Source organism: Urocitellus parryii, chromosome 12, assembly GCF_045843805.1.
Source record: "Urocitellus parryii isolate mUroPar1 chromosome 12, mUroPar1.hap1, whole genome shotgun sequence".
In the NCBI taxonomy this organism is placed as follows: domain Eukaryota; kingdom Metazoa; phylum Chordata; class Mammalia; order Rodentia; family Sciuridae; genus Urocitellus; species Urocitellus parryii.
The window spans coordinates 76,765,502-77,053,859 of NC_135542.1; the positions used below are offsets into that span (position 1 = coordinate 76,765,502).

The 288,358-nt window shown below is 38.1% G+C and overlaps 1 protein-coding gene and 2 pseudogenes across 3 annotated transcripts; all 3 read left to right on the forward strand.

The window, feature by feature from the left end:
• Window positions 1-20,190: 20,190 nt before the first annotated feature.
• Window positions 20,191-204,806, forward strand: Ccdc85a (coiled-coil domain containing 85A). Of its 3 annotated transcripts, XM_026399914.2 has the most exons (5): window positions 21,211-21,285; window positions 23,497-23,563; window positions 28,479-29,427; window positions 168,743-168,819; window positions 203,119-204,806. In XM_026399914.2, the coding sequence occupies exons 2-5, from the start codon at window positions 23,561-23,563 to the stop codon at window positions 203,206-203,208; spliced, it is 1,119 nt and encodes a 372-aa protein (XP_026255699.1). In that variant the 5' UTR covers window positions 21,211-21,285; window positions 23,497-23,560; the 3' UTR covers window positions 203,209-204,806. The 3 variants fall into 3 exon arrangements, with proteins under 3 accessions (XP_026255697.1, XP_026255698.1, XP_026255699.1); XM_026399912.2 differs by lacking the exon at window positions 23,497-23,563 and having other exon boundaries at window positions 20,191-21,285; XM_026399913.2 differs by lacking the exons at window positions 23,497-23,563; window positions 168,743-168,819 and having other exon boundaries at window positions 20,191-21,285.
• Window positions 71,087-73,389, forward strand: LOC144249050 (RNA exonuclease 5 pseudogene; annotated as a pseudogene).
• Window positions 204,807-218,571: 13,765 nt separating the features above from the next.
• Window positions 218,572-220,113, forward strand: LOC144249729 (actin-related protein 3B pseudogene; annotated as a pseudogene).
• Window positions 220,114-288,358: the final 68,245 nt, after the last annotated feature.

Consider the following 288,358-nt stretch of genomic DNA (forward strand, 5'->3'; position numbering starts at 1 on the left):
AGTAAGGATCTCTGAGGTGTGGAGGTGAGTGGGGGAGTGGAATTGCTTTTCCAAGGTCCTGGGCAATGGGCCACTCTTGTATTCTTTTATAAACCTACCTGCCTTCATTGGTTCTGGGATGCTCACATCTCCCCTTCTCAGATAGTACTCCCAGAGATTTCCTATAAATATAAGCGAAATCCACTACAATTGTAAAATCCAGGGCAGGGGTATTCTTACTGGTTAGCTTCCCCATTTCAACTCTGTTTAGCTGTATACTGGCCATCTCATGTATGAAGGATATCAAATAAAAGCGAAATGGAGATCACTTCCTCCACAGGTTCTAACAGTAGCTTTCACTCTGTATAAAAGAAAGGGATTGGGAATGTGCATATATCTTAAAATTTTAGATTTTAAATACCCACGGTTTTATAATTTCTTGCTTCCTCTGGTTTCATCAGGCATGAACTGTATTAGGTTGATAAAGGTGAATAGAATATATGTGCACCAAATAAAAAACAAAAAAATGTGGACCGTGGAATCTGTTCCCAAATGTAGCCAGGTGGATTTTAGAGATGTGGGACCGACTCTTGAGATAAGTTCGGTTTCCTTCATAGGAAAAGCATTTGGCTTTGTGTAAAATGGATCCTTTCAGAAAGCTCTGTGGTGACAATATTTTCACTACTTCCCAAGGCTTTAAATGGAAGGATTTTTTTTTTACCTTGTATTTAATTGCAAACTTAATTTGATCTATATGCAAAGATTTACAGTCTCTCCAGACACTCAGGGTATCAATAATGGAGGAGCTACTGGGCAGTGTGTTGTTTCTCATTGAATATTCAGTGTGTGGTATGAAGATTTATCATGTAAATATCAGTGGTTATAGCCCTGTAAATTCAGAGATGCATCATCTCCAGTTTGGCTTTGAATATCAAGAAAATGAAGGGAGAATGTTTTTTTAAATGAAAAGATCAAAAAGGGTAATTAATATTTCATAATCTTAATTAACTTTTCTACTACACATTGATTTTTAATGTTATTGGGTATAAGGTGTGATTATTATCTTCCTAGGCCAAACAGATAATCTAGTTACAAATCTGAATGTTAAAGATTATATGAACATCTTTTTTGGCTCAAGAAATTAATCATTAAGTTCTTCAGTTAGCTCTGTACTTATTCTGGGGAAATTGCATTACACAAGTAAATAAGATTGCCAACTTTGAGAATAAGAAACAAGTTTTTAAGCATGTTGGATAGGAGTCTATTGGAGATAGATGTGTGAGTTGCTAGATTTTGGGAAAAAGAAGTCTAATCCATGATTATCAGTCCATCAAGGCCAAATTCTTTCTCAGTTAAAAGTTTAATTTCCACTCTCCTTATATGATTCAGTAAAGTAAGTATTGCATAAGAGATGCCTATCTGAGGGCATAAAACCAACCAATTTCTCTAAAAAAAATTTTTTAACCTCAAAGTTGGGTTTGGAGTCTCAGACCTTTTATTTTTTATTTTTTCTCTTATCTTTTCTGTTGCTCTATGTTGCCATTAAGGATAAGAACATTTTAGGTCGGAATGGCAAGACTTTGACCCCAGGAAACTCAGTCACTAAAAGAAAGACAGCATGTGGCATCTCCTCAGTGGCTCAAGGATTTAGAAAAATCATTCTTCTTTATCTGCTTTGCATATGATGGGGCAAATCAGTGTAGAGAGAATACACCTATTTGGAGTATAGACAATGACTATCCTGACAGCTAATCACTAGATCAGCTGAAGACCACAGGGGAGTTTAGGAGGAAATAGAGGCACTGGTTCATCTACTGAATTTCCTTTTAGCTTTGAAGATGTCTTCCCTTCCTTCCTCCCAACATCTTATGCTTCTATTGTCAAAACCATTCATGTGGTAGTCACATTGTCACATTCTGCTTATATTGTGATATCTGATATCACAATTAGAAATTAGAGGCCAGAGGCTGGGCTTTTCACTCCTTTGTGTCCTTGAATCTTCTAGCTTTGAGCTTAATAATAATGTACCATTCATTATTATGGATTATTGATTATGAACTATTGTTATGAATTATTAATCTAATCATCATTTTGGCTCATTATTCATACTTGATGAGAATTCAGTCAAAGTTAAAAATATATGTAATGGTTTCATTTGTGTAGAGCCAAGACAAGCTTATCTTGATTCTTGGCCTAAAACTCTTATATAGAAGGTTTATACTCAGAGCTCCTACCAGGTGAAGGGCTATAGGCTATGAAAAGCAATAAGATTATTAAAAAAAATTAAAATTTAAAAAAGATAATATATAAGCAGTCAGTGAACTTTCAGTCTAACATGGGAATGGGGAACAGATTTCAACTTAAATGTTTATTTTTATACATTACTAGTGGTTGCTTGGAATGCTAAAAAGGGTCATGAGTTCTGGTCTACATTCAGTAAGAAAGAGTGTTGTGATGAACTATTAATCTCTATCATGTACTTAGGAGAAGGGTAGTATGAGTGCCACATGTCTGCAATCCCCAATGTAGAGATGCATTCAAAGTCTAGATTGTCAATGAAGCTTATTTTTTGGTAGAATGCAATGAATCAATAACTTAACTACATTTGGTACAAAGTAAGTGCCAAATAAATATGCAAATGATGAAATTACACACACACACACACACACACACACACAGACTCATACATTTGGGTTGTCATCACAAAATACCATAGACTGGATGGTTTAGATAATGGAAATTTAATTTCTCAAAGCTCTCTAGGCTAGAAGTCCAAGATCAAGGTCCTAGCCATTCAATTTCTGGTAAGGGCTCTCTTCCTGGCTTGTCTGTGGCTGCCATCTTGCTACATGCTTGCTAGGTCCTCTTTTACTTATACATGTGGAGAGAGGACTAGTGAGTTCTCTTATCTCATAACAATAGTAAATATTAACTGATCAGAGCCTCACCCTTATCACCTCATTTAACCTTAATTTGTTAAAGGGCCCATTTCCAAATATAGCCACATTGATTAGAACTTCAACATATGCATTTTGGGAGACATAAATATTTATTTCATAATAATGTCTTATATAAAGGACAGGTTAGTGTCTCCTATCTAAAGAAAGGGATGCTATGGAAGTTATAGGTCTAGATGTAATTATAATTTAATAAAAAGAAAGACATCAGAATCTATTCTTTAGTTTGAGTTTTAAGCACATCTGATTTTACAGATTGCTTCTTGTAACTCAAGTAGTTTGCACAATGGAATTGAAAAAATTACATCAAAGAAGCCAATAGTTCAAAGTAATGAATGGTAGATGAGTTTGCAAATGAAGATTTAACAAAAAATCAATGACACATTAAAATTATAATTAAACACTTAAAAATATCATTCTCCAAATGATATTAACTAAAAGCATTTTGCCTTGGAATTTTTGTCTTTACAATACTGGTGGAAGAATAAGCTACCTTTCCTCTAACTACTGACATGTCTTACTTTTTTTTTTGTTTTATAGACACAATACCTTTATTTTTATTTATTTATTTTTTTGTGATACTGCGAATCGAACCCAGTGCCTCACACGTGCTAGACAAGCACTCTACCACTGAGCCACAACCCCAGTCCCATGCCTTACTTTTTAATTGACGTGTACTTTATCATACATGTTTTTTATGGTTACATGTATTACAGTAGAATTATAGTAGATTTCTTCAGATAGCATTTACTCACAGTGAAATTTAAATCTCGAGCCAGGCAACTTTTTTGTATTATGCTTTTGAATTTTCTCCCAAGAAGATCCATTTTTTTAAAAATGATAAGATACTAGAACCAGCTATTACCCATAGAAAACATATCAGTGCTTAGATTTTGACCTTTTCCTGCTCTTGCTTATCTCTTCAATCCCTCTAGAGTTTTAAACTTCAGAGTAAAATAGTAAATAAATAGCATTTATTTTCTATTATTAAAGTAAAAGCTGACCTGGGTTTTAATATAACTCTTTGCTTGAAATGGGTTCTCATGTCATTTCTCTTTTATCCTGACTTGACTGAACTCTGCAACACCCACATGGATGACAGAATGGAGTCCCTTGATTTTGATAACAAACAGAACCTTAATAAGATATTTAATGAATTTTCAGCTAAGGTTTAGAAAATTATAGGGAATATTTGTTTATCCACATTCTTATCTCGAAATGACTTTCTCTTTAATTATTAACATGGCTTGAGGAGGACACAGTAAAGTGTGGCTCAAGGTGACATGGTAAGTGTGACTGAATGATGGTTGAAATGTACACATAAAAAAGAATTGAGAATTCCATGAATACGGAAGCACTTATTTTAAAATCCATCTCAGAAATACTCTTCTTTTCATGCCTTTGAGACGTAATATAGGATAACAGATAAAATATAATATTGGGTTATTCACTGATATTTTTGTTTTAGTACTTTGTGTTTATTTTTGTTTAGTACTTTTCAAGTTAAAATCCATGTGTCAACTATAAATCAGAAATTATAAATTTTAACTGAATTAGTACATTAGCTCAGAGGTAATTACCATTAATATTTTAGCATATATCCTTCCTTTCTTCAAAATTAGGATTATGTGGCACATTTTAAAATGCTACATTTGCTTAACAACATATGATAAGCATTTTCTTATATATAATTTCATTTAATTAAATTGATCCTCATATGTGTGACAACATTTATTTAGTAAATTCCCATTTATGCTATTTGAAATATTTATGTTATTTGAAATTTCCTATTTCAGGTAATATTATCTGAAACATCATTTGATCCAATGAACACAATAAATCTGATTGTACACAAATTAATTTTCTGTAATAAATTATTAAAAGTGGAAGTCTTGAGTTATAGAGTGTTATTTTTTTTGGCTCTCAATAAGTATTTCTTTTCAGAAGATGTACATTTTACATTTCTAAATGTACATTTTACATTTGAAAATGCCCCTTCGTATCTTTGCTAAAACAGTGTTACAAATTTTTGTGCTTATCATTTCCTAAGCAAATATTATGATATGTAATCATGGACGACTTAGACTTAGCTCTAAGTTTAAAACCTAGTACATTTGGCTCTCTACATTTGCAGGTTTTACATTTGTAGAATCAGCCAAGAATATTTTCAGGACAAAACTATTTAGAAAAACAATAGTGTCTATACTGAACATGTAGACTTTTTTCTTTTCATTATCCCCTAAATAATACACTATAATAATTGCTTACATAGCATTTACATTGTATGAGGTATTATAAGTAATATAGAGATGATTTAAATTGTATAGGAGGATCTGCACAGGTTGAATGCAAATACGAAATCATTTTACATAAGGGACTTGAGCATCCATTGATTTTAGTATCTGTGGGGGTCCTGCAGCCAATTCCCTGAAGATCCTGAGGCTGCAGATAGTACAGAAGGAAGCCTTGTCAGCCTGTCTTATTGCTCTAAAGACTATTTTTAGATTGGTGCCTTTTCATTCATCCATTTGACAAATGTTATTTTGAGTGTCTCCACAAAAGCAGAAAAGACATTAGAAAGTAAAATTTTATATTTGGCAAGTTAGTAATATTCTTCAGTTGATGACACATTAATACCATGGTATATGTAAGGACACTCTCCTATTATTTTCCCTCTTTTCATTCTGGTACCACCTCCTTTTCCCTTTTCTTCTCATCAGCAGCCATTCTTGTGTGTTGGACATGTATGCTTCCCCAGTGGTTTCTATTTTTGAGCAAATATATGTTTTTATCGTATATGTATTGTTCATACATTTTATTTTAGCTTACATTTTTACTATGAAATGTTACATTTTTAAAATTAATTAATTTATTTTTTATTCCAATTTGTTATATATGACAGTAGAATGCATTACAATTCATATTGCACATATGGAGCACAATTTTTCATATCTCTGGTTGTATACAAAGTATATTCACACCATTCATCATTACCCTAAATGTTACTTTTAAAAAAAATTCAAATCTACCCTTATTGTTATGAGCACATTGAGAATTTTGCTTCTAATTGCTGCAAAAAAAAATTTGATTATATCTCCCTGAGGTCCAAAGAAGGACAATATTTGTTTTCAATTCATCATTCTTGGGTGATCCAATGAACACTTTTATGTTGCTATTTCTTGAAGAAAGGACTTCATGAAGTTATATGGTTACACATGCCTATAGTGGATCTACCAGCTTCTGGGAGAGCAGCAATGACACTCAGAGAAGCTTAACTTGGTAGCATGATAGCAACACTGGGAGAGGTGAGACTGTTCTGTCTCCTCTGCACATCTCTGTGGGGTGGGAGACATGTTTTGCACACCCTTGACTCTGGGGGACAGCATTGGCACCACAGATTGCAGCAGCATGCCTCTCCCACCCTGATGTGGATTATTCTGCCAGAGATACATCACAGCCACTAGAATCAGAACATCAGTTCCCCCTTATCTGTGGGGGATACGACCCGAGACCTCCAGTGGATTCCTGAAGCAGATATTAACCAACTTTTACATATACTTTGTTTGTTCTTATCCATATATGTGTCATAGAGTTTAATTTATAAATTAAGCACAAGACAAGATTAACAACAATAACCAATGATAAAATAGAAAAATCCTGACTGCACACAGTAATAAAAAAATGTTAGCATCACTAAACTTGTGCTTTGGTAGCTGATCTGATTACCACATTGGCTTTAAGTGACTTTTGGGTGGGGATATTTGCAGTGTGTATAAGCTGGACAGAGGGGTGATCACTTGCCAGACTGGATGGGTGAGATTCCATCACACTACTCGGAGCAGTGTACTATTTAAAATTTATCAATTGTTTACTTCTGGAATTTCCCATTTAATATTGTCAGATGCAGTTGATGGATAGTTACTGAAACCATGGAATGTGAAACCCCCATGGGGGAGTATCTGCTGTTATCTTTGGCACCTTGCACAGTGTGTGGCACGTAAAAGGAAGCACTCAAAAAACATCTGTTAGCCAGGTGCTGTGGTGTGCACCTGTAGTCCCAGCTACCTGGGCAAAAAATTGTGAGATCCTGCTTCTTAAATAATTGTTGAGTAGATGAAAGAAAAGAGTCAATCTAGAATTAATTTTAGGGTGATAACATAGAGTGGCAGGGACTTCAATTGCTCAAGCACTGAAGAATTTTCAAGGATACAGCTTGTAGTATTTGATAGTATAGATTATAGGGCTGGTTCTCCTTCCTTCCGCAGTACTAGGAATACTGTACTTCTTAGCTCTTTTGCAATTAGATAAAACTGAGAAATTGAAGCCAATGAAATATACAAGCAATTGATAGGTCCTATTTCCAAGTCCAGGTATTTAGCATTCCACTGGAAGCTCTCTTCTCCTTCTCCAGGGGATTGCCTATTCTAGATTGTGTGTCTTTCAGATGCCAGAACCTTGGCCCCTGAGACTGTGTGTGTGATGCAGTTGCTTTTCTCTCATTTTCCTAACTGCATTGGAAGATTTGAAAATCTTGAAGAGAGGGTTATTTTTTTTAAGTAATCCCTTCTGGAGATATTTTAGTTGAGATCTTAAAATCTAAAGGAAATGAAGGGGTAAGACACCTGGAACAGTATCCTGAGAAGAGGGAGCAACAAATACAAAGGCCCTGAGTCAGAACTGAATTTACTGGGTTAAAGGAAAAAGAGCAAAATCAGTGTGTCTGAAGCAGAGTGAACAAGAGGGAAAGTAATAAGGTCAGGAAAGTAACTGGTATGGGACAAAGATTATACAAGGCCTTTTAGATCACTGTAAGGACTTTGGCTTTCACTTTGAGGTGGGAGGCATTGGAGAATTCTGCATATAGGAGTGACATGATCTAACCAATGTTTAATGTATATGAGAACAGACTGAAGGTGGCAAAGGGAAATAGCAGGATGTGCAGTTAGGAGGCTCCAACTACAACCCAGGTAAAAGATGGTGGTGGTTTGGATTAGTGATGATGGTGTGAAGCTGTAAGATTATGGACATATTTTGAAGGTAGAACCACTAGAATTACAGGGGACTAGATGAGGGATATGAGAGAAGAGGTAGAGAATGACTCCATGATGTATGGTCTGTGCAACTGGAAAATGGAGTTGCTGTTTCCTGAGATGGGGAATAGTATAGGGAGAACAAGTTTGGAGCTTGGGTTTGGACAGTTTAGATTGGAGATGCCCATTGGATACGTATGTGTTGTGAAGGGCATCAGACTAGGTTATGCTGGCAACCTCACGTGGACTGGTAATAATGACCAGATTAATGAAACAACTTATTTGGAGACTGAGGTCCAGTTTCTTCAAGGGGAGAATCAAATATGAATGGCATTTGGGAGTCTAGTCCATGATTTCTGTTAGACAGACTGGCCTAGAACTGAATTTCCCAATCACTGTGTTGAAGCTGCGTTTCTTTTAAGATTAGCTGATGATTTATCAGCAAATATACACAAAAGCTGTCCTATCCCATAGGCAATCAAAAGGCCAGAATTTCCCACTCTTTGTGTGAAAAATGACCTACAATCATCAACCTCAAAGCTCCTCTGCCTTCTTGCATCTTGGATTCATTTCCAGGTTTTCAGATGTTAGAGATAAGCATTGAAAAAAAATATGTATATTTTTTAAAATATATTTTTTATTTTTATTTTTTTCATTTAGTTTTATTTTATTTCATTAGTTTTATTTTATTCATTTATTTATACGCAATGCTGAGAATTGAACCCAGTGCCTCAAACGCTCTACCACTGAGCCACAACTCTAGCCCTACGTGTATATTTTTTAAATTAAAATTTTTAATAAAAAAAGTTCAAATTAATATGCAGAACAAAGGGTTTTATTGTGGCATATTCATACATGCATATAACATACTTTGATCACACGCCCCCCATATTCATGCTTACTCTTTAAGCATAAAAATTTTCACTTCTCCTACAGAGTCATGTTTGGTTTCTAAACCTGTTACCATAGTTAGAACTCTGTTCTCTAGCTTTCCCTAGTTGCATTGTTTACATTTCTTAGCCCACAATATCTGAACCATTTTTTTTTCTTACCACTTGGAACTTCCATTTACTTCAAGCCTTTTCTTTGTGAAACATTTGTATGTTTTAAATTGGAATTGGGGGTACCCCCTCCCTTTTTGGAGAAATGATAAGAATAAGGTTTGTTTGTTTTCAGATGCCAGCTCTGCATCACCGTTCTGCAGGCTCTGCATGTTCCGCTCCTAATTGCTGCACACATGTTGAACTTGACAGCACCCTGTCCATGGGTGGTAAACAGTGATTCATTCCTTATGTTACAGTTCTGCACAAGTGTCATTTCTGGGACTCAGTACTCATTGAATGCTTAGTCATTTGTTATTTCTGTTTATTTTCCCTAATGTTTATATCATTTCTTGTCTTGTGGATGATGACTACTCCTTCTTCTTCTTTTTCTTGTGTTCTTCCTGTTGTTTTTATTTTTTTTCCTTTTCTCTGTTCTCTTTTTTAATACTCAGTGTGCACTGACTGTTTTGCACAGGCCTAGCAGTCCAAGGAGATCTGTGCTTTTTCCACTAAAAGGAAGGGTTCTGTACCTACGTATGTCACTTAACTCAGATGCTTTTCTGGGGAATCTTCAGGTATAATATTTAAAGGTAACTGCATTCTATCAGCTTGTAAATTTAAAGGGAGCTGCATTCTATCAACTTGTGAAGTGCAATACACTGTGTTGAGGCATTATATGGAGCCAAAGACATTATCAGTCCAGAAGCTTTGATAGGATTCGGGGAGAGTATAATGGGTGGAGTGGGCCACAAAGGCAGAACTCTAAGGGTGCCCATTCTAGAGAATAGGGGCCATTTCTTAGAGAAGATCAAATGTAAGTAGCAGGCAGGATCTCTGTATGATTGTGTAGATTGAAGTCTCCACCAGGGTGCCTAGCTGAGGGACAGACAGGGGCTGGAGTGCAGCTTGTGGTCCCACCATACACACATGTGTGATGGTTAATTTTGTGTGTTAATTTGCATGGGCCATCGCACGTCCAAACATTATCCTGGGTATTTCTGTGAGAGTGTTCTGGATGAGATTGGCATTTGAATGATTGACTAAGTAGAGCAGATTGTTCTCCCTATAGTGAGTGGGTTTCATCCAATCCATTGAGGGCCTGACAAAAACACCAAGGTGGACTGAGGGAGAATTCAGTGTCTTCTCACTGGGACATTGGTCCTCTGCCTTCATACTTGGACTTGGACTGCAACTGTCACCTTTGACTCTCTTGGTTATTAGGCCTTCATATTCTGACTAGAGCTGTACCATTAGCTCTCCTGGGTCTCCAGCTTACCAGCTACAGTTCTTGGGTCTTAGTTTCTGTGACTGCATGAGTCAACATCTTCTAACAAATATATGTGTGTGTGTGCGCATTTGTTCATGCATCCATCTATCTGTCCATCTGTCTTACTGCCTTTGTTCAGGAGAACCCAGACTAATATAGTATTTGAAACCCCACCCCAGGAAGGATGACTTTTTTTTTTTTGCTAATTCATACATAGTTTCCCTCTGGATTATTCAAGGGTCTGGCAGTGACTGGAGAGGTGGGTGTGAAGGGGTCAAGGAATATATCTTGAGAACTTATGGCCCCCTTCATTACCATGTGACTTAGAGATTGGCTGTGATTTGAAATTTCTGTTTTCTTCACAAGTTACGTAATATGGGTCATTCGTGCAATTCTAGAGGGAGAGAAGCAATTGAAAGCTGTAGTTCCTCTGCTAGATGAGTGGTGAATCTTTACAATACCTTTACTGTTAGGAGAAAGATATAGCAAAATAGAGATACTCTAACTTTTGCACTTCGGTGTCACAATTTATACTTTTCAAAACATGTTCCTTTGACTGTTAAGACAGAAATAACTTATTATCATTTTAAAGGTGTGGAAATAGCTGTAGAGGCTACAGGGTGACCATGGCCTGGTGGTTAGAGGTCAACTCTCTTCCCTGGTTGAGCTGCAGTCCAGGCTCCTGGGAGCTTTCCACCTATACCAATGGGGCCCAGAAGAATTTTTAGATCATTAGAGTGCTCTTTCTAAACAGTTCATTTCTTAGGAAAAAAATAGAATGGTGTGTTTAGGGGGATATTTTTCTTAAAGAACAAACACTAGAAATCAGGCTGGTGTAGATTCAAATTTTTCCCCAAGAAATGGGCATATGATTATATATTTTAAACTCATTTTCTATTCTTGCTGTCCAAGGCTTCTTCTATTTGCTGTAAAGATGATATACACATATATCTATGGATACAGACGCATATATCTCTTTGTTCAGCAGTTTTCTGAAAAAAGAACTCAAACCGGCATGTGCTCAGGGCAGTGTGATATCACAAAGATCCCTGCAATAGAGGCTAACTGAGAGGTCATGTTTGCAATACCTGACATATTGCTCCTAAAATAAGAATTATTGTTGGTGTTCATCCACCAAAAGAGGAGCAGCATCTTTAGGATGCAGTTGAGAATTCTTTGTACCCTAGGGAGAAGATGGAAATCAATGAACCAGAGAACCAATGTTTTGCTTTGGTTTTTGACTTCTACCCAAATTGGTTTCATGAGTTCTTGCACTTTTATGTAACCTTCCCTCTGGGGCATTTAGTGCAGATTAAAACAATATAGTCAGCTATACTTCCAGCTCTGGAAATACCACCTTGGAGCAATGGCACATTATATTTATGAACATTAGTAATGGATTCCTGAACCCTTTTCTTAATACTTGTGATCTTCACATTATCATCCTGGGAGCATTGGCTAAAGTTAAAAGCAAGGAATGTGCAAGAGGAAATGGTAGAAGCTGATCTCAGTCAGCTTTCCAGAATGATCTTCATTTGGCTGGTCACTGGTTAGCAGAAATCCAATTACAGGTCCCAAGGTTGTACCCTATGAGGAACAGGAAGAAGGTAAATGAACATTTTTGGCCCCAGTGAGTTGACACCCTCCTTGAAGAGATGAGACAACCAGGAGCAAAAGTGGGGTGAGTCTTATTTTCCTACTTATTTTCGCTACTCTTCAATATGATGGAGGCTGGACTAAGTCCACAGCGGGATTTCCTTTAAGTCAAAGAATTCCCTAAATTCTAAGCAATTTCTTCTAGTTCATTAAGCCTCTACTTGCCATTAGTTTATGATAGTGCTTCTCAAACTTATAAACCATGTCCTTATAAGTCACCTGCAGATATGTCCAAAGGTAGATTTAGTAGTTCTGGGGTGGGGATGGAGAATTTGGATTTCTAACAGGTTTTTTTGGGATGCAGATGCTGCCGGTTCACTGATCATAGGATAACTAGTAAAGGCCCAGAGTGAAATTCACCTCTCAGGAACTCTATTCTTTTCCTGTTCTTTCTTTTGACACCATTTCTGCGTGGCTGGGACCTCTTATTCCCTCCCTATTTCTGTCATTTCTAGTTTCACTCCTCATCTATTATTGCCAAAAGAGCATTTAAGGCTGGTTTCTCCTCACTCAAGCCTGCTTAGAGATCATTTGGCCAGTCTTGGGGGTCTAGCTTCTTAGAGAATTATATTTCTTTTTTAAGCCCCGATATGTGCATTGCTTTTCATTGCTAACAAACTTAGATCAAGTTTTCTAGAATTCAGAATCCCTTAACTGTCCTGAATATCCTTCCAAAGACTTTGGTGGCCTTTCTCTCTCCTTTTTGCTTGGAAGTGTCAACTGATTGTGTTGAGGAGGTAACATTACCTCTCCAGTCTTATTCATGGCCTCTGATGGGTAGGTAAATGGTACAAATGCAAATAGGATTCTTAGGATACTATTAGACATCCCAAGACCCAGAAACGAGTGGAGTGTGTAAAAGAGGCTGTTGCCATGACTCTCACTGCAAAAGAACAAGTAGAAATCATGAGAGGGAGGCAGGCACAAGGGTCCCACATACTGTTCTACTGACTGCATCAGAAGCAGCCTTCAAATACACATTTACAAGGGTTTATTTCTGACCAATAGAATCAATGGTCCTGGAGAGAATTTGAATTGTTATAAAGCACAGCTTGGTTAGGGGCTTGCTGTGCGGATCAGCAGATGTTAAACACATGTCATTCATTTATTTGGTACAGGTTACTGAAGACCTCCAAGGTCAAGCACAACACAGAAAGCTCCTCCCCTTCATGGAAGAACTTACCTTAAAGTGGAAACTGTAACAGCAAGATGAAGAATAACTGCCAATGATACATGTTATAAAGGAAAAAAAAAATTGATGAACTCAAGACAAAGGAGGCTCTGGTCAGCCATGGTGTCTCTCAGCAGTGCTAGCAACCTGAGGCTTGATGGTGGATGATTCGGCCAGCAAGCAGCATAGTGTTCTTACGTGGGAAGCAACATATGCCAATATCTCTGAGTGGTAAAGAGTGTGATTGATCTAGGAACTTCTGCAGATGCTACCAGAGAAATAAGAGACAAGTTATGATTTCCTTCCTGGCAAATTAGTTTGCAATTTGGACTCCTTTCCCTTATGGCTAAAGCATTAGGATTCCCTTTCTGCTCCCTTCAGAGATTGTTTTCATTTTTTACTTGCTGTGCCGCTAATGCCCAAATCCTGGATTCCATTGAACATGTCATTAAAGATCTCATATGCTGCTCCTTGGAGACTGCTGTGGAAAGTCAGGGGCGCAACAGCCACCCTCCTAGATCTCAAACCATTCCTGCTTCCTCTGGTGAAGGTGATCTTCTGGAAGCCACTCTACTCATGTTGATTAACTGCAGGAGTCTGGCCTGAGCTTTGGATCCCTTTTCTGTGAAATGGAACATTTGCCACATAGATGATTCAATATCATGTGCCTCAGCAATGAGAAGTCTTGTACAGTCACAGTGTGGCTGTGGCACCCTGGAAGTTTCTTTCCTGAATCACAGTGATCCTGAATTTGTCCTGTTCCCCCTCCCCCCCCCATTTATAACTTTTGATTATATTGGGGCACTTGAAGAGATTCCCAGGTGACACCAATGCTGTCAGGGTCCAGGTCTTGAGGAGTAGTCCAGAGCAGACTTCCTGACCTGCCTAAGAGTGAACTTCCTAATCAAACTTGCATACTCTCAGGGAAACTGATTTCCGTGTTAGAAAATCAATCTATTGAACAAATGTGTGAAGAGGTGTTTTCATGTAGAAGGCTCTTCATCATGTCTATTTCAGGCATCTTAACAAAGGGACTGGAATCTTCCAGATCCTATGGGGCAGGTTTGCATAGAGAGACACGGGAGTTGGCCAGTTCTGCTGAGAGTTCACCTTGCAGGTTAGTTTTGTTAGGAAGTCTACGCTTTTAGCACTTTTTTTCCTTTCCTCTATCCTGGGGATATGGCTTCTCCAAAATACTTCAGGTGATCAGGATTAGGGTTAGGGTGAGGGTGGCTTTCCCATATGAAGACCTCTTCAGGAAGCCACTTCCTTTTGTACTTTTTCTGCATGCACATCAGGATATAGCACCCCAGGTATGGGGCTTCAGATATATTTGAACATTAACTGAGCTTCTACAGCAAGCACTTTACATGCCAGATGTAGCAGAGGGTTCACTATTGACTAAGACGGATCCTTGCCCTCCAAAAGTTTTATATATATATATATATATATATATATATATATATATATATATATATATATATATATATAAAGGCTAGAATTTGATGTTTGGTGAAGGCTTGGTCTCTGCTTAATAAATGGCACTTTTGCTGCATCCTCACATGGTGGAGGGGTGAGAGGGGCAAAGAAGGTCCAACACATGGCAGAAAGAAGGAAGGGATGAACCTGTTCCCTGCAGCCCTTTTATAAGAGCTAACCCATCCAGGAGGGTGGAGCCCTCAGAGCCCAGTGACTTTCCAAAGCCTCATCTTTTACTACTGACATTTTGGGATTAAAGTTCCAAAATATAAATTTTGGAGGGGGCACTTACATCCAAAACATAGCAGACATCAAAGTGAGAGAGACAAAAAGCATCATGTTTCTTTGAAGAAGAGAAGAACTCCCTTCTCCTTTGCCTTTTCCTTTATTCCTTTATGAAAAATAAATAAATAAATAAATAAATAAATATATCAAATTCAAGTCAAATCAAATCAGAGAGAACATATGAAGATACATAGAGGAAAAATGAAAAAAAAAGAAGAAATGGGGAGGGGAAATATGAAAGTAAGATAAGATAGACGTTAGGTTAGTCAAAAAATTATACTCTTAAGTCCTATTCAATGATGGAAAGTGGGCCATCAGGGGCTGCAATAAAAGTGGTGTTCTCAAAAGTGTCCCCAATTGCACCATGGAGTTCTGTAGGGCTTGACAAAAATCTGTATGGTGTAGAGAAAACAGAGAGAGAAAGACTATTAAGTCAGAGCTGAAATGAAACTCTTTTGTTGGACAGGATTAGTCTGAGCCTCAGCATATAATTTTCTATATGGGTGCTTCTCAACTTATGATGGGGTTACACCTCAACAAACCCACCATAAGTTAAAAACAAGTAACTAAAAAAATATATTTGATACAATTAAAGTGCTGAATATCAGAATTTAGCCACACAGTTCCCTGCAGTGCTTCAGTGGATTCTCTCTGTAACTGTGCTGACTGGATGCTTTGGCTCTCATAGTGTCCCACTGCATATCACTAGCTCAGGAAAAGATCAAAATTCAAAGTACAGCCAGGCGTGGTGGCACATGCTTGTAATCCCAGCGACTTGGGAGGTTGAGGCAGGAGGATTGTGAGTTCAAACCTAGCCTCAGCAATTTAGCGAGGCCCTAAGCAACTCAGTGAGACCCTGTCTCTAATGTAATATAAAAAAGAGCTGAGGATGTGGCTTGGTGGTTAAATCTCTCTGGGTTCAATCCCTGGTACAAAAAAAAAAAAAAAAAAAAAAAAAGTACGATTTCCACTAAATTTCTATTGCTTTTGCTTTGTCACAAACTTGAAAACTTGTAAATCCAATTATTGTTAAGTTGGAGACCACCTGCAATTTAATTGTTTAAGTTCTCAGCTAGAGGTGTGGGCTGGAGATTGTGGGAGTGGAGATAAGGATGGGCCAGTGCTAGGAATCTGAATGAGGTACTGACAGTGGAGAGGTCCAATGGGAGTTGTTCAAGAAAAAGGCAGGGAAGGCTTTCCATACATGAGAGAATCCCATCAGTGGAGAATATGAAAACTGGAAAAATATGAAAGATGAGACAAGGCATGAGGTGGGAGGTGGAGCTAGAGAAGCAGGAAAAGGCACATGCCCATCTCATGTGCTCTGCTAAGAAATGTGACTTCACTCTAAGGAGAGGTGCTGAGATGACAGCAGGAGGTCTTAGGCAGGGGTTGTATCTGCTAACTACCACATTAATAATGCCACGAAATGAACCTCCCCAACAAGAATAAATAAACAGTAATCATGTATTCTTGCACACAGACCTGTGAGTCTGTGGGCATGGCTCTGATCCAGGCTGCAGTTCTCAGGTTAGCAGAAGATGTGGCTGAGTCTGGGTCCCAGACCAAAGGAAGAGCATCTACCCAACATTAGCTCTTCTCTCATTGAAGTGTGAAAGTACAGGTGGGTGAGTGGACAGACAAATGCCTCTTGAGACTTCAGAGAATAGTCATACCATCATAAAATGACTGCTGGAGCTCCAGCCACCCATCTTCATTAGATACAGGAAGAAGGTAGAAACACAAGAAAAAAGGGCACATTCCTCTTTTAGAAGTCCTGGTAATATGACCCAGTGAATCTCATTCATATCTATTCATATCCTAAAGACCAAACCTGGCCAGGAAGTTATGTATGACTCCAACATCACCTAATATCCTAATAACCATAGGCAGCCACATTCCATTGCTAAAGCACGTCACATGGCCTAGCACCATACCATGGGAGGAAGCAAGGTCAACTCTCCTCCTTGAGTGGGAGGTGCCACAAAGTCAGGTGGAGAGTGGTGGTACAATATAGGGAGGTTGTGAAGGATCATGAGTGATAATTTAGTCTATCTTGGGGATGAGGCAGGTAGACTTGACTTTTTCAGATAGTTCACTTGGGCAGTCATATGGAAAGCAGAGCTGAGAAAGGTGATGCTGGAGTTGAAAGGACCAGTGAAGAAGATCACATAAAACCTCATGAAAACCTGGACTGGGCAATAGTGAGGTGGGATGAAGTTGGGTTGATTTAAAACACTATATGTGATAAAACTATTAGGAATAATGACCTAGGCTGACTTTCGACTGTTTTTCAGATACCTCCATTTAAATTGGAGAGTCCAGGTTGGCATTAGCAACAGTTGTTGCCTACCTAGTATTATTTTCTTCTCTGATTTTACTTGTGATATTAATATGTCCAAATTAATAAAATAGTCATAGATTCTTGGCAAGCTCTGGTTGTCAGGATATAAATGGATATGAATGCGTTTCAATGGGTCATACTACCAGGACTTTTAAAAGGGTAATGTGCCCTTTGTTCACATGCTTCCACCTTAAAGATGGCTTGCTGGAGCTCTAGCAGTCATTTCAAGGTAACCAGGCCAAAGATGGCTGAGCAGAGAGAAGGATTCTACCTTTGATGACATTCTGAATGACCCCATGCTAGCCCTCAACTGCCAATCTTTAAAATACCAGCATATGAGTGAAAACCCAGACCTTCTTTAGGTGACTGCTTTGAGTTTCTATACCCTGATACCACATAGTGCCTTAGAAACTTAAAGCAATAGTATTCACTAAATAATAGTCCCTAATCAATGACAAAATTAGAAACATTAAAACTTCACTAAGATACTCTACCTCAAAAGTGTTTGGAAATTTGTGGAGAAGTTTTTCTTTGGTTTTCTTCTTCCTTATCCTCCCAACACAAGTCCAAATTCTCCTTCAAGCCATCTATTTGCCTTCTAATGTCTTCTTAGATGTTAAGTGATTTGAAGGAGTTAGCAGAGAAAGCACTTGTTTTAGTCAGCTTTTTGTCTGTGTGATCAAAAGACCTGACAAGAACAGTGTCTTGGTTGGCCAACTCCATTGCTCTGTACCCAAGATGAGGCAGAGAATCATGGAGGAAAGGCATGAAAGAGGAAAGTAGCTCAGGACATGGTAGTCAGGAAGCAGAGAGAGAGAGAGTGAACTAGTTCTGCTCCCCAGGGTAAAATATAAAACCCAAAGACACTCTAGTGATCAACTTCCTCCAGCCATACCCTACCTGCCTACAGTTACTACCCAGTTAATGGACACTTGTTAATCCACTGATTAGGTCAAAGCTTTCAGAATCTAATTTTTTCACTTTTGAACATTCTTGCCTTATCTTTCACAGGAGCTTTTGGGGAACACCCCATATCTAAACCATAATAGCCCTGGCTGTTTCAATTTAGAATAGGACTCCTGAAGAACAAATGGAGGATGGAGGAATAAATATAAGTGATGGTTCCCATTTCCAAACAGAGGACTGCCCAGCTATAACATGAGCAACAATAGGGTTGCATTTCTGTAGAGTTATCTCCATAAAGAACTTCACAGATTTCATCTCATTAGCAGCCTGAAGCCCAGCAAGGTTGGATGATTTGTTCATGGGCAAAAACTTACAAGTTAACAGAGGCAGGACTCATATTTTTCTGACTTGAATTTCCCTTCTTGTGCCAAAACTGGTGTAGGAAACTATGTGAGGAGAACCTTCTGTGGGCATGAGGGAAAGGGAAGTGTCAAAGAAAGATTGCATCAGACATGGTTAAACAGGCAAGGAAGACTTTATTCAAGAGGACTGAAAGACTGAATAAACTCTACTGAGACAAAAGGGTGGGGGTTGTTAAGCACTAAGGTGAGCTAGTGGAAAAGTACCAGAGAACATTGGGGTGGGAGGTTGGTCAATGTGAGGAGGCCACCTGCAATTGCCAACCAGAGCTTGTTGCAATTAGGCTCCTGCCCTCCACAGACCCTGGGAGACAGGATCTGTCATGATAAGTGCCTTCCAATGCTAGTCTTGAAATCATTGAGAAGGATGTTAGGGGGTTGTAAAACCCAAATCAACAAGAAGTGGGGAAAAGAGTTAGATTGCAATGGGTCAGAGAGAGGATTTATAATTAAAAGTCCACTAAAGTAAATGCTCTGAGAAAAAGGAGGTCAAGAGTCTATAGTTAGGAAGAGATCTGTGTCTAGTCAAGCTAAGGGGAATGTGAAGGTGAGAGGGCAGCAAATATCACCTTTCCTTGTTCTCCAGAAAGCCAGGTCTCAGGTTTCAGCCCCCAACTGATCACCTTTAACAGGTAGCAGCTTTATCAGGGATGGACGTTAACCAGCCTGTGGAAGAACTCTGATTTAGATCCTCAACCTACCAGATAGAGATGGTTCCCTCTGCACCCAGGTTAACTGAAACTGTGTGTGTGTGTGTGTGTGTGTGTGTGTGTGTGTGTGTGTGTGTGTCCACATGTGCATGAAAGCGGGGTGGGGCGAGGTTGGAGAGAAAGACAGACCCCTACAGTTTTCTGACCCTATCTCCATCCCAGAAATGACATTCTCAGGGCCAACAGCATCTGCTTCTTTAGGCAAAAATCATATTTTCAGCTCAAAGTTGGTTTCACCCCACTGTGCCATTGGGTAATCCAAAGACAGAACCCAGAGATGCAGAGTTTCCTTCTAAAAAGCCGTCCTCGTTAACCCTGCGGCAGAAGAAAACGGAAATCTCCTTGGCTGGCATTTCAGATTGCCTAAGGGGACCTTGCTTTGCTCTGAGGGCAGGTGACTGCTAACCTTAAAATCCAGGCTTCAGGAGGCATAGGATAAAGGTATTTTATTGTCTCCTAAAGGCTTTGATGTTTTTCAAGTAAAAATTTAAAAGATCCAGTACTTTCCCCTGAAGCCTCTTCACAAAGTAGTGGATTTTAGAAAAGACAAAGGCCTGGGGGTGAGTGGTCCCTAAAGAGCAGTACCTGGAAGCCTCTTTTTCCCCTTTCCAGAGCATTAGGGTTTTCTTACCTCTCCCTCCTTTTTTTTTTCCTTACTTTTTCTCCTATTCTCCAAAGTGCACATGGGGGTCGGTTATTCCTCAGGTCCTGCTATCCCATTTTTCCTGATCCCCAGTCCCTTCAAATACCAAGCACCTCTCCTTTGATTGGCAGCCGTTTCCCTGCCTGGTGACAAGCCTGTCCTGCTGGGGGCTGAGGAGGGAGCGCCTTTGGTCACAGGGTGGCGCGCGCGAGCCTCTCAAAGCCCAGGCGACCACAGCTCCGCACCTGCTCTTTTATATCAACCCCACCCGCACCCCAGCGCACCAGGAGGCGCGCCCCCAGCCTTCCCGGGTGGGATAGCGAGGAGCGCTTCTCTGGGACCTGGGTGACAGTCGGGCGGCAGTAGCTTCTGGCCCGCGGGAGAGCTGCTGCGGGCTGCGGAGGTCCCCGGCTCTAGGCTCCTCCTCCTGCCGGCCCCCCACCCTCCCCATCTCAGCTCTGCTTTGCAAGGCTTCCCGGAGCAGCCTTGGAGCAGCGGCAGGCGCAGCGCAGGCAGCAGGAGGAGCACAGCCGGCCAGCCGCGCCGAGCCTTCGGGCAGCGGCGACGGCGTGCTAGAGCAGTCCGGGAGGCGCCGCGGAGCCCGGCGCACCCTGCACAGCTAGGAAAGAAGAGGACCCCAGGGGCTGCAGCCGGGAAAGGGGGAGCAAGTGCGTGTGAGTGTGTGTGTGTGTGTGTGTGTGTGTGTGTGTGTGTGTGTGAGAGAGAGAGAGAGAGAGAGAGAGAGAGAGAGAGAGAGAGGTGTAGGGAGGAGGAGAGGGCAGGGGATTCGAGGGCGCAGCCCCCTGGATGCCCCCGCCGGTACTCAAGGTTTTCCCGCGTGGGAGCCGGCTCCCTGACGTCGCTCACCATGGACTTGCGCGGAGTTGAAACCGGCCAAAGCACCAACCCGCAGTTGACTGCCCAGCCCTGGGGCATCGCGGGTGCGCGCAAGGGGATGGCAAGGTAGGATGGACGCCCAGCGCGACCACCGCCGCCCCAACGCAGCGGTCCCCGGGCGGTGCCGCTGACTCTCCAGAGCGCACAGGCGTGTGGGCGGAGGCGGCCCCGCTTCGCCCGCGTCTTCGCGAGTCGCTTTGCCTCTTCCACCTACTCGCACCTGCCACCGCGCCAGACCATGTCGAAGGCTGCTGGAAGCACAGGGGCGGCGACAGAAAGTTGTCCCCCAGCCCCGGCTGGTTCGTCCCCCGCCGCCGCGGTGGAGGATCTGTCCAAAGTATCAGACGAAGAGCTGCTGCAGTGGAGCAAGGAGGAGCTGATCCGCAGCTTGCGGCGCGCCGAGGCAGAGAAGGTGAGCGCGATGCTGGACCACAGCAACCTCATCCGTGAGGTGAACCGTCGCCTGCAGCTGCATCTCGGAGAAATCCGCGGGCTCAAGGTGAGCGCAGGGTCAAACGGGGAGCGGGGTGCACTGGGGAGGGGGGGAAGGCAAACTTTCCCTCGCTCCTTCAACAGGCGATTCTCCCCTTTCTCCCAGTCAGCACCCTTCACCCTCATCCTCAGCCCTTAGGAAAGTTTTTCAAACTTTGGAGGCTTTTGCTTGCCTCGTTTTCTCCATTTGGGGCGCGCCAGCGTCGAGCTCTCTAGGGTCCTTCGAAGCCAGTGGAGAAGGCGCCTCGAATGCTGAAAATCGGGGCGGGGTGGGGACCTGATGGGCACGCAAAACCTTTAATTTCCAAAGGACCCTGTAAAGTCGGTGCTTTGGGGAGCCGGGTTATGGCCAACCAGGGGGAAAGGAGAGCAAAGGAGAAAGATCAGGGCAGCTAAGACTTCGGGGGTCAGGGATATGGCTGCCCTGGCGCCACCAGCTCTCTGCTGAGCAGAGGGCGATGAAAGGGCACCACTGCCAGGAGAAGGGGTGAGGGGTGGGGGGTGGGGGTGTCCAGAGAGGAGACGCGGGCGCCACCCTTGGAGACTGCGTGTGTGTTACCGGGTGCAGAGGATCTTAAGTTCTGCCTTCAAGTAGACTCCTAGCTTTTGTGTTCTCACCTCCACTTCGGCTAACGTCACCTGGAGTTGCCTTACTCCCCTCCCCAGTTCATCCCTAGTTTGATTTAAATTTTATCCAGCGTGTAAAGGAGAGGGAGGGAGCAAAGGACTCAATATGGAGCTTGAAGTCCTTTTCAAGGTTTTGAAAGGGTACCCAAGTGTCGGGCAGTAATGGTTTCTTTTTGAGCCCGTCATCTTTCTGCCCTTAGCAAAAGGAGGGGGGAATCCCCAAGCCCCACTAACCTAACTTTTCTCCTTGGAAATCTGTGTGTGTGCCAGCAGCATGCTCACTAGGCTGTAGCAGACCTGGTGGCAGGGTGACCGGGAACCGCCCTGCCGGCATGCACTGCAAACTTCCTCTCCTCAGGGCTTGCCTGGTGCCTCCTGGTATTCCTTCCTCTCATTGTTCTGCTTTTGTTTATAGGAAGCCAGACACAAACGAAATCACTGTAGAGACCTCAGGGAGCAGATTCCCGCAGGCACAAGCTGTTCTTGTCCCTTTCCACTTCCACCCCACTTCTCAGGCAGTGGACTCTGTTCGGTTAATTGCCTCATGCCCTGGGATTTTGGGGCAAAGAGGGGTGGGAGGGGCGGGGTGCCCAAGACTCACCTGTGTGCTAAAGTCAGTGTGGGTGAAAATGGCCCTTCCCAGAGACCCAAACCCACTGTCATATAGTCCCTAGAGAGGGTGTAATAAGGAAGATTCCATGGTTAGAGAAATCCCAAGGTTTGCTGTCTTCTTTATTTTAATTCATTACTAATGGAGTATTTATTAAGAACCAGGCACTTTGGGGAATAGAAGTAGGCTAAAATAGTGAGAAGGAATATCAGAGGTGGATTTGAATCTAGAGTCTGCATCTGCCAGAAAGGTGAGCTTGGCTAATTAATTTGTCAGATCTTTATTTTATTCATCAATAAAATGCAAATGATAAGAATCATTTCCTATGGTGTTGTGACAGTAAGTTATGATCACACAGGGAAAGGCTTAATACTGGACTTGACTGCAAAATATGGTGGTTAGAGTCATCAGGAGAGGACATATACATGCATAGTCATTAATTTCCAGGTCTGGGTTTCTTAGGCAAAGCTAGACAGTGGTATTAATTCTCCCTCCAATTTAATCTTCCAAGATTTGAACCATGATGTGGCTTGGGAAAGTTTTAAATTAGTTAATCAATTAATTTCCTGAATATTTAATGCTATGAAAAATAAACACAATAGCTTAAGAAATTCTTCAACATTCTTTTAGGTTGTGTGGACTTGACTATGTATGAGGGTCTAGGTGTGAGTGGAGAGGGGGTGGTCTGGGTGGTGGGCTGCCTGTTCTTTACTCCAGGAGCCTCATTTAGAGAAACAGCTGTTAGGCCAGTTAAAAGCAGTGGCAACCAGGTAAGAAAGTTTCCCTGTGGCCTAGATTCATGACCTGGCATTAAAAGACTCCCTAGCCTATCTCTATCAAGTTCAGAAATGATGGAGGTGGTTACTTTCTGTGGCAGAGTATACTCTTTTGATGTCAGCCCTGGGCAAATTCAGGAGGTGGCCTGAGGGTGCCATGGGGTTAAGGCTCTGCTGAGAGATAAATATTCTCCCTTCTCTTCAGCATTTGGCCTCAGAGCTTCCTTAGACACTGCAGCAATCAGAAAGAAACATGATTGACTGAATTAATGGTAGGTATATTTATTTATTTTGTCTTAACCATAAGAAAAAGAGATTTTATATTTGGGCCTCTGATGGTTGGGATACTCTGCATTGAGAGATGTAAAGGTAAGACAATGAAGGTCACAACTCTTTGCTGTGCCCCTTTCTGTGAACTGACATTGACATTATATCTAAATATTTTTAAGGCTAGTACATAGGACTGCAGCTATATGATTTGGTCAGCATGAGCAAACTGTTAACCTCTCTGAGTCTTTTTCTCATCTGCTCAATAGGGATTTTGATTCCATACTGTTTTGTGGAGAGTAAGTGATACCCAGATGCAGAAGCTCAATGAGCCTAGTTAGCTTTCTCAAAGTCACACAGATTAAAATGTTGGAAATAGGTCTACTTTCTTCTTCCTTGGGTAGTTGACATTCTTTGATTAGAATGTGTGAACTCAAAAGGGATGGAGAAAGGAGATTAGGGTGCTGGATTCCTGAGAAACATTTCTTTGGATTATTGAACATATATCAACCTTCAGGTTACTCTGGCCCAGAATCCTGGTGGGGGGATGATTCTGGGGCAACTGGATCTCTGTGGATTTGTTGTCTGAATTTCATTAATTTCTCTACTTGCTCCCTAACACATCAAACCCTTCCCCTAGTCCTGCAGTAAGAATAAAGAACAAATTAGAACATTTCTTTAATCATAGATATAGTTCTTCATAGTCTGCAGGCAGAAGATTGAAAATTTGGGTGGTATTCTAGGAGATGGACTTCAAGGTTTAAAAGTCCACTTTAGTCACTGGGATAACATCTATTGGACTATGGTGATGTCAGAAGAACACTTAGGTTTGGAAAAAGAAATTCCAAGTTTTTTTTTTTATTAGTTGCTCAAAACATTACAATGATCTTGACATATCATATATCATACATTTGATTCAAATGGGGTATGAATTTTTATTTTTCCCACGTGTACAGATTGCAGGATCACATTGGTTATACAATCACGTTTATACATACTGTCATACTAGTATCTGTTGTATTCTGCTGCCCTTCCTATCCCCTTCCTATCCCCCCTCCCCTCCCCTCCCCTCCCATCATCTCTCTCTACCCCATCTACTATAACTTGAAATTCCAAATCTTAATGAGGAAGATTTGAAGAACCAGCTCATAAGGTTATTATCAAGCTGGTTGCTTAGCTGGGTATCAGAGGGTGAAGGAAAGATCCCCAAATTAGTAACTAAATAATATTCCAGAGAAAATTAATAATGGAAGGAACTGTGATAAAGGAAAGTAAATGGGCCCATACCTGCTCCCATCCACCTTCCTGGAATACTGAGAAAGGCCTGTTTTAGGTTCTTTGGAGAAGACATTAATTAGAGAGGACATTAACTGAGAAGCCTTTGGAATTCCAGTTTGCATCCCCGTTCTAGAGAAATCAGGAGTAGCTGTGGGGATAGTCAAAAGGAAGTGTTTTCAGACGTAGATTCATTCAGATGAAGAAGAACATGACTTGAACTTTCTATCAAATGCCAGGATTAAACTAAATGGTGAATAATTTTTTGAAGCTTAGAAAGATTAATTTTGTTTAGTATTATTTTCTCTGATTTTCTTTAAAGCATCTGCATCAAGGGATAATTTATCCTCTTACTATTGTGGACTCCAACATGGCAGGGCTCACTGAAAACAATTTGTAAGAAGCCCTTTTTCAGTAGCTACAGCTGTAGCCTTTTTTTCCCCCATTAAAAAATGTATTTATTTCTTTATTTTTATTAGCTCATTTTAGTTGTATACAATAGTAGGGTTGCCGTAGACTTTTTTGGTCCCAAGCCTAGGGCTTTTAAAGGGTTTATCAATCCAAGAACACGTATTAAACACATATTAAACACCCACTATATTCAAGGCACCATAATAAATATGTTGCAAATGTCCCCCCCCCCAAAAAAAAAGACATCAGACTTCTCCTCTGCCTTCTAGAAGCTATTATGTCTATATGAGAAAGGAGATAACTGATGCCCAATGAATGCTAAAGTGTGTTTCAGGCATTAACAACAGGTGGGATGTTACTTCATTCATTTATTTATGGGTGGTGTTCCATGCAGGGGGAGACTTCTCAGAGAAATCTATCCTTCGAAATAAGTTCATACAGGCAGGAAGGTGATATTTCTAGCTGGAATGCATGGTATTCTCAGGGTTCAAAACTAGTTGACAGAAGGAGCTAAAGGTGGAAAGGCAGAAAAATCCTTTTAGGCTTGGCCCAGGAGTTTTTTCACTTCTTGGCAAAGGGAAGGTGTTGGGGGTTGGTCAGCAGCAGAAGCAAAACATTCAGGAAATGTTTTTGGAGTTGAAGATCAGTCTGGTTCAGCAGGCCAAGGAGTGCTTGGTTTGGAGCGGGGGAGGGAAAACTAAGGCAGAAAGGCCAGCTGGGAAACTGTTGGCAAAGGGTCAGGTCCTAGTCATAAAGGGGCCATGGGAAGCAAAAGGAAGAGGCCGGCATTGGAAACAAGGAAATGGAGTTGTTGGTACCGCCAAGAGTTACAACTGGAGTTAGAAACGAAGCTGCATAGGCTTCTTCCTCAAGCCTCAAAATTCCCTTTCATCTTAGGCCTTGTTAATGTCAGGAAGTGAAGGATATGGTTGGAAGATGTTTTCAAGTGTATTTACTCGTCAATATCAGGGGAAGTATGGGAATAAACCTCAGTTTAAAAGAAGGAAGTCCCCTGAGAACCTCAGGTTCTGGATTGGATGATGAAATTGCAAGACCAGAGGATTTCAGGCTTGGAAAAACAGGGTAACTCTTAGGTAGCAGTCCCACAGCTGCCTGTATATCATTTCTTCCAAACCCTGGTGCTTCTTTCACTATATGTGTGAATGGAGAGCAAGTGGGAATGGCACAATGCATTTTTAAATTTCTTAGTTTGGGGTACCTACAATGGGTGTACTGCATTCTGGATGCACAGGGGAGTGGAATAGATGAGGTTCCGATTCTCATGACTCTAGTGAGGGTGGAGACTTGAATTAGCAGGCATACATGGCAGTATTGTAATAAGTATGACAGAGGCGAAGTCTAAGGGGTGATATAGAACATAGAGGTGGACCTCCTTTATATTGGGGTGGCCCTTCTTCAGAATGCCTTCTATGGGGGGGGTGACATAAAATGAACCCTGATGGCTGTGTAGAAGGCTGGGGAAAGAAAGCATTGCAAGTGAAAAAAGGAGAAGGCCTTTCCCTTTGGTAGGTTGGGAGTGCTCCATGTGATGTGTGATGCTCACCTTCTGCCCTGCTAGCCACCTATCCAAGCTATCATCATCTCTCGCCTGGACCAGCCTAGTAGTCTCCTTGCTGGTCTGGTGGCCATTTTGTCCTGTCTCCCTCCCTGCTCTCCCCTCCCCACCCCAGCTGGCTGCTTTTTTACACTGAACTATGGTGGTTCTTCACAAAATGAATCATATGTCATTCCTCTACTCTCAGCTCTTCAACAACCCAAAGTCTGACCACTATTCAGCCCCTGACACCTCAGACCTTCCTTATCTCTGTGCTTTACATAGTGGCTTCCCTGTGACTTGGGATGTCATGTCCTTTTGCTGTCATGTCCTTTCAGGGGCTTTTGTACTTGCCTTGTCTCTGCCTGGGATCAGCTTCACTGACATGTTTGCTCTTTCATTTCACTGAGGTCTTTGCTTTAAATGTTTCCCTTTCCTGTAGGGACACCTTCTCTTGAAAAGTAGTGATTTGATTTTTAATCTGCTTTAGTTTTTACCCCAGATTCTTTCATTATGAGCCATTGTGTGCTTTGCTTGTGTGTGTGTGTGTGTGTGTGTGTGTGTTTCCTATTCTTTTCCACCAGAATGAAAACTGGGGGATGTGAAGGTGTCTGCTACCTCTACTGATATATCCATATATCCATACCACTTGGGCTGGTTTCTGGCACATAATAGATGCTTACTACATCTTTGTGAATGAACAAATGGATCACCATCTATGCTGGAGAAGTAGAGCAAGTCATAGCATTTGGGATCTTGTGAGAATTGAAGGATCTTGCACGTTGTTATCCTAAAGGCAATGAGAAGCTACTCAAAGGTTTTTTGTTTGTTTGTTTTGTTTTTTTAAACACAGGAGTGACTAGATGTACTTAATTTTGGAAATCAAGTCCCAAAACTTGTTTGGCTTGGAAGTAGAAGGTGAGGGAGGAGATGCCAGGGATAACTACAGGTTCTTAAGAAGAGCATAGGTGGAGGTGGGATTTGCTGAAACGTGTAATTTGGGAAGGGGTGTTGTGTATCAAGAGGTCCTTGAGGCTCAAGTGTCAGATGCTTGGGAGATATTTGTTTGGGTATGGCAAATGGGTTGGATGTGCAGGACTGAAATGCCACTAGAGGGCAATTGTGCCTTTCCCTAGTGGGGGGATTGGGGTTGCTCATTCCATATTGTGGGCTAAAAATTAAGTAGTCCTTCGCTTGCTCTGTTGAAAGCCCTGCTGCCTCAGAGTTTTTAAATGTTTAGTAGGTGGCAAGTAGCCATCTTTCTTTCTAGAGGGTGGGGCAGGGGGAACCTTGTTTTTCTATTGACTGGTTCCCTGTTAATTAACTGGCTGTTCTCTAAATACTGTCTAGATGATCTTTGGATGAGTTAAGCTTTGAGAAGTCATTTTCCCATCTATGGGTCCCCTTCAGAACCATAATAATTATTATCCATTATGTGTTTAGGTGAATATTAGATGAAATAATGCAAGTAAAGTATTGTGCAGAAAACATGACCAATGCCTATTATTTTTAATTTTTAAGGATACTGAAAAATCTTCAGTTTCTTTTCACCTTCTTACCTCCTCTGGCAATATCCTGGAGAATTTAGCATTTCCACATTCTCTGGCTCCCAGGAAGTCTGGCCTAATGAGGTCTCCTATGTGTACCTCCCTAGAAAATGGTTCTCTGTCTCTTTTCAGGACATCAACCAGAAACTCCAGGAGGACAACCAGGAACTGAGGGACCTCTGCTGTTTCCTGGATGATGACAGGCAGAAAGGCAAGAGGGTGTCCCGAGAGTGGCAGAGACTGGGCCGCTACACGGCTGGGGTGATGCACAAGGAAGTGGCCTTATATCTGCAAAAGCTGAAGGAGCTGGAGGTGAAGCAGGAGGAGGTGGTGAAGGAGAACATGGAGCTCAAGGAACTCTGCGTGCTCCTGGACGAGGAGAAGGGCGCGGGCTGCGCTGGCAGCCGCTGCTCCATTGACAGCCAGGCCAGCCTGTGCCAACTCACTGCCTCCACCGCAGCCTATGTGCGGGATGTGGGCGATGGCAGCAGCACCTCCAGCACTGGCAGCACTGACAGCCCTGACCACCACAAGCACCACGCAAGCGGTGGCAGCCCTGAGCACCTGCAGAAGCCCCGGAGTGAGGGCAGCCCGGAGCACTCCAAGCACAGAAGCGCCAGCCCTGAACATCTACAGAAACCCAGGGCCTCCGGGACCCCAGATCACCCCAAAGCACTCAAAGGACCCAGCCCCGAGCACCACAAACCGTTGTGCAAGGGTAGCCCGGAACAGCAAAGGCACCCACACCCTGGAAGCAGTCCTGAAATGCTGCCCAAACACGTGCTGAGCGGGAGTCCAGAACATTTCCAGAAGCACAGGCCAGGGGGCAGCCCGGAACACGCCAGGCACAGCGGAGGGAGTCCCGAGCATCTTCAGAAACATGCCCTTGGTGGGAGTCTGGAGCACCTACCCAGAGCCAGGGGCACCAGCCCCGAGCATCTCAAACAGCATTTTGGGGGGAGCCCTGATCACAAACACGGAGGCGGAGGCAGTGGTGGAGGCAGCAGGGAGGGCACCCTCAGACGGCAGGCGCAGGAGGACGCGTCACTCCATCACCGGAATGTCTACAGTGGCATGAACGGTGGGTCAGTACGTGCTGGGGAACTGCGTTGACTGGGGCAACTCAGTAGAGTTCTGAATGACCAAGGGCTTTCCAGCCAGGCTGGAAAGGGGTGGATTGGGAGGAGGAAGAGGCATTGGCTCTGGAATTATGATGTGTGTTTCTTTCCCTCAATTTGTTTTTGTTTAATACAGTTATCAGTCAAGTAAGCCTGAAGAAGGTTGGGGGGTGAGGGGTTAGAGGAGGGACAGGAACAATAATTCCCTGGGACCCCGAGTTGCCTGGGTGAAATCTAAATATTGGAGATAAAAATAGATTCTTCCCTCTTGACCTTTACTGAATTGTATGACGTTTCCTACTCGGGCTCATTTGTTGAATGAAGTCTGAGCAGGTCCTGAATCCAAGCTAGTATCTTATGTTCAGGAAGAAATCAATATTTATGTTGAAAAGACACGTTGAAAAATAAATATGGTGTCCCTTGATGCAGACTTGATGCTACTTTGCTTGAGTGCTTATAAATGTTCCTTTATCTTGAGAATTTTTCCCATTGTGTTGGGGGTGGTAGCATGAATCTGTGATTTTTATTTGTATCTAAAAATGTATCAGATAATTCTCTTCCCTACTCACTCAAAACTCACCAACCCTCTAACCAAACCCTCCTAAACATATTCTGGATAGTATGCTCTTCTACATTACATAAGACATCTTTCCGGGTCATTTAAATGTACCTCTTTAAAATGTACAGATGTGCTTGGACACTCCTTTGATTTCCAAAGCATAACATCCACTGCGTTTGCTGAGGCGGCACTAAACCTGAGCTTTTAAACCTTTTGGAAGAGGCTTAATTTTCTGCATCTTGGTTCTGAAACCACTTTGAACTCAAGAGAGAAAGAAATCATTTCTTAAAGAAAACAAATCAAAAACCAAAAAAGCAACACACATACACACACACTCTCGCAAATCCACAACCACCTCCCCCCAAACCTTACACTTCTTTTGTGTTACCTATCCTTGGGTTGAAGCTTAAAGTGATTGGTTTTTATAAATGTGGAACTTTTCATTCAAAACATCTGAGTTTTCCCCCCTGCCTCTATTTGGGAGCTGCTCTATAGAGTTTATGTGCAGCTAGCTCTGAGCAGTGGTGGAAGAGGCTGCCGGTTTTAGCAGTGACACAAAGGAGTAAATTTTCAATATTGTACTTGGGGATTTACCTGTTGGATTCCATTTCAGCCTAATCCTTTTCTCATAGTGCTGAAAATTGACTCCGGAAGCTTGGCTTCTAATGCAGCCAGTGTTCTTTTCAGTGCAAATGGAACTAGAAAGAGGGAGGGGAGGGATAGGAAGCTACTGCTTTCTGGGTTGTGTTAAGAGGCTGCAGGGAGAAGCCAATTCACCTGCTTCCTGGAGGCCTCCTGGCTGGCTGGTGTCTGGACCAAGTTGACCGAACCTACACTCACTGTTGCCAAGAGCCACAGCAGCTGTTCCCCAATGGCTTTGGAGGGGCCTTGGCTATGCAGGTCTCCGCAAGAGATGAAACTCATTTAAAAAGATATTTTGGTTGTGTTATTATCATGAGATGGGTCATTGGCCATGACACTTGTCTTCAGGGGCTGTAATGGGTCAGTGGGGAGGTAGTTAATGACTTTTCCATTTTGTGATTACATTTTAATGAGCTGTAGAAGTAACTATGTGCACTATTTTAAGGAAACTTTGTTTCTTAAACTAAAACAAAACAAAATAAAACAAAACAAAACAAAAAACCAAAACAATAGTTAGCCAGGTGGTTCACTTAATAAATAATTCTTCCATTTATAAAAGGACTCTTTATTTAAAGAACTTTAGTATATTTTTTATTTTTCTTGAATATTATTATTTTTGACTGACAAATTATAATTGTATATACTTGTTGGGTACAATGAAATGTTTTGATCTATGTATACAATGTGGAATGATTAAATTAAGCTAATTAACATACATTTTACCTTGATGATATTTTTATGATGAGACATTTAGAGTGCACTTTCTTAGTTATTTTGAGATGTACATTGTTGTTGATTATGGTCATCAAGGTCTCAAAAATCTATTCCTCCTGTCTGAAATTTTGTGCCCTTTAAGGAACAACTCCACATTTTCTCCTTTCCCACTATCCCAGCCTCTGATAACCAGTATTCTACCGTATACTTCTGTGACTTCCACTTGAATGGAGCCTGTGGATAAGTGAGATCATGTGACGTTTGTCTTTTTGTATCTGACTTATTTCAATTAATATAATATCCTTCATTTTTATCATGGTGTTGCAAATGAAGGATTCCCTTTTTTTATGGTTGACTAGTATTCTCTCTTTTATATATTCCACATTTCCTTTTTCCATTCATCCATGGATGGTCACTTAGATCAAGTCCAAATCCCTGCTGTTGTGACTACATGATGAAATAAATGTGGTAGTACAGATATTCTTTCTACATATTCATTTCAGTTACTTTGGAAGTATATCCAGAAGTAGGATTACTGGGCCATATAATCATTCTATATTTAATTTTTTGAGGAACTTCTGAACCATCTTCCATAATGGCTATACTAATTTATGTTCCCACCAACTTTGTATGAGTTCCCTTTACTCCACATCCTCTCCAACATTTATCTTGCAACCTGTTGATAAAATCACCTTACCAGGTGTGAGGTGACATCTCATTATAGTCTCAATTTGCATTTCTCTAACGATTAATGATGCTGAACATTTGTTTGTGTTCCTGTATTCCATTTATAGACCTTTTGAGAAATGTTGTTCAGTCTTTTTCCCATTTTAAAATTTGGGCTGTTTTCTTGCTGTGGAGTTGTTTGAACACTTTAGAGTGTTTTCAACTTTATAAATTCTTTTTATGCTTGGCACAATAACCTTTTATAAGAAGTCTGACTTGAAGATATTGTCTCCCATTCTGTGTGTTGTCTCTACTTTCTCCACTATTTCCTTTGCTGTGTAGAGGCTTTCTAGTTTGATATGATCCCATTTTTCTATGTTTATTTTTGTTGCTGTGCTTTTAGGGTTAGATCCAAAGAATCACTGCCCAGACCAGTGTTATAGAACTTGTCCCTATTTTTCCTTTTAATAATTTTATAGTTTCAGGTCTTATATTTAAGTCATTAATCTATTTTGAAGATTTTATGTGATTTTTGTATTTGGTACAAAAATCTTTCATTCTTCTGCATGTGGATATCTAGTTTTCCCAATGCCATTTATTAAAAAGACTGTCCTGTCCCCATTGTAAGTTCTTGAAAACTTTGTCAAAAATTATTTGACCCTAAGTGTTTGGGTCTATTTCTGGAGTTTCTGTTCCATTCCATTCATCAATCTGTCTTTTTTTTTTTTTCTTTTCTTTGGCCAGTACCATGCTATTTGATGATAACTGCTTTATAATATGTTTTGAATTGGAGAAGTGTAATGCCTTTAGCTCTATTTTTTAGTAGAAGATTATTTGGCTACTCAGGGTCTTCTGTGGTTCCATATGGACTTAAGGATATATAGATATGTTTTTCCATTTATGTGAAAAATGACATTGGGATTTTAATAAAGATTGCATTGAATCTTTAGATTGCTTTGGGTGGACATGGACATTTTCACAATATTAATTCTTCAATCCATGAACACAGAACATCTTTCAGCTTATTTGAATTTTCTTCGATTGCTTTCATCAGTGTTTTATAAATTTCAGGATATAAGTCTTTGACCTCCTAGATTAAATTTATACGTGCTTAAGTGCTTAATTTTTTTATGTTTCCTTCTTGGTTAGTTTATTATTAGTTTATAGAAGTGCTGCTGATTTTTGTATGTTGATTTTTGTGTCCTGCAATTTTACCGAATTTGCTTATCAGGTCTGCAGGTGTTTTGGTGGATACTTGGGTTTCCTATACATAAAATGATGCCATCAGCAAATAGACACAATTTTCTTCTTCCTTTCCTATTAGGATGGCTTTTATTTCTTTTGCCTAATTTCTCTGGCAGGGATTTCCAATACTATGTTGAAAAGAAGTGGCGAGAGTGAGCATCTTAGAGGAAAAGCTTTCAAGTTTTTACTATTGAGGATAGCATTACCTACAGGTTTGTCATATTAGCCTTTATTGTATTGAGGTACATTCCTTCTACAATTGAAATTATTTTTACCATGAAAGGATCTTGAATTTTGTCAAATGTTTTTAAGATTTCTGTTGGGAGTTTTCCTCTAGTTTAATCGATGCATGATTTGACTTAAAAGAAAGATTTTTAGGTATAACTTATAAACAATGCCTTACACAAAGCAAGGTATATTTGTAGAGAAAGATCACATTATATCATGACTTATTTTTGCCTGAATTCTGGTAAACATGGTGGGTCAGGCAAATGTTTTGTAGAATTGAACAACTTAATTTAGCTACAAATTTGATTTATTAGCTACATTATTGAATCACACTGCAGTTTTAATACTTGCGTCTACTTCAAGTTTTCTCATTCTTAAATTTTCTCATCTTGTGCCTACTTCAAGTTTCCCATTCTTGTGACTACTTCAAGTTTTGTCATTCACATCTTCTGGTGACAGTCGATATCCTCACCAGAGTATATTTATAGTACATTTGGATTGCATTTTCATTTCAGTAATTAATTGGAAAATGAAGTGGCACAATGAGATGTTTATGGGTCATCAGCCTATAAACTTGTGCATTGGTAGTTTGTATTTATCCTGCCGTTACAAATTAATTTTGGATATGGATGGTAAGACATGCTTTTTCACATTTTAAAAATGGCCACACAATTTGTTTGAATCATTGGTGTATAGACAGATAAGAAGTAGTAGCGAGGTTAATCCCAAATTACAGATTCGCTGAGTCATTTCCAGAGCTACTCCTTTAGGGTTGGGGTGAACTATGAGTGTTTTGGCTCAGCTCTTGCATGTTTTTGTAGGAACAAAAAGCAGATGAAAGGAAAAGGAAGGAGTGCCTAAATTATGGCAGGCAGAGAGATGAAATATATACTGGCAGAATATTGTCCTACCTGTAAGATATGCATTTTCTCCAAACACACACACTTATGCATACCGAGGGAATGTCAATGAAAAGGATTGCTGTTTTAGTTGACTGGGCCTTGGCCATCTTTAAATCTTCTTGTCTTTCAATGAGAAATTCAGTAGATGAAGTAGTTGAACTTGGTATCCAGGAGTTTCTTTTGATTAAAACCAGTGGCTTAATTTCCAACTAGAATGCAAATATGAACTTTAGGTATTTTTTTTTCTGTTTTAAAAGTAAGCCTCTGTAACTTTGTTAATTAATAGCTGATTAAGAAAACACAAGCAACACATGCAACCAGAAAAAAAAAAAACACACAGAAAAATCTTTAAGGTTAAAAAAAAAATCCTAATGAATACATTTTCTTCTTTGGAAGTTATTATTCAACTACTTTTTCCCCCCTCCAGTTTGTAGAGAGTTCCATTCAACACTTATCGCATCTAGACATTAAAGCATTTGTACATTCATTAAGGTTGCTTGCTGTATTCCAGATTAGCAAATATGTAATTTAAATATCCACTTCTAGCTATAAAAGTACACAACTGGCCTCAACTACTGAGAATGGGGATTTCACTTACCTAATCCATTGAAATTCAAAGTGGAATTGAACTTTCTTAGAAGGTGAAAGTATTTTGCCTTCCAAAGGAGTTTTGGCAGATATTTGCTTTCTAACAGATACCTATTTCTGCTCAGGCCTTGGGTGTTTTGGATGGTGCAGGTTCTAGCAATATCTGTTGATTGTTGACCTTCTAGACAATAAGCTTCTGATGATTAGGGGCCCTTATAGGCAGCTGGCCCATTAGGCACTATCAAGAAAAACTAGTAACATTGTTTGATTTTAACTCCAGAGGCACTTATTGCTGACTATCAGCAAATGAGAAGGAATAAATAAATAAATAACCCCATTACTCTGTATCATGTTGTTTATTTTTCCCTTCCAAAAATAAGATAATTGGTTGACCATCCTGCTGGTTCTGTCTGTTTCCTCTTGCTTTCTTCGAGCACATTCTAGTGAATAGCAGCTTCATCCTCTTCTTTAATATCACCTTCGCCAGTGGGAGCACACACAAGGAAATTATTTGCTTGTGTTAGACAAGGGCCACTTAGAACTCATTTGACCTTGCTATTTGGAACGCCAGGGTTCTAAGTCTTCCTCCTGAAAACTTCTTATTATTTCTTTCCTTACTTTGTGAGTCACTCTAGAGTTGGAAAGAGTAGGGTATTTCTCCCCCAAAGTCTTCTTGTATCTCAGGGCTTCTCAGCAGTGGCAATGACTTTTGGACCAGAAAATTCTTTGTGTGAGGTGTTGTCTCATGCATTTTAGGAAGTTTAGCAGCATCCCAGGATTTTATCTATGAGTAAATAAAAAATGTCACCAGTTGGGGCTTAGGCTGTAACTCAGTGGTATAGTGCTTGCCTCCCACATATGAGGCACTGTGTTCGAATCTCAGCACCACATAAAAATATATAAAGATATTGTATCCATCTACAACCCCCCACCAATAAAAAAAAAGTCACTGCTTCACAGCAGTGGTTTTCAATCTGGCTGCAGATTAACAGCACATTGGCTCTGAAAAATACCTGTGGTTGAGCCTAGCACAAAGAGATGTAAATTGAGTTGATTCGGTACCAGGCTTGGGCACTTTTCAAAAAGTGCTCCTCAGGTGAATTGAATGAGTAGACCAGGTGCACACTCCCTATATAAGGGACTGTTGCCAAGATGTGTTGGTGTGAATGAAGGTCTGAAACACCCAAGCTTCTGGAAGAAGAATGTTGATGTCTCCTTTTTCCTTTGCTGAGTTCCAGGATGGAGAAGGATGGACCGACTGACTGACTTTAGCTGGTAAAAATCTTTGCCCTGTCAACTCTAGGCTAAGGCTATGTGAAAATGTACTACTTTGGAGTGTGGGTTGCAGGTGGAGTTGTTCTGTTAATTTTGGGGAAATTGACATGTGTGGTTCGAGTCTGCTTTGGTTTTTGAAAGCTTCACATCAAGATGGAATTTGCAATGGACAGGAGTAGTGAGTATAGATCAGGGAAACCCTGCAGTGCTAAAGAGTATTTCCCACAAGGGAATGCTGCATTGCAAATCTCCCACTTAAGAAGTTTTAATCTGAATTTTAATACTGCTCCTTATTTTCTGTTCAGGTTATTAATGAGTAACTAAAGACATTGATAACACAAAGTGGCCTTGTCTGTGAGAAGTAAGATAACTTGTGAGTAGAGGAACTCTCCGGGATTTCTCGGCAGCAAGGCTGTGAATTAATAGTGGTGCACTATCACATGAATAATCACTCATACGTCTTTTATTTTGCTTAGAAAAAATCAGAACATCATTTATGAATGCATTTGGACCATAGAAATCAAATATCTCTTGGGAGAGAAACTTCAACAGTTATAGTTAAGGACTACCAGAACAGATTTTAATTGAGGTCCTTTGTGTATATTTTCTGTTGTACAATCTGACACATAGAGGCTTACAAAAATAGTAGTTTTTGTTCTTTAAGTTTGAATACAGTAACTTGGGAACCTTCTAGACACTTGGATAGGACATCAATTGAAGTTTTGAAAAACAGCATTGATTTATTGTACCATACTTGTATATGCAAAGCATAATGCACTGATCAGAAGACTACACTTTGATTTAGTCAGATAGAAAGCTTAACATTGGAAGTGCAGTTTAAGAAAATTGCAAAATATTTAAGAAGTACTAATTATTGGAAAACCTAGGAAATACCTTAGAATGACATTATCTAGCACAATTTAAGGTTTTCAATTCCACTGGCAATAATAGCCCAGGGCTATAAACATTTTTTTAAATATGGGAGGCGGGCATTTAGATCTTTTTCCTAAGGAGCTTATCAGTTTTGTTTATCAGTTTTATGTATGTGTACATGTAGTTATATTAATTTTGATAACTATAATATTGTATCTGAACAATGCCAGATATTCACTTGATTCTGTTTATTCTAACAAATGTTCAAATGCATCTGGCACCCAATCACATTAGCTAGTTGTTGTCATGAATTAAATCAAGAATCTCTTTCAACTGATTATGATCCTGTCCTATAGACTCAGTTGAAATCAATTAAATGTTCTGGCTCATTACAAATCTTCAGCAGACATAATAGAAAACAACATAATCATTGAATTAGTGATGCATTTATCATTTCATTTTTACTGAAACAATTTAGAACCAAGGATGGGAAAGTGAAAACCTTGAGTTATTTCATCAGGTAACAACTTTTTACAAATACCAAATGAATACAGATATGTGAATGCATATTCATAAAAACATGAAAAAATGCAATACAAATACAAACTATGTAGGATGATCCATGTACTCATAGTTAGGATATGCTATTTTAGAAGCGTTTTGTTGGGATCTTGGTCAAGTTTCACTGGTCAGAAATAAAAGTGTAAAGCCAATTTTTGCCAAAGCAAATACGTATGTTATATCTTACTGTGTAACCTCACTGGGCCTGATGGGAATTTTCCAGACTGAAAGTTTGAGCTTAGGCTCTAGAACGTCTCCAATTTTAGCCACTTACTTGTGATTTAAGTGGTAAAATTGTCTACATTAAATGGCTGTGATGGATATTCTCATTTAAATAGCTCCTTAAAAAGCAGACTCTCCATGCTCTCAGCCATGCCACTTTATGTCCTCAGCAGGCCTAACTCATTTTCTCATTATGTCTAAGTTCTTCTGTTTCTAATGAATCATTATAGCTTTGGAAAATAGATGACCACACCGCTTAGACATGTATTTGAAGAAAGAATAAATGATCTTGAGGTGCCCTTCTGTGTGGAAAGTGCATAGCTTTAGTGCGTGATTCACGTGTCATCCTTCTATAAGTATGTTGGCTTTTCAAGGTTTATCCGTATTTTCAAAGTCTCGGCCATACTTCAAATAATCAAGGTGTTTCTGTAATAAGAACTTAAATGTTCACTTCTGGGGTACTTTGACATAATTTAGTTGTCCGTACTAGCACTTTAATGTATAGTATTTATGGTGAGCATTATCCATATTTGAAAAAGTATTTATTTCAAATTTGATCCTGAGAAAACTATGAATAGTTTCATGTTCCGAAATGGGGCTGACTTTTCAAGAGAGCTAGGAAATTTGAGACTCCATATCAAGAGCAGACTATGGGATACTTGAGAACATAGACATGAAATCTCGGCTCTAATTTCTAAGAGTCTCTAATCTGCAAAAGAGTATGGTTCAAGTTACTGCTGTGCCTGACATAAATTGCTTTCTCTTTAGAGTGCCATTCAAGTGTTTCCAATAGAAAGAAATGCTGCTCTCTGAGGCAGAGGATTCATCAGCAGCAGAGAGAGGCAGAAGAGGTGTTTAGAGCAGGGAAGATGGGAGAGGGAGTAGCAGTCGGCACTGATAGCCTTGTAAAGGCATTACTGGTTTGTCCTCTATGAAAATGGCAATAACTGGTTATTCACATGTGGCTGTTCATTTATGGTGCTCACATAACAGAGTTATATGTATCATAAGAGCTTCTGTTATTCAAATCATTATCGAAGAGTACAAGAAATCTTGGGATTTTTTTTCTTCTATCCAGGCTTCAATTGAAGCTAGGTGCACATTCAATTGCTGAGTAAATAAAACCTTAGCAATGGCTATTTTAGTTTTTATTCAGAACCTTAAGTATTTGAGACTTTTTTTTGAGGCAGATGAAAAGGTTGCCTTTGGTAATTGCTCATAGTGTTTCAACTATTTGTGCTCTCATGCTATACACACAGCATTTAATGTTGTGTATTTCATAGAACATTAAATGTTAAATGCATTGAATTTAATGATATTGAAGCACCCCCTCCTCCACCTCTTCCACCTTCATTCTCAGCAAAAGAAAAGTGAATCCTTACATTTTAAAACTGGGCATATCAAATATGTCTAACATTGGTTTTTGCCTGCAGGTATGATTGAGGGATAGCAGGTCTTAGTTAAGTTCTGATGACCAGGCTTTGGAAGGTGGTCTTTGATGCTTTGAGTTGTCTTTTCTAGTCAAGTCAATTCATCATTGCACAGTATTTTGCAATGGTCTTGATTATAAAAGAAACTGAAAGTTATTCTCATCTTTTTCTCAATTATTGAGACTTCTGGCTTTCAGGGAGATCTCTGATCTGGATTGTAGATGTATCTACAGCTTCTTAAATGTCTGTACTTACTAGTTAATATTTGTGCAAGGTGTCTTAAGAAAAAACATATATATAAAATGTGTGTGTGTGTAGTTATGTACCAACATTTTAGTCAACATGGACAACATTTGACAGAAGTCCCTGAAGATTTTGATGGAACTGTAAAATTCCTGTTGTCTGATATCTTTATTGAACCTTTTCTATGTTTAGGTAACCAAATGCTTACCATTGTTACAGTTGCCTAGAGAGTTTGGTACAGTAACGTGCTGGACAGGTTGTAACATAGCAATAGGCTATACCATACAGCCTAGGTATGTCATAGGCTTTATCAAGATTTGTGTAAGTAAGCCCTGATGTTTACACAAATGACAATCTCCTAACCAAGTCTCAGAATGTATCCCTATTATTAATTGGTGCATGACTGTATACACATGTGTGTAGTTTTATTTTGTAGTCAACTGAGAGCATATCAGTTTCAATGCTAAAGAATAGAAAAAAGATTAGCTGGGCACTGTGGTGCATGCCTGTAATCCCAGCTGCTCAGGAGGCTGAGATAGGAGGATTGCAAGTTCAAGGCCAGTCTCAGCAACATACTGAAGCCCTAAGCAACTTTAATGAGACCCTGTCTCAAAATAAAAGGGCTGGGAATGTAACTCACAGGTACATCGCCCCTATACCATAAAATAAAATAAGAGCATACAGTTCTATTTAGTTCAAAACTACACAAATCACAGAACTTGGAGTTCTAAATAATCAACATTAAAGACACTAAATACTCAACTCTCCCATATTCTGAATGAGAAAATTGACTTTCAAAGAAGTTTAACAACTTTCCCAAAGCCAGTTGGCAGTTAGCTCGATTTCTTCGGATCCTCTACTAACTCCCCAGGCACAGAATTAATTATATAAAGGGGGCATTAATTCTTCATATTTGGAGGCCACTGTGATAAAGGAATGTTAATGGAGTAGAAAGCCACTTTTTTTCTCCCATTCATGTTGGACTTTCTAGAAAACTAGAGGCAGGCAATGATGAGAGTGGGAGACGGGTGGCTGTCACTAGGCTCTGGTTTGGAGAAGTATTGAAGACCTGATGATCTAGTAGGTGACCTCAGTCTATTTCTTGGGAACCTCTGGCCCATCCCTAGGGGGCACAGTTTACAGATAGATGGACAACTGCCAAAATGCATCCCTAAGGGAGGGGACACTTTCATTCCTGGCCTGGAGAGGTTTAACATTCTTATGATTGGCATGGTCTCTTCCACCCCAAGGCAATACTTCTTCCAGATAATTCCTGGGAAAATAGACTGACTTTAGTCTGGTCCTCACACCCCACTTTGGGTTAACAGCTACCATGCTGTGTGTCAGGAGAAGTACAGGCTTCTAGATGGCCAGAAACAGAAGGGAAAGAGACCAGGAGCAAAGGGATCAGCCAGATGGCAACACCAACTGCTGTCAATAAGTTTTGTTTTTAATAACTCTGCTTACTGCAAACAAAACTAATTAAGTTATTCTGATTTATGCTACCATCAACAGAAGTAAAGTACAGTTGCATTCCACTTTTGATGGCCTTTAAAAGGTCAGACTGAGTTGCAGGTTTTTGTTCTCAGCAGCTTGGTGTGTTCTAGCCACTCTTGAGAATTCAAATTAACCCTGTTCTTAATTCAGAGTCTCTCCCATTTCCCTAGACAGCAAATGCCAAGTCACCCTTCCACTCAAACAGGATAAAACCCTGAAAGGCGAGTCATTAGTCAGACCCATAGATGATGGATTAGATGTGATTTTTAATAGGTAAGAGTCAACTCATAAAAAAGAATGAAAATAGCAGACAAAGGCAATTGAGTAAGATACCAGTTGGAGGGGGAACACTATAAAGAATTTAAAAGATGTTTGGCTGTGCATGCTGTTAATGGTCTTATGTTGGTTGGCAGGGCAGGCTTACTGGTTGTTAGGAAAGCTGATCAGAATTTCTTTTTATAGAGTCATGGGGGAAATTGGCTGAATTGAACCACTTGTTTTACATATGAGGACATTTATGAAGAGAGCACATTTATAATTATGATCAATTTGAGGTCTAGGAATAAACGTTAGCCAGGTGGTTTGCCATGAATAGCTTCCCTAGTAGAGTGACTTTATGAGAAACCTTTTGAAATCGGGCTTTTTAAAATCTGGAAGAACAGGCTTAGAAATAGCTAATTTCTGCAGTATGTCTTTAGCACATAAATGGAGATCAGTTCTTAAATCCTTCTATCCTAAAACTGTATGCCTATAGTATTCATCCTTAATGTGTTTTGTTTTTATCTGTTGCAGTCTCAAAATTGCCCACTTTAGGATTTCTTGCACATAAATCTACTTCGAATGGAAACATTTTTGCCAGAGTCTATACAGCCATACATACAACAGGCACACATTGAAAAACAGAGCTAGGCTGGTACTATTATACATATTCACAAAGCATAACTATCTTTTTTTGTGTTTGAATGTATCTGTGGAATTTCATCCATAGGTTAAAATGATATGTAGATACCCATCCTAATTGGCATCTGGTATTTAAGCTTTATTTACAGATGCAAAAGCAAAGGAAAAAAATTTTGTAAACCTCCTTAGCTAATTTCTATTCTGTGAATAAAAATGAGATCTAAATTTTGCTTTAAAACATTTAAAAATAATAACTTCAAATTTATCCGTTAAAAGTGATACTCTAACTTCCCAAAGGGTATGCTGGCACATTATCCCAGCTGGCAGTGTAGATATGGGATTGGTTTTTCCACTTTCTTGCTGTGTGACCTTTAGTATCCATCAAACTGTGGGCAAAATAGTTTATCTGCTAAGTAAAGTACTGGAAATAGAGACTGTCTAACTCAGTAGCCTTAGAATTTGGATTTCAGATAAAGTATACTTAAGAATCAAGCTGGAATTGTCAACTTATTACTTTGTTAGTTGTGGTCAGTAAAATAATCATCTACTAACACCATCATTTCATGAAGGAAGACATTTACGAACAAAAATACTTACTAAAGGGCAGTCTGTCCAAAGAAACAGCTGATAATGTTGTGCTGATAGAGATCTATTTTTATCTTGAATAATAACAAACGCTCCAGGTTTTCAACAGTGCAACACAAAGTGCATTTCTAGTGTAGAAGCAGCTTTGGAGCTTTTTTAGAATATCACCTGTCATAAAACATCTGGTTTCACACAGGTTTTCGTCTTGGTAAATTTAGTAGTCTTAGGCAGAGTTTCGGTGAAGAAGTTGGGAGCCACCACTCATGTACTTTTTCCAGCTTTTTGTCCCTCCCCTTCCATGATAGGAAAAAGGAATATTTGTCAGATGGGAGTCTGATCAGCTTGGACTAGAGCCTCTTCTCCCTGCTTGTTAACACACCTGACTTCCAGAGGTTGTGCACCTTAGGTTAGTCTCCTAATATGGAGCAGTGAGGATATTTTCTAAGACACATTCTGTGCTTAGGTGGGAAGTTCACTGTGCCTGGCATGACCTAAAACTAGTGCTCTAAATTCTCTCTGCACTTCTGTGCCTGGTGGGGGAACTTGTCAGTGGCAGCAATTCGTCTAGCAGCATCAGTGTTTTAGTTGGCTTTTGTTTTTTGGTGTTGTGACTGAAAGACCTAACAAGAACAATTTTAGAGGAGAAAGCTCTAAAATTGGGCTCTTGGTTTCAGAGGTGTCTTTCCAAAGATAGTTGGCTCCATTCCTTGAGGCTTGAGGTGTGAGGTAGGACCTCATGATGGAAGAGTATGGCAGAGGGAAGTGGCTCACATGATGATCAGAAAGCGCAGAGAGCAAGAGAGACTCCACTCACTACATACAAAATATGCACCCCAAAGATATGTCCCCAGACACCTACTTCCTCCAGCCACAACCTACCCACCTTCAGTTACCACTCAATTAATCCCATCAGGGAATTAATTCACTGATTGGGTCATGAATATCTTAACCCAATCATTTCACCTATAAGCCCTCTTGCATTATCTCACGTGTGAGCTTTTGTGGGACACATCACATCCAAACCATAACAGTTTACAACAGAAAACAGATTCTGTCAGATCCTGCTTCCTTTGAAGCCTCACTAATGAGTCTGAATACCATGGGTGAACAAAGAACCAGAGAAGCTATAGTGGAGGTGACTTGGGATTTGTATGGTTCTGGTCTGTTGTCACTAGGTTTCTTCTGCTTGGGCAGGTCTCGGATGCAGACATAAATGTACTGGCCCTTGTGAAAAGTGTATTCTCTCTGGACTCTTACATATTTTTTCCAACTTCCTTGGTGGGAAAGTGCTCTGGAAGATCAGAGTGAAGGATTTTATTTTCTATTCCACTGTAGAATGGGTTTTCTCAAATCTGTCTCTGCATCAGACGGAAGAACATGTCTCATCAACTAAATATTGGGAGAGAGTAAGACCAGTGACCAAGTGATGGCACCAGGTTTTAACTCCTCCCCCTCTCCCCTTTTGTTATGTCCCATTTAAGCAGACATCTTACTGTTGTAATAAAACACTTTAAAGAAAATGGGCTTAGTTTGGCTTGTAGTTTTACAAGGCCAAGAGTGAGGCATCTTCTTGGCTTCTGGTGAGGGCCTCATGCTGTTCGAACTTCTGGCAGAAAATGGAAGGGCAAGAGATGCAGAGAACATGCCAGGATTGCTATAATTACCTGTTCTCTCAGTAACTAATCCACACCTGGAAGAACTAATCTAGTCTTGCAAAAAAAAAAAAAAAAAAAAGACATTCACCCCTTTTGAAGACCTTACCACTTCTCAACATCATCACATTACATATCCCATTATAAGCAGCAGTATGATTTTGGGTAGGGAAAAACCATATTCAAACCATAACACCACATTGTAAGAATCGTTTCCTATAATCTTTGGCAAAAATGACATAAATGACATTCTCTTCTTTAGTATTTTAATCTTATTACTCTGTAGCTGGCACTTGAACTAGTTTGGAGTATTACCCTCCCAATTTCATTGGAGGGCCTTACTAACTGCAAGGAAGGGTAAAATCTATAGCGATTTCATTATAAATCATTGCCTTGACTAATCGGGCAGCCATGCGTTCTAAATAATGTCAGGGATAATAGAGATTTATTACAACAAATTAAAGTCTAATCAGAGTGTGTCCTGAGATAAACAACATGGTGAAACAAACATAAATGACAATAAAGGGAAGCGGGAACTGATCAAAGACTTATGAGTGTGGGTTGTAGTAGGAAATTGACGTCTGCTAGTATTTTACTTTATATAAATTTTTTCATGGTTCCATCCGTATGTAGCTGAGAGACTGAAAATAAACACTCATTTAAGAAATATTTATTGTTGATACATGTGGATGCAGCATGATGATACCTTGTGAAGTGAGGCAAAAAAGTGGAACATGAACCATGGGTCCTTCATACCAGGAGTTCAGGGTGATGTGTCCATGGGTGGAGGGAGGTAAGGAACAAAGGGGGTATATAATTACGAAGCAAGTGGACAAGATGAGTGGTTGGTGCTTTGGGCCTTCACGGGCTTGGGACATGGCTCCCAGGCCACCATGTCAGAGGCTCTCCGAAGAGGTATGTTGGGAGGCTGATTCCTGAGCAGTGGTTGGATTGGATAGTGTGGTAGGAGAATGAAGATGTCTGGGAGGGAAACATTTAGGTGAAAATGAACAAACTGTTTAAGGAACAGTGAAGACATTAGCAGGTTTGTACTAAGATCTGTGTTAAGGTTGGAGAAGATAATTCTGGACAGTGGTTTGGGGCGTGATTTCATATGGCATAAAATGCTATTCATGGGTGTTCATGATAATGCTGTTGATCATGTAAAATGTTCTTTATTCTTTAGATTTTTGTGGTTGAACTAAGTGGTTCAGAAAAGTTTTGACCTGTTAGTTTTTTTGTGTTCTTTATGAAGTCTCATTGACCCTGAGATGCTCTGTGGAAACTCCCTAGGGCTAGTGTGGGGTGGGTGTAGGGAGGGGATTGGTGCTCAGGCTCCCCATCACTGCCACCACAGACGCCTTTCACTTGGAGCACTGCTATATTTAACCAGTTGGTTTCTTCCATATTAACTTAAGCCCTTACTTGGGGAGGGAGAGGAGGAAAAAATGACTTTGCAAAGTTTGAGAACTTCTGGTGTAACCCAGAGATGCCAAAAGAGGCAGACTTTGTGGGTATTCTAGCCAGACTTCTGGACCTGTAAATGGATGATCCCAGGTAACAATGGATCTTGATTCTCTTGTTGCTGAGTGTGTGCCAGATCACAGCTGTGCTGACCAGCATGTTGTGAACATGTGCAGTCAAGTTAATTTATAGGTGCAGAGCTTTTGTTTTTTTTTTTTCAGAGGTAGACATTTAAACTGGTGTTATCCTTAAAAACTTTGTTTCTCCTCTTTGGTATTCACCATCTGCTCTTTTCATTCCAATGCCTTCTGGGGCTGGAGAAGAAACAAAAATATAATTCTTTAAAGGAAAGCAAACTTGCTAACTTCTGCTGCAGAGGTGCTGGTAATATTTAATGGTGTTTATAAAAAATAATAAACTTAAGGATAACTTAAAGTTTATATTTGAATCCACCAACACTTGGCCTTTTCCTGCTTTTAACTACTTCTTTACCTGTAATCACTGTGAAGCTACTTGTGCAGAGTTTGTTTTAATGACTTAATTAGATAAATGTGATCTTTATTGTGACATCTATGGATTACCATTCACAGACTAAGTTTTTAGTCTGCCTTCAATTCTGAGGTCTTATAGGAATATATAAACTTATGGGAATTGGCTTTTTCTAGTAATTCTGGATACTAAATTTTATTGGCATAAAGACTATGCTAAATTGCTCTTTCTAGCTAATTTTATATATAAAATAAAGTTTTAGAGCAAATTCTCTCCTCCCCAGATACCCCATATGGGTACATACAAACATATGCATAAAATAACACTGGATGGGTAAATCACTAAAGATTGTTTTTCTGCAGCACAGTATTTTGAAGTAGTGTATATTTTACAACACAGGATTCTTTATTCTCTGTAGTACAGCTCCTAGATAAGTAAAAAAAAAAAAAATTGTCTGGTTTTGGGGAAAGAACGGAATCTTGGGAGAATTTATTGGGCATGTGGTAAACTACTTGCCAGGGGGTCAAGCAATGTCTTGAGCCCAGCTCAACTCAAGGGTTTCATAGGATTTTATAGTCGGAATGAGTGGTTTGGTTTTATTTATTTTTTTAAGCTGCCTCTTTTTCCTCTAGGCTCATTTAGCAGCATCCGGTGTGATAGATAAAAGGAAGGTGGGGGCAAAGGGAACTTTATTAGGAGAGCTGGCAGGTTTGGTTCTTTCTCGGGATGTTTTTCCTCATCTTGTCAATTCTTGGCACTTCATGGTCTTTAGCACCCACTTATAATATCTAAGAAACCAGAATTTCCTTGGTACCCATATCAGACCTCAAAGCCCCTCTGCTTATAATCTATAGAGGAAGAAAAGGGCAATGTTCACCTTTCTCGAGGATTTCCTTGTGCAAACACACTTGGGGTCTAGTCTAACTTGGGCAGCTAGATGGGAAAGGAAGGAATCTTCAGGTTGCAGAGTCAAAGTCTGCCATTCTGCTCTGAAGGCCTCTGACCGGATCTGAGCATGGTGGCACATATGAACTTCTGAGAATATACCCAAGCCTTTAAATTTTTTTTTTTAAATTTTTTACTGGTTCTTTTTAGTTATACATGATAATAGAATGTATTTTGATATATCTTACACACATGGAGTATAACTTCCCATTTTTGTAGTTGTGCCTGTGGAGTCACACTGGTTGTATATTCACATATGAACATAGGAAAGTTATGTCTAATTAATTTTTACTGTCTTTCCCATTTTTCATTCCTCTCCTTTCACCTATACTTACCCCTATCGTCTGGTGAACCTTCACTCCCCCCGCCCCCCGCAACCTATTGTGGGTCAGCATTGGCCTTTGGTTTTGGGGATTGGCTTATTTCACTTAACATGATAGTCTCCAGTTCCATCCATTTACTGGCAAATGCCAGAATTTCATTCTTTATGGCTGAGTAACAGACAATTTTTGTATATGTACCACATTTTCTTTATCCATCCATCTGTTGAAGGGCATGTAGGTTGGTTCCATAGCTTAGTTATTGTGAAGTGAACTGCTCTAAACAACATTGATGTGGCCACATCACTACAGTATGCTGATTTTCAGTCCTTTGCATATATGCCAAGGAGTGGGATAGCTGGGTCAAATGGTGGTTCCATTCCTAGTTTTCTGAGGAATCTCCATACTGCTTTCCAGAGTGGTTGAACCAATTTGCATTCTCACCAGCAATGTAGGAGTGTACCTTTTCCCCTACATCATTGCCAATGTTTGTTACTTGTATTATTGATAATTGCCATTCTGACTGGAGTGAGATGAAATCTCAGGGTAGTTTTGATTTCCATTTCTGATTACTAGTGATATTGAATACCTTTTTTCATATATTGACTGTGTTCTGTGAAGTGTCTGTTTAGTTCCTTTGCCCATTTATTTATTGGTGTTAAGTTTTTCAAGTTATTTATATATCCTGGAGATTAATGCTCTACTTGAGGTGTAGGTGGCAAAGATTTTTTTTCCCCTTTCTATAGCCTTTCTCTTCCTGTTCTTGGTTTTTTCCTTTGCTGTAAATTCTAGATTTTTGTGCTTTAGGAGTCTTGTTGAAGAATTAAATTCCTAAGCTCACATAGTGGAGATTTGGGCCTGTTTTTCTTCTAGTAGGTGTAGGGTCTCTGATCTAATTCCTAGATCCTTGATCCACTTGGAATTGAGTGTTGTGCAGGATGAGAGATAGGGGTCTAATTTTGTTTTCTTACCTACTAGATTTCCAGTTCTCCAGCACAATTTGTTTAAAAAGGCTATCTTTTCTCTAATGTATGTTTATGACACCTTTGTCTAGTATGAAATAATTGTATTTATGTGGGTTTGTTTCTGTGTCTTCTATTCTTTAATGCATTTGTGATGCCTTCTTCACTTTTCTCACTGAGGATTGCTTTGGCTATTCTGGACCTCTTATTTTTATTCAAATGAGTTTCATGACTGCTTCTTTTATTTCTATGAAGAACATCATTGGAACCTTAATAGGAATTGCATTAAATCTGTATAATGCTTTTGGTAGTATGGCCATTTTGACAATATTAATTCTGCCTATCCAAGAAAATGGGAGATCTTTCCATCTTCTAAGGTCTTCAATTTCTTAATTTAGTGTTCTGTAGTTTTCATTGTAGAGGTCTTTCACCTTTTTTGTTAGATTGTTTCCCAAATATTTTATTTTTTGAGGCTATTGTGAATGGGACAATTTTCCTGATTTATCTTTCAGTGGATTAATCAGTGGTATATATGAATGCAATTGATTTTTGGGCATTAATTTTATCTACTGCTACTTTGTTGAATTTGTTTGAGTTCAAGAAGCTTCTGGAGTTTTTTTATTCTAAATATAGGATCATGTTGGTGGCAAATAGGAACATTCGAATTCTTTTTATACTGGTATCTCTTTATTTCTTCTAATTGCTTTGGCTAAGGGTTTCCAGGGCTATATTGAATAGAATTGGTGAAAGAGAACATTCCTGTGTTGTTCCAGGTTTTAGAGGGAATGCTTTTCAATTTTTCAGTAGAACATTTAGAATGATGTTGGCCATGGGTTTTCCATATATAGCTATTACAGTGTTGAGGTTTTTGCAGTGTTTTGAGCATGAATGGATGCTGTATTTTGTCAAGTGCTTTTTCTGCATCTGTTGAGATAACCATGTGGTTCTTGTCTTTAAGTCTATTGATGTGATGAATATTTATTGATTTCTGAATGTTGAACTATCTTTGCATCCTTGATGAACCCCAGTTGATTATGATGCATTCTTTTTAATGTTTTTGTATCTGATTTGTATCTTCTCAAGTTATCCCACATTTCTTGGAAGTTCTGTTCATTGTCTCTTAACATCTTTTCTCCATGATCTACTTTGTTTTCATGATCAAACATTTTGTCTTCATTGTGTGAAACTGTCTTCCATGTGCTCTAGTCTGTTGGTGATGCTTTCAACTGAATTTTTAATTTGGTTTGATTCCTTCATTTTGAGGATTTCTGCTTTATTTTTTTGCAGTCTCTTGACCGAAGTGATTTTTTTTTCACTTATTGTATTCTCTGATTTCATTCCTTATATTATCCTTTATATCACAGATCAGTTTAACTATGTACATTCTAAACTTCTGACATTTCTTCCACTGTGGTGTTGATGGATTCTGTTATAGGAACATCTTGGTTCATTTGGGGTGATTTTTTTTTTCCCTTGCTTTTTCATGTTGGGATGTCTACCCATCTAACAATATGGATCTGAGCCTGTAGAGTTTCTACCCTGTGGACCTATAGAGTGTCTAAAGATTTCCAGTGCTTCACTATCTAGGGGGAGACAAATAACAACTATAAATTCAAACAATATATATCATTAAACCAAATAGTTCTTGCTGTGATATCTTCAATGTTAATTGTCTCAATAAACAGAAATGATATGATTATTGCCTATAATAAAAGCAGTAAATTTGCAAAAGGACTTACAATTTTGAATGGTGAACAAAGAGAATAGAAGTGATATAGGATGATCATGAGGGAGGAGAGAAAATGAAGTAAAAAAGTTAAGGAAGAGTGAAAGAAATAGAGATTAGCTGTCAGTGGAAGAAAAGTGAGGGAAACAGGTATGAGAAATATAAAAAAAATTAAAAATACAAAATTGAAATATACTAATCAAATATCCTAGTCTTCAAAAAACTGATCCATGAAAAATAATTGGTTTCAAAACTGCTAGAAATGAGAAGCAAATATGATTATGTATAAATGTTCATGAACTATTAAGGTCACAATTAAAAGAGAACCAGGAAAAAGGAGGGGGAAATAATCTGGACAGTTAAAGAATAGTTTTCATTGGAGTTCAAAAGATTCTCAGCTTCTCAGCAGCCTTAGGTGGGAGTTGTCCTGAGCATGATGCTCTACCCTCCAGATTGCTGAAGTGATCCCATCGGTGGAATTCCTGGAGGTGGGATTTAGGCTTAGGTGGGCTCCAGGCTCCGCTCAATGCCAATTGGTCTGGAGATTTTTAAACTGGAGCACTCTAGGGTCCAGTAATTGCTGGTCCATGCTGGAAAGACTGCACCCCCAGGGATCTCTCTCTAGGTCACCTATGGACTCCATATTTCCTGGTACTGGGTTCAGTCTCCAAAATCGATCTCTTCCACCCTTGTCCTTTTGAATCCCTGGCCAGGCATGACTCCCAGGAGTCCTGCAAGCTGCCGGATTGGAAGGGAGAGCCACGTGGGTTTCTGTGACCAGTTGTCCCCTGTGTAAACCTCACTCCACATGTGATTTTTCTCCTCTTCTCTTGGGAATACTGTCATGCAGTATGGGTTTGCCAGGCCTGTATTTTGGGCCAAACTTGGGTTTGCAGGAATAGGCTGCCTCAGCTGCCATCCTTAGTGCAGTGGCTACCCAACAGTTCCCTCCTCTGTTCTCCACACACTGTCAGCAGAGATGGCAACTTTTTTTCCACACACAAGGGTATTGTGCGGCGTGCCTTTCAGTTTGGTTGGTCAGTGTCTTTGATCTCTTAAACTCTCTGAACTCGGATAAGCCTCAGACCACCTTTTTTTTTTTTTTTTTTTTTTTTTTTTTAAAAGGGTTTCTTTAATTCCCCTTATCCCTCCACTTTGTTGTGGAGGGACCACTCTGGCTGTGTCTCTGGCTGGAGCAGTGGCTGTGGGGCTGGGGATTTCTTATTATATCCAACCACTGAGACCCTGATCTGCTTTGAAAGTCTAGTTTTAAATTCCAGTAAAGCCCCCGCCCCATTTTTGTTCACCCACCTTGCTGAGAGGTTGCTGGTCTGCTTTCTTGGTTTCATGCCACAGAGCAGCCAGGAAAGCGACCTTCTCTATTCAACCATCTTGAAAGGCAGCTGAAATTCATTCTTGATACCATGGCTCACTAGTACAGATGGCTGTGGTACAGCGATTTCACAGAAAGTAAATACAATACTAATTTGTGTAATGTAGCCTGTTTGAAAATAAACATTTTACTGAATGTCATGTGAATGCTTGCTTGTTTTTAGTTTTCCTTATAAGGAGCACAAACAAATAAAACCTTAGTCACTTACAAGATTAATTTAGGCCTGAGTGATGCTTAGAAAAAATTAGATACAAATAGGAATCTGTTTTGCTCTTGTTTTTCCTTTCAAAACTAAATGTTAACTTTATATAAAACTTGCTCCTGGGTAGTTGGAAATGTGAATGGTCTTTTTATTAATACTCTGTATTTTGGGCAAAAGTTTTTTTTTTTTTAAACTAGGAATTGATCTCGGGGCACTTAGCCACTGAGCCACATCCCCAGCTATATTTTCTATTTAGAGACAGGGTCTCCCTGAATTGCTTAGTGCCTCACCATTGTGGAGGTTGGCTTTGAACTACTTATCCTCCTGCCTCAGGCTCCCCAGCCACTGGGATTACAGGCCTGCACTACCTTGCCCAACATTGGGCAAAGGTATTTTATCTTTAATGAGCTACAATGATCATGCAGTACTGTTAGGTATCTACTGTTTATGACAGTTTGAAGAAAATTGTCATTTCTGTTGAGACTTAACGATGTATATTAGTTTAAGACCTAAATGAAGCTGTGATTTTTTTTTTCTTTGTGGAAATGCCAAAATATAGAATAAGGGAAAGCCACATCAATCCCTTCTTGAAAAAAGTTATTTGGCCACTTCTTTATACACTTGTTTTTTCTTGAGGTACTATTATGAAGTAGATTCTCTGCTCATCTTTTATTCCACATCTGAGTTTCTGCTTGTATAGGTAATGGGTTCCAGGTTTACCATGTGAGCTCCAATTTCACTCAAATTTATTGGACCTTAACTTTGATAATTATCACTACTGCTTTTAGTTTTTTAAAAAAAGTACCTTAAAATCGACCCCAAACTTCAGAATTAAAGCAAATCTTATTTTGGGGGGAGTTTTATTTAAAAAAAAAAAATCTGTCCTCAATACAGCAGATTTACATAATATCAAAAAAAACAAAACAAAAGCTAGCATGGTACAGAGTGGCATCCACAGAGTGTCTGACCCACCAACCGTGAGCTGAGTGACTGTTGAAGATGCATCCCTGCCTCTAGAGAATCTACGTGCCATGTGAGGACTTGTAACTGGTGGGCCAGGGGTCAGATTCAGTCACAGTTCTGTTTTATTTGGCCCAGGGTGTTTTAAGATTGGAGAAGTCACAAGATCTAAGTTTGGTTTTTCTTGATTAAACTAGAAGGTCTTCTGACACTGGCCCCACATCTCACAGAAGCAGCAGGAAGAGCACTGGCTGCCTGTTCAGTGGAGGTGTTGTGGTGTTTTATTTCTGTGTAACAAACCATTTCAACAGTTACGTGCTGTAAAACGGCAACATTTTCATTATCCTCATGGGTTCTGTGGACCAGGAATTTGGACAAAGCATAGTATTCACTCCACAATTTCTGAGGCCTCAGCTAGGGAGACTTGGGTTCTGGAGACTGGAAGGAATTATCTGGAGTCATCTTTACTTAGATGTTATATGCATGGCCTGGGATAGATTGATGCTTCGTGGGCATGCCCTGGTCTCTGTGCAGATTCCGGGAATTCTGTGGGATCCTTCCATGTGCCTACTGCGGTGTGCTGCCCTCGGTGTAAAATGGTGGCTCAGTGATCCAAGAGCGAGTGTTCAGCAGAACGGGCAAAAGCCGCCTGGCCTTTTGTGACCTAGCCTCAGAGTTCACACTGTCACTTTCCTATAGTCTGTTGGTAGAGGCAGTGCACAAGCCCATTAAGATGCAAGAAGGGTAATTACTCCATCTGTTGATGAGCCACATACCAAGGAATTTGCAGCTCTGTGTGTGTAGTGCATTAATTGTACATAATTGTGGGGTTCACTGTGACATTAATAAATGCACATAACATAATTTGCTATATTTCAATCCCTAATGCTAACCCTTCTCTCCTTTCCTCTGGCCCTCTCTTCTATTCTATTGGTCTTCTAGTTTTTAAAAACTGATGCCTTATGTTATACATAAAAGTGGAATTCATTGTGATCTAGTCATACATGCACATAAAATAGTTCGGTCAATTTTATTCTGCATGTCCTCTCCTTTCCCATTCCTTCTCCTTCCCCCTAGATCCCTTTCCTCTATTCCACCATTCTATTTTCATGAGATCCCTCCTCTTTTAAAATTCCTTATTTCTCTCAAGCTTCTGCGTATAACGGAAAACATTCAAGCCTGAGTTTCTGAGTTTGGCTTACTTCACTTAGCATGAAGTTTTCTTGTTCTACCCATTTACCCACAAATTCCATCATTCCAATCTTTATGGTGGAGTAAAACTCCACTGTGTATTTATGGCACATTTTCTCTATTAAGGGACACCTAGGCTGGTTCCATAACTTGGCTATTGTGAATTGCACTGCTGTGAATGCTGCTATACATTGGTATTCCTATAGTCTGCTGATTTTAGTTGTTTTGGATAAATACTAAGGAGTGGGTTAGTTGGATCATACGGTGGGTCCATTCCTAGTCTTTTAAGGAATCTGCATTCTGCTTTCCAAAGTGTTTGTACTAATTTGTAGTCCCACTAATTTGTAGTCCCACCAATATGTGAGTGTTCCTTTTCTCCTACGTACTTACCAGCATTTCTTTTTTTTTAATGTTGCCATTATAACTGGATTGAGATGAAACCTCAGTATAGTTTTGATTTGCATTTCCCAAATTGTTAAGGAAGTTGCAAAAGGCCAAAAACATATGAAAAAATTTCATTTCTCCTGAAAAACGGTACTTTTGTTTGCCCATTTTATGTGACTGTTTTAAATGCAGTGATGAGGTCAGACAAGGTCCTGTTCACCACACTCTTCTCCACTCCCTGTTAACATTGCCTCCAGGCTTCTTTATCAATGTCTCCTATTTGACTCTCTCCAAGGGAATCTGAGTTGGGGAATCACTGTACTTCCTCAGTACCTCCAAATTTAGATAAACCTCAATTGGAACTTAGTTTCTCTTGTCAATGTTCATAATGACAAATCTAAGTGTTCCCTTTGAGCGGGGGTGGGGTGAGGGGGAAATGGGAGGCAGCCTGGACTCTCCATGCCAGGGAGCTGTGTGTAATCTTGGGTGGGGGAGATGATCCATTGGAGTGCAAGTCATGCTTGTTTAGGTCACATCCTGTATTTGCACTGCAGAAATGTGTTGTTAGTTCATTCACTGATCTTTTTTTTTTTTTTTTTTTTCCTTTGGTATGTGCATTTTTCCCTGTATTATTCTAAGGAATTTGGGCCAGAACATTTGCTTGATTGTTATTTTTAAAATATCCTGTGGGTGTTATCACGATCTCTGTAAATAATCTTATTTAGTGGTGGTATACTACTAGGAACATTCAAAATAAAGCAACTACAGTGTAAGTAAGGTGAAGGAAAAGTTTCTAGAACTAACATTGTAACCTTCCTTCTCGTTTTTACCCCTTTCCCTCCAGTGAAGGTCTTGCTGTTGCCTCGGGTGGGATGTTGGGTGTTCAAAATTTTCTTGCTTAGAGTTCTAGACATTTAAAAAAAAAATTGGCCAATTTAACCTCTTAAATACTTCTTTAATCTGTCCCCTGTCTCCTCTGTCACTCCCTTAGTTCAGACCCTCATAACTTCCCTCTTGGGACTTCTAGAAGTAAGCCATGTATGTACCTTTTATGTTCCCATTATCTGTAACACCTCCCCATTTCAAATTGTTCTCTATTTGGGAGTGATATTCCTAAAACCTCCGTCATATCATATTCATTGTCAGCCCAGAAGTTAACAGTGGCATCTCTGTACCTCTGGATGAAACCTAATCTCCCTTTTCCCATGGCACAGAAGGGCCTATGATATCTGGACCCAGTTTGGCTCCTAGACATCAAATCCAGTTTGTTCCATTCCCTCTAACCCATCACACCCCAAGTTGCTCTGGTTATATCGGCCACTTGTGTCCATGTACTTGCCATGGATGCTTGGCCAGATTCTACACTGGAAACCTTCAATGGTGTTCTGTCTCTCCCATTTTTTTTTTTGTTCCTGTAGCATCCCATACCATTTATCCCAGTAAAATAGTTTGCTGTCTTCCCAATTCAGTTTCAGATTTGAGGACAAAAAACCATCTTTTGTCTTTCTATGTCAATACCTGGCATAATAAGCTCTTGGTAAATGTTTATGGTATGGCTGGCTGACTGAAGTCCTCTAGTGATTCTGTTCCAGAATGACTGTTGCTGAATAGCAGTGTTCAGAAAGCACTTATGATGGGAGAGGACTCTTTGGGTTTGTATTTGACAGAGAATGCTTCATTCCTTGTGCTTTCACACAGAAAGAGAAAACAAATATGTATTTTGGAGGATAAATATGAAAGATACTCATCTAAAATCCAGGCATCTTGGTTATATATTTGTGTATATCAGAAAAATAAAATCTTCAATATACTTCTCACTGGTAAATGTCAAGACAGTCTTTGCTTTGTGCATCTGCACTTGGGAAACATTACCTCATTGAGTAGCCCATGTTATAGGAATTCTATCTGAAGCAGGCTGGTAGAGTGGGGAGGACTGAGCTTTGGAGCCAATCCTACTATATATCCCTGGTTCTAGTTTCCTCTTAAGGTCTTGTTATCTGGGACAACTCACTTCTCACCTTGTTTATGAAATCAGAAGTTCAAGGTGAAAGTTGATAAATGTTAGCCCTCTTTGTTGCTCCAGAGAGAAAATAGTGCACCAAGTTTTATATTTGACAGTTGGATAGCCCTCTTCCTCACCTGTGAGCTGCTTATTTTCTCACTGTAATCTCAGCAACTAAGAAGCTAAAAAGCCTCACAGATAAGCTAATTGCCATTAATTATGGGCAAAGAGGATGTAAGATTACTGAGGAAATGAGAGATGGAGAGCTTTCAACTGACTACAGTCTTGGTTAGGGTTCCGTGCTTTTATGTCATCTCTGACAGCTTTCAGATGGATCACCTTGGCCATTATTTCTAAAGAAATAAGCACTTCCATATACTTTGTGTCCAGAATTTCACAATTTCAAGCTCACTTAGTCCTGGAACCCAGTTGCCTGCTTTTAGGGTGTTAGGCCAACATCTTGCATTTATCTGTTATTTCACACCTTGGAGAAACAGGCTCAGAATAGGCTGGGAGACAAGGTGGTATTGTAGCAATTGGGATCCACATCCTTGTTTTATGAAGTTTAAATTTGTCTGTAATTTGAGAGTAGGCTCTTTGTATTGCCAAGAGTCAAAGCTAAAATTACCTGTGTTTCAAACAAAGAGTTCTTCTAGGAACTGCCTTTTTTTCTTTGGAGGTTGGAGGAAGAGGGGTGATGGATGACTTTTGCTTGAATCCCTAGACTCTAGGATCTAGGCCAAACAGGGATTGAACTGCCTCTTAAAATTTTTATTATTCTGCACTCTAGGAACCCCTTGAAAAGAGACTAATGTACTTTTAATGACTGGATATTAAAGGGTATTTATTTCAGGTATAAAAACTTGCTGTTGAAGTGGGTTTTTTCTTCCTTGCCTCAATTCGGGCATAGGAGAAAAACCTCATAGCTTAAAATAGAGCAATCAAAAATGGTCTCTTATAAATGTGACCTGATCACAGATGGCTCAGATTTAGTAGGGGAACCTTGGGTAGTGAATTGCAGTATGGGGATTGGGGGGAGAGAAGGTCTGCAGTCAGCAGCAGGATATAGCGGGTAGGGGGAGAAGTAGAGGGCCATAATATGGCACCAGATGTATCTCCAATAAGGCTGGACAGGCACTGGGGACCAGGTTTGACTGATGGGTGGTGGTGATCTCAAATGCTCGGCTGAGACGAGACTCAGTGGATAAGAGCAGCCTTCTGGGGGAAGTATTGTCATCAGTGTATGTAATCTGTAAGTGAAGAGTACAAGCTCTGGGGCTGCACAGTTTGAATCTTGGCATCTCTTCTTATTACTTGTATGACCTTTAAACAAGTGATGTAAACTCTTGGCCTCAGTTTCTGCATTTGTATGAAGAGGATGGTAATATTTCCCACTTTATGGGCATATTTTGAGATTCAGTATGGGTAAATCATTTAGATTGATACTGTGCAGAGGAAGTGCTGCATAATTGAATCATCTGGATTTTCCATTGATTGCCATGATGCTTGCAAACTCCAGGTGAGGACTGATGATGCATATATGAAAGACTTGACCAGGATGCTAATTATATAGTGGGTGAGTTTTGTGATTTATATTTGGGTGTACATGACTCATTTTGAATGAATTTTTGTGATGGAAAGTCCAGATGATTCAAGATTTTTTTTTTTTTTGTTGGTTGGTTGCTTGTCAACTCTTTGGGATTTTCTACACAAACGAAATGGCATCTGCCTGTAGAGGCCATGTTGTTTTTTCCTATTTGTATACTCTTCACTTCCTTTTCTTACTGTGCTAACTAGAACTTCCATTGCAATGCTGAATAGGAATGGAGAAGAGGACATTCTTGCCTTGTTCAGGATCTGGTGGCAAAGGGTCTAGTTTCTCACTGTCAAATATAATGTTAACTGTGGGGTTTTTCCTTTATGTATTCTTCAATTTGAAGAAGCCACCTTCTGTTCCTTTTTTAAAAAATCAAGATTGGGTGTTGGATTTTTGTCATAGTTTTTCTCTATTAATAGCATACAATTTTGATTATTTAGAATGTGCTCTTTAAATTTTTTTAAAAATTTGAATAAGTTCAATCTTTAAAGTCTCTTCAGCCTTGTTCAGGGAGTTGTTTAGGCCACCTCTAGTCCCTTGTTTGGGTCTTGGGTTTTTTTTTGTTTTGTTTTGTTTTGTGACTTGCAAGTTGAGACTAGTTTTTACATTTTAAAATCTTTGAAAAAAGATCTAAAAACTTGTGACAATTGACATTGAAATTTCACTATTCGTATATGAAGTCCAATTAGAATGCAGCCATGCTAATTCATTTAGGTAGTCAAATGTGCTCAGTGGCAGAGTTGAGCCATTGTAATGGCCATTCCATGCTCTCAAAGCCTAAAGTATTGACCATCTGGCACTTTATTCTGGAAAGGTTTGCTGACCCCTGCTGTATAATATTCTATTGCATGAATATTCCCCAAAATATTTATTTGTTCAATTACCGATAAACACATTCTGCTGGTTTCTGGCAGTCGTGAGGAAAGCTGTCATGAACTTTTTATATATATACACTTCTGCATATAAGTGTGCATACTGTTGGAGTGGTATGACTGAGCCATAGCAGTGGGTCTTCACCCTTCTTAGATAAGGTTTTTCCCACCAGCAGTAGGTGAAACTGCTGATCATTTAACATGCTGACAGCTGCTATGGTACAACTTAAGAATGTTGCCATTTTGGTGGATATAATCTAATATTTCATTTAGGTTTTGATTCATTCCTGGACACCAATGAAGCCTATTATATTTTGAATAATCTTCTTGTACTTAAATATGAATACATGTCTATTTTCTTGTCACATCTATCCTCTTTTTAGTGTCTCGATCTTGTCCACCTGGGTTTTTTGTGTGTGTGAGTTTACTTGTATTCATTCCACCTACTTCTCTTTCTCCTATTTTTTTCTTTCAGCGATATTTTATCTAAACTCTGCCAGACTATTTTTATTTTGGTTTTTAAGTTTGTTTTCTCCTTTTATGAACTCTCCTATCCAAAATTTCTCTGTAGTCATGAAAAATGATCGACTTGAAATTTCCCATTTTATTGTGTTGTTCTTTTTGTTATGTTTATCTTTTGCTCATGGAGAAAGGAGAATGTGAATTGGGACAATTAAAAGGAAAAAATTTCAGTTTTGACTTTTTTGCTTCAAAAGGCCTCTAACCAAATAGGTATCTTCTTTGCCTTGTGGGTTTCTTTCCCTAGTTTTTGACCTTTAACAGGTGATGGGCTGCACAGCAACATGCCATTGTTCAGAGGCTGACTGTGTATGCACTAGCCTTGCTGTTTTTGTTTCTGGCAGCCTCCCTCCTGCAGAGACAATTCAAGTGAGGAGGTAGTAAAGGGTTTCTGTTTTAACTGTCTTCCATGACAGACTTGTTCTAGGCCTCTGTGGCCACCACCCATTCCTTCTCCTGCCCTTGCCACAGACATACACTACTTCATTTGGTCATAGCCATCATTAGGTTGGCCTTCCCCTGGAGACCTGGTGTGGCTTAAGCTTTTAGGGAAACCTGTTTCCCTGATTATGAGGAAGTATAAGGAGTAATATCAGCTTCTGTCATTCAGATGTGCTTTAGTTTGCTTTGTAGTTGTCCCTGTGTAAGTGTCCTCCACCTTTAATATTTTGTTTCATTTTTATTGGTTTTGAAGGAGAAATATGTTTAGCTTTTTTTTTTTTTTTTTGCATTCTGTGGATTGAATTTGGGGCACTCAATCACTGAGCCACATCCCCAGCCCTATTTTCTATTTTATTTAGAGACAGGGTCTCACTGAGTTGCTTAGTGACTCACTTTTGCTGAGGCTGGCTTTGAACTCATGATCCTCCTGCCTCAGCCTCCTGAGCTGCTGGGATCGTAGGTGTGGGTCACTGTGCCCAGCTTAGCCATTTTTAACTGGAATGCCTAACATATCCTCTTGGTGCTTTAAAAATAAATTTTGTTAGAAAGTCAAAATAGATAATTGACTCATTTCCATTTATTGTACCCACATGTGTTAATGTTATATAAAGAGAGCCAATATTGATAAGGTGCTTTCTTTTCAAAGGCATAAAGTCCTGAAACAAAAGGGGAAAACTTTTTCTATATAAGGTAAAAACAAAAAGCTCAAAATGTTTGCTCTAAAAGCCTAATGTAGTATCTTAATTATCTAAGGATTAAAGCATGCATTGAATAGTTATTATATTCATCGTACATGAAAATTATGGCAAACATGTGAGTCTCTGTATATGATCTTTTTTTTTGTTAGCCATAATTATGTCTTTCTTAATTAGGTTTGTCTGATTATTGGTTTCTAAAAATACGTGCATATTTTAAGGATCATAGGAAGTCAATTTATGGAAAAGCATCATTAAATTTGTTTTATAGACTCTGAGTTGTTCCTACTGAGGCTTGTGGACATATGGTATCTTGTCTGATATAACATCTTGTATGAAAAATCTTGCTGAGACACCAAACAAAAACAGTGAAAAAATAAGGATAAACTTTTAACAACATAAAATTTTCCTTTGTCACATGCCCTTAATTTAAGCTACTATACATACATTGTGAATGCAGATACAGTGCTAAATATCCTTTATTTGTGAGTTTAAAACAAAATGGAAACTGTACTCTGTAAACACTTCGGAGTAAAACCACATGTATTAAAGTGTAGATAAAGTTCCCTATTTTTTCAAATTAAAAATAAGCTTTTAGTTATTTTGCGTTGTAGCAAAAGATACAACCATTGTAGAAAATTAGAAAATACATAATAAAGCAAATGAAAACACCATCTTACTGCCATACAGATAACCATCATTAACAGCCTCTAAAACATTTTTTGTATCCATTTCTAAAGTACATGTTTTTTAAGCCAAATTAAGATGACATTCTACATGTTCTTTGTAGTCTATTTTTTTTGAGAGAATTTTAATATTTTTTAGTTTTCTGCGGACACATCTTTGTATGTGGTGCTGAGGATCGAACCCGGGCCGAACGCATGCCAGGTGAGCGCGCTACCGCTTGAGCCACATCCCCAGCCCATGTAGTCTATTTTTGAGCCAACAGTCATTTGCTTTATTATTTCATCTCTATCAATAAATTAACATCTTACCTCTTACCTGGTCCATACTGGAAATTTAAATTGTCTTCAAGTTATCCTTTAGTGCTTGTTCTGTCAAGATTCTGCCTTAGGCCACTCTTTGCAGATAGTTATCATGTCCCTTGATTTTTTTTTTTTTTTTTTTTTTTTCTTTTTCCATCTACATCAGTCCCCACCTTTTGTCCTATGACGCTGACTTGTTAAGAGGCTGAGCAAGTTGTCCTGGTCTCAGATTTTTAATACAAAATGTTTTGGAGGCAGAACTTCTTGAAACAAAGTTCACTTTTTATGAGGTTTGGAGGGTGCCAGAGGCAACAGCAGAGGGAAGGTAGACACAAATATATTATTGCAATGAGAAAATCTTTTATTCATCTACCAGGGTATGCTGATGATTACTTACGTGTTTAGTCCCGAGACATTTCCTAAACTGAATCTCTAGGTTTTCCAAGGTAGTCTTCGTTTTTGACTATAGTCATTAGAATGACTATCGGGATTCTAAAAAGGTTGGCTAACATGGGAGTACTTTCTTTAAACTTCATTTACATTTTTGTCTTCACAGTGACTTTTTGTGCATATGTGCACAAATGCAAGTATATTTCATACACACGTGCGCGCGCGCGCACACACACACACACACACACACACACACACACTTGCTTTCATGTTACATTTTGTGGTCCCACTCTGGAAAGAAAGAAAGTACAGACTGCCAGTGGTGTGCTCAGCCTTGAGTCAGATGTTATGGGAGATAACAACTAGGTATCTTTCCTTAGGAATCCTTGAAATGTAATTATGGACATGTGATCAGTGAGAACTATGAAGTAATAAATGCTAACCTAGGACGCCATTATAACAATAAAGAAGCTGATATTAAACATGCTCCTTGATCTTACATTTTAAAACCAGCCATCTCAAGTTATTTATATACAACAAAACACAACCATAATCTCTTGTCATTTTTTTGAACTACTCTCTGCTTCATTCTGCTTCAGGAACAAACTGCTGGTAGTGTCTTACACAAATCCACCTTTCCAGTGATTCAACATATTTTCTGCTTTTATTTACTCTGTCTGGAACCCCTTTATCCCCCTAAATTGCAAGGTTAACTCTTTAACTCTCACCTGACTGTTTACCCTCTGTGCTCTTGTTTGATACCATTAACCAAAGAGCAACTGCATAATATTCATTTGCCTCAAACAATAACTACACTCTTACCCACCCCACCCCCACTTGCAAACATTTTTGTTTTTTTTATTTCATCCACTTTGTAAATGTCCAGTGATCATTGTAGATCAGGTTTATTTCTAGATCTTAAAGTAGATAAAACTTAGATGTTGTCCTTGCCTTTGATCTATAACGGGGGGCAGAATAGAAGGGGTCCCAAGACGGTGTAATAGATGTAAGAGTTCAGTGCAGTGGTATCTGAGAGTAAGGAGCAAGGAATGATGGCTGTATGGGGCAGCAGGAAAGCCTTGCTAAGATTGCATCCAAGATGAAATCTAAAGATGAGAAGTTGAGGAAGGCCATTGGGGCAGAGGGAGTAGTATGCATGGGAACAGCGCAATGGTCAGAGATCAAGACCTGTTCAAGGAATTGTGACGTTACTGTTCTTGGAAGATCCTTTCTCACATATCAGCATATTTGTCAACATAGGCACAAATATTCTTTTAAAGTCCCTTTTGATTCTGTTTCTACTTAAATTCCTTCACCCTACTATTATACTCAGGTATTCTCCATGTACTGAAAATAAGAATTTTTTAAAAACTCAGTTGTATAAAACAAGGACAAAATTCTAAACTAACATCAGAGAATAAAACGTAATTATTTATAGTGATTCAGTAAGCTGTCATTATGATAAAGATGAGCTGCTTTTAAATGCATAATGATTCTGCAGGAAGACAAATGTACTTTTGAGAATAACTCGGACAGAAACCCAAACCACATGGAGTAGTTGTTTGTTTTCCAGAAATTTTATCACTTAATATTCCTTTCATTGCAGGCAGTTTAGTAGGTCAGACATTTCTGAGAAGGCAGCTTGTACTTCATTATTTCTTCTCAGTAGCTAAATGGCATTTCCGGAAGAACTCGCATCAGGAATGTCAGTGTGCTTAATGATGGGACAAGCCACAAATGGATTGCCTAAAAGCTAAGTAAGTCTGGCCTTACCTAACAACAAAATAGCAATCGAAAGTGGATCTTCATTGATATCCTTATCTGTTGCTTCACTACAAAAAAAATTGCACATAATGAACAATTTCCATATGTCTGCAGGGGAAGAGAGATGCAGGTGATCAAGGATGCAGGGTCTCTTGACTTGGCAATAGAGAAGCCACTTAAAAGCCACCAAACGCCTACAAATTTGCCTCTACCCCCAGCCCTAGTGATACCACATTGGGCCCACCAAGTTGGGCTACATCCTTTTTTCAAATGAATCCCCATTTTGTGGAAACGTCCACTTTTAAGTTTGTAATCCTCTGATTTCTGTGGTTCTTTGCTTTTCTGACTTCATTTCCTGGTAGACCAGTAACGAGCACTGGTTTATGAATAAGAGATGAGATGAGCTACACAGAGACGTCCAAGGCGGGCTTAGACTTGGCTGCTTGAGAATAGAATTGGCTTGTGTGTAAGCCTTCTCTTGGCAACTTAAATGATGCACTGACAAGGCATTTTGGTCACATCATGAATTTGTGTATCACACATATACTGGGGTGGGTATGCATTTAGCCAGCTTCCATGGAACCTGCTTAAGACAAACCCACACTGTCCTTTTTCTCTGTGAAATATGCTGTCTGATGTTCACAGAACTTGGTACACTTGTTAGAAGTGTGTTTTCTAATCTGCTTGTTACTTGTCCCACTAGTTGAGTGGTTTGCTTACCAGAGGTGAGCTTTGTGAATTCCCAAACCTGTTTGTTGCTTGTACTCGTTCATCCAATGAAACACCACAAAACTGAGTTATGATTGTAAAATGAGAGCTATTTTTTTTCTGTGAAAAGTAAATCAAGTGGTATTGCAACTTCCAGTAAAGATCAGGTGCTTAATGAAAATTGTCAAATTGGAGATGGGTAAGAAAATGTCAAATATTTAGAAGCACAAAAATCTAGAATGAATTCAAGTTATGGATTTCTCATTCTATTTCTAAATTCCTTAATGTTCTTGTCTTCTTGTTTAAAGAATAGTGAGATATTAAAACTAGAAAATTGAGATTATGTCTTGTATTCATATTCTGTTTTACAGTGTAGACTCCAAGGGGAGGTTTTTGCTTTTATTCATCAACTTAATAGTAATGATCAACTTAAATTTGGTTAAATTGAACTTGTATGTATTTTTAAGGCATACATCATGATGTTATTCATAAGAATTATTTCTAACTTTAAAAATTAACAGAATAACACATTATGTGCTATTTAAGGCAAAAGATTTGGAAATGCTCAAATATAAGGTTGCCTTATTTTTATGTCCACTCATGCAGAGAGTATTCCCTTCGAGAAGCACTGGGCTGGAACACTTGACTTATAGAAGAGTGAATTTCTGAATCTAGCCAGGGATGGAGCTATACTGGCCCTCCAGCTATTAGGGAACCCATCATGACTAATTGAACCAGGGAGAGTTAATGTCTTTGTGAATCTGTTTTCTTGGCACATAATATTCAGGGGCATATCAGCCACATTTTCCCACCCGTTGATAACAAATGTATCCTAAGTCTCCAATATGAGATGTGACTGGGAAGTAAAGAGGCCGATTTAACCAATATACCAGAATTTAGACATCCTAACGAGCTTTCTTTTTCGAAATAATGACAGTAGGAGGTTCGACAGTTATTTCCAAGATGCTGTCTTTACTAAAAATCATTTATGGAACTCATTTGAAATCGCTTTCAAAGACAATTTATATGCTTCATGGGAATGCCCGCTGAATTGCTCCAAAGATACCTGATATCAATCAATGATAGTTGTACCTATCTTGATTTACCATTTTTTTTTTCTAAATAGCTATCTACTTACCATTAAATGTCAAGGTTTTCCAGGGAGGGATAGGCTATTAGAAAGCATGCATTTCAGGCCTAAAAGCCAGCCCTAAGGCAAACTTCAGGAAAGTCTTGAGCAATGGTGACATCACTGAAATGAATGTAAACCACCTAATGAGGTGAATGTTTGAAGGCAAGAGAATTCACTTGGATATATAAATTGTGTTTAAAAAGTTGAATCGGTAATAACTTTATAGAGAAGTATCATTTTTTTGTAAGTGACCAGGTAATAAATATTTAGGCTTTGTTTTGTGGGTCTCTGTCACAAGGGTTGTACTCCACACAAAAGCAGACATACAACAGACATGGATGCACCTCGTTTTATTTACAAACATAGGCAGCAGATTGAATTTGGCCCATGGACCATAGTATACCTATGTGCACTATGGAGTACTGAGAAAGGAATTACCCTTAAGTTTTGTGTCAATCCCATCCATTGACATTGAAATCATTCCTCCCATGTTTGATACAGTAATTGCCATGTTGCAGGATAGCTACTAGTATCAAAACTATTTGGGGGGCCAAATGTATAATTACAGTGTGATATTCTTGGTACCTAATGCATAAAGCTATAGAAGAATTTTCCTCCAATTCAAACAGTAAAAATGCCTTGATATTATTCTAGCCATTACTGTTGTCCCTTTGCCCACACACACTTAGAATCTTTATTATGTAAAGATACTTACGATAGCTCCACCTAAATCTTCTCTTGTGATTAAAAATAACATGGAATATCTGGAAATATATCAGAATATTCCTATTTTCCTGTTTCACAAATTGGAAATCAATACCCCTCTTAAAATGTGTCCCAGACTGACTGTTTTTCCAGGTATGACTGTGTTGCAATAAACAATACAATTATTATCTCCCCTATTCAGAGCACACCTGATGAACTGTGGTTAAGATTGTAGGCTTTGGAATAGAATAGATCTAAGTTCAAATTTCAGGCCTGCCACTAACTTTGGAAGAGTTACTTGAATGTGTCTTAATTTCTTCATCTACAAAAGAAGAATCGTAAATTTTAGAGCTTCTCTAGTTTATAAATTTCATGAGGGCCAGAGATTATGTGTTTTGCTTTGATTATCCAAATGCTCAGTTCTTAGTACAGTGCCAGAATTATAATAGGTGTTCATTAAATATCAGACTAATAGATGAGTGGAAGGATAACAGTCCTGTAGAACTGTTCTTAGGAGTGAAGCACCCAGCACAATGTCCAGCACTTAGTAACATTCAGTCATTAAAAAAAATTTTTTTTGAAGCAACTCTGTCACACTTTCTCATAATAAACCTCTAGTCAACTAAAGCTCCATGATCTAGCACAAACTCACTCAAATTGTGTTTTCCCAATTCATGAATTTTAAATACATGTCATTACATTTGGTGTTGCTAACTTTGATATAATGAATTTCATCTCTTCCTTATATATTTTGTCAAACTCTTGAATTTTTTTCTTATATCTCCCAAATGTCTTTTTTTGGTGGTTATGATTATAGTCATCCCTCAGTATCTACTGGAGATTGGCTCCAGGACTCCCAGTCTCCTACCAAAATACATGAATGCTCAAGATTCCTGTGTAAAATAGAGCAGAATTTGCATATGACATATGTATATCTTTCCATGGACTGTAAGTCATTACCAGATTACTTAGAATACCTAATGCCCAATGTAAATGCTGTATAAATAGTTGCATTACTTGGGGAATAATGACCAAAAATGTCTATACATGTTCAATATGGGTGACTTTTCCCTCCCCTGAACATTCTCAATCATGGTTGGTGGAATTTGGATATGAATCAATGGATATCTAGGGCTAACTGAACTTAAGTTGGGGGATGCATCCTGAATAATTTCAACAGGTAAATTTTGGCACCTTTTACTCCAGAAGGGAACAAAAGCTAATGAAAACCATTTAGTAGCTGAAAATGCATAATTATCGCTAATGTGGTGAGAGTGACATTGCTCTGTTGTTCTGCCTGCAGCACTTTGAGTTGCTGCATAGAATACTCCTGGGTAGTTACCTCCGCAAATGAGGCTTCTGAAATTGAAGAGCCTGTGGCTTGGTGTTCCTACTGTAGAAATTCAGTGACTTGATGAGTCCTGCATCTCTCCATTCTCTTTTCTTTCACTTATGTATGTTTAAGAACTGCATTCTGTAATCAAGATACCCTGTTTCTAGATCTATACAACTGAGAATGTAAATCAAGGTCTCAGATCATATCATAGCAAGACTGTGTTGCTTGGCAACAGAGGAAAGAGAAAACGTTTCAGATTTTAAAAATAATTCAAGGTTTTATTATTATTAAAATGATTTCATTATTTGTGGGGAAAATAGCTTGGAGTGAAAAGTGGACCACGGCAGCAATCTTTCTTGTATCTGTGTTATAGGAAATCTTCTAAGCAAGAATTGGTTTTGTGCACTTGGACTCTGTGGATATTCTGACTGACTCTGGAAACTTTCCTAATTGACTCATTAGGTACAAAGGAATACCTTTTCCCCATTGCTCCTTTCCAAAAAATTACAACCCACAGGCTGTCTTTTTCTAGGGCCACCTTGGAATTATAACCATATTTCTTGTCAGGTATACCAAAATCTCTATCACATTCTTGGTTTATTTTAATAGTAATTGAATATCGGTCCAACGTCTCTTCCTTATTAGAGTTTAAGGTCTCTGAAGGTATGTTAGTTGCCTCTCTGTGGGAAGAAGCTAACTGGGGTGATAGTTCTGGAGGCTGGGAAGTCCAGAGCATAGTCCTAGCCTCTGGCAGGGGCCTTCATGCTGTATTACACGTGGCAGAGGGCATCACATAGAAAAAGAACAGAATACATGGCTGAAGTAGCCCATTCATTTTGTGCCTAGGTGCAAAGGGAGAGAAAGGGACGGGAGTCCAAATATCCTCTTCAAAAGTATTCCTCCAGTGACTTGACTTTGTCCCACCAGGCCCCTTCCTCTTAGAGGTTCCAAGACTTCCCAACAGTGTCATGGGCTGGGGACACAGGAGCCTCTGGGGGGACAATTAGGACCAATTCTATAGTTTGAATCTTATTTCAGATCCCCTTGTTGGCTTATCGTGAGGGTTATTAATGATCTGATTGCCTTTTTTTTTTTGAAGTATGCTCACCTATATTTCAAGAATTGTTATTAGTTCTTTTATTTGGACACTGGTGCTCCATACACAGTAGTTACTACAATCATGAGCCTTCACTGTGACTTGTAGGATAGATCAGTCTGATTTCAGAATCACAGAAATGATTGAATTGTTGAAAGATCAAGGGATGCTTGTCTAAAGGACATGGTGCATAGCAAAGCTGAGGGCTCAAGTTTCTCCATGGCACATCAGAGAATATCTAGATAAAAGTAATATTGGATAATTATGATTGTGATGCATTCCACTATTGTCATGTATGTAAGGAGAATTAAAAAAAAAAAGACTTCCTCTGTGAAGACAGCTAGTCCAGTATTTTCCAGCTTTGGTGTTTGCAAGCTTTGTGATATGGTCAAGTCTCTTTAATTCTCTGTGCCTCAAATTCCTTATCTGTAACTGATAATAGTGCTGAAAAGATTTTTCTCAGAATTAAATAATGCATGACTTGGCACATAGTGTACAGTAAATGTTTAACTGTAGCTGTGATACTGACATTTATATGCAATAACTTAAATCTGCATATGGTCTCTTCCCCTCTTTTTCCTTCTGTTCTTTATTGAATTCTGTATATTTGAAGACATTAAATTTCAAAAATGAGATGCATTTTTACCTATGATATAAACTTTGTATTCGTTGGAAAATGATGTGCTTGAATGAGAAACTTTTCATTAAACCCTTCCCGTTATACAGTTCTCTTTATTTCTGTTGTGTATCTATGATGATTGTAAAGCTTTTAAAGATCCTATAAACGTCTTCCTGCTTAGGAGTCTTTTTTTTATGAGACATGAAATCAATAGCAGAATTTTCCCCATAGTCTATGATTGCTTTGTCCTGGTTACTTTTTACAGAGAACTTAGGTCTTATCTTTATTGGGAAATTTTGGCTTTCTTGGATGCCTTAATGCTAATCTTCATTTGTCATATCCAGCATTTTTTACTTATAGTATTAGGTTGTAATGAGATTAATCATACATGATCAAGACATAGAATTGCATAATGTTTCTAATGTTTGTTATTAACATCATCACTAGTAATTATGGCAAAAGGGTGAATGACACCCTTAGAATGGACCGTTTGCAAAACTAATATCTGCAATTGCAGATATTAGTTCTGCAAGGTTTTGTTTTGGGTGTTGGTGGTAAGCTGGGCTTTAGGAAACAGAAGAGAAAGGGTTGAAGAGAAGAAAGAAGGAAAAGGTCAAAAAAAGCTACAATATACCTCTGATCTCTGCTATAGGTGACCATAAATTTTTGTTGTTTGATCTTTAAAGATGGAAGAGCCATGTTGAAGCACAGTCGCAGATAGCTAAGTCTTTTAAGTCTAGATTGTTTTTTAAAAAAATGAAATATGAAATGTGAGTTTTTCCAAAGTATATATGGTACAAATTAGAATTAAAGAGCCTACATCGTCTTTGTTATCTGAGGCAAAGATGAATCGGTCTCAACAAATGGGTTTTCACTAGGGAATCAATACAACTTTCACCTTGAGCTAACTTTGTGTTAACCTAAGAAAGATGTATCTAAATTTCACCTCTGATATTTCATTGTGAAAATATATTTCTTTATATAGTTGTCAGATAAGATTGGTAAGATTGATAAAGATATTAATGAGGTCAGTGAAATTTTGCTTGAGCAAGTATTGAAGGGTCAATTTTTAAAAACTATTCTAGACAGGCTTATTGTCAAAATCAGCCTGTGAAATAGCAAGGTATTTGGCTACACCAAGCCCAGAGTGTACAACATTCGACTTTTTGAACTTGATGTTTAGTTTCATTGCTGTATTTTGAACATTTTGTTGAGGCTATATGAGATTTTCACAATTACTTAGACTAATTGAACTGAATCCTTCTCTGCTTATGATGTTAGTAACTCATGAGTGATAATTTAGGAACATAGACTTACTCTAGGGACAGATACCTTGGGCAGATGATATAATTCCTGGACATGGCAGTAAAAGTACAAGCAGTTGTTTTTCTGTGTTCCCTGCTCTTATTAGTCATTGAAAACATAATAAAAGAAGTAATGACTCATTTCTTTTTTTATAGGCAATCCTTGGAGTTCATATTTATTTTTTCTGCTATTAGAAATACCGCTGCTAAACTACAGAGCCTAGGTTATTTGCCAATAGTTTTAAGCTCAATATTTTCTAATGTGATTTTTAAAAATGGAAATTGAACAGCCTTTTTCCTTTTTGGCTCGTTCCATGGCTGATCCTCCTTGTCATTCTCAATTTATAATTCTGTTTTGAGAGTTTTTCCCCAACTCCCCAATTAAAAAAAAAAAAAAAGGCTGTCTCATTATGACACCTTTTTAATTTTAATTTAACCCATTTTAAAGCAGCAATCCTCATTTAAAATTTTGTTTGAGAACCATTGTTTCTCCTTTGGCCAAGCAATAAACCATCCTTTTTCCTTCTCAAGAACGTTTTCTGGCTGGATTGGCATCAAGGCAAGGACAGCTTTCTACGCCAGAGACAGCTTTCTACACCAAGAACAGCGTTCCACAACAAGGACTCAAGTACAGGATCATGGAGCCAGAGAAGAAGACCAGGAGGCTGAACAGCCAGAGGAGACGGGTCCCCGACTGGCTGATGGGGACGCCTGAGGCAAGGTTACCCTGTTTGGATCTCGTGGACAGGCAGCCCAAGCCCAAGAGAGCCTGGTTGTCTGGCATCGTAATGGCTGAAAACTGAAATAACCCACGAACAGCTATGTGAGCTGCTCAAGTATGCAGTTCTGGCTGCACCCATTATTGAGAGACCCAGGTGGTGCCAGCTTCTGTACGGAAAGCAACTGAGCAGAACAGTGGTTGTCATCCTTCAAGGGATGAGTCAACTCCACTTCTACAGGTTCTGTTTGGAGTTTGGATTTCTCCGAAAAGCCTTCAGACACAAATTCCGCTTGCCTCCTCTATCATCTACTTTTCTAGCTGATGTTATCGGGCTACCAAATCAAACGGCTGGATATCTGCCTAAGACCATGGGAGGATCTGTACCATCTGCCGGTACAAAACCCAAGGTCGACCTGCAGAATGAGCTGGTCATTCAAAAGTATGGCTCTCAGAAGGTGGGCTTGCTGCGATGCCTTCTGACGGAGGAGGAAATGAGAACATTTGACTTTCCGTTACAAGGTTCTCCGGACTCTGAGAACTTTGTAACTACCAGATGTAATGGGTCTAACAGAGAACAGCCCTTTCTTTGGGCTGGACAGAGAAATGTGCATCACGTCCAAGGGGAGAGAACTAACACACATCTCACTGGTTGCCGAAGGAGGCTCGTGTCTCATGGATGAGTTGGTGAAACCCGATGAGGAGATTGTAGACTACGCCACCATGCTATTCGGGGATCACGGAGGAGATGCTTAAGCCGGTGACGACGAAACTGAAAGACGTTCAGAGGCGGTTAAAAGCACTGCTTCCTCCTGATGTGGTGTTGGTAGGCCATTCCCTAGACGTGGATCTCCGAGCATTGAACATGATCCATCCATATGTTATCCACACCTCGTTGCTTTATGCCAGAGAGCGGGGCAGAAGATTCAAGCTAAAGTTCTTAGCCACAGCTGTATTGGGGAAGGACATTCAACATTCGGAAAGGGACGGTCATGATCCCACAGAGGACGCTACCGCGACCCTTGAATTGGCTCAATATTTCCTCAAGTATGGCCCAAAAGATTGCAGAACTCAATCTGGAGGCGCTGTGGAGAGCCCCAAGACCCAAGAAATGTCAGAGAAAAGTTCCAGTACACCTACAGAGGTGCTTTAAGATCTTTCGATCCGGGGCATCACACGCTCCTTTTTGTATCCCGAGAGACAGATGATATTGAACTCTGGGTCTCCTGAAGATTGAGAGACTATTAAGTGCCTTTCCAACAGAGAGGTCTTTGAGCAGGCCAGAAGGCAAGTGCGCCTGTACCCCTTCAGCATTATTCGGTTCTCTTTGGAGCCTTTTTCACCTCTCCTCACTGAGGAAGTGAACCAAAGGAGGCGGATCAAGTGGACAGAGATGTCCACTATCTATGCGGGGCCATTGAGCAAAGATTGGAACCTAAGTGCTCTGAAGAGGCTGTTTAGGAGCTTTGGCCCAGTTCGTACAATGACTGCTGTTCTGGAAACGCATCAGCCTCATCTCTCTATAGAGAGTATGAAGTCCTGGAAGCTGCCCAGCTGGCCATCGGGTGCTTGAATGGCGTTCCTGTGGAAGGTGTATACATAAAGGTACAGAGACCTGTGACAGAACTCGCTCTCGATTGTGACACGCTAGTTAAGGAGGTGGAACGAGATTCTGAAAACCGAGAAACCATTTATCTGTCTGGAGTAGGTAAAGATTTCTTAGGACATATTCAGGAACTACCGAGCCTCTTTGGTGGCCTGGAAGCTGTGATCGTGCCTCCAGATGCTCAAAGCAGAAGACGGGAAAAATACTGTTTCCTGAAATTCAAAACTTTTGGCAACCCCAGAGGGCTCTCCATGTCCTCACAGGCAAGGACTGGAAGCTGAAAGGCAGGCAGGCCCTAACCCCCAGGCACCTGTACGCGTGGCTTAGGAGCTCACCACCTGAATCGAGAAGGCCCGCAGGTCTGAGAGTGACACCTCCTCCCTCCCTCCCTCCCTCTAGCGGGAGACCTTGCAGAATTTAAAGGCGGAAAACGCAAAGAGTGCAGCCTGGCGTTGGAGCCGCAAGATTGGAAGGCTCTACCGAAAAGCCTGAGCCCGGGAACCCTTTGCGTCATCCTCCTGCCAGGAACCACTAGCCCTCATGGGTCCCTCTCTGGCCTGGGACTCATGGGAATAAAAGATGAAGAGGAAAGCACTGGCCCAAGCGTGGGTTTGTGAGTCGGCTCGCCACTTGCCTTTTCTCATCCTTCCTGGGTGATGGTGGAGAAGACGGGTCGGGCTGCAGCTTCTCCAAAGACTGCTGGACCTCTTGGTTCAGTGGACGGCTTTGTGTGGGAAGTTGGTGTGCCGGCTAACGGGTCTAATCCATTTACATGGCATGCGCAAGTTTTCAATAAATGCCTAAAATTCAAGCCTTCCTCATCTTAAGACAGGGTGGGTGCGGGAGCGGGAAACTAAAACAAAAAAAGACGCCACACTGTGCCCCATGAGTCAGTGCAATTACTATGTGCCAATTGAAAAAACATATATATATATATATATATATATATATATATATTAAATAAAGTAAAATGGAAACAAAATAAATACAACTTATAATTAAACCAAAATAAATGTAAACGTGTTTGGTATCTTCAAAAAAATAAAATAAAATTTTGCTTATTTCTTTGTTTTTTTTTTTACTTGCTCACTGTCTTCTCCCATCTGCTTAAAATATGAATGTAGTGACCTTCTCTATCATCAAGCCCTTGGCTCTGGCATTGGTGTTGAACCACTGAAAGGACCTTGTAGATAAACACTGGAGGAAATAACAAGAATGCACTGTTGCAGTTTCAAACTCTGCTTTTGCCTTATTTTTTTTTTTCCTATCAAGGGTCTGCTTAGGTGCTTAAATGAGCTGTGAAGCATGATCCAAATCGGCTTTGCTTATCCAGTTTTGATATTTTACCGTTACTTAAAAAAAAAAAATTGGTAAACCTACTCTACACGGTTCAGTCCCTTTCTCTTACTAAAGGGCAACATGCCAACTAAAGTTGAGAGATAGGAGCAAACCAGAGATGTTTAAAAATTTATTTTTTCTTCAATACTACTATGTGAAATTCTGACTCTGATAGGGTCTGATGGTTTGATATCCTAGCTGCTCATTCAGTTAGCATGACACCAGTGTTTCTCCTGGAAGAATTTAGAAGAATGAAAATATCTTTACTGGCTTCTTGATAAAACTGCTTATGCTAATCATATTCTCCCCAGCCTGGGATGGAAAGAAAAACAAGTTGGATAGTGAGATAAGGTATTTATTCAAACCTCTGAATGTGCAGTCTTGGGAGCCTTGGCCCGTGCACAGCTTCCTCTCGCCTAAAAGTATCCCTTGAAATCACTGAAATGGCTAGAGTCATTCTAACTCCACTCACCATAATGAAGCCCCAGGGTTCTGAATCTAAGTGATTTTATTGTATGGAAAAAAGATTTTTCTAATGGGGGGAAAAAATCTTCATGGGCAAGATAAGAGACAATAAAAAATTAGAATGGCCTGTGGACTCATGATTCTAGGATTCAATCTAAGAATCGGTCAATTGAGTGAGAAAGTTAACGTCGGTAGTCTGTTTTCACTGTGGACCAAGGCTTTATAATGGGGTGCCTAAAACCTTAGGCAGTTTAGTTTTAGAGGACTTGTTATGTAACCCCCTCCTCCCATATTTGTTGCTACATGCCTGTGCATGCTCCTCCCCGCAACCTGGGAAAAAGCTCCTTGTTTTACCAGAGATGTTGGTTAACTCATTTCACATTATTTTCTTGTTTCACTCCTGCAGTCTTCAGTTCCCACAATTCACTGAGACAACTCTGTGTTGACAGGTCACTATTCTGCTACTTGACCACTTGCAGCATTAGATAATCATAGCCATTCTCAGAATACTTTATTTCTTGGCATTCATGATGTCACACTCTTCTTCTCCTTTTATGACCATTTTATCTCTTGGGCCTGGTCTTGTTTTTCTGCTTGACCTCTCGTTGGAAGGCTCCAGGACTCCCCCTGGTATATCTCTTTTCTTACTATATATTTAGGTAAATGCATCTGTTCCCATAGCTATAAATGCTAAGCTAATACAGATGATTTCCAAATCTCTACCTCTAGCCATGACTTCTCATAAGACCTCAGGTGCTCATCTCAATATCTATTCAGCATTATCAGTAATATGTACAATTAGCATCTGACTTTGGATTTCTTCCTCATAGCTCCTTTCCCCCTGGAATTGCTGATCTTAGAAAATGGCACCACCTAATAACCCATGTCCAAAACTGAGCAGTTGCATTTGATTCCTTGCCTTCTCTTGCCCTCAACACCCAGCCCATTGGCGATCCCATTTTCATAACTTCATCTCCAAATATTTTCATATTTTTGGATGGTTAACTACCCTAGTCCAAGGCATCATCATGGTTCTTGACTGAACCATTTAAATTTTTTTCTAGTCTTCCAACTGCCACTTTCCCTCACTCTGTAATGCAAATTACATTGGCTTATTCCATTGATTAAATCTTAGTCGTGACTTGGAGCAGTGTCACTTTCCTCATTTTCCCTAGAGAGTTCTGCCCTGCCTGCAGTTCTCTACCCCACATGGTCCTTATTTCTTCCTCCTAAATTCCCTGAACCTTCTCCCCGTAAGACCTGTGCGTTGGGTGTTGCCTAGCCTGGAGTGCTTTTTTTCCCTTTCATGGCTGTCTCATGTCATTCAGATCTGTTTAACCTCATTTCTTCAGTAAGCACTTATTAATGGCACTCTTGTTCTTGCTAATTGTTTATTAGCAATTTCTACTGCATTCATGAGCACACATAGGGATAGTGCACTGTGCGTGTTGTCTCTTCTGCAGAATATCAGAGGTTCAGTAGTCTATTCCCATTTTCTGGGATTTGCCTGGCACATTGTGAGAGCTCTATTAATATTGGTTGAATGAATAAATAGATGAATGATCATACTCAAAAGGACTTGTGATTTTTTAAAAGGCATTAAGAAGGACTGACATTGGCAAAATGTTTGGTTTGTGCTTCAGGATTTAGTTGTCTTTTGTGTCTTTATGTGATCATTGTCTTTTGGGAAAATACAAGCATCTCAGAAGTGTGTATGTGAAAGGAAGGCTTGTATGTGAGCTAAGAACATAATGCCAAGTACATGTCGGCCTATCCAGCCCTGGGGAGAGAGACCGATTTGGATTGGGAATCCTCTCTTGGGTGGGTGAGGAAACGAAGGCTGATCTAAGTCACTTTGGCAGATTATAGAGCTGGTGGCTCAGGAGCCAAGACTGGAACCCCATCTTTGTGGCTCTGGAGCCTGCTGCATAATGAGACTATTTACCTTCCTTGGTTTATCCTTTGAAAAACAGCAGAGTAAATTCACCATAAGCATTCATATTGTGGAATCCTGTTTTGCTCAGGTTGGGATAGTAAATATTTAAGCTGTCTTTTTTCTTTTTGTGGGCCAAGGTCTGTTATAACTACTACACTGTTATTGCAGTGCCCAAGAAACCATAGATGATACAAATGAATGGGTGTGGCCAGTGTTCCAGTCATTCATTTATGGTAACTAAACATCATCACAAAATGATATTTAAAATAGTTTTCAACCATTGAAGAATGTAAAAATTCATTCTTATTCTTATGGGCAGTACAAAAACAGGCAGCAGACTGTCATTTGCTGACTCCTACTCTGAGATGTTATAGTAATACTCATCAGCTATTGTAGTAACTTTGGGAATGACCTTCATAACTAACCGCTAATTGCAGCATCTGTAAATCCCTTGAGGGAAGGACCTTGTGATACATTTCTCACCACGTCCTTTTCCTGTTGCTTGCTTGAGATGACCCCATCTTGTTATGCCCTGTTTTGCCATCTGTGTGGGTAAAAGGTGCACTTTCCACTTAATGGTCAAAAAAGGGAGAACAGTTGACTAATACATAATCAAATTAGAAATGCACCAAGGGCTAAATTTTTTAAACACTATTTTCAAGCTTCTTTGGGGATAAAACTTGCTCTAAAAGCTTAGTGATGTGGACATTTGGGGAAACAAAACAAACAAAAAAATCCCTCTGTCCTAAGTTAGTCATCATTATTTGAAATAGGATATTTGTCTATGTGATTAACACAGGATGTTACTAGAGCTTGTTTTTCTTTTTTTATTTATGCATTTCATTACTGTTAGCTTGCATTCATGTGACATTTTTTACTTTTCAAAGAATCAGTTCATCTGTAATATGGTGTTCTGTTTTTTTTAAAAAGATTTTTTTGTATTTTTGTGCCAGCTTAAGTCCATGAAAATGAGCATGTTTCATAGACATGTAGACAAGTAGACAAGACAAAGTAGACAAGTCTTTATGTTTAATGCTCTCTTCTCTGTGATTGAGAATAATGTGTATACTAAAGCATGCCCTCTACAAGCCAGTCACTTCTTCCCCTAGACAGTTATGCTTCTCATAATCTGTGGGTGCTTCTCTTGGGAAAGTGATCTCGGTGTCATTCTCTCGCATTTTTGGGGTGCAGTATTAACGTTTTTTTTTTTTTTTTTTTTTGACATTTCACTGGACTCCATGATCCCTACATTCCCAGAGGGCCAGGTCAGCTCAGTAGTTCTTAGCATGGTGCCATGAATCTGATAGGCAATGCAACAGCCATTTACTGAGGTCCTAGATCCCCTCTGAGCTTGTTTAGCTCTTCATTCCTAGAAACTGTTCTGATCGCTTCATAGTATCTTGCCTACAATTATTTTTGTGGTTAAAACATACATCAGCCTGGATTTCATTGTCTCCTATTTAATGCTCATTCCCATCTAGGTTCATCTTGTCAGTCTTCTCAGACTTGCTGTTGTTTGAATTGCTCATTATTGATCACTTACCTTCTTTCCTCTTTGGGTTTCATTTCCCTTGCAGATGTGCATGATCTCCAGAGCCTGCTTAAACTTTCCTTAAGAGGCTGAGACCTGATCTAATCTTTCTAACCCCTTAATTATGCATCCATCCTCCTTCACCTGAGTGTTTACACATTCTTTGCCTGTGTATTTGCTGACTTTAGGGAAGATACTATGTTTTAATTATTCGTTGAATAATAATTACCACGTTATGAAAGGTTGAACTGCTTTTATCATTTCTGTTGATAGAAACAGCTTAGTAGATGTTCACATACCCATCAGCCTGAGCATAAATGAGTTCATCTCAGGTTGTGAAAAAGAATTTACTAAAATCAGAAACAAATCAAAACAGATGTAAGGTTTGGGGTCGTTAATTTCCATTAAATTCCCATGGAGACCTATGAACAAGCTAAAAATACCTTCAGCAAATTGTATGAAATGGCTTCTTTAATGGCATGTAGTGTGATAGGGGAAGAAAACAAAGCTAAGTACTAACTTATTCCTAATCTGCAAACTTGCCTAAATGAAAATGTGGATAATATCTTTATGTGGAATAGTTAATAGAATAGGCATAGGAAATTTTCTATATAGATTTCTCCCCTGATTTCTTGTTAAGATCCACTTACTGTAGAACTAACCAGAGTCTTAATTAGATAGTCATCATTAGATATTGTTTGAATACTAATATAATACTATAGAAGGCTTACTTTGATATTGATTTTTTTTTTAACACATGTGCATACAAAAGGTAAATCTAGGGAAAAAGACTAAGAAAATGAATCTGCTAGAGAAGCAGAATATATAAAACACTGAAAAGAGAGATTAGGTTCTATTCTCAAGGATGATGTTCATGTATTAGTTGTTCCTGGAACAACTGTATTGGGCACCTACTTTTAAGCACAGGCATGGATGTCATAATACTCAATCTCTTGCACAGTGGGTGGTCTAGCAGAGAGAGATGCACAAAATTAAATGTCTCTTAATGGTGGTATGAAAAAGATGGAAAATAAGATTTGCTTTTAACTGAGTTTAAGAATTCTTCCTAGGAGTTATGTTTGAGACCAGTTTTTAAAAGAGAATATAATGTATATAGAAGAGCATACCTGATGGAGGGAAAGTAGCTAACAAACCAAAGATCAAAGGGCAAGAATGGAATAGCTTAAATAGAAAACAGTAAATTCATTTTGGTGGTGGTTCCAGAAGGATGTTGGAGAAAGGCTGAAAACAGATGAGACCAAATTTAGGGTTTAGTATCGGGAATAGTAGTAATAATAGAATCCTAACAGCTGCTTTACAGGATCATTGTAAGCATTGCGAATCATGAAAGGAAGGTCCTTGTGCAATACCTGATACTTAGAATACACTTTATTTTAGCTGTTTGACCTGGTATTGGAGGGCAGTGGAGAGCTGTTCTCCATTTGATTAGAGAAACCACACAATCATGGGTATCCGAAAGTAAGGACATGTGCATAACCAATTGAAGTGGGGAGAGACTTGGGACAACTGAGAGGCCAGGAAAGATGACATGGGGCAATCTATGCCTCAGAGAGGAAGATCACTGGAAAGGACATAAGAGCAACTAATGAAGCATCTGCATTCATTTTTATTTTCTGTTAATTGTCCACCCACACTTTACACATTGCATTTTAGAATCTAAAAATGTCCTGCAGAGTGTCAGGACAAGGAGCGATAACTCGGGCAGATGGGATAAAATAAGGGTCAGACTTTCCTTAGTGGAGGAATGAGGAGAACCCAAATCTCCTGAATGGGTCCTTTTCTCTGAAAATTGCAGATTTGGCATTTTTGGCCTCACATTTGTACAAAGTCACAAGGTCTCTTCTGTCTCCATTCTGTTTTCTGTTTTCAATCTGGGAAAGCCTGAATGATGCTGAACCACCAAAAAATACTCGCTGTCCTTCAGGGAAGTAACAGGTAGGGTCCCTCCTCTGTAATAATGATGAGTTTGTCTATTTTCTCTGTTTTCTAGCTTTCCCATGAACTCTTTATTTACATGGCTCATCAAAATGTATTTCAGTTGGTTCCGTGCAAAATGCTGACTTGATGCCAAGGGGGCATTTCTTAATGGTGCTTATTGCAGCACTTCTGTTGCATTTATATTCTCAGTGGGGAAGGACCTTGGAGTCTGATGGCCTCACTGAGATGTCTAGCTGCAAAGCTTGCTCAGTGTGGGGAATCAGTTGCTCAAGTATGGCTTGTGCACCTCCTCTAAAGTCAGACATCCTCTTTAGAGAGCACAGGTAATCTACCATTAGTTTATCTCGCTGAAGTTATAATTGAAATATCAGGCAGGCCCAGCTTCTTTGCCTGAGAGGGTTGGGTTCAGGAGCCAGAAAGCGGATATCTGCAGGTGTTTCTATCTTGATGTTGCTTTCATGTAACATTGTGGAGATTCAGCAGATTTATACATAAAGGAATTGAGTAGAAAAGTTCATGAGGCTCTTATTAGCAAGTAGTTATTACTTAATGTGTGAAGCATTTTGTTAAGCAGTCTACATGAATGTCTCTCTTAAACCCTACAATAACCTATTGAAGGACCTATTTTAAACATGAAGAGAACCAAGTTTGGGAGGTTACAAAATTTGGTCCAGATCCACTAATCAGTACACAAGAAAAGTGGGATTCAAACTCAGTTTCATCATCTTTTTGATGATGCTATACTACCTCTAACTATTAACAAGTTTCATGGTTTGTTTTATTTTTATGTTGAATAAAATGCAATTTTTTTTGTTAACAGGATATTTGTGTGTGTGTGTGTGTGTGTCTTTATGGTGGCCTGGTAGGAAATGCTGGCTTGCTCTAGTGTCATGTGCTATGATATGCATGAACTATTTATTTTCCTGTTGCATTGTCTCAGCAACTTTGAAAGGTAGATATTATCTTTTAATTACAGAAATGAAAGGTGAGGCTTAAAAGGGTAATTCTGACTTTCCCAGGTACACACAGTACCAGTTTGGGGCTTTGAATCCAGGTCTGCAGAAGTGTGCTGTCCAGCCTGGCTCTGCCCACAGTGCCATGCTGCCTCGAGGGAGCAGATTTGTGTAAAAGTAGCACTTGGCCTTCACTTTTCTTTCATTAAAAAGAAAGCAAACGTAATATATAGGATATCCTTGTGTTAAAAATAATTATTTGTGACTCAATCCTGATGGTCTGTATAGCCTGTTTTCATTTGTTGAACATCATTAAAATCAAATATTTAGAATATGAAAAATTATTTGGAAGGTTTGTCTTTACATAGGGATGCTAAGTTCTTAGATTGAAGCAAGTAAATTGTATAATTTGTTCACATCATCATTGAAATTTCTTATCTAAGAATTGACCACTTTCTTAATATAAGAACACTGTAGAAGAGTTTTACTATTTTTGAAACATGGACTCAGTCTATACAAAACATTCCTTTCTGCATTTGGCCCATTTGCTAAGTGTTGTGTAAAATCTTAGTTCATTGACTCTTCTATGGGTTTGCTAAAGACTATTTTTTAAAAAAATTATTTTCTCTGTGAAATGGAGCATTATGCTGATATGCTTGCTGCTATCCCAGAGTGTAATAGATCCTTATAATTAAGAATTTCCTTGGTAGCTGAAAATAAATGCAAAGAAGCTTGAAAAGAGAAGACAGGTTTCCTCTGCAAAGTGCACTGAAATTTAAAGTGTTGAACAGGGGAGTTTACTTTTCGAGTTCCCCGAGTAGACATTTTATTGTCATTTTATTCAGCCAGATGTCAAGGTTACTTTCTGACTATAGAGTTTGTTGAGTCAGCCTGTTCTGATGAGAAGATAATTAAGTGCCCTCATACTTGATGTGCATGCCGTACTATTTTTGTTTAAAAGTGGAGGGCAGGAGAGAGAAACCCCTGGATGATGAAGCTCCAGAGAAAAATGGCATCAAATGATAGGCTTATGAAGCCAGCCTGACTAATGCCTTGTATTTGCTGACAGATTACTCTCTGTAGGTTTTATCTGGCAAGTTCTTATTTCCTCTTCAAAATAACTTTGCAGGAAACTGCACATTGCTGGAAGATAGCCAAGTGCATTTCAGGTTGAATCACTTAGGTTAGGGTCTAGAGCCTTGTAAAACATCTCTAATACACATATACTGAGGCACAGTACAAGTTACTTGGGAAATGGATTAGCACTATTTGTTTCCAGGGTAAAGATTTCATTAACCAACGTTTCCGGAGTGAGTTTTGCTTTGCTAAGGGCATTCATCAGAAGTCACTGAGCTTGATTCTTCAGACCCAGTTAAAGCTTATTCCTGGGTTTGGATTTGGAAAGCACATGGTCTGGCCCCATTTGTTGGGCATGCGGTCTTTATCCTTCAAAGTGGCAGTTACTGGAAATAAGATGTGATCATTTGTTAGAGGATTCTCTTGGGAAACTTTTAGAATCTCACTTTTAAGGAATTTCAGAACTTATAATCTTAACATATTTTATATGTTTGTCTTGTAAGATTTTCATGAAGTTGCTTAATTTTTACCAAATTTTGCATACTGTTAAAATCTCCATCACTCATATTTGAAAATTTTCCTAAAATACTGGGATGTAATTCATGTGTCTTAAATTCCCCTGTTATATATTTCAGAGATCGTAAGTATAGTCCAACAATCAATATTACCTAATTTTAGTACATATTTTTCACTTTAGAAAGAAATAATGTACTCATTAACAGTTGCTCCCTATTTTTCCCTTAGTCCCCACAACCACTAATCTAGTTTCTATCTAGGAATTTGCCTAATCTTGCCGCAGTCCGGCTGCAGCAAAATAACCGGGGGGTGACGAGCAAAAGTTTGTTCCTGCTTCAGTGGCTTGTGATTTGTGCCCAGCCAGACTGTGGCATATTTCTGGACATTTCATATAAATAGATCCATACAATATTATGTGGTATTTGTGTCTGCACTTTTAATTTAGCATAATTTTTAAAAAAATGTTTTAGTTGTAGGTGACATAATAACTTTATCTTTTATATGATGCTGAGAATCAAATCCAGTGCCTCACACATGCTAGGCAAGCACTCTACCACTGAGCCCAACCCCAGCCTAATGTTTTTAAAGCTCATTAATGTTATATCACATATCAGTACTTTATTCCTTTTTAAGGATGAATAATAATCCATTATTTGGAGACACACACATACACACTCGTATCTCTAATCTCACATCCATTTATCAATTGATATTTATTCACCAATTGATGCCATTTTTTTGACCCTTACGATAGGGTTAGTATGAAGATTCAGATATATTGTACTCTAAATCACATCCTCAAACATGGGTACACCATACTACAGGTCCTGCCTAAGGAACCAAGTTTGACCTGGTCATGAGTGAAGAAGGTAGTTGCTTCATGTTAATAGGGTAATTTAAAGGGATTTCACAGTACCTTTCCCTGTGTCATGGTGGCTTAGTTGAATTTGCAGTGGGGCTCTTTGATATTGGGTTGTAGTCAAAATATGTTGCTTGGGAGGAATAACACAAAACCTTCTCATAGCCAGTGACAGTGTTAGTCAGCTTTCTATCACCTGAGATGATCAATTTATAATGAGAGGGTTTATTTTGGATCAGTTTTAGAGGTTTCAGTCCATGATCAATTGGCCCCAATGCTTAGGGCCTTGTGATCAGGCAGTAAACATGTGATCACAGAAACAGTGTGGGGCAGAGCAAAGTCTTGCCTTATGGTGATATAGGGAGTAAGGAGAGAATGAGGGAGGCTTGGGTCCCATAATCCCATTCAGTATAGATTCAGTGACCTAAAGACCTCTCACTAGGCTCTTCCTCTTAAAGCTTCTACCACTTTGCACCGTGGGCTGGGACCCACCCTTAATATGTGGACCTTTTGAAGGACCATTATCCAAACCATAGCAGTGAATAATTAGAAACTTAGAATTCATTGTAATACTCATCTGTGAGTTCAATACATGGAATAGGACCAGGTCATTATTCTGTTCTTGGGGGTTAGAGAAACTCGGAAGATATATTTTTTCCTTTTCAGTTTTTCCTGGAGAGATCCCACAACTTGAACTATTAAGAGGTGGTTCCTTTGCAAGCTTGAAGTTGTAGGAGTGTTGTCCTGCTTTTGCCTGCTTTGGGTCATTGAGACTGATTAGGCCTTTAATACAATAGTAGGCCACAGAGAGAAATGGGTCCTTGAAGTCACCTCATTAAAGTTGAAGTGTTGGAGTATTTTCAAATTGCTTCTTGTTTTGATGGCAACTGATGAAAGTGTCTTCTCTGTGCTTTGATATAAGTGTGAAATGGAAAAGCTTAGGCAATTAAAAAACATGAACCTCATACGACATCATAGAGGATGTGAGGGACATAGAAGATAGATGTATTTGACCTTCTAATGTATATTTATAAAATATGACTCTTTAATTCTATATCACAGGAGAAAGGGATGCATTTTTTTTCCAAATAAAAAAGCAGAAACTCTTGTCCCCATCTTTTGCTGATACTAGAAGTTAGAGGGCTCCAAGCCAATCAGAGGAAAGAGTGTTACAGAAATAGTCCTGCCTTCTCTGGGCAGCGGGCGACTCGTGCTTTACCTGCTGTACAGAAAGTCACAGCAACTTTATCTTTCTCTCTTGCTGGATCATTTCGGAAAGTGACAGGGGATATAAGTGACATTACTCAGATGGCTGTTTCTAGATGTCTCAATTTTTGGAAGTCAGGATATGTCATTGTGATAAATGTTCCCACTTCTGAATATTCCACAGCAACATTGGCTCTGGAGGGGAAAATGTCCTGCTAGTGGCAAGAAGGATGATGGATTTAGGGTGAAAGAGACATTCTGAACTTGGCTGACCCTGAAAGATGCTCCCTTGCCTGAGTGGGTAGCCTTGATGATTTCTTTTTTTGCGGGGGGGACAATCATGACATCTTGTTTAGGTGCTAGGATAGAGCAGTGAACTCAGAAGACTCATATTTATTGGACCAGTATGTCTTGTCCTCTGGGAAATGGGGAAGCAAATCTTTAGTTTCTGACCCTCTGTTCTCTTGTGCTGGCCTCTGTCTCCTGAGGTCTTGTTTTCCATTCAGAGTCCTTGGTGTCCCCGTTCTCCCACTGTGGCACACATCTCAGTGGTATCTTAAGTGCTCTATTTTCACAAGTGGCTTCTGCAGAGGCTCAACACAGATATGGAAATCTCAGACAATAGTGGGAGTCGATGAATAAAGAAGCAGAATGTGGTAATTATAAATTACAATGATAGTGTTTAGGGAACTTTCATCAGTCCCTTTATGTGGCAGGGGCTGATCCAAGGGCCACATACATGATTTAATTTGCCAAGAAAATACTCTCAATGGGGTTCCCTGAGGATCCTCAGGTTGAGAAAGCTGGAAGAGGATAGGTCACTGGCCCAAGGTCAAATGGATATTTACTGCCAGAGTCGGTCACTCTGCCATAACCCATCCTTTTAGCTATTGTGATTGTTGTGAATGTCACATGGAGGTGTGCCTCTGTGGATCGGGACTCTGTCAAGAACAGATGGGACTCTTAGCAAAGGTAAGGACAGGGTCTGTGACCTTCAGTATGTATATGGCCAGCCCTAGTTGACACTGTTAGGGGTTGAATGGGAATAAATTCTAGGAACCTTGCTCTCTTCGTTTTGCCCAGTATCCTGCAGTTGCTTCCCAGTGGGAGGTCAGTGGCAGGGAGAGTCCAGGACTGCAATCCATATAGATCAGAGCTTCCAGGACAAGGGAAGACAGTGGCTCTCCCACAGGGTCACCAGATGTGCCTTTTTCTTAAGCAGAAGGATGCACCCACTGCCAGACCACAGCCTGTTGGCTAGTGAACTTGTTTCTTTTTTTCTTCCTGTCTCTTGCCAGGGACTCTTATTGGCTCTGCCCAATGAGAAGCTGGAAGTCGGGGGAGCCAGACTGATGCAGTGGGGCACAGAGCAGGAGACTAGAGTGACTATGGAGAGACACCGGGAAATCTCATACAGGGCCCGCATACCAATCTGTCCCTGAAGGACAACCTCAAAAGATGCATGGTGGCATCTCTGAGGTCTTTGACCATCAGCTTCCTTTAGGTTAGTTGCATACATACTTCTTTGATATAGAAGCATGACCTTGTTACATACCAGTTTTATCTGAGCCTTCAAAAAGAAGCTTACATCAATTTGCTTTGCCTTCTAAGTAAAAGCTAGCATATTTTCAGAGGGCTGGCATCCCCCCATTTGGATACCTGTGTCCTTGGCAAACTCTTGACCTTGAGTGGTCCTGGCATGTACTTATTCCTCTGTCTGCATCTGGGCCCTGGGGCATTTATGTCCTTTGTATGCCCCTTCCTCTGATAAACTTTGTGAAGGTTCAGCATTTTCTGTGTCTCATTAAAATTTAATTTGCTGTAACATTGCCAGGCCCTGCTATAGCTATATTTAAATGACTTCATTGCCTCATTTTTTGCATTGCTTCTGCTTTTGAGTATCTTGCAGCAGTAATGCCTTCAGTTGTGCCAGCAGCCATGAAGGGCAGGTGGGACTTTGCAGGTGTGTATTTATAGGTTTTGTGTTTTTTTTTTTTAAGTGTAGACCAGTACTGAGGGGTTATTATAAGAGTGAAGGTAAGGGAAAGGGCCTAGTGGAACCAAGGAAGTGTCTGTCAACACATGTCAATTTATGTAAGAGTTTGGTGCTTATTTGGTTTATGTAAAGTTCACTTAGAACATTTTAGCTTAGCATCTCACCATGTTTAAGTATGAGATTGAGAAATCTCTCTGAACCCCATTCTACAATTGGCACAGGACTAGTCGTGTTCTATAATTATTTCCATGTACATTAACCTGAGGACAACCAGTGAATATATTCTTTGTTTGATATTAGAAAACAAAGTGAACTTTCTGTTCGAACATTGTTGAAGTATGAGATGACATAGGCCTGGCCAGGAAAGAGATGTAAGGAAAAGCCCTCCTTGAAGACTTCAACATGGCAGCCTGCACCAGGGGAAGAAACCAGGTGGGAGGGAGAATGGGGGGGAAAGTAGGAGGGTGTGGGCCAGGACATGCAGGCTGAGAACAAGAGTCCAACCTCCTGAAAAGCAGCAGGTAACAATTTCTTTTCTGGGTTTCAAGAAGTGGGTATTTTAAAGGAAGGTTTATAATGCTTTTGAGCTGCTAATGTATGCTTCTTGACAAGAAAACAAATTCCTTCTCCACCAAATTGAGGCATTTGGTTAATATACACTGCCTCTACCATTTGTCATTGCCAGAGATGACCTGTTAAATCGGAGCACAAAGGAATATTAGAAGTGCATACGAAAGATTTTAGAGGTTGGGGTTTCTTGCTGAAATAGTTTCTTTGTCAGAGTCTCAGTATTCCTATCTGACCTCTCTGCTGTTTTTATTTGCTCTAATTTGATTTACTCTAATATCTTATTTGCACCATCTCCTCCCATTTTAGTTTCTTTCCGGACATTCTGGTCTGACACTCTTCATCAGATGATGTCTGTGTCGTATGTCTCCTTGCCTTCTCTGCTTGCAGGGATCCTGTGGGACCTGTGGGGAAGGCTGAAATATGTTGGTGAACTTTGGGACTTAAAGGGCCTGGGTTGCAAAAGACCTTCCCTAAGATCTGTCTGGAGAGGGCTCTGCTTCCTTCTGGTGGTGGTAGGCTTAGAGAGCCCATGTTATTCTCTGAAAAAGTTAGGCCCATAGGCATAGAAAACAAGGGTTACTCTTGGGAACATGTTTGTTGGGTTTCCTTCGGGTTTGCCCTGGGTGTGGTGGGCTTTGTCATTTTCATTGCTGTTTAGTCTTGACCTTGGTTCTTTCCCAATTGCTTATTTTCTATATGTTCTGTTTTTTTTCTTTCTCTATTAGTGTCATTTAATCATGGTGTACCTTCCTCTTTGTCTTAACCTCCCTTGGTCTGTGTTGCTACAGGCCCAGGTCTTTTCTCTTTCCTTCATTGCTGTCACAGAGCAGGCTCCTTTCTTTATGTTCTAGTCCCTTTTGCTGTCCCTGCTCTTGTTGTTGTGACTCCTTGCTTTCCTTCCCTTCTCTGGTCCTTTAACACTTTCCTTCTGTCTTTCTGAGCCACACTGGTTTGCTCTCTATCATGAGGACCTTCTGCTTCCCTACACCAGGATAAACGCTGGAAAGCAGAGGGGACCCTGAACAAGTGGAAAGCCCACAGTGGGCAGGAAGCGGCGGCTGTTTCTTCTGACAGATATTCTGTGCCATTCACTTTGACTAGTGTTCTGTTTCTCTGTGTGGTACATCCCATCATAGATTCTCTGCTCATTCATCAAATATTCTTTATGTACTTACCTGTGCTAGGCATCATAGGGCAATGGTGAGCAAATTCTGCCTGTGTCCATGGAGCTTACTGTTGAATGGAGGGACTGTTACACATGAATCAAATAACATAAAACTGTAGCTATGGAAAATGTGGTATATGTAAAAGGAGAAATATACCATGATTATCATGCACTGAGAATTTAAAAAACTTTTATTAAACTAAATTGTACATATAAGAGGATGAGTGTATGTCTCTGATGCATAGCTCAATGAGTTTGTACACGGCACTCCTGTGTAGTTAGCACCAGATCAAGCGACAGAACTTTAGCAGCACCCAGAACCTCGCTGTGTCCACTTGCAGTTTCTATACCCTATCAAAGGGTAAACTATGATTGTAGTTTCTAACTCTTCAGGTTGGTTTAGAGATTTTTATCTAATGGCCAAAAAAGTCGTCTTAAGGAAGTCTTATCTGAGCTGATAGCTCAAGGATGTTAAAGCAAAGGTAGAGGGAAGAGTTTCCAGGCAAGATCTGCCATTGCAGGAGGGAGCAGGAAGCATTAAAAGAACAGAAGACCAGAGTGGGATTGGCGGGAGTGGGGGTGGGGGGGGGGAGATCCTGGTATAGGATGAGATTGCAGAAGGCAAGACTGAACTGTGCAGGAGCTTGAAAGAGTAGGGGAGGGGAGGATCGGAGTGAATTTCAAAGAGATTACTCTTGCTGGGAGGTGGAGAATAGATTGAGGAGGCAGAGTGAATAGGGGCAGGACAGACAGGAGGTCACTGCAATAGTCTATGGTGGAGAGGAGGTGGATTGGTCAAGGTGGTGGTAGCAATGCAGCCAAGGGGTGGATTTGAGAGTTGTTTTAAAGATCGACAGCATTCATTGATGGATCAGCCATAGAGACTAGAACAGGAAGATATCAAGGATGGCTTCTGGATTTCTGGCTTAAAAACATGGCAGAATAACCAAGCCAGTTGTTAAGATCATTAACCAACTCAACTAAAATCTTTCTTCAGAAAACAGATTTGGGACAAAATTATGCTGGCAAAACAAAGGACAGATGTGATTGGTTTTGTGTCCATCTAAGCAAATGTTGGCTGTGATGGATCCGAGTTCCAGGGTTGACACATCTGAGTATTAAATAAATGTATCATGTTTACTCATGTATTCCTTATTCCCCTTCTACTCTTGAACACACATGGACATACATACCTACACAAGCACAGACATACACGTCTCTATATAATGTAGTTTATCTGTTCTTGCCCTTTTAACAGGCAGGAGTTGTTATAGTAGTTGTTCTGGTATCTAAAAGAATGATGAGGGCTATTGGATTTGATGAATATGAAAGGATTAATATCTAGCTCCTGTTCACAGCTCATAAATTCCTCCTAACAAATTTTCAGAGGGTCCCCAGCTATTCCTTTAGGGATGCTGCTGTATAGATTTTATTGATGCTGTCTGTCTATACTTGAGAAGGTGATGGCAGCAGTAGTATCAAGGATAAAAATGAACTCTGCCCTGAAACAAATGAATGGAAATGGAGAGACATTTATAGAATGTTTATTGAGGATATAGTGCCATATTAATATTAATTTCTACTAGAAACCAAGCACTACACCAAGTACTGTGTTAAATAAACATTTGAAGATACAAAGCAAATGACATCAGTTTAATACGTTTTTATTAATTTCTTACTTTGTCTTGTGCTGGGCATTGCATTTTAAGAATGAATAAGCATTGTTTCTATGATCCTAGGGAGTTCATAGACTTTAAAGGAGGTAGATGTTAAATCTAGGAATTAAAAAGTTTATAATTAATGATGTGTACCATTTTCATGACAAAATTATATGAAATTATTAAAGTCATTAGGTCTTTTTTTGGTGGGGAGAACTAAATTATTAGCATGATGTTAGGCGTAGAATAAGGAGTATGTGCAGAAAGCAAAACAAAAACTCAAGTAAAATGAGCTATAGGAGCCAAGAGTAGGTAGAATATATGGTTAGCCTTAGTAACCAGGAAAGGTCATTTCCATCTTAGAGATAGGAAGAATAGATAAGAGGAGTTGTTGAAAATACAGAGAAATATTTGGATTGATAGGACAGATGGAAAGATGTACATATCCTAGATTGAATTCAAGATCCTTAGAGGGTACTCTTCAAAATCCTGAAATGTAAGTTGTATGGCAGGACCATATATTTAAGTTAGTACAAAAAGGTCAGAATTCAAATATATCTTGATTACAGGCCAAAATACAGAGAGCCCTATGTAGGGCTAGTGTTGGGAAACTAAAAATATTAAATGTTGCATTTTGAATAACTATACATTTATTGTTGTGCTATTTTTAGGGAAATAGCACCAACCTGCTGAGTTAAGTTGACTACACATCATTTTAAGCAGAGTCAGGGCACCTTGGTATGACTGTGTATGAGAATTAATAAGAATATCTTTCAGATGTCAGGAACCTGCTTATTACTACTTATTAAGTGAGCACAATGTGTCCTTGGTGGCCTATTGATCAGTGTTATCAGTTTAAAAACCTGTCAGTCAGCCTAGCTGTGAATTGCCTAAAGAAAATTCAATTATACAGTGGTTGACTAAAATAGCTCATGCATAAGGAGGGAGTGAATTATACCCATCAGAATTCATTCCTGGTATTAAGTCAGATTTTTTTTTTTTAAGGGGATTAGGTCTTCAGCGTTTACTACAAACAAACAAACAAACCTTGGAAGTTGTTTTTTTTTTTTTTGTTTGTTTTTTTTAAATCCTAATTTAGGAGCCACACAGTTGACTTAGGTATTATTTGACTGGATTTGATTCTTTTTTCCCAGCTACATAAATAGAACCTTCCTGGCCCAATGCCTGAGCTGTGTGAATGACTGCCATTTACATTTAGTAAATATGGGTGACTTCAGAAGTTGTGAAAAGAGTGAACTGTCAGGCAGACCCATCTAAAAAGATAGAAAACAAAACCAGGCACCAGTCGTAAAGTGCTGCTGGATGAATGCCATTTACTTTTCATTTTGTGCTTGAAGGTTTTAAAAATAACTGGTAGTAATCCCAAACAGATTCAACTTGTCAACATTATTTTGACAAGAGTGAGCTTTCTTATAGGGAGTGTACTCAACTGAAGGCCATATAGTACAACTCTTTCAATCCATGAATGTAGAATAATAGGTTACCCATGACTTGTGGTATGATTAGACCTCAGGTCTCTTTTAATACACATTTAATGATGACCTATGTTCAAGGTGCTGTTTCAGAACCTATGGACATTTTGAAAGCACAGATTTGAGTGTCCATCCTTGACTTAAGCAATCATATAGTTTCATATATGTATATAGTGGGAAATGGTGGCAAGGTGTAAATAATCACAATGCAACTTGGAATGTGTTGGATACATAAGCAAACAACTATAGGAGTCCCAAAAAAGAAAGACATCATTTCCAATTAGGAAACCAGAACAGCTTTCATGAGGAAGGTAGTACTTAGATGAGAACCTTAAGTTATGAAGTGAACCCAAATTATGGTGGGACAGTGAAAGGAAAATAAGGACAGGTAGGGATGGGGGTGCAGTGAGGATCAGAAAAACCAATAGGAGGAAAAGATAAGATGGGAAAATGTGAATGTGGTCATGTAGTCTGGAAGAAATGGGTAGGGAAGGAAGTTACAAGGAAGACGTATGGGAAGAAGTTAGCTTTGGGCATATTGTGGAGGCCTTTAGATGCCTGGGTGTGAGGAGTGGTACTTTTTAAAATTGAGGAATGAGATAATTAAATATACATAAGAAACTTAATTAGGTGTGCATTCAGCGATAAGTAAGACAGAAGAGAAACTGGAGGCAGGGGGATGAATTAAGCTATAGTGATGATGTAAATGAGAAATCATGAAGATCTGAATGGGAGAGTTGCTCTCTGACTTGACGTGAAGATGTGAAAGGTGCTGTAGATGTCATGCCTCTGTATACAGAAGGGATTGAAGATGGTGATCAGATATTAGGATCAATAGAAATAGGGAAATTGGGAAGAAGAGCTTTTTGATCAACTTGGGGAACAGGTTAGGATTTGTACTCCCTACATCATAGCCAAACTAGGAGAGATGTCCGTCAGATGTCAACTTGGGTCTCAGAAATGGCATTGAAAGAGTGAGGCAGTCTCTGAGGAAGGAGCATGAGGATGTAGAAGGAGGTGGAGTGCAGAGTCCAGCAGCACCTGAGCTCAGGAGGTGGAGGGAAGAGTGCAGAAGTGTATCTGTGGGAGGAAATGGAGGCTCCCCATTGCAAGGGAGGAAGAAGTGCAGTGATCTAGAAGCTGGTGGAAGAAAGACTTTGCAGAAGCAGGGCACTGAGGAATACAAAGAATGAGGAAAATGTCTATGGACTTATTCATTATGATATCACTAAAAGCTGGGGTGCAAGAAATCATGGGGAATGGGGGTGGTACAAAACTGAAGACAGTGTTTTTTATTCATGTGGGCAGATTGACCATGCTGTTCCTGGTCCACCACTTCCACCTGCCATAAGACTCCACCATCAGACATGATCCTAACATACCCAGATCTGTTACCTCAGTCCCTGCTTCCCAGGTCTCCTTCTGCCTCCCTCTATGGTTTCAGGTCTATTAAGTCCCCTGCAGTGCTGAGTGGGGACAAGAACGTGCATATGGGGAGCTTCTGGCCCACTGGTGGGTAGCAGTGGAATTAGTTTTGCTTCCACGCTCCTTCTCTGGTTTCTGGCTATCTACAGAACAATAACCTTTCCCTTATCCTCTTGGCATTTGCAGACTGAGCATCTGCTTCAATTTCTGCTTAATGTACCTTCTCAAATCTGGGATCACTCAAAACTTTGTTTGGCTGGGAGCTGTTACTTTTCTAGATCTTCTCAAAACCTATTTTCCAAGGACTAGAAACATAGTCATTAACTGAAGTCCTGCTCTTATGGACTAAAAACCATGAAGCTGCTTTGCCCTTCCTGCAAAATGGACCTCTGCAGACACTGATCCCACAGGTCACGTTTGATTTCACCTCAGTTTCCTTGGGCACGGAATGCTGACCTTTGCATTAGTCAATCTTGGGGACCAGGTCTGATAGTTGGATCATCACCACCAAACCCAGGAGAGCCTGTTTCCTTATGAATCTGGCTGAGACCCTGGTACTTTCTTGGCCAAATCTACTCAAATGTTGTCTTATTTGAAGGATTTAGTTAAGGTGATGACTTAACAACCAGAAAACATTTAAGATGAGAAGTAGGATGTGATGGGTATCACAAGGTCAAAGAGCAGAAAGACTGATAATTGGAATTCCAGTGTGAAAATCGGCATATCTATTTTTTTTTTTTGTCAGTATAGTGTGAGACCAAAAAGAATAGACGAGCAATAGGCAAAGTAACTCATGCTATTCTTAAAACATTGGCCTTCCACTGGTATAGAGAGTTTCTCAAACTTGTTTTTCCTGGGGATTTTGGCTAGAATTGAAAGAATCGCAATCTTTTTGATCCATATTGTTTTCCAGGACATGTCTGCAACTTCCCATAATGTCATAAGTCATGTTTGAAGTAAAGTTGTAGGGGAACTAATTTATTCAAATCTGGGCTTACACGAACATGAAACATTTGTCCAGTGGGAGAAGTATCTTTTTCTTTTTCTTTTCTCCTTAAAGCTACTCTAAATGTCATGGTAGCTTCTCAGCCAGCAGGAGCACCTATATGATGTGGCTCCATAGTTCAACCTAACGAACAGGGGAGGGCCATGTTAGTGGTCACATTGCATTCATTAGACGTTGCTGCTAAGGTGCATGGCTCTAGAATTGGCGTAAACTTCTTTGGCTGTGGAATCCATATGCATATGGTACATATGTTTGGGCAAGTTTTAACCCTGTGTAGGTTATTTCTTCAGTATAAATAAAAGGTTATCGATGTATAAAAGAGATTTATAGTGATTCTATTTGTTGGCTGAATGTCTTAGCTGGAATTGTCTCTGTTGGTCCTGGGGCATTTACTCTTTGATTACAAGGTCTGCTCTTTCTCATGGCTTTTGCCTTTACAAAACTAATATAATTTGAAAAATTGTTGTATATATAAATGTATATACATATGTGTGTATGAATATTACAAAATCATCTTGTACAAATTGTGTATATTTTAAAGAAGTGAAAACGGTCTGATTTAGTGACAAAGTTGGTGTAGCCCTAATCAGATGTCAGGGCCCTAGATTTGCATCCAGGATCAGTTTTGCCTTGGGTGATCTTGGGAAATTCACCAAGTCTCCTGGGAAGACAGCCTCCACATCTCTTAAATGGGGATAATGAAGCTTCCTTCATCAGGCAGAATGTGAAAGAAACTGTGACAGCACTTTTAAAACCATAGTGCTATACAAAATACTATTCTTGAGTTAGAACCAAGACTAAAACTTGCAGAAAGAAAGAGGCTGAGAAACGTGTTTAAGCTCTTGTGTTTTCATCCTCTTTATTTCCCGGTTTTGGTGTTACATGCATATCACCAGTGCCTCTGAATTGCTGCATCAAAAGTGACTCTGGCATGGCCTTGGTGCTATTTTGAACATTCACTCATCAGTTAACCAAATTTAGATGCTAAGATCTATCTCCTTTAAGCCTATCTGAAATGCAAAATGTACTGGAGCCCAGTAGGATCACTTTGGTTGTATTCCTACAATCTGTGTGCTTCATCTTAGTAAATGTTTTCTTAGTCAACGTTTAGGCAAACTGTACTATGTGCAAGGTATTGCTTTGGATACTTGTGGGAGAGGCAAACATTTGGTATGGACCCTGTCCTCAAAGACTCGAATCTCTCATGAGATGAGAAGCAGCAGCAAATTTACAGCTAGCTTAGAATGTAGAAACAATGCTAGTGACTTGAGATGAATTGTGTTATAAGGGAAATATGTTTTTGAAATGTTCTTCATATGCCGCCTTGTGCTGTCCTCTATTGGAGTACTGTAGCTCTCAACTGCCCAAAGGCTTAACGCGTGGCATGTTCTGGCCCTTCCTTCTCAGCACCTTTTTGGTGTCCAAATGTACAGATGGGTAACTGTGAAAGAGCTAATGAAATTTACCATTCGTTTATCCCTGGTTCCATCCAATAAGTATTTAGTGAACATCTGCCATATGATATGTTATAGGATTTTGGAGTGTCTTCAAATTAAAAAGGGACAACTTGCCTAAGCCCAGTTTCTCTGGTGGTTAGATTTCACTTGCCAGGAATAGGGACTGAAGGCAATTTGGGAGGTCAGTGGAGAGGGCGAGTCTCTTGTAGCTATGCACTTACTCCTCATATGTTAAATTGATTCTTCAGTCTAAACCTTGATTGAGGTATGGATAATTGGAGGGTAGATCATTTAGCATTTGTTATTGGTTTTGAATTTTCCTATTATCTTAGTATGAACAGGAATACATCAGATGTTCTGGGAATTGACTGCAAACAGAATGATTGGGTTTGACTTATTTCACTCCTTTCTGTAACTAATTGCTAGAAATAAATGTATGATTCTTTTTTCTCAGTGTTATACAAATTGGCTTCTGCCCAGATTTCTTTGGCTCCAAAGGGTTTTTCTGCATGAGAAGGCCTGGATGGGGAGATTAGGGGACTGCTAGATAAACGGTGTGAATCAAGTGTCTGTAGGCAATCAAGAGTTGTCCTCACCTCACTGGGAGATGCTCCTTCCAAGTGGTGGCCATCAATAAACCATCTACACATTACTAAGTTTTCATTAAATTCTCTGTGGTATCTGGTAGCAAGTGGCAATCGTGTTTGTGAGAGCCCACAGCAGGATCAGACTTGATGTTTAAAGTAAGGTTAAGATGGCATTGCTGTCTCTTCTCAGAACTCTGCTTTCCAGTTGCGCCATCCCAGACAAGCTCCCTGGTGCAGAGAATGTCCATCTAAGGCTAGCACAATAGCTCACAAATAGAAAATGTAAGTATCCATCCACTCATCTTTTCTAGGACATAGTTTGTCCACTTCTGTCCCTACTAGATCTCTCTATTACTTGGGGAAAGTATAGGTTTAATAATCTCAATACTATAAGTAAGAGGTGCCTCTGAGAACATTTTTTTTCAAGACCACTTAAAGCATTGATAGAGACCAGAGGAGACCAAATGAATGCTTAGTTCCCAATAGCACTAGAAATACTGTAAGTGGCTGGCACACAGCAAGTGAAAGTACTTGATTAGAATGTGTAAAACTTAACCTTTCTGGAACATTGTGACATGCTGTAGAAATGGAATATAAACCAGATGCATGGAATTCCTATAGAGTCCAGCACACCTTGAATCACCGTGGTCCTGGTACAAAGAGGATGTCATGGTGTTCCTTGTCTTGAACTGTCATTGTGATTAGATTTTCTAGTTAGTGTTTTTTTTTTTTTTAAGTACTGAAACTTGATTAAAAATCCATTCTTTAACGTTTGAATGGCTGTGGAATACAACTGGAACTTTAATTTTTGATTTTACTGCCTTTGGGATAATACTCTATGAAATTGAACTTGGACAAGACCACAAAGTTCCAGAGTGAGTCCTTTATTCTACTGACCCTCTGTCTGTGTGGGTGAGTGGAGGCGGTCGCTCTGCTGGTAGTCCCAGTGGAACCCAGGAGTAAGTATCCTCCTAAATTTATGTGGTCACTGTATATTGAACTGGTCTGGGGCATGTACAAGGTAGGGGTGTGTGTGTGTGATGAGAAAATGTTACCAAAGTTTTAAGGCCAAGGCTTAAGGGTTCCAGTGGACTGGATTCTACCACTATCCCAAGATGTTATTGGAAGAGATGAGCAGGGATGAAATCAAGAAAGGAACTTGAATCAGTACAGCTACACAGCAAGACCAAGGGGACCAGAGCTCTCAGCCCTGATATGAGCTCTCAGGACACATAAGGAAGGGGGTCCAGAAGGCTGCATAGTAAGCAGTATTGGTCAAATTGTGGTCTGGTTGGTCATTATCTCGGGATTGATAGGAAGGGCCCTCTTGGCAGCAGTGATAAGAAAACTGCTGTGGCTTGTGGTAGTTTCTACTCATTGAAAGATGTTGATTGAACAGACCTGTTGTTCCTGGAATCCAGGATGAATACAGGAGAGAATGACTCAGAGCAAAGGAGACAAATGCAAAAATGGGATGCAGAGATGCCACGTTTGTATCCTGTTTTTAGTTATCCATTGACTGTTTGTAAGCCCAAGTGAAGAGTCGGTACTTTCAGCAAGATACTTGTTACAAGATGAGTGGGATGGTGTGGACATTTGAGCCGCCTTCTTTCTTCTGTAGAGAAATGGCTCTTGGGAACTGTGAGTCGATTCATTCTCCTCTTACAATGGGACAAATATTCTAGTTTGTATAGGATTTATTTTCAGCCTTCTCTGCTGATTTCTTTTCATCTCCTTACTTATGAACTACCACTCTGGAGTGCCATGGATTTCAGGTCATGGTCCTCTTCCTTTCCTGTCTCATTCTGTAGGTGAGTTCATCCAGCCTCATGCTATGAAGATTTTCATCCAGTTTTTATATATTCATCCACTATATTCACATTTTCATCCAGTCTTTATTTTTTTTCCAGGGAGGGGGTTACCAGGGATTGAACTCATTAGGGGTACTTAACCACTGAGCCACATCCTCAGTGCTACTTTGTATTTTATTTAGAGACAGGGTCTCACTGATTTGCTTAGTACCTCTGTTGCTGAGGCTGGCTTTGAATTTGCAATCCTCCTGCCTCAGCCTCCCAAGCCACTGGGATTACAGGCGTGCACCACCGTGCCCAGCTTTATCCAAACTTTATATCATCTCCATGCTCTCAATTCTCAAATTTTACCTCCAACCCGAACTTTTCTGTGGAATATTATCTCGGACTACCTATTTGATATTTCTTCCTGAATATCCAACAGGGTTTCAAACTTAACATGGCCTGAACCAAACTTTAATGTCCCTATGCCCCAAATCTGTTCCTCTGCCTCCCTGCCCAGTCTTGGTAGTATAAATCAACAACATCCTTTCTAAGACTGGGATTGTAGGAATCTCCCTTGACTCTCATATTATATATATATTTATATATATAATATATATTATATATAATATATATTATATATAATATATAATATATAATCTCAAATTGCATATCAACCCCCCAGCAAATCCTGCCAGCTGTCCTTTGCAGAATGTATCCAGAGTTCATCCCCTTTCCCTACCCATGTTACCAAGTGCTCTAAGCCTCCATTGTCCTCTTCTGGCCTTCAGTAATTGCCTCCTAATTAGTCTTCTTACACCCTCACTCTGTGTTCCACACAACTCCCTCTGTATTCACAACCCTTCCATTTGTCTTCTCTTCTAACAGTGTGAAAGCAAAAGTCCTCCTAGGACTTAAAAGGCAGCACTCTTAAAAGGTTACACTGACCTTTTATTTATTTTTTCCTCTCTGAGCATGCCACATGGCCCTCTCTACCTCACTCATTCCTCTCTGGCCATCCTTGTGTTCTTGCTTTTCTGTTATACCAAATACTTTTCTACCTCAGGACCCTTACATGTTCTATTCCCTCTATTTCTCACCTTCAGGTTATTGCTTGAGAACCTTATGTCATTCAGGTATCTAGCAAAATATCACATTTTTAAGGGAAACTTCCAGGACTTCTCTACAAAAATAACACAATAACAGTCTCCTCGGGTATAGTTTCACCTCTGACCCTTACTTTCCTTTCTTTTTATACCACTTCCTACTCTGACTTAATGGTTCAGTATGCTAGGCATTGCTCACGGATGCTCCTCATACTTTGTCTTAGAAGAGGTAGGAAGAAAGGAAAAGGAGAAGAAGAGGAGGCATTGAACTGGGAAAAAGGAAAGCTGTTCTTCACATACCATTTGCCAGAAGCATCCAGGTTGCCTAACTGAACCAACTAACTAGAGTGATCTCTTCTCTGGGGAACAGTTCTATTAACACGGCTACTTATTAAGATTAACATTGATTAATAGGAAATGCACTGAGGAAAGCCTTGGGCTTTGTAAGATTAAGGGATCCTGGCTTTGAAGTTTCACTGAGACTTTTACCTGGGTTCTGCAGCTCCCGGATCCTATTTGTATTTGAGCTTCTCTGTCCATTGGCCTCTGTGGCTGCTGCTGTCACCTACTTGCATCCCTGACCCTTCATTGGGTCCTTTAATTCAAAAGGAGTATTAGCAAATTGTTCAAATGATGATGCTTAAGCTTCACTAGCGGGGAATTAGGCTTTTCTGCTGTTACAAGAATAGCTGAAAAACCATTAGCGTTAAAGGGGGTGGTGTGGTTTGCTTTGAAAAAGTGAGTAGCTGTCAGAACAAGATCTATGAGGTTTTTCTATTTGTGAATCTTCCATGTGTTTGCATGCATGATAACAGCCTTATCTTTTTTATATTTTAAATGCAATGTAGGGATGATGTACTATGTAATTACAGACAATGAAATGTATTCATGCACTTGGTCTGTGATATTTCCAACTGAGAAGGAGACTTTGTTCTAAAATGGAACCGTTTTCATAGACCCTAAAAATAGTGATTAACTACTCCTCCTACACCCTCCAGACCCCACTCTCTTGCCAGTTTTCACCACCCCTAGCCAAAGGTTGCAGAATAGGTTTCAAGCCAGCTCCCTGGGCAGATCTCTTGAATAGCCAATACTGTTATCCGAGTTTTTGTTTAAAAAAAAAAAATCAGAATATGTGCAAAGATGGATTAAATCCTTTGGGAATGAGTGTTTGAAATCTCCTTGCTTATTTACATGTAATGCATGCTAAAATTACTTTAGTTTATTCATGCAGATTTTTTGATTCTTCTTCAAACAGGTGATTGGTATATTCAACATAGTGCACAGAACCTTGACTTTGTAATGACTGGGACCAGATGGAACTAACATAGAATGCCAACATGGCTCCAGCCGGCTGGCATCCAGTACTGGCCTTTGAGAAGGTTTGCTGAGTGCTTCCAGCATGAAACTGTCTGTTTGGCACAGTGAACTGCAGAGGAGAACCAAATAGACCTGCATGTCACTAAGAACACTGGAGTGTGGAATTTAGTGTCACTTCATACTATTTTGAACTTCTCTCTAAAATTATGCTTATGATAAAAAAAGCCCTAATAGCCAAAATCTAACTGGTAGGATTTAGAAACATCTGGGATTTCTCCTTGAACATAATTTAGAGAGAAACGCTAAAGGGCTTGTGACTGTAGAGCTAACCATGTTTGGTGTGAAGTTCAGTAGGCTCCCAAAGCCTCTGTCCACAGTTTATCCTTAAAAGTAAATCAAAGAGGACAGGGGATGTAACTCCCTGGTAGAGTGTATGCCTAGCATGTTTAAGGCCCTGGGTTCAATCCCCAGCCACATTAAGGCATCTCACTTGGACTTTCTAACCTCCTCTTCAATAGTTTAATGATACCCCCTAAAACTTCACATGCAAATGAAAGAAAATCTTGGTTAAATTATGCTGTCACTACTTTTTTAGGTTAGTGTATTCTATATTTTTGGAAGATTTAAATGAGTGTCTCAGGTTAACACTGAGTAAGGTCAAGTTTGAGTCTCTGGGACTTTAATATTTGTATCAGGAGTGATATCCTATGGAACATTGAAGACACATCTAATATGCAAAGGCAGGTTGAGGTTTTGTAGGGCTTGAAGCATAAAATTTTGAAGGACTCTCTTTAAGGAAAATCACAAGATTACAAATAAAAGATCAGGTGCAAATGGAATACTTAGAATTAGAAAATAAAACAAGAATGATACCACCATTATCATAAAATATCCAGGAAAATACATAACATATTTTTTTAGGGGGGAGTATCAGAGATTGAACTTGGACACTCAACCACTTAAGGCACATCCCCAGCCCTGTTTTGTATTTTATTTAGCAACAGGGTTTCACCGAGTTGCTTAGTGCCTCACTGTTGCTAGGCTGACTTTGAACTTGTGATCCTTCTGCCTCAGCCTTCCAAGTCGCTGGGATATTCCATCTTATTAATTGCCTCAATTGTCCATTGGAAAAAAATTAAAAATGTGTAAAATTTTTTGGCTATATACTTTCTTATTGGCTCATGACTTTTCAATCTTTTCTATAGAAAGAGGAGAAAGATAATTTAATTTTTCCAATCAATCTTGCTAAAGGACAGTTTTCATTGCTACTTTGGAAATAATTTCCCTAGTAATGTTATGCATAATTTTTAGGATTGCTATCAAATTTGAAAAACTCCATTAAGTTTCTTTCACTGTAAGTATAAGATTTGGAAGACTTGTATAGACTGGTTTCTGGCTTTGAACTTTTATTTCAAGCCTGATTTTTCTTTCCACATCCATTCCTTCTTGCTGTGGGGCAGTGAAGATCATATTTACTTCATAATCTTTGGCCCTGCACCTTTGGGTCACAACACTGTGGGGGAATTTTGACAGTGATGCTATCAGTATTCCTGGAAGCTAATTCTCTATCAGGACCAATAGCAATCGCTTTTCTTACATGGAAGCACATAAACATTCCACTAAATCCCAATTAAGCATACTCCCAACACAACTTCTCTATAACTGGTTCCCTAAACACTCATGAACTTATGTTGCCCTTCAGCAAGGATATGTGTGTATATGAAGGAGAAAAATAGAATGGAAGGAAGAAATCTTAATGGTAGTGGTAATGGGCCTCACTTTTTCAGTCTGTAACAACATAATCTATGTGAACACACTCCCAGGTTCTTGGAAGAGGCCCACATACATGTGGGCCCAGAAGCTTATGCTTCATTATCTTCACAGTAAATTTGCTTTTGCTGATATGAATTGATGAATCATCAAATCCATCACCAAGAGTGCTTGTCAGAGAGTGGCGCTTTCTTTCACCAGTGACTACAACTCTTGGGATCCCATTCAGCTCTCATAATTTAAGCATGTGCTTAAAAATCCCTGTATGTAATTGATGCTGTTTCATTCCCCTCACTAGTACCACCTCCCCCTTGCTAAAAGCCTCCTTCTCTGTTTTAAAGAGAGACAATATGCAATTATTAGTCTGGCTTTGGGCACAAGGTGGAGTTAATACCCATTTATTCCTTTGGGTTGCCTCGGATAATCCATTCCCATAAACAACACTATTATGTTTTCCATCCACATTAGCTTTGCTGGCAGATTCTATTTTACACTCAACATGGAGTATGCATATCTGTCAGTTGGATTGCTGTTAGGAATTCTGTCTGCTAAATATTTTCTTACAGTAGTGGTATTGTCAGGCTAAGTGAGTGTCAGATTCATTTTGTGCAGAAACAGCCTGTCAAGTTGGCTCCACGTGTTCTTATTACACTGCAGGAATTCCCAACATCTTAAAGGGGGAATGTATACATGTGCTTATGTCAATCTGGACCGATTTGCACTTCCTTTAGTGGTAGGATTAAAAAAGGTGTGATGATTGATGTTAGTGAATGGACATTCATAAAATTTCAGGAATTATGGGAGAGTTTTTCATATAATTTCATACTTTGATAGCAAAAAAAAACCCCTGAAAATCGGTTTACTCTTCTGTTAATTTGTTAAATATATTTGAAGGCTGAATTTTTAAGCTAGATAGTAAGACTATTGCTAGTACTTAGTATCTTACAACCATGTTTTTTTCTAAATTCTAAAGAAAGGCTTTGAATGCTACTATCCTAGCTTTTCCATTTAAACACCTAGGATGTAAAGTAGATATCTACAATCATATGTCAATTACTGTGTACCCCTGAGCATAGTTGCTTTTCCATTTAAGTCACGAGCTGTTAAACCTAGAGGAGTTATTTTGGTAGCTATTTTATGGGTTCAAATTAATTTGAATGACCTCATGTTTTTACTTTTGTGACTTTAATGTGCATTGAATGTTGTCATGGATCAAAAGATTAGTTTTACATATATAATTAAAGGTTGGGATTTAGAAGCGTGTAGAAATCGGCAATAAGGATAAAGTTATTTAATTTGAGAATTCAAGACTGTCAAGGCAGAGTCCAAGTGATGTTTCCAAGATACTCTCCGCAGTCTACCATGGGAAAAACATTAAATTCATTATAGGTCTCAGTCAGCTCTGATGGGAGAGGCTGATACTTATCAAGTGCTTATTCTGTTTCATGCATGGTGCTAATCATCGTGTTATCTTGTCAAATCTTCATGACTCTTTGAATTAATATGTATTATTAGCTTCATTTTTCCAGAAAAAGAATTAGGTCCAAGGAGATACAATGATTTGTCTAAGATCCCTAGCTGAAATTGAATCCCAGTCTATCTAGCTCCAATATGTGATTCATTACTAGAGTACTCTATCACATCACCTGTTGGATTTATTAAATAGCAGTTATGAGGGAAGAGTCAGGTTTGGGTCAGATGTGAGTCATTTATGAAATGCTATAGATTTTGGTCAGGAGCTGATCTTCAGGAGGGGTACTAATTTCAGTAATGAGTTATAATTGAACTGTGCGGTGGCCAGGTTGGTAGATCCTGTGTGTTCAGACAAACAAAGGATTGGATTCAGACAGCTAAGCTGTAAGGGCAAGGAGAAGGCAGGTATTCATTGTTAGGTTGGCTGTCCTTGAAGACTCCTGGAAAGACTAGAGCACTAACTGGAGACGGGGGCATGATGAATGACCCAGGGCTGCTCCCTGCCCTCTATCCTACAGGCTACTTGCTTTGGCTATACCTGAGCTATGTAGCCGGTGTCAGGTATGCAGGTAAAATTGTAGGGCGAGGCTGCTTCATAAAGAGCCAGACTAGTGATAATAGTTCATTTTAGCTTTTATCTCCCTCTTCCTGTAAACCTCATCCTGATTCATCATTATTTCTCAAAGGTTTAGACCAATTAGCAGGGAGACCTCCATTGCTGAATGACTATGCCTGATTAGAGATGAGATGTAGGCACAGACAGTGATTTCCTTTGTGTCTGAGCTGGAAGTACCAGGCAGTTAAGCCAAGTCAAGTGCTGGGAAACTTCAGACATAGTCAGTAAGCTCGGGGGCACCAGTATGTCAGAATTTTATATCAGTGGCAGCCATCCCTGCCTAGGTCCCCGCTGTCTTTGCCAAAGGATAGCATTGATGAGATACCTGTACCAGGTGGATGTATGGACTTTCGTCTAATTTCTGCCTAGTTCTGGAATCCAGGTCAGGAGCTAAGTAGGTAGATAGGGCTGGATCATGTCCATCTCTAAATATGTTTGCTTAGAGCTTAGAGGTGTATGTCTTCCTTCCTTTACTTAAAGGGACATATTTTAATATTAAATTGCTTTTATTTGATCTCCCCCTCTTCAGAATTTTACCAATAGTAAAGTTATTGAGCATTGATTTTTTTTTTAAATATGAAACTCATAACTAAAGAAGGTAGCATTGGTGAATAATAGGTTTTATTAAAATTTATCAAGATAAAAAGCTTAAAGAGGAATGATAGCCAGTTTAGTAAAGCAGAAAAAAACTTTCATTTAATCTACCATCCTGCAGAGGGAGGTACCTAACACCCAGAAGCCAGAAACAGGAGGTGAAAGTTCATTATGAACCTGAGTGGGTCTTTTGTCTCGGTACCTTTTTGTAGGTCTAGTTGTACCAATTAGGAGAAAAGACTGAAGTCGAGTCAGAACATTAAAATCTTGTGGCTAACCTCATGACTTTCCCTCATGCTCTCTATGTCCTGTTTAAATTTGGTTCAGGAAAGAAAGATTTCACACTTAATCAGTTTAGTCAGATTGATGGCTTTGAGAGAATTTCACACCATGTGAAACAGATATAGGGCACTTCCCCTCCTTATTTCTATTAGATAAATTTAGAAACTCATTAATCTCTTGTTCCTTTTTTCCTGGGACTTCTGGGTGTGAGGGTAAAGTTATTCCCGGGAACATGCCAGGATTGGTTATAAGGTTAGGAATGTAGAAACTTTCCTCTTTTTGAGTGCTTCTGGTTTTGCTTACTGGCTGTTGATATGCTGTTTCCTGAGGATGCCTGATTAGTGACCCAGAGCAGTTTTGAAATCTAGGTGAAGTGTATTTTAGCTTGAAGGTGGATGTGTATCTGGAATGCGAATCCAACCAGGGATCACTTTGCCAAGCAGCATCTGTTTCCACAGATAACTTTGTTTTCAGTTTCCAGTTGGTGACTGAGGACATGGGGGTCTCAGAGTGATTGCATAGCTAAGGAGCACAGGACAGTCTCCAGGTCCTCGGAGAGCAGGCAAGAGTTGTAAGCTGATCTCGGTAGCTGGGATTCTCTGAGGCCACCGAGTCCTCTTCTTTTGACACTTCTTTTTGTCCTCAATGAATATTTGATTCTTTTACGATGACTCAACAGCTTAAATGGGTCCTAGATGCCAAGTTGTTAGTTCTTTAGAAACTTTGCCTTGGTCTTCCTTGATGGGAAACTTCTACCTACGCTTTCAAAGTCTATATTCTGGTAGTTAGGAAGTCATCATCTTGTATGACTCCTCATTTTATAGGCACAATTAAGCCATTTGGAACAGATGGGTTTTCTGAAAATTTTGAAAACAAAACCCTTCAAATATCACTTCAAGAGATTCTCTTATGACCAACTCAAATCTTTCCTGCCCCCTCTCCTTATTGGTTCTGTATAAATGCAGAATCGGAGTGCCATAAAAATCTAGAGTCAACAAAAAACATTCAACTGACTTCTCCATTTGATGGTTGAGATGAGGAGCATAAAAACATTTTTTTCATGATTTGTTTAAAGTCATAGAGCAGTGCCCAAAGTTTGGCATGCTGCATGATGATGCTTCATGTTATATTTCAGAATCTTCTGGAAGAGATCTTTGGCAGACTTCATATCTTGGTGCATTCATTTATTCTTCTAGCTGTCATCTATTAAGCAGTCTCTGTGTAATAGGCACTCTGCTCAATGTTGGGAGTGCTAACACGAGTAAGATGAAACTCCATTCCCTAGACTCAGTCTCCTCAGGAGCTGCCCCTTGGTATTTTCTCCATAATGTAGTGAGTACCACTCACATCACCTAGATTTCCAAGAGTTGGTGACTTCTGTACTGTGTTTAGGATGATGAGTAGCTCAGAAGCATTGGAAAGGACATAAATGGACAGACAGCATTCATGGAAAGTGACAGGAAAGGCCATGAAGCTCCAGACAGCTCGATATGAATGGGATTAGATAAGCATGTGAGAATATATGGAGTAGATGCCGCTGGGGTGGCAGGCAGGGCCAGTACCAGAAAGGACCTTGGATCTTAAAAACCAACCAGGAAATTTTTGAAGGATTATAGATGGGGGACTACCATGAAATCATATTTGCTTCTTGGAAGTGTTAGCAGCATGAAGAATGACTCTCAGGAGCAACTGGGGCAAGAGGTATGGGGAAAGCAGCAGTCCAGTTTAGAGCTACTAAAGGCAACCCTGGGGGAATCACCTGAGAATACAGGGGAGCAGGAGGTTTGGGAATGTGAAGGTGAGGGCAGGTAATGGCGATTTTAATCTTGAGCTTGATGAGTGTGAAGAGGTTTTAAAAATATGAGTGAAATATTCCAGTGGGAAGTTGAGCATGCTGATCTAGAACTCGGGACCTCAGTGCTGGTTAGAGAGATGAGCAGGTGACTGTTGCTTGAATGTTTTCTCTACTGGCCTCACTTTTTTTTTTTCTCTTCCTGAGTCTGAAGAGGACGGAGTACATAAAATAGTTTAACTTTAATCACATCCTGTAATTGTGCTTTGTTGAACTGTTCTTTATGACCTTTAAATGGTATCGTGGACATATCCCAGAGGTTTTTTGGTGACTTTTAGGTATCTAACAAAGTCAAATTCAGGTCTGGTCCAGCTGAATACTCCAAACTGATATCTGGTGTGGGGTTCACCTTGTCCCTTTGTTCTTGGGGTGTCGGGTGCTCAACCTGAGGGGCTTGACGTGGCAGTGGCATGATCTGCTTTCTTACTGTGTGCCTTCCATGTTCCCCTCTGTGTGTGAGGGCCAGCAAGAGGCACAGGGAAAAAGGGGCTGGCCATCCCTTTCATAGGTGGTGGAACTGCTGATGTGGCTGGTGAGGATTGCAATGCTTGGGGAGGCCTGGGCCCAGGAGTGGCTTCTCCCAGGGTTGCGGAGGCTGTGTAGTCCATGTCCTTTTCTTCTAGAAGACTTGCTTTAGATACGTGACCTGTGTTGACTCCTTGAGGTCTTTAGGAGTTTACACTGCATCTCCCGAGTCATGGGCAGGCTTTTCAGAAGAAAAATGGTGCTGTAGCCACAAGTTATTTCACCATATGGTAGAGTTCCCTAATCTAAAATTTGAAAGCAAAAGAAATCATCTTAATATCTTTTATACCTTACCTTGCAAGTTATCCTCAACCCCACCTAAACACAAGGTGCTAGCATAGGGTAGCTGTCTTTCTTAGAATCTTTTTACTCTGTGCAATACTTTCAAGTTCTGTGGAATTTGCTGGTTCATGCAGTTGTGCTGGCCTGGCATCTGGAGCTGATTTTTGCCCTGGGCCAGCGGGCAGGAGTCCTGCCTTCTGAGACGTTATGCAGCTCAGATAGTATCATCACCCTTTCTGGACCTCAGTTTTCTTGTCCATTGTAAAGAGTAGGGTAGAACTTATGTAAAGTCATCTCAAGTTCAGTTAACTTCATGCTTTAAAAATGCTTCATAGCTTTGGGGGAGCCACTTCTTAAGTCAATGGAAGGGAGATACTTAAAGATCAAAGCAGTTTGCCAACAGTGATGGGAATTAGTCTCCAAGCCACTAAGAGAATCCTTTGTTTTGCTGTTTAGCTTTAGAGAGAGATTATCAGAGAGAAACAAGGCATGGGTGGGAAGCAATGATGTTAGCACATACAGTCTCACTGAAAAGCTATTTCTGTCCTTCCCCCCTCCCCACCAACACCACAAGCTTTTGGTGAGGTAATTCTCTGTGATAATGAAATGATTATTATCTAGTTACACCAATAAAGTAATTAAACTTTAGATTATCTTTTGGTGTTAGAAATTAATATTCACGGGATATTGGAGCCAACAGAAATCTTAGGTTTTTTTTAAGATCAAGTTTTAAATAGAGTGAAATGTAGGTATTGTGAGTATAAAATCTGTTTTGATAGACAATATATGGATATAACCGATTCTTCAGTGGACTCTTAGAACATTTCTCTTATCCTAAGAAGGTAACCTTGTGCTCCTTTATGCCGCAGTCTGGCTGGGCACAATTCAGGAGCCACTTGTCAAAAGAAACTAACTTTATTTTTAGAACTACTAACGCCAAGCAAAACAGCTCCTCAGGAAAAGAAACCCTCAGAGCCCAACTGCCACTACCGGCTTCCACAAGCCTCTCTCCCACACAAACCTCACCGCCTCCCACAATCCTCCTCCTCTTGAGGCCGATTGGCTGGATTGCATGGGCGGAGCAAAAGAAGTCCCCCAATGAGCAGTTCCGTAGTCTGAAGGGCAGGGAAACAGCCCAATGAACATCACCGCAGAGGAGCCAATCAGCTAGATGTTGCTGGGGCCACTGTGAGCCAATCATCAGCCGGCAGCTGGAAGTTTGCTGGCAGCTGGAAGTTTGCTGGGCCCCCTTTGGCTGTGGCTCTCAACACCTTTATGATCAGTGTCTATGCTACTTAGAGCACTCCTGTTCTTATTTATACTACTATCTATTCAGTTTGTCTGATCTTGAGCTTCAAGTCACTAGAACCATACAATATTTACTTATCTGCCTGGATTCTTCTATTAAATACAATGCTTTTGATATTTAGCCATCGTCTTACATGTATCCTCACTTTATTCTTTTTGTTTGTTTTTGAATAGACTTTGTATTCAGTTGTCTAAATGTAACACAATTTTTTAAATATATTTGTCACCTATCAAAATACTTGACTGGTACAACTTAGAGGAGGAGAAGTTTATTTTGGCTCATGGTTTTAGATGTTGAGTCCATCGTCGGCTGACTCTATGGCTCTGGGTCTAGGAGAGGCAGCACACCATGGGGAAGAGTGTGGCAAAGGGAAGCTGCTCCCCTAGTGGCAGCAAGAAAGCAGGGAAAGGGAGGCCAGAGACAAAACATAGTTCCCATAGGCAAGCCCCCAATGACCTACTCCTTCCAGCCATGCCCTACCTGCCAAAGATACCACCCATTCAGATTATTAACCCATCATGTGGATTAACCTACTGATGAGGTTACAGCTCTGATAACACATGAGCCTGATTTTGGTTTGGAGATCCAAACCAAAATTAGGAGGCCGAGGCAGAAGCATTGTCAAGTTTGAGATTTCAAGGGAAGCCTTGGTATCTCAGACCAAAGATAGATAGGCTGGGGATGTAGCTCAGAGTGTGTGTGTGTGTGTGTGTGTGTGTGTGTGTGTACACATACCCACACATACTCGTACACCCACACAAATATAAACCATAATATTATTCATGGGCACTTGACTTTCCATTCTGGGGCTATTATAAATATTATAAGTGTGCAAGTCTTTTTGTGAAAGTGTGTTTTAATTTCTCCCAAGAAGAAATCTAGGATTGAAATTGCAGGCCATAGGTAGGTGTGTGTTGAACTTTAGAAAAAACTGCCAGATAATTTCTGAAGGTGATTGTAATATCTTACACGTCTATCAGGGTATCAAAGTTCCAGATGTTTGACATCCTTATAAACATTTGGTATTGTCAGGCTTTTTAATTTTAGCCATTCTGCTGAGTATGAAAGTATTTCACTGTGGCTTTCATTTACATTTGTCTGATGAATAATGATCAAGCTATGTACATATTCACCATTTGTACATATTTGTAGTGAAGTGTCTGTTCATGCACTTTTGCCTTTTGTTGATTAGATTGTTTCTTTACTGAGTTTCTGGAGTTCTTTATATATTCTGGAATCCACGCTCTGGGGGACAACAATGAATATTTTCTCATAATCTGTAGTTTGGCCATTTTCTTAAGTCTGTAAACAAGAGTCCTTAGTTTTGATGAAAATTAATATAATAATTACTGAGACTTGGTCTCAATATTTCCTTAGAAATATTTGTCTAAGATCACAAATGTTATCCCTATATTTTGAATTAGAGCTTTTACATTTGATTTTTACATTTAGGTCTATGATCTATTTTGAGTTAATTTTATTATATGAAGAAATGTACAACATTCTTTTTTGATGGGGGTATATACATCTGTGTTCCAGCACAATTTGTTAAAATGACCTATTTCCTCAATGATTAACCTTGACATTTTTGTCAAAGATCAGTTGGCCATATATATGTGGATCTTTTCTGGATTTTAACATTTTTCTATCCTTACATTAATACTATCTTGATAACTGTAGCTTTATAGTAAGTCATGAAGTCAGATGGCATGTGTTCTCCAAATTTGATTAAGATATATTCACACAAATGTGTGTGTGTATAAATTTGATTATTTTCAAATATATTTGGCCTTAAATTATGTTATATTACACACATATAGTGACTTATATGTAATATGTCTATAAACAATCATGTCTTCTGCAAATGACAATTTCATCTCTTGCTTTCTAATACATGTTATTTTTATTGGGTGCATGCTAGGGGTCCAAGTACTATGCTGAATGGCAGTTATGGGAGTCCTTTTTGATATTAGAGGAGATTTCACAATGTTACCTGTTAGTGTTGTATAGATCCCTTATGATCTATTCCCTTCTACCCCAGTTTCCTGAATATATAATATACAAAATACAATACATAAAATACACATATTTTATATATGTATATATTGTACATGTATATATGTATATATTGTGTATATAAATAAATGTATTTATACATATTTTATATGTATATATTATATGTATAAATAAAATGTTTTACAATGAATCAAAGTGCACTCTGGTGTCATATACCTAGATTTATTTATTGGTTCTAATTATAAATGATAGCAGAATGCATTTCAATTCATTGTACACAAATGACAAATGGTGTATATATATCATGGAAAATTTTTTTGGTCAAATAATTTTTTTATCTGGTGTGATAATAGTTTTTTTTAAATTCCATTGAAGTTAATTCCATTAGTTTTGACTATTTAACCAACTTTGAATTTGGAATATACTCTACTTGGTCATGAAGTTTTATTTGTTGTGTTTGGATTTCCTATTGTTAAAATTGTTCTTTGATTGTTTTTGGTGTCAGAGTTGTACTGGTTCTTAAATCACTATTAGCAAACTATTTTTCAAAGAATCTTTCATCTAAGTTAAAGTTACTGTTATGGAATCAGTGTTTGTAGGATCTGTAATGATAGAACATCTTTCCTTTCTGCTATTTCCAGTTTTGTATTTTCTTCTTTTTCTTACCATCTCTATGGGTTTATCAATTTTTACTTTCAAATGTATAAGCTTTAGCTTTTTGCATTTCTGTTGTCTGTATTTTTTTCTATTTCATTAATTTGTGTTATTTTTGTCATTTTCTTCTATGTACTTTGGGTCTAATTTTCTATAACTTCTTAAAAAGGAAACTTAGAGCTTTGATTTTTTTTAAAGCCTTTTATCTTTTCTAAGTACTTAAAACTCTACATTTTCCTCTAAGCGCTACTTCACCTGCATCCCATAAGTTTTGATAATTTATATCATCTATTAACTTAAATTTCCCTTGTGATTTCTTTCTTTGATAAATAGGTTATTTAAAAGTTGAATTTTTAAATACTTAAGTATTTCTAAATATTTTTACTGCTTTCCAATTGATCTCCATTGTCTTTATTTATTGGAATCTCTAATGTTTCAATATTCTGTAATTTTATTGTGACTTACTGCTTTCTTGATTACTATTCTATTTTTTCACTTGAAAAGACTTTGAACTCTGCTTCTGAATACAGTGATTTCTAAATGTGCTTTAGGTGGAGTTGACTTATGACCTTCGAATCTTCTTCATCCTCGCCAATTTTCAGTTTGCTCTATGTCTGTTACTGATAGGGTGTTCAGTTGCCTTTTTATTTAGTCCTAATATAGCACTATCAGCTTTTTTCTTATTTTGACACTGTTATGCATATCTACAGCATATATTTCTGAAAATTGATATCATTATAAATTGTCCTTTATCTACAGTAACTATATTTATCTTCAAGTTTCTTCTTAATAGTCACACCAACTTCCTTGTGCACATTATCTATATAGCATGATTTTCCATCTTTTTACTTTGATCTCATATATGGCTTTACATGTATATTAGTTCCTATGCTATCTTCTATGCATAATGTTGGATTTTTTGCTTTTTCATCCAGTCTGGCAGTATCTGCCTTTTTGTTTATTTAGTACCTTTCTGTTTGATGTACTCATTGATATGGTTGACTTGATGTTTAACTTTTTACAACTTGTTTTTTATTTGCCTCATCTTATTTCCCTTCTCTTTGTTGCCTTTGTTTCATTTTAATTTAATTTAACATTTAATCTCCTGTTAGGTTAATCAAGTATTTTAGTTATAACACTATATTAGTAAAATTATTGCTTTGATAAATACAGTATGCAAATTGAATTTCTGTCTTTTCAGAAATCATGTTTTATGCATATTTTAAATAATTTTTATTGTAGAATTACATTTTATTCCCTTTGTCTTTTTGTATGGTGTGCTCTATATTTTATTCCTATATGCTATATATATCCTACAATGTAATATTATTTGGCTTTAAATAGTCTGCTTTCTTTTAATAAAATTAAAAGAAGGTTGCTTTTATATTTATCTACCAATGCTCTTCTTCCCCTCTTGTGTGTTAGGGTGGTATGATTTTCCTACAGCTTGAAGAAAATTTTTTTTTTTTTTTGTAATACAGGTCTGCTGGAGATAAATTCTTTTTTGTACCTTTGCAGATGTCTTTTTTTTTTCTTTTCACTCCAGTTTTGTAGGATACATTCCCTGGATATAGAATTTTAGGTTGACAACACCCCTTCCTCTTCCCAGCAGTATAAATATAGATGCTATTTTATTTTAGTTTGGAATTGTTTCTGATAAGTCAACTAAAATTCAAATAATTATCCCTCTGTTTCATATGTTTTTCTGTGACTGCCTTTAAGATTTTCTTTTTTAGCAGTTTGTTATGTGGTTAGTTGTGGGTTTCTTTGTATTTGTCTATTTGTGTTCACAGAGCTTTTTGGATCTGTAGGTAGATATATTTCATTAAATTGAAAAAATTTCAACTATTTCTTTAAATGTTTTCTGTTTTATTCTCTTCTAACAATGGTACACATTAGACTACTGATATTGAGAAGGTCTTCTGTGTGTGTGTGTGTGTGTGTACACAATTGGGGGGGCTGTTTTCAAGTTCACTGGTCCTCTATGCTATAGTCTCCAATTTGTTATTAAACCCAGTTGGTGAAATTTTCATTTTAAATATACTACCTTTCAGTCTAGAATTGGTTCTTTTCTATTTTTCCAGTCTCTACTGAGACTTCTCCATCTGTTCACTCATATGTCCATATTTTCCTCTGAGCCCTTGAACATATTTATAATAACTATTTAAAACTGTTTTTTACTCATTTCTACATCTGTGTCATCTCTTGGTCTCTTTATATTGGCTGCTTATTTTTCTTTATTACGAATCACATTTTCTTCTGTATGCCTTATAATTTCTTATTGTAAATCGGACATCAAAGACAATTCTTTGTAGGGAACCTGGAGTATGTTATCTTCCTTGAAAGGAAATTGAATTTGCTTCCGGCAGTAAGTAATTGCTAGTGGATCCTGTCAGACTTGGTTTTATTGTCGGTTAGGATGACTCTATCTTAGATTTCGCCTTTATGTCTGGATTATGGCCTTTACTTTAGGGAGTGGTGTCTTTTCTAAAGGGGTACCTTTCTGTGACCTTCAACTAAGTGCTAAGTCATGCAATGATGATTCTGCTCTGGGCACTACAGTGCCAGTGTCTTCCAGCACAGTTAGCTTTGTTCATCTCTCAGCCTCACAGAAGCAACTTTCTGCCAGGCCTGAAGCCTCACTCTGCACCTGTACAATCTGGGAGAGACCCAGATTTCTGGGTGCCCTGCTCCCTCCATGGCACTGTCTTATTTCTAGTATCTGCCCCTCAAAGTCCAGTCACTTTAGTGATTGTGAGCTTCAGTCTCCAACTCCTCAGACGGGGGACACAGTGCTCTGCTTGGCTGTCTCTTTTCCCTGTGCCACTGTCTGGAAAATGTCCCCAGACAGAAACTCAGGCAAACATGGGCTTTTTTGGAGGGCTTCCTTGCTTTCAAGGGTTACCCTTTTGCAATGCTTTTTGGCTGATGTCTGAGAGCAGGGACCAGATTTGCACCCAACTTCTTAGTTGTTCAGAGCAGGAGGGTGAGCCCAGCTCTCCTATTCTCTTATGCCCTGATGTAGAAGTCCCATGCTCCATGGGATACATGTCAGGGTTGAATGACTGGTCTCCTAACATCCCACATTCTTTCTTTGCCAGATCTATACCAAGCTCAGCCTTTCAGACCCAGTGTTTTTATGGCTCCTCTTCCTTGGCTCCAAGCCTGTTCTTTCTCTTATTTTCTAATCTTTACCCTTTTTGAATTCTTTTCACAGTTTGCCTGATTTCAAGAAATGGGACATTCTAGCACCGAGCACACAACGTTCTGTGCATATAAATGTGAACTACTTTTGGGAGTGTGAAATTTTCTTCCCGATTTGAAGCCTGACTTTAGGCCTCTTAAGTTCCTGTTGTCTTTGGGTCTTCCTTCTGCCCTAGAGAGCTACCATGGGGCATTTTGAATCAAGGCGGAGACCCTCTGGGAACACTTTGGGAGTCTATCTTCTTTCAGCCCTTCTTGGAGGCTCCATTGTAGAACCTGGCCTCCTCCTCACATCTGAACCCCATGCTTCTTGTAATGGTTGGCAGTTTACTCCCCACTGCTGAGTGGAGCACAAATGACCCAGAAATTACTCATCACAGAGGGATGAATGGATGGACTGAGGGGGACAGAAGCCTTTATAGTAGCATGATGAGTAGTTTTATACCTGGTCACAATCCCAGCATTTTTATTGTTCCAAGATCATAATCATTCACCAGGCTTTATCTTCACTCACCAGTGCTCCTTACTTAAAATTTCTTTTTGTTCTTTATTTTGATGCTAAAAGGGGGAAAAAAATCAGAGGCTTATGTATTCCCCAAAGCAGAAAACCAGGGATGAATAACAATGACAATCACTCCCGGTTTTTAAGCTCTCTCAAATAAACAAAAACTAGTTTAAGTTTGATTGACATTTTTCAATAAATAAATAATGAAGTTATTATGAAATAAGTTAAAATTAGTTATGTCTGCCTGCATATTTTAGCCTTGAAGAGTATGTTTAATTAGGTACTTTTGATGTATTAGACATAATTATGTTTACCTTTAATTTGGCATGAAAATGACACTTTCAGAACTGAGTTCTGTGGTATATTTTCTAACACACCAATAGAGAATTAAATTTCATATCCTGGGGTCCTGTTTCTGCTTTTCCCCACCAGTTTAAAGTCAAATCAATAACTTTTTAAAAAGTAAATCTGCTTGTACTGAGAGTATAGATCTGAAGACTAAAGTACCGCAATTAACACCATTTCCTAGTCAAAGACTCTTGAAATATTGTAATTCAGTGTTTACATTAATGGTTCAGATGACTTGGGGGGGGACTATCATATCCACTCCCTGCAGTGAAAGGAAGCTAATTATGTCTAAAGGTCTGGGTATGGAGAGCTTTCTACCCATGTATACTGACCCTTTAGGTGTTGAGAGTTTCACTAAAATGGAAATAAGCATCTCAGTGTACACAAAGGTGATATAAGAATGGCCTTGGGAGGGAATCGGGGTCTGGGGCACAGCTATGGTTGCAGGTGACTGGCAGAGTTGCCTAAACTGCAATTAACATGTCAAATGAAAGTGTACAGATTCACAAGCCAGTAGGCAACATGACATAATTTCAAATTATCTTCTGACTTCAGTTTCAGGTTACTACTCTTTCATCTCTCTCTCTCTCTCTTTTTTTTTTAACCATATGGAGTTTCTTTCATGCACAATTGGTGCTACCTATGTTTATCAATTACTGCTTTTTACTATGGCAGACACCGGGGATATCGGTGTGACAAATTGTCAAGTGAATGGATCATCTGGCATAGTATAAGGGTTCTGATAGAATTTCGTGGGTTCTGGGTGATGCAATTAATCCAGGCTGGGATGAATGGGAGCTCAAGGAAGCTATCTGAGCCATGGCAGGGGTAACATGAGTGGTGGAAGGATGTGATGAACAGAGAAGGGAGCATGCTTAGGAAGACGCATGCTCCGATATGCTTGGAATGCGGAGTCTAGTAGTAGTTATATTATAGGTGGCAACAGATGATGAGGGATGGTACCAGAGAGGACATATGGATTAGTTTCTGAAAAACCCTCTTCTTTGTCACTGTCCTGTCATGCTTCCACTGTTCACCCCTTTATTGTGTACTTTATACATGCTATGTAAACCCTAGCTCTGTTGTCCGAATTGTTAAGAATTTTCAGTTAGTAAAGCTTAATTTAATGGTTTTGTTATTTTTAAAGGGCTACAGTTAAAGTCCACAAGGACTTTCTAATCATATAAAAGTGTGCCGATAACAAAGTATAATCTCTTGGTAAGATGCTTTCTATTTAAATATTTGATATTTTATATTTCATCTACAGATGAAATTTAAGAGCTTCTGTTACTAGGTTATTGGTCAAAACTTATCCTAAGGGGCTTGGGGGGCTCGGTTCTGAGCCAGACCTTCTTTTCCTGCTATTATCTGGTTCTGAGTTATTGTCCAGTCTGCTGCTCTCTTCAGCACTACTCTTGGCCACATCCTGCTACAATTTCCTGCTCTTATTCGTGCATCTGTACAGATACTTCAATTACAGTTTTCAACCTCTGTTGTCTATAATCAATCAAAGATTAGTCGTGCATTTGTGTTATTATCTTCCTGTCTTTTCTAGCTATTTTGGTTCTGTATTAACTGTATCATGTAAATGCTAGAGGTGCAAATTTTTGCCAATACGAACATGACACCTTCTCTCTTCACCTTCCCCAGTTTTGGTCAGAGGGATGCTAGGAAGATCTATCATGTTGTGGGGTAAAAATGGGAAAGAGAATAGCTTTTTGCAATTTCCTGTGTACAAGATGATTAAACATGCTTGACTCTTTGCCTCTTTGCTATGATGAAGTCAGATGAATTATGGGATGTTGGTATCTGTGGTGAAGTTTTGCTGTTTGTTTCAGACTTGCTCATCTTTAGGTTGAACTCATGATTACATCATTGATGGTGATCATCCAGCCATCAAGAAGATGAGCAGAAGGAAATACTGTAGATCATTCTGAAATCATGGGTTTCATGGAGAAGGATTGCATCTTTTTATTTATGTATTAGAAAGTTCATGTTGAGTCCTGAATAGAAGGAATTGTTGAGGGAAATGGGGAAGCAGAGAGGCTACTGGGATGTTTGGTGCAGGCCTGTGTGAAAGAATGGATGGCCTGGATGAGGGTGATATTTATGAATGCCTCAAATTTGCTTAATTCAACACAGAATGGAATTAAGCAAATTTAGGGCATGTCTCAGTAAAACGGATGCCTCAATTAAAACATTTATTATTGAAGCAAAGACATTTTGAGCTTCAGTATAATTTTCCAGCTCTACAGAGGATATACATTTTCATTTATTTCCCTCTGGTCCCAAGCAGTCATTGTGACCTTTACGGGGATTTTCAAAACTCTTGTTTCCATATCCTAAGAAAAGTAATATGAATATTCAGTTGGATTTCAGATAGGATGAAGTTTGAGAAATTGGTCTGTTTGCTTTCAGTGTTGTAATCCAATTCTCCCTGACTCTTAACTAAGGTAAAACCAAAATACTCCACGTGATCCTTATTGGTTACCAGGGATCCACATTGAGGCCCGAGTCCCTTGAATGTATCCATTGGATATGTTTTCTCAGGAACCACAAAAGCATTGTGGCAGGATTTCTGCACATAGACTTTGGTTCCTGCCTGAGCATTGTCTCATCTCATGAGGGCTAACGTTGAGTATACCATCTATGAAAAGAAACTGAGAAAATGGGTTAGTATGCGAACCTAATAGGTGACAGTTTTCTCAGTTTGTTGGAATGAATAATCCTATAAATCCAATTGATAGTCAAATTGGGAGACAGAGGTATTAGACCAGCACTCCAGATTTTACCTGTCACTGCATATATACAAATAATAGAAGGTGCAGAGGACTAGACTGTTCCAGCTAAAGAAGACCAGACTCGGAGCTCAGACTGCTTGGGTACTGGATGGGAGCCTCAAGGAAGAGTAGGTATCTATGGCATATGATTGACCCTTTCGCTACTCACCAAATTTACTGGTTGGACTATTCTAGGCTGCAAGACTCCATGTAGAGAAATGCCCAAAGTATGCCAGAGATGAGCTTTTAAAACCAGTTTTCTAAGTCATGGTATTTGTTTTCATTCTGTAGGAATGTTATTTACTCCCTGACATTCTTGGTGTGGGAGTGACATCTTAGACTTAGTTTATTTTCTTGTCCATGAAGTCGGTTTATTTTCTTGTCCATGAAGTCAGATAACTCCATACAGAGCTGACAGTTTGATTCACATCTTTGTTTAGTAACTTGCTCTACCATCACAGAGGGATTCACTGACCATGATGGATGAAACACTTACCCAAGCAGCATCAAAACTTGGGAATTTATGTATGAAGAGACAGTAATGTTTTGGAGCAGTGGGGCTGGAGGGGAGAATATCTATCTGGAAAATTTCACATTTAAGACAGTCCAGACAAGTCTTGGTGCTTTGAAGAGAGTAGCTGCCAGGGAGCACATGGTGGATCCTAAGGCCTCTACTTGCTAACTCTTCAAAATAGCCAGTATAGGATGGTGGTGTTAGTAATAATTATTGTGATAGTGATTTTGACATTGCTGAGGACTGAATACATGACAGTATAAATTTGTGACTAAATTTTTTCTATTACCCAATATGAATATAAAATTTAAGATATTATTTACAATATCCAGATCTTAGTAGCTAGGGTTTTCTTTGCTTGGGTTGTTTTCATTGAATTGACCAGTTGTTGTTTCTGTCTTTTTTTTTTTTTTTTTCCCTAGATTGAGTCAGATGCCTTCCTAAATGCTCACCCCTCAAAAAAAATTGTCTCAAAACTTCAAAGAAGTCCATTTAACCAGTACATTTATTGTATTATTAATTTACTTTTTGCTGTAGTTAAGATTATTGTTACTGAATTTTAATTTTTGTTTTTATGCCGTGAGAACTACATAAGGTTTCTGCTGTTTACTAAACCACCATTTCTTCCACAATACTGGTTTCAACAATAGTTTTTTGTATGCGGCATGAATACAACTGATCAGCAATATGCTGATAGCCTTTAATTTTTCTGATGCTAAAGCTCAGCTTACTGGCGGTTAATGGAAAGGAAGTTAACCCCTGTTTTATTCAGCTTTCTTCCCTGCTATGATTAAATAACATGACCAAAATAATACTAGAGGGAGGAGGAAAAGTTTATTTGGAGGTTACAGTTTCAGAGGTCTCAATCCATAGACAGCAGGCTCCATTCCTGGGGGCTCAAGAACATCGTGGTAGAAGAGTGTGGCAGAGGGAAGCAGCTTACATTGTGATCAGAATGCAGAGAGACTCCACTGTCCAGATACAAAATATATAACCCATAGCCATGCCCCACAGGAACCACTTCCTCCAGGCGCACCCGCTCTGTCTCTAGTTACCACTCAATGCATTCCATCAGGGATTAATTCACTGGCTAGGTTAAAGCTATAACACAATCATTTCTCCTCCAAACCTTGCATTGTCTCACATGTGAGCTTTTGGGGGAACACCACACCTCTTAAATAATGCCTCTGTAGTCTACCCAGAGGACTGGCAATAGGTGTGAGTAGCCAGTTTCTTGCTCTGATAAAGAGAACTGGTCTCTCTCTCTCTCAATCTCTCTCTCTCAATCTCTCTCTCTCTCAATCTCTCTCTCTCAATCTCTCTCTCTCAATCTCTCTCTCTCAATCTCTCTCTCTCAATCTCTCTCTCTCCAATCTCTCTCTCTCCAATCTCTCTCTCTCCAATCTCTCTCTCTCCAATCTCTCTCTCAGTATATCTCTCTCAGTATATCTCTCTCTCAGTATATCTCTCTCTCAGTATATCTCTCTCTCAGTATATCTCTCTCTCAGGATATCTCTCTCTCAGGATATCTCTCTCTCAATATCTCTCTCTCAATATGGGATTCTGCCACTCACTATTATTCCAGATGATTTCTATCTAAATTAAGGTTATGACTGTAGTGACCTCTTCCCATGAGGTTGGCATCATTATCTAGTGTCAGAAAATTCTATGGAGTATGGGAAATAAACAGCCATGCCTGGAGGAATCCGCCTTTCCCCTCGCACCATACTAGCTTGTGGCTTCAGGCAAAGGCCCCTGAGAAACAGAAGGTGAGTGGCAAGAAGAAGGTGGGGTGTAAGGCCACCAGTTTCACTGCCCAAGTGTTTGTCCCTGAGGATTTCTGTCAGGATTCTGCTAATCTAGCTGACAGGTTTTCCTACTACTTTCCAATTAAGCCTGTAAGTGTTGACATCTTTCTTACACATACAAACAAAAAAAGAGGGGGAGGCAGGCAGCTCTGAAAATGAATGAGAAGTGAGTTTTTAAAAATGTGAAATTTACAGGTAGCAATTTTCATTTTCTCAATGTGAAAGTGACATCAGGAACTGTAGCTTGCTGGCAGGATCTCCTGGGTATAGCTTTCATTGCCTCTTTTTATTCTCTTCCTCAGTATTCCCCATTTCTAGATGCTTCTAAATATGCATCTAATGGTGTGTGTGCCCTATTTTGCTGTCATAGGGAGCACTTCTGTTAAAAGTTTATCCCAGAGTCATTAAGGGTTCAAAAGGTTTTTTTTTTTTTTTGCCTAACTATGCCAGGATGTTATGAATTATCATAAAAAATTGTGTATAACATAGTGAGAAATCCCTGGAATATGGTACTTTCTTCTTTTCCCAAAAACTGCAAATGAAAACGAGAAGCACCTGATACACCCCAAGCCCACAGGAAGAGGCATCCAACCTGTGTATAGAACACCTTGTTCTGACTCATAGAGGTCTCTAGGCTGGTTTTTTTCTGAAGCAAAGTGGTAACTTCTAGAGGAGGGAAGGGAGTTTTCATGGCATTTAAATTGAATAAACATTAAACAGGCATTATACTGAAAGGTTTTGTTGGTTATGGTCCGTTTTTGTCAAAGAATCCCCAGGCCGACCACTGGGTTGTGTAGTTTGGACATGAGGGAAGAAAACAATTAACGTTGGAAGGAAAGTTTCCATTTTCCTTGGGAAGGAGTGAATTGTCTCTAATAATGAATGGAAAGAGAAAAGAGTTAGCAATTTAAACAATTTACATAGCAAATTAATAGCACAATAATTATCCATTGGTTTATTTAAAATGGGCCAGAAGTGCCTGCTTTTTTCATGGAGGATTATTTCATCGCGTGTACTAAAATAGAATAATGCCATATAGAAAAGCAGTTAAAGTGAAATAAGACTTTTGAAAACATTAATATATAAAATATTTATTATACAGCCTCAGTAGTGTTTGCATTTAATCATTTTTATTGTATATCAGGGGTTACTCACTTCATTCTGAATTCTGAAAAATGAGCATGAGATGTTTTGCAAGCCCTGCTTTTTCTGGAGTATGCTCTCAGTGGGATTTACTGAAGTAATACTTACTTGTTGGTGGGGGTGAGGGAACGTGTCTGTAAGCACATTACAAATGCTTCCCATAGTGGCACTAAAATGATCAGAGGAAATGAGAGGCAAGCTGTTGAAAGTTTGTTGCATTGACGTGGATTCTTGTCGGTATGCAAAGTAGACTGTGGATGAATTGGAGAAATTTACTCAGAACCATGGTGAGGCAGTCCCCTTCTCTAGCTGGGTGTTTAGAAAACCATGTCCTTCTGTTGGTATTATTTCTTTCTTATTGTAGTCTTTGTACTAGCCTTTATTCCCTATTGTGTGATCCTTGTATGAAATGAAACATGTATTCTATTCCCAAAGCATGTATATGCGATTAGTAACTAGGGCCAAGAATTGAAGAATTTGTGATGTAACTATTCAATAAGTGTCAATTGACTGATAATATATTTCAAGTACAGGAGCATGGGAGCTGGTTCCTCATTGGTAGGTTTTTGTGTTAAATTGTGAGGTTCTGAAGGGCAGGTCTGCCCTCTTAGTAAAGTTTAGTACAGAACAGCAGGCATAGAACTTGCTCACTAAGTCCAGGTGAGTGTTACAGCTTGTTTTTTGAGATGATGGTGGGTGCTTTTGATATTGGTATGTGGAACCATGTCCAGAGCTTCATTTTCCTTTAGGCCCACTTTGCCAAACTGGATGGCATTTGATAGATGGTTGGAGGTTGGCATCAACACTGGCAGTATTTAGGACTATAAAAAAGGGCTATGAAATGATAGTACCTTCCAACCTCTGTTCCATGTTTGGAACATGATGCTCTGCTATCAACAACATATTCATCTCCTGGAAGGAAAAAAAAAACTTAGAGCTCAAAATAGATATTTCCTCCTCTGTTTCAGAGGTCCAGTCCATAGTCAGTCAACCCTATTGCTCTGAACCTGTGGTGAAGCAGAATATCATGGAAGGAGGACATGGAAGATGAAAACTGCTCAGCTCATGGCAGCTGGGAAATAGCAAGGATCCAGGGATAAGCTACAATTTCCAAGGCCATGCCCCTAGTTACTTACTTCTTTGAGCCACACCCACCTGCCCATAATTACCACCCTATAGTCCATTCAGATTATTAATCCATCAAATAGATTAATCCACTCATGAAGTTGCAACTCTCATAATCTAATTATCACACTCTGAACATTCTTGCATTGCCTAGCATATGAGCCTTTGGGGGGACACCTCATATCCAAACCATAACAATGATTCTGTGTTAGCAGACATATTGGCTGAATAGCAACTGGTATGGTATTTTCAGACAATTGGAGGCTGACTGAGTAGTACTGACTGCAAAATGGCAGCAGCAGAGGAAATATGCAATAATAAAGTGATACCCCATGCTCTGAATTTGGTATAGGGGTGATTGTAGAGGTGAAGCATCTGATATATAAACAGATTTTAGACAGACTGTATTGCCCTGGAAGCACTGTGGAATTTCGGATCAGAAAGGAGCCTGAAGAAAAGCCCTCATTTCAACTGCACGTTAGGCTGCATTATGGATAAAAAGTGAGATCTTGTTCCACAATAAAGGAACATATTGACAGTTTGGTAAGTATTCAGAATCTGAATTCTATTTCAGAGCTCAGCTGAATTTTAATTCAGAAATCCTTAAGATAAACACGTCTGATATCTATGATATGTATACTCTGAGGACTTAATGAGTTTAAGAAATCTGTAAAATGTATCAACCCTCTTCCAGTGTTAAAATTTCTTCCATTTCCTTCTAGGACCACTAGAGTCCAGAAAAATCATTTAAATGGTTTGTGGTGACCTTGCTAACTGAAAGATCAGAGGATATCAGAGACAGCAGTAGGAAATTTGGAGTCTCAAAATTTGAAATTTGGGGTCTTCCTAATAGAGGGACTATTTAACCATGCATATCACTTCTGTTTTCCTTTGTGGGTTTTGAAATGCTGTGATTTTTATTAGCTTACCAAATTTTAAGAGCCTGGAGGGAAGAGGTCTGGTTGGGGATGGGATAGCAACACAGAGTGAGCAGAACAGTTGGAGAGAGACAAAGGACCAGATCATAGGTACAGCTTCTTTTTTCTGTTCTCATCACCATTTCAGACACACAAGGTAGCAAATACAGATACACTGTAGCAAATGCCAGGCTTAGTCATGCATTAGCGTGGCAGGCCTGAAAAAAGCTTTCTGCACCTGAAGTTCTCATGCATTATTTATCTCCGTACCTCCGCTCTTGCTCCTCTTATAACTGCACTCAGTCTGGAAGAGTAGAGGGTGCACAGGAAATCCTTAGCTCCTGGCCCAGTGCACTTAGAGAATATTGCCTGCCAATTTGGTAACTGTGATAACTGCGGCAATATTCCTGGGTAGCTTGTTTCCAGGGCATCTTTAATGGGAGAAGAGGATGTAAGGAGCCTATTAGCCTTGGCTGCGCTAAGTTTCAAGTGCTATCAGTGATCCTCTGCATGGATGCCCCCTGCCAATTTCTTCCTTGATTAGTCTTTCCTAATGTTCTTGCCTGGATGTGTCTGTACTCTAATAGAGAATTAAAATTCATAATCTCTGCTTGGAATCCTGAGGCTGTACCCTGTCCTGGAGCCCAGATATCTTTTGTTTCCTTACTTTACCACTGGAAACAGATTACTTGACTGATTTTTGGATGAGCAGCACTGAATGTCAAAGTGCTGAGAACAGAGGATAGTCAGTTACCTTAATCTGACTCAAAAGAGGAGAGTGCACCTGCTATATAGATTAGAAGGGGCCATAGTCAGTGAATTTGTTCCAGAATCAAGAAACTGGGTGAGGTAAGGAACAGGTCATCTTAAACCGACTAGATAAAGTCACCCAGATAATATTAGCTGTGATTTACTTAAAACTTCCCTCATGGAAACAGCTTAGACTTGACTTCCCCTCCCCCATTTCTTCTCATAACTGCATTCTTAAGTCTGACATGGGTCTAGAGAGAGTTTTTAGTAAATGTCTGCAGTGATTCAGTGTTAAGTATAATTAAGATGCATTTCTTGGGGTTCCTGCATGTGACAATTCAAAGGGCCTAATGGGGAATGGAAGAGTTAACTCCACCAAGCTGGGGAGAATTAGAATGAACAGCTGAGCAAGATGCTAGGACAAGAGGGAGAATGGTGGGAGGTGAGAGTCATTCAGGTGACATTGAAGCTATATCCTAGGGCTGGCTTTCAGGGTAGCCAGCCTTCAGAAACAGTACCTATAGAGGTAGGCCAGGCCCTTCCAAAGTGACTGGGGCTCCCAGACCCAAAGGAACTGGCATATGGACAGATTATCAGGATACAGCTCCAGACATTAGTGGAGTGAGATAGGGACACAGTCTTCCTATGGGGAAGGGATTGGCAAAGTTTGACTTTGCTGTCTAGATTGTAAATAACATGTATCATTCTGAGTAGGTTCTAAGTTGATATTTGGAAAAACTTGTTTTTTAATGTTGAGAATAGACCCGATGTAGCAGCAATCTTATCAGTAAAAGTGATTTAATATTGAATTGTTGATGACTTGACTTTGATGTTCTCAATAATCCTTGCTCCCTTTCCCCCACCAGGTGGGCAGCTTTGGTCACCTAGGGGTAAGGCTGAGCCTAGTTTATGGAGAGGTATCTTATCAGAGCCTGATTAAATGGTATGAGTTGGATGGATGAGAAATACAAGAGCAGAAAACAGGTATGCTGTTGTATGCTCAAGTATGCTGCCACCTGTCTTCCAAGGATGAAACACCTCTGAATGTGAACTCAGTGAATGTATTCTTTCTCCTCCAGAGAATTTAAAGAACCCACCCACAGTACATATAACACAACCAGATGTGATAAAAACAGGTCACAATGTTAGGCATTGCAGTCAGGGTGAATGGACTGGTCTACCTCTTGTAATATCCTGCTTGGGGATGATGCTTTTTCTAAGTATAACGCATTTGGGATGTTTTCCCTGCAAAGTTGGTAAATCTTGCTTCACAAGTTCTGTTTTGAGTCGCATTTAAAATTTTTCTTACAAATAAGCTACAATGTTTAGTCTCAAGTATCATCTAAGTAATCTGGATTTTTGAAACCCTGAGTTTATTTCATAAGCAGCCATGAGTAGAAAGAACAACATTAAATACTTCTTGTGTTTTTGTAATCTGCTCAATCTGTAAATAAGTTTGCAATCTGAATTTTATAAAAGTTAACCTTCAAATTTTGGATGCTGTTACTGAAATAATAAGACTTTACCCTAAGAGCTTTTTCTCCCTCAAAATAGTATTTCTGAGGGTTACATGAAGTATTTAAGAATCGTATCAAGTCACTTTGTGGTCACCAAAAGTGTTAGATGTGCCTGTATGTTGTCGTGTGTATATGATATGTCCTTATATGTCCAAAGTCCTGTCATCATAGGATGGATTTGTGGTAGGGCACAATTTCTCAGAGTATGGCCTTCCTACCACCTATGGTGGAATTACCTGGGTGCTAGCTAAAACGCTGTTTCTTTGGATGCAGTTCTCAAATCAGAATTTTTTGAGGCTGGAGTATGGGAATGTATATCTTAAATATTCTTCCAATGATTTTGATGCATGGGGATGAATTATGGCTTTTTTAGACAAGGTGTTATTAATAGTAGATCAAAAAAAAGGGGGGGGGAAGGTCATTGAAGATGTTTTAGTCAGCTTTTTTTTTTTTCCCCCCTCTCTGACCGAAATGCCCAAGGAGAACAACTTAGAGGAGGGGAAAGTTTATTTGAAGCTTGTGGTTTTAGAGGTTTCCGTTCATAGATGGACAGTCCATTGCTCTGAGCCCAAGGTGAGGAAGCACATCGTGGAGGGGAGTGCTTCTCTCATGGCAGCAAAGAAGCCAAGGGAGAGGGGGGGAAAGGGTCACTGAGACCATGCACCATTCCAGGTCATACCTTCTGTGACCACCTCCTCCAGGCGGTCTCACGTGCCTACAGTTAGCACCCATTCGGTCCATTCAAACTAGGATGAACTGATTGGATCACAGCTCTCACAGTCCAATCACTTTACCTTGGAGCATTCCTGCATGGACACAGGAGACTTTGGGGGGATACCATATATCCAAACCATAACAGTAGGTATCACGATTTTAGAGAAAGTCTTTATAGATCATTTGAAATCTGAATTTTCTTGGCATTAATGCAGATATTTCATGCAAAAAGAATGCCTTTAAAAAAAGATGGGGCAGATTAATTAAAACTCCATCACAATCAGGATTCGTTTCACATGGGAAAATAGAATTACCTGTTTGGCTAGGTAAGAGGAAGCAAGAAACGGAGAGGGGCTTCTTGGAGCTAAACTGACTGGAGTTGAGCTTGGGGGAACAGGAAGATTGGTAAAGCTACTGAAATCAACACGTAATACTTAAGCACACCTGGTTCTCTCACCCATGAGAGAGTGAAATGAGTGTGGACTCTAGAATTTCAGAACAGAAAAACAGATCCACATGATTACTGGAGGAAAATTCTTTTTGAAAAATACATTTGATTTTGTACTAGTTGCTTAGTACCAAGAGCTCTAGGCAGAAATTAATTTGCCCAGAAACCATCTTTCCAATACAAAGACACAATCCAAAAATGACTTCATCATAGACTCTTATTGTAACTTCAACATAAAGCTTACTTTCACAAATATTTAAATCAGATGCACTGTGTGTGTGTGTGTGTGTGTGTGTGTGTATGTGTGCGCGCACGTGCGCGCCCATGCATTGTTTATTTTTGCTTGTGGAGAAAGCTCTTTGTAGCCTTCCTTTTATCTCCTCCTTCTTAGCCAGCCTAGTGTAAAAATTGAGACAGGGTCTTAGTAAATCCTCTTTTCTTTCCTCTGATTCTATGCTTATCCTGAACCTGTAAGACAAATGAAATAGAGAGGCTTTGGTTAGGGAATTTTAGTTTTGAAAACCAAATAGGGGAGAGGCTAAATTAAGTGGGGGTGGGGGGCTCAGTGTCACATCACGCTACCTGAGGGAAGAGTGAGCCAAGTTTTGAGATCTCCAGAGGGGTACTTTTTCTCTTACACGTTATGACTCTTGATGGACCTGCTCCCCTCTCCAACCTCCTCCTTATCCTAGAGAGACTCTTACACAAACCTGTATCATTGCATTGCAAAACTTTGTTTACTTGGCTATATCTTCTGTACTAGATTTGGAGTGAACTTATGAGGCCTAGGGTTATGTTTGTTTCTTCTGTAGATTATATCTCTAGTCCTGGCAGGTAGTAAATAATCATTATATAAGATTAAATGAAAGAATGTGCATAATTTTGTGGTTAAACTAAAAATAGCTCAAAAGACATAATACTGGACTGCAGTGATCCAGGGGCATCAACTATTATTTTCCTCTTTCTTTTACCTTCAATTTCTGGCACAATACCTGGCCCAGAGTACGTGCTTAATTAGTATTTGTTGCATGCAGAAATAGAGGAAACCTGAAAGACTGTTACCAGTAGAGAAGAACCCCATTTGAACCCTAAACCTGGCTGAATACCAGGTTAGTCTTAGACTTTGCTAAGGTGGGAAAGACATGTCATGGATGGTATTATTTGCTGTAGGAAAAAGACTTGGAAGAATAAGGAGTTTGTTTTTAGGAGAGCTAAATCATTATTTTTTCCTAGCTGAATGGTTGCTGACGTAGTAGAGATGAGAAATTACCAGGCACTTTAATTTTTGATAGAAGAAAATTACTATATCCATAAAGGTTTTGAACCGTCTTTGCTGAATTCAAGGATCAATTAGTTGATAAGTTCAAAGCATGGTTTAGACTGTTCCATTCTGGCATCATTAATGGACAAGCAGTATGTTGTTTGACATGAGTGTCTCTTAATGGAGGCTGCTTAGGAGCTCACAGTCTGCAAAGGGCGTTTTGGGGAACTGACACTAAGAGCTGAGGAAGCCCATCATATCAAGTGAAGCCAGAAGGAGCTGTGAAAGAGATAAGAACTGGAACAAAAAGAGGAAAGAGTGGTTACTGGATCTGTGTCCTTGTGATTGTCATCGAACGACAGCAGTTACATAAGTTATTTCAATTAGCTGGCAATTGTAATTGTTCTCTGCACGGCTGTTGTAAGTGCCTCCTCATTAGGAAATATGACATGTTATGTGAAATCCCATCCCGTTTCAGGATCAGTGCCCCTGACAATAAAGTTCACCTTTGATTCCTTAGTTTTAATTGAATGCAGAGCTTATATTTTGGGCTTTATAGACTTATGGAAAATTCACAGAATTGACATTTCAAACAAAAAAGTGTTTTTTGAAATGCACTCATGCTCAACAATGGCACTTGGAGACACACTCCGAATAGAATTTTAAATCTGAGGAATATGATATGCATAAAAATTCGATTCTTGTGCAATGACATCAATAATTTCCTCTAGGATTTGTGCGTTTATGTGAGAGTTCATGGGCCAAGTAGACTTAATCAGGAGGTGAAAGAATGCTGATTTTATTTGCATCATGCTGGTGGTGGAATAGGAAATTCAAATTACGGGAAGAGCTGTTGGACCAACAATAATAATACGGTGAAAGTGAAAATGAGAGAGGCAAAGGCGCAAACAATAGGATTTGCTGATGCTTATTCTAAACTTTTATCCATGGGGAAATCTGGGAAATGTTTTCTAAATCTTTTAAAGAAAACATCTGATTTTTAGTATTGTCTTCTCATAATGTTTATAATAAAAATATATAGGGTATTATCCTTCAGATTCACCAAGTATAACGGTGGTCATGAATATATTTAGGAAATAATGCTATTGGTGCATGATCATTTTAACGAATGGAGGTGAATACATTTGTATATTAGTAATTTTAAAAGTTTACCAAACAGTTAGTTTAGCACATACTATTCTCAGTTTCCAGGATATGAATCATTTGATCTTCCAATAAGCATATGAGGTAGTTACAACTATCCCCATAAAACTGAATCAGAGAAGGGTTAGATAACCTGCCCTAGGTCACTCAGTTAGTAGGAAGCTGAAATGTAAACTTGGGCAGTTGCTAATTCCTGTCCTCTTAAACACTGATACACTCCCTCCGAGTTTGAAGTTGGGAGAGAACTTGAAAATATACAACCTCTCCTGCCAGCTTTATTCAAAAGATAAGGGCATAGCACATAGGTCCTGACATTGCCAAGAGATCCTGTAATTTGACTATCTGCCTCACAGGTGGCAAGATTAGGTTTCAACAATGACTTAAGTTTTATTACTTGCAGAATTCAGCAAATTGTATCTCCGCTTTCACTGATTAAAGTCATGGTTTCAGTTTTAATTGATTGGCTGGTTTATATGCTTAAAATTCAATATTGATATTTACAAGGGGGCACATTGGCTTTGATTAATTACTGAATTTAATTCAGCACAGAGTACTTCTCATTCTGTAATTAGCATTGCTGATTTAATAATCAAGTCCTCCTGTGTCTTGAATAATGACATAATAACATTAGGTAGCAAAAATGACAGTTTGTAGATTGACACATTTCTTTTTAATAGAACTATAGACTGGTTCCACAAAGCAATTCCCTGTGTGTGTGTCTCTGTGTCTGTCTCTCTGTCCCCCTTCCTCCCTCCTTCGTTCCAGTGCCTTCACAAGCACTGCATTATGTCTGGCTAGGTGCCAGTGTTCTGCCAAAGTGCAATGACTACATTGACTATAGCAGGAAGATTGTGGCTTCTCTTCCTTTATTACATCATTGTCCATGAGAATTCTCATGTATCAAATCTTAAACAATAATTGTTTCTGAGTGGGATTGAAAATGGTATGCAGGATATCTACATTTTTGCTCCTGTTAAATAACTACAATATGCAACTATACATCCTGATGGCATTAGTTCAGAAAATATGTTGGGTTCCAAGTTTTAGATAACAAGAAGTATGAATTATAAGGGTTTTATTACTACATGTTTATTGCATATCATAATCCCTTGTAATGGCCCATAATGTTTCTAAGTGGAGATCTGCCAGGCATACTAAAATTTCAAGTAAGTATGTTCAGCCCTTGTTTGGGCAGTAGCTGTTTATTGAGCACATACTCTGCCAAGTCCAAGCTGGATATTGAACTGAAGCAATGAGTAAGAAGCAAAGCCTAACCTCTGGGACAAGCAGATCTAGTAGGACCCTGCCAGATTTGAGGACACTATCCTCTGAAGTGCATTACATCTCTTTTCCCCCTTCGGTGTGATGTCAGGCTAAATTTTCCTCAATTGGACAAAATCTCTTCTTATTTCAGATGGATTGAATGAGAATTCAGAGTTAGTGGTTTTGCTGACTCAAATTTGTGACTTTAACAATTTATATACTTAATTTTTTAAAACAATGTATACTTTTAAGATGAAATTAAAGTTAAGCATTTAAAAAAATTTTTCAAAGACTACAGCTAAATCCAGAACAATTTAGGGAGTTCTTTATATTTAGTTTCTGTGCTTTGAATAGATGCAATTAAAGCCTTTGTAAAGAAATACTATGCTTTGAACTCATTTTTTATTTTCTTTCATGATACAGTCTTACCAGTTAAAGGGGTTGCCTACTCTTAAGTATACAAAGCAAAAAAAAAATATTGGGTAACAGAGTTTATCATGATGAAATGTTTCATAATGCAGAAATTACTGCATATACTTAAAAAACCCAAACTGGTTCAGGTCCCAGTGCTCTCAGACCCACTTTTCACTGGAGTTGAGCTTTATTCAGACTCCCCTCATTTATAGTGTAATCCTGTTCTCTAACTTGGAGAAGGTAGCAGAGAAATTTGAATAAACATTTGTTGAGTAAACTAGACCTTTTCTTACATGGAGTGACCCTCATACATGAAGACGCTTTGGGCTGGCTCTTCTTGATGTAACCATGTTAAAAAAAAATAACCATGAGTACATCACTGAATGTTTATATTGCTTAATTTTCTTACTTTTACAGAAGTTCTACAAATTGTGAATTATCTTCATTTTTATGGTAGGACAACCAAGGCTCAAGGAGATGAAAAGCTACCCAAAATAATGAACCTAGAGATTGGTGGTACCAGGATTAGAATGCATGTCTCTAAAACCAAGTGTCTTTTGCACATGTTATAAAGATGGTCAATCCAGTTACGGCTTCATTAGAGAGATCATCATGCACACGTTGCCAAAGTCCATTCCAACATTGATCTAAAGTAAAAGAAAGCTGATAGAATAGCCTATAATGGTTATTTAGGTCTCCTTCCAATGCCCAGTGTTCCCACTTGCTTTCAGCCTTGCTGCAGAAGGCATAGGATCTTTGTCTAAAGTAAACAGTTTGGGATAATTTAACACATAGAAATGGTGATTTATATGTACAGAAAACCTTTTCTAGATACAACTGTTATGTATGGATAAGTAGATATGTGGATACTCTTCTCTAGGACTGATTTCTTGAGTGCTTTGAACAGGAGCTATTTCCAGTTAAAGGAAGCTTGGCTGTGCATAAGAACACAGGAAGTCCTTTCTGAACATAGCCATGATGACATCATCATCAATAGCAAACACTTATGTGCCTTTAGGAGATATGTCTTACGTGAGTGAGTCAGTCCAATTTTGAAGCTGGTTCATTGTAATAATGTTCTACTTTTATTTCTGTAGCATGATTAGACCCGTTGGAGGGTCTCTGGTGACCTAGTAGTTTGACATTTGGAGTGAGTCTTGACATTTCCTCAAACTAGTCATGAGATGCCTCTAGGGTTCACTATTTTCAGACATTTTGTTAAGCAAGATATTTTGTTGCTGTTCATCAAAATGTTACTCTTCTGCATCCCACTCTTAGCTATCTGTACTTCTTCTTTTTAAAATATTTTTAGTTGTATATGGACACAACATCTTTATTTTTATGTGGTGCTGATGGTGAACCCATGTGCCTTACACATGCTAGGCAAGTGCTTCACCACTGAGCCACAACCCCAGCCCCTCAGCTGTCTGTACTTCTATAGGGAGAGCTCCTCCTTCCTTCTACCGAAACCCAAACTTGGACTAAAATGGAAGGCAACGTTGGTGGACTCTCATCAATAGATTTATCCAGGGGTTCTGGATTCACCCAGAGGTTCATTTGAACAAACGATTTTTATTTAGGAAACTGTTGAACTGTAAAGATCTACTTAAAATTGAAGCAACATGAACCTAGTTGTGGACCCAGAAAGAATTAAGATTCAAAACCTGGCTCTGCTCCCTTCTAGCAGGGCAGAACTAGAAAAACACAACAAGAATAAAATTTTCTCTGAGTATCAGTTTTCTTTAACTGAAAAATGGGTCCCAATAATAACAACCTTGGATATTTGTTGTCAGGTGCCATTTCTGCTTCATACTGTCTTTTTCTGGCAAAGAGAATGTGCCATCTTGAATTGCGTTTGTATATGTGGAAAAGGAAAGAGAATTCGTGTTTATTGAATATCCATTAAACCCAGCCCTTTGTAAGGTCTACCTTGTGTTCTATCTCATTCAATCTCTATGCTATAGGACAAAGAACATGATTTGGCTTTGGAGTCACCTAGATTTAGGATTGAATCCTGAACTTTTATTTCCCAGATTGCTGAATGGGAAGGAAGAATGGAGGAGGTTGAACTTTTACCAGAGAGTGGTCTGGGGAAAGCAAGAGGCTTGCTTCTCTAGAAACCAGAACTCTTTGGAAGGTAGTGAGAGATGTGACTCCCTCAGCCTCCAATGTTGCTCTCCATTGGGATTCGAGATGGTGCTTCCTATAGAAATGATGAAAAATAGTTTTCTTGATATGACGTTCCGTCCTGAGAGTTAAATATAATTTATTTGGTCATATGGGAAATTTATGCATTATGGGTTTTAAAAAAAAAGGAAAAAGAAATGAACTTTTATGACAAAACTTTTTCATCAGAAGGTAACTGTAGAGTAAAGCTTCAGTTTTATTTCTGGTTCAAGGACTGTTCAGAAGGAAGAAAATTAGAAAACGTTTTGATATGAGGCCTTCATGAGATAGTTAAAATTAAATTTCTTGACAGCACACCCAGCTCTTAAATCTGATAGGCAGCTACGCAGATCATAGTGGTTTTATAAATGTGTTTTATGGACTTCAGCTTGCAACATGCAAAGGGACACTGCCAGCATAATGATTATGAAAGCTTCAGTAACCCTGCTTGGCATCACAGGCTTGGTTTCTTAAATGTTTTATGATGTAGCGATAGCCACAATGTATTGCTCAGAAAGTGATGGCGATCTTGATGGGAGACGTGTCAAGATTGCATGTGGCATTTGGGTTAACAATAAAAGTGATTGTCAAGATAAAATTGGATAGTTGGGTGAACTGGGGCATATTAGTGGACTTTGTGGATGAATATACTTGGTAATTATTTATCTTTGGACTGTCACATTTAGAAATCGGCTCTCAGAAGAGTTTGAACAAATAAAGAAGCTTGAATGTATCCCAATATGAAAGACTATCATTGACTTTGACCACTGTACAGTAGAGGGCTGAAAAGAATGTTTGCTGAAAAGCTGAAAGCTTTTGAGACTGTTCTGGGGTTTTGGCAGTGGTGTTTGAGATGGGAGTCATCACAGCATAGTTGGCTAAAGGTCGGTGCCTAGACTTTTATGGTTGCTTCTTAAGTGTTTATAACACAATGTGCACTTTCCCCAGAGAGAAGGTTGTGGTTCTTCCTCCTTTCATTCCTGGAGCTTTATGTATTTGTACCAGACCCTGCGGAGTCACACTGTTCACACCATCAACTTTTCCCTTTTTGTTCCATCTGACATAGGAAGAATTGGAGACCTAAAGCTATGACTTGCTCCAGGCTCTCTGCAACTTATGATGGGGTTAGAGTCATTTTCTGTATGTTTCCAGCCACTTTAACCTACACATGTAGTCTCCAGTGAGACAGGGACATGCCTTGGGTGAAATGTCATGACCATGTTCACTGATGCAGCTGATGGCTAAGTGGATGCTCACTTGTTCTGGCAGGGAGGAAAAGGCCGCGGGTGTGTGTGGTGGTGGGGGCAATTATAAGAAGCAGTTTCGCTAAGGATGAGCTTAGGATACCATGAAGGATAGTACGTATTCTTGCTGTAATTCAGTATTCTGCTACTCATTTCTGTTAATTGCACTTATTGGAAGTGAAATTGGAAATTGGAAATCTTGGTGTTTATCTGGAATCTAATAAAAGTTTCAGAAGAATTCCTTTTGAGACAAAATGGCTTTCCTCTATTGTAACTTAGAGTAAGGCCTTTGCAAAATTGGGTCACAATGATGATCATATGTTAAGAACCAAGTCAATCCAGATCTATCAAGAAAATAACAATAAAAGAATTGATTTACTTCAGCATTTGAGAATGCCCTCTTAAGGAACCACAGGGGGGACCAAGGAAGTGAGATTTCTGTTATAGGGCTCCTCCCTTCACATATAACTGCAAGATCTACAGCAATCCATGCCATTAAGTAAAAGCAGCATCCAGAATCCCTTCATGCTGTAAAGTAGACACAAGGTTCTATAGACGACTGCATCCCTTTTTAGAAAGGGAAGTCATTGCATCTGACTTTCCAGTGCAGTTTCATAGACTTGAACAGACAGAAAACAAAGACTGATAAGCCCTATTGCCTCCACTGCTTGATCCATTTCTCTGTCTTTGCAGAGTTTAAAGAAATGATTGATCCTTGCAATGCTGATGACTTTAATTTAGGGAGAAAATAGAAAATGACTCTTTCCACCTAAATTTCCCTGAAGTTTAATGACAGTGCATTTGGACTTTTCCAGAGATATGTTATTCTTAGATGCTAGTGTTTTGACTTATGATATAGAAGGGAAAGAATTGTTTTGATTCATGTTTTCTTCCTTTAAACATTCTTCAGAATTTTGGGTCTCTGATAAAGCAGAGAGAAAGAAACACACACATTAATGTCTCAAATTCTATAGTCAACCATTTGGGACAGCCTTCCTCTTGGCTTCTACCACTCTCACCCCGTCTACACTTCATGACTCACACCACTCCCAAGGTCTCAGGATCTTACCCCATTTCACCCCCATTTGCTTGACAGTTTACATCAATGCTTAAGCACAAGATTTGGGCTTTTGCTGGCTTTTCACAATTCTGATGAGAGTTATTTTGAAACTGCTTCTAAAAGCTCAAGCTCATGATCTGTTAATCGTTGTTACTGTTGTTTTTAATGGCTTTGCAATGAAGAGAAAGTAACTAACATTTAGTAAGAATCTAGCCATGTGTTAGCACAGTGCTAAGAGCTTTTACGTGAGTTCAGTTTATCTTCATACCAAAGGGCTGGGAGTGAGCTCCATAATGGAGCACATGCTTAGCATGTTCCAGGCCATGGGTTCAATCCCAGCCACCAAAATGATGGATGATGAGGATGATGAATAAGAAGAATATAGTACTACCCAAAATGTTGCAATATAATTTCCCTTTTTTAGATAGAAAAATCTCGGAAAACTGTGTGACGTGTCGTCTCTTTCCTAGGCAGGGTGGAGCAGGGATCAGGCATTCGTGATGTTCTAATACCTTGTCTCTTGAAAGATTGTTCCTACACTAGCTCCAAGAGTGTACTCACACAACTAGACCACTGAACCAACATCTATAGTTAAACAAAATGTGATTTGGATTCACATTCAAGTTGGAGGAGTACTGCTTTATTTAGAAGTTCAGATCCATAAGAGGCAGCTGATAAGGAGGACCAGTGACACTTGTTTCTTAGTGGCACTGGTGTGGTTGATGTTGGATGTCTGCTTTTCCAACTTTAAAAGAAGCCAGGATTAGGAGAAAAAATGAGTTTACATCATTTTTTTTGGAAGCTCTTATGTTTCCCAAATGCTTCCATATATACTATGTTATTTAATTCTCATATCAGTTAAGTTTGAACGTACCCACCTCATGGAAAATGAGAAGCATTAAGCTAATGATGATCTACAAATTGATATTTATTTTTTTGTGTGTGCATGTAGGAACATGGCTATCACTATCACTAACAAGAGCAAATATCTACCCAGAACCTCTTTCTCTGAGGGCATAGTTGATGAAATTATTTAAGAGAAGCTTCTGCTTATTATAAGGGACATTTTTCAGGATAAAATGGGAGCCTGAATCAGAATTTCTTGGATTATGGTTGAACACCTGGAGATGGTGCTAAAAGGGCAAGAAATCACTGCTAATTAAATGTTTAATGTCTATTCTAGCTGCTGCAGTAATTTAGGTTTTAATATAGAATGTAATAGCATTGTATTCTGTGATATAGGTACAATTTATGATGCTTTTGGGCCCTTTGATCAACGTGTACCATGAATGATGTCCATATTATAGGGTTTGAAGAATAACTTTACTACTTTACATGATTATAAAGATTTATGATTTTTTAAATCTTTTATGACATTATAGATCATATGTGTGACTACAGTAATACTGAATCCTTGGTCAGAAACAAACACCCAATTACAGTATAGTATCAGTAGGAAAACATGATTTGCTTTATACATGTCCACCATGTACTAACTTGGTAAAAAGAAAACACTATACAGCACTTTTATTTCAACATGAATTTGATTCCAAGTATTTACTATATGTGCTAAGTAAATTCACTTCTGATATTAAATACTGACAATATTAACTGAATACCGGGTAAATATTTTTATGTAATATTTCTAGAGTCTTATATATAAAAGATTGACTTGTTGACCTGGGTTTTGATCCTGAAATATTAAAATGATAAACCAGTTCATAGAGATTCCATATATACTATGTTATTTAATTCTCACATCGGGTAAGTCTGAACATGCCCATTTTATGAAAAGATGGATGAACCAGATGACAATATTACCCTGTGCATCTTGAAAGTATTTTGTTATGTTCATAGATGAGGGATCATCACACTGTTCTGAACATTCCTGGCTGTTATTGTTTGTACAATCCAGTTGGCAACTAATCATGTTCCTCTTTGCAATAATTCTCTTTTCTATTTTTATCTTGATAGTCCTTAAATCATATTTATTTTTTATACACTTCAATTTTATTTTCCTGACTAGCCTGCAAATCTCACATGTTATTTCTTTATATTCCTTATAGTGGCTGGCATATCAAAGGCCCTCAGTAAACTTAGACGAGTTGAGGAATAAGGAGAACTGATCTCCCGACCTGCACCCTCCCCTCATTTGTCTCATTCCCTAGGTAGTGATTTTCCTTCAGGCCAGGCAAACCTGGGCTGCTCTCCATGTTTTCCAGGCCCTTATTACAAGCCATGTCATTGCCCGGCAGACCACAGTGCAACAAAGAGGATTTGGAATACCATATACTTGGTTTTGCCAAACGTTCACTTCTCTGATAAATCATCTATTGGCTAAGCCAACTTTAGGGAATCATCTGTGGACTTTAATTCTGTTTTCCAGCCCCATCTGGTTGCCATGGATACTTGCTGTGGCAGAAGGTGGTCCTATGGGCACTGGTATAGGATGCAATGTTGCCTGGGGCAACAAAGAGCTCAGTGAGTGGCACAAGGAACTAGGCTGTAACAGGAGAACTTAGGGCAGGGACTTTGGTTGAGCCTAGCAGAGGCTATGGGAGGTATTCTAGTTGGCTGGGCCTGTGGAGATGGCATTGCTTCAAGTAGGTCATTAATATTGAGGAGGTCCATTGAAGGTAGCAGGTGATGTTTTTGTCTGGGGACCAGTCATGTTGTGATAGGGATTCTAGCAGCGGGTAATATGCAGATATCCAGATGAGCTGGCAGGCGAGATTATGTCTAATAAGTAGAATAGATCAGGGACAAGACTTAAGGTCAATCTTGAGTGACCTTGGGCACTTAAACATGAGGGGAAGAAGAAAACAAAATCAGAATTCTCAGGAAAGAAGATGGGGCTAAGGCACTGTGGTATGATGGAATTTGACCTGTGAACAGAGCTGTGATCAGAATATGTGTGATAGTGTAGAACAGAGAGAACTGACCTGGCATAAGAAATGTGACTTCTAATCTCTACTCATCCCTGAAAAATCATCAAAGAATGATATTGCTTCCCCAGGTCTCAATTCTTTTCTCATGTGTAGAAAGAGAAGGAAGAGTTGATGTGCATTTTCCATCCTGTGGCCACACCCGTTTGTCCTTTGAAACAAAAATTCTGTGTTCAACAGTTTTGGAAATGTCACGTAGTATATTTCCGCCCACACTTCCAAGATTTACAAATGCTTGTTCTTAACTGAGTACCAATTAGTAAACTGTGATTTTATTTAGCCTAGTAGTTCTCAAACTGATTGCCCATGGAACGTTTCTGTTGTCCAGCTATTGATTTGATGAGAGAATCTAGAACTCAAAGGAACATGGCTTAAGACAAGACCCAGTGATTTCTAGATGTGTGCCATTCGAGCATCCTGCAAGTACATCTGCCCTTCTAATACACAAGTGGCCCAGTCAGTTGAGCAGCCACAGGTGGTCCCTTTCCACAACCTTAACTGGACATTTCCTTGTTCTTTTCCTTTTGAAAGCTTCAGTGGAGACTACACTTCTGTTTTGAATTTCCTGTCTCCCAGCTCTGGAGATCTGCTCCCAGATCCTCAGAGCATCACTTTCAGGAAGGGGTGTGGATAGCGCCTGTAATTGTTCTACCTTCCCTTTCCAGAGCTTTGGTGTTGGGCTTCACGTCAGCCTTCCCAAATCTACTTCTGTATCCTTACCGGACCTTCTCTTTCTCTGACCTCCACTCTCTTTACTTCATCTATCCAGGCTTCTGGAAAACGAAACCTGTGGAGCATCATTTCCACCACAGGGATTGTGTTTTCCTCTTTCCAAACAACTGATTTGCAAATAAACTTTTTGGAATTCTGCCCACCCATTCTACCTCCCTTGGGGTTGACTGAGGTAAATCTTAATACAATCTGTTTAAACAGTTTGTAATCAAGAGTAGGAAAAATACTAATTGTTTTATCAGACTGCATTTTGCATAAATAAGAACAGCTTGCTTTTTTTTTTCTTCCCCAGCAGCCTTTTGGGAATGGGGAAATTTCATGAAATGAAAGTGATTGTTTCTTAGTGGTTGAATTGAATTATGGGAGTGATTTTTTTTAAGACTGAAAGTATTTACTCAAATAGGCATTATCAACTTTGCAAGTACTTGCTATCCACCAAACTCCTGCCCTTGAGGAACTTATGCAGCTGAGGAGGCCCCCAACAGAGTAAATTTGAATGAAGTTAAATGTGAAATATCTATATGGTATTTCATTGAGTTAAAGGAAAGTATAGTATGAATTCAGAGATGGGCTGACCCTAATTGAGTCCAATGGGCTAACTTAATCCAAGGATAGAAGAATAGAAAGACCAGTTCTTGAAAGAGAGGTGGAGTTAATAAATTTCATACAGGAAAGTGATAAAAGAATGTTTAGATCAGCAAAAGCATGAGCAAATCAAATCTTATATAAAATGTTCAAAATCCTGCTGGCCAAGCAGTGGGTTTTGTGCCTGAGAGTGGGTACTAGCAGTCCCCTTACTGATGTGGCACGTGGGCTGTTACAGTCTGTAACTGTAGACTGTGAGAGACAGACAGTGCCAATGGCCTTGTGTAGTGTTAATTCTAGACTTTCCCAGCATGGTGGAGCTGTGCAGACCAGCTAGAGGGGCCATCTCACTGGTGCTCTTGGTGTTGGAAGACCTGGGTCCAGAGGAAGAGGGGGCAGAGACATGTTAGGTAAAGGTTATCTCCGAGACAAATTTGTTAACTAATCCAAACAGCTAAGTTTTTTTAACAGCTAGTGAGATTATAAACTTCACATGAAATGTTGTTGGTTTTCATGTGAACTGCCCTAGTGTCTAATTGGATTTGGATAGCTTTTACCCATTAATCTCTAGCAGGACACCGTTGGCTTGTCCTGTTCTCCTATATCCTATTCTTAGATAGTGAGGACAAACCAATTTTTTCCTATCATAGTTTTTTTTTCCCCATTTCCCTCTTTTTGTCCTCATATATTCAGACAAAGCCCCAAGATTGTAGTTCTGTTTTAGCCTGGGGTTCAGAATCCATCCAATGGACCTGTTGAGTGCATATGAAGATCAGTATACCAGGCACATGCCTGTAATCCTGGGGCTTGGGAGGCTGAGGCAGGAAGATCCCAAGTTCAAAGTTAGTCTCAGCAAAAGTGAGGCACTAAGCAACTCAATGAGACCTTGTCTCTAAATAAAATACAAAATGGGGTGTTGGATGTGGTTTAATCCCCAGTATCACCCCCACCACCTGGCCAGGACAATAAAAAAAAAAATCAGTACAACAACCCACTTCAGTTTTATTTTTAGCTTTGTTATTTAGGAAAATGGATATGGTGTTGCTGGGCTCAGTGATCAGTTCTATTGAAGCTATTGAACTGGTTTACTGGTGTAGATAAAATCTTCATACTTGCTTTGGAAATGTCATTCTGCTGGACCCCATCTGCCCTAGCTGTTGAATAGAGACAATACTATTTGGAGGCTAAAACGAAGTGTCAAGAAATTATTATCATAGGAGATATTCTGCTAAATATACGGAGGATTTTTATTTCAATACAGACACCTAGTTGACTGCCCATAAATGTTTAAATGTGTGGTTGAAGATGCCCATTTCTGTTTCAGGCAATTATTCACAAAATGTCAAAATGTCACTTTTCTATGGTAAACAGACATCATTGGCATTCATTAAATTGAAAGTATTAATAATAGTTGTCACAAAGGGTTTTTAAAATGGTCTTTTCTTTTTTTGCGTGTCTTATCATATGGGTCTGGGAAAATGTTCCTAAACCAGAGTTATAATTTTTTTCTATTGTGTTCAAGTGGACTTCCTATTAATAGGACCAATTTTAGCTTAATATTGGAAAATTAACTCAGGTTATCTCTTTTTATAATATGCATACATGAAGGGAAGATGGTAGATTTTTCCTTTCCTGTTATTAAATGTGTGGATTTTTCATAGCTAAGCCAATTCTGCAAGACCTTGTAGGCACCAATTATTTAAGATTTCTTTCAAGCAGCAAACTTTAATTAAAATATATAGTTGCTATGGTTTCCTAGCCATCCATTTAAGCAATTTATCTTTAAAGATATTTTCATAAAATAACTTCCATGTTAATTGGAGGTTTACTTTCTGAATTAAGGAGCACACCTACACGAATGTGGAGCAGTCTAGAAGCCTTAAAAAAAATTGCCAGTGCCTCATTTCCCCCAAATCTTCTTCCCAAATGGAACATTATTGCCTTTTTTATAAGAAATATTAATGCATGAACTAAGGTTGTCTGCCTCATCTTCCAGAGAGCTAAGTGCAAAATTAAGTACTTAGCCAGGCAACCCAGTCCATCTGTCCCTAGACTCTTTTCTTTCCTCATTAAGAGGAAATTTTACCTGAAATATTGAGCTGTGTTCCTAATTGGAAGTGCATTTTTCAGAAGGGACTTTAAACACTTTTTTTTTTAAGTCCCCATGCAGAGTATGCAGAGTATTTTGACTGATGTTCTTGAACAATCTGGGATGTAAACTCTTCATAAAAACAAAAACTCCATTTCAGTTTAGAAATAGGAATTAAAGTTTCTTTTTAGATTCTAAATCATTCCTGAATCCATTTGCCTGATGCTATGTAATTTCTACTTCCTGCTTTCTCTGTGAACTCCACCTCTATCCTCAAGTAGGGTCTTATAGGTATGAGGTTGGGGAATTATCGGTGATTGTTTCACCTGCTTTTCCATCTTTTTTTTTTTTTATTGGTCGTTCATAACATTACATAGTTCTTAATACATCATATTACACGGTTTGATTCAAGTGGATTATGAACTCCCGCTTTTACCCCGTATACTAATTGCTGTATCACATCAGTTACCCTTCCATTGATTGACATATTGCCTTTCTAGTGTCTGATGTATTCTGCTGTCTGTCCTATTGTCTACTATCCCCCCTCCCCTCCCCTCCCCTCCCCTCCCCTTTTCTCTCTCTACCCCTTCTACTGTAAATCATGTCTTCCATTTGTATTCTCTTGACTTACCCCTCCTTACCTCTTATATGACATTTTGTATAACCCTGAGGATCGCCTTCCATTTCCATGCAATTTCCCTTCTCACTCCCTTTCCCTCCCACCTCTCATCCCTGTTTACTGTAAATATTCTTCTCAAGCTCTTCGTCCCTACCCTGTCCTTGTTTACACCCCTTATATCAAAGGAGTCATTTGGTATTTGTTTTTTAAAGATTGACTAGCTTCACTTAGCATAATCTGCTCTAATGCCATCCATTTCCCTCCAAATTCTATGATTTTGTCATTTTTTAATGCAGAGTAATACTCCATAGTGTATAAATGCCACATTTTTTTTTATCCATTCATCTATTGAAGGGCATCTAGGCTGGTTCCACAGTCTTGCTATCGTGAATTGAGCTGCTATGAACATCGATGTAGCAGTGTCCCTGTAGCATGCTCTTGTTAGGGCTTTAGGGAATAGACCGAGAAGGGGAATAGCTGGGTCAAATGGTGGTTCCATTCCCAGCTTTCCGAGAAATCTCCATACTGCTTTCCAAATTGGCTGCACCAATTTGCAGTCCCACCAGCAATGAACAAGAGTGCCCTTTTCCCCGCATCCTCTCCAGCACTTATTGTTGTTTGGCTTCCTAATGGCTGCCAGTCTTACTGGAGTGAGATGGTATCTTAGGGTAGTTTTGATTTGCATTTCTCTGACTGCTAGCGATGGTGAGCATTTTTTCATGTACTTGTTGATTGATTGTATGTCCTCCTCTGAGAAGTGTCTGTTCAGGTCCTTGGCCCATTTATTGATTGGGTTATTTGTTATCTTATTGTCTAATTTTTTGAGTTCTTTGTATATTCTGGTTATTAGGGCTCTATCTGAAGTGTGTGGAGTAAAGATTTGTTCCCAGGATGTAGGCTCCCTATTTATCTCTCTTATTGTTTCTTTTGCTGAGAAAAAACTTTTTAGTTTGAGTAAGTCCCATTTGTTGATTCTATTTGTTAACTCTAGCGCTATGGGTGTCCTATTGAGGAATTTGGAGCCCGATCCCACAGCGTGTAGATCATAACCAGCTTTTTCTTCTATCAGATGCCGTGTCTCTGATTTAATATCAAGCTCCTTGATCCATTTTGAGTTAACTTTTGTGCACGGCGAGAGATAGGGATTCAGATTCATTTTGGTGCAAATGGATTTCCAGTTTTCCCAGCACCATTTGTTGAAGATGCTATCCTTCCTCCATTGCATGCTTTTAGCCCCTTTATCAAAAATAAGATAGTTGTAGTTTTGTGGATTGGTTACTGTGTCCTCTATTCTGTACCATTGGTCCACCCGCCTGTTTTGGTACCAGTACCATGCTGTTTTTGTTACTATTGCTCTGTAGTATAGTTTGAAGTCTGGTATCGCTATACCACCTGATTCACACTTCCTGCTTAGTATTGTTTTTGCTATTCTGGGTCTTTTATTATTCCATATGAATTTCATGATTCTTTTATCTATTTCTACAAGATATGCTGTTGGGATTTTGATTGGCATTGCATTGAACTTATAGAGAACTTTTGGTAATATCGCCATTTTGATGATGTTAGTTCTGCCTATCCATGAGCAGGGTATATTTTTCCATCTTCTAAGGTCTTCTTCTATGTCTTTCTTTAGGGTTCTGTAATTTTCATTGTATAAATCTTTCACCTCTTTTGTTAGGTTGATTCCCAAGTATTTTATTTTTTGGGGGGATATTGTGAATGGAGTAGTTGTCCTCATTTCCGTTTCAGAGGATTTGTCGCTCATATACAGGAACGCCTTTGATTTATGCGTGTTGATCTTATATCCTGCCACTTTGCTGAATTCATTTATTAGCTCTAATAGCTTCTTTGTAGACCCTTTTGGGTCTGCTAGGTATAGAATCATATCATCTGCAAATAGTGATAATTTAAGTTCTTCTTTTCCTATTTTTATGCCTTTAATTTCTTTTGACTGTCTAATTGCTCTGGCCAGTGTTTCGAGGACTATGTTGAACAGAAGTGGTGAGAGAGGGCATCCCTGTCTTGTACCAGATCTTAGAGGGAATGCCTTCAATTTTTCTCCATTCAGAATGATGCTGGCCTGTGGCTTATCATAGATTGCTTTTACAATGTTGAGGTATGATCCTGTTATCCCTAATTTTTCTAGCGTTTTGAACATAAAGGGATGCTGTACTTTGTCGAATGCTTTTTCTGCATCTATTGAGATGATCATATGGTTCTTATTTTTAAGTCTATTGATGTGGTGAATAACATTTATTGATTTCCGTATATTGAACCAGCCTTGCATCCCAGGGATGAATCCTACTTGATCATGATGTATAATTTTTTTGATATGTATTTGAATCCGATTCGCCAGAATTTTATTGAGGATTTTTGCGTCAAGGTTCATTAGAGATATTGGTCTGTAGTTTTCCTTCTTTGATGTGTCTTTGTCTGGTTTCGGAATCAGGGTGATGTTGGCCTCGTAGAATGAATTTGGAAGTTCTCCCTCTTTTTCTATTTCCTGAAATAGCTTGAAAAGTATTGGTGTTAGTTCCTCTTTAAAGGTTTTGTAAAACTCTGCTGTATACCCATCCGGTCCTGGGCTTTTCTTAGTTGGTAGTCTTTTGATGGTTTCTTCTATTTCCTCTATTGTTATTGGTCTGTTTAGGTTGTCTATATCCTCCTGGCTCAATCTGGGCAGATCATAAGACTCAAGGAATTTATCTATGCCTTCACTATCTTCTATTTTATTGGAGTATAAGGATTCAAAGTAATTTCTGATTATCTTCTGTATTTCTGAAGTGTCTGTTGTGATATTGCCTTTTTCATCCCGTATGCTAGTAATTTGGGTTCTCTCTCTTCTTCTCTTCGTTAGCATGGCTAAGGGTCTGTCAATTTTATTTATTTTTTCAAAGAACCAACTTTTAGTTTTGTCAATTTTTTCAATTGTTTCTTTTGTTTCAATTTCATTAATTTCAGCTCTGATTTTAATTATTTCTTGCCTTCTACTTCTTTTGCTGTTGTTTTGCTCTTCTTTTTCTAGGATTTTGAGATGAAGTATGAGATCATTTATTTGTTGGTTTTTTCTTTTTTTGAGGAATGAACTCCAAGCAATGAATTTTCCTCTTAGAACTGCTTTCAATGTGTCCCATAGATTCCGATATGTTGTGTCTGTGTTTTCATTTAACTCTAGGAAGTTTTTAATTTCCTCCTTGATGTCTTCTAAAACCCATTGATCATTCAGCAACCTATTGTTCATTCTCCAAGTGATGCTTGATTTTTCCTTCCTTCCTTTATCATTGATTTTCAGTTTCATTCCATTGTGGTCAGATAAGATGCATGGTATTATCTCTACCCCTTTTTATTGTCTAAGAGTTGCCCTGTGACATAATATATGGTCTATTTTTGAGAAGGTTCCATGAGCTGCTGAGAAAAAAGTGTAACTACTTGATGTTGGGTGGTATAGTCTATATATGTCAATTAGGTCTAGGTTGTTAATTGTGTTATTGAGTTCTATAGTTTCCTTATTTAACTTTTGTTTGGAAGATCTGTCCAGTGGTGAGAGAGGTGTGTTGAAGTCTCCCATGATTATTGTATGTTGGTCTATTAGACTCTTGAACTTGAGAAGAGTTTGCTTGATGAATACAGCTGCACCATTATTTGGGGCATATATATTTATGATTGTTATGTCTTGTTGGTGTATGGTTCCCTTGAGCAGTATGAAGTGTCCTTCTATATCCCTTTTGATTAGCTTTGGCTTGAAATCTATTTTATTAGATATGAGTATGGACACTCCTGCTTGTTTCCGCGGTCCATATGAGTGATATGATTTTTCCCAACCTTTCACCTTCAGTCTATGTATATCTTTTCCTATCAAATGCGTCTCCTGTAGACAGCATATTGTTGGGTCTTGTTTTTTGATCCATTCTACTAGCCTGTGTCTCTTAATTGGTGAGTTTAAGCCATTAACATTTAGGGTTATTATTGAGATATGGTTTGTTCTTCTATCCATATTTGTTTATTGATGTTACTAAACCTGATTTGTTATCCTCCTTGACTACTTTCCCCCCTTTACTGTCCTACCTCCCATTGTTGGTTTTCAATGTTGTTTTCCATTTCCTCTTCCTGTAATGTTTTGCCAAGGATTTTTTGAAGAGATGGTTTTCTAGCTACGAATTCTTTTAACTTTTGTTTATTGTGGAAGGTTTTAATTTCATCTTCTAACCTGAAGCTTAATTTCGCCGGATACACGATTCTTGGTTGGAGCCCATTGTCTTTCAGTGTTTGAAATATGTTATTCCAGGATCTTCTAGCTTTCAGAGTCTGTGTTGAGAGATCAGCTGTTATCCTGATTGGTTTACCCCTAAATGTAATCTGCTTTCTTTCTCTTGCAGCTTTTAAAATTCTCTCCTTATTCTGTATGTTGGACATCTTCATTATAATGTGTCTAGGTGTGGATCTCTTATGATTTTGCACATTCGGCGTCCTGTAGGCTTCTAGGATTTGGGATTCTGTCTCAATCTTCAAGTCTGGGAAGTTTTCTCGTATTATTTCACTGAATAGACTGTTTATTCCTTTGGAATGGAGCTCTGTGCCTTCCTGTATCCCAATGACTCTTAAATTTGGTCTTTTGATATTGTCCCATAATTCTTGGATGTTCTGCTCATGGTTTCTTAGCAGACTTGCTGAGCTGTCTATGTTCTTTTCCAGTTGAAATACTTTGTCTTCATTGTCTGATGTTCTCTCTTCTAAGTGATCTACTCTGCTGGTAGTATTCTCAATTGAGTTTTTAAGTTGGTTTATTGTTTCCTGCATTTCTAGAATTTCAATTTGTTTGTTTTTTATTACCTCTATCTCCCTGTGAAATTGATCTTTTACTTCCTGGATTTGTTTGTCAATGTGATCTTTCATTGTCTGATTTTGCTGTCTCATGTCTTCCTTGAGACTCCAGATCATCTGAAGCATATATATCCTGAACTCTTTATCTGATATTCCATCTGTTGCAGCTATTACCTCTTCTAAAGTTGAGTTGACCTGCATTGCTTGTGGTCCTTTCTTTCCTTGTCTTTTCATACTGCTCGCGTTTCTTTCTGCTTGGTGCAACTGTTGTGTTTTGAAATTTACCCCCTATTTATTTATGTTGCTCTTGTATACTTGAAAAGTCTCCCTTGCAGGTGCGGGCGGCGGCTGTGCCCCTACTCCTATTGGGGTGACGTGTCTACCACGCTGGCGGCTCTCTGGGCCTGTTCCGGGAGTGGAAGGCGGCTCTGCTCTGTCCCTATTCCAATTGGGGTGTCGTGACTACAATGCTGGCAGGACGCTGGGCCTGTTCCGGGCGTGGGCGGTGGGCTTGGCTGGCGGGATTCCACCTAATGGCAGTCCCTAACCTCCCTGCTTGCTAATTAATGGCTTCTCTGAGGCGCCACGCCTTCTGTAGCTGCGGGGCAGGCCGCGCGAATCAGTTGGCCTGGATCTCCGGGGTCCTGCTGCTGGCTGTTTTGATGTTGCAAGCTGTTGGAGAGTGGTGGTGTATTCTTCAGCTTTCCCGGATGGTGGCCGCTGACTGCCTGGATGGAGTGTCCGCTTTTTTGATGTTGCACTCTGAAGGAGAGTGGCGGTGTATCCTTCAGCTTTCCCGGATGGTGGCCGCTGACTGCCTCGGCGGAGTGTCCGCTGTGGGGGATGGGACTGTACCGCTTCCTTCCCCTTCTGAGAACCCGTGCTCGGCCCAAGGGTCCGTGTGGGCTTGGCTGGTGGGATTCCACCTAATGGCCTTCCCTAACCTCCCTGCTTGCCAATTAATGGCTTCACTGAGGCACCACGCCTTCTGTAGCCGCAGGGCAGGCCACGCGAATCAGTTGGCCTGGGTCTCCGGGGCCCTGCTGCAGGCTGCTGGGCTGCTTTTCCATCTTTGACTCACCGGTTTACCACAGAGGGTCTAAAATTCAATCCATCTTCTTTATTCCTGTAATTAAGGCTGATACCTGCTGTGCCCTTGAAACACCTTGCTCTGGCAGTTCAAGGTGCTAGAGACAATGTGATCTCTTTAATCTGCTTATCAATATATCACCTTCTATAGAGACTAATAGAATTTAAGAAAAGGAAGGAATAGTATGATCCTAATAACCCAACTGGTTTGAGATGGATACGGGTCTCAATGCTTAGTGAACACTCTCCTTCCTAATTGTGCTCTCTATTAAAAGTATTTTGCTTTTCTCCTAATACATGACTTGTAAGACCTTGTGTCACCTTGTCCCTGCTTATTTCATATCCTTGCTCATTAGGCTCCTGACTTTCAGTTTCTTTATAATGCTAAGCTCATCCCCACCACAGGCCCTTTGCACAAACGGTTCCTTCAGTCTAGAATGCTCATGATCTAACCATGGCTAGCTTTTCTTCATTATCAATTAAATGCCTATTCCTCAGAGTGGCCTTCTCTGACCATAAATCATCCTTTTATAACACTTAAAATTTCATGCACTTATTTTGTTTCTTATCTATATATTTATTTCTTTGCTCTCCATTATAATCTAGTATCTAGAATGTTCAATTATTTGTTTAATAAACATCTGTGTATGTATAGCTTTCATTTTTTGCCTGTTAATAATATTTATTAACAGAGTATAGCTAGTCAGTTTAGAAACACTAGTTAAACAAATTTTGTGTGTGTAGTCATTTAGTCAGTGTGCCTCCAAAAATTAAAACATGCATTTTCCTTTGAATCTTCTTATCCATTTGTTGTGATTTGGGTTTCACATCTGTTTGTCAGATTGTCATTGCTGTGTTCAGTGCCCAATACAGAAGTTAGGGTACACTCAGGGAAAGTTGTTAGTTCTTACTGCTGTTTAGTATGGATGGCTGAGTGACAGAACAGCCTATGAAGGTCTAGAATAGGAAGCCGGGCTGCCTTGGGTAGAAAGAAGATTGCAAACTCCTATCAGCCCTCATGGCACTGGATCAGGAGGGTAGAGTGGGACAAGCAATCTACCCTATGGAGAGGGCCAGGGACATGGTAGTGATGGTCACAATATAAAAAGTACATAGATGCTGGTAACGATAAATAGCTAGGCCTTATGATATGCCGGATACTATCTTAGGTGATTTATACATAGTAACTTAATCTTCACAGCAACTACATAGGTAAGTAGTAGTATGAATCCCTTTTGCAAATGGGGAAACAGGCACAGGAGGTATTTTTTTTGTTTCATCTTGTTTTTTTTGGCACCAGGGATTGAACCCAGGAGTATGTAACCACTGAGCCACATCCCCAGCCCATTTTTAAATTTTGAGACGGGGTCTTGCTAAGTTGAGACTGACTTTGAATTCTCCATCCTCTTGCCACAGCCTCTTGTGCCCCTGAGACTACAGGTGTGCATCATTATGCCCAGCCAGGAGTTTTGCATAGCTCATTCAAGGCCACAGTGTAGGTGGAGGAAGTATTCAAATCCAGGAGGCCCAGTTCTTGCACTTTACTTTTAACTACCAGTCTACACAAAATCCCAGATGACCTGTCTGCAAAGAGTTGGTTCTTGAAGTAAGAAGAATGTTGGAAAAAGACATCATACCTTTTTAATACCTGAACAAGTTTTTAAAGGAATCTATTAATCCTTTTTTAGATATTGTTTTGCAATAAATAAATATTTCATACTCTTTTCAGATACTATTAAGTGGAATAATATATATGAAAAAATAGTTGGAATAGCTGTGTGGTAATGATGCTGAATGTATGAGGAAAGGAGATAAGTTGTGCTTTATGCACATATTGGCCATCTGGTCTGTGTTGTATTCATCAGATTTGCTTCAGAAAAGTTCATATGGGCTGCTGAGGTCAGGTAGAAGTTGTAAGCTGTTCAGAGAAGACCTCTGTGTGATGTCCTGAAGTTGGCTAGGGAATTGCCGGCCACACAAAGTCATGGGCAGTGAGCCGAGACCTCAAGTGCTGAGATCCAACAGCAGTACAAGAGAACTCACCTCTGAAAATGTAGAGACTGAGGGCTAAATCTAACTAGAGTAAGGGAGACTGTGTTGGAGCTCTGGGGAGACTGTTTAACTTTGGTAGGACCACTGCATTGGCTTGCTTAGGTTCAACTCGGTAGAAAACAATAGAATATCCTCCCTCCCCTCTTTTGATATTCTTTCCTGAAGCAGTAGCTTCTCTAAGCTTATATGAAACCTGGCTGAAAACCTAAAATTATTTTTCCTCCCTAGAAATTTATCAAATAGGCAATCATGGTGTCAATCTCAAAGCAAGTATTTTTCTAAACCTGTGTATAAAACCTGATTGGATCTTATTAGCAGAAAATTGAGCAGCTCCTGCTTTAGAATTATTAATGTGTATCTCTTCCAAGTAATTAATTTTTCTTCAAATGTATTTGGAACTACATTCCTAGCTCCATGGCCATGCCAGGATGTGAGACGTCGGTGTTTTCACGATGATTGACTTCTCTGGCACCCCAGCATAAGACCGAAGCGACGAGAATAAATTTCAAGTGAATTGTTATTTAGACTAAAAAGATGAATTCATCTCTAGGCCAGTGCATTAAAACGATCACTTATGGAAAGATATATATATTTATAAATGTAGGAGATATTCATCATTTTCCATGGATTTGAATTTATACAGGCCAGGGGCCTATTGTTTTATTCTAAATGTTCCTGTGTACTTCCTACGGACAGACTGCAAATTAAAAACAATTCATCTTGTTTCATTTCTAGGTCTAACATGATGATTTAAGAAGCCTTTCTCAGTAAATCTGATAAGCCAGTACTTTCAAAGCTCCAATTGGGCTGTTGGTGTTAACACAAAACTGAGTTTCCAACGGAGTGGGTAGAGGGTGTATATATAGGCAATTCTGTTAGTGAACCCTACACTTTCTTCTGTTGTCTTAAAATCTTGCATAATTCTGTTTATTCTGGGCGTGGGGTGCAGAACTCTAATTCCCTTTATGCAATGGTGGTGCCCCCAATAGATAGCTGTGTACTCCCATTGGAGCCAGGAGAGAATAATGCTAATTTATTAAAAAAAAAAATAAGGCAACAGACATCCTTGTTGCCAGCTTCCTTTCACTCAGCATGCCCTTGGATATTTTATCAGAATGAAATTTTCCCTAGTGAATACAAATTATTTATTTTTAATTAGAATGTGTCAAACCATTTGGGACCAGGTGGACTTTCTTTTTAATTTTAATATGCCCTAAGGGGTAGTGCTTTTATTGTGACCTTCTTGGTATTTATACTTAAAGTGAATTGCTAATATTTTTTTAACTCTCGTTCTAACTTTCCTAGGACATTTTTATTTTAGCTTATGTTTTTTATTAGGGCATTATAGTTAGACATAATTAAGTCCATTTTGACAAAATCATGTGCCAGAATCTACTTCATTGCAGTCCTCTTCCTCCCCTACTTCTCCTTCCTTTCCTGATCTTTTTCTTTCATTTATTTACTTTTCATTGGTGCTTTATATCTATACACCAAGGTGACATTCCCTGTGGTGTGCTTATACATGTACATTATGAGAATTTGTTCAATTCATTTTGCATTTCCTCCCCTTTCCCTTCCCCTATAGCCGTCCCCTGATCTTCCCTATGTCTTTGACTTCTGACCCCACCCCCACCTTCTTTCCCTTATGGTGCTCTGGCTTCCACTCATGAGAAAAATTCAGCCAACACTTGATTTTTCTGAGTCCAGCTTATTTCACTTACCACCATGTTCTCCAGTTCCATCCATTTACTTGCAAATGCCATAATGTCATTCTTTTTCATGACTGAGTAAAACTCCACTGTGTATGTATACCACAATTTCTGAATCAATTCTTTTATTGATGGGCACTGGTGCTGATTCCATAATTTGGTTACTGTGAATTGTGCTACTATAAACATTGAAATGGATGTATTGCCATTGTATGCTGATTTTGGTTCTTTGGGATAAATACCAAGAAGTGGGATAGCTGGGTCATATGGTGGTTCCATTCCTAGTTTTTTGAGGAATCTTCATATTGCTTTCCAGAGTTGTACTAATTTGCAGTCCCAGCAACAATGTATGAGTGTGTGTTTCCGCCTGCATCTTCCCCAGCATTTATTATTATTAGCAGTCTTGATAACTGTCATTCTGACTGGAGTGAGGTGAAATCAGTGTAGTTTTAATTTGCATTTTTATTTAGAGATATTGAAATTTTTTATTTGACCATTTGCATTTCTTCCAAGAAATGTCTTAGTTTTTTTTGCTCATTTATTGATTATTTTATTGGGGGGTTTGATTGTTTGTGTGTTTTTTGAGTTCTTATTATATTCTGGATACTAAACCCGTGTCAAAGGAGCATCTGGAAAAGATTTTTTTTTTCCAATTCAATAGGCTCTCTCTTCAAGCCCTTAACTGTTTCCTCTGTTTTGCAGAGGCTTTTTAATTTGATGCCATCCCACTTGTTGACTCTTGGTTTTATCTCTTGAGCTTTAGGGGTCTTGTGAAGGAAGACCTATATGATGGAGTGTTGACCCTGGATTTTCTCCTAGCAATAGCAAAGTTTCTAGTCAAATTCCTAAGTCTCTGATCCACTTTAAATAATGGTGATAAATACAATGTCCCAGGTATAGAGATGAGGTTGTTGACTGTGAAACTTGTCCTCTTCACTTTGGTGCATGGTGAGAGGTAGGAATCTAGTGTCATTCTTCTACATACAGAGATCCAGTTTTCCTAGCACCATTTGTTTAAAAGGCTATTTTTTTCTTCAATATAAATTGTTGGTACCTTTGTCAAGTATCAGGTGGCTGAAATATGTGGATTTGTTCCAGAGACATTTTAAACTGTTAAAATACTTGTGGTGTTTTCATGTTAAGGAGGCTAGCACCTTAGTTGAATGACTCTGGGGTTTAATAAGGATGTAAGACTTGGGCTTACAAAGATGAACAAAGTTCCTTCCCCAAGTGACATGGAATTCAGATTCTATTTTACAATTTCATAATCTAATCTTACACTTTTTGATGTGTAAATTTTTATTTATGGCATAAAATTTTACTAAACAGAATGACCATACAGTGAAGAGAGGTAACTCAAGTGAAAACTTAGATTTTCAATTCCATTTTCTTTGAAAGTGAAAGAAGCATTCTTTTATTTTGTAAAGGCGAATAAAAACAATTTAGAATTTCATTTTATACACAGAATGCAGCACTTCTACAGTAATATAAAATCAATCTGAAAGTTAGCAAAAGCAGAACAAAATTTAATAGACTTTATTGTTTGGCCAAGATGGATTTAAAATATGCTTTTGGTTTGATTGTATAATTACAGGCTATACACAGTTGTAAGTAGCTTAAGAAACCATTACATAAAAATTAGTTATTTTAAGTACAGAAATTTATTTACTTTGGTTTCTGAGGTATCATGAACTGATATGTACTTTGAGAGTTCATGGGATTTGGTAGGCAGGGATGACCACTTTAAACATAGTGCATTGGACATTTGATTTAGGTGAGGGGACCAACTTCTGTCCGGTAATATACATCAAGTTCTCTGTTATCACCCAAGAATAATGTCAACTGCATGAATAGCTATAACTTTAAATGCCATGAATATCTCACTGGCTTCCCAATTATCCAGAAGGGAATCCAGGAGAAATTCTAGAAAATAGCTCCTTTGAAAAACTAAAATTAGACATTAACAAGCCAGGAGAAACTACCACTTGCCTGTGTCCATGTCTTCGAAGCCTGTGGACTTTTCTGAGACTTGGGTTGTAAGATATTTGTGAAAATTTCCACAGGTTGCACTGTACTTATTAAGCCCACTAATGACTTACAGATCCAGGCACTTGGCTTGGAGATTGTTGACTGTGAAACTTGTCCTCCTCACTTTGGCTGATTTGTTCACCTGAGGGTACCATCAAGTGCAGTTTGAAGTTTATGCACTTAGGAAAAATAGTTTTGTTCCTTCAAGAAATGTTATCAACTGAGTGATGGGGTACTGTTCAGGCATAATGATAAGAAGGTTCAAATCAAGTAGATTGGGGCTAGGGTTGTAGTTCAGTTGTAGAGTGCTTACCTAGCATGTGTGAGGCATTGGGTTCAATCCTTAGCATCACCTAAATAAATAAACAAACAAATGTATTTTAGAAAGTAAGTCAAGTAGATGATGGATGTTGATTAAGCTGTTGTTATCAGCAATTTGATCTGGTCTTCATTTTTGTCTATGCAATAAGGAATATTTATAATGCTGCTGTGGTGGTTTTTGCTGGGGCAGACCTGGGCTTGAGTTCCAGAATTGCAACCTCCTAGCTTTGTGGCTTTGAGTTACATTATATTTCTAAATCTTCAATCTTTCTTCTATAAGATGAAGATAATGTCTACCACTTAGTTTTGCAGTGAAGATCAAATACGTTAATGCATGTGAAAAATGCATGTGCCTTTTTAGCAGAGTGCTTGATACACAATAAATTAAAGTTATTAGCCATTATTTGTGTCTGATTTGCCTGCTTGACCAAATTGACTACTCTGCTGTTGCCTAGTAACTGTTTAGCAAAGATGAAATGATGGAATCCTTGCGAGGCTAGCAGAGCCCAAATGAACTTCAAGGTCAGCTGAAATTTTCCTGGCTAGAACTTTCTCTCTTAACCACATTATTTTAAAGAGTCTCTCAAATCAAAGAACAGGAAGAACACACTGAACACATTCAGGTTAACTTGTGTGGTCTCAACTGAACCAGACTTTTAAGACTTATGTCATTTCAATTTTATTAATGCCTGTAGAAAAAAAATAGCCTGATATTTCAAGTTCAATTAGCATACCATAGATGCTTCAACATGGTAGTTCTTCAATAATTCCTGATTCTTTTTTTTGCCAGTGTTCAGTAATAGGATCATAAGAATGACAACAAATAATATTTCGTTATGTAAGATTAAAATTGGAGAACTCTTTTTCCTTAATCTGGTCATTTTCTTCAGGGAAGGATGTTTTTAAGGATTCAATGTTTGGGAAAGACTCTAAGGAGGCAAGGAGATATTCTTAAAGAATAGTACTTCTAAATATAAACCTGCTTCATATGAGCATGTTTTTTGGCTACAAACAGTTGTGCATCTGTCACATAGGTGTGCCTTATTCCCTTTCTCAAAACACTGCAATGTAGTCTTACATGTTTTCTGCTTCTTTATTGGTAGGTATTCCATAAATGCTTAATGAATAAATAAAACAGTAGCCAAATAATATGCTTATACCTTTAGAAATCCTATCTTAGCCCCCTTTCACAGTTCTGACATTAGTAAGGATAATTCTAAAATGCACAACTGCAAACCAGAAATTATGGGTGTTAGAGTCTGAAAGGTCATCGACTTTAGTGTTCCTATTTGACAATTAAGACCCAGGGCTTTTGGAGACCCACAGCAATTAGGTCACCTGATCTTGGATAGGAACCTTTAGAACTATGAGCCAAAATAAACCTTTTCAGTCATCAACTACAATCATTAAGTGCTTCAACTATTTTATTACAATGATGGAAAGTTGACTATAGCAGTATCCAAGGAGAGGATACACAGTAATTGTGCTTGTGTCTACAAGGAAGGCTGGATACTGGCTTAGGTCTGGGAGAAGGGGATTGAAGAATGTTACCATGTGGCTCTGCCCCTTCCATATCCTAATCCTTCTTTTCAACAGTTGCTCTTTGCTGTTGTCTTCCACATTTAAATCAAAACTGTAGATCACTTTTCTGAGCTCTAGATTTCATCTATTCCACTGCGTTCTCGCAGTTGCCCTAGATGTTTGTTCATACTAACATGATGAACTCTCAATTTCAAACCCCACTCCTGCTCCTTCTCTAAGACATCATGTGACTACCACTATCCCCAACTGTTCTTGCCCCAAATGGCAGTTACCATTGATTGTTACTTTTTTCTTAACACCTCACATCTTGTTCTATCCACATGGTTAGTTGGCTCTACCTGCTGGAGACTTGTTGAATCTGGCTCCGCTCATCTCCTCCAGAGGCTCCCTCAGTGATATCCTACCTCCATTCTTGTTCCTCAGGCATCCTGTTTTCTCTGTAGATGACAATTTTAAAAGTATAAGTAAGGTGAGATGTTGCTACTTGTATCACATCTTTCCTTCCCCAAGGGCTCCCTACTGCAAACAGTGCAAAATCCAAGTTCTTTAAATTGCCTCACCCAGGAAACAAATCCATCTTCCCTGTTTTTTTTCTCCTGTCCCCTCACTTCCTGAAACTAACTTCAAACCCTCCAGCCTTCTTTCAATGCCTCTGGTTCAATCTCATTTTGGAGTCATTACAAGTTATGTTCTTGCTGCTTGGAAAGTTCATTACCAGTTTACCTTCACATTTGGACTTAGATGCCCTAGTCTCTGCTGATCTAGGTGTAAGCTGAAGCAGAGTGGCATGTTTAGAACAGCTGTGTGTCTGCACATGCCTGTCTACCTGCCTTCCCAAGTACAATGTTTCTCAAGGAGGAGGAGCCGTATTTGTTTTCATGAGTTCTATCTAGCACACGAAAGAGTGCCTAGATCATAGTAAGTGCTCAATGGGTTAACTCAAAGATTACAAAGCACAGCAATTATAAACACCCTAACAGCTAACTTACAAAATATATGCCAAAATGTGTAATATTTCCAATTGTTTACCTAAACTAACATTTAAATAACCACTCAATGTACAAATAGTGCTTAAAATTTTGCAAAAATTTCCTCTCCAAATATAATGATTGCTGCATTATTGCACTGAGTTTGTTTTGCCAACTATTGTTTCCTAGCCAGTGCAGAGTGTATACATAGGCTAAATCCAAAAAACTTTTATGAATTCCCAGCTGATGGAGTTCAAATTATTGATGTTTGTGCCGTTTGATAAAATTTATTTTTATTTTTCTGAAAAGTAAAATGGCAATATAGAAGTTGGTAGATATAAGCTTTTAAAACAGCTAAATATACATAAAAAGCATACTAATTATGCTAAGAGAAAAATAACATTTTTATAGGTTTACTGTCTTTTGAAATTCTGTTTTTTGCATATTTCCTTCCTTATGCATTCATTGACAATACCAAACAGGATGCACTTACAAGGGAGCTACGTACATTAAAGAAAATTGTAACACTTGTTAAAATGACATTCGTTTTTATCCTCTGGCATTAGGAAAAGGCAGTTATTTTCTCTGGGAAATGACAACAATAACACAAGCAACGTAACAGTGGAAAGTAAGATACATTTTATCCCTGAAAAGCTGTTAAAATGGTACTCATACTAAATAGCTCTTTAGAGTTTGAAATATTTTCCACGTAGTCGCTAGTTCTTTAGCCCAATTTATTGCTACTTACCTGCTACCTCCTATGTGGGATTGACACTTTCTGAGAAAAAGAGTAAAAGTGAACACAATTTTAGAGCATAAAAAAAATTGCTGTACAACACCCTTCAGTGAGATTGTGTGTTTTATAGATGGAACTCTGACCGCATTTTGAGTTAACTGTTTCAAACTATCCTGAGAACACAAAACTTGCAGTAACTCCCAGGGTAGTTGGGAGCAGAATAAGGAGGGCATTCATTCATTCAACAATGTTATGGAACATCATCTAGCATATAGCACTGTGGTGGTCATAGGGGAAACTTGGGGAAAAAAAATATAAGGCAAGGCCTTATCAGATAGGGTCTCCAGCTTATACATAGAAGGAAATCAAAGCTGTGACAGACAGGTGTCAATGCTCAGTGTCCCAGACCATTTTCTGTTGCTATAACAGAACACCTGAGACTGGGCAACTTATAAAGATAGCACATGCATTTCTTATAGTTCTGGGGGCTGGATAGTCAAAGAACATGGTCCTGGCATCTGCTCAGTTTCTGGTGAGGACCTTCTTGCTGCATTAAAACCTGGTAGACCACATAGTGAGATAGTGTAATCATGCCAGAAGGAGCTCTTTTACATTAAAGCCACTCCCTTGACATTCCACTAATAAATGAATGATACATTTATTAGTGTTCTATCCCATCATCTCTCAAACTCCATTAACGTGTGACTTTGAGGATTAAGTTTCTGACACATGACAGTTCAGGGGATGTGCTGAATCCACAGCACCAAGGATCAGGTCAACTGGTGGGTGGTAGCAAATACCCAATAAAATGCCATTTAAAAAAAAAACTCATTTGGGACAAGAGAATCTTGAACAAATTTATAGTGTTTGTTTATAAAAGCTGGGGCATAGACTCTGACATTTTTTTCCTGATTTTCAAATTGCTTTCTATGTAGATTGTCAGTTTTAAATATCCATTTACTCTTTCATAGAAAATAGAGAAAATCCATACTGTTTCAGGAAATATAATACTTGCAAGGCATTGAAGCAGAGCAAAGAGCACTCATGATTTTTCTGTCAAACTATTCTTGGTAAAATGGCTCAGTCTTTCCAGACTTCATTCTAATTAAAATAAACAAGACAGGATTTTTTTTTCCTTGCCTTGAAGTGACAGATTTTTTTCTCTTCATGATGAAACGCACCCTGTTTTGATGTGGACCACTGCCCACAGCCGTCCTCAGACTGTTCTCTGACAGCTCAGATTCCCTCACTCAGTGCTCAATTGACACCTGCCTGGCACAGTGTCCCACAGATGTACTGGCTCCTGCTCCCTCAATAGACCTTCTCAGGAAGAGACTAGGGAGAAAATTTCCAGGTGAAGTCTAAATTTCTTCCAGTGGCTATTTATAACCAAAAGGAACTTCATTTGCCTGAAGCAGATTGGGGCACTTATATTGTATTCCAAGACTTTCGTGGTAGACATGGTCTACATTTTGCATTCTTTCTACAACTATTTCTCTGTCCATGTCTCCCAATTTCCCCTACTCTTAGTTCTTTTAGGATATTATAACAAAATAACAGACTGAAAAATTTGTTATATTAATTACCCATATAGTTCTGCAGGCTGGGAAGACTAAGATATAGGCACCAGCAGACTTGGAGTCTAAGGTCTCATTCCTTATAGATGGCACCTAGTATGTGTCCTCACTTGGGAAAACAGCAAAAGGTCTCCCTCAAGCCCCTTTTGTAAGGGCCCTAATCTGATTTCTTCATGACATAATCACCTCCCACAGCCCCCATCTCTTAATATCACTGTGGGGGTGAGGTTTGAATATGAACTTTGGTAGGGACACACATATTTACATTGTAACATTTTAACTCTGAGGGCTGATGAGAACACATCTCAGATTCTCATTGAAATTACTTAAGAAGGTTGAATGTGACATCAGTTAAGATCCTCCCCAAAGTTTCCATTCAACATTTAATGTGCCACAGAATGATTTTCACATAATACAATAGAATTGGTGTTAGGCTTCATGTAATTACAAACTTTCTTTCCTGAAATGATCAAAAGGTATAGACTTGTACTATGAAGTCACCTGCTTTTGGGGCACTGTGTATGTAACTGCTTGATTTGTTCACTTTGTAACATTTTATTGGGCCAGACACTATTCCAGGCACTGGGACTATGTCATGCAACAGAGTAGTAAAAGGTCCTTACCTTGCAGAGTTTATATTCTTTGTAGAGACAGACCTTATACAATAAAAATAAGAACAAACTAGTTTACATGATAGGAGTTGATAAAATATTTTGCCAAAAAAAAAGGTACACCAGGGTCAGGGAGATGAGGTGCAGGTGGTGGCAGTTGGGTGAATAGTTAAATGCAGAGGACTGGCTGTGTCTCCCTGAGATCAGTTGAGGTTTCAGGGAAGATTTGTGGAAGAGAAGGAGGTCAAACAGCTGACTTGGGGAAGAGCATGTCAAGAAGAGGGAATGAATGAAGCAGGGTTGCTGGGGCAGAAGCATGCCTGCAGTGTTTCGAGAACACAAAGGAAGTCCTGTAACTGGAGAAGAGCAAGTAATGACCTGAAGTCAGAGAGGTTTTCAGGTGGTCAGATCATGAAGGACGCTGCTGCCGAGAGCTATTGCAGGGCTTGCAAAGATCTGACTTAGAAAGAAAGAAAACCCTGGATCCCTTGTGTTTGAAACAAATTGTGAATGATTTTAAATCTTGGGGAAGAGGAGGCAAGAATGCAAGCAGGGACACCTGTTAGACTCCTGTGCGGTAGGATTTTTAGAATATTTTGGAGATGGACAACACAATTTTCTAATGGATGGGAAATAGAGTGTGAGAGAAAGAAATCATGCATAATAAAGTCTTTGTTAAAATGAATGCTCAATAAACAGTCTACAACTAGGTCTAAATAGGAACATCCAAAGAAAAGCACAAGGTTTTAAAACCATAAGCAGTGGAGGAAGGTGACAAGACAGAGCTCGGTTTCAAGCTGCTGTCACTGCCTCCTTTCTGACTGGGTTCTAGAATGTGGATTTTCTCAGCCAGAGTCTTACCACTGCTTTGCTTCCATCTGTCTAGAACTCATTTCTCCAAGATCTTTGTATGGTGGGTTTATTTGCTAGTCACAGTCCTAAGGGGACTCCTCCTGGGCCTTCCTCCCTACAGTGATTCTCTTCTGAAATTGCTCTGTCCTAGTACTGTTTAGTTGCCTTTATTGTATCTTTTGCCTTCATAAGATATCTTCTTTGTCTGCCTTTTATTTTCTGTCTTCCCTACTGAAATGCGAGTTCCATGAATCCCCAGATCTTATCACTCTTGCTTGCTACTGTGTCTCCAGTACTGGTCAGGCATACAGCAGATTAAAAAATAATGGCTGGAGACCTCTTTTAATATTGAAGAATCAAGTATTCATTAACCACTTCAGGAAACACTACCAGTCAGTATGTGGGGGTTGTAGTATTTTCATTTAGCTTACTCGGGCAAATGCTGAAAAGAAACAACACTATAAGCAAGTAGGGAAATCACAAGGCACTCAATATGTGATCTGTTGACAAGGAGGAAAGCTGAGAACATATAGAGTGGGTGGAATTTAACATTTTAGAATTATTGCCCTTCAGAGTTAAAGGGACCAACCGAACAGTGTGTACACAGGTAAAAATCTTTGCAACATCTCATTAAGCTTTCTCGGAACACCTCATTACACAAAGCAGTATTTTCCCATCTTTCACAGCCCTATTTATAAAATGTTTAATTCTGTAAATAGAAGAATAGGGAGAGTTTGACCAGGCAGAGTGGCACGAGGAGGGTATACATGGTCAGGGCAAGCTATGGGAAGAAGCAGAGCTAAGAGAACTCTAGGCCAGTGAGAAACTGAACAGATTTCAATATGGGGAAAGAGGGATAGGAAATAACTTTCATTTCTCCTTCAGGTTAGCATAGAGAGAAGGAACTGAGAGGAGTGGAATTAATAAATAGTAGAGGTAGGCTTGGTACCAATTTTTAATTCTGTAGGGTAATTAAAGTTCCATTTTAAAAAAAAATCCTAACTGTTCCAGTAAAGCAGTCTGAATTACATATCCAGACAAATCTGAAAATGCTGATTCCACGAAGAAGTTTTTAAATAAGAAAAGCATCAAATTATAGTGAGACATGTAATCTTATACTTTCAGAGCTAATATGAATTGTAAGTAGGAAGCTGACCTTAGCTTGCCTGAGGAAGAAAGAGAAACACTTTTGTCGGAACAGTAATGATTTTTAAAATGTACTGTTCTGAAATAATTTCCTCAGGAATGTGTTAAAGCCTTTGACTGGTGGGATTAATCTGGAACTTGATCAAACCACGTCTATTGAGCTTGGGGTTTATTGAAAAGATTGCCTATGAAATGAAAATCCTGTGGCTGTTGGATCCTTGTTGAGAGAGACTTGGTCCATTTTGTGCTCTTAGAGCAGAATATCAAAGGCTGGGGAATTGATGGTGAACATAAATTTACTGGCTCATAGTTCTAGAGGCTAGGGATGAGTGGCAGGCATCTAGCAAGAACAATCTGCTATATCATTCCATGGCTCAAGGGCAAGAGAGGGTCAGGCACCAATCCCACTCATAAGTTGGGGAGCCTCATGGCCTAATCACCTCTTTAAGGTCCACTCTCATTATCATTATAATAATTAAATTTTAACAAGAGTCTTGAGAGGGACATTCAAATCTTAGCTCTTAGCCACAGAAACTTGTACAATCATAAGGCTATTATAGTCTTTGGAATGATTTTTCCCCTTTCCACACCATAAAATCACCGTGGTTGGTTATCTGTGTTAGAATGGACCATCCTCAGATTTATTTTCTGCTCTAAAATGGAAACACGAGAGTTCTCTTATCCAAGCAGATTAAAACCACTTGGAAGTTTGACAAACCTTAGACAGTTGTAACTACCAATGGTAAACCCTTTATATATAGTAATCAGGGTCACTGATGAGAGGTTGCAAAGGTGGATGTTTCCGTAGTAGGAGAAAGGATGCTTTAGAAACCAAAGGGAAGAAAAGAGTGTTTAATATTTTGATCAATAGTGGAGGGAAAAAAATAGAGCTCCTTTATACAACTGAATACATTTCAGGTAAAATGAAATGAAATTAGATATTGTTTGAGGAAAATATCAGGTGGTTATAAAGATAAATCCATTAAGAATATCTACAAAGAGAATTTAGAGTTTAACTATCAGGATAAGTAGCTTGACGTCACTTCATTATTAGAAGATCTAAGATGGGAATCATTGTGGTGCCCTAGCAATGGAATGGAATATTTTGAATATATTTGACAAATCCTCAGGGTTAAGATCCAAGTTCACTACTCTCTGGGCTATAGTTCTCTCATCTGCAAAAGTAGCCTGGGGACTGGGGGTTAATATGGAATAGAAAGGCTAGGATACAGTTCACCTCTAAAATTGGAATAATTTAGAAGATAGAGAAGCTGGTGGAATTCTTCGGCTGATTTCTGACGCTTGTTGCAAGAGCTGCTGTGAACATTGTACACATAGGCTCAAAGAAAAGTGAGATGCATGGAGAAAAAATGGCTTCTGCTTAGAAAGTTTGAGACTTACCCAAAGAACATCTTTAGCATGTCACTGAATTTTCATGTTGCTATGATTTGTTCTTCGCTTTTCCAATGTCTAGTTGTCTAAAGGTATCCCAGGATGGAAAGAGAAATAACTTTTTGGAGAACTTAAAATCACAGTAATCCAAGTGTCAATCTGCTTTTATGTTGGCTTTCCCAGATCCCTGACACAGGACATAACCTGGCCCATCCTTGTTCTCCCTCCCTAATAGTCCCTTACTCTTCTGTCATATGATTACTTTCCTTCTCTGTATACAGTAGGATTACTCTTAGCTTCTGGCCTTTGTCTACCCTCTGACTCCCCTCATGCATCTCCAATTTTTCATAATTCCATTGATCCATTGAAGTTCAGGCTTCGCCTTTGTAAGAAATGTAGCCCCTGTTGACCTTTATTCTTGTTCTATGTGATTTAGCACTCGATTTGATATTACCTTGTTGGTTTTATCTTCCCCCTGTTACTTCTCCCAAGTGGTTATAGTTTCTGGAAGACAGGGTCCTTCTTTAACACATTACATCTATGTAGATTATTTGTCTATTTTTATGCTCTTTTGGATCATCAGCCTCAGAATTCTGAAAATTCAAATGGCATTTTGAAACATCAGCTTATGAAACTATCAGTCCCTGGTATAAAATACAAAGATCAATTCAAATTAGAAAACTTCATTACGATGTATTATGTTTATCACTTTATGATAAAAAGATTGCCAGTTTTTGTCAGATACTTCAGTCAATGTACTACAGTCTTTCATGTTTGTTGTATGTAGTGAGAGACCAGCTTATTCTATGGTTGTCATCGTGGAGAAAGAAAAGGTGGTAGCCGATATGGTCAAATATGATCTGATAATCAGGGGACTCCCTTTCTTTTTTATCCCACAAGAAGATTCTGTCACTTTTTTTTCTCCTGACATTCAACTAGTACAAGGACAGGAATTGTGATGTGTGGAGTTTCTTTATCCTGTGCCGTTTTATTTTTAAAAAGTAGTTTATGCATTTCCTATCATATTACTGGTTATAAGTTTATGTTATAAGATTATATATCAGCTGATCTATGGTGCAGTACAAATAATCCTTGAAATTTCCATAAATTAACAAAATTAACTTATTTTTCTTCCATTCCACAGTTGGGGGATTAGGGACTTAGGGATCCAATGCTGACCTGGCATTATATTTCAGAAAAGTGTTTGCCTACTCTACTCTCATTAAAAGATTATATAATCAGCTCTTTTATTGAATGAAACAACAAACAGCATGAGTATTCTGATTTGTGCATGCAGATGAGGTATTCTTTTTCCTTCCAGGACAGTGTTTTCATTTGGAATATTCTTTAGTTTACTAATAATTGCAAAAGGGGCTAGGAGCCTGGAATAATTAACAGTATCTTCTGGAAACAGAGCTTGTAATCCTAAAAGAGAACTTGTATTCTGGAAACAAGACTTGCAATAACTGGTATTCTCTTCCAACTCTAGAACAGCGCCTAGAGTAATGTTTTAAGGGGATGAACTCAAAATTTTCTTTGCCTTTGCCTTCGCCTTCATTTCTAGTATTTTTCCATTATTTTATGGGTATTAACTATTTCCCATTATTCCTGCCTTAGCCCGTATTTTTGGTGAATGCTTTGGAACAAAGATTTGGAATTGATCTTTTGTAATTCAACTTTAAAAATGGAAATTAGAGAATGTTTTCCAAACTCTAGAATTTGCCTTTGCCCTCTGGCTTCATTTATTTATTTTATGAGCAGAATACTTCTATTTAAGTAGAGAGGTCATAAAATGTGTAAAGATTTGAAAGAGAAATGTATTAAAGTGACTGAAGTTAGTCACAGAATTAAAACAAATTCGATTTAGTGGCATTTAAAAAATATTATTCAATTATCTCTAAGCTAGATATCAAATCAGAGACTCTGCATCTGATAGAAGAAAAAGTTGGCTCCGATCTACATATTGTGGGGTCAGGCTCCAAATTCCTTAATAGGACACCCATAGCACAAGAGTTAATAACAAGAATCAACAAATGGGACTTACTTAAACTAAAAAGTTTTTTCTCAGCAAGAGAAACAATAAGAGAGGTAAATAGGGAGCCTACATCCTGGGAACAAATTTTTACTCCTCACACTTCAGATAGAGCCCTAATATCCAGAGTATACAAAGAACTCAAAAAAATTAAACAATAAGAAAACAAATAACCCAATCAACAAATGGGCCAAAGACCTGAACAGACACTTCTCAGAGGAGGACATACAATCAATCAACAAGTACATGAAAAAATGCTCACCATCTCTAGCAGTCAGAGAAATGCAAATCAAAACCACCCTAAGATACCATCTCACTCCAGTAAGATTGGCAGCCATTATGAAGTCAAACAACAACAAGTGCTGGCGAGGATGTGGGGAAAAGGGTACTCTTGCACATTGCTGGTGGGGCTGCAAACTGGTGCGAGCAATTTGGAAAGCAGTATGTAGATTCCTGGGAAAGCTGGGAATGGAACCACCATTTGACCCAGCTATTGCCCTTCTCGGACTATTCCCTGAAGACCTTAAAAGAGCGTACTACAGGGATACTGCCACATCGATGTTCATAGCAGCACAATTCACAATTGGTAGACTGTGGAACCAACCCAGATGCCCTTCAATAGATGAATGGATAAAAAAAAGTGGCATTTATACACAATGGAATATTACACAGCACTAAAAAATGACAAAGTCATGGAATTTGCAGGGAAATGGATAGCACTAGAGCAGATTATGCTTAGTGAAGCTAACCAATCCCTAAAAAACAAATACCAAATGTCTTATTTGATATGAGAGCAACTAAGAACAGAGCAGGGAGGAAGAGCAGGAAGAAAAGATCAACATTAAACAGATACATTAGGTGGGAGGGAAAGGGAGAGAAAAGGGAAATTCCATGGTAATGGAGGGAGACCCTCATTGTTATACAAAATTACACATAAGAGGTTGTGAGGGGAATGGGAAAATAAACAAGGAGAGAAATGAATTACAGTAGATGGGGTAGAGAGAGAAGATGGGAGGGAGGAGAGGGAGGATAGTAGAGGATAGGAAAGGTAGCAGAATACAATAGTCACTAATATGGCATTATGTAAAAACATAGATGTGTAACCGATGTGATTCTGCAATCTGTATATGGGGTAAAATTGGGAGTTCATAACCAACTTGAATCTAATGTATGAAATATGATATGTCAAGAGCTTTGTAATGTTTTGAACAACCAATAAAAAAAAATAAAAAGAAAAAAATATTATTCAAATCATGCTACGTAGAGTCTTTTAAATGTCACAGATTTTGAGATAGTGAAGTACAGGGGCACTAAGATAAGCTATAAATTGTGAACAAAGGAGAAAATAATTTTATTTTTTTCATGGTTTACATAGAATATTGCTGATCAATTTTTCATTTGGATGGTCCTTAGCAAGTAGTTGTTTTTTTTAGAGGAGAGAGCTGGGCTTGCAAAACTGTATAAATCAGGCAATCTACATTCACATCTTGATGATCTGCAAATCACTTATTCATTTGCTAGAGTAAAGCAGACTCATGAAATCAATAATTTTGCTATTCATTTATGCTGTATACTTGTTTTTTGCCTTTGGAAAAGTCCATAAAGCAGAGTTTTAACATTTCATTAAGCTTAAAAAAAAAAAAACTTCTCTAGCAAATGTCTTCAGTTTCCCTTACCTTCCATTTCTTACATAAAGAATACTCAAGGCCAATCTTCTCTATCCCTGTGAGGTCAGTGTGTCCTTATATTAATGTTAATGATGGGGGCTTTCTGCAAATCATTGTGAAACAGGCATGCTGTGTCTACAGCAGAGATGGGCTTAATGGTGATATTTGTGAATAAAAGGCTGGCACTTACTATGTAAAATAAAATGTTAGCTTATTGCTTTGAAAACACACACACACATGGAATTGAATTCATCCAAGCAATTCCCATAGCAAAAAATAAAAATGGGGTTTCCATGATAAATTTAAGATCATGGCATAAATACAGGAATATTTAGCCTAACTTCAGATTATCAGGTGCTCCAAGCTCCAAACACTTGCCTCTTAAATGCACTAACCCCCCTTTTGTGATTCAGAGATCAAAGAACATGATCACTGAGAAGGTTCTGCCACTTGAGTATTAACTATGGAATCATGCTTTCCAGGGATTTTTGTGATGGCATACTTTGCCCTATACCTAAAAGGTTTGTTCTTGGGTAATGAATTACTTGCAACTATGTTATTATATGACATGCTTGAATATTTTCATTTTATGAAAAGTTACTGTTAATATTCTTCCTAAAAACTGAAGCTCTACTTTCTTCCATCTGTTATCCTTTTGAGAAGAAGCCATAAACTTTGGGGTTGTAATATGGAACAGAAAATGGGTATGATGCTGATTCTGAACTTTCAGCATCCATCTGAGATTGTGAAGAATTGAAGACTATCGATTTTAGTTCAGTTGCCCAGATTGTACCTGAAAATTTGGGTTTATTCCACATGTGGCCAATATAAAAGTTAAAATTTAGCCTAAATTAAAATATTTAGTCCTGTTATGCCTGTTTTCAATATCTATAGAGTTTTGAGAAGAACAAATGTTGGTCTTAAATTATTTACTGGGAAAATGAAGGGAACTGAGTATCTGGCATTTTTATTATGACCTTGTTTTGGTTACAGATCACATTTTACAGAAATATGCAAAATGCATAGAACGGGAAACGATGGAGTAACTTTTTTAAAGATGCTTAATGTTCTAAGGGCTGGTTGGTGTGCAAATCCGGCAGTCTCACCACCTAGAAACTTCTCATACTTCTTACCACTACACAATTGTTCAAAACTGTTTATAGTTTCCATGGCTTCTGTTGTATTTTTCCTGGGGAATAATTTTTTAAATAACAGACTAAGTAGTCACTTAGTCTAATTTAAATAAATCAAACCAGAAATATCCTGACAGTGCACTGAACAAGACCTGTGTGGATAATCTGAGTTCTTTCTTTTTAATTTTAGAATCAACCTTGTCCTATGTTAGGCAGCTGGAGGCAAGAGTAAGACAGCTGGAGGAAGAAAATCGCATGCTGCCCCAGGTGGGTGACTTCCAGAGCTCATAGCTAGTCAGTGTCTTTGGAGTTGTAGCTTTTTATTTAAACTGTAAAGTCTCAATTACATGTTCTCCTTTAAATGACAGAAGTCATTTTGTAAATAGCCATTCATCATGTGGAGTGTGACTATGTTTCATGAGGGCCATCGTGTTATCCACATTTGTAAGTGGTATACCCAAGGATATGGGTGTTTGAAAATAAGGTGAAATAATTTTAAAAGGAAGAGAAAATAGAGGAATAGAAAATAAAGTCCATTTGTTTGTATTACTCTTATGCATATGCATGTACTCAGTGAATATAGGACAAGGACTCATTTAAATTATAAAAATTGCTAGTTTGAGTGGGATAAACCTGCAGGTAGTTTTAATTTTAATCAAATTAGTACTTTCTAAGATTCTTTGTGCTTTACGTGATTTTTTTTTTTTTTTTTTTTTTTTTTTTTAGTGCAACAAAGCAATGACAGTAATTGACAGTTTTTACTATGGAACTTCATTTTCTTCCTGATGAATGTAAAGTGGAACTTTTTCTGGGATCTTTAATGTCTTGTCATATATTTCACTTACAACATTGTTTCTGTGTGCTGTCAGAAAATATTTTGTTGAGCTGAACTAATCTACCAATGTTAGGTTAATTTCCATGACAGATATGAAGATAGAATTGTATTCTAATATTATATGAAATGGATTTTCTCTAAGCAATTAGTCATTAGCATTCTTTCTGCATTTTGGTGGTTATTTTATAAGTGATGAATGGAAAATGATACCTAAAACATAAGTAATAGTTTAAATATGAAGTCAAAGATCGTATCCCAAAAGGGATTTAAATATTAATGCAAAGATTCTTTGGAAAGACATTTTAGGGGTTTTTAATCTGTTTATAAGATATTTTTGCTCATCAATGGTGACTTGGGCTATCATGTACTGAATGGAAGAATGCCTTTCCCTCTTCCACTGGCCAACTAACTGCCTAGAAATCATGAGATTAATGAACCTACTTCTCCCCCTTCTCACTACATGTGGACACAGAATGTGTGATGACAGAGGGATTATTTGCATCATACAATATTACTGGTAGAGGTTTTCTTCTCTCCTTTTTTCATTTTTTTATTTCTTTTATATTGGGCTAAGAGTGTGGTTTTACTAGGACCCTTGACTGAAAATATTTAATTTTTTTTTTTAATAAATGGTCACACCATCTCTTGGACAACTGAGAATGTAAAAGACAAGAGTAGAAAAAAAGACAGGTAATATTTCTCTTTGAGTGGGAATTGAGTATCACATAACACTGAAGTGGTAGCCTGAAAGCCATCTTATTAAAAAAACAAGCACAACAAATGAAAAAATATTAGAAGATTGATTTTTTTTTTTAAAAGCGAGTATTAGAATTCTTGAAAGAAAATCGGAAGAGTCCTCAGCTCTACTTAGTGTGTATGTATTTAAATATATAGTACTTGCATAGTTAAGACTAGGAGAGATTAACTTCTCAGGGTAGTTTTCAATTATGCGCTTTTTCGTGCATTTTGCTAAGGAAGGTTACTTTTAGGTTTGTTTTTCCTCCCTCTGAGAAATGGCTAGGAAAGATTGTTTTATTGAACCTGAAACTTTGTTGATGTGGGATACACCATCATTATGTATTATTACAAAAAGAAAAAGATATTCATTAAACCATGTCAGATTCTTGCTGTTTTCAGAGATGTTAACAATGAGAAAACAATGTTTCAGATTTTTTTAATGGCTACCTGTCAAAGTACTTCAGTGCAAAGAAAATCCATTGTTTGAAATGTTATGTTATTGGACATATGCAAATAACAAAGAATCTCTCAGTTCAAAAAAAATTTTGTATTGGAGATTGTTGTTTTCATCTACGCCTAAGATATGAGAGAACCACAGGTTCGACTACTTCTATAGGTAGAAACTGACATTTGAGCACAGCTCGTGGGTGAGACGAGGATGCAACACTACAAATGGATCTTAGAGCAGTGAGAACTGTGTGAAGGGTGTCCTTATGGAAGGCTGACTTGGGCCAGGGAGCTTTAAGGCATATGCACCTTATTGTTGGATGTTATTGGTACTATTGCAAATAAGGTCTGATGAGATTTCCCTGTGGGAACTACTTCTGACTGCATTCTAGCTGATTTGCAAGGTCAATTCAATGCGACATGCTGACATTCCTGAATAAATTAGCCTCAATATTTGAACACTTGATTTTCAATTATAAGAGCTTCCACTGTGCCTTGATTAAAGGTATTCCTTTTAATTCCCAAGTTTATAAAAACATGTCCATTTGTCTTTGGGTAAATAGGAATAAGGATGCAACTGGCAATCAGAATCCCAAGTGTATCAGATATCTTTGGCTATGTCAGGTCCTTTGATGATAGTTTAGAGGTTAGGCTAATTATTTAAAGTATTTAAAGCATTGCCCTGGAAGAAGAAACCTTTTAATGCTTATTTTACTCATTGTGTAAAACTGTGTATAGTGAATAGAAAGTCAAAACTTTACTCTAGCAATATATATATATTTAAAAATAAACAAGATGAGTATAGTGCTTGTGACTTCTTTTTGGTCAGGGGCAAAGACCTGGAGCACAGAGCTCCAGGCACCACCATGGGGACTACTATTGTGTCCTATGAGGTTCATTAAGCTGTACTGTACTTCATATTCAATTTGTGAACACCACATTTCAACAGTATCCTAAAGTGAAAAGTTTTATTTTTAGAAAATGCAGTATTATTATTTGGGAAAAAAATGGAAGATTTCCTGAACTTAGGGTATTCTTCTTTAAGCATGTAAACTAATGTGAACATCATTTTAAGATCACATTTAAAAATATTTCAGAGGATTGCATAAAATCTCTTCATACATGTAATGCTAAAACTGTTTAGACTAGTCCCACATGATGCAAATTTGATATAAACCCCAAATGAAGACTCTCTTAAGTAGATATAACTGCTTTCTATGAAGTATTTCTAACTTCTGAATCCAATGAAGTAGGGTCACCCACAAAATCATAAGTAGCATTTATTAATTACAGACCTACTGTGGGGTAAAGTTTGTAGTTTTAAACATTTTTTTTTGGTAAAAACAAAAAATAATTACAACCATTTTGTGTATACATTTACTTATAAACACAAACTAGCTTTGGGTATAGTAATATATTCAGATTTGAGAAGAACCTTAAATATTACATAGGATAACTCCTTTTTTGAGTCGAGGCATATCATACTCAGAGGTCAGGGGTATCATTATGAACAGCTAATTAAGGATGGTCTCAGGCCAAGGCAGCAGACTGACTCCATGTTTTTTCTAGTCTATGCACAGTACCCTTTCTGATCATTTCATAGCATTAAGATAGTTTAGTATAATTAAACTACTGAATCTATTTCCATCTTATTGTCAAATTCACTTTTTCCCAATATTGATCTTAAAGACTAACATTGGGCCTCTTTAGGCATCAAAGGTTTGTTAGGCATTTTTCTTTCCTGTCTTAAGGGAAATGTTCTATTTTTCTTTTAAAAAAAAAATCTATTACAAATGAAAACAAAACAAAACTGCATTTTACAGGGTTGTATTCTCCCTGAAACATTTCCCAGATACTCCAGAGTCATAAAGTTTTATTATACACTCATAGATAAATCTGCATGGAAATTTCATGAATAAGAAGATATGGTCAGAGGCCTATCTGTCTAGAGTAAGCTGGAGGTGAGTAGGGAACAGATAGTGGCACTTTGAAAATTTGAAACTTGAAAATTTAAATGGTTGTTTAGCCCAAATTCAAAACTCTGCTTAGGTTTCTCTGTTTGTTCCATGGTCCTTTCTTAGCAATCATCGATTTATTCATCCAGATGTAGTATTTATATTCTGTATTTGCAAGGAAGAAATCTATTCAACTAGGAAGTCTTTAAATGGATGATATACACTATTTATCTGATGTCTTTATTATAAAAAAATAGGGCTTCCCTTCAAAGATAGCAGTTACTTTTCAGCTATAACCCTGAGACATTGTTTTTTAACCATTCTTACCTACTCTATATTGACTTTGGATTTGGCATCATGAAGATGGTTCAAGACATGAAGCAAGCAGTTTGCTGCAACTGCAAAGTCAATTAAGTACATTTGTTAAAAGTCCTATTGGGAAATCTGTTCCCTTTGATCAAATGCCCTGGCATCAACATCTGCTTGGCAAGTACTGTGTGTGCTCTGTGCCTCAGAGACCCTTCCTGACACCAACCACCTCTTGGGAACATTTGAGAGCCAGCTTCCTGAAGCTGCCTGGTGTTGTAGCCCTGCCTGTGTGCTGGGGTTCAGCAGACCTGTTTGAAAGGCAGGGAACTGGGATCTCCACTGAGTGGGCCCCTTTCAGCAAGTGTCGCTATTTCTGTTGTGCTAGCACACACAGAAGAATCTAATTTTAGGAATGGAAATGAAAAATCTCCTCCTCATATGGTTTGGTTGCAGCGTGGCCTCACAATGCAGTCTTTCAGTGCCTTGGGAGGGAGGCAAGGCTGTTTCCAGAGCAGTTTCTGAACAAAGGAAAGAACCTGTCACCCGTTGCCAGAAGTGCTGAGTGTGGTACACAAGAGCTAAGGAAATTCAGCTTCTCACTTCCATGGCAACACAGCCTCGGTCCAGCATGCCGGGCAGTGAAGGCGGGTTCTTCTGACACATACATTCTCCTTATGTGCTTTCCCTTTCCACAGAGGAGATATTTATTTTTTCCTCTTTTTCGTTTTCACATTTCCTTACTTTATATTTTGCTAATATTTTTATGGTAATAAAGCCATAAATATGATTCTTTCAGGGTTGGAATGGCTCTGGAAGGGAAATATCAATAACTCTTGCTCAAGAGTCACAGAGTAATGTTTTCTGGGATGCTGAAATCAAGTGGTGGTATTCTTCAACTGATATTTGTGTGGAAATTACCATTCTGGCATACTGAAGAGTAACTTGTGCAGAATTATTTTTTTTCCTCATGGATAGCAACCCTAATTATGTCACACAATCTGGGTATAATCTGGATGCTACCAATAGGAAAAATAGGAAAAATTAATTAAACCCATTGAAGATTGGTAGCTCCTCATATTTTTTTTTCAGGGGGGGAATGGAATATCAAATGACTAGTGCTTGTGAACAATTTAAATAATTTTTAAAAAGTCTGTAGTTCAGTAGAGCTTTTAGGGGACAGATGGGTGCTATGCAAGTGGTAATGGGCGTATTGGAATAGAAGAGATAAATAGGTACAGGAAGCAAATTTATGGGAGAAATTCATGCTAGAAAACGTAAATGGAGACTGGATTAAGAAAAAAGCTACTGTGTATTGGAAAAACTATTGAAGAGTAAAATTTGTAGGGAAAAATGTCTAAAGCAACATAAGGGCTTTCAAAGTGAAGGGATTTATAACATTCTTAGATCCCTCATGGTTAAAGATCCTTATTTGAGAATATTGTTTTACATGATAAGAAATCTTTATTCTAATGAGCAAATATAGGTGAGCCAGAAGTACAAAGAGAATATATGGTAATGATACTTAACATTAATTCATAGAATATATATTGAATTTAGCAGGGGCTGTGTTATCAACAATTCACATTTATGACTTTTGTCTTTTCATATCTACACTAGCACATTGTAATTATTTCGGTAGGGCACATTTAAAATTTTTGATTTGTCAAAGCCATAAAAGATGGCATTTTTGGAACCATGTCCTGGATGAATTTGACAACAAATTTTAGGACTCTGTTGAGCATCAGATTTTATGGTATACTTATATCAACAAGAATCATAGATATTTCAATTAGAAGAAATATCAAAAATATTTGGGCAGAACTTAAACAGGGTTTTTGAGAAATAGTGAACTATACTAGTAGAAACGACTTTCTACCTTTTTTTTTTTTAAAAAAAAAGCCAAAATTAAAAAGTGAAAGATGTAGCAGTCTTCCTATTTTTAAGTAGGGTAAGGTAACAGGTTCTTAGAACATGGAAAGCATTGGGCAGTGTTTGATTTTGGAATTTAATTAATTTTTAAATAGCAGTAAACTATGAAGCTTCATGGACACTGAGAGGCCATGATTCCTGATAGCACAGTCTCCTCCATCTCCATTTCCTGCTGCACATCACTCCATTCCGGACTGATGGGAAAGACTTGCCTAAGCCAAGCTGCCTTATTCCTCCTTTCCCACAATGGAATTTAGACTTTTTCAACCAAAAGTCTTGTACTTATACTTTATTTCTTGCCATAGCCTGAACAAAGCAAGCACCTTATAAGTAGAACACATTAAAAATTAACGTAGGTGCTTCTTAATAACTGGTAAATAATTTCATAAATTCTTTCTATGCAAAATTGAAAAATATAAATGTAACAGATAATATCCATCTCACCTAAATACAACCATAACACACATAAACCATGTAGTGTAGGAAAATGTCTATATTCTTGAACAAAATAAGATAGTTTATACAAATTTCTAAGCAATTGGAGACTGTTAATTTATACTGAATAGCCATCATTCATTGTATGAAAAATTAGCAAAACATAACTGGGTCATATTAGAAAGTGGAGACATAATCATCAGTAATCAAATGATCAAAAGAAGTACCGTGGACGTGCCAGAAAGAACAGTGAATAGGTCCCGGCTTATGTCTGTTCATAGTTAGCTGGTTGACCAGGAGGACACTTCTAACCTCTTTGACCCTTTTATAGGTGATATGGAGGTACTGTTCAGTTCTGAAAATTTACAGCTCTTTTTCCAGAGAAAGTTAATGTTTATTTGTAATGTATACATAAAAAGGTGTGTCCCTTTTGTATTGATGCTAAAATTTCTTAAAATGAAAACTTTCTACCATACTTAATGTTCTGATTATGTCGCTGTGGGTTATTTGACCTCACTGGATTCTAAAATTAAAAAAAAAATCAGATAGCTCCTAATTCAGTTTCACACAGTGATAGGTATATCTGAGGCACACAACACCTCATACACACACACATCAAGTGGCTTCATGTGGTGTTAGCTTACATGTACTTTGAGGGATAATATGCAATTCCCTTGATGATATTCTTAAATGAAATCATATACAATGAATATGAAAATGCTAGTTTTCCCTAACAGTATATATATTTTGAAATAAACGTGATAAATGTCAGTGGATCCCCCTCTGGTTAGGTACAAGCCTTGCTTTCTTCATATATAAGTGTGGTTCCTTCTAATTCTAAACATCCTGAGCCTAAGTATACATAAAAGCTTGGGAAGATGTCTTATACCCTTGCAAAGTTACCCAATTTCAGAATTAAGGACTATTTAGAGAAATACATTAAAAATGTAGTTGGTTTGATCCAGAGGTGAAAAGGAGCCACAGGAAATGAAGTGGAATGTCAATACCACTGCCATGACAGGTCTTCCCAGTGAATGCAGAGCTCTAGGTACCACCATGGTGACTACGGTGTCCTAAGAGGATCTCTGAAGTGTGTTCTAATTCTATTTTGTGAATGCAATATTTCAAAGACGGTCCACACACATGAACAATCTTATTACTTTGTATTTACTAAGCATTGGTTGGGGGCCATCCCTTTAAAAGTTGGCACAAATGACAAAAAAATCACCTGAGCTTACGAGATTTTCTCTTGAGCATCTAACTTAATGTTTTTAAAAGATCACATTTCAAAATATTCCAAGATTGCATATAATAAATGGGGATGTGATATTTCAGAGGAAATTTTAAAAATTATGATGAAAGAATGCCAGTATAGAAGATATAAGAATTATGTGTTACCTACCTCTAATTTATACCCAAACAATATAAATTCTTTATTTAAAAATATAGCATGTTTTTCAGGAATTCAATTCCAAAATAAGTTACTATGAAAAAGAGATGACAAAGATTCGAAATAGCACGCATTAGTTTTTGCAGTATTGCTAGACTGTGGACTACAGCAGAAGAGAACCAGTGTATAAATCAAAGTGAGCCATACTTGTCAGCCACATAAAGAACAATGTGAAAAGGAAGAAAATGTCTTTTCAAAGGATATTTGATTTGTTGAATTCATTCTATAGTAACAGCCAGAGACAAGTGGATGGGGCCTTTAGATTTTCTTGCTGACACAGAGAATGAAAGAAAAAATTGGAAAGTACGCTGTGAGGTAATGATCAGTGTAGTGCTTACAGTTTAGAGTGAACTCTTGCACATCTTTTACATTGACGAATATTAAGCCCGTACAACCCGGTACCATGTTAGCATATGGAACTAAATAAAGCATGTTTTAGGTGTGCTTGCTTAGGGAGAAAGACAAAGAAATAGAACATATTGAATAAATGATGGGTTTTAGCTTAATAGTTTTACTACTGGAGGTTCTTTGGTGGCTTGGTAAATAATTCTTAGTAGGAGAATATTGAGGGGTTAATTTAGAGTTTATTCTAGAAATCCTTAAAAGTATCTCTACGTCAATAAGTAATGGCCACCCGCATTTGTAGATGTGGCATTATTGCATGATACAGTTTACTCAGATCAAATCATCCCAAATTGGGGTCACAGAGATGGTAAGTGTTCTCTGTTGACTTAGCCCCTGTGAGCCGCTTGCCTCTGAGGTTTACAAGTTTCACCCACTATCTTAAGCCTACCCCTATGAGTTTCTGAGCTTCACCCCCCCACCCCCCCGACCCTGACCTTGGCTGTTGACCCCCTGGTCTTTCCCACAGCTCCTACTAGTGGAGATCCCAAGTGTTCTAATATTCTTGGGGCTGAGACAGTTCCATTATTACTTGGGCTATACCCTATTCTAGGCCCCAAACTCATTGAAAAAGTAGTTTCTTACCCCAGGGTTCTAGAGCCAATCCTAGGGAATAGTGGTGGGAATGATGATTACCAGTCAAGAGGCAGCTTTCAGAATTATTTCTCCCTTTGAAGTCATTCCATTATTTTTGACTCACATGTGTCTACCTGGTCTAGTTCTTCCCTCTGGAAGAATTTCTTGTCCCCAAACTTCATAGTACTTCATGAAAAATTAACTCAGAGGTATGTGGGATTTTAGGAGTGCTTACTTGAGATGTTCAGAATTTTTATTCTCTTGAAGATTTTTGTAATATCTATCGTGTGGTAGAGAAGCAATGTTTGAATCATGTTTTAAAAGGAGAAAAAAAAACATAAGGAAACAGCTAACCTCCCCACTTAAAACTCATCATGAACTTTTTGATCTAATTATTCTTAGAAGTTTTAATCTAAAAATGATTGTACAGAGAGATGCAGATTACAAAAGAAATAAAATTCAGACTCAAATCTAGTACAGCAAATAGAGGAATTTGGTACTGTCTTATGACCTAAAATGCCTCTCATTTACTTCAGAACAGCATGCAAGGCAGGAGTTCTAATGTTTGACAGATAACAAATAACTAATAAACTCAGGACCAGATGGGAGCCATTTTGGACTGATATAAAAACTGGCTCTAAGAAAGGAGGCTTTTTAATAACCAAGATACATCAACGGTTTTGACACCAAAGGCAAGTGTGTTTTAATGTAAGAGATAATTTTTTATTTAAACATTTTATTTGCTAGGGAATTTCATATCTACAACTCTAGAAATCTCATAAGTGGAAAATATAAAATGCTTATTCAGAAATAAAACATAACCAGAAAAATCTGATCACAAATTGTGTTGGAATGATGGTTTTGTATCCTGTTTGCACCTCCCAATTGTTGAGTGCTGGAAGTTAGCAGAAGTTTCAGGTAGAATTTGGATGGCATCCATCTGACAACATTTCAGATAAAGGGGAGTTTTAGCACCTTTGTCTCTTTGTATTTTGAAAAGGTATTTTGTTTGGGGTGACGTCCATTCACTTTTTACTCCTGTTTTCACCCCAATCCTATTTTAATATACAATTCCTTAACTAGTAAAATTCACATGTTTTGTCAGTAAGTTCTACAAATGGTGAGATATTTGTTGATGGAAGCTTGGGTTCTTTGGCAGTTGGAAAGGACTTTGAAGAATTCTCTTGAAGACTACATCTTCCAAATGGTCACATGAAGAAAGTGGCTCATGTGGCCTCATAGGAGTTGGTTTACATTGGAGAGGATACTCGAGGTTAGGAAAAAGAGTTGTGCTGAGCTTTTGACATTTATAGGTGAGATCAAAATAGGTATGAGAGCAGGTGAAGGCTGTTGCCCCCCAAATCATATTTACCTACACGTGTGTTGCTCAGGATCTTGATATTGTCAAACTTCATTAGAATCGGGCGCAAAAATGTGATAAGTCATCTTTCAATTCTAGATAAAAAAAAAAATTCTGGTTGATTTCTCATGGCTATAGATGATGCCATAATCTGTGAATCAAAAGTACTTTAATTGTAGAAAATGTTCAGTATTATCACATTGATTTTTAAATATGTTAAAAATTTGAAGCATCAATCCTAGTTGGATTTAAGTATGGGTTCAATATCATAAGTCTTTAGGGCTCACTCCCACCTGTCTATAGTTAACCACCCAGTTAGTCTAATTAAATAAGGATGGATTGATTAGGCAACAGCTCTCAGAATTCTATCATTTTACTGTATCAACACAGGAGCATTGGGGGGAGACCTCATTAAAATCATAACATTCACCAAACAAATTTATCTCTTGTATCATTCTTTGTTAAGAGTTGGTTTCTATAGTGTTATTTAAATTTTCATCTGTAAATAGACTTTATTATACACACAAAAAAGCAAACACTAGGAAGAGCATTTATTAGTCTGTTATCAGTATTGGAATTTGAAAAGTGCTGTGATTAAGTCAGTAGTTTAGCAAGAGGCAAGTTATGCTTTCCTAAGAAACCATTAGTGTTAGGATAAAAATAAAATTAGAGGTCAGGATGCTTGCTTGCATGTGACTTGACAGGCTGCCACCTTTGGGAGAAACAGTTGTGGTGCTGTTGGCTAGAAAATTTTTCTGAAATAATTATGGTGACTGAGGCTGCACTTGAGTATTTATATTAATTTTGTGTCCTGGATATTCTTGCATATCTTAGATTGCTAGGAAAATAACATGGGATATATTTGTCTTTAAATTAGATACCACTATGTGGTAGCTTGAAAAAACGTTAATTTCTAAGTAGCCCTTTAGAGACGAGTGAAATTCTAAAATTATTTGTGAATGAGAAATAATTTCTGGCTAAGGAAGAGATCTGAAATCAATCTCCTGTTTTCCTTAAGTGAGAGTGTTTCATAGGAAAATGAGCAATTAGCAGACCATTGATAGGCTCTGAATTTGTAGAATTTATTGTCATATCCATGTATTCTCCTCCCATGATCATCTTCACATGTTTCTAATTCCGTGTTCTTGGAAAGGAAAGGAAAATGCCATTGGTTGGCCATCTGTGTAGCATCTATTCATTGAGATTTGCAACATACTTTACAAAGAACACAGGATAGTTTCTGTTTTCTGTGGCTCAGAAAGAGACTTGAACAGGAAAGTGAGAGGAATCTTCATTCCTTGTCTTTGTCACCAGGACTGATGGACATCAGAAGAGCCATGAGGTGGAAGGGAACTTACCAATGTCATGTTCACCTTGTACCTCAGAGATACGATTGTGATTTGTCAATTAAAAAATAAAGCTTAAAAAGATGAGCCAGATCCATGCACAGCACTAGTATGGTGACTGATGGCAACTTGGCTGTCATGAAACCTCTCTGTAAAGCATTCTGAAAGCAGTGAATGCTATAATCAGGTTTATTAGTCACACTTCCTAGCCAGCACATGAAGCTCATTGATAGGCCTTTTATTGATTGATTGGATACCAGGGATTGAACTCGGAGACACTCAACCCACTGAGCCACATCCCCAGCCCTGTTATGTATTTTATTTAGAGACAGGGTCTCACTGAGTTGCTTAGTGCCTTGAAGTAGCTGAGGCTGGCTTGGAATCCGTAATTCTCCTGTCTCAGCCTCCCGAGCCCTGCTGGGATTACAGGTGTGTGCTACCACCCCTAGCAATCTGCTTATTTATTTTTTTGGCCCTAAGGAGAAGTGATTTGCTAAGGGTCAGTCAGAGAGTGGCTTATGGAGCTCATTAGTCTCTGGGTCATTTGTCTTTTGAGTTGGAAAAATCCTTCTTAGTTTTGCTTTTATTACAATTTTTTTTTTAACCAAACTTTGAATACTTCTGGTTTACCTCTTTGCTAGGCTAAAATTCTTACTTGTAATTGCAAGTTTTATTTTAATTGCCAAACTGTAATTTTTAGTTTCTTTAAAAATTCTGCCTTTCCTGAAGCTTCATGATGCTACTTTTGAGAGAATTTTGTGTGTGTGCCTGTGTTAAGCATTACCTTTATTTAGGTAATTCCCTCAGGATTTTGGCCATTTTTATTCCTTTCGCTTCTTTACCCAAAGATTTTAGAAAAAATAAACTTTTTCTTTAAACTAGGCAGCTTTGGTTTGTGGCATTAGCTATGTTTAGAACTTGTGTGGAAGGATGACATGACATTATTTTTTAATCTAGCTATCTAGGATGTATATTATCCCCAGAATCTCATGTAGATCCTGCTATTTGTAATAAAAAAAAGGTAGACATTTATCTTTGGATTGGTACAGGACTGTTCATTCAGGGATAGGTGCTTACTGGGCTTCCACTGCATTTCTTATTATAATCAAAAAAACCCTTAATAGAGAATATAATTTCCATAAATCATGGAAGCCCATCATTCCAATCCTCCACAATGTTTTGAATATTTTTGGTAATCTCTTAAACACAGGCAATGAGGAATATAGTCTTGAATAAGAAAGGTAATTTCTATCTCATGTAGCTTAAAGTTTAATAGATGGGTCATTACTTTTAAAACCATTAATATATAATACATGGAAATAGTAATCACTATGAAGAAAACAAAGCAGGGCATAGAGTTAGTGACTCAGGTGAGAGGGGATGAGACATTGAGTTTGAGAGGGCCTCTCTAGGAAGTGACAACTGAAGAAAAATCTGAGTGAAGGAGCATGGCTTGCAGAAGAATATTCTAGAAAACAGGAACAAGAACAAAAGCTTTGGCTAGGAATCAGTGAGGCATGGTTGAGGAAACAGGAATAAGACCAGTATTTGTTACCACCAAACAGCAGTATGATGGACCATTAGCAGAGATGGGGGAGACTGAGAGGAACAGGTTAGGAGATGCAGGGGAATCGACTTCTATTTTGGACATGCTTAATTTGAGGTATCAAGACATCAATGAGGAGTTGCTGTATTTGGAGTTGGAGACATAGACCTGAAACTTGGATGAGAGGTCAGAGCTGGAGCTGGAAGAATGAAGTGTATACATACTTCTATGTGTGAATAAACATGCCCCACACGCTAATTTTAAAGCCATGGGACCAAATGAAAACTGGTGCATGAGTGTTGAGAAAAGATGCTTGTAGACTGTGTCCTGGGGACACCCCAAGATTTAAAGGTAGGAAACAAGGGAGGAGTCAGTGGCAGTGGAGAGTGGGTGGAGAAACTTACTTAGTTCTTTCAGACTGAGAATTATGGAGGACTTACTTCATGGAGCTAAATGGAATATTATTCTATGTGAATAAATAGTATAAATCAGAAAACCTTATTTTCTATCATAAGTTATTTTTGTAAAGAGGCAGAAAGCAGACATTTTTTTTGAAATTACTGTTTTTCTTCCTAGTAAGCACTGTTTGCGACAATCAGAGTTCTTGCTTCCATGAAGCTGCTTTTGTGCTGTGATGATCTTTCTAATGGCAGATTTCATTTTTCCCCGCTGGCAATTTTATTACTACCAATTAGGCAGAAGCTACACTGCCTAGATTCATGTTGGCTGCTTTTATTTTTGCAAACCTTTAAGCATAGGATTCTTGTTAATGCTTTAACTAAGAAAAGTTTCAACAGATGACACAGATGGACTGCATTCTAATAGCAACAGTCCTTATTTGTATTATTGATCCATATCCTCCAATGGTAGCGCTCTTGTATGAAGTTGACTCTGCCTCTCTGCTAGGTCTCTCTCATTCTTGACCTTCCACTTTGTGTGGCAGCTTCTGGAAGACTCCTTGAATAGTTCTTCTTATTGCCAAAGTCAGTATAGCAAATTCCACTTTAAAATGTAACATTTCTTAGTCAACTCAACAAACATTTATTTTCAATAGCTGTTTAATTTCTGCGACTGTAGCTGCGCACACGTGTTCCACGGGGCTCTGATGGCATGCTGAGATGCTTAACGCTATTCTTAATGGGCTGTGCTCTGCAAGTCAAATGCAATATTAATTAGCACTGCATTTTTTGCTATTGCCTCCACACAGGCAATTCGGTTCTATGCCCTTGCTCTGTGTCCCACTCATGCCCTCCTGTTCATTTTTTCTTATAAGTCCAAGGCCTAAAAATATTCAGATATGTTCCTCTTAGCATCAATGCCAGAAGTCTTTACCATAAGTAAAAAAATTAAGCACATAAACTCATTATCTTAGCTGAATGCATGCAAATGCAGTTGTCCACTTTTCCTAACTGTTGTTTAACAGCTTTATTTTTTTAATCACACCTTTATTGTTATTCTCAGTCTGGCTCCAGAGAGAGCGTGTTTGCTATCTTCGCCCTTTCAATATATTAATGCTTTTGTTCCTCAGGTTTGACCTCTGTAATTCTTGGGGAAAAAAAGGGATCCTGCAAACCTTCTGTAATTACTTTTATTTATTTTCTTGGGCACTATATTTATGTCTGCAAACTTCACCTGGAATATCAGATATTTCAGAATCATTTTCTTTTCCTTCCAAGAACACTGCAGTATTTAGTCAGATATTTTCACCAGTTGATCATTGCAGGTAGTTAAAATCATTTAGAACTTCAATGTTTTGCACACTATCTTTTATCTCCCATATCAGAAGAAAGCCATTTGGGGGTTACCTGGGAGAAAGAATGGTTGAGGGCTTTATATCATTAATCACCTCTTTGATCTTGGCTTTAAAATTCTGAGGAAGGAGTTAGATATGCTACTTCCCTTGGTATTTCCTAGCCTGGTTAATGATAAGACCATTTAGAAGGCATCTAGTTGAAAATCGAGGAGTCATCCTGGATTCTTTTCAACCTCACTGTCTACGTTCAAACAAATATTAAGACTCATAGTGTCCTGCCCTTTAATCTGTCAACATCATGGTTTCCATTCCTTCTGCTGGTGCCCAGTGTGGGCAATAAATAATTGTTACTTTGACCTTCTTTGTTAATCTTGTAATTGAAACTTCATCCCAGCTAGTCTTGCGTTGATCAAATCGTTCTTCACAGTATCACCACATCAGTCTAGTACACAAATCGGTTCCATTTGCGGCTCCATGAAGAATAAATTTCAAATTCTTCTTACAGCCTTCAAGATATTTCTTGATTGAGGTCTTTATGTCACAGCAGCCTCAGCTTTGCCTGCTCTGGGCCTTGCATCCATGTCTTCACTCTATGATTTTCATTTCTCTGAGTCAGAGTTCCTAACCAACTCTGCAGACATCAGTCTTAGCCATTGTTTGACATAATAAATGAGTAAAAGTTCCTTTCCAGTTTTCTTAGCTAAGATCTCCTGGAAATGTAGAATGGTCTACACTTAATGAATTTGAGAGCAATTATCACAGATTTTTTAAAAATTTCCACTTGATGTGGAGATTACGTAGAGATTTTGATAAATATATACTTTGGATGTTGCAGTGATAGTCTGATTTTTTTAGTCTATTATTCATTCCTTGTGATCTTTTCAGTTAGTTTTAACAGGTTAGCTTCTCTAATGAAATTGATTTAAGATTTTGAGGAGAAACTTAACTTTGCCCCAATAACTGGCTAATGAGAGAAATAGTGGGAATTTATAATATTTAAACTGCAGATTTGCCAAAATGGACCATCAAAAGCATTGTAAATGTCACTTATTTCAGGCCATTTTAGCACTCCAAAAGTGCATTTCAGTCACTTAATAGTTGAGAACCTCTTAATTACCAAATACATATGCACAAAACATATAACTATTTTTGAGATGATAGAAGAAATACCATAGTTTCATGCATAGATCTTGATTGTCCATTCTGAAACTTAATAGCATCAGTATTCCAAGATGTATGAGGTATTACTATAAAATGTGAGTGGGCTTAAAATTAACCCATGAACAGAACTCTTGTCAGTTACCCTTAAGGTGGGGTGGTCATGTGGTGATTATACCCATCTGTCAGGCAATGGAAGAAAAGTTCACAGAAATGTGACTTGCTCATTAGCAAAGCTGGGTCTGAAACAAGATTTTTAGACTGTGGGACAAGGGAGAAAAGAAGAGATGCTAAATATGGAACCAGAATAAAAAAGTGACATCCTTGATCAAGGATATGGGACAAGAAAAAGCGAAGGATTCAGAAGAGTGTGACTAGAATTCAAATTCAGAGAGGAAAGTTGGAATAGGAGATTAGACTCTTAATGAGATCACTGTACTTAGCTGGATTCCTATTATATTTCATTTATAGCATGACCTACATAGCACCTCAAAATGAGTTGTCAGTAATTTTCAACAAATAGGTAACTTCAGAAAACCATTTCATTAATATTTTAGGTATAGACTTTCTGTAATTATTGTGGCTCCAGCTTTGTGTCTGGAGTAGAGGAAGTCACATGGGCACAGAGCTCATGTCCAGGTGTATGTACTCGTTCATCTGGATGAGTCATTAATTTATCATTACGAGTGTGTGATTATTAATCTAACCCATCCTCATGCCCCCAAGTCATTCTAATCAGGATCTTCCTCTAGCCCAAGAGCTAGAACATTAATACATAGACTAGAAAGAGATCTCTAGGTCCCCAAACAAAAAAAATCATTGAAGTATGAAGTATTGAGAACAGCACCTTCTAAAAATTAAAAAAAAATACTGGCAGATAAAATTATATTATCCAAGTACATGATATCTTGAAATATGTATACATGGTGGGATGACTGTACATAGCATTCCCTCACATGGTTATCATTTTTGTGGTGAGAACACTTCGTATCCACTCATGGCATTTTCAAGAAAACATGATTAATTATTGTTAACATGTTGTACAGTAGATCTCTCGAACTTATTCCTAACAAATTTTGTATCCTATGACCAACATCTCCCCAGTCCTCCCACCTTCAGCCACCTTTTGTAACCACTGTTTTACATTCAACTTGTAGGATATCAACTTTGATTCAATGTATGATTGAGATCTCACATCTGTATGTGTGGTTTATTTTACTTCATGCCTTTCAGGTTCATCCATGTCACAAACGACAGAATTTTATCCTGAGTAGTCATCTTTTATGCCTGAGTAGTCTTCTATTTTGTATGTATGCCTCCAACATTTTCTTCATGAATTCATCTATTGATGGACACTTTGGTTGGTAGAATATCCTGGCTGGTGAACAGTGCTGCCATGAACATAGGAATGCAGGTGTCTCTTGGACATAACTAATTTCCTTTGGACCTATATCTAGAGGTGACATTGCTAGTTTGCACAGTAGTTCTACTATTTTTAGGTAGAACTACTTCTTTTCTGAAGAGCCTCTATTGATTTCCATAATGACTTTATTAATTTACATTATCAATGATAGCAGATAAGATTTCCCCTTTCTCTATACCCTTGCTAAGCACTTGTTATGTTTTCTATTTATTACCAGTCATTCTAACTTGGGTGAGATTGTATCTCATTTCAGTCTTGATTTGCATTTGCCTGACTAGTGATGCTGAGGGTTTTATCATCTACCTCTTGACCATTTGTGTCTCTTTGGAAAAACGTCAATTTGGGTTTCTGCCCATGTTTTAAAAATTGGTTCTTTTTCCTGCTGTGGAGTCGTTTGAATACTATATATTAAATTATTCATATATATATAAAACTTTTTTTATACAGTTACTCTCAAAGGATTAAGACAGATCTATTACACCTTAAATTGTCAACACTTAGGATAGTCCTAATATGTAGTAGGGCCTTAGTGATGGGGAAACATTGTGACAAAGGCCTCTCAAGTCTTCTACCTACTAAGGATACAAACATGTAGACAGACTACACACCTTAGTCATGGAAGGAGAGAACGGTTGCTCTCCTTTCTTCGTGCATATTGCTCTTATCATCAAAAGGATATTGTTTGGAGTGTTAGGGACCTATTTGGCATTATTTAAACAGTCACTGTAGGAAAGAAAGTTAAGTGAGGAATATTATTAATAATATAATTAAGGAAGTTTTATTTTCCTTAATTTCCACAAAGCACCTTCTGACAATTTCATTCTCCATATGTTGTCTTGATTTTCAAGGTGCTGCAGCTTGCTGTATCTCTTTACTCTGGAACTCTGTTCTTTGGACCACTGCCCTGTGCTGTCCCCCCCCCCCCCTTCTTTGTCATGTTGTTACAGTTTGGGACATTTTTAATTCTGTTCCATTTGTTATGAAGTCATTTCCTATTTGGGGATATGTATGCCTTTGTGTGCAGAATACTTCAAGACTGAAACTGAGGGAGTTTCCTTTTTAGTTGTTTCGAGCTCCAAATCTTTTTTTTTTTAAGTTGTTGATAGACCTTTATTTTACTTATTTATATGCAGTGCTGAGAATCAAACCCAGTGCCTCACACATGCCAGGCAAGTGCACTACTGCTGAGCCCCAGCCTGCTGGAGCTCCAAATCTCACCAGCATCTTCTCCTGACATGCAGCATCTTACAGAGCTGTCAGAGATTTTGCATTGCAGGTTTCCAACATAGTTCTCTTTCTCTAAATCAGGCTTTCTCAACATCATTGACATTTGGGGCTGGAAAGTTCTTTGAGGCCCATGCTACACACTGCATGGTGTTTAGTAGCATCCTTGATGTCTGTGCACTAAATGCTAGTAGAAACTCCCCGGTTTTGAAAACCAAAAATGTTGGTACATGTTTTTACCAAATGTACCCTCTGGGGGAGCAAATTGCCCCTGGTTGAGAACTATTTCTATATATAATATGTGAAAGTAAATTGACACATTATAAAATGTGTTGACAACCAAAGCCAAAACATTCATGATAATGACAGTAAATACGTATAGAGCACTTACACGAGCCAGGCACTGTTTTCTTATGATTTAAGACCATATGGTGACATATCAATTCCCCATATAGTATAGAGGAGGAAACTGAGGTACAGAGAGGTCACATAGCTTGTCCAGAGTCACACAGCTCATAAGTATCACATAAAGAATTTAAATTGAGGCGACATGACTCTATAGGCTGTAATTGGAACTGTTTCTCTTTCAACAAAAAATTATTAAAATATATTGTCAGATGCTTCATAGTTATGAAGTAAATGAATATCTACAAATTTTGGAAAACTTTAAATATTATAAATCAGAATTGAATAGGTTCTTCAGTTAAATTAAATGTGCTTTTCTTTGACTTCAAACAACTAAATATTATGAGAACAAAATTGAGGATCTCAGCATCTGCAAGTCTATTCATAGGCGACCTTTAAAATCTCTTATCTAATCTGAGCTTCTATTTAATGCAGTTTTATAGTGTATCAGGACGAAGGCTGGCCAACTTCAGTGAAACATTGTTTTCCTCCTGCAATTAGGCAAAGCATCTGTCCTTGCCCTATAATAAGGAAAAACAGAATTTGTGTCCCATCCTAAACTAGGCATATATTCTGATAAAGGTATGAGATACTGTTTGACCAAGCTTCAGGACTTATAAAAAATTAAACATCTTTAAGTACCAGGAAACCACTTTAAGCCAATCAATCTTCAGGCTTTCATAGTTGGTTTCCTATAATAGATAAGAAGGCTGGGCTCTAAAATTTGCTTTAGGTGCATTACATCTGATTTATATCAAGTGAAAAGCCTGAATTTTATAGGATACTATAGTATTATTGTGATTTTAATCAATGGAGTGTGTGTGTATATATATATGCAGCATCTGATAGAGACATCATACATGTAGATGTATATATACATATACACACGTTCAATAAGCAGCCCAGTGCATTTATCTGTCATTACTCTATACTATAGTAGGAAACAAAACTTAGGAAATTTTAATTTTTTGGTAATTTTCTTCATTGCAGAGACCACAAATTAAATTCCAGGTGAACATCTTTTGTAATTTTTTGAATATAACATAATAATGAACATTTTAAAAGCATATTTCATTATTTCTACACGGAATAACATTTTATGTATTCCCATAAATTTGAGAAAAGCAAAAGTTTTCTGTTTTGCAAGTTTTCTTCATTTACATATAGGACCCAAAACTCTGAGCAAGAACGAAGAGAGAAACTACTATGTCTTAAAGAAATTTGTACATCTTTAAATAAAATACATGAAAACTAAAAGAATGGTCATAGTTTGAAGGGATAATGTTATGGATAGTGGTTAAAGATGCCATATTGAATTCATGTTTCAGTACAGAGGAGTTTGGAGAACCATCCAACGTCTGCCCCTGGGATGTCCTGAGTCCCTAGGCTCTGACTCTTGCAAAAGCCACACATTTGTCCATGTGAAAATTCATTTCCCCATCTCTTATTTCAAAGTCATTAAGGTAAAAGTTGCCAAGTCAGACTGACTCTTATCTATTCCCATTACCTTAAAAAAATCACTTTTTTTGCTTTACAATTTTTATTACTGAGGCTTGCAGTGGCTAGTTCTTATACATTTTTTTCCCCTCTCTGTGTATTTCTGCACTTTGCTGAGGTGCCTGGTGATTAAAGGATGCAACCTGGATAGCTCCCTTTTCTTTTAGGATTTAATTTCCACTTCTTCATTACAAATTTCAGAAGCTCTTCTTTTTCCACAAGATCTCATAATATCCCCCTTACAGAGGTTTTTAGAGGAATAAAATAGACTATGGCACATTTGTATAGAAACTTGAGAAAAAATTGATTTTTAATTCCTTCACCATTTGCTTATCTACAAGTTTTTCTTATTGAGTCACATTACATAATTATAAACAGGAATTATATAAAGGAGTATGTGTAAAATTAGAATAACTTTTTAAATTTCAAAAATTATTTACATTTGGCAATAGGATTGTTGGAATATCATTGTATTATGAAAAAGGACTGAGTTGTACACAGCTATTCTTAAAATTATGTAACCCTTTAATTTGGGTAGTTACTTAACTAATCAAACAATGGATATAAGTGGATGGTTCAAATCTCTGCATTTCCTGTATAAGTTTTGCTCTTTTCTAAAAACTATTCTACTGGTTAGTCTTGCTTATAAGGTGGAGAAAGCTGAGTGGAAATAGACTAGATAGGATGAGATACATCTATGCCCACTACATCATGTTAGCAATTAGTATCATTTTCTTATTTGAAAGGAAACTCATATGAATCTCATTAGAATTTAAAATAGTGATGCAATTTTCAAGACTGTTGTCTTGCTGTGAGGAAGATCTATTTTGCTACAGTACTCAAAGTGCATACATCTTTTTACTTTGAAAACAATAATCTTAAAATACTTCAGACTCCTACTTTGCTTTTATTTTACTGCTTGTATAATAGGGGAAAAAGGATAATATTCTTGCTAAATCTTTTAATGTGTTCTTCTGTAGGACAAAAGAATGGAAACTTTCAGAGTGCTAATTAAAATAATCTTACTAAAAATACCTATAACCAAAACATAATAACAAAATAGCAAAATGACAACTTAATTACAACAGTTTCATTCTGCCACTTCTGTTAAAAGTAATATTACAAATTACAATAATTTTACTCAGCAAGATAATAAATAGAATATATATTCTTTGTTTAGATGCTCTTTTAAAATTTGGGCTTTAGTCTTCATTGACTCTGCAGGATACATTAATTATTTTAAGGGCAATAATACAAGATTTACAAAATTTCAACTTTCATGGAAAGCGCCATAGAAGTACTCATATTTTCTGTGATGTGAAGGCATACTTTTATTTCTTGAACAAGAGTGCTTGTTTATAGCATTAGAATTCATGATTTCTATCATGGGCACTTACCACATAGTAAATAATCTGTGATTTACATCCCATACAATCTTGGTGCCAAGCATTACTTTCTCTTATTATTTAGGGAGTTATCATCCCAGTATCTAAAATAATTTGTTAGTTGTGCCATGTATCTGTATATAAAGTAGCTGACCAATATACAAACTTATGAAATTGGTGGGGGTCACTCAGGTATTTCTTTTGTAACTTAAATTTTGGAAAAATCACTGAAAACAAGACCAAGAAAAACAAAATTCCTCAGAAAATAGGAAGCCCCTCAGATCATTTGGAATTGTTTTTCCAACTGCTGACCAGAATTAGCTTCCCCACTTTTGAGCCCCAAAGTTTACAGAAATAACTCCAACAACTGACCTGCTGAGGTTTACAAAGCCGTCTTCAAGAAAACACCATGACTGATTCCAATCCTGGCAAAGAGCTAAGCCTTCATTAGTATAGAAATGCCATTCAGATACAGTTTATTTGAAGGTCAAATATGATGGTTGGCCCAGAACACATTTTTCTTTGTGCCTACGTTTTTAAAAAAGTTGCTTATATGAATAAGAAATCAATAATCCTGGTTCCAAAGAGTACTTTTTCCTTTAAAAGAGTTGCATCAAACATTTTATTCTTCCACAAAAGTCTGGTCCATATATATTTCCTTCCTTTTTGAGATATGTATTTATAATATAACTAAAGTATAAAAAGAAACTTATAAGATTTACCTGGGTATCTGTTATTTTATACACTATCTGGGTAAATATTGTGCATTCTCTGTAGAGTATCTGAATGGTTATAGATGCAACCTTAGATTTTATGGGTTTGGCAATAAGTTCTCTCACAGTGGACAGGCATTAGGATTTAGCCTTTCTAAACATTAAGAATGAATGAAAATAGAATTCCTGAATGTTTTACTTAGTTGTTGAATCGAACACATAAGATCTGAGATGCATAAGCCATGGAAAGAACCAAATCCAGATGATAGATCTCCTTATTTGTAAAAGTGTACAGTTTGAAGTACTCATTAATCATTACAGAAATATTTAGAGGTTCAGTGTAAGAATTATAAACTGTTGGATATAATTCTTTTGATGGAAATAGATTACACACTTACATATGAAATACTATCAAAACAATATTCATAACAATGTTGAAATCATCATTATTACCCAAATGTAAGTTTATAATTATTCCTGTTATATGTGAAGAATAGAATGTGCATGACTTACTTGGTAGGAACTAGGGCTGAATTCATATTCAGAAAAGAATTTGAGTAGTAATTGCTAGACACTAATTCCTTTTTTTTTTTTTGAAACTTCATTTAAGACCATTATTCATTTTGGTTGTTCAGCATCCAAAAATTCAAAACAAGTGAAAATTAGGCCAGCACCATTTAGAAGCACATACTAACTTCCAAGAAAATGAATGAAAATATTATTTAGTTTCCCCAAATTAACCTCGACATTTAGCTACTAGCATTTTTGGAATAGCCTGTGAATTTTCCATAATATTTTTTTCCTTGTTCTTTGGGACAGTGTCCTTTGTCAATAGTTGGTGAAAATTGGTAGTGCAAGGAAACCATGTTCCAATAAGTTTACTTTGCTTCTGATTATTTTCATAGGATTATACCATTTGACCATGGGGAAAAAAGCTGAAATTTAGAAAAAACATTGTTCGTTGCTTTTTTTTTTTTTTCAGTTGTGTGATCTCTAGTTCCAATAGACATTTGGGAATTAAGTGATTAATAGAGAATCTACATGATTATTAAAAATTCTATGTAAAATAGTTACTTTAATGCAGTGGAGGTTTCTTAGTTGATTACATCCTCTTCAGTGTGCATCAATTTTGTCAAAACTTTGATTAGTGTCAGTTTTTCTGCATATTATTGAAATTATTCCCACCTTGAGTTTCTGAACAAAAGGGAATTCAGCTTCCAATTATTAAGAGGGGGGGAAAACTAACTTCTATGAAGTTCTGCAATTTAGATACCTGGAAGACATGGCAATTCTGATTCTCACAGGTAAAACCCATGCAATAATGTTAAAATGGCAGAAAAATCTTGAAGCCATTTAACCTTTACCATGTACTCTTTTTGAAAACTTGAGAATGGAATTATACTTCTGCCAAACATGTAGAAGAAATTGGTCTGAGCTGTAATACAACAGACTTCAGACTGCCGATGTTTGTGTTTCCCTAGCTGAAGGTGCATGTCACAGCTTGCCATCGTGGTCATTGTGGTTCATTTCATCAAGCATCTTGTTCTATCTGCTTTTTTTGAGACTTGGGAAACAGTATTTTTCTGAGTGATTGTACCGTATTGTTCCAAATATAAGGCCACCCAGAATAGAAGGCAACCTCCAACTAGAAACAGCTCAAATATGGAGAAAGGCTGGGGGCCCAGAGCCCGGCGGGTCTTGCAGTGGTGGCAAGGGTGCCGAGGAATAGGACGATGCCTGCCCACTCTCCCGGTGAGTGAAGATGAGTCAGCTGGCTGCATTTGCGTAACCAGATGGCTCTGCTGTTTGAAGAAAAGTTATCCATGGGGATAGAGAATGAGTCCAAACACATGGGAGAAGGTGGCTGTGTGTCTAAAACTGGGAGGGAGGATGGGAATTGTCCTTCCTAAAACAGTTGTTACCAGTGTTCTTCCTGAACCTGGAGACTAAAGTTGAGCAACCCCTAACAAGAACAACAAAGTTACCCTGCACCTTTTATGAAGAGAAATGAGAAAGATCCAGGGCTGTGAGAATGAGTGAACACCACCAGTCGTGTCTCATCTGCTCTGGAAATTATTCCTTGTCCTTTGCCATTGACTACGGGCTAAGAGGGATGCGCAGTGTGTATTCCTGTGGAGCTTGAAAAACAAGCAACTCACGCTGGGAATCACATTTCCAATTTGATTAAGATTTTCCACTTTTTAAATCTCCTGAACCAGGCATGTACAATTTAAATAATTTCACTGAAATAAGCTCCAAGAGAATATTTAACATCATTGGGTATACCGGCATTTCATTTAGTAGCATACTTAGAGAAAATAATTTGGTGAAAAAAAATGTTAGCTGAGTGTTTGTAGTGATTGAACCTCAGTAATTCTCCAAGGATTGGCTTTACTCTGTTAGCACACAGAAAGCTAACCTTTTATTTTACAGTACAAAATAAAGGTAGAGTGACGGGCTTGACTACGTTATAACCTAGAAAACTATTTAGTACCCATTGGTACTAAATTTTACCAGATGTTTTTATTGCTTTCTGGTATCACAAGAATAACACAAAATATAAACCTTGATTACTAAGTTCATGACTCTCAAAGCTAATTTGAGGTAAACTTAAAATTTTGAAAGATGTTGTCCCCTACTAAATAACCCTTACATCTTTGAAAGATTCTACTATAGCGTTCGATAGCCCTACCCCCTTTAATAAAAATGTTCATTTGGTTGTCTCTGAAGAGAGATGACCAAAAAAGCACTCCCCTTATTTTGAAACAAAGCTAACTGGCCCGGATAACTTGCTATTAGGATGCTATTAACATTGGGTATGGGCCTTTGTCTTTCAAAATCAAACAAGATCATGCTAGAATTGACATGCCTACCTTTTTGCCAAATCTGGGAAGAGAGCCTTTGAAAAAGACTGGGCAGAGAGTGTTTGAAAGCAAGAATTGGAAAAAGGATAGCCCAGAGTTAGAAATCAGGTTACACACCACAAGAAAACCAGATTAGCAGAAGAAAAAATGGCACTGTGAGGTAAAGTGAACTCTGTATAATTTCCAGGAGTCTTTTCTGAAGAGTTCTGAAGGGTTGTACCACTAGGGGGAAGCAAACACAACGCCTGAGGACATGGGTTATTCAGGGAGGAGGAGCTTCCTTCGTACTCCATAGTTTTGGAATTATTTGCTCTTGACAGAGAAGTTGTCCTAAAATTTGGTGGTGGAGGTAGAGGGAGGGTATGTCTCTTAACCATTTTTAAACTTCAAATAGTTTCCCTTCTATGATGTGTATCAGGAATTATTATGTCTTATTTGAGTTACACAATACAGGAAAACAAATTTTATGATTTCACTTTCCATTGGCCTTTTATAATTGACTGACCTGTTTCATCAACTGCTTTCAGTTGAAGTTAGTAGCAAGAGAAGACAGAAGCTGGAGAAGTGACCTAAGTGTCATATTTTACTGCTTCCTCTACTTGTTGGCTAGTGGGGGTGGAGGAAGACCTGCCTAGATTGCCCAAGTCTCAGGGAACTGAACATGGCCCTAGAAGGCTTGTAAGTAGGCAAAGGGATCCTTCAGGGACATAGGAAGACATGATGGCACCAAGGAGAGAAAATATTCCAAATTGCACAAATAGTAATCATTGTAAAAATCACTGGGGGTTGCTCATTTTTCTGTAAATAGCATTGGATGCATACAGCACACACCTTTTACTGGTTGCTTTGCACACATTTCCCATACCTAAAATGTACCCCCAAAAGTTTACCTAGAGATGTTGCAATTTAATATCCCAAACCACCTTTCCTTCATGAATTCATATGTTACACCTTCAGTGACACCTATTGAGGGGACTAGGTTGATAACAAATGTATACATTTGTTTAAAAACACGTTTGGAAAATCCCCATTCCTGCTCATTCATAGATGTATATATTTTTTGAGAGTAGATAACTGTTGCTCTCTGTTCATTTACTGATCCATTAGTCTTTCTGCAAGCAATCTTTAATAAAAGGGCTGACCTCTGGGAGAGATTCCCAGTTCATGTGCAGATAGATGACTGTGGCTCACACAGGTCTAATTAATCATGCTCACTTCTTATTTCTCACCATTTGAGTTGAATCAGTAAACTATTTAATTTGAATCTATTTTGGTTTACATTTTTTTAAAAAGTATAAAAAATGAGAGAAATTCCTTGAAGAAAATGCTGAATTTGCTCCAGTCTTTTTCAAAAATGCTCTGCTACAGGTCTTCCCTCAAGGAACAGTTTAGAAGAGACAGTTTCTTCAGTCCAAAAATGTGATGAGTCTGTATCTACTGAGATACATGGAAAGTAGCATTTAACCTGCTGAATGAGCACATTGAACTTAACCATGGAGTAATTCATGAATTCCCCTGCTCTTGAGAATCTTTAAGATTCAAATGTTATTCTAGAAATTTTGTTAATGGCCTTTCCTTGGGGGACATTGCTTTCTTTGATAAATCAGAGATGACATCTGGACCTATTGGATGTCTTTTAGTTTTCTTGCAGGTCAAACAGCAAGTAAACTCAAATTAGCAGGTTGATAGCATCTTAGGATAACATAGGAAAAAGGTGGCTAATTCTCATTTGGCAGTGAGATTGCATATTGAATGACATCTATGTAGTTATAAACGACTTTTGTTTTAATAACAAAGTTGTTGATTTTCTACTAAGGGTTCTTTTAGGTTGTCATCAGGGGCTGATGGGAGTAACAGTTCACCCAACTCTCCAGCTAGCTTCAGTGGACATACCACACCTTCTCAGCAGCCTGAACCTGTGGTACATTCTCTTAAGGTAACCAACTGTGTGCAACCATTTATCCAGAACCTCAGTTGTGTCGTGGCTTGTTTGCTGTATTCTGGTTATCCTCACAGTCTTGCTTTAACCATAGATACTTTATTTTTTTGATCCCTTATGCTATGACTTTTTAATCTTCATCTTTGAAGTATGATTTTAATTTTTTTAAACTAACAATGGGTTTGAGTACTTGTGGTTGAATCTCTATTTTTATCATTTTGTTTTGAGTAATGTGATTCATACCTATATGCATTGAAGTTGAAGTCTATGCATGCATATCCATATGTGTGAAATATTGTTATAGGTATGTGTGCAATGTTTGTAGCATGGATGTCTTCAGAAGTAGGGAGCTAATAGTTGGTCAAAATGAGGAAGGTACTCTATTTCACTTTATGTACTGAAGTACATTGTTCAACTTATAGTACAGAAATAACAGCCTATTCTTCTGTGTAGAAATTAGGTCTTCAAACTCCAGTTAATGCTGTATTAAAGAGCATTAAAAAAAAAGTTGTATGGTCTTATGTAAAGCTAATTTATTTTTTACTTTTACTTCAGATTCTGTGATGACTTCACAAAATTTTGGGTAAAATTTTTTTAACCAATAATGAGTTTTCTAATAAATAAAATTGATTAACATAAATAGGTAATGAAAATCTTAAAATTTCAAGGAATTGCTTCAATCTATCAGTTCCATAGTATGAAATCAAATGTATCTATAATTCCTAACAGGTATCCTTAATTTAGGTAGAATGCTTTAGTTGTGTTTTGTTACATATATTTTATAATTTTTCTGAAAATTGTTTCAATTTTGGAATGATTAATCCTAAGACTGAAGATGCCCACTTTTGGAGTGTGGCACCCTTTTCACAACCTGTGTAAAGCAGATGAGAAATGTTCAGTCCTTGTGGTGATTTAATTTTAGCAGAAGGCTTAGCGCTCTCCATATATTTTGCATTAGCTTATATGAGTGCGTTTTTCCAAACACAAACTGATTTTTAATGAGGGAAGGTAGGAGAATCAGGCTGGTGGCCATTGGCAATGCATTTTTTGTCTTGGCTAGAATAATTTACAAAGTGAGCAACTGAGAGGAATTCAAGGGACAGTACAGCCAGCATGAGGAGTTTTGGCTTACTGAACATTTTGCTCTGTGTAGCAGTATTTGGATGAACTTTAACATGAATCGGGCACTAGCCATCTGAAGAGCATTTCAGAAAAGAAAATGGGCCAGAGATTCCTCAGTTTTGTAGCATTGTAGTGCCTAGACAAACTCCAAAAGCAGCACTTCGCCCTCTTAATCCAACTGTCTCAATCTGTTGCCTTGTTAAAGGGCAAGGGCTCTTTGAATCTATCTGATCAGCATAGTGGGTCACGTTGAAGTCTTCCAATTTTTCAATGCAGCTTCAAAGGAAAGGGAGGGCAAAGAAGGGCTTCTCAATTTTCTCTGAATTCATTCTCTAATTTTCATGTCAAATTTTATCTCAAGAGAAGGAGAAATTATGTATTAATTGGAGCACTTAAGTGTCCTTGGTTGGCAGATGGGTGATACTGAGCAACTGAAGCATCTTTATTGGATAACTAGAGGCCCTTGAATACGAGATGTTCTGAGTTAACTGTATTGAAAAACAATAGTTAAGATGCATTTTCAAAAGACAATGTCTGCACTGTTAAGAAGGTCTCTATTGATATTATGAAGTTTGTGTTCTAAAGGAATTATTAGAACAATGGCTCAGTTTCTCACTTTCTGATGTATTCCAAGGAAAACTCTGGGTGTAATAAATTACGATGTTTTGTAGGGGGAGTGTTGTAAATCGGTATGAGAAATTAGCCCATATTTCTATGGCTTTCAAATCCATGATTGGCCTTCACTTCATTCAGTAGAAATTAACTGATTTGAAGAACATTTTTGTAGGCAAATGAGCTGCTTGTTCAAGGTGATTTTAAAGTTTTATATGAATATTCACTAAGCAAAGTCAATAGTTTCCCTTAGGTATGTAAAGAATGTAATTTAAGAAGAAGCAAGTGTTGGGACTTTATGGAAATGGTATCTATATAGTAATGGCTAGGATTTTTTTAATTAACAAGATGGCAGTTTAATCCTGTAAATACATCAAATTCATAAACTCTCTAATTAGTCTCAATATGGATGAACTTGACATAAAGGTCCCTACTGTTGCAAATTCTCAGGAGGCAGTTTTAGATGTGGCCATCAGTATGGACCATGAAGACAATAGAACCAGCTAGGTTAGCAGGAGCCTTTGGGAAAGTCATTAGCTTTGATTTAAAAGTCGATTGATAGGGAGAAGAACGACCAGAAGCACTCAAAGTTTTCTTTCCTTTTGGATTATAGAAAGTATCCATGTGAAAATTTTAATTATTAAATGAACATTGTTTTAAAACCAATTTAGGAGTAGAAAAATAGGCCTGTAAAATTGTTTAAAAATGCTTCATCCCAAGAACCTAGTGTTTTACTTTGTTACCATCAAAGAGGCATTTCCACTTTCTCTTAGGTACTAGGAATATGTTCAGGCAAGAACTGAGGGCACTAGTTATTATATGCCTATTCTTTTTTAGTTATCTTTTCTATATGCCATGTCTACATATCATTTGGACTGTTTGGCATATAATTACATTACTCACAACCACAATGGACCAAGACTTATTGACTGTCTCCAAATAGTACACATTATTAGGTTATCTTAATGACCGAATTAAATGCACCAAATTGATTTAGACTTTAATGAATTCAGTTGATTTTCAAATGGTCATTAATAGTCAAGTTGATTTTATTCTAGATAGGTTTTGTCGCATAGTATTCCGCTCTGATATGCAAACAGAGAAAACTAAAGGTTTTTTTTTTTTTTTTTTTTTTTTTTACAAAATGGAGCTCTTTCATGGTTTTATCACAACTAACAATTTCCCATGTGAAATTTGCTTTTCTTTTTCAACAAATCCAGGTCTTGGATGTTCAGGAAACTATAGATCGTCAACAGGGTAAAGAGTATGAACATGACCTTAGTGAGACAGAAAAAGCTATAGTCAGAGAAATGTGCAATGTAAGTTTAATGTGCTTTATTGTGTATTCTGTGTTGAAAGCCTCATCATAGCTTAGTTATTGCTTTATGACTACTTTAAAAGTGCTGACCAAATGTCTTCACATTTTTATAGTACAATTGCCTTTGTTTTTATCTTCAATGTTTTATTGCAGGTTTATTAAAAATAATCATAAAATATTCCATCAGAGGGCTGGGGATGTAGCTCAGTAATAGAGCTCTGCCTAGCATGTGCACAGCCCTGGGTTCAATCCCCAGCACTTCAAAAAAAAAAATCAGAAATGATCTGCCAATTCTGTATTCCAGAATGATCTATGAACATTTTCTAAATATTTGTTGCCTAAATGGATTGTCACTTAAGACATTCTTTAAAGATCAGTGTTTAAAAATAGATAAGACATACCCTTCAGATTTATTTGTATCTATTCTTGAAAATAATGAACTTTTTGGTAATGTTTGCTTAGTTCTTCATGTCATGAAAAATATTGTCTTTATCTTTCACTAGTTGCCATGAACTCAGGGTATAGAAAGGTGATCCATGCGTCGAGAGGAGCACACAGAAAGCTATTTTCATAAAGTATATCCATTGTAATTATTAATGTGAATTTTAATTGCTGACTAAATTTTTAAGGACACAATTTGTGAAACTTTAAAGAGCTAATTGAAATCTGATAGAGGAAGCCATTTGTTAAATTCAAGAAATCATGGTTAAGCACTGATCATATATTAAGCAACTAGTTGTAATTGGCTTTATAGTATACTTTTATCTTTCTCTTCTCCATTAGGATAGCAAACTTTCTTAGACCTGAAGCTAAAGGGTATTTCTGTTAGAACCAGATATTCTCAAACCTTTATTGACCTCCTTGAGATGTTTCTGGAATCCAGTAAATGTTAACACGGGTCCCATGGGCATTTTATATGTGCTGTGGTGAGATTTTTTTAGCTCCTGCTTGCCGGTGTTGTGGCTGCTTTTTATTTTGCAACCTTTTCCAAGTTGTGTGTATTTTTTTTCTTGCATATCTGTTGTCTGTTTTAAAAATATAATTAGTTAAAGACGCCGTAATTTCCTAAAACACCCATTTTTTACCTTCTGTAGTTTTAACTTGAATATTTTCCTTAGATAAAACATTGAGCTACATGTCTAAGAGTGCCTGTTACTTCTCATCTATTGACACTGTACTGAGCAATAAATTTCAGACAATATGAATTATAGAACTAGAAGGAACCTCAGTCATCCTCTTGTGATCTGCAAAGAGTATGGCGCTCCGGGGTAATCAGATAAAGATGGAGTTTCATCTAATCACCTCTATCCACAGGTGATTCGGATAAGAACTCCAACTTTCACATTTTATGTTTGAATGAACCAAGATCCATACATGAGATCTTGAATAATGAAGTTGGGAGTAGGCCCAGATATCTCCTAAGGACTAGCTCTTTCCCAAGTTCAGAAATCATGGAATTTCCTAAAGAACAAAAAGCACTAACATCTCAGTGCCAGGATTGTTTCTTGTACTCCCTTATAAAGGATTTCTGGACATGAGAAAATATATTTTGTCTGAGAAGAAAGCAACCACTGCATTGGTCTTGAAGAGCTTTGTGTTGATATTTTTGTTTGCCTGTATTTCCATAAATGCTTCAAATAGCATCATACAGTGCCGATGTTTTTCACTATGTAAGGTCCTTTAAAAAAAAAAAAAACTTACCTTCCTTGTTTATGTTAAAAGTTCTTTAGTGTATCTTTTCTAACTGTCTACTTTTCTCCTTGATTCCTAGAACTTGAGGGGAAAAAATACAATCCTAATCCTATGATTCTTAATACTTCTTGTCTTTTAAATCATTTTCAAATATGAGTGCTTAACTTAAAATATTTGTCACCATTATACCCATATACCAAGATGAAAAACACAGTAAATACTGAAGAGAGAAATGCAGATTACAGGGAAGTTTCATAGATAATTTGTCAACCTAGTAATGATTATGAGGCCTTGGGCTCATAATGCTATATGCTTTTATAAATAACATGAAAACCAGTTTTGCATAAGGTCAGTTGTAAGACTGAGGGAAAAGTTAGGATAAGAGGTTTTGCCATTATTTCTGATATTCTTCCTGGAGATAAATCATTGCCTTCTGTATAGTGGAACAATGATGTGGGTTAGTAAGCATTTACTTGGTTATTCTCTTCCCAGAGAAAATGTTTGTAGTAATGCTTTCATTTTATTTGTCTGTTTAGCTTTTGTAAACTCACTGATGAAATACTTGACCAGGGATTTCAGTCATGCTCTCAAATGCACACCAACTAATTTATTTTTTTCAGTTACCCAGTCCCTACTCCTGTGTCCCCCTTAGGATCATTGGTTTAATTCAGACTTCTGCCACTGTTTCCTTTCTCTACATCCTGTTTGGGTGAAGGCCCATTGTGCTTCATATTTGGACAATTTATGAAGAGTTGCACTTGAGAATGGCCAGCTGATGCTTTGCATCTCTGATCCTTGTAAGGCCTTAAAGTTCCAATCCACACATTCTGGGAAGTAGACTTACATTGAGGGGCTAAAAAGGCAAAGTTCATAGTATCTTTTGGCTTGCTTCCCATTGCTCTATAATTCCTTTCCTAATATTCAAGGACCATAGCTGTAATTCCCCTCGAGTACAACAGGACATTGCTGACAATAGTGGTATCTGCTGAAACGCATACTAATAGTTCCCTTGGCCTAGAAATGAAGATAGACCTTTGTTCTTAGTAATAAGTGAGTGGTATTGTGTTTCCCTGGAACATTCACCTACTTATAAAGCAATAGCATAATAAAAAAAACAGTCTGAGTAACTAATGAAGAAACCAGTTTTTTTTTTTTTTTGTTCCTGTGCGAACATTGTCAATTTTTGTGGAATTAATCTGACATAATCCTCATAGTGAAAAACTCTTAGAAGGTTTTGGCTGTTGTGTGTGCATGCATGTGGGTCAGGATTACTCCAATTTATATAATGACAGTATACTGGTGACTTGCTTTTGTTTTTCTTTTGGTACTGGGCATTGAACTTGGGGCCACTTGAGACAGGATCTCACGGACTTGCTTAGTGCCTCACCCTTGCTGAGGCTGCCTCCCCCCCCACCCTCGCCCCTGGTCTCAGCCTCCTGAGATGTTAGAATTACAGGCTTGCTCCACCGCGTCTGTTTATACTTATTTTTGATCTCACTTTTGCAAACATCCCTCTAATGTGTCCCAATTTTTAACAGGCTATAACTGTCTTTCAAAGATCTGTTGCCTATGTTTGGATGTTTTGTTTTTAGCAATCTGAAAGAATTATTTAGTAGCTAAGATTTGTGACCACCAAGGCTCCTGCTTGTAGAGAGTTCCACCGACATTTACTAAGAGCAGCTCAAGAACAAAAGCTCCTTCATTTTCCTAAGTGAATTAGACACTTCATGGATGCTTTAGGATGATCTTGCTAAAGGGTTCTTAATTCTGGCTATGCATCCGAATCACTTGGGGAGCTTTAAAGAACAAAACAGATGCCAGTGTTCACCTCCAATGAGGTAGGACTTACTGTTGAAGAGTTCCCTAAGAGCTTAGCATACAGCCAGAGTTAAAGAACACGGTGCCCATTTACTCAAGTGGTCCTTAATTTTGACTGTGGTTGCTAGCAAGGTAGAACAGTCCTTATGCTTCAGAAGCTCATCCCATCTTGTGTTTGAACTCATTCGTGTGAATATTTTGTCTCTTGTCTCCACATCCATCTTTGCCCCCCGCCCCCCAAAGTCCCACCTTGAGACCTACAAATCCCTGTGAAAGGACAAAGAAGACACTTACTCTCTACCCTTCTTTTTTAAGGTTGTGTGGAGGAAACTTGGAGATGCTGCAGGTTCGTGTCCTGGAATTAGGCAACATTTATCAGGAAACCAGTACAAAGGACCCATGTGAGAAGCCAGCCCTCTTTTTTTCAAACCTGAGATCACCACTGCCAGATGGAGATAAAGGAAGAGAAGAGTGGATTTCCACAAACCTGGACTCATGGAATAATATGGAGTGATTGTACATTGCACAAATCTCCCCTCTGAAACCACCCTCAGTACCATACTTCCCCCATCAAGCTGATATTCTGTGTCTCACTTTAGTGTTCATGACAAACAAGTTAGCTTTGGGAAAAAAGAGTCACCATTTTGGTACCACTGTTTTCATTAGAACAAAAGCATTTTTAACTCCCCAGAACTGAGAATTGGGAAACCTGCATGGTTGGAAAGAGTTGACTCATAGCATACAATGGGTGGGAACTTTCTACCAAGCTGTATTGGAGAGGTTTGCCAGCTACCCAAAGTTGAGAGTTGGGCACCTTCTTATACTTCCCTTGAGAAAAGTTCCTGATGCATCCTTTATTTGGATGCAAATAGATTTGATCTCTGGGGTTTTATTTTGATTTGAGGTGCTACGAAGACCACATCATTTCTCTTAGCCAGCTAGAAGGGTAGCAAGAGTTTGTAGAGTGCCTATCATAGTACCACTTACTTTGATTGATCAAAAAATACCTTTTAATCTTGATGAGTTGCTCATAAAAGCACATTCTGGGGACAGACCAACCTCTACATTCATTCAGTATATCAATTTCAACTAAACATAAATTTTTGTAAGTGTTTTGAGCTGTGAGATGTCAATTTCTACAATTTAGTTTCTAGACATGCTGTATATTTAATAAACTTTATGTAAACTTTACAATATTGCACTGCATTTATTGAAAAAAGCTTTCTTTGCCTACCGCAGCTATCTAGCATTTTCTGAAACTAACGCATGTCCTTCATTATTAAGGCTAAAAGCTCTTCAGATTGCTTGAGGTTTGAAACAGAGGTGTGTTAGCTTTGCTTAGTTTATTTCCTATTTTTGGTATATATACATATATTAGAATGTGTATTGGAAATGCTACGATAGGTATTTGTGTTTATCTAAATGCAATGATAGTTTCTTGTATGAATGTGCAAGAGGCCTGTGACAGAATGCTACGTTTTTACTGTAGTTCAAGATTACAAAAGTAGGGATGCAACAATTTTTAGGCATCTTCTAAATTATTCAGATTTGGTTCGTAGCAAATATTCATTGTTTTAAAGTGGGCCCATTACACAGTGTATTAATGCTCAATGGTGAGAGAATGTAGAGGGATTTCATTAGACTTTAAGAAAGAGCTGTTTTTCATCAGTTACCCTATTTTCAGAAAATAATTTATTATAGAATTATTTCTATCACAATTGGGTTAGTTTAAGCTGCTTTCTTTTAAAATGTATTTTTAAGTATTACTGTGTTAAATTGGTTGCTATATTTACACCTTCTCTCATAGAAGTGCTTTTATCCTTAAATTGTTGTATTCCTACACTCGAAAATGTTTAAAACAAGTTTTTGTGCCTGCAGCTGAACCTGCAGAAGCTAATACAAGGGACGCTGGTCTTTTGCAAAATACTTGTGTAAATTTTGATACTGTATTAAAACTATTTTTTTAAAGTACCACATAAAATTGAGTATTAAGTATGTGTTCATCTTAGCAATGGTAATAAATTATTTAATCTCAGTGTTTTTTGTCTTACTCAAAATGTTGTTCCTTAAGTTGAGTAGATGTCTGTTAATTATCTTAACACTCCCATGGGATGGTGGTAATACAGATAATTATCTTAAATATAAAACAAAAGTCGTTTTTAAAATGTGCTTATAATGAGGTATTTAATACTCAGAGATTTCTTAATTTGCACCATTCACTATCATAATGTAGTTAAAATTTTAGAATGATCTTTAGAGATTTTTTAAAATTAGTTTGTGATAAAGCTGTCTTTTAATCCAGAAGGATTAAAATTAAACTTAATTTAGTTACCAAGTTATTAGAACATTAGTCATTCCCTTCTAGTATATTGCCTAAAGAAATAGTAAAACTAAAAAGCTTACACACCATTGGAAAAATATACACATGACCTATACATAAATAGAATACACATACTACTTGGAAATCAGAAATAACATGGTGGAATAAGACTCCATACACTGAACATTAGCCCCAACTTTAAATGACATAGTATATCAATCAAAATGAGTGGCACTCTTATGTGATCATTTTACAAGTTTATGATCTGATCTTCCCTGGGACAAAGGTTAATTTCCATATCATGGCAGAATATTTTTACCAGTCTGAAAGCTGAGAGACTGACAATCAGAATATAGCTTTTAATGAATGCCTTTCACATTTTTAGCACATGCTTAAGGCACTGTAGAAAATGCAGATTATCTTATGTGACACTTGGTAAAATACTGACAGTTTAATTGGGATGATTGTTCCTTAGTTCAATGAACACTTAATGAATGCCTACCACTGCCATATGTGTAAATACAGCTTTGGTCCCCGATTCATGGTGCTGGTTGCTTAATACACACATGAAGAATACTATCTTCGATCTAGTGAAAGCTTCCTTAAAATCCAGGTACGATTGCTTCAAACATTCATTTTCTTGATCTGAGGAAGCAGTAAACCTAATTATTTCCCCTAATTACCAGAATTTGCACTCTGCCATAAGCTTCCTCCTCCCTCTACCTCAGGGACCAACTCTTTTTTTTCCATGAGAAACTTTGGTAGCCATTCCTGGAAAGATCGGCCTGCTTTATTCTGGCTTGTCAAGGTGAATTCCTAGCAGGCTCAAGGCACCTCTGAGGAATGCATGTGTTGGCTACTAAAAAGTAAAATCTTCTCCATTCTGTTTCAACCTAATTTTGCTGTCTTTAAAGACGGCCATTGTTGACCATCTTTCGACTGCAAAAACAAATACAGTTCAACCTGGTGAGATTTTGTTTTGGGAGTGAGAATTTGAGAAAATACAAGTTACAGAAGAGAATCATCACGTTGAGATGGAGCCATAGTAAAGTATGCTGACTTATGCTGAATCAATATTTGACTTTAGACAGGCAGATGTCTGCAAGCTCAACATTTGACTCTAACTAGCCGAGTTTGAACAGCTTCACTGAGCCTCAGTTTCCTCACATAACAAATGAAGGTAACATCTACATTGCCGAGTTGTAAGGTTCCTCCTTAAGACTAAGACCATTGAATTTCAGAGTTAAGAGTCAAGATCCTTGGGTGGTGGCAATTTATACCATTTGTTCAGGATGGGTAGGTGGGAAGGGTGTGTAGAGAAATCAATGCTGAAGGGACTATCTACTGCTACATAAACATTCTAGCTGTACAGTTGCATATCAAGTTTTTTATACATAACAAGGCCCATGGTAGGCTGAATTATGACCCATTACGGATGGAGTAAAAATATACATTGACCTGATTCTCCTATGTTTTAATAAAACAATTTCCACTACTAGCTAATTCTATATCTTACATATCCCTGGGAAACATTAGATTTTTACTTCAAAATGGCAGAATGAGTACCTGATACAACATCCCTCTTCTTGCCTCAAGCCTTGAAAATGACTTAAGATGTTTTCATAAATCCATGATTACACTAGACCATGACAAACAGTGTACTGTATGGGCCAGTGATTATAATACATTTTTGAAAGATAGACAAATGGAGCAGAGTGAAGCACAAACCCAGAGTCCAAGATACACAAAAGAAGGTACTGTTAAAAAAAGACAGCTGCAAGGGTGCTCCAAACAAGGAAGTTTGATACATGAGTCTTGGGATCCTGAAGTGATTGTCAATAGCTGGGCATTTTGGGGGTGGTGAGGGGGACCTGGGGATTGAACTCAGGGGTGTTCTACCACCGAGCCCCATCCACAGACATATTTTGTATTTTATTTAGAAATAGCAAAACTGAGGCACTAAGCAACTCAGTAAGATCCTAAGGCTGGCTTTGAACTCCCGATTCTCCTGCCTCAGCCTCCCAAGCTGCTGGTACTACAGGAGTGCAACACCATGCCTGGTTTAGCTGGGCATTTTGACTTCTGCATACAACCACTCTGTGCTTGGGTAACACAGAGCAATAGAGAGGATTTCTTCCAGACTGGAACAGAGCAAGGTACTTGAATTGGAGAAAGGAGAAAAGGATTCTCTATATTCAAATTATTAGCAATGAGCACAGCCACCTAGAAGTTTCTCCCACCATCTCCTTCACACTTAAAGAGGCCTAACAGGAGTTGGGGTTGTGGCTCAGTGGTAGAGCGCTCACCTACCATGGGTGGGACCCTGGTTTAATCCTTAGCATCACATAAAAAAATAAAGGTATGTGTCCAACTACAACTAAATAAATTTTTTAAAGAAGAGGCCTAAAAGCCTGCCCCACTTCTCCAATGTGAAAATTATAGAATAAATATAACAGGCTAATATGGAAATTTTAGTACAAAAATGTGAATACAATCAAGAATCACCCAGCATTAGTGGGAAGCCACAATTATGAATCGGAAACACAAAACTCAGCAAAGAAAAGAATGTACCAAGGGGGGGGAAAAAAAAAACCAAGAACTTCAGAAGTATAGCTGATAATCTCAATAAAGATGCAAATATTACCTTATTAAAAAGGCTTAATTTTGAGATTCAAGGTGGCTGAAAAGAAATGCCCAACACTTACTACTTCCTCCAAAAGGAGGAACCAAAGTAGCAGATCTATAGCTACATTTTGAGGGGAGTGATCATAGGAGAACACTGGAAATCAGAGGCCGAAACTTAAGACTCAGATCTTGGACAACAGCATAGTAAAAGGAACAAAATCCCCTGGTATCTGCACCATGGCTTCACCGTTGGGAGAGGGAGTCTCCCCTTTGCAGGAATAAGGATGAAAGAATTCAAGCAAACTCTTGTCACTGCACGTGCCGTCAAGTCCTGGCTTCTGGAAAGTTTCACAATCCTTATAAGCTCTCAGTCCGTTTAGATAAGTAATCATCATCTGCACAATAGCATTGCTTTGGGAAAGAATCTCACATCACCTAGCAACGAACCCTCAGTGTGCTATAGCCAGGAGTCAGCTAGAGAAGGGAGCTATTGTCTGAATTTGTATTGCTCTAAGGGTCAGAAATTCCTGCACATTCCCATTTCCATGGTTCCACAGACATTCCACTACATTGGCATGGTGGGCAGCTGCTTCACAAACCCAACTTGGTCCAGACCCAGGATACTGATTGTGACCCGAGCCTGCTGGGTGTCCTGCGCTGTAGGCAGGTTATTGTGATATGGAGGGGAACAGAGGGTACTACCCACACGTGGACTCATGCCAGTGTTAGGACTGAAGGTAGACGCCGGGTTCCTGCCATCCCTGCCCCTGTACCACTCTCAAGCTCCTATTACTGACAAGGTGGGAAGGGAACACCAGTTCTCACGACGGCCCTCTACAATGGGCCATACTGCGGGAGTCTTGATCAACTCCATGGTACGCTACAGAAGTGGGCCAAAAAGCAACTTTACTTGGCTCTAGCTATGTCCCACTCCTTCTTGCTCTCGGGCAGGCACAAAAACTGAAGGAGTTGGAGGGATAAAATCCCAGCAATTATCCCTGTCCATGGGTGTGCACAGCCAAAGGAGGCTCCCAAAGAAAATTTTCCCAGCTCTAGCCTGGGCAGGAATTGTCACCAAAGAAGCAGTTACCCCCCTCCATTACCTCATCGTAGCCAACACTGCTACCAGGTGGGAGCAACACAGAGAGTGTGCTGTGGTTTCCCCTATGGCCTCTCCCTGTAGAACAACTGAGCCGACCCCTCTGATTGGTCAGAAGTCAAATTCTTCAGGCTCCTCCCCACTACAGGGGCTTCCAGTACCAGGGCCCCTTGCTAGTACCAGGGCTAGTATCCATAGTGCCTGAGAAAACGCCAATCATCCTTGCATTGGGGACTACCACTCCTATTATAAAGGTAGCCACACAGCAAGAATCCCATATGCATTCTGTCTATACCACAACTACTTGGTAAAGTCTCCATTCTCATGGACTACAGAGACCGTGGGTCTCTTCAATTCTGCCATGGTATATTCTGGCTCCAAAGTCATTTATTACAGCCATAGAAGTTATAAGGAGACTATACTTTGGTGCACATCTAGAATCAAAGCCAACATTGCATAACCAACCCACCCCCCAAGGCACAGCTTTGGGATTCAGCCACTTCCTAAGAAGGCCGCCTCATAAGAGCGGTAGAGATATCTGTTCTACTAGGTGGCCAAAGCTCAACACAGGAGCAAAATACAAATACACAAGGTAATATATGCCTTCAAAAGAATATAATAATGTTGTAGCACAGATTCCAAAGACAACAAAGTGAAAGAAATTCTTGATCAAGACCTTAATAATTATAAAAAAAAATTTAGTAGCTTCTAAGAATACAAACAGTTAAAAGACATTCAGAAGACAAGTCTGGATATGAATGAGAAATTTAGCAAAGAGATTTTGAAAAAGAACTGAACTGAAATATTGAAAATGAAGAGCTCAATAGGTCAAATGATAATAGAATTAAAAGTCCCCCAAATAGTCTAAATCAAGTGGAATAACAAATATCTGGTCTTTTGAAATACCCACAAAAAAAGAAAGAGGAGAAAGAAGAAGGGGAGGAGAAGGAAGAGTAGGGAGTGGGAGAGGAAAGGAGGAAGGAAAGAAAAGAAGAAAAAAACAGTGATGAGAGTATTCAAGACCTTAGGGATACCCCTGACTAAACAAATATACACATTTTTGAAATACCCAAAAGCAATGAGAATAAGGCTAAGGGCAGAGAATCCTGTCCAATGAAATAATAGCATCAATTTTCCAAATCCTGGGAAACAGACATCCATGTATAGGAAGCTGTTTACAGGATCCAAGTAGACATGAGCAGAAAAGATCTTTATCAAGACTTATTATAGTCAAACTGTAAAAAGGATAAGATAAAGAATTTTAAGATATGCATGAGTAATGTATGATATTACATTAAAGGGAGTCTTATTAGAGAAATCCTGTTACTCAGAAGAAACCTCACAGTCTAGGAGGAAATTAAATGTTATACTCCAAGTTCTTAAACAACTGCTAGCCATATTTACTGTATTCAACACGGCTGTCCTTAAGAAATAAAGGAGAAATACAGTCCTTCCAGGATTAGCAAAAACAGGGAATTCATGACCACCAGACCAGCCTTATAAAAGATGCTCAAGGGAGTCCTACATCTAATAGTGAAAGGTAACTGCTATCATGCAAGCATGGTAAAGTATAGATACTTAAATAAACATAAAAGAATTAAACATCATCACTACAGAAAGTCATTAAGTCACAAACAAGAGAGAACAAAGAATATTCAAAGAAAATTGAATATTAGCTAGAAAAATGTCAACAAAATTAACTATTTATAATGTGATGTATGTATGGGTGTGTGTATTGGAGATTAAATATGGGGCCTTATATGTACTAGCCAAATTCTTTATCACCAAGATATACTCTTAGCCCCTAAGTATCATTAAAAGTATGAGTAACCCCTTACCTATCAATAACAACTTTGACTATAAACAAGCTAAATTCTCCAATTAAAATATACAGACTGAGCCAGCTACTTGGAAAGCTGAGGATGGAGGATTGCAAATTTGAGTCTAGTCTGGGCAACTTAATGAGATCTGGTCTCAAAAAAATAAAAAGCAGCGTGGGGTGATGGGGGTGGGAGGCTGGAGATGTAGCTTAGTGGTACATTGCCCTTGGGTTCAATTCCCTGTACAGAGGTGGTGGTGGGATACAGATTGGCTCAATGGATAAAAAACAAAACAAAAAACAACAACAACAAAACAATATGCTGCCTACAAGAAGCTCATCTTACCAGTAAAGACACAGACTGCAAAGTAAAAGGATAAAAAATTATATTCTAAGCAAATGTAAACCCAAACCAAGCAGAAGTAGCAGTACTTACATCTGATAAAACAGACTGTAAGAAGAAAAACTGTAAGAAGACACAAAGAAGGTAACTGTATAATGTATAAGAAGGTAACTGTATAAAGGATCAATTCAACAAGAAGATATAATGATTGTAAATCTTTATTCATCCAATTATATAAAACAGACACTCTTAGACCTAAAGGGAAAGATATGCTCAATAATGGGGGGGGGAAGTTTCAGTTCCTCACTTACATTAATGGAGAGATCATCTAGACCAAAAGGTCAGAGAAACAGAGTTAAACTTTATTACAGAACTTTACAGAACATTCCACCCAGAAGCTATAGAATACACATTCTGTTCATCAGCAGATGGAACTTACTCTAGAATACACCATATATTAGACTACAAAACAAAGCTTTAAAAATTCAAACAAATTGAAATCACTCCCTGTATATTTTCCGATCACAATGGGAAAAAAGAAGAAGTCAACAAAACAAAAATCACTTTGGAAATAATATAAATGCATCTGAAGACAGAACAAAATACTTGAATGAACAGTGGGTCACTAAGGAAAGCAGAGATAAATTAAAAATTTCTTGTAACAAAATAAAAAATGTAAGCACAACATACCAATCCTTACAAGCAAAAGAGTAATAAGAAGGAAGCTGATAGCAAACAATACCTACATAAAAGACAAGTGGGGTGATTTCAAGTAAACAAACCTTTAGCTAGATTAACTAAGAAAAAAAGAGAACAGATCTAAAGAAATACAATTAGAGATGAAAAGGAGACATTACAACTGATACTGCAGAATACAAAAGATCCTTAGGGATTATTATAAAAATAACTATATGCTAATAAATCAAAAACCCTAAAAGAAATGGACACATTTCTGGACATGTAGGACCTACCAAAATTGATGACCAAGAACATAAAAAAATTCTAAATGAACCTATACTGAGTAATAAGAGTGACTTTGCAATAAAAGTCTCCCAACAAAGAAAAGTACAAGTCTGCTTCACATTGAGTTTCACCCAAGTTTGAAAGAAGGACTAATGCCAATCCTTCTCAAATTATTTTTACAGAAAATTCAAAGGGAAGAAATCCTCTTAACCAGTCTAATAGGCTAGTATGATCCTATTATTACCAAAAGCAGACAAAAAACAACAACAACAACAACAATAAAACAAAACACTATAGATCAATATCCCTGATGAAACTAGATGAGAAAATTCTCAGCCAAATTCTAGCAAATTAAATTCAATACCACATTAAAGAGATGTTCACAATGATCAAGTTGCTTTCATTTTAGAGACGTAAGGATGATTCAACATACGCAAATCAATAAACATAATATACCACATCAGCTTAACGAAAGCTAAAAATCATATGATCATCTCAACAGATGCACAAAAATCCTTTGATAAAAATTCACCATCCCTTTATGGTTAAAGTCCTTCATAAATTAGTATACAGGGTTCATGTCTCAACATAATAAAGGCTATATGAGACAAAACTGTAGCCAATATAATAGTAAAAGAGAAAAAAACTGAAAGATAATAAGGCAAGGATGTCCCCTCTCATTGCTCTTATTCAATGCAATACTAGAAAATTAGCCAGAGCAATTAGGCAAGAGAAAGTAAATAAGACACAAAAATAGGAAAGGAGAAAGATATAATTCTGTACATATAAAAATCCAAAGACTCCACTAAAAGACTTAGACTGATAAATGAATTCAGCAAAGTAGTAGTATATAAAAATCAACATATAATACCCAACAGCTCTTCTAGACACTAAGTATTAATTTTCTGAGAAATAAATCATGAAAGCAATCCCATTTACAATAGACACACACACACACACACACACACACACACACACAAATACCTAGGCATAAAGTAATAAACATGTGAGAGATGTACACAACTTTACAAAACACTGATTGAACAAAGAAACTGAAGAAGATACACCTAAAAAAAATGGCAAGCCCTTCAAGGTTCATAGATTGGAAGAATTAATATTATTAAAATGCTCATACTTCTGAAAATGTTCTACATAATCAATATAATCTGTAGATTATATTACTAATGACATTCTTCACAGAACTAGGAAAAACAATCTTAAAATTCATATGGAAAACACAGAAGACCCAGAATACACGAAGCAATCCTGACCCAAAAGAACAAAGCAGTAGGCATTATAATTCCTGATTTCAAGACATACTACAGAGCCACAATAACCCAAACCAGCATATTAGCATAGAAACAAACACATAGACAACTGGAATAGAATAGATAGGCTAGAAATAGTCCCACACATCCACAGCCAAATGCTTCTCACAAAGTCATATTGGAAAAAGATAGCCTCTTTGACAAATGGTTTTGAGAAAACTGGATATCCACATAGGGAAGATGGAAACTTGACCATCCTGTTCAAAAATCGACTCAAAGTGGATCAAAGACCTAAAAATAGGACTGAAATTCAAACTACTAGAAGAAAACATAGTTGAAGCACATCAAGACATGGGTACAGGTGATTTTCTCACAGAATCCCAAAAGCACAGGAAACAAAACTTGACAAATGGGATTACATCAAACTAGGAAGCTTCCGCACAGCAAAGGAAACAGCAGTGAAGAAAAAAAAAAAATCTACAAAACAGGAGAAAATATTTGCCAGTTATTTTTTTGACAGAGGCTTAATACCCAGAATATATAAGAAACTAAAAAAAAAAAAAAAAACTCAACAAAAACCAAGTAATCCAATTTAAAAATGGGCAAATGGTCTTCAAAGAAAAATTTAAAATGAAGAAATACAAATGCCAATATGAAAAAGTGTTCACTATCATTAGCTATTAGGGAAATGCAAATTAAATCCACAAGGAACAAATATATTTTAAATCCACAAAGAGATACTGTCTTATTTCATTTAGAATCACTATCAAACAAAAAAGCAAAGCAAAAAAAAAAAAAGAAAAACAAAAAACAAAAACAAAAAAAACCCCAAAAACCTAAAACTAAACAAAACAACAACAAAACACAAATGCTGGCAAGCACATAGAGAAAGGAAATTATTCACTGTTAGTGAGAATGTAAATCAGCATTGCCATTTTGGAGAACAGTATAGATTATTAAAAACTAAAAACCAATTTATCATATGATCCAGTTATCCCACGTCTAAGTATATATACAAAGGAAATAAAATCAGCATACGAAAGACATACAACACACCCATGTTTATTATGGGTCTATTCACAATAGCTACAGCATAGTATCAGCCTAGGTAACTATCAACAGATGAATGAATAAAGAAAATATGGCATATACATATACAATGAATTATTACTCAGCCAAAAGAAGAATAAGATCCTGTCATTGCCAGAATAGGTAGAACTAGAGGAAAATGTGTAAAATAAAATAAACCAGGGACAGAAAGACAAATCTTAGGTGGTCTCTCTCACATTTGGATGCCAAAAGAAGTCAACCTGAAAGTAGAATAGTGGTGACTAGAGATTGAGAAGGGTGTATTGTTGGGGGCAGGCAGAGTGAAAAGGGGATAGTTGAATTTGATCAATGCATACTGAATACATGTATGGAAATATCACAATGAATACAATGAATACCATTAATATGTATAATTAGTATGTATTAATAAAATAACTTTATATTGTTGGAAGTAAAATGCTAGTATACACAAGCTGAATACACTGGCTGTATAGTAGCAAGTATTCTGCTGAAAAGCAAGCTACTGAGCTAGAGGTTGAAAAATTTGGCCAGAATGCAGATTTTAAAAATTGGAGGGCTGGGGATGTGGCTCAAGTGGTATCGTGCTCGCCTGGCATGCATGGAGTGCCAGGTTCGATCCTCAGCACCACATAAAGATGTTTTGTCTACCGAAAACTGAAGAATATTAAAAAATTCTCTTAAAAAAAATTGGAAAAGGGAAACATAATCTCCATCCCAAATCTCCCAGAGTACTTTCTCTTTCTATCCCCTTCTTTTATCCTTCTCTTTTCAAGTTTTTAGTTGCCCTAAAGTTTTATGAGCTTTCATGTTAAAGGCTACCTCAAGATCACTTAGAAGTAGGGTAAATCCTAAGTGAAATACAGTCTCATTTCCTTGAGCTTCAAGTGTGTCTCTTTGAAGTACAAGATCTTCTCTTTTGCATAGTATGTCTCATTGTTTTGATGCCCAACTTATAATTGTATTTGTTCTCATGAGCAAGAAGTCTTTTCAGGTCCCAAGATCTTTCGTTGCTGATCCTGTTCTGAAGTGATAGCATTCAACACACAACATCATAATTACCATAGCAATCAATTCATATGCGAATGAGGACACAATTTTATAGCAGCATAAAGCATGAGTTTTTTGGTTTTTGATTCTATAGACTACTGTTGGGTATGGGCCAAGCTGCCCGAGCTTAATACAATATTTAAGAAAGGTCTTTTAAAAACCTACCTCTCCCTCTTCAATAATTTGGGTTAAGTAGAGATGGGTTTTTGACAAGCCAGATAATAGTCTCTAAAGTAATTTTCCCTGCTACTATCACCATTTCTTAGATTTAGTCTGGTCAATTAAGTAGTCAACATATTGGCTGGCCCCCTAGGACTTGCTTTCTCTTCGTCCTTTCCAAGCAAGCCCTAAAGGTGCTTGAGAGACCTACTCCTCTTCCACAGAGCCCAAGAGGATTAGGAAAAACAATTTCCAATTCTAGAGCTGAATTGAGTCCTCAAAAGTCTCAACTCAAAGTTTTCCTTGGTAATTGTATATAACAAAATACCTGAAATTTTACAAAGAAAATCAGTTTATTTTGAATTATGACTCCAGAGACTGGAAAGTCCAAGAACATGGTATTGATAGGGCCTCATACTGATGCTTCAATTCATGGCAGAAGACAGAAGAGTAGACAGACATACACAGAAGAGACAAAAGACAAAGGACAGCCTCACTGTAAGGACCCTCTTTCAAGATAACTAATCCAATCCCATGAGAATCAACCCAGTCCCACAAGAGTAGTACTCATGATCCACACACCTCTTAAAGGTCCCATCAACTCCCAACACTGTTACACTAGGAACCAATTTCAACATATGTTTTGAAAAGGACCAATCATATTCATAGTAATAATCAATCCACCTATTTGCTAACAATTGGTTAAAACACCCAATCTGAAGCCAATTAGCATATGTAATTCCTCTGGTACAATGGTGGCCACATGATGTAACATGGCTTATTTAAATTATTGATGAAGTATTTTTATCTCATGGTTATTTTGTTCTCTTGTTGGATGTGTCAAGAAAGAGATGTCTATTGCTGGCAGCAACTACCTATATTGGCTATCATAGAGAAGTCATCCTGGAAAGACAATATATACATAGAAAAGACATAGTCAAGACAACTGTGGAGAAAGAAAACAAAACAAAAAAAAAAGATTATATCTTGCTTGGAGTCACCTTTGAGACTTCCAAGTAAAAGTGAGAGATTAAAATATTAGAAGGTGGTAGATCTAGGCAGATGTAAATGAAAAATTGTCAATGGGAAGACAGTGAAAGAATCCTAACACTTTTAGAGTTGCCTTATTGTTTGAAACCAGTTTGATTTGGGATTTTGTTTAATGACTATCCAAAATCATCCTCACTGAAGTTGTGTACTTAAAGTCTATTGGATAGCGGGGCGTTGTGGTGTGTGCCTATAATCCCAGCAGCTCGGGAGGCTGAGGCAGGAGGATCTCGAATTTAAAGCCAGCCTCAGCAATGGTGAGGTGCTAAGGAACTCAGTGAGACACATCTCTAAATAAAATACAAAATAGGCTGGGATGTGACTCAGTGGTTGAGTGCCCCCCTAGTTCAATCCCTCTACCAAATCTACTGGATAGATGGTCTTCTGAGAGAATAAGAGAAGGATAAGTATTCTGATGATACGTTGATTTTATTATGAAAAACAAGAAAGTGTTTTAACAAGTGATCCCTTTATTGTCATAAGAGCAAATACCTTAGCGCCAGCCATGCAAAGTGCTGGAAAGGGAGCAGGCACTGGAAGAACCAGGATGGCAGGTCTAGGCAAGTGTAGATGAAAGATTGTCAGTGGAAGACCATGAAAGAATACTGAGTATTAGAGTTTCCAAGAATAAAGGCAGTCCAGAGATGTTAATAGAACTCTGAACTTGGGGGCTTCCTGATTTTTATGATTATTGTATTATTTTTTCCAAAATATAATGAAAATAGAAGATATATTAACAAATGCTGACATATTTGCTGTATTTGATTCAATTTTAACAAAAAAACAAAGTCTCTCCTGGGAACATTCTTCCTAATTCATCTCCTCCTCATTCTAAAAGCTTAATCTATTCTGAAGTTGGTATGTTTTTTTTTTTTTTGATTCATGTTTTATAGTTATGTGGGTTCTCTTTTCTTTGTTGTGATGCTGGGAATTAAACCCAGGGCCTTGTGCATGCAAGGCAAGCACTTTACCAACTAAGCTATATTTCCAGTCCATGGGTTTTCTTTTGGGAGTTCATGTCCTTTAACTATTTCTACCAGTTTTTTTTTTTTTTTTTTTTTTTTTTTTTTTTGTGTGTGTGTGTGTGTGTGTGAGTGAGTGTTTACAGAGTGTTACACATTCTGCTTATTATTTAATGGTAGGTAATATGCATTGCAAATTTCTTTTCCAATTTTTTAAATGATATTTATAATACAGAAGCTTTCAGTCTTCAAGTCTGGTGTGGTGACATATGCCTGTAACCCCAGCAATTCTGTATTTGTGTTTCAATCACTTGTCAAAGAGTACAATCTAACTTATGTACCACCTACCTCTTAACAAAAGCCTGGCGGAGAAACTTCCACTTGGGAAAGACAAGGTACTCTCTTCTTTTGGTAATTTGAAAGTCATTAACACACATTAGATGAGTCTGCCACCTAAACCTGGCTTAAAGAATCACCATCAGTCATACTGTATATTGAGCCAATGACATTTGACAAAAGGATCATGCATTTGCTGTAAAATTGTTGCCAGAAACAATGTTCATGGACCCCACAGTTCTCATACATAAAATCTTCAAATGAAAAATTCAGTCTATAATTTAGAATTGGGAAAGGTCTCATGGAAGGAAGTAATGGGGTTTTCTCTTCTTTCTTTCGTGTGGCTGACTGCCAGAAAGCCAGAGCCACATTAGTTCAGTCACTTAACCAGGATTGACTACTAAGTATTTTTTTGAATTCCTATTTTTTCTTTGAATTGCTATATTCCGTTTCTAATTTGTTAATCTCTGAAAACCATGGAAGTATATTTTTTGTAAACTTATTAAACATTTTGAAAGACCAGGGCACAGACACATTTAAGAATTAAAAATGACTATCAAGCTGTAGAAAGAGCACTAAGAAAATGCCAAATAAACCCCAATGAAATAAAACAATAAAACAATACTACCGGGCGCTGCGGGGGCTCCAGGGAGAAGCAGCGTGCGGGGCAAGCTAGCGGGCGCCCGGGCAGACAGCGGCTGGTCGCTTTCAGCGGCTGGCTGGCTGAGCGCTGCGAGTCCCGAGCATGGCGGGCTTCCTGCCTCCCTGCGTGGTGGGCTGTGGCACCGGGTATACCAAGCTTGGCTACGCAGGCAACACTGAGCCACAGTTCATTATTCCTTCATACAGAACCTCCACTGAATACACCAGAAAATAGAGAATATCTTGCAGAAATTATGTTTGAATCATTCAATGTACCAGGACTCTACATTGCAGTTCAGGCAGTGCTGGCGTTAGCAGCCTCTTGGACATTTCAACAGGTTGGCGAGTGGATGCTGACAGGGATTGTCATTGACAGTGGAGACGGAGTCACCCATGTTATCCCAGTGGCAGAAGGGTATGTCATTGGAAGCTGCATCAAACACATCCCGATTGCAGGAGAAATACTGTTACATTTGCCCTGATATAGTCAAGGAGTTTGCTAAGTATGATGTGGATCCCTGGAAGTGGATCAAACGGTACACGGGTATCAATGCAATCAACCAGAAGAAGTTTGTTATAGATGTTGGGTATGAGAGGTTCCTGGGACCTGAAATATTCTTTCACCCAGAGTTTGCCAACCCAGACTTCATGGAGTCCATCTCGGATGTTGTTGATGAAGTAATACAGAACTGTCCCATTGATGTCCGTTGCCCGCTGTATAAGAATGTCGTTCTTTCAGGAGGCTCGACAATGTTCAGGGATTTTGGACGTCGACTGCAGAGAGATTTAAAAAGAGTGGTGGATGCCAGATTAAAACTTAGCGAAGAGCTCAGCGGCGGCAGAATAAAGCCCAAGCCCGTGGAGGTGCAGGTGATAACACATCACATGCAGGGCTACGCCATGTGGTTTGGAGGCTCGATGCTGGCCTCCACGCCCGAGTTCTTTCAGGTCTGCCACACCAAGAAGGACTATGAGGAGTATGGCCCCAGCATCTGCCGCCACAACACCGTCTTCGGAGTCATGTCTTAGTGTCTGTCTTGAAGTCGCATTCGATAGTGTCATGTTGGGAACGAGTGTCCTCAGAGCCCAGAGAAGACTGCAGTTCCTCTACAGGCGACGCTTGGTGTGGGGTCCCGCTGTGAGCTGGCAGCGCCCAGTGCATGAGGCACCATGCCGTCTTCATGAAGCCATTCTTGACGTGCTGGTGGCGATCTGCCCTTCTGCCTCCCTCCCTCTCTGCCCTCCCCATCTGAGCTTCTAGTCGACAAATACAATTCTGAAGGAATTCAAATGCAACTTTAAAAATTATTAGAGAAAAAAATGGTGTGAAATAGTCCCTCCCTGGAAATATCGTGGGGGCGTAAACACTGATCCTCCCAGCTTATTTTTGTAAATAAAACGTTATAAACTTGAAATACAAATCGATGTTTATATTTCCTATCATTTTGTATTTTATGGTATTTGGTACAACTGGCTGGTACTAAGCACGAGTAGATATTGATGTCATGGAGTGCTGTAATAAAGTTTTTAATTGTGAGGCATGTTCCGATATGTTTATAGGCAAACAGAATAAAGCGAAGACTTTTTGCCACATGTTTACTAGAAAATGGTACACTTTCCTGGGGTGATGTGAAGTCTGAACACTAAGCAGTGTTGTGTGAGAGTCATCGTGGTTACTGTATCTGTTAGGTGTTCTGTTTGAGCTTTCTGGAATTGTTTTATAGAAGATGATGGTTTGATGTTGGTGAGTGTTGGATGAAATGCTACCTTGCACCTTGTAATAAAAGCTGTTAGAATCTTTATAAATATTCATCAAGCAAACTCTTCTCAAGTTCAAGAGTCTAATAGACCAACATACAATAATCATGGGAGACTTCAACACACCTCTCTCACCACTGGACAGATCTTCCAAACAAAAGTTAAAGAAGGAAACTATAGAACTCAATAACACAATTAACAACCTAGACTTAATTGACATATACAGACTATACCACCCAACATCAAGTAGCTACACTTTTTTCTCAGCAGCACATGGAACCTTCTCAAAAATAGACCATATACTATGTCACAGGGCAACTCTTAGACAATACAAAGGGGTAGAGATAATACCATGCATCTTATCTGATCATAATGGAATGAAACTGAAAATCAATGATAAAAGAAGAAAGGAAAAAGCAAGCATCACCTGGAGAATGAACAATAGGTTGCTGAGTGATCAATGGGTTTTAGAAGACATCAAGGAGGAAATTAAAAAATTCCTAGAGTTAAATGAAAACACAGACACAACATATCGGAATCTATGGGACACATTGAAAGCAGTTCTAAGAGGAAAATTCATTGCTTGGAGTTCATTCCTCAAAAAAAGAAAAAACCAACAAATAAATGATCTCATACTTCATCTCAAAATCCTAGAAAAAGAAGAGCAAAACAACAGCAAAAGAAGTAGAAGGCAAGAAATAATTAAAATCAGAGCTGAAATTAATGAAATTGAAACAAAAGAAACAATTGAAAAAATTGACAAAACTAAAAGCTGGTTCTTTGAAAAAATAAATAAAATTGACAGACCCTTAGCCATGCTAACGAAGAGAAGAAGAGAGAGAACCCAAATTACTAGCATACGGGATGAAAAAGACAATATCACAACAGACACTTCAGAAATACAGAAGATAATCAGAAATTACTTTGAATCCTTATACTCCAATAAAATAGAAGATAGTGAAGGCATAGATAAATTCCTTGAGTCCTATGATCTGCCCAGATTGAGCCAGGAGGATATAGACAACCTAAACAGACCAATAACAATAGAGGAAATAGAAGAAACCATCAAAAGACTACCAACTAAGAAAAGCCCAGGACCGGATGGGTATACAGCAGAGTTTTACAAAACCTTTAAAGAGGAACTAACACCAATACTTTTCAAGCTATTTCAGGAAATAGAAAAAGAGGGAGAACTTCCAAATTCATTCTACGAGGCCAATATCACCCTGATTCCGAAACCAGACAAAGACACATCAAAGAAGGAAAACTACAGACCAATATCTCTAATGAACCTTGACGCAAAAATCCTCAATAAAATTCTGGCGAATCGGATTCAAATACATATCAAAAAAATTATACATCATGATCAAGTAGGATTCATCCCTGGGATGCAAGGCTGGTTTAATATACGGAAATCAATAAATGTTATTCACCACATCAATAGACTTAAAAATAAGAACCATATGATCATCTCAATAGATGCAGAAAAAGCATTTGACAAAGTACAGCATCCCTTTATGTTCAAAACGCTAGAAAAATTAGGGATAACAGGATCATACCTCAACATTGTAAAAGCAATATATGATAAGCCACAGGCCAGCATCATTCTGAATGGAGAAAAATTGAAGGCATTCCCTCTAAGATCTGGTACAAGACAGGGATGCCCTCTCTCACCACTTCTGTTCAACATAGTCCTCGAAACACTGGCCAGAGCAATTAGACAGTCAAAAGAAATTAAAGGCATAAAAATAGGAAAAGAAGAACTTAAATTATCACTATTTGCAGATGATATGATTCTATACCTAGCAGACCCAAAAGGGTCTACAAAGAAGCTATTAGAGCTAATAAATGAATTCAGCAAAGTGGCAGGATATAAGATCAACACGCATAAATCAAAGGCGTTCCTGTATATGAGCGACAAATCCTCTGAAACGGAAATGAGGACAACTACTCCATTCACAATATCCCCCCAAAAAATAAAATACTTGGGAATCAACCTAACAAAAGAGGTGAAAGATTTATACAATGAAAATTACAGAACCCTAAAGAAAGACATAGAAGAAGACCTTAGAAGATGGAAAAACATACCCTGCTCATGGATAGGCAGAACTAACATCATCAAAATGGCGATATTACCAAAAGTTCTCTACAAGTTCAATGCAATGCCAATCAAAATCCCAACAGCATATCTTGTAGAAATAGATAAAAGAATCATGAAATTCATATGGAATAATAAAAGACCCAGAATAGCAAAAACAATACTAAGCAGGAAGTGTGAATCAGGCGGTATAGCGATACCAGACTTCAAACTATACTACAGAGCAATAGTAACAAAAACAGCATGGTACTGGTACCAAAACAGGCGGGTGGACCAATGGTACAGAATAGAGGACACAGCAACCAATCCACAAAACTACAACTATCTTATTTTTGATAAAGGGGCTAAAAGCATGCAATGGAGGAAGGATAGCATCTTCAACAAATGGTGCTGGGAAAACTGGAAATCCATTTGCACCAAAATGAATCTGAATCCCTATCTCTCGCCGTGCACAAAAGTTAACTCAAAATGGATCAAGGAGCTTGATATTAAATCTGAGACACGGCATCTGATAGAAGAAAAAGTTGGTTATGATCTACACGCTGTGGGATCGGGCTCCAAATTCCTCAATAGGACACCCATAGCGCTAGAGTTAACAAATAGAATCAACAAATGGGACTTACTCAAACTAAAAAGTTTTTTCTCAGCAAAAGAAACAATAAGAGAGATAAATAGGGAGCCTACATCCTGGGAACAAATCTTTACTCCACACACTTCAGATAGAGCCCTAATAACCAGAATATACAAAGAACTCAAAAAATTAGACAATAAGATAACAAATAACCCAATCAATAAATGGGCCAAGGACCTGAACAGACACTTCTCAGAGGAGGACATACAATCAATCAACAAGTACATGAAAAAATGCTCACCATCGCTAGCAGTCAGAGAAATGCAAATCAAAACTACCCTAAGATACCATCTCACTCCAGTAAGACTGGCAGCCTTTAGGAAGTCAAACAACAATAAGTGCTGGAGAGGATGCGGGGAAAAGGGCACTCTTGTTCATTGCTGGTGGGACTGCAAATTGGTGCAGCCAATTTGGAAAGCAGTATGGAGATTTCTCGGAAAGCTGGGAATGGAACCACCATTTGACCCAGCTATTCCCCTTCTCGGTCTATTCCCTAAAGCCCTAACAAGAGCATGCTACAGGGACACTGCTACATCGATGTTCATAGCAGCTCAATTCACGATAGCAAGACTGTGGTACCAGCCTAGATGCCCTTCAATAGATGAATGGATAAAAAAAATGTGGCATTTATACACTATGGAGTATTACTCTGCATTAAAAAATGACAAAATTATAGAATTTGGAGGGAAATGGATGGCATTAGAGCAGATTATGCTAAGTGAAGCTAGTCAATCTTTAAAAAACAAATACCAAATGACTCCTTTGATATAAGGGGTGTAAACAAGGACAGGGTAGGGACGAAGAGCTTGAGAAGAATATTTACAGTAAACAGGGATGAGAGGTGGGAGGGAAAGGGAGTGAGAAGGGAAATTGCATGGAAATGGAAGGTGATCCTCAGGGTTATACAAAATGTCATATAAGAGGTAAGGAGGGGTAAGTCAAGAGAATACAAATGGAAGACATGATTTACAGTAGAAGGGGTAGAGAGAGAAAAGGGGAGGGGAGGGGAGGGGAGGGGAGGGGGGATAGTAGACAATAGGACAGACAGCAGAATACATCAGACACTAGAAAGGCAATATGTCAATCAATGGAAGGGTAACTGATGTGATACAGCAATTTGTATACGGGGTAAAAGCGGGAGTTCATAATCCACTTGAATCAAACCGTGTAATATGATGTATTAAGAACTATGTAATGTTATGAACGACCAATAAAAAAAAAAAAAAAAAAAAACAATACTACCATGAATTATGCTTTTTCCCCATTTTTCTTTTTCTTTTTAATTTTTTTTAGTACATTTGCTGATGTGACTAAACCTTTTGTCCAAAGTTTGGAATCAATAAATTACTTATATTTTAAGACAATTGGAATATGCAGTTCAGTAGAGATTTTAGTAATTGAAGTTAAAATGCCCCTTCCTTTAGTGGGTTAGGTCAAACAGTTTTTCTTCTTTCAGTTGGTAAAACTTCTAACACTTTAGCAGGCGGCTGTTATAAAAGAAGACATCTTTTGCAAGCCATGTACGTTGACTTTTTCCTCCCCTGGACTCTATTCAACTTGCAGAGCCTAATTTCTTTCATCTGGAGCAAAGTTTCTTTAGCTCCCCAAGGGAAAATGGCACAAGATGGAGGCAAGATCTCAGGATTATTGATCATGTCTCTTTTCCATGTTACAACCCCAAATTGGCATTTTTATTGGGTTAGGTGTATTCAACTCACAGAGGAAGACAAGGACTCAGGAAAAAAAAAGTTCTAAAAGCAAAGAATTCAAATCAGTTCAATTTGATAGTTAAAACTCTAGGCAAGCTAGCATAGAAAACAGACTCCCCCCCCCCCCCATCTATTCTTCTCTTCAGTATTCTTTGCCCTAAAATTATTCAGGAATCTATTTGTAGCAATTTGGTGTCCTTAAGTGACTGGGAGTACTCACCAGTCAGTTCCTTCTCCATTGAAGAGCCCTCAGTGGGTGGTCTGGCATGCAAATTTCCTCTCTTATTTACTACTCTAAACAACCGGAGCCATTTGCTGACACCGTGCTTAGCCCCTGTGAGCAGCAACAATAGTGATTTGGGGTTCACACCATGTGCTGCTGTCCTTTGCTGATATTGTTAAAAAAATTCAAATATTCTTAATATCTTTCAATTTATTATAACTATAAGGATAGATCCTTAGGAGAAGGAGGCCAAGGATAACTTTGGTACTCAGTGTAATTGGTACCTACTTCATTCTTGCTGTGCTTTCCCCCCCCGCCCCGTTTTTTAAAAAGATAGTGACCTCAAACTAGAAAATACAGAATAAACAATGAAGAGGAAAGAGGTCCAGATGGGTTGAAAACTGTCAGATTCCTAAGGACTTTTGTTTTTTTAATAACAGAGCTTGTGTATCTATCCTAAGTCAATTTATTAAATCTACTTGAAAGCAATAAAGCTTTCTTTTTTTAAAAAAAAAAAACTGCAAACATGTCACTAGTTTGCTAATTAATCTTGACCTTCTTGATTTGCTTATTTGTGTATCAACCAACACGTAATTGAATCTGTGTGCCTCAAACTGGGCTAGATACTAATGATGACGCTGTGCACAGAGAGCCTGGTCCTGGCATGTATGCAGTTATATAGCAGCAGGGAAGACAGTCTTTGAACAAATAATTGCCCACGAGTTTAGTGATATAAAGTAAAAACACACGGTGTTATGGAAGCTCAAGCAAAATGTTTTTGCTTGAGCTTCCAAGAAGCAGACTGCAAGACAAGGATTCTGGTGCAAGAAAATTACTCCCCAGAGAAACTTGAAGGAAACTGGAGGAGGAGGGGGAGAGGAAAGGGGAAGAAGCCAAGCCAAAGTGCAGTTTCTGGAGGGTTGCTGCAGCCCTGGTGCTGCAAGGGAACTGTGGAGTGTCAATTGCATCCTGGAGTTTGTCCTGAACCCCTGGAACTAAGCTAGGCTTTTATGCTGCCCCACCATTCATGGCTGACAAAGGACACAATGAAGGGAAAAAGGTGTGGGCGTAGTGATTGTGAGACTGTAAATTCCAGACACTCCAGTCTCTGCACAAGTGGCTCTAGTAACTTGAGCTAGTAGGACAAAGAGTCACAGGTGTCACACAGAGGTGACTATGTGGTTTTTGTCTCCAAAGGGTCTGGGAGTAGGCTAGGCAGAAATTATGAAGGGAGTGCAGTAGATCTGGGCATAACAAACACTTGCCGTTACTGTTCTATGCTGGGCCCATTTAATTTCACCATTTGCACCACACATTAAGTTTACTGCATCTGCTGCAGCTTCTATGGGATGGTGTTTATCAGTTCTATAGTACTGTGTCACTTAAATTCCCATCCCTCTTAGGTAGCACTTCTGCTGGTCCAAGTGGCATGGCTGGTGGAGCCACCTAGACCTAGATTTTCATCCATGAGAGTCTTGCTCTTATCAGGCTGTGGTTCTTTAGTTGTCCTTTTAAAGCTGAAATTAGGTATAGGAGCATGAATTTCGGCAAATACTTTTCTGTATCTACTATGGTGATCTACCTAAGAGTGACAGGAATTTAAAATAGATGCTACACACAGAATAATTTCACTGCCCTAAAAAAACTCACCATACTCTGCCTAGTCAGCCTTCCTTCCTCACCTGGAAACCACTGACATTTAATTTACTATCTCCATACATTTGCTTTTTCTAGAGTGTCATATAGTAAGAATCATAATATATAGAATTTTCAGATTGGCTTTTTTCCACATAGTGATATGCATATACGCTCCCTCTGTCTTTTCATGACTTGAGGGCTCATTTCTTTTTAGCACTGAGTAATATTTCATTGTCTGGATGTATCACACTTTATCCCTGTATCTACTGAAAGACATCGTGGTTGCTTCCAAGTTTTGTGATTATGAATGAAGCTGCTCTAAACATCTGTGTGCAGCTTTTTGTGTAGACGCACATTTTCAACTCATTTTGGTAAAATATGAAGGAGTGCAGTTGCTCGATTGTATGGCAAGAATATGTTTAGTTTTATAAGAAACTCTCACCTCGTCTTTGAAGGTGGCTGTACCATTTTGCATTACCACAAATAACAAATGAGAGTTTTTATTGTTTTACATCCTTCCTAGCATTTGGTTTGTCAGTATTTTTAATATTGGTCATTCTCATTTCTATTTAGTGGCATCTCGTTGTTGCTAATTTGCAATTCTCTAGTAATGTAGTTAATTTTCAATTCCATGACGACATGTGCTATTGAACATCTTTTTATATGCTTACATGACATCTGCAAATCTTCTTTGATGAGATATCCATTTAGGCCTTTTCCCCATTATTAAAATTGAATGCTTGTTTGTTTACTTCATGTTTATACCTACATTATAATTTTTTTGGATAACAGTCCTTTACATGATGTATTGTTTGAATATATTTTCTTCCAGTCATGGATTGTGTCTTCTTTCTCTTGATATTATCTTTTCCACAACACACATTTGTAATTTGAGCCAAACTTATTCTTTCTTTAATGAGTCCTGCTTCTGACGTCTTATCTAGAAAGCCATCTTCCTACCCAAGGTTATGTTATATAAATTTTCTCTTATGTAATCTAGGAGTTTTATAGTTTTGCATTTTATACTTGGGTTTATGATCCATTTTGAGTTAACTTTTAGAAAAGGGGTAGGTTATTTACCTAGATTCATTTTTTTTTTTTTGCATATGGATATCCAGTTGTTCTAGGTGCAGTTGTTGAAAAGACTGTTTCATTGTATTGTCAAAGATCAGTTTTATCAAAGATAAGTTAACTTTATACACTTATGTGGGTGTCTTTCTGGGTTCTCTGTTTTATTGATTTATTTGTCTTCTGGAAGAGATTGTAGATATTTAGTATAATTTATTCCTTAAATATTTGGCATAATTAAACAAAGACATAGCTAAATTCAACAGGACCATTAATCACAACAGGACATAGTTGACACTTATAGATTGCTTCACCAACAACACCACTTTATTCAGGTATTTTACTTTTTGAAATGAAGTGGCAACCATTAAACTATTTATATGCTGGACCCCAAATTGGAAATCTAGCCTAAACTTTTTTTTTTTTTCCCAAGAGAGAATTTTTTTTTTTTTTGGGTAGATGGACACAACACAATGCATTTTTATATGGTGCCCAGAATCGAACCCAGGTCCCACCTGTGCTAGGCAAGTGCTCTACTGCTGAGCCACAATTCCAGCCCAAGTCTAAACTTTTAAATTAGACATCTTGGTCTATTTAAGTTTACTCTTGGGCTATATATTTTCCAAATACTGACACTCCCATCCTCCTAGTTGTTTCAGCTAAACAAGTCTCCCTATTTTGGATTCTTCTACTGTTCTTTCTCTGGCTTTCTCCATTACAGGCACAATGGCCTTTTAGCATTCTTTGGCTCACTGGACATGCTTCTACCTTACGTCAGCTCTAGCTATCCTCAATGGCGGGAATACCGTTTTCCCAGATATCTTAGCTGACCTTCTCAAGGTCATTAAGCTTTCTTCAATTGTCACCTCAGTGAGGCCTGCCCTTACCACACTTTGTAAGAAGGGAATCCCACTCCTTCTCTTGCCTCCTCTTACTCAGCTTTACTTTCTTTTTCCGTAACACTAACCACCCTTCCATATAATAGCATGCCACTTAAAAAAATTATTAAGATGTATGTCTTTCTTTTAGTAGAACATAAGCTCAAGGGGATAATGATCTTTTTTTGGTTTTGTTCAACAGTTTGTTCTGAGTACTCAGAATAGTGCCTGCAAAGGAGTATAGGTGAATGGGTTGATTATTATGCTCTTTATGCAGTTATAAAAAGATCTCAACTAAAAAAATCATATTTTAGGTGTAGCAGATGTAGAAATGTGATATTTTTAAAGAAACTCAATGGGTTTGTAATGAGATAAAACCTTTCCAATATCCAGAACCAAAAAATTAAGCCGATGAACAACAATGATGACCCCAGAAAAATCTATAAACAGAGGCATTGACTGATGACAAAAACCCATCCTAGTGCTGCCATGTGTGTTTTATTATCTCAAGTATTGATTTTATTTTTTAATCACTTCTTCAAAAAATATATATAGTATATGTATATATATTTCCATGACAACATGTCTAATATCTACCTTGCAGTATGAACTTATCAAAAAATAAAAAGAACAAAAAAAACACAGAAAAACATAAAACAGAAATCAGACAACATAATGGCACACGGAGAATTTATATACACTGACTACAAATTAAAAAGTTGTACATGTGAGCCTGAACAACATTTTCTCTCCTTTTAAAATTAAGCAATTTACAGCAAGGCAGGTACAAATCTTTCCTGCCTTATGAAGGACTACAGTCTAATGTTTTTCTTTTTTTTTTCTTTTTTTTTTTTGCAGTCAGTGTTTGCAATTAAATACTCATTGCATATTGATGCCTCATATGCAAGTGCTAACTTATTATGTTGGTTCTGATTTTTTAAAGAAAATATTTTAATCCTGAGTGAAAGATCAATGAAATCCAGTGGGGATGCTCTTTACAGGCTAAAGGGATTCTTCTGACTGGAGAAACAACTAACATTTTATTTTGACAGTTATTTGAATTATAGTAAATAATAAGAGGCTCTTCCACAATACATTTATGGTTTTGGAAAAAAAAAATCTGTTGAGAAATGCCTTTTATACAGCTTCATCAGAATTCAGTGGGGTCACTACAAAAGAGAAATAAAAAGGGAAGCTAATAGGAGATTAAAAAAAAAAAGTCATTTCATTTTTAAAGCCATGCCTGGGTTCTTTGAATCACCCTTGGAGGCCTCACTCTTCATATTCTAGTATTCCCATTTTTTTCAAACCAAGAAAAAAAAAAAAAAAAAAGCTTTCTTCACTTTTAAATATTTCCCCATAAGTTTTCTTGTCCCTCTACTTATGTACAAACAACTTTAAAATTTTCTTAGAAATTCCTCCCAGGTCACATTAGTTACTCCATGATGGCAACTACATACGTCTGAGAAATTCTACTATGATTTCTCAAGCCTCACCCAACATATCAAACTCTAAGAATTTTAGGACAGAATGAGTTGGAGTCAATGCTCTTTTGGGTGTTTGTGACTTTACCTGTTGCACAAAAGCTACCTGCGTTACATTCCAAGTATTTAGTCTTTGGCCCTCAAATTCTAATACCATAAAATTAGACTGGATTCTAGTGGAAAAACATAAAAGCAAGTATCCAGCCTCACATTATGACTAAGACTTTTTAAAATTTCTAAGATTACTGTACCTGGGTCCTTCTTTACTTAAAAATCAAGCCCTGACTAGGTTTGAATGGGCAGCAGTTAAATATGAACCTTGTGAATTTGTATAAATATTTTGTGGATATGTGAATTTAACTGGAGTTTTCCCCCCCAAGTTCTTTTCACCTCATGAGAACCTATGTCTAGTGTGTCCATCCCATCAATTTTGTGAATATATTGCATTTAAATTTTGCATGTTTTGGTTCAAATTTGGATCATTCTCTGCTTCTATTCTCAATCTCAATGCCATATCAATGTAATTAACTACATAAATCCTTGCTTACAGCAGGAGGTAATATCTGATAGTAGTTAGGAGTACTGCTTTGAAACTAGTCAGAACAAGACTCACACTTAGTTCTAACAATTTCTAACTAGCTCCTTGAGAGTTGCATTGCATATCTAACCCTAAATCATAAATGTGTATGAGAAATATACCCATCTAACAGGGTGCTTGTGAGGAATGTAAAAAATACTTGTGAAAGGACATGCTTGAAATTCATGGTGAGCTTCATGCTTCAAAATAAAAAATAACTTCTTAAATGTACATAGGTAATTTGATTTACTTCCCTACCTTTCATATTTCCTTAGTAACACTCAAAAGGCAGAGAGGAAAGAATAGCCGAGGACTAAATCCAGAGAGAAAATACTCCCCTGTCCCTACAAAGCTTCTCCAGTCCTCCCACATAAAACACAAAAAAGAAATACTCTTGAGAGTTTAGCACTAAATATTTAGAAACATATCTTCGTGCATTATCTATCTCTAACAACTGCAGATTCCCCAACATTGGGCTCCTATTTTACATTTTATTATTGTTTGTATAGAATATTATTAAAATAGACCATTGACTGGGGATGTAGTTCAATGGCAGAGTACTTGCCTAGCATTGCAAAGCCCTGGGAATCCTCAGTACCACAAAAAAAAAAAAAAAAAAAAAAACAAATAAACAACAAACCCCCTAAAAGTTTTAAACACATTGTCTAATATTAAGACCCAGAGAGTGATGTTAGAAGGAAATTCATGGTGAACAGAAGTCCTCTGATTTCTTCTCCCAAACTCCTATAATTCGAACTAACAATATTTACATGCAAATAATACCATTCTGAATTTCTTGGAATTTGATAGTGGGGCTGAGACACCCTGTTACATCACAGAACTAAGGAAATCCATGATCAAACAATAGGAGCAGTGGTTTTCTTTGACCATATCACTCCTTTTCCAAGCTAGCACAACTCTATAGAATTTTCCTATACCTATGATTTCTACAGGGGGAAAAGGGAGCTGGAGGCAAACATTCAGTTTCCCTTCTGAATTCCTTCAAAGGAGGCTCACTCCTGTCTTGTTCCACTGAAATCTTTGGGAATATTATCAGGGATAGTCCATCTGGGGTCAGTTAGGAACAAAGAAAGGAGGTGAGGGCCACAATGACCTATACATGAATCTTGGTCACTCTGCGTTCTGACCAAGGGAGAAATCTCAGAGAAACTAGCCAATAGCATCATGCTGCAGGAAACATTTTTTATCTGTCTTCCAGGCTGGAATCCCTAGCCAGCTTCTACACCCAGGCCAGGTCCTCTTTTTAATTCTCTCCAAGGTTGAGAAGCATCTTCAAGCATTGCCTGTCCCTAGTGTTGGAAGGATAATCAAATTAAATCCCAGTGTTCACATTAGTTTTCCCCAGTCCTGGAAGCAACTGCAGGTTAGCGATTACATGTGGAAGGAGCATCTGTCCCTGCACAATTGTAGTGGTGGAGAGGTGCTTTAACTAAGTTGAGGTGCTTTCATTAAGTCTTTCTCAGACCAGGAGAAAGGAATATCTGATTCCGCCTAATCCCAACTGCAAGAATATACCTCCACCAAACCTGTGTTCTGATTAAGCCATTCCTGAGCTAAGAGGCAAGTCCAAGTCTGAGAATCTGAAGTGCATAGTCTCTGGCTCTCTATATCATGTGTTTGAGCAGCAATTCCAGATACCCTAACCACACTTGAAGCCCTCTACATGGCCTACACAATTACAGATATTACACAATTACAGATATTACACATTACTACACATCCAAGGAAGACAACCAGCCACACTGCCCAATCAGAAATGTTTACAAAGCCCAGCCAACTATTCCTCCTGACAGCAGAGTCCCGATAGTGGTCTCACCAGAAGAGGGAATACAGCCAGCAATATTATTTGCCTATATAACACGGCAACCTAGTCAAACTAGAGAACATGACATCAACGTCTACCTGATTCAGAGTCCCAGACTAGACCAATGTGTAGATGTTTATCAACCCCAAAGAATACCTGCAAAGGCCAGAAGAGACAACTATCTCCCCAAATGCAGGCATCAATGTAAGGAGGCAAGGATTATGAAAAATCAGGAAAGAAAGAACTCTACTAGACTAATAAAGCACCAAAACAGACCTGGAAGAAATGGAGATCTATAAAATGAATGACAAATAAATCAGAATAAGCCCCTCAAAGAAGTACAGCGGACAAAAAAGAAATAAAAATAGCAAATTAAATTAAATTTGGAAAATGATAATGAAAAGTTTGACAAATAAAATAAGAATCCCTAGAGATAAAATAAATTAACTGAAATGAAAAATTTAATACAGAGCTTCTTTAGCAGACTTGATCAAACAGAAGAAAGAAATTAGTGAGTTTGAAAATAATACATTTGAAATTAGGCAAACAGGAACAAAAATAAAAGAATGAAATAGAATAAAGAAATCCTTTTGGAAGTATGGGGCATTAACAAGAGAACTAACTTATATCATAGGAATACTTGGAAAAGAAGAAAAAGGCATAGAAAAATATGTAAAAAAATAATGTCAAATTTTCTCAAGTCTGGGTAAAGATGGCAATATCTAGATCATCAATAAAATTTAACCCAAAGAGAAGTTCACCAAGACACATTATAATCAAATTATTGATTATTATTATCCAAATTCAAAGACAATGTGGAAAGCATCAAGAGGTAGGAAGGATATCGCATTCAAGGGAGGACAATAGATATTTCAGATGAGTCTTCAGCAGAAGGTCCACAGGCCAGGAGACAATGGGATACTATATTTCAGAATTCTTGCTAGTTTGGATCTGGGCCTCATCTTGATCCTACTGGACAGTGGCAGAAACTTCTAAGAGGTGAATCTTAGTGAGAGGCTTTATGTAACTGGATAGTATTCCCTTGAAAGGGATTGTGGGACCCTGGTCTCTTCCTCTTCCTCTTGGTTTTCTGGCCTGCACAGTTTGCTCCACCACTATCTCCTACCATGGTGTGCCGCCTCACCAGAAACCAAAAAGCAACAGAGACAATCACTCATGGACTTAAACCCCCAAAACCATGAGCCAAAATAAACCTGTCCCCTTTACAAGTTGATTAAAATCAATTATTTTTTCAATAGTAAGAGGAAAGTGACTAACAGTGCTGAAAGAAAAAAATAAATGACCAACAGAATCCTGTATCCACTAAAGCCTTCAGAAATGAATCAGAAATAAAAATTTTCCCCGACAAAAAGCTAAGAGATTGCATTAATACTAGGAACACTTTACAGAAATTGTAATAAGGTATTCTTTAAGATGAAACAAAAGGATGTTAATAAGGAGAAAAATAAAAAACTCAATGGTATCAGTAACAGACATACAAAAAAAAATTCTAATATTGTAAGGGCAATGTGTAAAGCAGTTTCATCCTAAGATGGTTGAAAGAAAACTATTTAAAAACAACAACTGTTGCTACAATAAATTGTTACGAAATATAAATTATGGGGAAGGGGATCAAGATGGCAGTTTATACTTCAGGGATCACCTCCCCAAGGACACACTGAGTTGAATCGTTATTCATACACCAAACTACCTTCATGAGAATAAAGGAAATCAGGTGAGAGTTCATAAGGTTTGCTTTAAATATAACAAGATGAAAAGATGTATTGAAGAAGATGGGAAAGAAAGAAAGGATTGCGCACACCACCCTTCCCCAAGCTCTAAGATGCCCAGTATGAAGGGAGATATGTCCTTGGGGAAGGGAGAGAGAATTAACTCCAGTTCTTGGACTTGAAGCCCAGTGCCATGAGTGCCATGGTAAAAACTCAGTTCTGGGCCAAGCTTCACAACCCTTACTGACAGGTGACTATCCATGGACTGTGCTGTTAGCATTGCATTAGGACTGGTGACCGACTTTCCTACCTCTCCATCAACCTCAGGCTGCAGAGTGGGGAGCCAGACTCAACCTGCTGGGAGCAGGGCATGACAACTATGGCAGGACTCTGTTTTAGAGCCCAGAGCCATGACATTATGGTACATCATAGAAATGGGCTCATCTGCAGGCCAGAACTCAGAGATGGAACCTCTGGATGAGGCCTGGCATCAGGCACAGACACCAGTGGGACAGACTCAAGTTTTGGCCTGCATCATTTCTAAACTTGGAATGATCCAGGCAAAAACTGTCTTCCTCCTCCTGAGCCTAGGCTGGCCCCTTTGGTTGTGAGGTTCAGGTATAAGCCTTGGTGGCCAAAGGATGGTCTCTACCACTTGTACCCCAACGTTGGACATGCCAACTATCACCAGGCTACTGCTAGAAGATGGGGTTCTAGAACTGCCTCAATACCTTCAGAGACTTGTACCCCAGTGAGATAGTGAGCATGGGACTTTGTCCTGGAACTTAATCCTGGCGTGGCGAATCATAACAGTGGGAAGATCCTAATGCCCCGATTTCCATGGCCTCTGGACCAGCTCCAATGCTAGGGGAAGACACAAGGCCCCAGGCAATCGGACCTGCAGTCCAACTGGCATCATCTGGGGATGGTTGCAATGTCTTAGGCCATGGGTTCACCTCAGCAATAGGTAGCCCACAGCTGTGAGGACCTCCGTTTTACCCCAGAGCTGTGCTTGGCATCTAGTTCTTCCATAGTCCCTGGGAGAGTGTTGTGGGTGCAGACTAATCTTACCTCTACGTACTCTCATGATTATTTCTGAAAACACTAATGGTGTTTTTTAGACAAAACTGCAATTGGATTTCCTTTTTAGTACTGAAACAGTGAAACAACACCAAAGGCTGATTCCTGTAAATCTGGACTTGGGTGTCTTCCATTATTGAAATAGTGGAAGTAACTACAGGCTCAGAGAAAATAAGCAGCCTGATTAGCATTCCTGGAAAGATGGGCAAGAAGCCAGAGTTTGAAGACTAGAGTAAATACCTAATTGTTCAATGCCCAGATGATGTTACACACCAACAAACATTAAGGGCTTTTAAGAAATCATAATATGCAAAAAAAAAGTTCCCAGAAACTGACCAAATAGAGACAAAGGCAGACAACAATCAGAATGGGAGAACTCTCAGAGAATCAAAAACTCCATGTTGTTTTAAGGAAACTCAAGGAATCTGAGGAAAACAGAAAAATGTTTCAGTACTCTAACAGTGAAACTTAAAGAGATGGAAGTTTTTTATTTAAAAAATGAAAACAAATTCTTGAGCTAAAAATACACTCAACGAAATTGAAAATATAATAGGAGACATCAATAGAAAGAATTGGTGAGCTTAAAGCAGGCTATTTGAAAATATATCATTGGAGGAGAGAAAAGAATAAAGAGGAATGAAGAAAGCTTATGGGATTTTGGAGCAGTACTAAAATAGCAAATATTACGGGGTTAATGGGATTCAAGAACTCCAGAATGCCAAAGATGTAAAAAGTTTGTATTCAAAGAAATAATAAAACTTCCCAAGTAATTGAAGGTTTTCAACACTTCATTTGTTTCACTTTTAGCAATGAAAAAAAAATCATCCAGACAGAAAAATCATCCAAGAAACAGCAGAGTTAAATTGTACCTAACAGACATTGACCTAACAGACATCTATAGAACATTCCATTGAAAAGCTGCAGAACATATAGTTTTCTCATCAGCACATGAATATTCTCCAAAATAGATCATATGATAGACCACAAAACAAGTCTCAACAAGTTTTTAAGAACTGAAATTATAGCAAATATCTTTAGTGAGTACAAAGTAATCACACTAGAAATCAATAAGGAAAACATTGGAAATATCCACTAATTCATGGAACAATATACGGAAACCGAAAAAGGGAGTTTTGATAAATCAATGGATTAAATATGCTCATGGGTTGAAGAACCAATATTGTTAAAATGCCCATACTACCCCAAAACAATGTTCAAATTCAATGCAATCCCCTTCAAAATACCAATGACATTCTTCATAAAACTAGGGGAAAAAAAAAATCACACCACACCACAAAGGACCTGTATTAAGCAAAACAATCTTTATCAAAAAGAACAAAGCTGCAGGCATCAACACCTGATTTCAAAACATACTACAGAGTCATAGTAGGAAGAGAGGGAGAAAGAGGGGAGAAACAGGAGGAGGAGGGGGGGAGGGAGAAAGAGGGGAAGAAAAGGGGAGAGAGAGAAGGAAGGGGAGAAATGAAGGGGCTATTTCATCAAAATAAAAGATCAGGGGAGTAGAAGAGGAGGATTGAGGAGAAGGGAAGGAGGACAGGAGAAGGGAAACCTGGTGGGATGAATCTGACCTAACTTTCCTACGTCTATATATGACTACACTACGGTGAATTTCACTATTAGGTATATCCCCAAGACACCAACTTAGAAAAACTGTAAATAAATAGCAGAAAGATCAAAACAGGAAAGGGAACAGAGGGAGGGAGGAGGGAAAGGGGAAGTACTGGGATCTGAATTGAAGCAAATTATAGTCCATGGATTTATAATTATGTCAAGGTGACTCCTAATGTCATAATAATATGAACCAACAAAAATGAAAATAAAAAAAAAAAAACAAGTACAGTACCCCAATTACCAACAAATTTTCACCACACTTATCTCTTATAGGTCCCACCACCTACTAACATGGCCAAACTGGGGACCCAGTTTTCAATCCATGAACTTTTGAAGGGAAACTACATTAGAACTCTAGCACAGGGGACGTCCTGCAAGACAGTGAGAGACATAAATGACAAACCCAAATCTAACATCATTTCTAACAGAAAAGTTGAGAGCTTTCCTTCAACATTAGAGATAGAACAGGGATACCCACTTTCACTAGTCTTTTTCAATGCTGGACTGAAAGTTCCAGCCAGAGCCTTTAGACAAGAGAAAGAACCAAAAGGTATGTGAACAGGGAAGGAAAAAATGTGAAAATTATCTCTGCTACCTGATGACAGGATCTTAACATACTCAAAATCCTAAAGAATCTACCAAAAACTGTTAGACCTGATGAACCAATTGAGCAAAAATCATAGAATACAGAAATATACAAATATGAAATGATTTAGGGTGACGTCAGCAAGAGGCTCAACTAGAAGCCCTTTGCACTCTTCACTCCATAAAGTCACCCAAAGGAAAAAAAAAATCAAATAAACCATTACATTTTGATGAGAATCACTAAAAGAAAGTACTAGAGTATATCAAAGTAGTAACAGAAACCCCATAGAGCATAAAAGCTCAGGAGAGCTACATGGAGGACAGAAGGAATCATTTGGCCCCCATCAGCCCATCCCCAGCTTGGAACCTTGGAAATAGGAGGGGTGTCTCTCTTGGAGAAGGAGGTTAGCAGGAGGATCCCGGCAGCCCCCATGAACACTTTGAACACGGCAGAGAAGAGGTCAACAAGGAACCTCACCCCCAACGACCTGCAATGGTTCCTATGTTATGCCACCTTGGAACTGCAGACACTGCTGGAATTTGTCCTGCTTTGGGGGTGAATGGCCATCGCATTCCATCCCTGAGGCCTTTAAGCCACCACTGAATGATCCCTGCCTCATGGCTCATCCTCCCCAAGCCACATTTCCGGCTATCCCTCACCCCCAAGTGACCATGCTGCTTATGGAACTGCTCCATCTACTCCTCCCAATGACTTCTGTAACCTGTCCCTTGGTGTCTGCACTAAATATATATACTTCCTTTGAGAAAAAATAATGCCTCGACTATAGCAGTAATCATACTCCTGTCTCTGCTATTTGCGAGCTGACATGGGTAAACAGTACTTTGGCTGTCCAGTATAGTCATGCTCTATGCACGAGTTAAAGCATCCTCCTTCTTCCAAAGAAGTGGTGCCTTGGCTTCTCAGAGAAGTCCTACTCCATGGGCCTGAGCTATAGCTCCCGGTGCCTTGGTTGATCTGAGCAACCACATATCCCAAGAGTGAGGTGACAAGGTACCCTATGTCCTAGGAAAACAGAGCATTGGTTAAGCTGAGATACCCTTCCCTATAGGCTGGTACCTGCCCCTTAAAATGGACTATCTGGAATCTGAGCTGCTTAGATATCTGCCTCCCTGAGAACTGGAATTATTGCTTTGGTGCTTTCTGCTCCCTCTGCCCAACCAACCAATGAGTCTACCACTCTGGGGTCCTTGCTGCTGCTTCATCTAGTCTCAGAATCTTGGATACTCCCGTGTCCTGCCATCCCAAGGTTTGCAGTCACCAATACACATTGCTTTATTTTTTAAACTTTAATGTAATTTTATTTTTATTTTTTTAATTAGTTGCTCATGACAATACAATGATCTTGACATATCATACATTTGATTCAAATGGGGTATGAATTCTCATTTTTCCATGTGTACAGGTTGCAGGATCACATTGGTTATAGGGCCACGTATATACATACAGCAATACTAGTGTCTATTTTATTCTGCTGCCCTTCCTATCCCCCCTCCCCTCCCCTCTCTGTACCCAATCTACTGTGACACCTTTCTCTTTTTTTTCTTCCCCCTCACCCAAAATACATGTACGATGATGTAACGATGAGGGTTTCCATCTTCCATGCAATTCCCCTTATCCCTCCCACCTCTCTTCCCTATTTAGTGGTAATCATCTTCTCATGCTCTTCCTCCCTACTCTATTTTGAGTCACACCCCCTTATATCAGAGAAAACATCTGGCATTTGGTTTTTAGGGATTGGCTAACTTCACTTAGCATAATTTGCTCTAATGCCATCCATTTCCCTGCAAATGCCATGATCTTATTTTTTAGTGCTGTGTAATATTCCATTGTGTATAAATGCCACATTTTTTAATCCATTCATCTGTTGTAGGGCATCTAGGTTGGTTCCACAGTCTAGCTATTGTGAATTGTGCTGCTATAAACACTGATGTGGCTGCGTCACTGTAGTATGCTTTTTTTTTTTTTGGTCTTTTGGATATAGTCAGAGGAGGAGAATAGCCAAGTCAAATGGTGGTTCCATCCCCAGCTTTCCAAGGAATCTCCATACCGCTTTCCAAATTGGCTGCACCAATTTACAGTCCCACCAGCAATGTACAAGTGTATCCTTTTCCCCACATCCTCGCCAGCACTTGTTATTGTTTGACTTCATAATGGCTGCCATTCTTACTGGAATGAGATGGTATATTAGAGTAGTTTTAATTTACATTTCTCTGATAGCTAGAGATGATGAGCATTTTTTCCTGTGTTTGTTGATGGATTGTATATCCTCCTCTGAGAAGTGTCTGTCCAGGTCCTTGGCCCATTTGTTAACTGGGTTATTTATTGTTTTGTTGTTTAACTTTGAGTTCTTTGTATACTCTAGAGATTAGAGCTCTATCTGAAGTGTGAGGGGTAAAAATTTGTTCCCAGGATGTGGGCTCCCTATTTACCTCGCATATTATTTCTCTTGCTGAGAAAAAACTTTTTAGTTTGCATACGTCCCATTTGTTGATTCTTGATTCTAACTCTTGTGCTGTAGGTGTCCTATTAAGGAATTTGGAGCCCGACCCCACGAGATGGAGATTAGGGCCAACTTTTTCTTCTATGAGATGCAGAGTACACAGTGCTTTATCACCCAAGACCTAGTTGCTACTGTGCTATTCTGAGTTTGATTCTCAAATTGTATCTGTAACCTGGTCTCTGAGCCCAAACCTCCAGAGAATTCCTTCTTTTCCAAAGTCAGGCCAGTGCTGTTCCCCGTCTCCCAGGGCAGTTATGCTACCATTCTTCCCTCCCTGGGGTAGGGGGATGCTGAGCTGTTGGGTAGTGCCTCAGAGTCTCAGACATCAGCTCCGTGCACAATCTGCATTTAACCTTATCTCACAGAGTAAAACTACACCCCAAGACTCGGGTGCAACAATAGTTCTATGAGACTAGGACACTGCTCAGAGCACTTGTGTGCTAGAATGCAGTGCTGCTGTAGGTGCTTGCTATGTCCAAATCAATACCAAGTGGGATCTTCTTGCTAAGTTTTCCTGTTGTGGATAAATTGACCAAGACTGTTGGTACTGAGGACCCTGAAAGCCTATACTGTTATTGCCACCGACACAAGTTCCTGTAGCTTATGTCACTGAGGCAACTATAATCATTGCTGGCACTGATCACCGTGAAGAAGCTACACAGAAGTCATACCACATTATTTGTTTGGAACCAGAGCCACCACACCCTTCCCAATAGGCACAATCAGCCCAATCTGCAGGTGAAAGTATTTCTCTATGAAAGCTACTCTGTAAAGTTTGGAAGAGGAAATACTTTTATCGACTGCACAGGCCTCAAGGAAGGAACATAAGATAAATGAAAAAGCAAAGAAGCATGAGATCATAAAAGGAACACAATGGCTCTCTAGTAACTAATTCTAATGAAAGGGAAAGTTGCACATGTCTGAAAAGGAATTGAAAGTAATGATCTCAGGAAAACACGGTGAGTTACAAGAGAATACAGACAACAGATTAGGTGGTATCCCGCCAGCCAAGCCCACACGGACCCTTGGGCCGAGCACGGGATCTCAGAAGGGGAAGGAAGCGGTACAGTCCCATCCCCCACAGCGGACACTCCACCGAGGCAGTCAGCAGCCACCATCCGGGAAAGCTGAAGGATACACCGCCACTCTCCTTCAGAGTGCAACATCAAAACAGCGGACACTCCACCGAGGCAGTCAGCGGCCACCATCCGGGAAAGCTGAAGGATACACCGCCACTCTCCTTCAGAGTGCAACATCAAAACAGCAGACACTCCATCCAGGCAGTCAGCGGCCACCATCCGGGAAAGCTGAAGGATACACCACCACTCTCCAACAGCTTGCAACATCAAAACAGCCAGCAGCAGGACCCCGGAGATCCAGGCCAACTGATTCGCGCGGCCTGCCCCGCAGCTACAGAAGGCGTGGCGCCTCAGAGAAGCCATTAATTAGCAAGCAGGGAGGTTAGGGACTGCCATTAGGTGGAATCCCGCCAGCCAAGCCCACCGCCCACTCCCGGAACAGGCCCAGCGACCTGCCAGCATGGTAGTCACGACACCCCAATTGGAATAGGGACAGAGCAGAGCCGCCTTCCACTCCCGGAACAGGTCCAGAGAGCCGCCAGCGTGGTAGACACGTCACCCCAATTGGAGTAGGGGCACAGCCGCCGCCCGCACCTGCAAGGGAGACTTTTCAAGTATACAAGAGCAACATAAATAAATAGGGGGTAAATTTCAAAACACAACAGTTGCACCAAGCAGAAAGAAACGCGAGCAGTATGAAAAGACAAGGAAAGAAAGGACCACAAGCAATGCAGGTCAACTCAACTTTAGAAGAGGTAATAGCTGCAACAGATGGAATATCAGATAAAGAGTTCAGGATATTTATGCTTCAGATGATCTGGAGTCTCAAGGAAGACATGAGACAGCAAAATCAGACAATGAAAGATCACATTGACAAACAAATCCAGGAAGTAAAAGATCAATTTCACAGGGAGATAGAGGTAATAAAAAACAAACAAATAGAAATTCTAGAAATGCAGGAAACAATAAACCAACTTAAAAACTCAATTGAGAATACTACCAGCAGAGTAGATCACTTAGAAGAGAGAACATCAGACAATGAAGACAGAGTATTTCAACTGGAAAAGAACATAGACAGCTCAGCAAGTCTGCTAAGAAACCATGAGCAGAACATCCAAGAATTATGGGACAATATCAAAAGACCAAATTTAAGAGTCATTGGGATACAGGAAGGCACAGAGCTCCATTCCAAAGGAATAAACAGTCTATTCAGTGAAATAATACGAGAAAACTTCCCAGAATTGAAGATTGAGACAGAATCCCAAATCCTAGAAGCCTACAGGACGCCGAATGTGCAAAATCATAAGAGATCCACACCTAGACACATTATAATGAAGATGTCCAACATACAGAATAAGGAGAGAATTTTAAAAGCTGCAAGAGAAAGAAAGCAGATTACATTTAGGGGTAAACCAATCAGGATAACAGCTGATCTCTCAACACAGACTCTGAAAGCTAGAAGATCCTGGAATAACATATTTCAAACACTGAAAGACAATGGGCTCCAACCAAGAATCGTGTATCCGGCGAAATTAAGCTTCAGGTTAGAAGATGAAATTAAAACCTTCCACAATAAACAAAAGTTAAAAGAATTCGCAGCTAGAAAACCATCTCTTCAAAAAAATCCTTGGCAAAACATTACAGGAAGAGGAAATGGAAAATAACATTGAAAACCAACAATGGGAGGTAGGACAGTAAAGGGGGGAAAGTAGTCAAAGAGGATAACAAATCAGGTTTAGTAACATCAATAAACAAATATGGATAGAAGAACAAACCATATCTCAACAATAACCCTAAATGTTAATGGCTTAAACTCACCAATTAAGAGACACAGGCTAGTAGAATGGATCAAAAAACAAGACCCAACAATATGCTGTCTACAGGAGACGCATTTGATAGGAAAGGATATACATAGACTGAAGGTGAAAGGTTGGGAAAAATCATATCACTCATATGGACCGCGGAAACAAGCAGGAGTGTCCATACTCATATCTAATAAAATAGATTTCAAGCCAAAGCTAATCAAAAGGGATATAGAAGGACACTTCATACTGCTCAAGGGAACCATACACCAACAAGACATAACAATCATAAATATATATGCCCCAAATAATGGTGCAGCTGTGTTCATCAAGCAAACTCTTCTCAAGTTCAAGAGTCTAATAGACCACCATACAATAATCATGGGAGACTTCAACACACCTCTCTCACCACTGGACAGATCTTCCAAACAAAAGTTAAAGAAGGAAACTATAGAACTCAATAACACAATTAACAACCTAGACTTAATTGACATATATAGACTATACCACCCAACATCAAGTAGCTACACTTTTTTCTCAGCAGCACATGGAACCTTCTCAAAAATAGACCATATACTATGTCACAGGGCAACTCTTAGACAATACAAAGGGGTAGAGATAATACCATGCATCTTATCTGATCATAATGGAATGAAACTGAAAATCAATGATAAAAGAAGAAAGGAAAAAGCAAGCATCACCTGGAGAATGAACAATAGGTTGCTGAGTGATCAATGGGTTTTAGAAGACATCAAGGAGGAAATTAAAAACTTCCTAGAGTTAAATGAAAACACAGACACAACATATTGGAATCTATGGGACACATTGAAAGCAGTTCTAAGAGGAAAATTCATTGCTTGGAGTTCATTCCTCAAAAAAAGAAAAAAAAAACAAATAAATGATCTCATACTTCATCTCAAAATCCTAGAAAAAGAAGAGCAAAACAACAGCAAAAGAAGTAGAAGGCAAGAAATAATTAAAATCAGAGCTGAAATTAATGAAATTGAAAGAAAAGAAACAATTGAAAAAATTGACAAAACTAAAAGCTGGTTCTTTGAAAAAATAAATAAAATTGACAGACCCTTAACCATGCTAACGAAGAGAAGAAGAGAGAGAACCCAAATTACTAGCATACGGGATGAAAAAGGCAATATCACAACAGACACTTCAGAAATACAGAAGATAATCAGAAATTACTTTGAATCCTTATACTCCAATAAAATAGAAGATAGTGAAGGCATAGATAAATTCCTTGAGTCCTATGATCTGCCCAGATTGAGCCAGGAGGATATAGACAACCTAAACAGACCAATAACAATAGAGGAAATAGAAGAAACCATCAAAAGACTACCAACTAAGAAAAGCCCAGGACCGGATGGGTATACAGCAGAGTTTTACAAAACCTTTAAAGAGGAACTAACACCAATACTTTTCAAGCTATTTCAGGAAATAGAAAAAGAGGGAGAACTTCCAAATTCATTCTACGAGGCCAACATCACCCTGATTCCGAAACCAGACAAAGACACTTCAAAGAAGGAAAACTACAGACCAATATCTCTAATGAACCTTGACGCAAAAATCCTCAATAAAATTCTGGCGAATCGGATTCAAATACATATCAAAAAAATTATACATCATGATCAAGTAGGATTCATCCCTGGGATGCAAGGCTGGTTTAATATACGGAAATCAATAAATGTTATTCACCACATCAATAGACTTAAAAATAAGAACCATATGATCATCTCAATAGATGCAGAAAAAGCATTCGACAAAGTACAGCATCCCTTTATGTTCAAAACGCTAGAAAAATTAGGGATAACAGGATCATACCTAAACATTGTAAAAGCAATCTATGATAAGCCACAGGCCAGCATCATTCTGAATGGAGAAAAATTGAAGGCATTCCCTCTAAGATCTGGTACAAGACAGGGATGCCCTCTCTCACCACTTCTGTTCAACATAGTCCTCGAAACACTGGCCAGAGCAATTAGACAGACAAAAGAAATTAAAGGCATAAAAATAGGAAAAGAAGAACTTAAATTATCACTATTTGCAGATGATATGATTCTATACCTAGCAGACCCAAAAGGGTCTACAAAGAAGCTATTAGAGTTAATAAATGAATTCAGCAAAGTGGCAGGATATAAGATCAACACGCATAAATCAAAGGCATTCCTGTATATCAGCGACAAATCCTCTGAAACGGAAATGAGGACAACTACTCCATTCACAATATCCCCCCAAAAAATAAAATACTTGGGAATCAACCTAACAAAAGAGGTGAAAGATTTATACAATGAAAATTACAGAACCCTAAAGAAAGACATAGAAGAAGACCTTAGAAGATGGAAAAATATACCCTGCTCATGGATAGGCAGAACTAACATCATCAAAATGGAGATATTACCAAAAGTTCTCTATAAGTTCAATGCAATGCCAATCAAAATCCCAACAGCATATCTTGTAGAAAAAGATAAAAGAATCATGAAATTCATATGGAATAATAAAAGACCCAGAATAGCAAAAACAATACTAAGCAGGAAGTGTGAATCAGGCGGTATAGCAATACCAGACTTCAAACTATACTACAGAGCAATAGTAACAAAAACAGCATGGTACTGGTACCAAAACAGGCGGGTGGACCAATGGTACAGAATAGAGGACACAGTAACCAATCCACAAAACTACAACTATCTTATTTTTGATAAAGGGGCTAAAAGCATGCAATGGAGGAAGGATAGCATCTTCAACAAATGGTGCTGGGAAAACTGGAAATCCATTTGCACCAAAATGAATCTGAATCCCTATCTCTCGCCGTGCACAAAAGTTAACTCAAAATGGATCAAGGAGCTTGATATTAAATCAGAGACACGGCATCTGATAGAAGAAAAAGTTGGTTATGATCTACACGCTGTGGGATCGGGCTCCAAATTCCTCAATAGGACACCCATAGCGCTAGAGTTAACAAATAGAATCAACAAATGGGACTTACTCAAACTAAAAAGTTTTTTCTCAGCAAAAGAAACAATAAGAGAGGTAAACAGGGAGCCTACATCCTGGGAACAAATCTTTACTCCACACACTTCAGATAGAGCCCTAATAACCAGAATATACAAAGAACTCAAAAAATTAGACAATAAGATAACAAATAACCCAATCAATAAATGGGCCAAGGACCTGAACAGACACTTCTCAGAGGAGGACATACAATCAATCAACAAGTACATGAAAAAATGCTCACCATCGCTAGCAGTCAGAGAAATGCAAATCAAAACTACCCTAAAATACCATCTCACTCCAGTAAGACTGGCAGCCATTAGGAAGTCAAACAACAATAAGTGCTGGAGAGGATGCGGGGAAAAGGGCACTCTTGTTCATTGCTGGTGGGACTGCAAATTGGTGCAGCCAATTTGGAAAGCAGTATGGAGATTTCTCGGAAAGCTGGGAATGGAACCACCATTTGACCCAGCTATTCCCCTTCTCGGTCTATTCCCTAAAGCCCTAACAAGAGCATGCTACAGGGACACTGCTACATCGATGTTCATAGCAGCTCAATTCACGATAGCAAGACTGTGGAACCAGCCTAGATGCCCTTCAATAGATGAATGGATAAAAAAAATGTGGCATTTATACACTATGGAGTATTACTCTGCATTAAAAAATGACAAAATCATAGAATTTGGAGGGAAATGGATGGCATTAGAGCAGATTATGCTAAGTGAAGCTAGTCAATCTTTAAAAAACAAATACCAAATGACTCCTTTGATATAAGGGGAGTAAACAAGGACAGGGTAGGGACGAAGAGCTTGAGAAGAATATTTACATTAAACAGGGATGAGAGGTGGGAGGGAAAGGGAGTGAGAAGGGAAATTGCATGGAAATGGAAGGCGATCCTCAGGGTTATACAAAATGCCATATAAGAGGAAAGGAGGGGTAAGACAAGATAATACAAATGGAAGAAATGATTTACAGTAGAAGGGGTAGAGAGAGAAAAGGGGAGGGGAGGGGAGGGGAGGGGGGATAGTAGAGAATAGGACAGACAGCAGAATACATCAGACACTAGAAAGGCAATATGTCAATCAATGGAAGGGTAACTGATGTGATACAGCAATTTGTATACGGGGTAAAAGCGGGAGTTCATAATCCACTTGAATCAAACCGTGTAATATGATGTATTAAGAACTATGTAATGTTATGAATGACCAATAAAAAAAAAGAAAAAAAAAGAAAAAAAAAAAAGAATACAGACAACACAATGAAATCCAAAAAAAAAAAATTTCATGATTGGAATGAGGGTCTGTGCCTCAACATATAAAAAGTCATAAATGACAAACCCAGACCAGAACTACATCTTTCTGAATGGAGAAGGGATGATTTTTCTCTAAAATCTGGAGGACAAGGTTTCCCATTGTCATTACTTCTATTTAATATAACACTGGATGTCCTACTAGAGTGTCTGGGAAAGAGAAAGAAAGGCATTTGAATTGGAAAAGAGAATGTAAAAATCTGTTTGCTGATGACATGGATCTTATACATGAAAAGCTTTAAGGACTCCACCATAAAACTGTTTTTTAAAAATGAACAAATTTAGTAAAGTTGCAGGATACAAAAATCAGCATACAAAAATGAATAGCATTTCTATATGTTAATAGTGAATCATCTGAAAAATAAATTCAGAAAACAATCCAATTTATAATAGCCATAGAAAAATAACTAGAAATAATCAAGGATGTGAAAGATCTTTACACTTATAATATCAATGAGAAGAAATTGAAGAAGACACAAATAAGTGGAAAGATGGTCTCTATGAATTGGAAGAATATTATTATGTCAATAGTAGCCAAAACAACCTACAAACTCAATGCAATCCCTGTTAAAATACTAATCACATCCTTCACAGAATCAGAAAAAGCATTTCTCAAGTTTGTATAAAACCACAAAAAATTCTAAATAGCCAAATAAATCTTGAGGTATCGCACACAAAATTTCTAAATGGCCAAATCAAGCTAGAGGTATCACACACTGACTTCAAAATATATTATAAAACAATAGTAAACAAAATTGTCTCATACGGACATAAAAACAGTATAGTTCTAGGTATGGCTCATAACTAAATCTATGTACCTAAAACCAAATGATTTTTGACAAAGGTGCCAAGAAAATACATTTGGAAATCAGTCTTTTCAATAAATGGTTTTGAGAAAACTGATATCCACATGCAGAAGGAAGAAACTAGACACATCTCACACCAATTCAAGATTTTTTAATTAGTAATTCAAAAATCATCTCAAAATGCATTAAAGATTTAAATGTAAGATCTGAAACTATGAAACCATGAAGGAAGCATGGGTAATTGCTTCATGGCAGTTACTATAGATTTTAAAAATCACAGGCAACAAAGCAAAAAATAGACAAATGGGAAGGTATATGTGTGTGTATGTGTGTGTGTGTGTGTGTGTGTGTGTGTGTGTGTATACATATAAATTTATATATAAGCTTCACAGCAAAGGAAACAAGAGTGCAGCAACAACCTACAGAATGGGAGAAAATATTTGCCATGTACACATCGGACAAGAGGTTCATGTTCAATATATATATGAAATCAAGTCAGTATCAAAATTCAGTTTAAAAATGGGTAAGGACCGAGATGTAGCTGGGTGGTAGAACACAGCTTTGCATGCACAGGGCTCTAGGGTGCAATCCCCAGCATTGTCCAAATAAATAAACAAAGGCAAAAGAAGATATAAAAATGGCCAACAGGTACATGGAAAAATACTCAATACCACAAATCCTCAGGGAAATGCCAATCAAAATCACAATGAGATATTACCTTACTTCAGTTAGAAAGGCTATTCCCAAAAAGAAAAAAAAAAAAAGATAACAAGTGCTGGTGAGTAGGCAGAGAAAAGAGAATGCTTGCACACTATTGGTGGAAATGTAAATTAGCAAAGTCATTATGGAAAACAGTAAGAAAGTTCCTCAAAAAACTGACATAAGACTATCATTCAATTCAGCAATTACACTACTGGGTATATACACAAAATAAATAAAATCAGTATGCTGAAGAGACATCCAAATCCCCATGTTTTTTTGCAGCAGTATTCACAAGAGCTGAGAAAAAGAAACAACCTAAGTGCCCATCAACTGATGAATGGAAAAGCAAAATGTGGTACATACACACAATGGAACGTTATTCCGCTGTAAAAATAATGGGATTTTGTCATTTGGGACAAAATGATGAACCTGGAGGACCTTACATTAAGTGAAATAAACCAGACACAGGCAAATACTGCAGGATCTCAGTGTATTTAGAATCTAAAAAAATTATCTCAGAAGGAGATGGTAGAATAGTGGTTACTAGAGGTGGGGTCCTTTGCTTCAGGGAGGATAAAGAGCAAAGAGGAGAGGTGGTTCAGTGAGTACCAAGTTACAGTTAGACAGGAACAATAATTTATGCATAGGAAGGTGACTATCATTAATAACATTGTGCTTCAAAATACATACAAGAAAAAATTTTGAATGTTTCTTGCCATACAGAAATTATAAATATTTGAGGTGATGGATGTAGGAGTCACCCCACCCCAATTGGATCATTACACTATGCAAACATTTTTCAAAACATCATATCATACCCTGCAAATACATATAGTGTTGATTCAAAAAATAACTTAAACTAGTAATACTCTTATGTCCATTAATAATGAACTATCTGAAAAGGAAATAATGAAATAATAATTCACTTATAATAGCCAAAAACCCTGCAAATATTGAGATAAATGTAACCAAGGAGATTAAAAATGCATATACTGAAAATTATACAACACTGATGAGTAAAATCAAAGAAAAACACAAATAAGTGGAAACATCCTGTGCTCATGCATTTGAAGAATTAATACCATGAAAATGTCCACACTATCCAAAGTTATATGTGTTCCTGCCACTGGTTCTGGTCAATGGTCACTGGGCTACCTCAGTCATGAGGGGTAGAGATATGGTGTCAAAGCAACACATGGACACCACCAGGAGCTGGTGAGAAAGCTGGCTGATGAGAAAACGGAGTCCACATTCAGCAGTCGCCCTTCATCAGCAAGCTCAAACTCATTTATTTTTGGAATGCATTCAGCTGTTATAGGGTTCAGGTAGGGCGTGCCAGCCAATCACACATAAACACCTTAACAGCTATAAGCCAATCACTTTATGCCTAATGTAACCTCACTATGAAGAAGCACTAAATATTGTTGTCATGATGGGAGGCAGTCTGGAAGGGTCTTTGTCCCTAAAGGATGGGGGCTATGAGTTGGGGGTTACTTGCCCTGAAGCACTTGACTCTGTTTCCTGACCTGGTAGTCTGGTAGCTTGGCAACGCTGACCACCAGTGCTGAGGACGTGGTTTCACAGACGGCTCCCTAGAGCAGAGTGTCCCATCCTGCAGGTGTTCCTGTCAGGCCTGTAGGAGCGAGCCTAGGTTTTCCTAGCACTCTGAGCTGCTCGTAGCTATTAGCTGTGAACCCCAAATTATTCCAACACAGAGTAATCTACAAATTCAAGCTTATCATAATTAAATCTGATTGTCAATTTTCACAGAAGTTTAAAAAAATGTTATATTTGTATAGAATAGACAAATACCTAAATAGCCAAAACAACCTTAAGCAGAAAGACTAAAGCTGGAGGCATCACACTTTCCAATTCCCAAATACACAATGTGCTCACAGTCAAAACAGCATGGTATAGCCACTTAGCCAGGCCCCGTCTCAAGATTTAAAAAAAAAAAAATGCACTGGGGATGTGGCTAAGTGGTTAAGCACCCCTGGGTTCAATACCTAGTATAAACAAACAACAACAAAATTGAAAAACCAAACCAAACAAAAACCAGGGTGGTACTGGCATAAAACCAACCCAGCTATCAATTCAAGAGTTTTCAAAATTTCAGAGGTAAATCTGATTTTTGATAAAGCTGCCAAGAACAAACCTTAGGGAAAGAATTTCTCAATATGGTGTTGTGAAAGCTGTGTATCCATATATAGAAGAATGCAACCAGAACCTTATACCATATACAAAAATCAACTTAAAATGGATTATAGACTTAAAATTTAAGAACAGAAACTGTAAAATTAGTGGAAAAAACATAAGGGACAACCTCTACAACATTAGTCTCAGCAATGGATTTTTTAACACGACCCTGAAAGCATAGACAATAAATGCAAAAATAGATAAGCATCTGCACCTGTGCATCTGCACAGCAAGGGAAACAATCAAAGAAACAATTGACAGGATGGGAGAAAATATTTGCAAGCCATACACCAAGTAAGGGGTTAATATCAAAACTATATATGGAATTTAAATAACTCAAGCAAGAGAATAACCAGATTTAAAAATTGGCAAAGGACCCCCAAGAAACATTTCTCAAAAGAAGACATACAACTTGACAATAGGTATATGAAAAAAAAAAATTCTCAAGAACCAGTAATTCTTAGTTAAATACAAGTTAAAGTCACAGCAAGATATTACCTTACATCCATTGGGAAACTATCAAAAAGATGAGAGCTAATAAATGTTAGAGACAGTGTGGAGAAAAGGAAACTTTCATATATTGTTGGAGGGAATGTAACTTAGTGCAGCCAATCTGGAAATGGTCCGAGGTTCCTCAAAAATCTTAAAGTAGCCAGGCACAGTGGCACACGCCTGTACTCCAGCGGCTTGGGAGGCAGGAGGAGCCCAAGTTCAAAGCCAGCCTCAACAAATTATCAAGGCCCTAAGCAACTTAGTGAAAAACTGTCTCAAAATAAAAAAATAGGGTTGGGGATGTGGCTCAGTGGTTCAGTTTCCCTGGGTTCAAACCCCAGTACCAAAAAAAACAAAACAAAACAAAAAAGCAAAAAACTCCAAATACAAACAAAAATATAAATTACAAAACTATGACCCAGTAATGGATCCTAACATGAACAGATAAAGGGGTGGTATAGAATTTAGTGAAATAAGCACTTCCTTTTCAGGGCTAAAACAGTTCTTCCCGGATCCTGGTGACCAGAGGACCTGCTAAGAAGTCCTGTTTTCCCGGGACAAAACACACCAGGAAGTTTTTTTTTTTTTTTTCTTAGAGATTACAATAAAACTACAATATAAAATGGTCAAAAGGAGAAGTCTAGATTTTAACGAATTTAGGGTTATTGACTCCTTGGTACTCCATTCAAGCAGCCATAAATTAAAGAGTCTGGCTTTATAAACAAACAGACAAATAAAGGAGATTTGCTATAAACTACTTACTGGTATCCCAAAGAGAGTGCCAAATGAGCCCTGATACGATCTTTTCAAATATACTTCAGTGCACTGGTTCTCCATGGTGGCTGGCTTTGGAACCACGTAGGAAACTTTTCAAGACTTCTGACATCTGGCCACACTCAGGAACAACTAAATTAGACTTGCTGGGGGTGAGACTCGGTTATAAGCATTTTTAAAGCTCCCCAGATGATTCCAATAGCAGCAAAGGTGGAAAACCACTACTTTCCCTTCCCAGGTGAATCGAATCCAAGATCTTAGTGTGACATTTACGTGTTGCCCTGCCATCTGTTAGAGGTATCTATTCCTCCATCTATATTTAGGCTTATTTTCTGTACTCCCAATGCCCTCTCCTAACCGGTCTTATCTGTTTCTATATGTTCACCTGCTGATAATGCAGATCTTTGTGCTAGCTTTTCATTTATCTCACCTCTGCTTATTTAAATTACATTAATTTTCAAACACCCAACTCAAAGGCAATGCTTATACTTCCTTGAAGTTTTTCCTGATTCCCCAGCATGGTGGCTTTAAGCGCGCCCACACATTCTTTGATACTACTCCTATCATAGGTAGAGTCCAGTTTTCTTCCCTTTGAATATTGCCTTGCCTTAATGAATTGCTCAGTGAAAAAAAAAATGTGGCAGAAGTAACTCAAGGATAGGTTAAGAAAAGAGCATACAGTTTCCACCTGGTACTCTTTCTCAAGACATGAGGCAAGCTGGAATGACCAGATAGAGAGGCCATGAAGAGGAGTGAGATGCCCTAGGAACACTGTGTTCCAGCCCACGATTCCTATGAGTCTAGTTGGCATCACCTGCCAGACATGCAAACAAATGAGGCTGCAGATGATTCTAGCCTTCAGACTTTGAGTTGTTTAGCTGACATCATGATCAGTGACTAACCGTCTCTGCTATTCCCTATCCTTAATCCTAAATCGTGCAATAAGAAGTGGGTATTGAACATCAGTGAGTCTTGGGAGAACTTGTTATGCAGCTGTAACAACTGAAACTCATTTTTAGGTATCATTTTCCCTTGCCTTGCACATGGTGCTTAACATACTCTCTTACTACAGTTATTATTGTAATTCTTTGTCTTAGGTTGCTGGGTCCTTGATGGCAGAGCCCATGGTTAATTGATTTTTGTATTATTCACAATACACTGCCCTAAAATGTGCTAAAAATTTGAGTGAATTTGTAACTTTCAGTATAGATATGAATTAGCCCGGTTAAGGCATCTTTCTGCTTTTGTCTCATTCCAAGTGCCTGCTTACAATTGTCAATTATATCCACCTGCATTAATTAAATTAAATACTTTGTATTACCCAGAGACAACACAAAGACAGCAAAAGGAAATTTGAAACTTAGCACATATGCAAGATTGGGTGATGGACAAATTTTAAATAATACAATCCTATGTATAAATTTATTAAAATTTAAATAGTACTTATGAGTTCTGATATTAGGAGAGGCACATGTATTAAATAACAAGTGTTGCTAAGTGCTAAAATATTACTTGCAAAAAGGCAAATGAGAGAAACTTGGGGGCTGACAATCATTGCCTTTTCAAAACAGCATCTTTAAATTTCAGCATTATTGGGGAGCCCACAGGACTTTGTGTTTAAGAAAATTGGAAAGAGATGAAGCCTTCCACGTGGATAGTCTTGGCTTGAATAATCAACTATTTAATGGGAGGCTCTTCTGACATAAATAGCCTTGTGCTGGTGCTAAGGTCAGGGATCTCAGCCTAGGCACAAAATTCCACTGCACCCTCAGTTCTCATTTGCAGAGTTACCTCAGAGGAAATCAAGTCTTGTGCTTAAGAAAGAAAGTTACTTTCCACTTTGACTGATTGAAATTTTTTTTTCTCCTTGTCTGATTCTACTCATCTGCCATGTATGCTTGTCTACCTTGTTACTGTCAACTTCTTTTGTAGTCTATGCCTTTGTTTTTTCTAGATCTTCATAGTTGCTTCTATGGACATCCCCAGATATGGGGTCAATTCTACTCCAGTTCCTGACAGAGGGAAGAAAGACATCAGCCCTGTCCCACTGGGGATAACCACTCAACCACTCAACCACTCAACACATGCAACTTTATATCCAATGGACCCAAGGTTTTATGACACAGAGGCATGTATGCCTTTGGACATAATCCATAGGGCCAAACTTTGGTTTGGATTTCTCAGCTATGCTATCATGTCTCTCCTTAAGAATTGAAAGCAATAATTGATGATCAGATTCTAGTATAACAGTTCATCCAAAATAAATTTCTACTATAATCTATTTTGATACTATGCTGTAGAAATTCTGATAGTGTTGGATTATATTTGGACTAGGGATATAAATTCAATTTAACATCGGATTTTGTTTTTTCAGAAGATTGGAGAATAAGAAATTTCCAGTTTTCTTATAGTTTAGTAAATTTCCTTTTGTACATGGGGTTGAGTCTGTTTGAACAGATTCACCAGATTTGACTTAAATTAATATATAATGGTACATGGTTTGGTCTAGTTCAAATACATAGGTGGAAACTTTTATACATATGATATAGGTGGCTTTTTCTGTCCTCCCTTGTTCTCCAGTTTCCTTCTATCTGCATCACAGATACAGGACATTAAATTGCCAGGATCATTCACCTTTTTGATGAGCCATGCCTGCTATTATGAGGCTATAAAATCACAGATGGCACATTGATGTCTTAAAAGATCAGTCTCAAAATAAAAAGAAATGGATGCCTTTTATATAGGGGTGGGTGTGCCTCTCTTTCAAAGCATGAGTATCTGGTGTTCTTCATGAATTTTTGCTTTTTTGGTTAACCATTACAATAAAAAGAGGTAGGACCTTTGTCTGCTATTCAGGGGGCTCTGATGATTCTTCCTTTAATGACATAAATTGAAAAGCTGAATGTCCCAAGAGACACAATAAAAAGCATAGCTGTGGAAAGTGACTACTGGAGCTTCAGAGCGTCACTCGATGGGAAGCCACAGAGTGCCAGCAGCACTGCAGAGCAGGGCAGGAGTGGAGCTTCTGCGTGGCCATTTCCCTCTTCAGATGCTACTCTTGATGGCAGATAAGGCATCCATGAGTTAAGGGATTTTAGGGAGTCAGAGTGCAGAACTTTCCATGGTTTCCTGATCTGACACCCAAGATGCAAAGGTGAGAGGAATCAGAATGCTTTGTTTTGGCCTTCCAACCTGGTTTATGACATATGCAGAGAGCCTAGGGGAATGTTCTTGAAAAAAAGTCATGGCCCTCAGCAGGCAATCAGAATCAAAACTGACAAAGCAAAATAGATTTTTTTTTTTTTTTTTGGTCATGAAATAGCTGATTTTATGCAGAGTCTTCTGGGAACCCACCTGGAGCAGAAAAGGCTGTTATCTAAGATCAGTGCTTTTCAAATGTTTATGTGCAACAGAATCACTGCAGTAGTTTGTCAAAATGGCCCTCCCAAACAGAACTTCACATGTGGTAGCCTTGGTTCATGACCCATAAATATGAAGATGCGCCTTTGGAGGAATCTGATCTGAATCTAGAATCAGTTTGGAAAACATTGAGAAAATAGAACCCCAAAACTTTATTGGCATCAGTGGCCTTAATTCTCAAGGATCAGGTAGTAATTCTGGAAAAGGGACTTTTTAAATGCAGATTATGGAGGACATTAGCTTTGAGACAATTGCCAATAGACCATCTACTTACAAACATTTTCCTGACCCTCCTGATGTTTGTGACTCATTTGGTAATGCCATGGGCACAGGTTAAAAGAATGTTATGTTAGTGTGTTGTACATTTTTGTTGCTTATCCCTCTTCCTAAGCTGCTCTCCATTATTTGATATAAACAATTCTGAAAAAAATATTTAGAAGACTTTGTGTCAGTTTCTTCAAAGATGTATGAAATTGAACAAGTGATTCCACTTGACTGCTTCTTAATTTCCTCATGTAAAGTTAAAAGACTGGTGCAGATAATTTTAAATTTCCTTTAAAGTTCTGCATTGTGTGTATCTGGTTTTTTTATGAATTTTTCTGAGTGCCTAAAAGAAAGTATATGTACTGATATTTTTGCATTATTTCCATGTGATGGTTGTCATTGTCATCTTTCCTACTCCAAAGAAGAAATTGCAATGGTGAATATGATGTCAAGAAATTGACCTCCCACCAGCTGTAGAAAAACCTTTATTTGTTTTAGGTTCAGCATGACCCCATTACCTATTAGATATTTTCATTCTTTGTTCCTATTTGATTACATGTATTTTGTGCTCTGGAATTGATTATCATAATCCTCTCTTTCCAGAAAATTGCATAATATGGTAGGAAACCATATAACATAATTTTGATCAACATGTAGACTCTTTAACCACACAGACCAGATACAGATTCCTGTTTTTGAAACTTACTGGCTATTTGATATTGGGAAAATGGTTTAACCCCTCTAATTTCAAGTACCTCATTTATAAAATGCATAAAATATCAGTAACTACCTAACATAGTTGTTATGAGGACTGAATGAGATAATGCTTGAATTTTTTTGTCGGGGGGGAGTTCTAGGAATTGAACATAGGGGCACTTTACCTCTGAGTTGCCTCTCTAGTCCTTGATTTTTATTTTGAGATAGGGTCTCACTAATTTAACAAAGATGGCTGCAAACAAACAATCCTCCTTGCCTCAGACTCCCAAGTAGCTGAGATTACAAACAGGCATTACCATGCCCAGTTTGTAGAGAACCTGATAAAATGGTTGAAATATTGCAAGAGCTCATGCTAGTGGTCCTCAGCTTTGGCTATACATAGAATCATAGGGAATCCCAATGTCCATGGTCCAGCTAATGCTAATTAAATCAGCATTTCTGAGTATGGAGTAGGATAGAGGTACATTCCACATGTCTCTCAAGTGGTCCTACGTGTGTCATGGTTGAAAATATCTGACATTGGCCAAGTGTAATATGTAAATCAGAGGAGGTTATTCTTTTGGACTCTCATGTTTGTGAGATTATTATGCACAGTCAATGCAGCTGGTAGCAATTTCCCCAAAGACACAGGAGAGAGGCCTTCAGTAGTTACTACTATATTAGTCATTAACTAGTCACTACTTCAGTGGCCATGGCCAATATAAGGTAGCAAGAAAATAAGACATATGTTGGGGGAGTCTATTATAACCTGTAAAGTCCAAAATATCATTCTGAATTAGTGATCTCTGGCTGAGAGAGGACTTTTCCTAATCTTACTGAAGCAATCGCTGTTCAAAAGTACAACACAACATTAAGTAACCTATTGAAGCTGTGAGTGACATTTAAGGATGGTGACATTTTCCTGAAGGAACATGAGTTTGGCCCTCCTGAGGTTTCATTATGGTATTTCACTAGTTGCTGGTTTCTCAATTGATCTCTGAGCAGAGAACAGGCCCAGCAATGTAGATTAAATTCTGGGAGATGCAAAAATTCCCAATAAAAATTTGGCAAATTGAATACAAAAACGTATCAAAAAGATAGAGCACCACAATCAAGTGGGGTTCATCCCAGGGATGCAAGTTTGGTTCAACATATGGAAATCAATAAATGTAATTCGTCACATCGATAGACTTAAAGATAAGAATCATATGATCATCTCAATTGATGAAGAAAAAGCATTCGATAAAATGCAGCACCCATGCATGTTCAAAACACTAGAAAAACTAGGGATAACAGGAACATATTTCAATATGATAAAAGCTATTTATGCTAAACCTCAGGCCAAAATCATTCTCAATGAAGACAAATTAAAAGCATCCCCTTTTAATTTGTCTGGAACAAGACAGGGATGCCCTCTTTCACCACTTCTATTTAACCCCATAGTTCTTGAAACACTGACCAGAGCAATTAGACAGATGAAATAACTTATAGTGATATAGATAGGAGAAGAAGAATTCAAATTAGCACTATTTGCTGATGATATGATTCTATACATAGAATATGATATATATGATTCTATATCTTCTATACCTAGAAGACCCAAAGAATTCCACCAGAAAACTTCTAGAACTCGTAAATAAATTCAGCAAAGTAGCAGGATACAAAACCAACACCCATAAATCACAGGCATTTCTGTATATCAGTGACAAATCCTCTGAAAGGAAAATGAGGGAAACTACCTTGTTTACAATATCCTCTAAAATAAAATAAAATACTTGGGGATCAACCTAATGAAAGAGGTGAAACAACAAAAACTACAGAATGCTAAATAAAGAAATTAAAGAAAACCGCAGAAGATGGAAAGATCTTCTTTGTTCTTGAATGGGCAGAATTAATATTATCAAAATTACCATACTACCAAAAGCATTATAGAGAGTTAATGTAATTCTAATAAAAATCCCAATGACATTCCTCATAGAAATACAAAAGCAGTCATGAAATTCATCTGGAAAAATAACAGACTCAGAAAAGTTAAGCAAACCTTAGCAATAAAAGTAAAGTAGGTGGCATCACTATATCAGACCTTAAACTATATTACAGAGCAATACTAACAAAAACAGCATGGTATTGGCACCAAAACAGAGTGGTAGACCAATGGCACAGAATAGAGGACACAGAGAATAACCCACATAATTACAGTTATCTTATATTAGACAAAGGTGCCAAAAACATACATAGGAGAAAAGACAACCTCTTCAACAAATGGTGCTGGAAATACTGGAAATCCATATGCAACAAAATGAAATTAAACCCCTATCTCTCACCATGCATCAAGCTCAACTCAAAATGGATCAAGGACCTAGGAATTAAACCAGAGACATTGCACCTATTAGAAGAAAAAGTAGTACCAAATCTCCATCATGTTGGATTAGGCCGTAACTTCCTTAATAAGACTCCTATAGCACAAGAATTAAAATCAAGAATCAATAAATGGGATGCATTCAAACTAAAAAGCTTCTTCTCAGAAAAAGAAATAATCAGTGAGGTAAATAGAGAACTTACATTTTGGGAGCATATTTTTACCACTTGCACATCAGATAGAGCACTAGTCTCTAGGGTATATAAAGAACTCAAAAAAATAAACACCAAAAAATACAAATAGCCTAATCAATAAATGGGCCAAGAAACTGAACAGGCACCACTCAGAAGAGGATATTCAATCAATCAACAAATATATGAAAAAATGTTCAACATCTCTAGCAATTAGAGAAATGCAAATCAAAACTACTCTTAAGATTTCATCTCCAGTCAGAATGGCAGCTATTAATAACACAAACAACAATAAGTGTTAGCAAGGATTCAGGGAAAAAGGTACACTCATACACTGCTGGTGGGACTGTAAATTGTTGCAGCCAATATGGAAAGCAGTTTGGAGATTTCTTGGAAAGCTGGGAATGGAGCCACCATTTGACCAGCTATTCCACTCCTCTTTCTATAACCAAAGGATTTTAAAAGAGCATACTACAGGGACACAGCCACATCAATGTTTACTGCAGCACAATTCACAGTAGCTAAACTGTGGAACCAACCTAGATGCCCTTCAGTAGATGAATAGATAATGTGGTATATATACACAATGGAATATTACTCAACAATGAAAGAGAATAAAATCATGGTATTTTCAGGTAAATGGATGGAGTTGGAGAAGATAATGCTAAGTGAAGTTAGCCAATCCCAAAAATCCAAATGCCAAATGTTCTCTCTGATATAAAGAGACTGATTCACAGTGGGGTTGGGAGGGGGAGCATGAGAGGAATAGACAAACTCCAGATAGGGCAAAGGGGTGAGAGGGAAAGGGAAGGGGCATCAGGGTAAAAGCAATCACAAAATAAGATGGATATCATCACCCTAAGTACATGTATGAAGACACAAATGGTGTGAATATACTTTATATAACCAGAGGTATGAAAAGTTGTGCTACATAGTGCAATGCGAGTTGCAATGCATTCTGCTGTCATATATAGCAAATTAGAATAAAAAATAAATTACAAAAAAGATTTGTGATTATTCTTTTGCCAGGGCTCACCTCAGAAAGAATTTGTTCTTAAAGATTTATGTTAATTCAAATAAAAGAAATCATTATTTCTTGCCTAGACTGGCTAAAATAGCACATACTCACTGAGGTAAGACAACTGTCTACGTACTATTTTCTGATAAGGTCTGTCTTCACATTTTTTTTCTTGTGTGTGGTTGCGGAGTGAGAGGGGGGTGCCAGGGATTGAACCCAAGGATGTTTAACCACTGAGACACATCTCCAGTACTTTTTAGTTTTTATTTTGAGACAGAGTATTGCTAAACTGCTTAGGGTCTTACTAAATTGCTGAGGCTGGCTTTGAACTTGTGAATCTCCCACCTCAGCCTCCCAAGTCACTGGGATTCGTGGTGTGTGTCACCCCACTCAGCTGTCCTCACTTTTCACTGAAAGAGGCTCCCAGTGCAGCCTATCCTCAATGGGAGGTGGACTTTGGAGACTATGGTCAGGGCAGAGGGAAATACTTACGGATATAAGGAGAGTGAAAGTGAATATTGGACAGTGGGTGGGAAGCCAGAGGAAAATGAATTACTTTAGAGTGCAGGGTAGGGAGAGACAGGAGTGGGAAACCTTAAACTGTGACTGTTTAGTGGACCTCTGGTTTTTTTTGTTTTTTTTTTTCACCTTGACACATACTCTATCCCTCCTCTAGCATCTGAAATCAGAGATGCCCGGTAGACCTGTCATGATAGGCCTCAGAACCTGGGAAACAGATTCTGGATTCTGGCAGTTGGAAGATGCGAGGTGCAGTTGGGACAGTCGACATGCTATATATTCAGAGGCAGCAGCAGTCCCAGCCAGCACCCCTAGCTTTCCTGCCCCTGAGTCCTTCCACGGGCATTTTTTTTTATATGCAGGCCAGACAAAGAAGGTATTTTTCCACAAATGGGAGCATGCTCACAAGCAAATGTTTATGACCCCAAGGACATACCCAGAATCAGGGTATTCATGACCTTGGCTGCATAATAAAAACGTAGACCATGGGAAGCCTCGGCAAAGAAGCCTAACTAAAGCCATCTATAGGCCTTCCCTATAATCCACCCCTTTAGGATTCCTTGTTGTGCAATCTACATGTTTGAGGTCTTCTGCAATTTTCCCCTATGGAGGAGGGCAAACATCCACGGGACACAACAATAATATAAGGGGCAACAATGTACCACCCGAGGACAGGCTGCATTGCCAAGAATTACCAGAAGCCATTGCCAGTTTCATCTCATATTGAAGTGAATCCAATAGTCACATCCAGTTGTCTGGGGACATGATCTAAATTTGGCTGGGCAGTCCAGCAGCAGAGCTCACAGGCATTTTGGTGCGTACTCAGCAGGTAGAGGTATTTGCTACTCTGGTGTAGGTGTCTGCCCAGTTCACACTGGTGTTGATGAGGACACCTCTATGGACAAAAGGACAACGCAATTAGAGGCACAAGTGCAGGTAAATCACCTCCAACCAGGAGAACACATACCAGCTGTGAGTCTCAGAAAAGCAATGACCACCTGTGGCGGTTTCCCTGGGTGGTGAACCACACTTGCACAGCTTGGTCCTGAACTTCAGCAGGCTCTGTGTATACCAGCACCAGGGAACTCATAATTGGCCAAAGGGAAATAACAAATGTGCCTTTTAAAATCCATGTCCCATCTATGGGACTTGGCCAAGTCACATGTACCTGTGTATGTGGTGGTGGGGGCAGTCGATAGTCATCCATGGTGTCACAGGAGATCACACATCAAACCATTTGACCATGGTGCTAACAAGGCTACCCAATGAAGATGGGGGGACTTTATTATTCAGATCCATGTCCAATCCACAATTTGCCCCTAAATTTAATCCAGTGGGAGCAGGGAAAAAGAACATTTGCTTCCCAAACCCAGGCTTAAGTACAACATCCTTTGTTGTCATCTGGACCTATCTTGGTGCTACTATGTGACACAGCAAAGCCATTACAGAAGCTGGTCCCCCTCTTAGGGGACATGTATTCAGAGCTCTCTCTACTGCCCATAGATGCTGTGCCCATTCCTTCATGGAAGGTGGGTTGACTGTAATCCTAAATCCTTGCTTAAGTAGGTCATCATAATCTTTGTATCATGCCTGCAGCCTGTGGGTGATATTAGATATGGAGCTTCCATTGACTCTCAGCTGCCCAGAGCTGCACATCCTGACCTATGAAATGGGTGCCTTGATCACTCTCTATTGTGATGGGCTGGCTGTTCATGGCCGTTAACACTGTCAGGGTGTGAATTGTAGTATGCGGATCCATTTAACCACCGAGACAGGCAAACAATAAGCCATTTAACCACCATCAAGGCAAACATGGTTCTCTCTGAACTCATTAAAGTGCCAATGTAATCAACCTGCCATTTTGTTAAGAAGATGGCGTCCAAACATTACTGGGCCATCTGTGGCACCAAGGCATCGAGGGTATGGATATTTCTAAACACAAACCACATAGGCCTGGCAGGACTCTACCAGGACACTCCATGTGAAAGGCAGGCCTCATTGTTTGACTACATTCCACATAGTTTTCACACCTGCACGTGAGAGCTAATGGTGCAACCAAGCCACCAGGTCCGTTGGAGTCACCAGCTCGAACCACTACACCCTAGCCAAAGCATCTGCTTCATCATTCCTTGGGCTAGTCATGGTGGCATCGCCAGAAACATGCCCTATAGTCACTTAATACTGGCAGTTTAGCTTTAAGAGCTCTTGCCACAGAATTTGCCCTCAATACACATCACAGTAACAAATTATGTATCCCTCATAGTGATATGTACTGACATATCACTATGAGGGATACATAATTTGTTAGCATCATCTAGCTCAATTCACTGGCTATTTTGTCCTGGACCAGTATCAAACCAAACAGTGTCTGTCTCTGGATCAACCACCACGGCCTTCCACACAGGCTGAAGCCATCCGTGTATCAAACATTAGAAAGTATTGGTGCCTCACCTCTAATGTATGGGCTTATTTCTGGTTCACCTACATAGGCAACAGGCCCTAAAACCTCACAAAGTCTCTTGTCTCTGCTGGTTCCTGGCACATCTGGGCTCTCTTGGATCCTGCTGGCTCTTAGCACAGCTGGGCTCTCTTGGTCCCTGCCAGCTCCTAACATACTTGGGCTCTCTTGGCCCTCTAAATGCCCCCATGGCATTACTATTTTGCATCGTCTTCTGTTGTCGCAGTCTGGCTGGGCAAAGTAACCGGGAGGTGACAAGCAACTTGAAGGTTGAAATGGGAACTGCTTTATTGCGGAACAACAGCGGTATATATACCTAACTGATTACACACAGCTTGACTCAATTAGCATCATCCAGATACAGCAATCAGCCAATAAGGAATCTCCACCATCTTAATGGCTCTGTGGCATTGCCTCACAAACCACTCCTCCCGGCAAACTGCCAGGCGCCATCTTGACTTGATGGCAGCCCTCAACATTCTGTAAGAAGGGATGCTAACCTCTCCATTTTTAGGCCACTACCTGTAATGCCATCTACCAGAAATCTTACAGGCATAACAACAATGTAGCCAGGGACTCTCCTGGCCCCTGTCAAAATCATATTCCTAAGTCCACCAACTCTATTTGACAGAATGTGTTCAACTTGGTCACCTGGGCTGGCCCTGCTAGCTGCCCACCAGCGTCATCAGCTGCTATTGTTGCATATTCTGCATTATCCTTGGCTGGGCTTGCAGGTGTTGATCTCCCTCCTCCTCTTCCTCCAACTCCTTCAGTACTATGGGAGAGACTGAGGGGGTATTTTCAAGGTTCAGAGATCCTCCTCCAGTGACTGGCCTCTGGCTCCAAGGCCTTGCCCTTCTTTTGCAACTTCCTCATCTTGGGAGTCTCTCATAAAACTGCATCAGTTTTTGCTGTTAGAGCTGTAAGAAACACCCATCCCATGGTCCCAGAGGCTGTATGAGCTACTCCTCAGGCTGTTTTTCTGTCTCATCCACACAATTGATGCTACCTTTCTCCTTGTCAGTGGACTGCTGTTTGGGCTTTGCTGCTCTGTTCACAGTCTGCTCTGCTGGGTCCATGTTCACTCAGAAAAATGCAACCCACTTGCTCCATTTCCTTTTGAGTGGCCCTGTCTTGTAGGTGGAAGCTTACTGCTTGTAAAGCCTTCTCTGTGCTCACAGAGAACCCATCCACTGTATCACAACTCTCCACAGGAGTTCGTACTAATTGGACCATGGCAATGGTGTGCTGCATGCTGCTTGTTGGCTACAGGTACCCACCCACCACCACCACCATCTTCCAGGGTGGATGTTTCTTTCACCTGCAGAGGTTACTGTGCAGTATTCCAAATCTTGGGTCTGCCCTACCTCTTCCCTGACTTCTGACACCATGATGGGTTAATAGGCAGATCTAACCTATATAGCATCTGTCAGAGTCCTGTCTGGGGATTGATATTAACAAATAAAACAAGGTGTGGAAAATACCTATCCCTGCAAGGAGAAAGTGTGCCTAAGAATGAAACATGGAGGTAAGAGGATAGACAGGGAGGAAAAAGCCTGATGATTCTGCTGTGCCTGACCCCAACCCAACCTGTGATCTTCCCAGTGATGGAAGGCTGACAGTGCTCTCTTTTGCTGAAGCTAGGTGAATAGGGTTACTGTTGCAGAAAGTTCTAGTACAACCCATTTTACAATTTTGATAAAAATTGGCCCCCGATTGGCAGTAACAACAGTATTTTTTTTTTCCCTGAGAGACAAATTGCTGGTCCTAACAGAAAAAAATCCTTGAATGGTACAGCTCATTGGGAACTATTCCTTTTGTAGGCATTTTTCTGTGGTCTATTTCTCACATTTATCCTGCGCCTGTCAGATTAAAAGCTCTTCAATTGCATTCCAGATTTAGACCCAGAATAGAGACTGATGTAGGTCTACCCAGTTTCAACCTTTTCTGCTGCGGCAAATCCCTCAGTTAAATGCTGCCTGGGATCTTCAGCGCATATGAAAGTTAGAGGAGGGAGGGATCAGGACTGGAGGAGTCCCGTCTAATGATGGGAGGCCTCCTTGACTTGTCCTACTTCCTCCTCACAGCAAGGCAGGGCTGACATTTTTAGATTCAGGAACCAAAATAATCCACTAGGGTCATTTCTCTTGAGGTAGAGAGGGGTCTTGAGAAAGAGATATACTATAGATTATTGTGACTGGGTACTGTGAGTGGGATGCTTTAGAGGTAGAACACAGAAAACAGGGTCAAGAAATGTAACTCACCTCTTCACATGCACCAGGGTGGGTGTGAACTGTTTGGGGAGATCAATTTGGAAAGGTAAGATTTAGGAGCGGTAGCTTTCCAAGCAACGTGAGCCAGAAAGAGTCATGAGAAAATGTCAGGCTGAGAAGCGATGCTTATCCAGAGGTGATTTACCTCTCCAGGGGACCTATGCAATGTCTGGAGATATTTTAGTTGTCACAGCTGGGGAGGAGGTTGCTACTTCTATCCGTGAGTAGAGGCAGAGAGTCAGCTAAACATCCTACAGTGCACAGGACAGCCCCGAAAATTATGTGGTCCAAATTGTCAACAGTGCTGCAGTTAAGAAATTGGGCTAAGTGCATTTGTGATACCTGGGAGATATGGGGAGATCAAGGACAGACACTTCTGCCAGAACCAGATCATCACCAAAAGCAAGCAAGACTTTCCAGTCAAGGCAAGAAAGTGTTAAAAGGAGCACAGGTCAAGAACAGAGAAATTCTGGGATAGGGCAGTGAGGCAGGCACTTGTGTTGGTAATTTTTGCATGGGAAGGTTGAGCTCATTTAAAGATGTAGATTTTTTCATTTATAGTTAATAAAGTAATGTTTAGACCAGGAGGCACTTTTTGTTTATATATTTTATTTATTTTGTGTATTTGTGTGTGTGTGTGTGTGTGTGTGTGTATGGCAGGGGGTTGGTATCTCGGTGCCTGGCACAAACTAAACTCAGTAAGTGACTATCAATTAAATGGAAATGAATGGAATGCTATCTCTGGACATACACACATTTTTTACAAATGAATATAAGAATCTCTCTCCACCTATCTATCTACACACACACACACACACACCCCGTTTTCCAGTATAGAGCACACACATTTTGGAGGCATAAAATCTAAGCCAGCTGTGCAAATTACTTACACTTTATAATCTTAGTTTCCTTAAAGAATTCTGAAAAAGGTAATACTAATAATGAGCTTATAAACTCCTTTTCCTTTTTAAAAATTGAGGTGTAATAACATAAATGTACCTTTTAAAAGGTACACTTAAGTGATTTTTAATATACTTGAAAATTTTTGCCACAATTACCACTAATTTAAGTAGACTTTTATGGCCCCTTAAGAAATGTGCACCCATTACTAGTGACTAATGGGCCCCAACCCTCCATTCCCTAAACCTTGGTAACCCACTAATCATGGATTTCTGTATTTTGGACATTTAAAATAAAAGGAATCATACAATATTGCTGGTGGCCTTTGGTTTCTGACTTTTTTCACTCAGCATGTTTTCAAGGTTCATTGACATTGTAAAATGTATCAGAAATTTATTCTTTTTTAGGGATAAATAATAGTTTTTTGTGTGCATATACTACATTTTGTTTATATTTTCATCAGTTGATGGACATTTTGGATTATTTTTCTTTCTTGGATATTATGAATATGTGACTCTGAGTTGTTTGTGTACAAATTTTTGTGTTGATATATATATTTCCTGTACTTTTTGGTATCTACCTAGGAGTAGAACTGCTGGATCATGCGTAACTCCATATTTAACATTTTGAACAACTGCAAACTGTTTTCCAGAGCAGCTGTACCATTTTACATTCCCAGCAGCAATATATGAGGATTCCAATTTCTTCACATTGTTCATCTTCTTGATTATCCTCATGGTAGTGATATCTCATTGTGGTTTTGATTTGCATTTCCTTAATGAATAATGATGTTGAGTATCTTTTTGTGTACTTGTTTCTCGTTTTTGGAGAAATGTCTACTCAAGTCTTTTGACTATTCAAGTATTTTTATTTTTGAGTGGTAGAGTTCTATGTACATATTCTAGATACTAGTCCTGTACCAGATACATATTTTATGAATATTTCTCCCACTCTGAGGGTTGTTTTTTCACTTTCCTTCTTCATAATCTCCTTTGAAACCTAAGTGTTTTTTACTTGGTTAATGTTCAATTTATCTTTTTATTTTGTTTTGTGTTTTGGGCTTTCAGTGTCATCTTTTGGTGTCATTGCCTGATCCTAGTCCATGATGACTTAAGTAAGCCTTTGTTTGCCTTTAATAGGTTGATAGTTTTGACATTCATATTTATGTCTGCCAGCCACTTTCAGCTAAATTTTGTGCATAGTGTGAAATATGGGTCCAATTTAATTTTAAGGTGTGTGGATATTCATTTATCTCAGCACTATTTATTTAAAAGACTATTCTTCCTCCAGAAAATTATCTCTGCATCCTTATCAAAAGTCAACTGACTCTAAAGAAATGGATTTCTTTTTGGAGTCTATTCCTTTGACCTATATGCTTATCCCGCAGCGAAACAACACAATCTTGATTATAATAACTTTTAAAATTTAGTAGTCTTCCTACTTTGTCTTTCATTTAAAATATTGCTTTAGCTATTCTGGGTCCCTTGCATTGCCAAATAAACTTTAGGATCAGCTTGTCAATTTCTATAAACAAAACAAAACAAAACAAAAAACAGATTTTGAGGACTATACTGAATTTGTAGATCAATTTTTGAAGTGATGTATTCGTAATACTGTTGTCTAATCCATGAACATGGGATGTTTTTCCATTTATTAGGTCTCTAACTTCTGTAAGTGATTTGTGTTTGTCAGTGCACAAATCTTGCACTTGGGAAGTATTCCTTCCTCTTTTATGTTTTGAAAGACTGTAAATTATTGGTGTTATTTTCTCTTTTCAAGTTTGTAAAAACTCACCAGCAAAGCCATCTGGCCCTGAAACTTTTTGTGGAAGACTTTTTTTTTTTTTAATTTAAATAACTCACTTTACTTGTTATAGATCTATTCAGACTTTTTATTTCTTCTTGAGTTTTGGAAATTAATAATGCTACAGACATTTGTTGATTTCATCTAAGTTAGTATTCCCTTCTAATCTTCTTTTTTTTTTTAAAAAAAATATTTTATTTATTTATTTATTTTTATGTAGTGCTGAGGATCAAACCCAGTGCCTCACACTTGTCAGGCAAATGATCTGTCACTGAGCCACAACCCCAGCCCTCTAATCTTCTTTTATTTTTTAAAGTTTAATAGTTTTAGTTCCTCTTTCATTCTTGGGTTTGTTCTTGAGACTTCCCTCCTCTTTTCTTTGTTAGCATAGCAAAAAGCCTGGTCTATTATATTGATATTTTCAAAAAGCCATTTTTTTGTTTTATTTGGCTTCTTAAGGTTTTTAAACTGTCTGACTCATTAATTTCCAAGTTAATCTTTGTTATTTCTTTCTTTGTGCTTACTTTGGGTATAGTTCACTCTTAATTCCTTGAAGTTTAGGGAAAGAACACAATATTTTTTTACTTTTTAATAAGCATTTAATGCTGTGAATTTTCCTCTCAGCATTGTTTTACCTGTATCTCATACATTTTGATATATTATGTTTTCATTTTTATTCATCTCAACATGTTTTCAGTACATTTATAATTTTTATTTGAACCATCACTTATTCTCATCACTTATACTCAAGTTTCTACACATTTTTAAATTTATCAAATTTCCTTCTGATATTACTTTGCAATTTCATTTCATTGTAGTTATAGAACATATTTCAGATGAATCAATGCTTTCAAAATTTGCAAAGACTTGTTTTATTGCTTAACATATTTTCTATCTTGTATAATTTTCCATTTGAAAAGAAGGTGGATTCTGCTATTTTGGGAGTGGAGTGTTCTATAGGTGTCTGCTAGATTTAGTTGTTTTATGGTGTTATTAAAGTCTCATACTTTCTTATTTATCACTTCAGTTTTTTGTTGGCTATTGAAAATGGAATATTAAAGTCTGTAATAATAATTATTAATATTAATATTAAAATATTATTTAATATTATTATTATTAAATATTCTATTTATCCTTCCAATTTTGTCATGTTTTTCATAGTATTTTTGAATTCTGTTTTTAGGCATATATGTGTTTGTAATCAGTATATCTTCTTGATGAACAAACCCTTTCACTATCTTAAAAGACTTATCCTTGTTTCTCATTAAATTAAAAATATATATATATATATATATATATATATATATTGTTTGATATTAGTATAGCTACACAAGCTCTCTTTTGTTTAATGTTTGAATGATGTGATGGTTGATTTTGTGTGTCAACTTTTTTGCCTAAGAAGAGACCAGATAGCTGATAGAGCATTATTTCTGGACTGCAATATGAGCAAATCAAGAACTAAAATAGCCTCTGTGAGCGACTGGTGATTCTTGGTTATTTAATTGTCTTTTTTGACCAAGATTTCCTGTTTAAAAATGTCATCACTATGTTTTCAGTACTCTGTCAGATGAATTTATAGTACATCAAATCTCAAAACCCTAAAGTATAGAATGATATTTATGCATAGAAGGCATTTTCTTGTAACTAAAGATTGACAGCTGATTCAAATATCTACAACTTTGAAGTAAAAGAATAAATCATTTATTTACAAATTTCAGTAACAATTAAAACCACATATATCTAAGAATATGAATAGTACATTGCTAGAAAATATAGGAAAAGGATTTATTGATAAGTTTACTGCTTTGAAAATGAAGAATTTGTATAATGTTGGTTTATTACCTATATCTGGATCATTTGAATACATTCTAAATGTTGGTCTTTGGCTGTATTCAATATCAATGCATTAAAGAATCATCGTGCTTGAAAGTTCCATGGGCAATTACTGAACTTAACTCCATCTATTCTATTTCCCCCTATTCAATTAGTCATTCTAGTATCAAACCTTCCATGTGTCCAAGGTTGGGCAGTGTGTTAGAGAAACAAACCCATAACTATGTCTGAACTTAAGGAGCTCAGAATTTATTGGAGAAACTAGGCATATAGATTTAAAAAAAACACAGTTGTTAAGTATCAAAAGGAATATCACATAAAACGAAATATGTGGAGTATTGTCATTAAAGAACATACAATGACAATATTAGGGAAGGTTTTATGGTATGCACTGATCAAATTCATTCTTCCTTTATCCATCCTTCCCCACCTCTCCTAGTCACTATTCTACATTCAGGTTGATGTTTTGTTGCTTCCACATTATGAGACAGAACATGCAGTAGTTGTTTTTCTGTGTGTGTGTATGTATGTGTATATATATGTATATACACATACATACACACACACATACATACCTCCAGTTTCATCCATTTGATGCAAATGAAAGGATTTCTTCTTTATGACTGAAAAATATTCCATTGTGTATACATACCAATTTTCAGTTTCTATTATTTTTAACAAACTAAAGTTCATATTTCTTTATGTTCCCCAGGGTTGGAGGTTTGTTTTTTTTTTGTCCCTTCCCTTCTCACAACTAAAATGTTTTTCATGAATAGTCTGGGATGGTGTTTATTGCCCAGCCCTCACCTCCAGTAGTTCAAGGTGATAGAAGGTGAAAAAACTGGGGGTGGTTTTTACTCTTTTTCAGGAAGCTGCTCTTTTCTTCCTTCCAGGAATGAATCATGAGGAATACCTTTTTTAAGATTCCAACCCCTCTTTTTGTGAATTCCATGGAACAAAGCTTACCAAGTAGGTGGAAATTCCCTACCAACTTTGGACCTCAGAGGTTCTATATTCTCGTCTATCTTCCACTTGGCCTTTGTCAATTCCTAAACAACCTTACCTAAATTCTTATCTATCTCTGGTGGATTTCCCCCATGTAAGCAAAGATCTGTGTCCCATATCTCTTTATGGTCAAGATATTGACTTAGATTTCAGAGAAATTGGTTGCTTTGCACCTTCAGCTCTCCGAAGGATTTGAGTAAATATGTAAACTTACGGTGTAAACTTAGGCATATATATTTTTGTTGTGAAGATTAGAGCAATGCTTTTTGTAGCTTTGCATATGCCAGGTGTACGATGGAAATTCCAGGAGGGCTATGTCATTCTTCATCCACAATTTCATCTCCTGTACCCTATCACCAAATCTAGATAAGAATACAATAGAGTCCTTGACTCTATAGTAAATATATATCCATATTCTGTTAACTGCTCATCAACTCTATCATCACCACTCTTGCCCGAGCCTTATTCACATCTCTTCTGGGTTGGTAATGGTCTTATAACTGATTTTCCTGCTTCTACCCTGACCCATCCATGGCCTTTACTATTACACAGAAACTGGATAATATTAACAAAAACCAAGTCATTTTATTCCTCTGCTCAGACCCTCTCAATGGCTTCCTATCTTAATCAGAGTACATGGAGTTGCCCACCAAGCCCTATATGTCCTGCACCACCTTGTTTACCTGATTCCACCTTCTAATATGCTTCTTTGTTGATCGTTGGAGCCACTCTGACCTCTTCATTGCTCTTTATGTACTTCAAGCTAGTGCCTCTTCAAGATCTTCGTATTGAGCGCCTTCTCTGCCAAAAAGCTGTTTCTCTGGAGCTGCATAAACCTTCTTTGTACAGATATATTTTTATAGGTCTTTGTACACATATCACCTTTTCAGTGAAACGTTTCCAGAGGGTCTTATTAAGAGTGAATGCCTTATTAGTACCATCACAATCTGCTATATTATGTACTACTCACTTATTTTTTGTATTTTACTTTCACATTCATTTTTATGCTTTTGTTAGCACATTATAGTTATACATAATAGTTGAGTTTATTTTGACATAATCATACATGCATGAAATTTAATTTACTCCATTTCAGTACCTGGTGCCCTCATCCCCTCCACATACCCAGTTCCTCTTTTCTACTCAAATAAACTTTTTTCGACTCATTTATTTATCTTTAATTAGTGCTTTAAAGATATACATAAGGGTGGATGGAATTCACTGTGATATATTTATTTATACATGCACATAGTGTAATTTTCTGAAATTCACTCTGCATTTCTTCTATTTACTTCTTAATATTTACTCTTCTTTCCCCAAACAGAATTTCACTTTTATAACAGTAGACATTTTTGTCTATCCCATTCAATACTCTTATCTCCAGTGCCAATTATTTGTTGAATAAATGGATGTTTATAATGATTTAATAAGGAGCCAATGGAGAGGGATTAATGACAATAAGCAGATCATTAGATCACAGGTAGAATAAGAAACTCAAGGTGGCAGAAGGAAATGGGAGAGAGCACCAAAAAGTCAATAAATCTTGATCTTTTTCATGGGTAACAGGAGTCTACAATCATGGATACATCATTAATGAGTAACTGGACAAAAGTGAAGAGAATTCATGTCAGAATTCATGCTATTTTATTGCTGACATAGCATTGTTTGCTGAGATTTGGGCAGAGTATGTGACTGGTAAAGGACAGGGATTTTAAAGAGGAATATCCAAAGTGCCAAGATCCCCCTGTGTTCGTTTGAGTCCTTCTGAGAAGTAAGCAAAACTTTAAGGGATTTGGTTCCTAGATACCTTCCATGAGGCATTAGAAGTAAAACTCTGGAATAATTGGCAATTGTATTTTCATGCTATCTATAAACTGAAAAATAAAAGGAATTTATTTTTGTATTGCTTATTTTGAGCCTTAAAATAAAATGATTTTTTAAAGTTTTCAAGCTTAAATATGGCTTTCAACATCATATCCACTTCTATGCTGCACACAATGGTTTGTCTAATTAAGTTTATAAAACATTTGATTTGCTTTGCCAATCAACCATCTTTAAATATAAAATATAATTTTAGCCATGAACAGGAGAGAAAATGATAAATTAATTTAACTAACTCTGTGTCTAAGTTCTCCATTTTTCATGAAATATTGGATTTGGCCAAGGCCAGAGCTGACATATCAGAATATCTCAAAAATCAATAACTCTCCTTTTTTTCCAATTTAAATCATTTTGGAGTTGTCATATTGGTAAAGCTGCAGGATTTCTGGTTTCTAGGCCCTTGCTGTAAGCCTTTTGGCAGGTGGACACAGAGATAACAGCAATTCCACTCTTGGGAGCCATATTATTAATATTCTCTGGCAACTATGAATGACTTCATCTTTTAACCATGTCTGTGATTCTGACATAGATATGTAGACCTTGCCTTTGTCCTGGGTAAAGCCTTATGTGACTTAATGAGAAAAATATTAATAAATTTCTGTTATATTTGATGTCTTTTCAGAAAGATATCCAGGAATCTGCAATCATTGGACTTTTGCTTATTAAATGCATATAAAATGAATGTGTTTGCTTTTGAAGATAAATAATAATGCTGCAAAATAACCTGTGTAAATCACATCCCTTCTTACTATATCTGCTAACCAGAAAATCAATAGCATGGATTTCCTGACAGTTAAATAGATAGATACATATTTACCAACCCTAAATCAAGCAGGTATATAGGTCAAAACAGAGCACACAGACTCAGCATAAGAAGGTATATACCAATCAATAAGAAATGATGAAGGTATTTTGGTAGCAGCAAAGAATAAAGACCCAGAACACAGTATGTTCTGTGAGATCAGGATTCTATGTCTGATAACAGACACACTAAGCAACCTTGTAGCATATCAGGCACTTGTTGTGTGACTTAGTAAGTTACTTAACAGCTTGAGACTTAGTCCTGCCTCTGTTAAATAAAGGAAATGAGACCTACTTAACACAATGACTTTATGGATTAAATTACATCAATGTGTCTGATAATTGTCCAGATTTAGACCACAAATAGCAAGTGTCCACTCAATGGCTGTTGATTGCCTTTTGGTTTTTTCAAGCCTCAAAAAACTCTGTTTATAAATCTTCAATCATTTTCTGAACAGATATTGTACACTGTGAATTGAACCAAGAATGTTTGATGCATAATATAGGGATAAAATGTGGCACATATTGCTGACATTTTATACATGAAGACACGAAATTCAGAAAAGTTCAGTAATTCATGCAAGGTCACAGAGATAATAAATGGCAACATTAGAATTTTTTAACCTCAAAATCAAATAGTTAAGGCTTGATATAATCTTAGGAATTCATCAGGCACACACACACACACACACACATATGCACACACATATACACATATATATATATGTGTGTGTGTATATATATTTCATTTTATATTTTTATTGGTGCATTATAGTTGTATATAATGATGTTATTTGTTGTTACATATTCATACATGCACAGGAATTAACAATATCATTTGGCCAATATCATTCCCCATCATTTCCCTCCTTCCTCTCCTCCTCTACTCCTTGGTCCCTCTTTCCTCTATTAATTTCTCTTTGGTTTTCATGAGATTTCCCCACCTTTCTTTTACTTTTTCCTCTTTAGCTTCTACATAAAGCAAACATATGTTTTAGGGTTGATTACCTATAGTCTCCACAATTCCTAAAATAAATGAGAATAAAAAACCTCAGCATCTAGCTCTTCATAATCAGCCCTATTTGCCTCTGTTATATAAAATTAATTAGGCAGTGTATTCTATAAGCCAAATATAAATCTTCCCCAAATGCATTGACCAATAAGGACTTCTGGGACTTTGTTGTCACAATGAACCTGTCATTTACCGCCATTATCTTCCTGAATATATACTCATAATTTTAGAATGGTGTTATTGATAAAGAGAAAAGACCTTGAGATTAAAGCATCTAACAAAAATGAGATATAATATACCAATTATGGTATCTCCCTTAATTTTTGCTTTTCACACCAAGACTGAAGAATATCTGGCAAGTTGAACAGGGAAAAATCAGAGAAAAAAAACTCAACTCCATTAAAATATTCAGTCTGGCAATAACCACAATGCTCAACACATAATGCTGGTTGAAAAATTGTGAATATTCCAGAAACACATGTTAGTTGTTTACTAGCCAGTGATAATAGCTATGACTTCTTGTGGAGTATGCCAGACACTAAGAAGTAACTCATCGAAGTAGACACAACTAGAAAGAGGGAGAACTGAGAACTAACACCAATGCCAACTCCAAAGCTTATGCCCCTACTGGGAGGCAATGTTGCTTCTGCCATGTAGTCACTTTAACTAACACCGGCAGAGTTGGAAGGTTTCATTTGTTTTAGTTTATAAATAAAAATTGACATAAATAATCATTTTATCTAAAAGTGCCCATTTTTTAAGATAAGAAAAAAATCAAGGTGTTTCTCTCTGGATTCTTCTTTCACCAAACTGAAAGTACAATGTCACCAATTCATAAAACTCCCAAAATTAAATACAAAAGACACAATATTCTGCAACTTTTGGATATGCATGTCACTTCCCATGTAACCAAATTGCAACTATGTATGTAATGAAGCATCACAAATATTCACCCTTAGAAGGAATCATAAAATTAAACAAATGCATCCTAACCCAGGAAAGAAATTTATAAGAACATAAAGCAATTGTCTGACTTGGCATGTGACCAGAATCCTCAAGTTAACTAGAATTCAACAAGGAGTTTTATCCTTGCAAAAATGATCTTGACTTTGCAATCCTCTTGGTCTATCTTTTAAGAGTCTCTGTGAAAACATACTTGAAGTTTTTAAAAAGAAACCTGAGGTTTCTTATCTTCTGCAAACTGACTGCCATTGGCATTTTTCAATCAAAGGCTTGTCATCCAGAATCTTCAATGAGGTAGGAAATATGTGAGTTCAGTGTAACCATCAAAAAATAAGTAGTAAAAAAGGAAGTGAAATAGCAACAAGAAAATTAATATTTTCATTTAAATGTGAGTTTAACCTTGGAATTAGATTAGTAGAAAGGTTTATTAAATGATTGTTACTGAAACAAAATAAGTCACTCCTCATTTTTGTTGTTCATTTTAAACACCAATTTATTTAACCATAAGCTATGCCTTTTTGTCATTGTCATGGTTTAGATATGGTTTGCGTGTCCCCCAAAGATTCATTGGAACCAAAATTCTTGGATTTCTCCAAAACTGATTCTATTGACCATTTACTTTAAAGTGGTGAAACACAAATCCACTTGAGTCAGCCTATGTACCTTCAGACAGACAAATGGCCACACATCATGTTTGCAAGCACTGGCTACAGGGTTACCTAGAGGAATCAAATAAAATACCTATCACAGAAAACAGATGTTGTCTAAATATTTTAACATTAAATTTGGGAATAAATAATTATTTTAAAATTTTCTAAACCACAAATCTTTACTTAAATTTATATTTTAATTGGGAAATTATTTAAAGTGGCACAAGAATGTTTCTAATTCATCTATATACTTTATGAATATTCAGTTCCTTGTGAGTATTAAAAAAAACCCACAATTTTCTAAAGAAGTAACACATCAATAGAGGATATCTTTATCCATACCAAGGAAATGGATTTGAGGCATAAACCTCTTAAAAAGTGTCAGTTGTAGAGAATAGACCACATGGTCATGATCACTTCTGGGTTAAATAACCCTTCTGTACTCCTGAAAGTCTAAAGAAGAACTGAATTTCCAATAGAAATTTCCTGTACTCATGGCACTGGAGAGAACCTAATAGATGTGCACATATCCATTTGTTTGATTTCCCAAGATCCATTCCTGTATTAAACCATCAGACAGTGAAGCACATTTACCACACTTTCTCAGCTCTTCAAAGAATTGCTTTCACTGAGGCACAACTTAGTATAATGTTCTTTGCCTCTGCTGAGGGTCGATACAGGAACCATTAGTTTGATAATGTTTCTTTTATGTTTGAAGATTATTTTTTACTAGATGTTCTCTGTATAAGGACTCAGGAAACAAATTTCCACTTTTCCTGCAAGAAAAATACAATTGTCTTCTTCTTGAAAATAAGTAAATAAAAATAAAAATTGCAAAGTTCCCTGCATTTCTATTTTTGTTCTTTTCTTTACTGTTGTTATTTTGCTTTTGCTTAGTTCAGGGAATGTAATCCATTTAATTAGGGTACAAAAACGTCTACTCCTGAGGCATATAATGTGATGTACCTCTTAATAATCTGAGTTAACATTTCCTTAACACACAAGATACAATAGCTGAAATGAAGTAATTTCCTTTACTCAGGGACTAAGAGTTATTATAATTTACTCTGAGAAGTGACTTGTGCATAATGGGCAGATATTGAACTAAATTGAGGCAGAGCAAAATGCACTCCAGATTCAGGACAATTCAAATAATAAGACCATTTCACTAAGTGTTTGACAGAAGGCATTCACATAGTGACTCACAAGTCAGCCAATGTAATTAGTAAAAGTAACTTGAATAGGGAATTCTCCACATTGTTCATCTACTAGAAAATCAGAATATACTGTGACCACTGTTGATTTTCTCCTCCCTACTCCTCCTCCCTCTTCCTAATCATGCTATGCTATGCTAGTGGTGTATGATGATATGTTCAGCTGGAGCTTTTCCACTTAAAAGAGGTATTTTGAAGGTCCCCAGTGGTTCTCATTGAATTTCAACTCAAGATTAGAAATGATATAAGATATTATGTGTGATGTCCAATATGATAATGAGTTTAGAAGAAAAGGGTAGAAGAAGGCATATAAAAGTACATTGGCTCCAAATCACAATTTATCAGAATATCAAATGAGCATCTTTACTATCTTTGCATGTTTGACTTATTCACCCTGATAAAGGTAGCTGGTATATCTGACTATCATGGTTGGGAATAAAGGAGGATTAAATAAACAATGCCCTTATGTTTGTTGATAATTCATGGTTCCAATTATCAAAACCTAATCAGGTAGACCAGTCCCCTGAAGTCAATCCAGAGTAATTCTTACTGTCTTAACATGAAGACATTTAGGGATGGCCCTGAATACATGCTTACATGGCCCTGAATACATCCTCTTACCATGCTTTTAAGAAACATCCATTTCATACACTTGAAGTTCCTCTTAAGTAGAAAGGGACCCCCCAAATTCAGTCTGTTTCAAGTAGAAAATAGGCCTGAAAAAAGAGAGAATTTTAAAAAGTATTTATAAAGAGAATTCAGACCCTCAAATCTATTTTTCTACAGGCAGAAAACTAGAATAATTTTTTTTTGAAATTTGAAACTAAGAACCTTTGTAGAAAAGATGGTGGGATGAGATAGACATCATTACCCTAAGTATATGATGAAAACACAAATGGTGTAACTATACTTTGTGTATAACCAGAGATATGAAAAATTGTGTTCTATATGTGTAATACAAAATATAATGCATTCTGCTGTCATACATACAAATTAGAATTTTTTAAAAAATAACCTTTGTATATAAGGCTATGAGATGGGAGCAGAGATACTGTGTGATTTAGAATTAACTATGCCTCCTGACGAGGAGGCTTCTATTCCACTTTTTATGGTCTGCTCCCAGAATAATAATAGTAATAGCTCATTTTATACACAACCCTCCTCTGGGCAGTGGATTAGAATAGTTGTTAAAGAAGAATTTGAACTAGAACCAGAAAATAGATCTTTCTTATTATTAATTCTTCAAAATCAACCTTCAGTGTCTAAAATGTTGTGATCAAAATATACATGTCTAAATATATTAGAGATACAAAGTCAAAGATCTGTTCAAACAACCAAACATGATGAATGTGGTTTCTTCAAGACTGTGGGAAGACAGGGTGTGCTGCTACTTTTTGATACAATGTGCTTAGTACTCTTTCAATTTTAAAACCACATTAAATTCGTATTTGTGAGCAACTAATGGAAAACAAAAAAATATGTATAAAATTATGTGTTTTTTAAAAGCATGGTAAGAGAAACTATATCCGGGGCCATCTCTAAATATATGGAAACCATTGCAATGAGCTCTTGGGGTCGGAGAGAGAGAGGTAAGAATCAGTTCCAAAAACTGCATAGGAAAGTGGGGATTTGTAGTCAAGGAGCTGAGGTGAGGTTGACCAGTGGTTGGATAGTGAAACATCAGGGGTGAGGGTGATTCTGGCTAAATTCACTTAATAGTATTCTTATTGAAGACAGGTCAAGATTATCAAATATCATTCAGAGGAACCTGATTAGAGATGAGAATGATTACATATTGGGGGAAGAAGGGATTCTTGCTAAACCAACTTAGCAAGATTCTTTTATAGCACTGAATCTTACTCCAAGGGCACAGCTAGGACTAGGAGAGTATTTAGGTGCATGAAAAAAAAACTTGGCCAGGCAAAGAATCTTTGTCAGTTCCCCCATTTGCCCAAGAAAAGAAGTGACATTCATCTCTCCTTTGAACAATTAAAGTTCATTTTCTTGTTTTGTTGCCTTTTGTTTATTGAGACAAACTGAATCATGTTGGGACCCAGTAGTAGAGGATGTTTTCTGGATAGTGCTAACAAACAGTTAATGGGAAGACTTTCCTATGAAAATAATGAAAACAAAGGTTATAACTGTAGTTGGAAACTTACTAAGTTTGGAGATAAGCTAGCTGAGATTTCTCAATTTGGGGCTTGGGGATGGCAGTGGCAATCCGACAGATGTCCTGGTTTGCAGTCTGAATGTCTATGGCAATGGCATCTGGTGTTGTGGTAATTTTTCAGAGTTACCCACAGAGCAGCAGGGTATCTTCTTTTATGATCTCTGCACAAATTGGAATGGAGCTCAGCTCTTCCTTCTATCATCAGCAGTTACTAAATAAAATCTGTTCTCACTCCTCTAAGTGATGTCTGGCTGTTTTTATCATGAGGAAGTGGAAATTCACTAGAGAAAATAAAGGAGTCAAGGAAACCATTTCCATAAGACACTAAGCCCTGCACTTGACCACACCAAGCACTGCTGTAGCCCAGAAACCAGTCTTAGGATTGGAGATGTGGGAACATTCCAATCATACACATTCCACTTGGAATACCTGGCAGGTCACCTGTGTGCCCCAGGGTTGGTCAGAAGGCCAGAAACAATAAACTTATGTTTTTGAAGTGACTGAAATTAGGCAAAATATGGAAGATAATTTAATTTAGTCAATGTTGTGCATATCTGGGCATTCCCTAGCTAGCTGGCTGTTTGGGTATGTCATAGAATAAAATTACACAAAATTCATAGATTATATTCCCTAATATTTGGCTTTTATTTAATCAAAACCTCAAATTGTTTTTATAAGTTACTATCATGTCATTTTGGTTCTATTGACAGAACAATCTAATTTGAAATATAAAATGTCATTGTATTCAAAGCACTCAAAATTTGAATACTTTTCATAAAAATGTAAATTAAACACCAATGATTTAAAAATAAATACAGTAATTCAGTGTGTTTAATGTTATGAACAGTTTATCAGCTACAGGCAAATGCTGTAAATTTTGTTCTAATTGTGAGTTTCTTCCTATTAAAATATACTGGCTCAGATTTTTTAAGAGGAAAAATCAATACAAAGCAACTTTTGAATCACTTCTTAGTATGCACTTTTTAAAGTTTTCTATTCTCTGCATAAGCACTATTTAATATAATAAATATAAAAGATAATAATATTTTCTTATACTTAATAACTTCACTGAGAAAGAACTTTATAAGAATTCCTACTATTTTTAAGGCAAAGGAATTATCTAATTACACACTGAACTTAGAACATTAAGTTCAGATAATTTAATTAAGATATCAAACAAACTATAGTACTATAAAGGGTTTGTTTTAAACCAATAGGTTTTCATTACTTGGTTTTACATTTAGGATTTTTTTTAGTGCTTATTAAAAGATTTTATGATTCTATTATAGGCATCATAAGAATACAATTTTTACTATTAAAATACTATTATGTTTGGGATCCATTATGGAATTTCCTGCTACTAAGCCTATTTTTATAGGATTATAGTAAAACACACAGAATTTGTTTACCTATGATACTGAAATTTTATATTCACTCTATTTTTTTGTCTGTCTCTAAATAACCAGACTTGGTAATTAAGAACGAAAAGAAGGATTAATATTTATACATATATATATATTTTTTTTTTTCAAAAGATCGGTTTTCCCATCTCGAATTTTGATCAATACTCTTTCTGGATCCTAAGGTTTCATATTTTCTTACAAGATCTGCATCCTGTCCTGAAAGGCATCAGCAACAATGTTAGACTATTTTTAGGAACAGTAGGGATGTCCTTAGTTCAATAAATGGAACGATTTAAGACTCTTGACTTTATTTTCACCTTCCTCCCCACCATATAAGCACATCAACTTTCAAATTTGGGTCTCAAAGCCTTTATCAAGACACTTTGTATATATAAACAATTTTCTTGGATAGTAGCATGTAGTATTGTGTGGAAGAATTGACTAGAAGGGGGAAAACTGATTTAATTGAGGCTTGGCCTTTAATAAGGCCACCAATTGAATAACTAACCACTCATTTCCTCCTCTGTGACAACAAATATTTGACATTTGCTTTATTAAATTACTGGATCTGTGTTTCCATGTTGAAATATCAACACATTGAAAAAAAATCGAATTGGTTATTTGACAACATGCAGCCAAATCTCCAAGTGAAACTTTAGGGCTGAATCAATTCAACAGCTCATATACTATGTGCTCCTTTTGTTCTTGTAGTGGTTGTTGATTGGAATAAAGTCTCACAATAACAGTCTGAAGCTAGCTGTTTGGAGTGTAGTTCAAGGAGCTTGGAGAACTTCAAAACACCATTCAACTTTCCAAGTCTATTTGGTCATGGTTTGGTTATACCTTCAAAAATGCTAAAATCATCTCAAATTTTTTTTTTAAATTTACCCTTATCTTACATAATTTTTTTAAAAAATTTATTCTACATAATGTGTATTATGGACAATAAAAAGTACTCTTACATTCTGCAGAGGTCTGTATTAAGCTTTACATGGCATAGATTTAGAACTGTTTTCAGGCTCATATACATTCTACATACAATATAAGTATAAATACCTATTCCTCATGTGTTTAATTCATTTCAAAAAGACTCACCAACAAGTATTATTCTCTTTTACACATATAAAGAGAAGAATAAATTGCACTTTGTATAATTATAGTCCAAATATAGTTGAACTTATTATTCTCAGCTCATTTAATTATTAAAACGGCATTAGGAGGTGGGCATGCCAGTATTTGTTATCTCCATTTTATAGAAAGGGAAGTAAGTAAGGCAAAGAGAAAACAAGAGGAATTCATTTCCTCACCATTCTGGAGCTTAGAAGTTCAAGGTTAAAGTTGCTGCTCATGTGGGTTTCCAGTGATGGCTCTCTTTGCAGATTGTAGATAACTGCCTTATTACCAAGTTTTCACGTTGACTTTGCTGGGTGGTGGATAGAAAGGGATATGTAGAAAGAGCCCTGGTAGGGTGGGGCGTGGCAGGGAGGAAGCATACCATATCTGCTGTCCCAATTTATAAAGACAGTAATCAGATCAAAGTCCCACTCTCATGAACTCATTTAACCTTAATTACCTCCTTAAAGACCGCAGGTCCAAATACAGTCATGTTACTTTGAACCTCAATATATAAATTTTGATGGGATACAAACATTCAGTCTATAACATTCTCTGAGATTACTCAGCTAATAAGTTGCAGAATCAAGGCTGAAACTCCAACAGTCCCTGGAAGCTGAGCTCTTAACTATATTTACCCAAACTTTATTGAGCTCCTTACAACTAAGTTTTCAATGCATGTTAAAAAGATTAAGAGCTGATCATAAGTAGTGTAAAAGCACTAGGGCAAACACATTATATTCTTCTCCTTGCAGCTTTATTATAGTAAGAAAGAGACAATTAATTGGATGATCATTTCCCCAATTTCAAAACTTTCCCAGTTTTTCTTTCACAAACACAAAAAGGTTCTATAGATATCACAAAGGACTTCAACCAAGATCCAATCCAGGTGGGTGGTAATGCATGCCTATAATTCTGATGACTCTGGAGGCTGAGGTAGGAAGATTGAAAGTTGAATGCCAGACTCATTAATTTAGTGCAATCCTGTTTCAAAATAAGAAACAGAAAGACTCAACATGTGGCTTAGTGAAAGCGTGTCCCTGGGTTCAATCACCAGTGCCTCAAAAAATTTTTTAAAAAATTCTAGTTCCTAAAATATAAAAATAAAAATCTAATTCCTAAATTCCCTAACTAGTATAATACTGGACATGTGCCATAGATATGCTCAAATGGATGTTTCATTTTTGATATGGTGAACATTGCACCACTGTTTCTCAAATTCATTGTCACTGTCATCTTTGATGACTGTGTTTCTATTCACAGAAGCATCTTATTTACTTTATTTCTGCCAGTTCTCTCTGTATTAAAATAAAAGCCCATCTACTTTTACAACTAACATATATGTCGAATTTCTCATTGGTGGAAATCATTTAAGAACACATGAAAAAAGTTTATTTCCTATTCTGTTATTGAAAAGGCCTGAGAATCAAAGATTATGATTATATACTTAAGTTAAATTTGCTCTTCATGCTGTATAAATGCTATTGGCTGTCTTTATTTCCTTCAGTGATTTGATCTTCCCAAATATTGAAACATATTCTCTAATACAATTGATATTGACATTCCTTCCACAAAGAGATCTAATTCATGTAAGCAGCATAAATCCTGTAAGATCATTTTATTATATCCTGTAAAGAAAGCAGATGGTACTAGAGAAAGCAACAGTATTGCATTTTAGCAGAAAGAATTTAGGGTAAATATGTCATTTCCTGATGGGTGTTATTTTAAAATTTAAATTGTTGCCATTATAATGATCTCTGCTATAGGAATATTAAAAGATTTCCTTTTTCCTCAGTCCATAGCGATCTACATAATGTATATTATGGACAATAAAAAGTACTGCTCAAAGAAATGTATCCCCCAAACTGGCTGACCTGTACCCAACACATTGATCACATTTATATGTAACCTCTAGCCATATTTTGAAGACAGACTTCGAATAAATATGTGGAAGTATTTTTTAAATTTATTCTAATTAGTTATATGTGATAGTAGAGTGCATTTGTCACATCATGCATAAATGTAGTATAACTTCTTTTTCTTCGGGTTGTAGAATCACACCAGTCATGTAATTAGATATGTACATAGGGTAATGATGTCTGGTTCATTCTACTATCCCTCTTATAGTTATCCTAATCTAAGTGAAGCTGGTCCATATCACCATTATCTCTGCCCTCTCAAAATCACCTTCTCAAAATTCTATTCACAGAATAATGGAAATATACTGGAATGCCTTACCATGGCATAAAAGACCAATCATGGTCTAACCCTTTAAGTGGCTTTTCTTTAGCTCTTATCTTCCCTTGTCCTCTTGATCCATTCTGGACTCTTGCTCTTCCTTTACAAGTTCCTCCTTGGGAACTTGACACTCACTGTTACTTCATCATGGAAGATTCTTCCCCAGATTGACTAGCTCTCTGGGTCCCTTAGAACTCTATTCAGATCTCACATAGCCTTTGTGGTCACTGCTGTGAGAAATAGCTCCCTCTGCCAATGTCTTATTTTTATTTCTCCCTTATGAAGATAGGAGGAGCCACTAAGTAGAACAGGTTCCGTGCTTGGAGGCACTTGGTTTTACTGTATTTTCAACTCCTGGACAGAACCTGATACACAGAGGAGTGAATAGTGAACATTATTGGCAAACAATTAATAGGCAACAGTGGAGTAAACTGTTTTGTGGCCTCCTTTTCATACAGTGAGACCTAGCAGAAGTCACAGGCATAAGGATGAGACCTCAAGCAGAGTTTCTCAGAGTCCTGTGGGGATCAGACTTACAATGATGTCACCTGGATTTGTTATTGTTAAAGAACAACATTCTAGGACCTAGCCCAGACTGAAAAAAATCAGAACCTCTGAAAATGAAACTTAGGAAAATACATTTTATCTAGTTTCCTTTGCAAGTTCTTGAAACGACTGCTTCGAAGAACATTTCAAAGTAAGGTCTTCCCAGTGTTCAGCATAATTTAGTCCTAAGTCCCATCTCCATCCTCGTCACTCAGGACCCTTCACTGAGTTCCTACAAAACTATTGTTTTGATTTTCCCTGAAGACATCCCACCACAACTCCTCACTTTTGCAGCTTGGCTCATTTCAGAAGGCCCTCCTTGAAAATTTCCCTGACCCCATTAGCGCTCATTGAAATCCTATTCATCCTTGGAAAACTACATCAAGTGCCCTCTTTTTCATAGGGACTATCTGACCACAATTCAAAAAGGTCAGAGCTCTCATATCATTTTCATTATTAGAATTATATAAAAGCTCTTGGCGCACAGGACTCTCTCTCTCTCTCTCTCTCATGAAATAGAAAGTTCCTAGACAATGGGGACAACTTTATTAGTCAATTTATCCTTTTGTTTTTATAGCTTAAAGAAATGATTAAAGATTTAGTTAATAAATATTTGCTAAGTTAAAATTGGTCTCGTCTATCCTTCTAGGTATATTAAGATTTTTACTGACACAATCCTGACATAAAATAATGTGAACAAGAAAATGGGAAAATGTGTTATCAAGAGCTAAGCAATCTGGCTTCTATACTCTTCTCTATACTTTATGTCCTTTTAGCAAGTCATTTAATGTTTCCATGCCATATTGTATTCTTACATAATTTAGAGACAGAAATAGTTTCTGACAATTCCATAGTAATATGTTTAGAATAAAATTAACTAAGAATATATAAAATACTTCAAAAATATTTTAAAGAACTAAACAAAATGAAATGTTACTACTTTGATTAGGTTTAAACTGCATTTTTAAAAATTCCTGAAGATGGAAATCATGCTTCTTGTTGCAATTATCTTAAATTCACTCTGAAAACACTTATTGAAAGCATAATAGATCACAGTAACACTGGGAAGACAAAGAATGAGGAGAAATAAAAGAAACCCAAGCCGGGCACAGTGGCAAATTTCGCTAGTCCCAGTTACTCAGGAGGCTAAGACAGGAGGATTGCAAGTTTGAGGCCTTAGCAACTTAGCAGGCCCTCAGCAACTTAGTGAGACCCTGTATCAAAATTTTAAAAATAAAAAAGGATGGGGATATAGCTCAGTGATAAAGCACTTCTGGGTTCAATCTGCTGTACAATTAAGAAAAAAAATAAGTGTGGTCAACACACACAATAGAAGCAGACTGAAAGGAGCTGTTACCTCTGGACAATCAGCTACTGAGAAGGGAACACTATTGTCTCTGAAAACTCAATGTGATGGGTCCATGGATAAATTCTGCCCTGTTTTTGGAATAATTCCTTAATACTAAAGGTAGTGTCCAGTAGGCCAAAGCTATAATACATGGTCAGTCAGCTTTCTATTACTGTAACAAATACATGCAGTAATCTACTTATAAAGAGACAACCTCATGTCAATGCATGATTGATTGGCCCCATTGCTTTTGGGTCTGTGGTGAAGCAGCACATTGTATCAGGGAACACGTGGAGAAAACCTTCTCAGCTCATAGCCAGGACATAAAAAAGAAAGAAAAAGATATCAGGGTCTTATGATGGCATGCACCTTTAGGGAATATCCCCAGGGGGAAGACTCTCACAGTGCCATACCTCTTTCCCACCACCTCCCAATAGTGCCAACCTAGGAATTAAGCCTTTAACACATGAAAGACATTTAAGGTCCAAACTATAGCATCTGCCCACTCCTTACCTTCCAGGAAGCCAAAGAATTATCTACTCCCTTCATTTCTATATAGAGAGAAATGGTGCTCCTTAACACCACTGTTTGGGCTATCTCCTGGTAGGGAAGATGGCTGGATTCTTGGTTGCTGAAAAGCCAAAAGGCACCATCCCACCAGAACATTCACTTTCTCTATGGGAAAGTTGAAAATCTTGTTCAATTTTTCTTTTTATTTTTCTTGAAATAATTTGCTCTCATTATTATTTTACTAAGCACCTACTTGAATGAAAGTATTTACTTGAATAAAAATAAGGGACATATGTTTTGAAATAGAAAAAGGAGGAAATCTAAAACAATCTGATTACCATAGTGTGACAAAGGGTTTACACAGATTGATAGCCAAGACTACATGAAAAAAAATAATTTTAAATAATATAAAATCAGGATAGGTGTAATAAGCAAACCACCAACTGTACCAGAAATCAAATTTGAAGCTCAGTTTAAATCTCTGCACCAAACTGGAAATTTTATTTTGCTTACGCAAAAAAAGGTAGAAAGACAAAAGAAAAAAAAATTAGTCACATCAAGAAATGTCATATTTGTTGCAGAGTCAGAAATTCAATATTTTGGTAAGAGAATCCCAGTGATCTAAATAGTTTATATGGAACTGGAAAAATGTGAAAAACTGTTTATTAAATATGGGCATGGTTTAGATTATTTTCCTGGAGTTTATGAAAAATACAGAAAACTCTAAATTGCCAAGTCTTCATTATAGTGCAGAGGCCTCAAGAATTCAGGAACAGAAAGATGCCAGATCACCCAATGATGATCAGCTAAATATGCTTAGACATGTGAAAACTCAAGCATTTGCATCTTTTTCAAAGTCACTTCTCTTTTTAAGAAGTTCTCTCTATGAAAAGTGAACAGTTTCTTCCAGTTCAGACAATTCAGGTTTGCTTACTTTCAAATGAGCAAAAAAAGTAAAAAAAAATCCAGTCTTAGAAAAAGAAAAATTCTGCTAACGTAAACCACTAGAAAGTTTAATAAGTATTATCACTCTCACTTTTTCCCTGAAGAGATTCAGCACAATTAATTCTAGAATTTGCCCTAGATTCTTAGTCACTGCAGCAATAGAAAAATAATATTGTCAACAGAGTTAATTAAAACTTGTGTTAATAAACTATAGTAGAGAGAAAGGAAAATGGCCAATTCTTTATAACAGGGTTTACTGGTATCAATTATGTTTATTTTTCAATATGTCACCCTAAATGACATTCCTACTAGTTTCCATTTGGGTTTTCTTTTCAAGGAGGCCCATGAACTAATAATGTCCTCATGCCCTACATTATATCAATCCAAATCACCTATAACGATGAACCTCCCTTGGCAAGACCTCATAATGCTTCCGTGAATGCGGACATATTTTTAGGTGTACAGAATTTCTTGTTTTTTTTTTCATATTATTTCAGAGGTGGGATTCTATCTTTTTTTTTTAATTTTTATTTATTTATTTATTTTTTGTTGGTCGTTCAAAACATTACATAGTTCTTAATACATCATATTTCACAGTTTGATTCAAGTGGGTTATGAACTCCCAATTTTACCCCGTATACAGATTGCTGTGTCACATCAGTTACCCTTCCATTGATTGACATATTGCCTTTCTAGTGTCTGATGTATTCTGCTGTCTGTCCT

Coding starts and splice junctions, on each gene's coding strand:
- Ccdc85a (XM_026399912.2), top strand. CDS start 21,025: ATGTCGAAGGCTGCTGGAAGCACAGGGGCGGCGACAGAAAGTTGTCCC. Junction 21,286..28,478: donor GAGAAATCCGCGGGCTCAAG/GTGAGCGCAGGG, acceptor GTCTCTTTTCAG/GACATCAACCAGAAACTCCA. Junction 168,820..203,118: donor AAAATCGCATGCTGCCCCAG/GTGGGTGACTTC, acceptor TTCTTTTTTAAG/GTTGTGTGGAGGAAACTTGG.